The sequence below is a fragment of the Mercenaria mercenaria genome, chromosome 1, assembly GCF_021730395.1.
Source record: "Mercenaria mercenaria strain notata chromosome 1, MADL_Memer_1, whole genome shotgun sequence".
In the NCBI taxonomy this organism is placed as follows: Eukaryota; Metazoa; Mollusca; class Bivalvia; order Venerida; family Veneridae; genus Mercenaria; species Mercenaria mercenaria.
In genome coordinates this window covers 28,809,618-29,097,975 of record NC_069361.1, presented here as the reverse complement: position 1 = coordinate 29,097,975, position 288,358 = coordinate 28,809,618, and the positions used below count along the sequence as shown (strand labels likewise).

Here is a 288,358-nt window from a genome sequence, read left to right as displayed (position 1 = left end):
TTTTAGAAAAATTTCTATTCGCGAAAATGTTATGAAAGTTGCGATTTTCCCATAGACTCCCATTATGAAAAATCACGTGAGGTCCGAATTTTTCAAATCAGTCTAGCAAAAAATCAAGCACACGACCATATCTTTTTTATTTGCTGAGTTTTCTTAGTATATTCCAAAGTTCTGAGAAATCAGAGTTTAATCAAATTCTACATTGTAGAAAAAATTTCGAACCGAACGTGCAGAACTACCTTAACCCATGGCAATATCACATAAAACTCTTGCTTTGTGCGACACTGGAGGACGTAATTAATGTTAAAACCCTGGCAGATTTATTTATTTTATATCAATAGAACAATCTAGCTAAATGAGCATGTTACATGCTAACTGCAATCACATTAAATTCGCATTATACCAATAACAGTCACAAATAGTCGTGCAACTAATCTTATTTATAGATTGCAGGTTATGCTATATTTGAATACTTAATCTTAGAAGGAATCTCAAACCAGAATTATATAATTGAATCACTGCCTAGAAAAAAATTGTTTCTTATTAAAGTAACTAGATTCAACTGCACTTGGGAATGAAAGTACTAAGAAAAGGGCAATGAAATTACCTCAAGGTTTTATACATAGTGAGTGGTGTATTTTTGTCAGTTTGATTGAACTACAGCACCAGTTAATACCTTAAATGATAATCTATTTAAATCGACACTGTTAAAAAAAGGGCAACAGGAGTATGATCTGCTGTATTTATGATTAAAAATTCTGTTCTATTCAAGAAGCAAAATGAATTACATTCACACGGAACTATAACTATATACAGCATCCTCCTACATCTGTTACACGTATCAGCTACTATTGTACCTATATTAAGTAATTGATATGTAATCTATTGTATATTAATTAGATTAGACTTAGTGAAATAACAATGCATCATATAAGGAACGATCAATAAGTTTATTGGTCATTATCAATGGTCAATACATAAAAAATAAAAGTATGTCTGTTAAATATACCTTACCGTTTATAATATCTAGTATATGAAATGAGCATAGTATATCTGAACCTGATATGGTAGTTTCTCTTCATCTATGGAATTGATCATCTGAAGCAAGTGCAGAAGAATATCTTTTGAATCATTCATCTGCAGTCTATTACTTATCTCTGCTACGGAAAGCGGTAATCTGAAGTGGTGTCTTTTAATGAAAAATTCTATCTCAATATTATTTTTACAACAAATTTAATCTCACATGAAACGCATCTATTTAATTCTTATTTTTCTTTTTCTCAATCCATAAAGGCTTTAATCTCTACATTACCACCGGCAAAGAGGATATAGATGAATTAGGACAATTCAAACAGATACATCATAACCTGCTGTAAATACTTCAATAGTAAAACCAGTCACAACAAATTAATTAATGCACGAATTAATAATAACAAGGATAATGACGTAGGTCAAGGTTACTGAAAGTGATGATCTAAATCAAGAAATAGAAATATTCATCCACGAGCTATTAACGATCTATTCATTAAAAACTCTATGTCAATACTAATTAATTTTAGGTTGATTGAGAAGCAAGCTCTACAAATTATATTAACAACTCTCGACACCTCATTCCTGATTGAATCCATCGCCAGAATAGGTATGAGATAGTCTAGTTGTAGAGAGTCCACTTCGAGTGCGGGAAGGTCGTGGGTTCGGTTCCCATTCGCGTCATACCAAAGGCGTGACAAATGGCACCAGTAGCTCTTGGCGCTCTGCATTAAAAGAGAAACTGTCTTCTTTTCTTTCGAAAATAATCAAACAAGTTCCTGAAAAGTTAATGATTATGAACACTTCATGTATTCTTTTCATCAACAGTTCAAGCCCAAAGTCATGCAATTCGTATTATATCCTGTCTAGTTTTCTCATTTATGAATGTTAGATATCACGCCCCGGTATTTAACACTGTTTTCATACACTTACATTCTACTTTTCTGTTTGCTTTTTCGTCCCCATCCCATTTCACGATTCTGTCGGTGTTTCCTTTCCCAAACAGGTAGATTATTACAATAAATAAGCACTGTTTATCCGTAAATAGATTAGCACGGTTTAGCCGTAAATTTCGTAGAAACGATTCTTCACATATTGTACAAGTTTGTAGAATTCAAGCGATTATTTCCCAAAATCATACAAATGTATCCCAAATTAGTAACAAAATGTATATTTTACCTCTGAAATCAGAACAAAAAAAGTGAAGGTTTAGTTTACACAGATTTTAAACGCACATTCTATACGGCGAGAAACAAAATATAACACAATTTACAACAGAAAATAGATGAACTGAATGAAAACGAAAAGAACAGATCCGAAAACAGAATAGAATAGAATAAAACAGAATATAATTCCCTTCATACACGGCGTCATAGTAACCCGAGAACCGGATATACTTATCTACACCTACATTCAGTGAAAGAGTCTTTTTCTTGCATATCATAGTCAAGTAATAATTGTAAAAACTTTCTTTTAAGAACTATTTTCCTACAGCAGCGTATTTCATCAAAACGCGGGAAATCAAAGTCAAAATCAAAATGTACAGTGTATTTTCGCGCCGAGAATGTTTTAATAAGTGGCCGACATTTATTGGTTACCAGAAGAGCATAGTCTTTTATGGTCTTTTTAAAACTGTGAGACCATATATATGATTGGATGTACTATTGGGTGATAACATTTTAGTACCAGAAAAGTCTGGAAGTCAGCTGAATCTTGAGGATAGAGATTAAATTCAGAACAGCTTACTTTCCCATACGTGAGATCAGCGAGGATAATACATCACTTAGTCTATATGTGTAAGAACAATACCTGTTAATGCACTGCCAGATTTCAGTTCTCAAGGCCGACGAAACTGCATAAAAAACGTTGCAAACACAACCATAATGAATATTCTCATGTAAAATTCTGAGAGAATAGCGTTGGTGATCCGAAATTCAAATCATTTAAGCTGTTTTAATATTTACAGCTGAATGCGATTATATAGATAATGACTAAATTTAGTAACCCTAGTACCTGCATTTGATGTGAACACTTGCATCTATTAAAAATCAAACAGATTACATATCGTTTATTTTTTAATTGCATTTGATGCAAGTCTAGGTAGAAGTCTAATTCATGAATGAAGGTGATCTATACCCCACACGATGCTTCGATACTGAGAGGTAATTGCGGAACTGCATGAGGTCTTGACTGGGAAAACAATTGGTGCTAGTTGCTTTGATACTTGGAAGTTTATCGCTAAAACTGCATGAGGTCTTGACTTGGAAAACAACTGGTGCTTGTTTTATCAAAATCATATTGGGCTGAAACCAAAGGTAGCTATTTGACCTTTGACCTCAACGTGTATCTTTGTTTTCAACAGGGCCTCCGTGGCAGAGTGATTAAGGTCTCCGACTTCGATTTACTATCTTATCCTTATTATTAAGGCTTCGAACCTTTTCTTGGGGTGTAGAATTTTCTTATAAGAAGAAGCTATCAAGTTGGTTTACGAAAGGTATACACGTGGTTCTACCTAGATGCCTGTTCATATAAGATTTAATACTCGAGTGACACATAGAATTTTACTCCACCATCAAAAGCTGGACCATTTGCCATTTGACGTAAAATTTTGCTGTGTTGTTAAAGCGAACAAATATTGACCTTAATGTATCATATAGTAGTTATAATGGCAAATATGTATGTTTAGTTACATAACATGTATTAAACAGTTTCTTCGATAAGCTTTCGGTAAGGACTGACAAACGACACCAACGTGCCAGACTTATTCATAAACCCAATATACTTTATATCTTATATTTTATAATAGATTGTAACCATTACAGGCACAAATCCTTTATAATTCTCAAAGTGTAAAATACCATATGTTAATAATAAACAACTACGAAAGTCAAAGTATAAACATAACTAATGTATTCCAGGCGAAAAACAGTATCCTTGCAAATGTATTATATTAGAATAAGATGCTCATCTCTTTAGGAAAACATTCGCCTATCAACTGTGTGCGTTTGTATTGTCTGCACTCCTATTCAGAGTTACCTATACATGCGTGATTCTACAAAACATTAATTCTGCATCCTTTACACTACATGCCAAAGTAAGGGCTGCCTGGCAGACCTAGATCGCTTGCGTTTTGATAGACAATAAACATCATGTTGTGTCATTTTACAATTAGTTCTATGTAACTTAGTATTTAGTTCGTTGCATAATCGTTTAGGGTGTCGTTACAATGGGATTTAACTCCCCAACCTGCTTTAAAACCTTGCCCCAAAAAGACGGGTGATATTTTTTTTAATTTGTCAGAACAGGTTACTAGTAATCGTATTTCAAAATAGACAATGATTTAGATATAGCACCAGTGATCAATCAATGACAGAAATGATAAAACTACCTTGCATGTAGCTATACAACTGTATGTCATTAGTTAAAAAGAACAATGAAGTGACTGTGTAATATCAATTGTCATATTAAATACACAAGTGGCAGTAGCGTACCTAGGACACAGTATGGGTCCATGAGCCATATACACTAAGATATATTACAATAATTATGTGTTCTAAGAAAAAAATGCCAAATTTGAATTCTTTTTACCCCTGTGACAATGAGCCATTAGAAAACATTATAATTGTAGTATATTTAAGTGTATATGGATCATGTACCCATACTGTATATTAGGTACGTTACTGCCACCTGTGATTAAATACTGAAGAGTTTTTCTTGTTTTTATATATGCTCTGTGATATGGTACAAATAACATTGTATCTACATGTCACCTTAAACAGTGGTTCTGAATTTATTTTATAAGTCTATAAGACTCAAAAATATCTTCTGATGCCATACAGTATGAATGTAATTGACCACCTTTTTTGCATTGAGATAAGTTCTTCCCGTAATAATCTATTTAAATATATTTATCAATGACTTGATTGGTAGGACTATCTGCAAGAGCGGCTACACTGAAATTAGATAAGAGTTATTAAGAAATCTTATTAAACAGAATGCTTCAAAATTATCATCAAATCTAGACTTAAGTATCATACCCGGTCTGCAATGTTATATATAAGTAACAACAGTATTATATAGGTAATCAACCGTATTTGTATCATTTTTCACAATTTAAAATTTTAGGTACACGTACTACCTCTAAACAATGGTGTATACTTTGTGGCAAATGCTTGTATCTGGACAGATCGAGGGATGATATTTCTATATCTATATGCACTTATACCACTATAGCTTTGACCCCTCGAAATATGAATTACTATCAATTATTAAAGGCATATAAATTCCCTGTATTTATAACACTACATCTATTTAAACAAAAATAGGTTTCTTCCATGCGAACGTTCTCTTTCCCGACTAAGTATAAACCATTATGACAGACACACAGGACGACCATCATTAGGTGTAACAAATAACAGGGCGGCCGCAAAACTCCGAAATCGAAGTTGCTTTGCGTATGTACAAAAAAACTTCGACTTTGGATGTTCTGCGCACATTACATACGCAAAACCTTAATAGAAATCTTTGTTGGGTACACTTACTTTGACATCAGTTAAACGTATCTACATGTAAAATTCATAGAAACAGCACTATCACTTTTACAATTCCTCTTCAAAGTTTCACCTTAAAATTACTAACATACAGTAAATGAAAGTTTATGTTAACGTGATTTGCTTTACATCTTTAAGGATCATGTTTTGCATTTCATGTTTATAAGAGTACGGTAAAAGTAATTTAAAAATAAACTAGCGTTGCGCATTTTTTTTTTTTTTTTTGTATTTTCCCGGTCTCTGTGAAGACGCATTTTCGAGTCATTTCCTGGTATCCTGTTATTCTTGATATTGTATGGGCTTCGGAATGCGTTGTCTACTTTGTGATTGCTCAAGTGACAATATGATATGTTTGAATTAGATAACCAGACCAGAAAGAACGCTATACCTATTAATTGACAAAAATTTCAACAATGAAACGAATCATAATTAATTACAACACTAATAGTAGTACGTGGTACAGCATAATTACTGACACGAGTCCAAGACATTTTCAAATAAGTAGTGATTATTTAATAGTGATGATGGAGAACCGAGGCACAAGTAATTAATAAACAATTAACTGATTTACTGACCACTTCCTAGAAGAAGACAGCAATGCTGTTTTGTGCGGAAAGCCAGAAAGTTGTTGGAGATGCCAGACATGTTGTTTGCTATTGGAGAAAAAGCCAGTTATGTTGTTTGAAAGGCTAGCAATGTTGCTTTTTATCTGAGGAAATGTCAGTGACGTTGATATATGAGGGAAAATCATTACTGTTGTTATTTGACGAATAGCCAGCAATGCTGTTGTCTGAGGCTCAGGGTGCATTCTATTTCTCTGGCCATTCACAATATCATTCACTAGTGTATATGTTCATTCTTCCCATTTATGTGTTTTCAGACGGTGTGAGTTCTTGAAAAGTTTTCATTCTTAACTACATTTATAAAACAATATTCTTTATTTTCTTAACATTTTCATTCGATTGTTTCTCACTTATTGTACTTACTAGCATTGCTTTCGTTTTAATTTCTACTTATTTATTTAGCTGTGTATAATCCATGTCAATTCTGTCACAACAGATTTTTCTCTCTTTTTTTTTTCTGATTTATTTGTTTTTCTCTCTTTATGTCTAATTACAAAGTGAAACAGTCTTGATATGTTGTCATGTTTTCTTAAGTCTTTTTCTGTTATAACCTTTGTTTAATAATAACATTACTAAGTATTATTGCTTTTTAAATTTCCCTTACATTTCTTAAATAAAAGTTATTTGGAATTTCATATCTTCCACTCAACTCTCTGTGTTGCATACTTGGGATGAGTTTTTACATTTCTACTTTACAAGACCATATATTAGACTGGTTCTAAGCAAATATGTTATCCTCTTTAAATAAACTGGAGAATGTACAAAGTGGGGTTAGTGATTGACATTTTTGTCATAATAAAGGAACTAAACTTCTTTCAGACCGGCTGAATGTTTATGAGCTTATGACACATGAATGCAGCTGGCTTTTGAAATTCACATAAAAAGTGACAGTAACTGAAAAACTTGTGTTCCTTTGTTTGTTCGTTTTGTCCTCGTGTGTTGCCTATGTGTGTGTGTGTGTATATGTGTGTGTGTTTGTAGTGTGCACGTCTGCGTGCTGTAGGGTTCGTTTTGGGGAGGCTGCGATTTTGGTACGTGGCATTCCCTGTTTGATATTTGTCTTTGTTTTTTGGTTTTTTTTTAAGATCTGTAGAGAGGGAGATCTTGAGATATATTTCTTTAACAATTCAAATGTACCTTGATATTTATTTTGTATCTATAAGAATTTGTTGAAACATGCAAGACAGAACACTTTCCAGCCTTTTCCCAGTATTTATTTGCTAGCTAAAAAAAGTTTAGAACCATTTTCCTCTGTTATGTGCTGCTTTGCTTATTCTGGAATGCTTTCTTGTCAACACTGGGACCATGCGATTAATATAATAATTAAGATCTAAACAATCTGTATTATCAACACAGCACATTTTGAAAATAAGTTAGTCCATTGTATCTAACGTTTTATCTCAAAGAGATCTGTGCATGTTCCTCTATGGACATGTTGCTATGTAGTTCTCGATGGATATATATATATATATTGTAATATAAACAATACATTTTGCTGTCAGCACTTTGGAGACTTCATGGGAACAGTAAACTTCATAATGTGCCATTAAGCATCTGAAATGTTGCTAATAATCACATTTCGTGATATTTTATACTTGGAATTGTGAGATTAATGAGACAGCATTTTAGATAGTTTCTTATATCTCTTATTCTTGAAAACGCTTTTAAAGCTTACCAATACCCTTACCAATTTAAGCTTCCATTCCCTCTAAGCTGGTAAAAATTTCAAATTGCGGCCTGAACGTTAATATTAGTGCATCTTCATGCCAGTAAAAGCTTTTCACTAAATATCGTCGGTCTCAATCACCAGACTCTCTTCAACAAATTGTGTTCATGGCAGCGCATACATGCCTTGAACCCAGTACAAATATATGTCTAACTGAAAAGGTTGTTTATTTGGTTTGCCGCAAGAATTTTTTTTTTTAATCACATCTGTGTTTGTATATTTGTATTTTCTTGCTATCATACCATTGACACAAACTAGTTAAAATTTAAGGACGTGAAAATGTATAATGCAAAGACTTCAAGTCCCAGATTGAAGAGAAAAAAACTTTGATTTTACATTCTTCCAACCCTCGACTACAAATTTAACTTTGCTTAACACAATTTCCTCCAGCGTAATGTCTGACACGAGTTATAATTACATTTCTGTAAGTGCTTAAAATGTATGATAATAATTGAAATTCTATAAAATACACACCGAATAATTGTAAAAGCAGTGCATGACAAATTGCAAAATGATAAACATATTATTCAAATATTAAATTTACTTTTTATGTTTTGATCTATTATAACTACCTCATTTCATTTCATAAGCAAACAAGCATGAAAGTTGCGATGCATGGCTCTATTTGAGACATACCGCATGTTTAGTGTTCAACCCGTTTACAGTTGGACACTACGCATCCCTCTTTGATTGCGTCTGACGGAAGAGGGGGAGGACTCTATGATGAGCAGTTTTTAAATCCTACCAGGACTGAACTGTTTTGATATTTGTCTTCTGGCCTGTTTCATCGGGCCCTTAAGGGTGTTTCTCTTGTTGCTTTGTCTTCTGAAAAGGCATTGAGTACATACGTTTTTGGTTCTTAAGGTTTGCTTTTTATATATTTATACACGAGCATTTTTGTGTTTTACATGCCATGCCTTTTTGTTTCCATTACGTGTGTTAGAGATTCACCTGGAGGGGATTACTTTTATTTACACTGTCCCATGTCTTTGGAACATGGTGGGGGTAAGAGTGAGGTTGGGTGCGCACCATAAACCGGTTTAAGCTCCCCAGTGGTGGTTTTGCCACTGACCGTTCCAAGGCGGTGCCCCACTGTTCGTTTTGTCCTTGTGTGTTGACTTTGTGTGCGCGCGTGTGTGTATGCTTATTGTTCGTCTTGTCCTTACGTGTTGGCTTTGAGATTGTGTGTGTGTTGTTCGTTTTGTCCTGATGTGTAAGCTTTGAGTGTGTGTGTGGTGCACGCGTTTGCGTGCTGGGGGGTTCGTTTTGAGGAGGCTGCGCTTTTGGTGCGTGGCACTCCCTGTTTGATATTTTTCTTTGTTTCTATGCTGTGTTTGGGCTGTTCTGTTCTTCCGGGAAATGTGTACTCATTCCTTTTGTTGAGTATGTTTCGTGACAAAGTTTGGTGAATTTGTTATGCATGGCTTAACAGTTACAGACCTGGATTCCGAAAGAGTACAGTAGTTGAAGCTAGGCCTGCAAAGCTCTGTGCAGACCTATTTCAAGTGTGGTAGCCGTCTTTTCTACATTTTTAAGAAATATCCTTTTCAATATACGAGACAACATTTAACAAAACTAATTCTAGGTATTTTATCTTACGGTAAAGGCCAAATAAACTATTAGTTTTATAACCGATATATCCCAAAACTATTTACAAGTTGACAATAAGTCTTAAAATATATTTCTAGCTTGATGATTGTAAATGGGAGTAAAATCCTGCCATTCCCACAAATGCTTTGCAACTAGGACAAAACATTTTTAACCACACTGTAAGAATTATTCAACAAACTTTCAAAGACAAATCTATACATTTTGAGAACCGCTCAAAACCTTTACTCTCTTGTGTTTACAGACGGCCAGCGGCTGAAGATTTGAGAGCTGCTAGAAAATCTTGAAAGCATAAATATCATGAAAGCACATATTTTTTAAATTATCAGATACTCTGATACTTTACGTCATTGCTTACTTAGACATAAAACTAGAAGGGAAAACTAAATAGAAGATACTGGCTCATTAATCAAAACATGTCAGGTATAAATTATCATCAAATGTAATTACTGGCAACATTTCAGAGACTAAATGACACCTTTGTGAGTCTAGCAATCTCTAAAGTGATAAAAAATATTTCGACCATGTTTACTTGAAAATATACAAGTCCTTAGGGAAGTATTAGCAGGATTTTTTTTCTGATTTCAGTGGAAACATGTTTAATTCTTAGACAGCCTTGTTTTTAATGAAACACTGTTTTCGTGTAATTGTTTAGTTGTGATCAGCAACATTTTAGATGATTTTCCAGTTAAATGGCCAAGGAAGGCCCCAATCATTGATATATTGGTAGAACTAACGGCCTTCTGCAGAGCAATATAGCTTCCTCAAATAAATAAACTGTATCTCTTATATTTGTATAAGCTTTAACACAACTTTAACAAGGTTACTCACAACTGGTCTGAGTCGAACAAACTTCCTGTGTTGTGTTCTCTTCATTTTATTGTTTACTCCAAACTTGTACAACAACTGGCATAAATTAAAATAGTCCTTCAGAACTGTTTACATATACAATTAATTTCTCAGAGATGAACACTTGCAGACATCAAATACATTAGATAGTTATTACTTTTAGTAAAAGACTGTTCACATATATATCAAACTATTAACAAATATACCAGATGATGGTTTATCAAGTAACAGACTGTGAATACAATTCATGTATTGCACTTGAGTTTGTTGGCACACAACACCATTGAAAGAAGCTTATAGGAGACAGACAAAGTTTGTTGGTGCCTGCATGATAACTACATTATTTTTACACCCCGTATACCTTAAATTGTATTGTCTTCAAGATACGGCAAAATGCGTCTGCAAATAATTCAATCAGCCTGAAACAGCCTACATATTCTTGTGTGACAAACATAAAAAAACGACTTATGTAATATCAATCGACTCAACTTGGTTTCCTTTGACCTGATAATGGTAAAATATGAAGTACAAATATGCATAATGTTCAGACAAAACTGTACTATATTACAACAGAAGACATAACTGAGATGAACAGCTAATCTTTAGAAGCATGAAGCTTGTTAAGCAACCCTATCATAGTACTATATCAAAGTTGCATCATAATTCCTGAAGCAAATGCCACAAATGTGTTTAAACCCACAATTTTCTTTACATATGTTACTAACTGTCCCGAGACTGTGTCCGTATTTTCAACTTTTTGTTCATTTCGATATGCTATGTATACTATCTTGTATGTTGGTGGTATTTCTTCCCTTCACCCCCTCATGTAATATTATGATCCCCCTTCTCTCTTTTAAATAACCCTTACCCCTTTATATATTTCATATAATTAAAATGTTCTTGCTGATGGATATTTGAAAAACATGTCTACTATATTTTTCCGCTACTATTTCTATTTATGGTTGGCCTTCATTGCGGTGTAGGGCTATGTCTGTTTTTTTCTTGTCCTCAATGCTTCCATATAGTCTATTGTCACATTTTAATGTACAAAAGAGGCATTAAGTTGATTAAAACCGATAAATCAGACAAAAAATTCAAAGCAAGAATCCGCTTCTGTTCCATTTCGTTGTCCTTTTACTGATCTTGAGATGTATAAAAAAGACTTAAAGGCAAAGAAAATCTCCTATATCTCCTAAAAGCTATGTGCCTGAATGCATTTTTTTTATATTTTTGATAATAAAAAATAATGAGATGTAATTGTTAAAAAACTTACTTTATTAAAAATATGATAAAACACTGTTGTATCTTATCACTTTGTTTATTTAGCCCTAATTCAATCAAACTTATTTTATTAAAAATATGATAAAACACTGTTGTATCTTATCACTTTGTTTATTTAGCCCTAATTCAATCAAGCTTTCTAAATATCGTTATAAAGGTGAGAACTGATTTGCTATAAAGGTGAGAAATATCACCTGCAATTCATTTACAACACAGTAGCTATACAGTAGCTTATTATGATAAACAGAAGCAAGTCTACCAATGGTCCCGACTTGTGTATTGGCCCTTATAGCCAACACGCAGACCTTATCATCTCCATAGGCCACATACCAGGCATACCGGAATCAGTGTCTTTAACATAGACCTCAACAGAGGTCAGAGACTACTCTTGTTAATGGGTGTATTAAGAAAACTTTGCTGACTATCAACTTAATTATGTATGCTAGAAATACCACAAATAAAGACACTCCAAAGATCATTTCCTTAAGGGTGACAGATACCTTTGGGAAAACAAAAAAGCACATCATAGACATATTAAATTTTTGATTTGTGTTTTTGTGGCAGTCAGACACTTGGATAGATAATACAACAATAGAAATGATATTAAAAATCATAACCTATAAATGTTATTGTTGTTTAAAATACAAATTAATTACGGCCTTTTTAATTCAATGGCTACCAAGAAGCGGTAAACAGGATAGTCTGAAAGCCTTCAAAATTTTCAACGTCTGTTTTCTAAATTTACTGGTTTGCAATTTTAATGACCCTTAGTTTGATAATCTATATGGCATTTGCAAAATTATTTCTTAAAGCTCTCAGGATTATCTGGATGTTGCAATGTAAAACTAAAATACTAATCACAATAATTTTCATATATATTCAAATTTCAGTAAACGATTAAGAGGATGTTCACGAGTGGTTCCTCCGTGCACCTCGTTTACATTTTTGAGGATATTGACTGGGTTTTTTTTCAAATCTGGGCCCGAATTCATCAACGATTTTACATCTGAATCTCAGGCTTTGAATGTTAGATAAATAAGAAAGTGCTTCCCGCAGCTACAAACAACTCCATAAAATTTCGTAAGTATACATTTGTTACGAACAAAGAAGGGATAGACTGAAAATTTCCCGTTATTAATTAAGTCTACATTAGAATTTAAGCGCTAATGAATGTGGATCTTGGTCCGATATTCACAAGATATTTTTCAGTCTCAACTGAGTTTGAGAACGAACTGGTAATGGTAAAATTTACTACAACTTCAAAATTATATTCCAGCTGAGACAAACCATCCATTCTGAATAGTCACTTGAAAATAATCATTTAACATGAAATTTAGATATAAATGACAAATAAAATTTCAGTATCAAACTCAGCTGAGAATGAAATTGTTTTGTGAACATGGGACCTTGACAATAACACATAAAACTTTTGAGATCCTAACAGATTTATTTTATGTTAAATCAATTAAACTATCTAGGAAATGAGCAAACAACATGCATGCAACATACTAAAGTTGGTCTATTTCATCACATGGAATGTGCATTATAACAATAACATACACAGAAAGTATTGCAATTCATTTTACGTAATACTATATTTCAATACTAAGAAGGAGCTTACATCAGCAAAATATTGTTTCGTGTCAAAGTAATTAGATTTAGCTGTACTTGGTCATGGAAGTACCCAGGAGTTATATGTGTGAAATTTTCTCAATGTTTTAGACACATTGAGTAATGTATTTTGGTCTGTTTTGATGGACCGGCAGGAGTTTCACTAGACATGAAAACCAAAGAGTCCCAGGACCCTTGGGTCCAAATTTTGAAGGGTCCTTTTCCAAAATACAGCAGTCCTGTCCCAACATGTTGACATCATTTATTAAATTTTCTTATACTATAATACGCAGCTAAACTTCTACAAGAATGGTAGATGGGGTTTGATGCCTTGCATGTTTTATTATCAAAAATGCTTCAAAATATTAACTGCTTTTGCAACAGTTGTCATATTTTTCTTAAATGCAGCCTTTTTATTGACTAATTATTAAGATTGCACTAGAAAGTCTCGTAAGAAAAGACAGATATGTCCGAAAATCACGGTCGCGAAAACAGGTGAGAAATATGGAAAACGAAAGTTAAGACTTAAATTCCTGATAAAATACTTGTTTTTATTTATCTTCTTTCATCACAGCTATTCAAAACTTACAATGTCTGCATATTTAAAGCATTTCCCAAACTAAGAATCGGTAACAATAAAAAATGCTATGTCGTAACGGCCGACCGCCGGCTCATAAAATCGTATCAAGTACACAAAACAATGATTTAGTAGACCTAGTCAGTGTCTTAGTATGTAATTTATTTAAATCAAGATTTCAAAAAGGCAACGGAAGTATGATATGCTATATTTAAATGGTTCAACATTTTGTATTATTAAAAAAGCAAGATGTACACATTTACGGAACTATCTGCATAAATCCACAGCATCCTCGCACACCTAATCTACCTATCAGCTTGTATTTGTATTTTTACCTTTGTTAAAGTAAATGGTATGTAATCTGCTTGTATATTGATTAACTGTAGTGAAATAACAAAGCATCATATAACAACAACAAGTTTTTTTGGTCAAAACATCAAGCATTTAAGTACATAATGTATGTCTATTAAACATATCTATACCGTTTTCAATATATAGTATATCAAATGAGCATAATCTATTTTAACCTGATATTGTAGTCTATTTTCGTTTAAAGAAATGATCATCTGAAGCAAGTGCAGAAAAATATCTTTGGAATCCTTCTTACATCTGCATTCTATTACTTATCTTTGATGTGGTAAGCAATAATCTGAATTGTCTTTTAATGACAAACTTAATCAGGATATTATTTTTTCACAGCAGATTTTATCTCACATCAAACACGTCTAGTTACAGTCTGTTCCTTTACTGATCCCTAAATGCTTTTAAATTCTACAGTGTAACTTTGTCTATACCACCGGCAGAGGACTCAGATAAGTTAGGATAATTCAGTCAGATACATGTAAATACTTCAACAGTAATATCAGTAACAACAAATTAATTAATAGTTTAATTCATAATACTAATGATAATGACGCAATGTCAAATTCATTGTAACTGATGAGCTTAAGTAAGAAGTAGATATGTTTATACATAAAGGAATCACATCGTTAGTTGTGCGTCGCATTTAAATTCATGAATTCTATTAACTGTCCATGAACATGTTCATGAAAACTCTATGAACACTTCATGAATTCCTCTGATCACTTGTTCATGAACAAAGTCCTGAACAGTTAATGAATACTTATGAATTCCTTACAGCAACTGTCCATGAACAAAGTCTTGAAAAGTAAATGAACAATTCACGAATTCCTTTCATCAACTGTTCAAGAACAAAGTGCTAAGTAGTGAATGACAATTCATGATTCAATTTGGCAGATGACCCACATAAGTACCTTCCAACCCAGGGCGTAAGAACCCAGACTACGACATGTACAACAATTAATGCAGTTGAAGCCAATGACCTTTTTCTGCTGCCCATAATTCACTAACAAATATATATTTTAATTCAAGAATGTAGATTTATTTTAAGGTTTAGGAGTATATCACCAAAACACAGAAATATTTTATAAACGAACAACATCGTTACCAATATTTTACATGACCATTACATGTTCTGCCGTACTGTCCCGTACTGAAAATATTCTGAAAAAGTTGTCCCCCTTTGAAAATGAATGCCATTTGTAAAGAAATAAAAATAAACAATCGCTGAAAACTGTGTTCCGCCTAGTTATGTGAAATTTCAACACTCGCACGATATTACAAATGCATCAAAACAAACATGTGTAACAGTTCCTTGAAAATGGTGAGATTTTAAAAGCGCTTGACTGTCTGGAAGTGTGGCCTGTTTAAACAGTTCTTTTTTCGGAATTCAATGCTTATATCAGTATACTGACACTTGTTTTGTAGAGTAATATAAGTAATATACACGCTATCATTACAAAAACAACAAAACAAGTGTCAGTATACTAATATAAACATTGAATTCCGAAAAAAACACTGCCTAAATGGGACCCACTTTCGGACAGTCAAACGCCTTCAAAAAGTCACCATTTTCAAAGAACTGTTACACATGTTAGTTTTGATTCATTTGCAATCGCATGCGAGTGTTGAAATTTCACATAATTAAGTGGAACACAGTTTTCAGCAATTGTTTATTTTTATTTCTGTACAAATGACATTCATTTTCAAAGGGGGACAACTTTTTCAGAATATTTTCAGTACGGGACAGTACGGCAGAACATGTAATGGTTAAGTAAAATATTGGTAACGATGTTATTCGTTTATAAAATATTTCTGTGTTTTGGTGATATACTCCTAAACCTTAATCAAAGCATTATGCTAAAGTTATATCTGTGAAACTGTAACTGTATTTTTTAAACCCAGGGAGCATTATATTATCTCTTCAAAAAATAACATGTCATGCTTTCATTTTAACGTTGCTAGCCTAAAAGGCTATTCGCATTCTATGAAAATATATATGATTCAACAGACAGGTCAATGACTGAACCTATTGTTAGCTGCTAACAAGGTAAATATTTGGAATTTTTGCTAATTCAAGGACTGTAATTCTTGATGAACGGTTACAATGTAGACAAAATTAGTCGTCAACCTCTGACCGTAAGCCAGTTCAACACCCCATTATCACACGGTCATTATGAAACATTATGTTACATAAATATACATTATCTACCACAGCTGCGCATACATACTCTGTTTTATATTGTCTTTTTTTCTTCAGTGATTTTTTTTCTGTACGATACCTAACTAATGCCTAGCCAGTATCAATACTTCAAGCCAATGAATCTGCAGTGAAAAAGAAATGTTGCAAACCCAAACATACGAAAGACCGGTGGTGACTTCACACTTCAAACTTCACACTTCATACTTCAGACTTCAGACTTCACTTCACATTTCAAACTTCATACTTCATACTTCAAACTTCAGACTTCAAATTTCACACTTCAGACTTTCCTATTATTTGTATGTGTATTAAGCATTATATATATGAAGTGTGAGGTGTGAAGTTTGAACTGTGAAGTATGAACTGTGAAGTCACCACCGGTCTTTCGTACGAACATGATGAATATTTCTATGTAAAATTCCGAGAGGCTAGCATGGGTCATCTGACAAACAAATCCTTAAACTTTTTTTAACCTCGATCTTTTACGTACAACTGTATTGGATTATATGAAATTTGATAAAATTTAGTAGTCCTAGTACCTGCATTTGGTGTTAACACTGTTGTTTCTTGCATACCAGACGGGGATTTCCGGTATTTTTACCGGTGCTGGAAAAATCCATCTTACACCCCGGGGTGTAAGATGACTCTCGTGCTTTAAATGACGTATTTCGAACTACATATATGTAGAAGATTTATGTAGTTATTTATATTTTATTTCGAAAAACGGAATAAAAATCAGATACCTTGACAGTTCCTCTTTTTCCTGATAGTATATTTCTCGATTCAAAACACGTTAATTTATCAAAAATTCATAACGTTACGCTGCAACTGATAAAACAAAACCGGAACTAAACATTGTTATTTGTCTTTGAAACGTCATGACGTATTTCCTGTTTACGGACGTTGGTTTCCCGCGCTTTGTTTAAATACGCTGCTATAAGAAATAGTTCTAAAAAGAAAGCCGTTTGATTGACTTTATTTTTATTATTATATCTTAATATCGGTATGCAAGAAAAAGCTTCTGTCACTGGTTATAGGTGCAGATGGGAATATCCGGCTCTCGGGTAACTGTTTAGGCGGTAACTCGGTAGGAACCTCGTTACCGCCTAAACAGTTATCCTCGAGGCCGGAAATTCCCATCTGCACCTATAACCAGTGAAAGAATCTTATAATCTATGACAAAAAATAGATTTCATGCTTAGTTTTCTTACATTTTACACTGCGTTTGATTTAAGCCTAGATAATGGTCCTATTAATGGCAAACTGCAATTTTCTTGAAAGTGATCAATATCCCAAACCATGCTTTAACACCGGGCAGTCACTTGCTGAAACTGCATGATTGAGATCTTGACTGGAAAAACAATTGGTACTAGTGTTTTGAAAATCATATTAACCTAAAACCAAAGAAAGCTATTTGGCCTTTGGCTTCGAAATGTATCTTTGTCTTTAACTGGACCTCCGTGTCAGAGTGGTAAAGGTATCTCACTTCGAATTACTTGCTCTTTACAGCTTTGGTTTCGAACCATTCTTGTGGTGTAAAAATTGTTCATATGAGGAAGCGATCCAGCTTGCTTACGGCAAATCGGTACGTGGTTCTACCCAGGTGCTTGTTCATGCCAGATATAATGTCCGAAGTGACTCCATGGATTTTCCTCCACCATCAAAAGCTGGACTTTCTCTATTTGATTTATAATTGTGCGGTGTGATATTGACCTTGATGTCTTGATGTATCTTACCGTATTATAATGGTGAATAAGTATGTTTAGTAACCAGAACATGTATTAAACAGTTCCTTCGGCAAGCATCTGGCAAAGACTGACAAACGGAAAATACCGACTTGCCAACAGGCGAACGCACCTGACTTATTTATAACCCGAACATACTTCAATTTTAAAATAGTTTGTAACAGTTATGAGCACAAGCTCCGATTACAATTCTAAAAATGCAAAATAAAAATGTTATATGTCAAAAATAAACAATAACCCAAAGTTCAAGAATGGATGACGAAATGTGAATGATTAAGTATTCCGGAAGAATTGAGTCTAAGACCCTTTCCTTTTGCAAATGTACTGCATTTGATGCTCACCTTTGGAGGAATTTGTTTGCCTATATATTTATTTTGATACTGTCTGCACTCCCATCCAGTGCTCATTAACCTATACAATTATGCGTAATTCTATACATCATATTAATGCTGCATATTTTACACTACATGCCAAAATAAGGACTGTCTTGCAGACCTAGATTACTTGCCTTTTGATAGATAATAAACATCATGTTGTTAGTAGTATGATACCTAGTTTAAATCAATCATTGAAGATGTCTTCACAGTGGGATTTAACTCCCCCTCCCCTCCTTGTCCCTCATAACTTTGAAGGCGGGTAAATTTTCAATTCATTGGAACACATGGCTAGCAGTCGTTTTTCAAAATAGACAATGGTGTATACTTTGTGTTTGGTGCTTGTATCTGGACAGATCGTGGGGTGATACTTCTATATCTATATGCACTTATACCCTCGAAATAGGGAAATTACTACTGTGTAACTTCCGAAAACCGGACCTTCTGAATACCGAAAACCTTTGAAAACCGCACGAACCTCAAGGTCCCGATTTTTTTCTGTTCTTATTTCTGTATATTTTTAACTTCTGAAAACTGGAACTTCTGAATTCTGAAAACCGGACGTTTTTTGAAGGACATTTATGTATTTCAACACTAAAATTGACTTCTGAAAACCGAGCAATAAAATTTTTGCTGGTTTAAAAGTGTCACCTGTTAATCCAAAAACGCTGTCAACATGTTCTTTTGTTTACCTATCAGCGGCCGGCGTTTATTTTGACACGCTAGATAATCACAATGATCATTTGATGCAAAAGTAAGGAAGTAATCAGTGATTACTTTCATTTGTATTCAATTTATGAAAACGTGATAAATTAAATATCTTAGTGTGAAAACCTTTTTTAATGTTTGAACGAAAGTAAAGTAGGTGTTCTAGTTCATTTAGTTACATCGATTAAACTATGCAGTGTCAACATTAATGAAATGTTGACGAACTCCGAACTCAAAGATAGTAAAACGTAAGTGGAAAATATTTGCGTAAATGCTATTATATAAGATATGTTGTTTCTTTTTACATCTGTTATTTATGTATTTATTATCCTTAATGTTTGTAATTGATTAATTGATAAATTAATTAAATGACTAATTATTTACTTTTAATGAAATTGTAAAATTTGAAAAGGATAATAATCTCCAACACCCTATGTGTAAGAAAACATAACTCCTGTGCACCAAGTCTACATTGCTTACAAACTTTTAAACTTCTGAATTCCGGAAACTTCAAAAAACCGAACTTTTAGGCTGGTCCGGAGGTCGTTCGGTTTTCGGAAGTTACACTGTATAAATTATAGGACAAATAAACTGTCTGTATCTATAAAGCTACTGCTACTTAAACAGCATGCAAAATTCTTTTCCCCAACTTATGCAATATCTCAGTATGGACCATTATGACAGACACAAACGACAGCGGCAACCAATAAAATCCAATTGCCATTAATTGATATAAAATAACAGTATCATAACCATGTCAGCTTGCAATTTCATGATTATGTAGTAAACCATTGGTATCAGTTATGTACGACTGTAGTTTATACTTCTTGATTATTTATAAGAATACTGTTTAATAACAAAGGAAAAAGCGATATCTATAATATGTTTAAGAAATAAAACCTGATAAAAAGCAACGATCAAACACCATTAAGAGAAGTCAGACTTCAGCAAGTTTATGAATTAAAAGTGTAGTACTAAATACAGTGCACGAGATTCACAAGCTTGTGGGCTATACTTCGATTAATTGATGTTCCATTTCTACCTTGATGCCGCAATTTGAATGTTGATATTGTGATCTGCACAGTGCGAATCAAAATTTGAAATATGTACTCATTTAAGTGTAAGTGCTTTTATATCTGATTGTCCTCTTTCATACCGATTTCTGTGACTTCGATATTAATGGTGTTTCAGTTAATATCTGTTCCGAATTCGTAGATTTGGCGCACGGTCGCAAAAGACTTTTTTACGAAATCACTTACGTCAGATCACAAAGCCCTGAGAGAATCATGGAATGTTTTTGCGTCCTCACATATCAAGACCAATAAGCCACATATCATTTTGATTACTAATGCAGAAACAAACAGAAAGTTTCATGCATGAAAATTTCTCTTTCCTCAAAAACTACAATAATCTATGCCAAAACATAGTGTAAATCATTATCGCAGACATACACGATTGCGACGACCATTAAAAACGAATTATCATTAATTATAACAAATGACAGTAGCGTAAACCTGTCACCTTGTAATTTTTCGGTATCTATTCTGTATGACTGTAGTTTCTACCTCTTCTAATACTATGAAATAGTGTTTGATAACAAAGGAAAACAGCTATATCTACAATAAATCAAAGACAAAGTGATAAAAAGATAAATGAAAAAAGGTCAAACATCATTACGAGAAGTCAAATTTCAGCAAGTTTAGGAAAACAAAAGTGTAGTAATACATGCAATGAATGAGATCGACAAATGTTTGTTCTTTACTTTGATTAATTGCTGTTTCATTTCTGCATTCTTTCTCGCCATCTAACATGCCAGTATTCGGTTCTGTACTGTGCACTTTCTGATTAAAGTTTCAAAATTGTTTGCATACGTGCGCAGAAATTCCAAAATTTAGTTGTTGCGTACACTTTTTCTTGCCATCAGTAAAACGTATTTGAAATGTATAAAAATAATAATAGAAATTAGTTTGCAGCTATTCTCTAAAAGTCCATACAGCCTATCATCTTAACATTACATATATACAGTAAATCAATGTTTATGTTATTAGAAGGAGGATGTTTTTCATAACTTCTCTTATATAAGAGTATGGTAAATGTAACAAAAACGTTGCTCATTTTTTTATTTTTTTATCCCGACCTCCTTCAAAACATTTGTTTCGAGTCATTTCCATGTATGTTGTTATTCTTGATAGTGTTTAATTGTAACACAAGATAATACATTTGTATTCGATATTAAGACCAGACAGAACGGTGTTACTATTTAGTGACAAACTTTCAAAATGGAAGAAATCATAATTCAATGCAACCCATAGTAGCAAGCACAATGGTCCAACGGCATTACTGACATGAGTTCAAGACATTATCAAATGAATAGTGATTTTTAAGATTGATGATGGAGAACCGAGGCGCAAGTTATGAATAAAGAACTGACTGACTGAGAATAGACTGGAAAAAGGGTATTATGATTCGGATTACCGTATATTCAATGTGTTTTCTTTTATACAAAATAATATTTTCATTACAGCTGCTCTATATTTTTGTTAAGCTCAAAAATTAACCAAAAAAAGAGAAATCTCTGCAGAGTGTAAGATCTTTGGCGGACAAAACACAATGAACGTATTTCAGACCCGATCGAAAATAATGAAACTTCTATTCAATGTACTGTTATAGTAGAAGTGAACTGTAAAGCCTTTTGCTGAAGTAAAATTATTTAAATCGAAATCGGAGATATTGCCAACCTATTTGATATAAGTATTGTGGAAACATGTAAACTCTGTGGCTCTTATATTAGATTTACTTTTTATGACACATCTGGCGTTATTATTCTCTGACTGTTCTGCTTATTCCATAAACAACAATCATTGAAGTCGTTTTGCATGTGTACTCTTGCCTTTCGGTAAGTATGTTTCGTGAAAAGACTTGGTGAATATGTTATGTCTGGTTTACGATAAGTTTAACATTCAAGAAATGTTAAACTAGTAGTACATATAAAACTGAGTATAAAACGCTACAAGAAATAGGACGGCACACTCTTTACACACAAGGGTGCCGATGATAAAAACCAAAGATCACATCAGTCGTATAAAGGTCTGCTAAAACTATGCAGACCTATTTCAAGTGTGATAACCGTTTATCTTACATTTCAAACAAATAGCCTTTTCTACATACGAGACCACATTCAACAAAAAGGGTAGTTATTTTTTTCTTCTGGTATAGGCCAATTAACAAACCACTAACTGATCGTCCCTATTTACAACTTGACTCCATGTCTATGAATTTCTTTCTATTTTGATGATTGCACAAGCCGTTGGGAGGTAAAATCTTGCCAATTGCTTAACCTGGTTCCCAGCGTGTACTGCGTAGCAGTTTAGGGACAAGTAATCCAGACTAGCCAAAGGTTTTGCAACCAGGACAAATCAACTTAAGATTTTTTTAAAAAAAAAAAAACATTGTATAAGTGTATAAATTTTGAAGACCTCTCAGACAGTTTATTCTCCTGTGTTTGCAGGTGACCAGCAGCTGATGACTGCAGAGCAAAAGACTGAAAAGGTGTCTAGAAAACCACGATATGATACCTTAAACGCCTTGTAAGAGTATAAAAGACTAATAGTATCTAGAAAAGCATGATAGGATACATTAAACATCTTGTAAGCATATATTTTAATTATCAGATATTCTGCTGTTTTACCTTATTGTTAACTTAGAAATAAAACCAGAAGGGAAAACTAAATAGAAAATACTGACTCATTTATTAAAACATGTTAAGTATAAAATATCATCAAATGTAAAGATTGGCAACATTTCAGAGACTAAATGACACCTTTGTGTGTGTAGGTAGCCTCAAAAGTGCTTAGAAAATATATTGGTCATGGCTGCATGAAATATGCAACTCCCTGGGGCAGTATTAGCTATAGGAACATCGCTTTTGGTTTCAGTGGTAAAAGCCTTGGTTTTAAGTCAGCTTTGTTTAATTGGTTATTTGTGATCAGCTGTATTTTAGACGCTATGCCGAGGAAGGTCCATATCATTGATATCTTGGTAAAACTAATGCCGATCGATAGAGCAGATACAAAATCAACAAATTTAACGGTTGATCTTTACAACAGAAAGACTGGTAGTGAAAAGTCCTAACCTGACTATCCAGAAATAACCCAGATTGAATCAATCAAGTAAAGACATAAATTACTAAATATCAATTATAACAAATTTCATCATTTTCATTCACGTAATTGACTATGACTTCCGGTTCAGAACTGAGCAAATATCTAGGGACAATGCATGCATTGAAATATGATGCACGTGAATTAGTACAAGATTGTAAAATGTTTCCTATTTGTGAAATGTATCTTGCAATTTAGTTTTGAAATTAATTGGTTTACATTAAAAGAAGTGTTGAACTTATTAGATACCGTAATTTCAATACGTTTTGATTGGAAAAAAAACCCGCTAAGTTCGTTCCGCAGTTACTGATTTTAATTTGTTAAATCCACCAAAAAAAGGAAAATATAGAACATTTTACAACTTACCTCACTGTTTTATCAATGAAATTCAGCATCTGATTCGTAGGAGGGGTAGCTGGAGCATTGTAGGCGGGAGAAGAATGGTAAATGAAGATTCGAAGGATGGTGAGAGAGAAGCGCAGGCTGAAGAAATATGGAAAAAGTAATCATTTCACCAGTGACCATAACTATGCTCCATCAAAACGAAAAAGAAATGTAAACGGAGAAAGATCGCAACAACAAGAAATGTGTCGCGATTTGAAAAGGGGAAAAGTGACAATTCTCCTTTTTCGGACGATAGAAAGGATGGTTGTTACAGCAGTGGTAGTCCCAATCTGTGACCTTAGTTACCTCTATTGACGGAAAAACACGTCTGCTTTATCTGTTCACTACTATTTCCATTTGAGGTTGGCTTACATTGCGGTGTCCGACTGTGGCTGTGTACTTACAAACAGTCTACTTTTCAATCTCGTGAGCAGAGGCATTAAGTTATTATTATTTCAGATACATAGAAGCAATATATCAAACTGTATCAAATATAATTTATTCACTAAAGAAGTTTGTAATAAGTACAGTATTGTTCTCGTTAAGGTATTAGGCCCATAATAGTAATGTTAAAAAATGGCATTTGTGTGGTATATTCTTACAACTGACCGTGCTTCGCACTTTGTTGCAATTTTTTAAAAACTTTTACCGTGCCGTTTTTTATAAATTTTGTGTAATTCATGGTATTTGCTCAAGCTCAAGTAGAGACAAATTTCAAAGTGGAGGTCTTTATCCAAAACGTTTGCAGATAATTTTTTTTACCAATATTCTTTATGAAAGAAACATCAAACTATTGGTAAACAATTATAAAACTTAAAATAAAACTGCCAGAATCATATTTTCTAGGGTGCCTCAAGTAAACAGATTTAATGAGACAGAATTCTAACTCCCAACATTGAAAAATTAAGGTCGAATCCTGCGGGTCTGTTATGAATTTTGCTCACTTCAGTCAAAAATAACCTTAGGGCAGAAGTAAAACCTACCTACATTTCTTCCACAATATGTAATCTAAAAATAGATGGCAAAATAGAGAACTTTTACCGCATGTAACTCGGTATTTTTAAAGCTGTCTTACTCTAACCCTTCTGTTTCAGAGGTAAATTAACTTTAAACAGCAATAAATCACTTATCAAATGATTTTTTTCCACTTTTGCACAATAAATCAATAACAAGTCTTGAAACAAGTAAAAACTTACTAGAAAAAAAAGCAAAAATAAGGAAAAAAAAAATTGGTCCCAGTGAGGCTTGAACCTACACACCCTGAAAATTGCTGTCAAAGTAGGTTTATAGTAGGAATCGAATACTTTTCAAAAAGGAGGTACTCTATTATGGACCTAATACCTTAATGTAGGGATAACGCATGTGTTTTCGTGTTATAACATCAGCAGGATTCTGCAGATGTTATAACACGATATTATAACACAAAATGAACATGCGCTAACGCTATTCTAGCATAAAATACGTAAAAACTGAAAAATGGAATACAATGTCCCTCAACGTCATTAAATTTCCATCAAATGTGCGGAAATGTCTGAGTTGTTTTTTCACGCTGACGACATTTCCTTTTGAATTATCTGTTTTGAGACCATTATACGTTTACTCTTTGCCACGGAATGTACGTGCATATATAAAAAGGTGTTTTAACAGCACGTGAGCGCAAGAATCTCTCTGTTTTCTCTTCTGTTAAAACACCCCCAAAAAGTGACAAGGACAGCAGTTTTATGCTAGGATGATGATTCAATAAGGTTATATTTGATAAATGCTTTATGATATTCTAAACAATTCAAGACCAAGAATGTTCCATTTCATTGTCTTTCAACTGATCTTGTGGTGCATAAAAATCTTAACGTAGACAGAGAGGAGTCAGAGATTCCTGCTATTGGTGGGTTTATTGTAGAAACTTTGCTGGCTATCAACTTCAGTATGAATGCTAGAAATACCACAAATACACGCCAATGATCGTCTCCTTAAGGGTGTCAAATATTCTGGGAAAACAAAAATTAACATCATAGACACGATTCTAAACATCACTAATCAAAACTTATATGCAGGAGATAAATTTTTGTATTTTTGTGGCAATCAATTACTGTAATAGATAAAAGAACAATCAAATGATATTAAAAATTAATAATCTATAAATGTTATTGTTATTTGATATACAAATTGATAATTTATAAGAAGCAATTAACTGAATGTTTTTATAAGTCTTCAAAATCCTTAATGTCCATTTATCAAAATATACTGGAATTTGCAATTTTAATGACCCTTTGTTAGATAATTTAAGTGGCACTTCTAAAAACATTTCTTAAATTCAAAAGGATTATCAGGATGTATACAAATCACAACCATTTTATATAATAATATTCATATGTCAGTGGATGATTAAGAGGATGTTTACAAGTAGTTCCACCAAGCATTTCATTTGCCTTTTGAAGGAAACAGACTGTTTTTATTTCAAATCTGGACCCGAATTCATCAACGTTTTTACGTCTGAAACTCAGACTTTTAATGCTAGATTTTCATTTTCTCCGCCATTGTTCAATTGCACAGATTTCAATGAGACTTTACAAGAAACTGCATTCTGAATCTACAAACAGCTTTTACTAATAAATTGTATGTATTGCTAAATTTGAATATTTAATCTTAAACAAATCTTATATCAGCATTAATTAGTTTAATCATCGTCCAGAAAGGAAATATTTTTTCATATTAAAGTAATTATATTTAGCTGTATTTCGGCATGGAATTACTTAGAAAGAAAGAAATGAAGTTCTTTGTGTGAAGTTTGCTCAATGATTTGATTTATACATATTGAGCTGTGTATTTTTGTCAACTTGATCGAAATATAGACCTAGTTAATGCCTGAAAATATAATCTATTTAAATCAAGACTGCTTTGAACAAAAAAGGCAACACAGGTCTGATCTGCTGTATTTAAATGATTCAAACTTCTGTATTATTCAAGAAGCGAGATGTACACATTCACGCGGAACGATCTCTGTATATCTATAGTATCCCCCACACTTAATTGTATCTATCAGCTGGTATTTTTATCTTTGTTAAATAACTGGTCTGTAATCTGATTTTATATTGATTAGACTTAGTGACATAATAAAGTATCATGCAAGGAATGGTCAATACGTTTATTGGTCAAATCATCAAACGTTAAAGTCTGTCTATTAAATATAACTATACCGTTTTCAATATCTACAATGTAGTATATCAAATGAGCATAATCTAACTTAGCCTTATGTTGTAGTTTAGTATGTCCATCCGAAGCAAGTGCAGAAGAAAATCTTTGGATTCGTTCATACATCTGCATTCTATTTCTTATCTTTGATGTGGGAAACAGTAATCTGAATTGTCTTTAAATCACATAGACTATGAGGATATTGTTTTTACAACAGTTTTAATCTCACATCAAACGCATCTATTTTAATTGTTCTTTTTCCTAAATGTTCCCTATATGTTTTAATCTCTACAATGTAACTTTGCTATACGACTGGCAAAGAGGATATAGATAAATTATGATAATTCTGTCAGATACACAATGAAAAACTGCTGTAAATACTTCAACAGTAATACCAGTCACAACAAATTAATTAATATATTAATACTAAGGTAAATAACACAGCGTGAAGGATACTGAAACTGATTATCTTAATTAAATAGTTCAAGTATTTATCCACTAGCTATTTCAGATTCAGGCCGGTAATTGTGAATTTCATTTTGAATTCATGAAAACCTCTATGTTTATACCAGACAAAGTTTATTTTAGGTCAATTGTGAAGCAAGTTCTACAAGTTATATTAAATACTCTCGACACCTCATTTCTGACTAATGGGCATGGCCTAGTTGTTGCGCGTCCACTTTGAATGCGGGCGATCGTAGGTTCAGTCACAAAAGGCATGAAAAATGGTACCAGTAGCTCCCTTGCTTGGCGCTTAGAATTAAAAAGGAAACTGGCTTCTCTTCTCTCGCAAAAGTCTATGAGCTTTTCATGAACAGTTAATGAACACCATATGCATTCCTTTCATCAACTGTTAAAGAACAAACTGTTAATGTTAACTCATGAATTCCTTTAATCGACAATTCATGAACAAAATATTGAAAAGTTAATGAACAATTTATGATTTCCTTTCATCAACTGTTCAAGAACAAATTCATAAAATATGTTGATGAACTGTAAAAAAAAGTAGATCATTTTAGACTTCGTGAAAGTTCACGGCTGTTCAAGACTTTACACATGCACAGTTCATGATTACTTCATGAAACTTTTGATAAGATAATATAAGCTATTTAATCTAATACCTCATTATCATTATTCGTTGTATATATTTCCGAGTTTCTTCGTTTATGACTGTTAGATATCATACCCCGGTATTTGTAACACACATATTCTACTCTGGCAATTATTTCCTATTTCATCCAGAATGTTATGATTATGTTAGTGTTTCTTTTCCTCTCGGATACCAGCTATCATTAAATGATTACAAATAGCTAAGTCCCGTTTAACCGTAAATGTGTCGGCAGTTGTGTATCCGAAGTGGTAGGATCACGGACAGCAATGTTATTTGGCAGACTGTTGTTCACTTCAGTTCATTGCAAAGACCAACTCCAATGCTGTACAGGGAATACGAGGCCAACATTTTATGCTGGGGCATTTCAGACAACTAATAAGAAGAGGATTTTCCGTAACGAAGTAAGGTCGGGTTTAATCAGAGTGTTTATATCAGTGAACGTACACAGCCCTCCCTTTTTCACCTACTTTGTCTTCGTGACCGTGTTGCAGTATGTCCTGGAGGGGCAAGGAGGAGGCAGTCCCGAATTTTAGGAGTTTTACAGTTGATGCTGAGACGTAATACAGTGTAACTTCCGAAAACCGGACCTTCTGAATACCGAAAACCTTTGAAAACCGCACGAACCTCAAGGTCCCGATTTTTTCTGTTCTTATTTCTGTATATTTTTAACTTCTGAAAACTGGAACTTCTGAATTCTGAAAACCGGACGTTTTTTGAAGGACATTTATATATTTCAACACTAAAATTGACTTCTGAAAACCGAGCAATAAAATTTTTGCTGGTTTAAAAGTGTCACCTGTTAATCCAGAAACGCTGTCAACATGTTCTTTTGTTTACCTATCAGCGGCCGGCGTTTATTTTGACACGCTAGATAATCATAATGATCATTTGATGCAAAAGTAAGGAAGTAATCAGTGATTACTTTCATTTGTATTCAATTTTTGAAAACGTGATAAATTAAATATCTTAGTGTGAAAAACTGTTTTAATGTTTGAACGAAAGTAAAGTAGGTGTTTTAGTTCATTTAGTTACATCGATTAAACTATGCAGTGTCAACATTAATGAAATGTTGACGAACTCCGAACTCCAAAGATAGTAAAATGTAAGTGGAAAATATTTGCGTAAATGCTATTATATAAGATATGTTGTTTCTTTTTACATCTGTTATTTATGTATTTATTATCCTTAATGTTTGTAATTGATTAATTGATTAATTAATTAATTGACTAATTATTTACTTTTAATGAAATTGTAAAATTGAAAAGGATAATAATCTTTAATACCCTATGTGTAAGAAAACATAACTCCTGTGCACCAAGTCTACATTGCTTACAAACTTTTAAACTTCTGAAAACCGGAAACTTCCAAAAACCGAACTTTTAGTCTGGTCCGGAGGTCGTCCGGTTTTCGGAAGTTACACTGTATATGAATATCTTACTGTTCAGGTCCAGGGTTCGGATCTCCCATTCTCGAATATTTCTTTATTGTGTTATGTTTTAATTTCAGCTAGATTTATTCCTTTGTCTAGCAAATGCGTTTTATTATACGTTAATGAGATGAACGAGTGGGAACCGACAGTGAGAAAAAAATCAAAGTGAAAAAGAAATATCCACTTTCCATGCAAATATATGTCAAGGAACTTGTCTATGACCAAATCTGCTGTTGGGCGTTATTAAGATACATATTTGGAATTTTTGCTTATTCAAAGATTGTAACTCTGGCTGAACAGTTACGATGTGGACAATAAAACAAATTGACCGAAAAGAATAGTTTTTTCCTTTTTTTTTTTTTTTTTTTTGATACAATTATTATTATTTAAGTGATCCTGTAATACAAGTGCCACTTCAAATGTGTTTACAAAGACCTGGTCTTGACCTATCACACTAGTCATAAAACTCTGACCATAGGCCAAATCGACAACCCAAGCCAAATCTATCACACATCCATTATGAAACACATATTACATTATGTTACATAAATATAATTTATCCACCACAACTGTGCATACAAATGACAGTTTTATATTGTCTCCTATCTTTAGTGTTTAAGCTATGATTGTGTTAAGTAATAATGATATGTTTAATTATAATACCTACTAATGCCCTGCCAGTATCCTTACTCAAGGCCAATGAGACTGCAGTGAACACAAGCAAAATGAATATTCCCATGTAAAATTCTAAGAGTAGCGTGGGTGATCTTATATACAAATTCTTAAAATTGTTTTTTACTTAAAGTTGTATGTGATTATACAAATTATGATGAAATTTAGTAATCCTAGTACCTGCATTTTATGTGAACACTGTTGCATCTATAAAAAAAACAGATTACATTCATGCATTTCACACTGAGTTTGATTTAAGCCTAGATTATAGTCTAGTTCATCCTTTAAAGTGATCAATACCCCACACGATGTTTTTTGATGCTGGGAAGGTAATTGCTGAAACTGCATGAGGTCTTGACTTAGAAAACAACTGGTGTTAGTTTTGTAAAAATCATATTGACACCAGGAAAAGCTATTAGACATTTGGCCTTGAAGTGTATCTTTGTCTTTAACGATGCCTCCGTTACAGAGTGGTTTAGATCTCTGAATTTGAATTAAATTACTACCACTCCACAGCTGTGGTTTCAAACCTATGGTTTGGGTGTAGAATTGTTTCATATAAGGAAGCAATCTAGCTGGCTTAAAAGTCGGTACGTGGATCTACCCAGGTGTCTGTTCATGTCAGATATAATGCCAGGAGTGACATCTTGGAGTTTTATCCAAAATCAAAAGCTGATCGTTATAATTGTGCGGTGTAAGGTCTTATCGAACCAAAATATAGACCAAATTGCCTATCATCCGTGTACATATTTTGATACTGTCTGTACTCCCACCCAGTGCTCATTTACCTATAATTGTGTAATTCTATAGACCATATCAATGCTATATCTTTTACCCTACATGCCAAAATAAGGAGTGTTTTGCAGACCTAGATTACTTTCGTTTTGATATATAATAAACATCATGGTTTGTCATTATAGAATGAGTGGGATGGTAGTGTTTTGTCCGTTACACAATCGTTGAAGATGCCTTCACAATGGGATTTAACTCGTCCCTCCCTTCCTTTATCGGAACAGTTTGCTAGCAGTCGTATTTCAAAATAGACTATGGTGTATACCTTGTTGCTGGTGCTTATATCTGGATAAAAGGGCGGATGACGCTTTTGTATTTGTATGGACTTGTACGACTTACGTTTTGACCCCTTGAAATAGGGAGATTGCTCTTAATTATATTACTAATTGTTGTAGAATACAGCTACTTATACTCAGTAAGTTTCGGTCATTCAAAATTCTCTTTTCCAGCTTATGCCAAAACTCATTATGCCAGACACACACAACTTCGACGATCATTCAAATCAATTCTCATCAATTATAACAAAACAAACAGTAGCATAACCCTGTTATGACAGACACAAACGACAGCGGCAACCAATAAAATCCACTTGCCATTAATTAATATAAAATAACAGTATCACAACCATGTCAGCTTGCAATTTGACGATTATGCAGTAAATCATTGGTATCTTTTCTGTACGACTGTAGTTTATATTTCTTAAATATTTCTATGGAATGTTGTTTACTAACACTAACAAAGGAAAATACACCAAATAAATTCAAGGAAGTAATTCACTGGTATCTTTTCTGTACGACTGTAGTTTACATCTGTTAAATATTTCTATGAAATATTGTTTACTAACAAAGGAAAATACTCCAATAAATTAAGGAAAAAAGATAAATGGTAAAGGTCAGATACTATAAGGAGAAGTCAGATTTCAGCAAGTTTAGTAAAACAACAGTGTAGTAATACACGCAATGACTGAGAACACCAAATATGTGTGCTTTACTTTGATTAATTGCTGTTTCATTTCTGCACTCTTTGTCGCCATCTAACAATATTTGGTTCTGCGCAGTGCACTTCCTGAATAAACTTGGAATCAAAACTTCAAACATGTGCTTTGCTGATATCAGTCTTTTAGGACAAATTGTCCTCTTCAATAGCGATTTCTGCGACCTCAACATTCTTTTGGGGGGTTTAACGCTGCTTTTCAACAGTATTTAGTCATGTAACAGCGGTATTCCTAGATTCTGTACCAGTACAAACCTGTTCTCCGCAAGTAACTGCCAACTTCCCCACATGAATCAGAGGTGGAGGACGAACGATTTCAGACAAACCGTCACGGAGAACATACGCCCCGCCCGAGGATCGAACTCACGATCCCGCGATCCGTAGACCGACGCTCTACCTATTGAGCTAAGCGGGCGGGTTGCGTGAGCTCAATATTAGAGTATTTACATGTATGCTTTTTGCGTACGGCCGCTTAACTCCGAAACTCTATTTTTACGTTTCCAAGAAAGTATCTTGAATCACATTGAATATTTTACGTACATGTATGGACACCGATTTCGGATTTTATGTGCGCAAACCTTGATACAAACATGTTTTTTGTTTTGCATACGTGCTCAGAAATTCTAAACTTTAATCGTTGCGTACACTTATCTTGCCATAAATAAAACGTATTTAAAATGTATAAAAACAATAGAATTTACTTTTACAATATCTCTTTAAAAGTGCCGTCTCTTTAAAGGTGCATACAGTTAATTACCTTAACATTACAGATATATAGTTTAATTTATGTTATTAGAAAGAGGATGTTTTGCATAACATCTCTTATTTAAGACTATGGTAAATGTGAAAACGTTGCCTTTTTCACGACCTCCTTTAACACGGTTTTTCGTGTCATTTCTGGGTACATGTATGCTGTTATTCGTGATAGTGAATGCTATGTGATTTTGTAATCATTTACATAACACAATATAATACGTTTGAATTTGATACTAAGACCAGACAGAACGTTATGACTATTTAGTGACAAATTTTCAACAATGAAACAAATCGTACTCCAATGCAATCCATAGTAGCAAGCAAATTGCTCCAGCGTAATTACTGACATGAGTTTAAGACATTATCAAATTAATGGTGATTATTAAAGAGTGATAATGGAGAACTGAGGCGCAAGTTATGAATAAAACACTGACTGATTTAGAATACATCGGAAAAAGAGTATGATGATTGGGATAACCGTATATTTATTGTTTTCTTTAATACACAATAATCTCTTCATTGCAGCTGCTCTATATGTTTGTTAAGCTAATAAAATAACAAAAAAAAGAGATTTTTTTGCAGAGTGTACGATCGTTGGCTGACAAAACACTATGAATGTATTTCAGATCTAATAAAATATCCAGTGTACTGTAATAGTAGAAGTAGATTGTAAAGCCTTTTTCTGAACTTTGGGGTTTTTTCTTAAGCAGACAAACTGGAACGGCTTCACAGAAAATATTTGAAGTGGACATTGAATGTTAAAATGAATACAAACAGTTATGCACTATATGGCGAGACTGGTCGTTTTTTCCATTAATCTTGGATAGAAAAGTAAAAATAATAAAATCGTTCAAGTTGTTAAACTGTCATAATACAAATTGTATGATGTTTATAATGATCTATTTGAATCACACGAAGTAGTAAATAAATGTCAAATTTATGTTACAACAGGCAGGGTTCAATGATGTATGGATTTTTCGTACATCGGTTATAAATATAGGATGTTTTATCACACAGTTTAAAATGTGGCTTAAAGACATTTATATAGGACAATGGAGAGAAGCAGTAAACACTTCAACGTCATTGTTGTTGTACAAGGAAATAAAACAAACATTTCGGATGTCCGAATACCTACATACAATTGACAATAGTAAATCCAGAAATGCTTTGCCCAAACTTAGACTTTCATCCCACTGTTTGGCAATAGTGCAAGGTAGACACAAGAACCAGATAAGAAGTGAGCGAATATGTGTATTATGTGATACAAACGATATAGAGGACGAATATCATTTTGTGTGTATATGTGACTCATACAAAGAATTGCCAAAATCATACATTCCTGCCTATTACAGAAATCGACCTAATATGTTCAAGTTTATTTAGCTTTTAAAAAGTAGCAATCGTAAAATATTGTATAGGTTATCAATTTTTATTATAAAAGCACTTAAAATAAGAAATGGCCTGATAAATGTTGATGTTTAAAGTGTATGATATGTGCCTTCAATGTAAACTTAGATATTTTACCATTTTCATGTGCTGCCATTGTAATATATTTTCATGTATTGACGATAAGCTGTATATGCTTAAGTCAAAATAAATATTCTGTTCTGTTCTGTACACTTTAAATAAATAAGCCCGCCCGCTTAGCTCAGTAGGTAAGAGCGTTGGTCTACGGATCGCGAGGTCGCGAGTTCGATCCTCGGGCAGGGCTTATGTTCTCCGTGACTATTTGATAAACGACATTGTGTCTGAAATCATTAGTCCTCCACCTCTGATCATTCATGTGGGGAAGTTGGCAGTTACTTGCGGAGAACAGGTTTGTACTGGTACAGAATCCAGGAACACTGGTTAGGTTAACTGCCCGCCGTTACATGACTGAAATACTGTTGAAAAATGGCGTTAAACCCAAAACAAACAAACAAAACTTTAAATAAATAACCTTTCTACATACGATATCACATTTAACATTTAATCTTCTCTAGAACTGTTTAAAACTTGACACCAGCCATGTCTATAGAGTTCATTAAAGTAGACTTTACAAGACTTAGGAGTAAATCTTGCAAATTAGCCTGCAACACGGACAGATCAACTTTAACAACACCGTAAACATTTATCAACAAACATTCAAAGGCAAGTTGGATAAGTTTTCAAGACGTATCGCAATGTTTATTCTCCTGACTTTGCAGGTGACCAGCAGCAAATGACTGCAGAGTGAAAGACTAATAGTATCTAGAAAACCATGATATGATACCTAATACATTTTGTAAGTGTATACATTTGTAGTTTAAGTATCAGATATTCTGTTTCTTTACTTCATTTCAAACATAGAATTTAAACCAGAAGGGAAAACTAAAATAAAATACTGCCTTATTAATCAAAACATGTCAAGTATAAAATGTCATCAAATGTAATTATTCGCAATTTTTCAGAGACTGAATGTTACCTTTGTGGGTGTAGGAAGTCTCCAAAGTGCTTAGAAAATATAAATTTCATATTAATTAAATTTTACATGAAGTATACAACTCTCTTGGGCAGTATTATCCAAAGGAACATCACGTCTAGTTTCAGTGGTAAATATCTTACTCCTTAGTCAGCCTTGGTGTTTAATAAACATTCAATTTTGTAATTATTTACTTGTAATTAGCAGTATTTTAGAAAATATTATAGATATGATATAAGTGCCGAGGAAGGCCCATATCATTGATATCTTGGCAAAACTAATGCCCCTCTACAGAGCAAGATGGTTAAACACAACTGTTCGGAGGTTAACAATCTTAACACAGAAGCCAAATATCAGCAACACTCTCTTGTGTTTTGTTTTCTAATGATTTCCTATCATTGTATTGTTCACTCTAAACGTGCACAACAATTTGTATTAATTATAATAAATTTCTTATGACTTTAAACTGTTGATATACAAGTAATTTCTAACAAGTAAAGATTTGTACAAGATTGTTTGCACCAAAAGAAAACAAACATAGTGCATTTGCGACCAGCATGGATACAGACCAGCATGCGCATCCGCTGTTCGCTTACGGTTTCTCTAATTGCAATAGGTTTTGAAAGCGAGCGTCCAAACAAAGTGATAATAAAAGACTCATTTTATGCGTCCGAAGGATCCTTCACAAATGTTATGTCTAAATGTTGTGATTGTTTATTATATTCATGTCAGCAGGGATAGTAAAAATGTCTTCGGTATTGGTACTTCGCTATGAGTGCTAGAAATGCCACTAATAAAAAGACTCCAACGATCATCTCCTTAAGGAGGCAAAGACTTTTAGAAGAGGAAAAATTAACAAGATGTACATGATTCCAAGTATCATTAATTAAAAGTTAAATATAGGAGATCAAATTTACATTTGAATATTTTGGGGGCAACCGAAAACAAATGTTGATCAATAAATAGTATTTAAAATAAATGACATATACAAATTATTGTTGTTCAAAATACGAATTAATAACGGTTTTTTATTCTATAGCTGCCAAAAAGCAGTAAACTGAATGCTTTCAAGAACATTCGTTAAAACATTTCTTAAAGGTCTCATGACTCTATGGATGTTGCAATGTAAAAAGATACTCATCACATTAATTTTCGTATTTATTCCATTTTCAGTGGAGTGTTAAGTAGATTTACAAATAGTTTTGTCTATGAAGCTTATTTGCCATTTAGAGAGTGCAGATTGTGCATTTCAAATCTGCGCCCGAATGCATCTTGAAATAGCTTTAAGTCTGAAACTTAGACTCGGTCTCTATATTCTTTATCACTGTTCAATTGCTCAGATTTCAATAACACAAGAAAGTACATTCCGAAGCTACAGACAGCTCAGTAAGATATTATTATGAAAATTAGGTTAAACCGAAATTTTACAATGCCTAAGTCGCAGTTGTAGAATTTAAGTGCTGATGTCAATAAAACATAAAACTTTCACTCTTTCTGTGCTAAATTGGCAAAAGAAATTAATGTAAAGATCCTGTCAGATTTATTTGATGTTATATCAATTGAACAATCTAGCAAAATGAGCATGCAGCGCGCATGCAACATGCTAGTTCTGATCTATTCCATCACATGAAATGCGCGTTATAACACTAACATTCACAGAAAGACATGCAGCATCTTTTACATATAGATTGTATGTAATGCTTTATTAGAATACTCCTAGAACAGATGTTGCGTCAGCCTTATACAATTAAATGAATACTCAGAAAGATTTCTTTTCATATTAAATTTATTAGAATTAGATGTACAAAGGGCACAGAAATACTTAAAAACAACCAATATGAAATTAATTTGTGTGAAATATACACATTAAGTTAAGTAATGTATTTTTGTCAGTTTAATGGACCTATCAAGATGAATTATTGCAATGAAGTCTGTTAAGAAAAAAGCTTCAGGAGTATGATCAGCTGTATATTGATGATTCAACATTCTGTACTTTTCCAAATACTAGATGAACTACATTCACACACATCTACAGCATCCTCTTACTCCTAATCAACTGTCAGCTTGTATTTTTTATATTTTTAATTAATTGGTATACTAGTATATGTAATATAATTGTGTATTGAGTAGACAAGTTACAAAGTGTCATATATTGAACACGCAATAACAGTAATACCATAAAAGTATGTCCATTAAGTATACCTATACCTATTTCAGTGTTTGGTTTAACAAATGAGCATAATCTTTCTTAGCCTTCCATTGTAATTTATTTTCGCCTACAGAGATGATCATCCGAAGAAAATGCTACGGCTTTCCGATAGGGCTATCGTACTGCCGTACTGTCGTACTGTCGACTCCTGCAGATAGCATGATGTGATAGCACGGTAGCACAATGCGATAGCAGCACAGTATCATTTTGCTATCTCATATTGTTATGATATCACATCGTATTGTTGTGCTGTCGTAGCTTGTTATCGTAGTGTCGCGGCCGACAGTGCAACATTAATATCGCACAATAGCATCGTCTTGTAAGTATCCAGGCCGACAGTACGTCGATATGACATTGATATCTTATTAATTATCGCGTTCCGGTTAAACACGCGAACCAGAAATAACATAGTAGATTTAGGATACTCAGCAAAAGTCAATATTTTTGCATCTGAGAAAAGACCAAATCAAGAGAATTTTTTTAAAAGATAGCTGAAACAAGACATACAGCGCTGTACCCTGTCTTCGTATTAACCCGATAACATGCACGCCTTTAGAAATAACAATAGATCAATTAGTGAATGAATATTTATAATACCGTGAATAATAACTTAGTGTCAAGGTTACTGATTAAGAAGTGGTAATGTTTATATCTAAGTTTTTTGTTGAGAGTCGCATTTTAGATTCAATAATAACTCTATATACACTTAAGCGCACGCTATTTTAGTTTCGCTAGGGTAGAACATGAATAGCTATCCCTGGCACGTGACCGACAAATGTATACTTTCCCCTCTGGGTAGGCAACACCCACTTATTTTGTTGTTGTTATTGTTTAATGTTACACCAACACAGTTACAGATCATATGGCGATTTTCCAGATATATATGCTGGAGGAAGACCACAGGCATTATTTCATCACGGGCCGGCACCTGGATAGAACCACTGACCTTCTGGAAGCAAGCTTGATGGCTTCCTCAAACGAAGAATTCAACGACCCGAGTGAACCCACATCGGTGAGGTGTCAGTAACCTTACCCGCTTGGATGCGAAGTTCGGTATTTCACTTGCTATACGTGATAAAGCTGAACTATTGTCTTCGCGTAAAACGGCATGAAAGTTGGAGCCGCATTTTGTTCTTTGTAGACCTAGAATATTATTTTATTCAATTAACGTTACTGGGCGAAATATTTTTAAACGATATAGGCCTACTGCAAATAATGAAATTGACTTCTTCTGTGTCGTGTGTTTTTCTGACATAATTTTTTCGGTTAGGATTTATCGAAAAATGTGTATTTCAAAGAAAATAACTTAAAACATCAAATAAAAAGGAATATGTTTGTTTTCGTGAATATAGAATGTATCTCACCTTGAAGTAAGAATTTTTACGTATTCACTTGCGCTACGCGGCCTAAAACCACTGTTATTTTTACTATATGTTCTATATAGGCACTGGACACTATTGCAATTGTGCATGCATTCCAACCCGCCTAAAAATACTTGAACTCGACAGAACTATCCAAGAGAAAAAATTCCAGCAACAATAACATAGGGTTGACCGGCTCTTTCTTCCACCATTTTGAACCAAATCACATGCGTATGAAGAATACCCTCTAGATGGCCGCAAACAGGCAAAACAGGCCCTATCAAAAAGTCATGTTATGGATATTCTGACATTCTCATTCTGTCAAATTGTACATGTTCCTACTATTTCATATCTCCTCTATTAAATTATGCCATTTATTGCAGGTCTTTCGCTCAAAAATTCACCAATATTCACCATCGAACAGAGGAACTATTTTCCGCGTATCCACTTCCTTATTGCTTGTGCAACGCGCTCATGAAAATATAAAGAGGCTAGATAATTCCATATGGCTAAAGAAACAAATAAGTAAACTCTGTTATTAAATTCCAATTTACAGCCTACTTAAAATATATATGACTTGACGAAAAATCACTAAACGAGACATTATTGATAGATATTAAGGGTGGACAGCTGAATTCCCAGAAGATTCGAATATAACATTTGTAATCTGTTAGTTTATAATTATCATTGAACTGTGGAACTTTGCGGTAAGCTTATCACAGTTTTAATCCATGATAAAGTACCGACGACTAATTAACGATGCTGTTGTCTAAATAACCAATTTTGTAGAATAGATGGAAAGTAAAGAAAAACTGATGGGCGACTTTCAATTTGAAATCTGCCAGTCGTACACTACCATCAAACTGGAAACATTTATCAAAATTCTTCTCATGTCTCAGTTTGCCATGAATATGTAGAATTACCGTAGAATTTAATGACATTTAGTTATCTAGAACTAGCAGAGAGAAACAGATAGCCTTACAGTCTCCTTTTGATTATATCCCTGTGGTATTAACTTTGACTGGCACAGTACAAACAAATGCAGTTACAAGGGATAATGACAGGATTTTTTTTTCATTGTCTTTTTTTCGATAATGAATAGAGACATTTGATTAAGTTCACAATGAACCCTTTATCACCAGAATCGTAGGTCATGGACAACCAAAATTTTATCAGTAACAAAGTTTATTTTGAAAAGTAATAATTCAAATACGGTAACCTTGAATATTAACTAGCTGTAAAGTCCAATCCTAATATGCGAGAATAGTCCAAATCTTGTCCCGATCAAATTTAAATCCAATTAATAAATTTAATTCCGAATCTCACAAATAATCCAAACTGAATTTAGTATTTTCAAATCGTCTGATTACAGATTTTGTTACTAAATTCACAGTGTTAATAATCTTGAATGTCCAAGTGGTAATACGTATTTTGTTAATAAGAAATAAAGATTTTTTTATAAGATCTTGAATTTCATGGCTCTGTGTCATGCAGGATTTAGGACTTTTCTTTCATGAACTGTTTTTGGGCTGTTGTTATAAACGTGTCATGCACTATGTCGCACTTTTTCATCACAAGCTGTTTAGGACTTTTTCATCATGAATCACCTAGGAATTTTGCTGTGAACCATTTGAGATACATTTTCATTATGTATTTGAGACTGTATTGTCAATACCTATAGCCATTATGATACACAGCTAAACATGTTTGCAATACATAAACCATGCAAATGTTTTCTTGTTTCCATGAGGTTTTACAATTAATGTTTAATGCAACAGCAGGTGTGCTTAAAGGCGTATTAAATTTGAATATATAATTATCAACGCCCAATAAAACATGATTTTATTTTTCCAAATACTTTTGTCTTTCAAAACATAAGCTTTACTATATCACTGAAGTATATGTATTGATCGAAGAAAGAGAAACAATTATTTTTACCACGAAAAATCTTTGTATGAAAAAGAACTACTTAAAGTGCGCATGCTTTTCGTTTCGAACGTAAAATTAGCATACAAGTCGTATTGAATAATGAGACTGGTATACTATAGTCTGCGCGCCTAAAGGTGATAATTGGCAAAGGTCAGATACCATGAAGAGAAGTCAGACATCAGCGAGCTTATGAAAACAAAAGTGTAGTAATACACGCAATGCACGAGATTAACAATTTTTTGTGCTACGCTTTGATTAATTGCTGTTTCATTTCTGCCTTCTTTTTCGCAATCAAACATGCCGATATTCGGTTCTGCACAGTGCACTTCCGGACGCAAGCTAGAATCAATATTTCCAGTATGAATTTATGTTCTCATTATTGTTTGTAGGTATGATTTTCCTCTTTCAAAGTGATTTCTGTGAGCTCAATATTAAAGTAATTTCATGTAAGGTCTTTTCCCTTTTAGTAGCTTTATGCGTACGGTCGCAAAACTCCGAAATTGCATTTATCCCAGACATAAAAAATAACATTCAACGTTTTATGTATGAACAAAGAAACTCCGACATACGCAAAATTTTGATAGAAACATGGATTTGTTTTGCATACGTACGCAGAAATCCCAAAATTTAAATGTTATTTATTACCATCAGTAAAAAGTACTTAAAATGTATAAACAATAACAGTTTAAATTACTTTCGCAATTACTCTTCGAAGCCTATCACCTTAAAATTACAGATATAAAGTAAATTAAAGTTTATGGTATAAGAAGGAGCATGTTTCGATAACATGTCTTATATAAGAGTATGATAAATGTAAACAACACTGCAGATTTTTTTCCCGACCTCCTTAAACACGGTTATTTCGAGTCATTTCCAGGATTGCTGTTATTGTTGATAGTGTATGGGCTTTGGAATGCCCTGTGAACTCTGTAATTGTTCAAATAACACAATATAGTACGCTTGAATTTGATAATAAGATCAGACAGAACGCTATGACTATTTATTGAGAAATTTCAACAATGAAAGAAATCATCATAATTCAATGTAACACATAATGGCAAGCAAAATGCTCCAGCGTAATTACTGACATGAGTTCAAGACATTATCAAATGAATGGTGATTATTTAAAAGTGATGATGGTGAACTGATGCGCAAGTTATGAATAAAGAACTGAGTGATTGAGAATAGATTGGAAAAGGGTACTATTATTTGGATAATCGTCAATTTAATGTGTATTCTTTAATACAAAATAATCTTTTCATTAACAAAACAGAGAAAACTCTACAGAGTGTACAAAACACAACTAACGTATTTCAGACCCGATCAAAAAAAACCTCTGTTCAGTGTACAGCTACAGCTAAAGTGGATTGTAAAGCCTTTTTCTGAAGTGAAATCATTTTAACTGAATACAGAAATATTGCCAACCTATTTGATAATGAAAACTCTGGCTCTTACATTAGATTTATTTTTATGACACATGTCTGATGTCAGGGGCGTAGCGTGATCAATATCGATGTTACTCAAGGAGAGGGTGTGGGAGGAGGAATCCCCTCCTCCGGTTGGGTCCGGAGAGCCTTCCCAGAGGAAACAAATAGAAAGGGTGGCTTCTGGTGGCTTTTCTAACCAAACATAATTATGCTTCTTCAGTTTAGAACAAAATATTCACAAACGGCTCGGAATATAAAGAAAGATCTATATAAGTTGATAAACGTTACAAATCAGGGTCGGGGAAAGGGGTAGGGGCTGACATTTTGGAAGGTCTTGGACTAGGCTGTCTATTTATTCAGGACGGAATTTGTTATTCACATATTAACAACATGAGTACTTTTTCCAAACTTATTTGTTGTATACAAAATTTGCATCCACTATACATTTTATATGAAAAGACAAAAGCGTTAATTTTCGTATAAAAAACATTGGAGAAATAATATCAATGACTGCTAGTCTAGATCCATGCTGGTCGCAAATGCACTATGTTTGTTTTCTCATGGTGCGGTTCATATTTATTATGACGAAATTTAGTGAAACTAGTACCTGCATTTGTTGTGAATACTCTGGCATCTATAAAATAAAACAAATTACAGGCTTAGTTTTTTCCTGCATTTTACATTTCGTTTGAATTAAGCCTAGATAATAGTCTAATTAATGACAAACTACAATTATCCTTGAAAGTGATTAAAGGCCCCACACCATGCTTTGATACTGGGAAGGTTATTGTTAAAACTGCTGGGAAAGCAACTTTTGCTAGTTTTATGAAAACCATATTAAGCTGACACCAAATGACAGCTATTTGACCTTTGACCTCAAAGTGTATCGGTCTCCATGACAACTTTCCTTGGGGTGTAGATTTTATTCATATGAGGAAGCAATCTAGCTGGTTTACGGAAAGTCGGTACGTGGTTCTACCCAGGTGCCTTTTTATGCCTGATATAATGCCTGGAGTGACACCTGGGATTTTCCTTCACCATGAAAAGTTGGACTCTCGCCATTCGACCTACAATTGTGCGGAGAATAAAAATATTGACCTTGGTGTATCTCATCGTATTATCAAGGCGAATGTGTATGTTTAGTTACATGAAAATCTAGTAAGCAGTTTTTCGATAAGCCTCTGGAAACCACTGACAAACAGAAAGACTTACTGGCCAACCTGCGAATGCGCCTGACTTATTTCTAACCTTAATATATTACCTGTCTTATATTCTAAAACAGTTATGAGCACAAGCTGGGGTTATATTGATGTTGCAATGTAGAAGACAATAATCACAAAATATTTCGTATTTATTCAGATTTTATTGTAAGATTAAGAAGATTTTTACAAGTACTTTACCCATGCATCTTATTTGCTTTTTGAAGAACACAGACAATGCACCAACATTTTTAAGTCTAAATATTTTAAAGTGCTAGATCTTATTTTCTCTCGATCATTGTTCTATTGCACAGATTTCAATGAAACTTAACAAAAACAACTCTGCAATATTTGTGACGAATGTTTGGTTAAATTGAAATTTTGCAATCCTAATGTCGCAGTGTCAGAATTTAAGCGCTGATTAATATGTACCTTGGAACTTTAGCTCATTCTGTGCAGATTGGTGGTCGCAATTAATGTAAATATCCTGTGTGATTTATTTTATTTTATATTAATTGAACAATGTAGCAAAATGAGCATGCAACATGCATCTAACATTCTAGGTCGGGTCTTTTCTTTCACCTGAAATGTGCATTATAACAAAAACATTTACAGAAAGACATGCAATTCATTTTAAATATAGATTGTATATAATGCTCTATCTGAATGCTTAGTCGTTGAACAGATGTACATGTATGTTGACTTATTCAAGGTCTTTTAAAAAGATGAATTATTTAAATCAAGACTGTTTAAAAACTACGGCAGCATTTGGTGTATGATCTACTGTATTTATTGATTCACACGTCTACAGCTTCCTCCCTCTCCTAATCAACCTGTTAGCTTGTATATTTTATATTTGATAACTATTTGGTTTCGTCTGATTGTATACTGATTAGACTTAGTGAAGTTGCAAGCATCATATAAGAAATAGTCAATAAGTTTATTGATTAAAGCATTAAACATTGAAAGTATGCCTACTAAATATACCTATACCTCTTTCACTGTCCAGTTTATCAAATGATCATAATCTTTCTTAACCTTATATTTTAGTTTCTTTTCATCTACAGAGATGATCACCCGAAACAAATGATACGGTTCTGATAATGCCAATGTACTGTCGTACCGCCAAACACTGCATAGGTTAATGCAATACTACAATGTGAAAGCACAACAACATGATGTAACAGCATGACATTAATTCATAAAGTGAACTTTTAACATAATGATCTTAAGTATACTTTTCAGATATTTGAGATATCTCAACTCTACACGTTTTACCAATTTGATATCATAGTAAAATAACTTAAACAATATTCATACATCAATTCAACAACAAATAACAAAACGACTGGTCAAAATGGACTGTAAATAAAATAACAGCATACGGATCTGTGGGGATAAGTACAGAATGGCTTGTGTCTGTCAAGCAAAAACTGCTGCTGTTGGAAATACCAACATATTACATACAAAATATGCAGAAACACGTCGAGTAGTTTATTTGATATTATAATTTATAGTGAAACACTGCGGAACGGATGTGTAATTAGCGTAAATAATACATGTGTTTCGTTTCCCTCTTGTTTTAATGCTGTTAATTTACATTTAAAAATTGTGGAAGAAAAAAATAATTTCATATTTATAACAGAAAGATAACGTTTGCAGCTATATGGGAAAACAGCCCAATAAAGTCGCCATTTCTGCAAAGCATTATCTGTATAACCTGTACAGCGCGACTCAAAATTTTACCTTCAATTAGTTAACCGCCTGAGCACTATAAGCAAAACAATTATCAACTTTTGGCATGAAAATAGCTAACACGCTGCAACAGCATGATAATACGATATGATAGCGCGGCAATAGACTGTCTTGCTGCCGCTTCGTGTTGTCGTGCTGTCATATCGTGTTGTCATAATATTGAATCATGTTATTTTACTGTCGCATCGAGTTGACGCATCGTGTTATCGTAGGGACGCTCTCAACTTTTGGCATGAAAATAGCTAACACGCTGCAACAGCATGATAATACGATATGATAGCGCGGCAATAGACTGTCTTGCTGCCGCTTCGTGTTGTCGTGTTGTTATAATATTGAATCATGTTATTTTACTGTCGCATCGAGTTGACTCAACGTGTTATCGTAGAGACGCTCTCACCTCTGTGGGGATCGAGAGTACGATGGATCTATCAGAACACTGTAAAACGAAGAAAACATATCTTTGGAATTCTTTATACATTTGCAGCCTATTACTGCGCTTTGATGTTGAGAACAGTAATCTGAATTCTATCCGGTTATTATTGTTCACAGCAGATTTAGTCTTACATCAAACGTATACATTTTAATCCTTGTTTTTCTCGTGCTTTGATCTCTACATATACCAACGACTAAGAGGATTAAAATACTTAGAATAATTCAGTCAGAAACACAAAGAAAAATTGCTGTAAAGAAATAATAGTAATAAACTAGTGATAAGAATCACAACGAATCAATTAAGTATAAATTAATAATACCAAAGATGTCAAGGCTTCTGTAACTGATGGTCTAAAGTAAGAAGTGGAAATACTTATATATGAGCTATTATTGATCTGGGCGATTAACTAGGAGTCGCATTTTAAATTCAACAATAACTCTATATACACTTACCACTGGCACATGATTACTTTTCCCGCTACGTTGGCAACACTCACATTTTTGTGGGTGGTTAACGTCACACTGACACAGTTATAGATCATAGGGTGACTTTCAAACTTTTCATGGTGGAGGAAGACCACAGAGATTATTTCATCACGGATGGACACCTGGATAGAGTCTTTGACCTTCTGTAAGCTAGCTAGACGGATTCCTCACATAAAAAAATCCTACGCCTCAAGTGAAGACACATCAGTGAGGGGCATGTGATTTGACCAGCGACCTTACCCATTCGGCCAAGAGGTCCCGTATTTCACTTACTATACGTGATAAAGGTGAAAGTTATGTCTTCGAGTAAAATAGGTCGCGTTATTCTTTACAGATCTAGAATATTACTCCATTCAAATAACGTTACTGGACGAGAATATTCTAAACATTATAGGCCTACTGCAAATAATGAAATTGATCTCTATGTGGTGTGTTTTCTGATATCATTTTTCGTTTACGCATGTCTGATATTGAGATTGATAGCATAATGTGTATTTGAAAGGAAATAACTTTAAAGCATACAATAAAAAGGAAATATGTTTGTTTTTCGTGAATAGAATATATATCAAACTGAAGCGAGTATTTTTATATTTTCACTCGCTTTAAATGCTAATATGAAAATTAAAGAGGCGAGATAATTCCATATTAAGGAAAACAAATAAATATCCTCTATATATTTGCAATTTACTGCATACTTTAAATATAGATAAGACTTGATGAAAATTCACTAAAATTATATTCTCCAGATATCTAATGTGGACAGCTGAATTCACAGAAGTTATCAAATATAACATTATGAATATGTTAAGTTAAAATAATTGAACTGTGGAACTTTGCGATAATCGTATCACAGCCTAAATCCATGATAAACTTGTAACTGACAACAAATTAATGATGCAATTGTGTAACCTACTCGTTATGAAAAATAAATGGAACATATAATGAAAAGCTGTTGCGTTTCTTTCTATTTGAAATCTGCCAGTAATACGCTGCTGTCGAACTGGAAAGATTTGATAAAAATGCTTCTCTTTTCCCAGTTAACCATGATTGCGTAGAATACCGCAGCATTTAATGACATCTAGTTATCTAGAAGTAGTAGAGAGAAACAGATAGCCATACAGTCTCCTTTTGATTATATCCCTATGGCATTAACTTTGATTTGCACAGTACAAACAAATGCAGTTACAAGGGATTTATTTTCTCTTTTTTTTCGATAATAAATAGAAATATTTGATTAATCTAAAAAATGAGATTTTTTATCACAAGATTGAATATAGGTCATTGACATCTGTTACGTCAAAAGGTAAAAACTGCTTCTTACTTAAAATACTAAAATGTAACAGAAAAAACAAACCACCAACATTTATCAATATCAAAATGTTATTATTCAACTACCTTGAAAAATGTTAACTAGCCGTTAAGTCCAATTATAATATGCAAGAATTGTCTAAATCCGGTCCTGGTGAAATTTAAAACCAGTCAAAATTAACTCCAAATCTCATATAGAATCGAATTTGAATTTAGTATTTCCAAAGAAAATAAATCCTCTCCTTAAAGACAAACTTTTAAATTCATATTGTTAATCAATGAAATTCTAAAATCCAGACTGGCTATGTTTTGTTATAAAGAAATACAGGAAAGTTTTTAAATAAGATCTTGCTTAGGTTGTTTTTTGTACTCAGACAGCTTCCTGTTTAAAGCACTTTCATGAATTACCAAGAATAAAAAGATCCTGGAAAGCCAGAAAAACCCAGACTTTCAAATAATGTTAACACCCTGTTTATCAGCTTATGTAATGGAACCTTCTGAAAAACCATAGAATATAAATAACTTGTTCACATACAGGCTTTACAGTAAACAATGAATCGTCAATATTCAAAATAAATTTAAAAAAAAACTAAAGTAAAGCATATTAGGAAATGACAAGCATATATCACATTAAACAACTAGGAACCATTGTATCATTTTTTGGTAAGAACCATTTCAGACTTTCTGTCACAAATCATTTCATTGTTTATATGTTATGCACAATTTACCACTTTTCTTTCATGAACTGCTTTGGGTCTTTGTTATAAACGTGTCATAACCACTTTTTCATCTTAAACTTTTAGGGCTTTTTCTTCATGTAACCCGTCCGCTTAGCTCAGTAGGGAGAGTGCCGATCTACAGATCGCAGGGTCGCAAGCTCGATCCCCGGGCGGGGCGTATGTTCTCCGGCGCAATTTGATAAAAGACACTGTGCCTGAATTCATTCGTCCTCAACCTCTGTTCATTCATGTGGAGAAGTTGACTGTTGCGGAGAAAAGGTTTGTAGTGGTACAGAATCCAGGAACTCTGGTTAGGTTAACTGCCCGCCGTTAAACAAAGAAATTTTTCATCATGAACCACCTAGGACTTGTTGTTACGAACCACTGAGACATATTGATGGCTTGAGCCATTTCAGACTATAACTGTCAACATCTATCATGTCTATAGCCATTACAATACACTGCTAAACATGTTTGCAATACTTGAACCATGCTCACAAGCAATTTTGCAATTAATGTTTAATTTTCGTGTTAATTGCCAGATCCCCGCAACAATTTCCCTGTGTCAAACATCAAACACAACTAGAACCAGCTGCCACTCCTGACTTACAAGTCTGACAAAACACAAACGTATTCAACTAATCACTTCTTTTATAGAATAATAAATCAATATTGGTTAATGCATCAATGTCCCTTATAGGAAACTTGTTGATGATAAAATCTCTATGTTTTAGAAATTATGCAAAACTTCCCATATTGTAAACGTAACGGCTGTTCGTTCTGCAGGCTATATCTACCATATTTACTGGCAAGGGCTGCATATCTATATAATTGCAAAACTTTGTTCCTGGAAGGATTTACTAATGTTTATATTTATCATATATATGTAATAAATAGAAGTATGATGGTAGCAAGTTTAAGGAGTTTCGTGAAACGTAAATAATGCTTATGAGTCAGTTGTATTTGGATATGCAAATATTTGGCCACCCGTAACAATAATCAAATATCTGTAACACATGTTTTACTGTTGAGAAAAATGAATTGACCAGGATTTTCAATTATAAAAATTTAGATTTCCCATTACAAAACACTGAAGTAGGTGACACGGACATAATGGATGTTGCATTCTAATTCATGTCAGTGTAGAAGTGCGTTTTATTTTTTCACAATTTTTATCAATTGAAAAGTCTTCCCCTCCCCCATCCCTACTGACGTATGTTGCTCAGAAAATCTATCAATACTTTGCTCCAAACTATAAGACATTTTTAAATAATGTCTTAAAGGACAAAAGCATCATATAAATAAATAACTTATCTGATTTATGCAATAGAGAACAACTCCAACGTTTAAATACTATTTTTAAATTACGATCTCTTTACTTAATGTGTCACGTTCTTAAGATAAAAAAAAAATAATAACAAAGAATGATGAGATGCTATTTGATGCCAAATGACGTTATAACGTTTGGTGTACTTTCAGCTTGTCATTATAGATTCAGATTACCAACAAATTGCAAAGAAAAATATCAGGTATAAGGAATATATTAAATCTTAGATTTCTATATGAATATTTGGTGACAGTAATAGTTAATAAAATCACATATTTAAGGATTGTTTCTACAACAATTTTCGAAAACATATGAAGCTCTGGCAGGTCAGACACTTCCAGCAGAAAGCTTAAAACTCGCATACAGAATGTTAATATTTTTCAGTATCACATAAAATATAGCTTTTCGTCAAGTTGATTACACTTATTTTAAACTATGGATGCAAGGTATGGGCTTCAAAGAATCAAAGAATTTAGAAAAAGTTTTAAAGTTTTGCAAGACTTTATTAGGTGTATCATTAAAAAAACAAAATTTGATTTTATAAGGCAAGTAAGTAAACATTTAATAAACCAGATAGTTTCAAATAAAAAAAAATCATTTAAAATATCAAAGTGCTAAAAACAAAATATATTAGAAAATTTATGACATGCCGATATATGATATAGATGGTATCACACGAGTGTGTTTTCATTTTGAATTTATTGAGTTGAAAAATGAAATAATAAAATGCGAGGCTCTGGAGAGCATTTTATCAATTTTATTCAATGAGTTTAATAAATTCAGTGTGGAAAGACACAAATATAATATTCTTTTTATCATATGTAAGCTTTTCCTGAAAAGCTGAAAAAAAAGATCTACATTCTTTACTTACTATACACAAAGTTTCATACATTTAATGGCTTTCCTTCTATGTTTATAAGGCTTTTTAACAGAAATGTTCTACGTCACTTAGTGTATTACCAAAATTATGTATCTATAGGCTCTATTTCACTCCCTAGACCTAAAACATGTGATAAATGGAACTTTAGCCATTAGTTATTGGTCAGAATCGGTCTAATCATTATTACAAAAATTAGGAATTCAATATATGAGCCGTGCCATGAGAAAACCAACATAGTGGGTGTGCGACCAGCATGGATCCAGACCAGCCTGCGCATCCGCGCAGTCTGGTCAGGATCCATGCTGTTCGCTAACAGTTTCTCTAATTCCAATAGGCTTTAAAAGCGAACAGCATGGAGCCTGACCAGACTGCGCGGAACTATGTTGGTTTTCCCGTGGCACGGCTCATATCTCAAAGTGGCTAAATCTAGAAGTAGGAAATGCTCAGTTTAAATATCAAAGAATTAGAGGTAATTTCATGTAACACTGGAATAAATTTTTAGAGAATTCTTCAAGGGCTTCTTCTTACAGTTTTCAATTTTCAGTTAAAAGTTCTGTTAAAAAAGATATGAAGAAATTTAGAATAACACTAATAATGTTGAGATTGTCAGTGCATTGATTATTAATAGAGATTAGAAGATGACACAAGCCAAATAAATATCCAAGACATGATAACATATGTGTTATATTTAATATTGTAGAAGAGGAATTTCACTTTTTGTTAGGATGCAAACAATACAAAGACATTACAGTATACATAAATATTAATGGGTAAACCGTAACATACCAAAATTCACTGAAATATTATAAAGAAAAAACTCTTGGACATTGAAAAAGGTTTTCCTTCTATGTTTACAAGGCCTTTTAACTTTATAGAACACTTACTATCCATTACCCTTAACAATTTTCCTCACTCATACATACCCAGATTGTTATTAATTTAATGGCCAATCTTCTAATCTGATGTTTAAAATATGTTTAATAATTATGCTTTATGCACAACTGACATAAATGCTTCCAATCATGATAATTTTTCATATGTAAAATTTCACGCTTTAATAGAATCAAAGCGCTGACAGTACAGAAACGTTGAATCCCGCATTTGATGTGCAAAAACCTAATTAATATTTGCTATAATGATACCATTGAGAAATACAGTCACTGTATCTGTTTCATTAAAAACACAAATATTCACAAAGATAATAGAAATATTAGATATTCAAATTTAACAGTTAAAGGCAATGACCTCCAGACCTTTCGACAACAACAACAACAAAAAGAGAGAAGATTTTTAGATATCTGGAATTAAATGTTATATTTCTTAAGAATGCTTTGAATCTTAATTACTGATAGACTATGTGTTACAGAAACACGTGAGAATTAGTTGGTTTTTACTACTTTTTACATCGCAAATCGAAAAGCGTTTACTCGGAGTAAACTGTCTCGATTATAAATATCTTTATTTAACACACATCAAACACTAAAGTCTCCATAGCTCTATTGGTAACGACAGCCGGAAAACTGTATTGTCGCCGTGGTCCGGGTTCGATTCCCGACGCGGTCATCTTTTTTTTTTTTGATTTGGCATTTTCAAAATAGTTTAGAAACAAAAACTCATATTCTAATGTTCATTTTATGACAAAACTTCAATTATTTTTAGCCAAAATCTGGAGGTCAATGCTTTTAACGGTTTGAAAGATATAAACGTTACTTTAAGCTAAAATGTACAGAATTCGCTATTTTAAACTGCAAGTCTGTTACAGCTTCTCTTTCGATTTTCTCTCTTTTGGAGTTATACTCCATTTGAAATCTTGCGATCTGAGCTTTTCAAAAGATGTATAATTTGATATATTTTCTTTTATCGTGTGCATTGAAATGATTGTTAAACCTGACCAGGAACTTTTACATAGAAATCATGTAGAGAGATAAGCAGTCGGTATATTCGTAAATAATCAATAAAAGTAGTACGGAAATAGAACGTCAAATTAATCTGCTTCAGTGAAAACTGTCATTATTGAATTCTTGCAGTATCCAGAATATGGTTATAATAGGTTACAACCACTTCGCGGCTTCAACCTAAAAGTCATTTATTAAAGTTTATGTGTAAATATATGTATCACTTTTTCAAACCTATCTTGCAGGGAAAGACATGGATATAGGAGATTATCTTCCCTACGAAGAAGACAAGCTAAACCAGTGCACTGTGACATCATAATTATGATGTCATAACCTACATGCCAAATTTCACAATTTGCAACAGCGGGCAAGAAAAAAGTCTTACACGTCTGCCTATGTCAGACATTATTCTTCCAAACACTAAAGATAGCGCGGATAAAAAGCCTCGCTTTCGCTTGTTTTTCAATCCCACGTTGTCCCTCGGATTGCGATAACCCTGTTTTATACATGTAGGCACGTATGATCCTTTACTTTAACATCCAAATGTTACATGATTGGCTTCTACTAAACTCCTAAGTTTGTGTGGCAAATTTGAAATCATTTGATTTGATGGTCGATACATGCATCTTAAGCTGTTTTCTTTTAATGCTTTTCATAATTATATCTAACCTTGTCTTCTTCATCAGTGGATACAGTCATAATTCTTGAACTAATATTTTATCTATGTTTTTTTTTTCTTTTTCATTTAAGATTAGATAAAAGTTAGTATAAAGGGTGACAAGAACTTCTACAACAAATGTATATATACAACATTAATGAAACCCACGTCCTGTAGATACGTCTCCATCTCTGAATTAAACCGGACATGCTATTCAAGCGGAGTCTCACTATAATACTGAAATCACAGGTAACGTCTGTCAATGTTTTAAACAGAACACTTCCATAGAAAAGATGCATCAATTCATTTCCTATAGGAGTTAGTTTTAAAAAAGCAAATCTATTCTGGAGTCATCAAAGGATAAAATAAGATGTAGGAATTAATATTTTCATTATAAAATCATTTTATTGAATCAGCCCGAGGGATCATCTTGAATTATATTCAGAATATAAGTGAGAATCTTTACTTCATGTATGCAATTCTATTCACATATCCTTATTAAAGTGTTGTTCTTCACTTCAAATAAAATTAAATCATTCAAGAACAGATTTGATTATTTCCAACAGAAAGCTTGGTATAGCTGCATTTTTGTTGGATTTTGAGTCACACTGATACAATTTCAGTGGGGATGAAGGAAGACCCCAGGTGCCCCTCTGGACATCGTTTCTGACATGGAGAGGCATACGTGTAGAACCACCAACCTTCTTTAAGCAAGCTTGATGGCATCTTCACATGGAGAATTCTCTACTGCATGTGAGGTTTTGAATCCAGATTGGTAAGGGGCAAATAATTTGATGTTTGCGACTTGAACTTGAACAACTCAGCAATAGAGGCTCCTAGCTACTGTGTAGCAGACAATAATAAGACATACAATCAGTAGCAAATGGCCTAAACAGGATTACATGTATACTTGTACATCTAACAAAGATAATGTTTGGGAAAAGAAAAAGCCTCAATAATGTTTTTGCAATCCATTTATTATCAGGCTGAAAACATATCCAAGATTTATACAGCGATAATTTAATATTGTTGACAAAGTCCGTGGAAGAAGCCATTAATTATTAAAATTTTATATAATTTCTAGTCCAGGCAATGTGATTTGAATAATGTCAAAAGTAATCTTTCAATTAATTCGAAATGTTTCTATTTTGGTTCTCTTTTTGCCTGGAAATAATATATTATGTCAAAACAGCAAGAAATGAAGTCATTTTCATCTTAGTAAACATCTGAGAAAAGTTCAAAACAAAATACACAACGGTTTTTATCTAGTTAAAGAAACACAGGTTTCTCGTTTCTTGCTGCATATGTTTGGGATTATCAATGATTTTACAGTAATATGTTTATCTGTCGTTAAATAATCAAAATGTCAATGAGTTTACCAAAACATCTTAGTCCTACAGAATCAGCTAATTACGACAATATATTCAACTGATTTTTTTCAAAACTTATATAATGTGGAATGCAATGTAACATACAAAGACACAATCTGCCATTTATTCTCATGCCTTAACAATAATCAGCAGACATTGTTATTGCACGAAGGACCTTGTAACAGCAGATATGATATGTTCACACACAATGAAGCTGAAACATAAATTAACATGAACACAGTTGTTGTTTCTGATATGACACACGATACTGTAGCTAACACGCTGCAACAGCATGGTAATACAGTATGATAGCGCGACAATAGACTGTCTTGCTGCTGTCTCGTGTTGTCGTGCTGTCATATCGTGTTGTCAAACTATTGTAACAGAATATTTTTCTGTCGCATTGAATTGTTCAAATCGAATTATCGCAGGGACACTCTTACCTCTTTATATACTTATTCAATGTCATAAAATATTTATTGTAAAACTGAAATATTTTTTCAATGTTTTCAAATTATTTATTCAATCCTACAACATGTTTATTGCAAAATAAAAATATTTGTTCAATAAAACAAAAATATTTGTTGTATATCACAAAATATTTATTAAAAATTTAATATTTTTGTTCAATCCTACAAAATTTTGTTTGATGCAACAATAATAATTTTGAGTAAAACGTAAATATTTTTTCTATCTGCTTAAAATATTTGTCCGAAAGAATTCTGGGTAAATCGCTAGTTTGCGGCCAATTTGCGACCAACTGTGTCGCATTTTATTAATACGCCGGATTTGAAAACAAACGGACGTATTATGTGATGTTGCGTGCGTCCGTCCGACTTTTCGTCCGTCCGTCCGTCATAACTAATGTCCGGAGGATAACTTTATAAACATTAAATGTATTGACTTCAGACTTGGCTCTGTAGGTCAAACGTCAAAGTCAAAAACTGTGCTAAAAGGTCAAAACTGACCATCGTATTTCGTGTACGGAGCATAGCTAAATAACCATGCAAGATATTGACTTCAAACTTAGCATGTTCTTAGGTGGCGATGACACAATGTACAGAGCACTTAAACTTACTCTGAAAATCAAAGGTCAAGGTCACAAATTGAGCTTAAAAATGAAATATGTAAGTTTAATTTCATGTCCAGAAAAAAACTTATTAACCATTCAAGGTATCGACTTCAAACTTGGGGTGTAGGTATGTAATGAGACGATGTGCAGAAGGCTGAAACAAGGATGGACGGTCAAAAGTCAAGGTCACAGCAAGGTTAAATCTCCCCATCATATTTCATGTCCAGAACATATACATCCCCCGGCCCACAAAAACAACATCTTTATTTTCATTTACACCCCCACTCCAATCTACATGGTACCCCCGCCCCCTCCCTGCCCCACCAACCCCACGCCCCACCGATTATTTCTTCTATACCCCCCCCCCTTTTCATGCAGCTTCTTGCCCTTTAGTATTCTAGTATTTTGTCACATCCAAACCCAAAACACTCCCGCACCCTGCATTTTTTATTTAGTTTCTTGCTTTTTAGTAAACTGTCTACTGTCAGCAGCACCACACATCCTTCCCCCTCTCCCCTCCCAATCCCTCACATGCCCCACCAAAAAATCTTTAAATATGTGTCTTCTTTAAATTTTGCTTCCTCCTCTAAAAGGCCTTTCGGGCGTATATTGCCCCGCTAGGCGAAGCTCTTGTTTGGTATATTTCTGTTATCGATGACTATGACCTATACCCTCTAAATAAATGTAATTGTTTTATCATTGAGGTAATAAAATTTGGCCGCATGGCCGCAGAATAGGGATGTCCGCAAAATAGCAATTTACCCATAATTCTTTCGAACAAACATTTTAAGCATTTAAGAATGAATATTTACGTTTTACACACAATTATTATCGTTGCATCGAATTTTTTTTTTGTAGGATTGAACAAATAATTTGAAAACATTGAATACATATTTTGTCACATTGCATATTTTTTTTTAGTTTTACAACAAAATATTTTAGTTTTACAACAAAATATTTCAAAAGATAAAAAAAATACATGAAACATTTAAAAAAGTATTTCTGTTTTACAATCATAGAAGATATAATATTACAACACAATACACGCCATACTCTACTGAAAATAATGAAATTGATCTCTAAGTGGCATGCATTTTCTGACATCATATTTCGATATTAAGATTGATAGCGCATTGTGAATTTCAAAGAAAAAAATGTTTGTTTTCGTTCTCAGAATATATCTCAAATTGAAGCGAGTATTTTAATATTCCCAATCACTTTAAACTGCTTATATGAAAATATAAAGAGCGAGATAACTCCATATTAAAGAAACTCTATACATTTGCAATTTAATGCATACTTAAAATATAGATAAGATTTGATGAAAATTCACTAAAATGATATTCTCCAGATATCAAAAGTGGACAGCTGAATTCACAGAAGTCATGACCCTTGATAAATTGAATACAACATTATGAATATGTTAAGTGGAATTATTTGAATTGTGAAACTTTGTGAAAATCTTATCACGGCCTAAATCCATGATAAACTACTGAAAACAAATTAATGACGAAGTTGCCTAACCCACTAGTTATGAAGAATAAATGGAACATACAATGAAAAGCTGTTGGATGTCTTTCAATTTTAAATCTGCTAGTCATACAGTGCTATCAGACTGGAAAGAGTTGATCAAAATTCTTCTCTTTTCTCTGTAAACCATGACTGCGTAGAACTACAGAAACATTTAATGAATCTAGTTATCTAGAGGTAGAAGAGAGAAACAGATACAGTCTCATTTTCATTATATCCCTATGGCATTAACTTTGATTACTACAGTACAAACAAATGGAGTTATAAGGGGTTTATTTTCTTTTTTCGATGATAAATAGAGATACTTTTTTTATCACAAGATATAATGTAGGTCAGTCAAAAGATAAAAAAAAAATGCTTTTTACTTAAAATACTTAAAAGTAACAGAAAAACAAACCATTTGGAAAATAATTATTCAAATACCTTGAAAATGTTAACTAGCCGTAACGCCCAATAATAATATGCAAGAATTGTCTAAATCTGGTCCTGGTCAAATTCAAAATATTGATTCCAAATCCCAAATAGAATCCAAACTGAATTTAGTATTTCCAAAGAAAATACATCATCTCCTTAAAGACAAATTTTTAAATTCACATTGTTAATCTAAAGCAATGAATTTCGTAATATCCAGACTAGTTATATTTTGTTATTAAGAAATACAGTAAAGTTTTCAAATAACATCTTGCTTAGGTTCCTTTTTTGTCCTCAGACAGCTTTCTGTTTAAAGCATTTCCATGTATTACCAAGAATAAAAAGAAGATTCTGTAAAACCAGAAAAACCAAGACTTTTAAATAATGTTAACATGTGTATTAGCATTTGGAATGGAACCTTCTGAAAAAAAAATAGAATGTAAATAACTTGTTGACCTACATGATGTCTAAAACCTAGGCTGCTTTACAGTATTAATATAAAACAATGAATCATCAATAATCAAATTAAATAAAAAAGTAAAGTGAGAATAATGGGGAATGCCATGCACAAATCACATTACATAACTAGAAACCATTGAATCTTTCTTTGGTAAGAACCATTTAGGACCTTCTGTCACGAATCATTTCATGGCTTATGCGCTATCGTAGTTGACTGTTATTAAGGAACGTGGCATTCCCTTTGTATATTCGTCCTTGACCATTTCCTTCTCCTCCATCTATTTTTAGCATATATTAATATGTACTTGTTGGACGTTTGAAGCAACCGGTCTGAAATATTTTTCCATTACAGCTTCTTTTTGTTGTGGGCCTACTCACTGGCACCAGAGCAGAAAGAAAATGCCTCTGTACATGTTATACCCTACCCCTAGGTATTCTATAAGAACCATGGTCATGAACGGGAAATTGCACTAACCCATTTCAATCGTACATTTCTTACATAAAACGTGCAGTTCGGTGAATGGGTACCAAGCATATTAAACAAGCGATATTTTATCCTGCATCGTGTCCCTGTCACTTTGTTTCAATATTTCATATTGCAGAGAAAATCCACATATTTATGCTTTTACATACAATAGTTTAACAATAGTTATGCGTTACATAACTGAAATACTGTTGAAAAAACTGCGTTAAACCAAAAACAAACAAATTTTAAATCATGAACCACTTAGGGCTTGCTGTTACGAACCATAGAGACATACTGATAGACTTTAATTGCCAGTCAGGTCATTAGCCATTATAATACACTGTTAAACATATTTGCAATACTTGAACCATGCAAATGTTTTCATGCTCATACGCAATTTTGCAATTAATGTTTAATTTTCGTGTTAATTGCCAGATTTAACGTCACATCATGTGTCGGTGCGACGTTAAAGGCCTAGATTTTGGCAGTGGGCCAAGGGATTTCTGTCTTCACCAGCACAGTTGGGGGCTAATGACCATCACAGAATGGTTCCAATAAACAAGGGTCAATATTTATTGGAGAGTCAGTCTACCTTACAAGTGTATTAATTAGTGAGAAGGGGAAACAATGTAATTTATCTTAAATTGATATATAATTGATAACTTTTAAAGTTATACTAGTTTTTTTTGGCATTTCTATGTAATGAAAAATATTTGTTGGTCAAACACAATAACAAGATAATCAGAAACTTATTTTCAAAATAATGAAATAATGATAAACTTACTTAAAGAAATATGCATTTTTTTATTTTTTCAAAGTCTGTCTGGAGAATTGTGATATTTCAGAAAATTGTGACTTTCACTCATCTAAGGCTTGCAGAATACTGTAAATAACATTTGTCTAAAAATTGAAAACAGTATGTGCATTTCAAAGTTACAAAGCAAAGCATGAAAAAGTCACTTTTGGCAATATACTGAAAATGAAAATTCAGTATAGATGGAACACAATAATTTTAAGTTCAAATAATGTTGATTACATGAATACAAGAAACCCAGTTTCCAATTAGAAAAAATATTGTTTGTCAGCACAAAGAACTCCTGAAGTTTTCACTACACTTGTGTTTTATTATCATTATTATTTTCAATATCATTACTGTATCTTTAATCATCCTTTATGTAATATAATAATAATTATTATTATTATTATTATTATAACATTAAAATAATACTTATCATCTTTATAATATCAAAATAATAATTAATATTATTATCATTCCACATTCACTGAAGAAAAATTAATTTCTTTCTACTCCACTGCACACATCTTCATGGTCTAGTTGGGGTCCCTGCTGTGCTAATTGCCCTCTAATCAGTTACAGTTACATAATCGCTGATAAGCAGCAGATAAGATGGGAGTTGTATATTGGATTTGGGGGGGGGGGGGGGGGGACACTTACATTGGTATTGGACCCGTAATAGGGTACCTCCTTTTTGAAGAGTATTCAGTTCCTACCATATCCTACTTTAACTGCAATTTTCAGGGGGCGTAGGTTCAAGCCCAATTGGGACCAATATTTTTCTCTCCATATTTTCCTTTTTTCTATCAAATTTTCATTTTATAAGCGATTTCTTGTTGTTCAAAGTGAATTTACCTCTGATTCAGGAGGGGTAGAGTTGGACATCTTTAAAAATATTAAGTTACATACGGTGAAAGTTCTCTATTTTGCCTTCATTCTTTAGATTACATATTGTGGAAGAAATGCAGGTAGGTTTTACTTCTGCCACGAGGTTATTTTTGAATGAAGTGAGCAAAATTCAAAACAGACCCACAGGATTCGACCTCAATTTTTCAATTTTGGAGTTAGAATTCTGTCTCCTTGAAGCACCCTAGAAAAAAAGATATTTACAGTTTTATTTTGTGTTTTATAATTGTTTAACAATAGTTTGATGTTTCTTTTATCAAAATTAATGCGGTAAGGAATTTTATGCAAAAAGTGGCCATCACATTGAAATTTGTCTCTACATTAGCTTGAGGAAATACCATAAATTACACAAAATTTACAAAAAATTGCACGGTAAAAGTTGTTTAAAATTTGCAATACAGTGCGAAACATGGTCATTTTTAAGAATGTACCAAGCAAATGCCATTTTTTTAACATTACTGTTAAGGGTCCAATACCTTAAATCCAACAACCAAAATAAAAACAACAACAGATCCCCGCAACAATTTCCCTGTGTCAAACACAAAAAACAACTAGACCCAGCTGCCACTCCTGACTTAAAGTCTGACAACACAAACGTATTCAACTAATCACTTCTTTTATAGAATAAATTAATATCAGTTAATGCATGTAATAATTACTGCAAGATGTCCCTATAGGAAACTTGTTAATGACAAATTTGAAATTAACTACAGATATTATGAAAAACTCCCGATACAGTAAACATAACAGCTGTTCGTTCTGAAGGTTATATCTACCATATTTACTGGCAATAGATATTTGCAAAACTTTGCTCCTGGAAGGGTTTCCTGATGCTTATTTTTAAATAAATAGAAGTATCTGTAGCAACTTTTTGGTGCTTCATGAAACGTGATTAATACAAATGCAAGTAGGTTGTATTCGGATATGCAGATATTTGGCAGTCCGTAAATATCTGTAACACGTGTTTTACGGTTAAAAGATAAATAAATTGACCAGGATTTTCAATTGTAGAAAGTTGGCTTTCCCATTAAAAGACTCTAAAGTAAGTCAGATGATACTGGCTTGATGGATGTTGCATTTTCTAATTCAAGTCAGTGTAGAAGTGCGTTTTAAATTTTAACATAAATAAATGATTTATCCGATTTAATATAAAACAGTGAACAACTCCAACGTTTAAATACTATTTTACGATCTCTTTACTTAATGTGTCACGTTCTTAAGATAAAAAAATAATAACAAAGAATGACGAGATGCCATTTGATGCCAAATGACTTTATAACGTTTGGTGTACTTTCAGCTTGTCATTATAGATTCAGATTACCAACAAATTGCAAAGAAAAATATCAGGTATAAGGAATATATTAAATCTTAGATTTCTATATGAATATTTGGTGACAGTTAATAAAATCACATATTTAGGGATTGTTTCTACAACAATTTTCGAAAACATATGATGAAGCACTTCAGTAGCGCTACAGGCAATCTTTAAGCTTAAAACACATACAGAATGTTAATATTTTTCAGTATCACATATAGTATATCTTTTCTAAAGTTGATTACACTCATTTTAAACTATGGATGCACAGTATGGGGCTCAAAGAATCAAAGAAGTTAGAAAATATTCATTAAAGTTTTACCGTTTTGCAAGACTTTATTAGGTGTATCATTACAAACACAAAATTTGATTTTATGTTGTTTAATCAAAGTTTTAAAGAAACAATATATTAGAAAAGTTATAAAATGATAATATATGAAATGGACCTGGAGTCATTAATTATTTGTCAAAATCAACAATTAGGATTTCATTGCTAAATCAAGAAGTAGGAAACAAAACTTTGTTTTTGCTCAGCTTCAATATCAAAGAATTAGAGGTAATTTAATGCAACACTGGGAACGACTCTTTTACAGAATTCTTCAAGGGCTTCTTATTACTTATTACTTAATTCTTCAAAAGAAGTCATTCCCTATCAATTTCCGTTTCACAAAGAATTCACATACAACACAATTGGTTTCTACTAACTGAATAAAGCACGACATGCTTTTCAAGCGCAGTCTCACTATATACTGCTCACTGGTAATGTCTGTCATTTTTTAACAGAACACTTCCATAGAAAAGATACATCAATACATTTCCTATAGGAGTTTGTTTTAATAAAGCAAATCCATTCTGGAGTCATCAAAGGATAAAATAAGATGTAGGAATTGGATTATATTGAGAATCTACTTCATGTATAAAATTAATATCCACAGAATCCTTATTAAAGTGTTCAATGTGTTGTCTAACTTGTTAAAATTAGGGTAATTGCGTGATTGGCATGCCCTAAACGCGTTTAACCCCCCAGTTTCTTTTATACCCCAGTCACACATACGACGCGGATAGCTACGTTTAGCAACGGATAAAAACGTAGTAATCCGTATCGATCCGTACCTGAAAGAAGTAATCCGTATCAATCCGTACGACTCCGGTACGGATCGATACGGATTACTACATTTCTATCCGTAGCTATTCGCGCGGTGTGACTGGGGTATTATATAGGTTACTGACGGTTCCAAAGCGGTGCCCCTATTTTCAACTGATTTTCTGTTGCGTATGTTGTGTTGTAAGTGCTTTTCCTGCCTCTTTGCTCCCCCTGTCACCCCTCCTTTCCCTTTGCATTTGCGCTTACCCATTTTTGGCGTCCCCTTCCCATTTACTATGAGCTGGTTTCGTGCCCCCCTTTATTTTAGTTGCCGGGCTCCTGGGGTGGTGTTCGATTATTTTTTCCTGTTTGTAGGTGTGCATTTGTGTGTTTAAAGCGGTGTCTTGCAGTGTTCTTGTATCTTGTCTGTTTTTCTGTTAATTAGTTGTGTGTTTATCTTTGGTACACGAGTGTTGGCACTATTGTGGTTATTATTATTTCCAACAGAAAGCTTGCAATAGCTGCATTTGTGTTGAATTTTGAGTCACACCGATACAACTTTGGGGATGATGGAGGAAGACCCCAGGTGCACTCTTGGCATTGTTTCTGACATGGTGAGGCATCCGTGTAGAACCACAAACCTTCTTTTAGCCAGCTTGATGGCTTCCACAGATGAAGAATTCTCCACCGCATGCGAGGTTTTGAATCCACACTGGTAAAGGGCAAGTGATTTGAAGTGTGCAACTTGAACAACTCGGATATAGAGGCTTTTAGCTACTATGTAGCAGACATATAATCAGTAGCACATGGTCCAAACTGGATTACTGTATACTTGTATATCTAACAAAGATAATATATGGAAAAAGAAAAAGCTTCAATAATGTTTTTGCAATCCATTTATTATCAGGCTGAAAACATATCCAAGATTTATACAGCAATAATTTAATATTGTTGACAAAGTTCGTGGAAAAAGCCATCAATTATTGACATTTTATATAATTGGTAGTCCAGGCTATGTGATTTGAATAATGTCAGCAGTAAACTTTCAATTAATGTGTGATGTTTCTATTTTGATTTTCTTTTTGCCTGGAGATGTGTCAAAACAGCAAGTAAAGGATCACTTTCATCTTAGTAATCATCTGAGAAAAGTTTAGAACAAAAAAAAACAACATCAGTTTTTGAGTGGTTAAAGAAACCATTGGAAAACAGGTTTCTTGTTTCTTGCTATATGTTTGAGATTATCAATGATTTCACAGTAATATGTTTCTCTTTCATTACATATTTAAAAGTAGGTCAAAGTGTTTAACAATACATCCAAGTCCTACAGAATTAGCTAATTACTACAATACATTCAAGTAATAAATATATATATATAATCCCGACCTAATTTTTCCAGTCTGATCAATGAAATGGTCACACAAGTTTAGAGAGTTTCATTGTTTTCACACAAGTTTAGAGAGTTTCATTGTTTTCACACAAGTTTAGAGAGTTTCATTGTTTATGATGATGCTGTTCTGCTGACATGCTTTTATAGAATCGTGATGTGATATTTTTTCAAAATATTTATAAGTGGGAATGCAATGTAATATACACAGACATTATCTTTCATTTATTCAAATGCCTTTACAATAACCAGCAGACACTGTTATTGCGTGAAGGATCTGCCAAAACTGGTAACAGCTGATATGACTGAAGCTGAAACATAAATAAACATGAACACAGGTGTTGTTTCTGAGATGACACATGATACTGTGATGACAGATGGTATATGTAAGATGTCAGAAGATGCCGATTTAAATTCAGCTGATGTCTTTGTAGTGTCATACAATAGCGTACTGACTGTAAAGTAAGTCTCGAACTTTAAAGTAATCCTTTGAGATTGCGCCTTCTAACTGCATGCGTCCTGCCTCATTCTGAAATAGAACGGTAACAAATGACTGATATTAAATAGGCAAACACTGCAAGTTTCTAAAATTCATGTTCTGCAAAATGTTTACTTCATCCAAAAAAAACATTAGAGTTATGTCAAGATAAATCGGCAATATAGCTTGTAGAAACTAGACAATTTAATCACCACGATACAAAAAAATCTAAATTAAATGTTTTTAATCCTTCTTATAGTTATATTCTTAAACCAATAGATATATACCATATATTCCCTTATGAACAACCCAAAGGTGTTACAGTTTGCAAAAGGGAGATGCTTATTAAGGTCAAAAAATGGGGTTATTTGACTTTTTTCAGTAAATATAAACTATAAATGCAACCTATAATGAAGGAATTTTAACAAATACACAATTATAAAAGTGCCATACTGCTGGGGGGGCATTAATTAGAGAATATATGGTATAAATCAATAACTGATTTCAGCTTACCCTTCTTACAGCTATAGTATCATTACAGACAAGTGCACCTGCACTAAACTCGGCTTGAATGTTTTCTTGGAGAAGAACCATTTTGAAGTCACTCAGTTTGGGTTCATTGATGTAAACAGCCATATGTCCTGGTACCTGAAATAAACTTATTAACCAGTCAAATATTACATACTGGTTTGTGTTATAGGAAAAATCTTTTCACTTTGAGCAATCAAACATTCTCAATCATAATTTTATATTAAGACATTGTGTGCAAACCACTCTTAAGTCCCATCATGTTTGTTTTGTTTTATTGGGTTTAACATCACACTGACACAATTCTAGGACATATGCTTCCCAGCTTTGATGGTTAAGGAAGACCCCAGGTGTCCCTCTGTGTATTATTTCATCATGAGCAGGCACCTGGGTAGAAGCCAGCTGGATGGCTTCCTCACATGAAGAGTGAGGCTCAAACCCACATAGGTGAGGGGCAAGTGATTTGAAGTCAGCGACCTTAACCACTCGGCTATTGAGGCCCCTTTCAAATCATGTTCCTATGTTACAGGAAAGTGTAAACATAAAGGTAGCCTTGCCATATGTATGTAATGGTTAAAAAAGACAAGATATGTAAGCACCAGTCCTGTCATTGTATGCATGTTTTTGACTAAGTCAAGGGCCTAAGGTCTGGTCCTAATTAGAACACCAGGTTCATAACTTCATATGCTGAATAACAGTCCTGTGAGGTATGATGACTCTAGGTCAAATACTTTTTTAAATATGCAGATTCAGATGAATGGACAGATGGAAGGACAGACAGAAAGAGACAGACAGACAGACAATGGAAAATCTAAGTTCCCACCTCCTCCCAAAAGTAACATACTTTAAAATTGTGTATAACTGTAGCAGCCCTGCTGAATCATCTCCATCTAGATGAGGGAAATTTATCATACTAAAATCAAAATATTCTCTTTACCAGTTTATCAAGTATGTATTATATACATTTTGTATTATAAATGAGCAAATATATCCATATTCAATTTGCTGCTTTTATTTAATTTGATATCAACCATTTCAGCAAAAACAACCCCAATAAACAAAGAGAAAAAAACAACTTTTTATAGTAAGGAATACCATTTGGGTATTGGTATGTGATGTTAAATGTGGTGGCAAAATCTGTATGCAAATCTGAAGAAAGGCTAAACATAAAGTCTCTTTCAAAACACTACAACAACTCTACACAATTATTCCCATGGGACTACCAATTATTGTTCAGAAAACTGTATTCCAAACCCTGATGTAAATGCTGTGCAACTAGAAGGAGAGGGCTTTAATAACACTTTGTAACAAGTCCAACAGGCACAATGTATAAAAATGCTACTAGTAACTAGATGCCCACGGGCAACATGTCGAGCCCGCCAGCAGTCAAAAGGACTAGGAGTTGCACATGACACCCTGTCTCACTGAGACAAACATTTATGCCAAATAAAAAATGACTGTAAAAAGTTTCAATATAGGTCTTTTATAGTAACAACAAAGGGAAGTAAATCTTTAAAAAGATCTTAGTCTACACAAAAATCCTTACAAGCAGAGATAGGTCAAAATACACCTCAAAATTGGATGTAACATGCATATTGTACTACAGAAAAGTGGTCTTGATTTTTCCCTACGACCAGTAATAAAAAAGTTACAACAAAGGGGCGCAATTCTAGGTTCTTGCACATGACACTCCGTCTCATGATGGTGAACAATTGTGCCAAGTTACATCAAAATCCCTAAATGCATGAAAAAGAAATACTCCAGACAAAGTCATTCTTGTATCTGACCTTTGACCTCTAAGTGTGACCTTGACCTTTGACCTAGGGTCCTGGTTCTTGCGCATGACACTCCGTCACATGGTTGTGAACATTTGTGCCAAGTTACATCAAAATCCCTCCATGCATGAAGAAGAAATGCTCCGGACAAAGTCATTATTGAATATAACCTTTGACTTCCAAGTGTGACCTTGACCTTTGAGATAGGAACCTGCAGTTTGCGCAAGACACTCTGTCTCACTGAGGTTAACATTCAAGCCAAATATAAATGAGATTGCTCCATGCATGTCAAAGTTATGGTCTGGACAAACAAATTCGGACGGACGCACGCACATACACCAAACAGCCATTTGGACAACTATGTCTTCGCTTCCGCAAGCGGGCTCGACAAAAATAGCTGTATTGAAATACACAGGCACTGTGTGAGCGAGTCCATAGTACTTTTTTTCTGTATGTAAATTGGAGAGACAGAAGACCCCAACATTTTTACTTAAACCAGACAAAAATGTATTAGCACAGTGCCATAAATCAGAATATGTGTTACAGAGATAGCATTACAAAGTGATTTCATACTCAGAGCTCTTATGGCATTACAAGGCATTTTTTTTGTCTGAGACGTTATTGTTATCTCATTGTAAACTAGAGCCTGAAGCAATTGCTTTGTACATTATCTATATCACGTACCGTGAGAAAATGTCAATTCCTGAACATTTTATAATTAAGTTCGATTGTATAATACCAATAAAACTATTGGAAAAGCAGTATACTCTACTTTTCTAAGTATCTATATAAGATTTAGCAGACTAATTGGTAACAAGATTGATGTCAACATTCTATGTCACATTCCATACTATTTGTATAAGTTCTGTAAATGAAATATACTAGAATGCTGATGTTGAAAATTGTCTTTTGACACACTCATTAACTGAAACAATACAGCCAATTAAAAACTAAGTTCCATACAAGTCATTTATTGCAATGACAAAATCTACAATGACCTTTGGCCCCTTAATGTGGCCTTGACCTGTAATATTGAGGCCCTAGAGTTTGCCCGCATTACTCAATCTCATTTAAGCCAAATTAGAAATAAGATTGCTGCATGCAGGTAACCATTATGTCCTGGACAAGCTCTAAAATGACCTTTAACCTCTAAATTATGACCTTGACCTTTGAGATGGGTGCCTCGAGTTTGTCCATGACCCTCAGTCAAATTCAAGCAAACATTTCTGCCAAACAGAGCAAAGACTGCTCCGTGCATATTTAAGTTATGGCCCAGACAAGATCTGGCATGACATTTGACTCCTAATTGTGGCCTTGACCTTTGAGATAGGACCCATAGGTTTGCACAAGTTTACTCTGTCTCACTGAGATTAACAGTTATGCCAAAAATGAATTAGATTGCTCAATGCATGTCAAAGTTATTATCTGGACAAATTCAGACATACACACTAACACCATACATTAAACAGCCATTTTGATGGCACTGCAAATGGGCTTGACAATAAAATATTTTATCTACAAACCTGATTTGACTGTAATGCTTCTAAACTTGGGACATTTTCCATACCTTGCTTGGGCTTTAACACTGGAATAAAAATATGAAATGGACATTATGTAAACATGAAAATACAAAATGGACAGAAAACTGAACAAGAGCACCACCTATGCCACAAGGTTTTTCTATTTTTATACCTACTGGCCTAGTTCTTGACCGCACGTGACCCAGTTTAGAAACTGACCTAGATATCATCAAGGTGAACATTCAGACCAATTGTCATGAAGATCCATTGAAAAATATATGGCCTCTAGAGAGGTCAAAAGATTTTTCTATTTTAAAACCTACTGACCTAGTTTTTGACCGCAGTTGACCCAATTTCAAATTTGACCTAGATATCATCAAGATGAACATTCAGAACAACTTTCATACAGATCCCATGAAAAGTATGGCCTCTATAGAGGTCAAAAGGTTTTTTTATTATTTGACCTACTGACCTAGTTTTTGACGGCACGTGACCCAGTTTCAAACTTGACCTAGATATCATCAAGGTGAACATTCTGACCAATTTTCATGAAGATCCATTCAAGGGTATGGCCTCTAGAGAGGTCACAAGGTTTTTCTATTTTAAGACCTACTGACCTAGTTTTTGAATGCAGTTAACCCAGTTTCAAACTTGACTTATATATCATCAAGATAAACATTCAGACCAACTTTTATACAGATCCCATGAAAAATATGGCCTCTAGAGAGGTCACAAGGTTTTTTCATTATTTGACCTACTGGCCTACATTTTGAAGCAAGTGACTCACTTTCTAACTTGACCTAGATATCATCAAGATGAACATTCTGACAATTTTTTATGAAGATCCATTCACAAGTATGGCCTCTAGAGAGGTCACAAGGTTTTTCTATTTTTAGACCTACTGACCTAGTTTTTGACCACACATGACCCAGTTTCGAACTTGACCTAGATATCATCAAGATGAACATTCAGACCAACTTTCATACAGATCCCATGAAAAATATGGCCTTTAGAGAGGTCATAAGGTTCTTCTATTATTTGACCTACTGACCTAGTTTTTGACTGCACATAACCCAGTTTCGAACTCGACCTAGATATCATCAAGATGAACACTCTGACCAATTTTCATGAAGATCTTTGAAATATATGGCCTCTAGAGAGGTCACAAGTTTTTTCTATTTTTAGACCTACTGACCTAGTTTTTGACCGCACGTTACCCAGTTTCGAACTTGACCTAGATATCATCAAGGTGAACATTCTAACCAATTTTTATGAAGATCTTGTGAAAAAAATGGCCTCTAGAGAGGTCACAAGATTTTTCTATTTTTAGACCTACTGACCTAGTTTTTGACCGCACGTGACCCAGTTTCGAACGTGACCTAGATATCATCAAGGTGAACATTCTGACAAACTTTCATAAAGATCCCATGAAAAATGTGACCTCTAGAGTGGTCACAAGCAAAAGTTTACGCACGCACGCACGGACGACGGACGCTGCTCGATCACAAAAGCTCACCTTGTCACTTTGTGACAGGTGAGCTAAAAAGCAAAACAGAGTTATGTAACTTCTGCACTGTTTGTACTAAGATCATCAGAGTGTGAGAGCAATTGTTAAATTTTGATCCATTCCAATTAGAAGTTACTGAGATACCAGCTTACATACAGGAAAAAGACACTTGCAGACTTCATCTGTTCTTCAAAATAGTCAAGCTAAAATAACTTTCTGACCGAAATTTTTAAATCTCTGCAATGCAGATCAGATCCTATCAACGAGGCTTTAAAATATATCTTATTTGCAATACCCATCAATCAAGTCTTGCATGATCTCTAATACAAGCATATTGTAAATGATGCACGCATTCACACACAATTTCCTTTTCAAGCATTTCAAAGCTCATTTTCTATAAAAGCTGTATTTTGTCATTTTGTCCTTTAACCTTTAGCCTGCTGGCAGCATGTGATTCTGCCTTTGCTGATCATGGTCTGCACTGTTCGCTGTCCAGTCAGTAAATTTTCAGTGAACTTCCCTTCGAAAAATAAGTGGTACTGCCCAAATTAAATGATGAACCAGTCCATTTTAAAAATTTAGAAGGGTAAAGCTTAAATAACCTTTATCTGAATCTATATCATCCTCCTCATCATCCATATCAACATCAACGTCATCTTTAGAGATAGTTGTATCAACACAACCATCTATCCAGGCAAGTTCTGCATCCTTTGCCTTGGAAAATTCTAGCGCTGTGACAACATAATCTTTCAACTTGACCTACAATACATTATTAAGTTCTAAATACAGACTGGTGTCAGAAAATATCAATTAAAGTGTCTCTTAAAGTTGCCCTAAAGAAATACAAAACACTACAGTCTAAATTTTACACAGTCTAAAATGTCCAACTACACAAAGGAGTTTTTATGTTATATGTATTTGATTTCACAATACCAAAGCACTTTAATTATATTCTTGCAAACCAGAGGTCTACCAGGTTTGTTTCAGGTACCATGTCAACATCCGATGTCTGAGAATACCTGACAAGGTAGCCACGACAGCCCTAGAATTCCCTCACCTGAGTTTCACAGCACAAATGTGATTTGTTTGGGCTATGGCTTTTAACAAATACACAAGATTCAACCATCTTAGTTGATGGTTGCCCAAAGAGCAATTGTCAGACAAGACAATTTTCAAAGTGCACCCTCTATATAATTATAAGCCAAGAATATTGCTTATAAGCCCAGAAAACTGCTTATAAGCCCAACATATTGCTTATAAGTCCAGCATATTGCTTATAAGCCCAGTATATTGCAGCCATGGCTTTTAGTAATAGAACAGCCATCTTTGAAAGAAGTTCACTCAAGGAATATTTCTGCAAATTGTGCTGAAATTTGGACAGCAATTTCAAATAAGATTTTCTAACATATAGAGAGACTCAAGTGCAGTGAAGCCACTTGAAAAAAACTGATTCTATAGTGACAAGCAATCTGACTATGCTTTTTATGTATATCAGGCAGATCATCAACCAAATCTGACCAAGGGACCTAGTCTTTAATCAAAGTGACTCAGTAACAAATGTATCCTAGATTCTAAACAGAGAAATATTCTGGCCAAGTCTCATGAAGATCTGTTAGAAAATGTTGACTTTTTTGTTAACAAGGTCTTCCTATGATCTGACCTAGTGGCCTAATTGTGACCTAGTTAATTTAGTTTCAAACTTGACCTAGAGTTGATTAAGACAAACACTCTAACAAAGTTTTATTTAGTTTTTATCACATAGAAAATATAGCTCTGGAGTTAATAAAATTTCTGTATGATTTAGTGTGGCCTGTTTTTAATCTCAAATTACCAAGTTGCAAACTTGACCAAAATTACACAGAGACAAACTGAGGTAGGAAATGTGACCTGCAAAATGTTAACAGGGTATTCCTTTTGTCTGATTTAATGACCTAGCTCTTGATCCGTGATGACCTAGTAACAGAATAATCTGAGACTTTATGGAGGGTAATATTCTGATGAAGTTTCATTAAGACTGGGCCAAGACTGTGACATTTAAAGTGTAAACAGTCAAATTATTGACAACAGATGAGGGACTCTCGGTTATCACAATCATTCACCTTATGCCCTTTCTGCAGATAAGCTAAAATTTATACTTCAAAATGAATTGTTACATTCTGAAATATACATGACATTTTATGATTTTAATTTCATTATAAAATCATTATGACTTGAAAATTCACCCTGTCCCCAATTAGAATTTTGAAGAATTGGAAGTTATGAATAAGTTGTACAACATTTACCTGGAAGATATGGCTCTCAGTTGTTGCATCAACAGTTTCACCGACATTTGGTGTGAACACATTTCCTTGTATCATACCAGGGGTGTTGCGGCAATACTCGGCCAGAGACTGGGTTGCCTCCTCTGAACCATGAACTAAAATCTAGAAAAATCATCCCTGTGACTTAAGCGATATTATGCTATTCTGAATTAAACTGTTATACATCTTTGCATATTTATCAGATTTTTTCACTGGCAGTAAGGCACAAATGGATCCAGTGTTTATCTTTGAGATTCAACTCAAAATGCTATTTTAATGTATGTATTTTCCAGACAAATGTTGAAAATGTCTTCAAGATAGCAAGAATTTTGAGATTTATTAAATTTCAACTGTAGTTCCTTTTACGTCAATGACAGCAAAAGAATCAAGGGTGTTAGACGGAGTTTTCCGGCACTAGTGAAACAGCTAATTAAGACTCCTGTATTTGTATATAAGACTGATTTATCTTTTACACACCTCCAGTCCATTTCTTTAAGTTACATCAAAATGAATTTCAAACAAAAAAGAGAAGATATACATCTTCTGTAAACAGCAAAACACTTTTACTTGATCAATTGGCAAAATCTAGGAAATAGGCAAAAATATTCCTAACACTCCTTTTTAACATTAAGGATGACATATTGCCTCACATGCAGGAGACATTTCTTGCGAAATGCAAAACTTGAAATCTAAATTTGTCTCCTGTCTCTCAACTCAAGCCTGATTTTATTTCCTTGAAGAGGATAAGCTTATTTTAAACCCAGACAAAACCTACTTAAGATCCATAAAGTGCAGTAATTCACAAACATTCCCTTTGCAGTCTCTATTAAAATTTTCAATGATCCTAATTTCATCATTATTTTACCAGTTATGGTAAACTCAGTCAGAATATCTTATATACAGAACAATAATTGGTTTCCCTTTGTTAAATGGCAGACATCTTATTCTTCCAAGGACAAAAAAATGCAACACATACTTGTCTTTTACAGTAAGTTAACTGTACACAGGGACTTGTCTTTTACAGTGAGTTAATTGTACACAGGGACTTGTCTTATAAAGTGTGTTGGGTTTAACATTGCGCTGACATAATTATAGGTCATATGGCGACTTTCCAGCTTTGATGGTGGAGGAAGACCCCTGATGCCCATCTGTGCATTATTTCATCACAAGCAGGCACCTTGGTAGAACCACCGACCTTCCATAAGCCAGCTGGATGACTTCCTCACTGTCTTTTAAAGTAAGTAAGTTAACTGCACACAGGGACTTGTCTTTTACAGTAAGTTAATTGTACACAGGGACTTGTCTTTTAAAGTAAGTAAGTTATATAATTGTACACAGGGACTTGTCTTTTACAGTAAGTTAATTGTACACAGGGACTTGTCTTTTAAAGTAAGTAAGTTAATTGTAAATACTGTTGTAGAACAGACTCAAATATTAAACTGTTGAAAAATGGCATAAAATCCAAAACAAACAAACAAATTCATGTCTAAAGTACAACATGGACAGGGCTCCAACCTACAACCTCCTGCATTTAAAGCTGACCCTACCTTTGAGCTATTAAGGTGCTTATGTTGCACAGCTATATTTGTTAATGCTAATTTTGCTGCACACTGCAAATTAAATTTGAAACAGGTGAAAAAGTAAAACAGTAATTCTGAAAAAAAAAAAATGTGATTACCAGCTGCCTTGGCTTGATCTGGTTTAATATTTTCCTCATGGATTCTCCATCTGTCCGTCCTTCAAAGTCAATATACTGTATACTAGCATTGATATCTAGTGTTACTGTCACAGCGATACATTTTGTCGGCACTTCTGACACATCTAAAAATAAATAACACACATCTAAAAATAAATAACACACACATCTAAAAATAAATAATATTACACAGTAAGAAAAAAGAAACCAGTAAGCTATATCTAACGTTGCATACTCCCATAACTACGTATGTTCTAGGTTTAGTGATAAAATTCTCGTGTACTTTTTTTAAGATATTGCCAGGTCCAATATCTGTAATATTCTTTAATTGATTAAAACATATTTTATTTGTTCAAGTCATTGCATCAATAATTTACAATAACAGTGATAAGGGAATTGGACAGAAAGCTAATTAGCTTATGGTTGTCCTTTTCCCTTTATTATTTAATTATATCTGTTGCCATTGCAACTTTTTAAAATCGCAACAAAATAAAATGATGTGCATAATTATTCTTCAGACTGCCTTTTATACATTTCACCAGCTTTCATGAAAAAAGTCTAAGACTTACACTTTAAACCTTTAGCCTGCTGGTGGCAAGTGTTTCTGCCTTTGCCACCAGTGCAGACCAAGATTAGCCTGCTGGTGGCAAGTGTTTCTGCCTTTGCGACCAGTGCAGACCAAGATTAGCCTGCTGGTGGCAAGTGTTTCTGCCTCTGCGACCAGTGCAGACCAAGATTAGCCTGCCGGTGGCAAGTGTTTCTGCCTTTGCGACCAGTGCAGACCAAGATTAGCCTGCTGGTGGCAAGTGTTTCTGCCTTTGCGACCAGTGCAGACCAAGATTAGCCTGCTGGTGGCAAGTGTTTCTGCCTTTGCGACCAGTGCAGAGCAAGATTAGCCTGCTGGTGGCAAGTGTTTCTGCCTTTGCGACCAGTGCAGAGCAAGATTAGCCTGCACATCCATGCAGTCTGATTATGGTCTGCACTGTTCGATATTCAGTCAGTAAATTTTCAGTAAACACCCCTTCAAATGATAAATGGTACTGCCCATATTGCATGACAGACCAGTTTATTATAGAAATTCAGCAGCCTTAAGGTTAAAGCTACTGCAGGATCAACTTTTTGCGACTGACAGCCATGGACAGATTGATGGATGGTAAAGCAGAAGTCTTCTCTGGTAAAATACCGACGGGGGTATAATACCAGCATGAAACAAATCGATCAGTACTGCATTAATGCAGCTGCAGATAAACATACAATGTCCCTTGTGAGCTTTCAGAAAGTTTGATCAAATGGAAAATTCATTTTTTATGCACAATCAATTATTTGCTCAACTAAACAAACAAGAGCTGTCTAATGACAGCACACTCGACTATTTGTAGCCATAGAAAAGCTTAAGCAAAATTTTGTTATTTGAAAATGGGACATAATTTTTATAAAATGAAAGCAAGAGTTATGGAACTTGCCATGTGGGATACATCTTAAAGATGTATGGAGAATCTGAAAAAAAAATGGTCAAGTTATTCCTTTAGAAACATGCTTACATGCAAAACTTTCACAAAACCACTATGTTATAACGAGGCATAATTCTAATAAAATAAAACCTGGCAATATGTAAATTGCTCTGTGATTTCCGCTCATAATGTCAAAAAGACATGTGTGAAGTTTAAATACATTTGGCCAAGCAGTTTTCGAGAGACTTGCTTTAATACAAAACTTTAATCAAACTTTTTAGTTACCAAGAGGCATAAGTTTGACAAAATTAAAGCTAGAGTTGCATAACTTGTCGTGTGCGGTCACCTCATGATGCCCAAGACAAACAAGTGAAGTTTGAAAAAAATCTGGCTTAGCAGTTTTTGCGAAATATGCTTACATGCAAAACTTTTAACAGGAAATTCTAAGTTAAAAAGGGGCATCTTTTTGACAGAATAAAGCTAGACTTATTTGACTTGCCCTGTGAAGTCATGTCATGATGTCAAATAAAAGTGTAAAGTCTGAAAAGATTTGGCCAAGTAGTTTTAGAGAAACCTGCTTATATGCAGAACTTTTGAGACACGGACATGGGTGCAAACAAAAGCACAAGTTGAAATATTTCAAACAGTGGAGCTAAAATGCAATTACATGCTTCCACTGGAAATACTGCAACAGACCTTGGAGTCAATATATTTAAGTAAGATGTTGAAAACAGATAGACTATACAATATCTGCTTTCATTTCTATATGCATTAAATCAATCAGAATTACCAAAAAAAAAAAAACAACAACACACATACTGCTTGTTGTGAATTTGATATTCATTCATGGCAGAAACTTGTGTATGAATATTTCTTTAATGGTGTTTAGAGAATACATGTATAAATTTAAATTCATGATTTTTTGTTTCTGTTTCTTTTTGTTGGGTTTAACACACTTAATAGAATTCAGGTCACTTGGCAACTTTTCCAGCTTTTGAAGATCCGAGCCCCTCCCGCATTATCTCATCGCGAACTTGGGTAGAACCAACGACACTTCCATAAACCAGCTTGACGGCTTCCTCATATGAAGAATTCTACACAACAAGCGAGGTTTCAAACCCATATTGGTGGTTGGCAAATAATTCGACCTTAACCACTCGGCTAGGGAGGCTGCTTTACATTAATGACAAGAAAGCCTTCTGACTGATGAGTTTGAAAGTTTAATCCCACATGTCAGGTAAACAGTCAGTTTCTAATATAACAAGACAGTCTGAAAGACAGCTAAATCCCCCGCCACTGTTATGGATAGTGAAAGGGTAAACCTTTGACCTTGAGCTGTGACCTTGACCTGACATGGCTGACCCATGAATTCTGCACAACGTCTTGATGAGGTGATCATTTGACCCAAGTTTCATGAAAATCCTTTAAGGGGTTTAGGAGATACAGAGCTCAAACCTTTGACCTCGAGTTGTGACCTTGACCTTTAGTTGACATGGCTGATTCATGAGTTCTTGATGAGGTAATCATTTAACACATGTTTGATGAAATTCCTTCAAGGGGTTAAGGTGATAAAGAGTGGACATAAAATGGAAGGCTCAAACCTTTGACCCCAAGTTGTGACCTTGACCTTGAGCCGGCATGGCTGACTCACTAAGTTCTGCACATCATCTTGGATAGGTGATCATTTGACCAAGGTTTCATATGAATCCTTTAAGGGGATTAGGAGATATAGAGCGGACACAAAATGGAAGGCTCAAACCTTTGACCTGGAGTTGTGACCTTGACCTTGAACTGACCTTCGTCTTGATGAGGTGATCATTTGACCTAAGTTTCATGATTATCCTTCAAGGGGTTTAGGAGATACAGAGCGGACACAAAATGAACGGCTCAAACCTTTGACCTTGAGTTGTGTCCTTGACCTTGAACTGAAATGGCTGACTCATGAGTTCTGCACATCATCTTGGATAGGTGATCATTTGACCCAAGTTTCATATGAATCCTTTAAGGGGATTAGGAAATACAGAGCGGACACAAAATGGAAGGCTCAAACCTTTGACCCGGAGTTGTGACCTTGACCTTGATCCAACATGGCTGACTCATGGTTTCTGCACATCGTCTTGATGAGGTGGTCATTTGACCTAAGTTTCATGATTATCCTTCAAGGGGTTAAGGAGATACAGAGCGGACACAAAATGGAAGGCTCAACGTTTGACCTCGAGTTGTGACCTTGACCTTGAACTGAAATGGCTTACTCATGAGTTCTGAACATCGTCATGATGAGGTGATCATTTGACCAAAGTTTCATGAAAATCCTTCCAGGGGTTTAGGAGATACAGAGCGGACACAAAATGTTACGGAAGGACGGAAGACGGAAGGACGGAAGGACGGACGGAGACCATTTCTATAACCCCCCACCACTCATGGCGGGGATTAATCAGTATACCAAATTTATAGGCATGCTCATCAATCAGCCTGCCAGAAATATTGTGTTAAATCTAACAATGAACTTTCCAGACCTGTAATTTATCAAATTTTTTAAGTAATTTTTTAATCACAATATACTTGATTTCTGTTCATTTTATCATCAATCAGAACTGATAGCATTGGATATTTACCATTATCTTAACATAAGAATATAACAAATGACAGTCTACTTCATCAATAAATTAACGATATAAATGTGAAAGTCCGGCATGATGCTGATATTGTCACTTATCAGGGGAATATTCAACATTTGACAATGTATATATTTAGAAAAAATTTAATGAATACTAAAAACTGGCGAAAAAAAACAACAAGAGGGCCATGAAGGCCCTGTATCGCTCACCTGACCTATTGACCTAAAGATCAACAAGATTAACATTCTGACAATGTTTCATTAAGATATGGTCATAAATGTGGCCTCTAGAGTGTAAACTAGCTTTTCCTTTGATCTGACCTGGTGACCTAGTTTTTGACCCGACATGACCCAGATTCAAGCTGGAACTTGAGATCATCAAGATTACCATTCTGACCAAGTCTCATGAAGATACAGTCATAAATGTGGCCTCTACAGTGTTAACAAGCTTTTCCTTTGATTTGACTCGGTGACCTCTTTTTTAACCCCACCTGACCCAGATTTGAACATGACTTATAGATCATCAAGATTAACATTCTGACCAAGTTTCATTAAGGTATGGTCATAAATGTGGCCTCTATAGTGTAAACTATGTTTTCCTTTGATTTGACCTGGTGACCTAGTTTTTGATCCTACATAACCCAGATTCAAACTTGACCTTGAGATCATCAAGATTACCATTCTGACCAAGTTTCATGAAGATACAGTCATAAATGTGGCCTCCACAGTGTTAACAAGCTTTCCTTTGATTTGACCCGGTGACCTAGTTTTTGATCCGACATGACCCAGGTTCAAACTTGACCTAAAGATCATCAAGCTTAACATTCTGACTAAGTTTCATGAAGATACAGTCATAAATGTGGCCTCTAGAGTGTTAACAAGCTTTTCCTTTGATTTGACCTAGTGATCTAGTTTTTAACCTCACCTGACCCAGATTTGAACCTGACCTACAGAGCCTCAAGATTAACAATCTGACCAAGTTTCATTAAGATATGGTCATAAATGAGGCCTCTACAGTGTAAACTAGCTTTTCCTTTGATTTGACCTGGTGACCTAGTTTTTGAACCTACATGACCCAGATTCAAAATGGACCTTGAGATCATCAAGATTAACACTCTGACCAAGTTTCATGAAGATAGTCATAAATGTTGCCTCTACAGTGTTGACAAGCTTTTCCTTTAATTTGACCCGGTGACCTAGTTTTTGACCCAAGATGACCAAATATCAAAATCGTCCATGACTTTATTGAGGGTTACATTCTGACCAAGTTTCATTAAGATTGGGCTTAAATTTTGACCTCTAGAGTGTTAACAAGCTTTTACTTTCATTTGACCTGGTGACCTAGTTTTTAACCACAGATGACCCAATGTCGAATTCGTCCAAGATTTTATTGAGGGTTACATTCTGACCAAGTTTCATTAAGATTGGACCAAAAATGTGACCTCTAGTGTGTTAACAAGCTTTTCCTTTGATTTGGGCTGGTGACCTAGTTTTTGAACCCAGATGACCCAATATCGAACTCGTCCAAGATTTTATTGAGGGTAACATTCTGACCAAGTTTCATTAAGTTTGGGCCAAAATTGTGACCTCTAGAGTGTTAACAAGCCTTTCCTTTGATTTGACTTGGTGACCTAGTTTTTGAACCCAGGTGACCCAATATCGAACTCGTCCAAGATTTAATTGAGGGTAACATTCTCACCAAGTTTCATTAAGATTGGCTCAAAATTGTGACCTCTAGAGTGTTAACAGTCAAATTACTGACGATGACGACGGACGACGATGGACAACTGACGATGACGGACGACGGACACAGGGCAATCACAAAAGCTCACCTTTGAGCACTTCATGCTCACGTGAGCTAAAAATGAAAATCCGACTTAAAACAAAAAGATATGTCAATTTAAATATTATCAATTAATAAAACAGAAGACATTTTGGGCACAGTGACGTCATCATCCTTTCCTTATATGGGCATTACCAAATATTGTATTTATGGCAAAATTATGTTAAATACAATTAAACATGGAGCTTAAAGTTAAGGTATACACTTTTACACAAACTAAGGTTCATATCATATTATGGCCCACAAAAAAAAAATTCTCATGGTTGTTATTCACTGATTTTCCATATATGGCAATGCCCATCCATATATGGCAATGCCCATATAAGGAAAGAAGGATGATGTCACTGTGCTCAAAATGGCTGCCATTTAAGTACATAGATGGTATTCAAATGGCCATATCCTTTTTTTTTTTGGTCAAATTTTGGTACTTTTTTCTAGTTCGTCTACTGAACTCAGTTACCAGGAAAAATATTTCTTTCTATTTTTTCCAGTCCTTGTCTTTATCTTTAAGATTTAGAACAAAATAAAATCATACAGAAAATGTTATTTAACATTGGAAGGACCAAAATCATACATAAATAGGGTAATTTACGTCTATAGTTTGGCACGTGAATTGGTTTCGTTACCGAGGTGAACTGAATTGGGAGACTTGCTATATACGAAGAATTAACCTGGTCATCGTGATTTAGAATCCAGCTTATTTAGTATCTTTTTAAAGCTTAAAAGTTTACCTAATCATTGATAAAATGGAATCCTCAAAGGAATGAAATAAATCTTGTAGATAAAATCGATATAAAATATTTCGGGTTGGGTCATTTTTCAAGGATCGGCCGGCAAAGGCATTCAATAGTCAAAAGTATAATTTAGAATATGTGTGACAATCAATCTACATTTTGAAGGATTACAACCTTTTAAAATAATTATCGTTTAATTGACCGTTATCAGCCATTTCTTCCAATCAAGGCTACATGTAGCTTCACCGCCTACGTGCTAACAACAAAGAGATTTTCGGCTATTGTTCCTAATATTAAATTATCATAAAACTGTTATTGATTGCATAATTTTGTCAATTCATAATCAGTGTCATCAAAATAGCCCACTGTAAATTAATCTGGGTCATCAAAAGATCGCACGGTGCGTTCAATATGAGTGTTGATCGGAGCTAGCTTAAAGGCGTACGCTAGAATTCCCTGTATATGAGATGGGCGAAAATTTTCCCAATAACAGAATTTCTTTGAACTTTTTGGGAGAAATGCCGTTTTAGAGGGCAGATAACTCTTTTTCGATACCAGTGACCTATGATTTTTATTGCATTTTTTTCTTTCTTAGATGATTGTCCTTCAATATCCAAAGTTTGAAGAAATTCTGCTATTGGGAAAATTTTCGCACCAAATTCTAGCATACGTCCTTAATCAACATGTGTCCTGCTTGAGGGCATGAAACTGATTATCGGATAATTAGGAATAAACAATGTGACACCGGTGACTGTTTATTGTGTTTTATTCATGTAAAATTCAACCATTTATAGGCCAAAAAAACTAGTTTTTGGGGGGTTATTTTTGTTTTTCTGTATTTTTAATTTTCCGGGACATTTCAACACTGTCCGGGACACCGGGACGAGTATGTGATTTCCAGGACAATCCCGGACAATCCAGGACCAATGACATGTATGCCAAAATGAGTATAAAAATCTGCATTTTAAATAAAATCAGTTGCAAAATCTGCAATTAAATGATTCAAAGTATTAGGAATTTGTATTTAAAATCATACTGATGCAGTAATGATAACATTATATGATAATATTATTGTCATGTGTTTTTAGAAGTAATGATTTCTTATCACTGAAAAAATAACATAAAATGTACATTCTAAATTGTTGGTAGCAGGAACTATACTAAATTTTTTTCTATTTAAGTGACACACAGACCAAAGCAAAAGCAATGGTCATAGCTCATGGTGAAGCAAAATAGAAGCCAATATTGGAGTAAGAATAGTTCTCATTCTTCCAATATTTACATGACCATGAGAGTAAGGAAAGGGTTTCGAAAGCCAATTTCTATTATTGCCTAACGACAGTTTGCTGAACATCAATATGCAAACCATCTCTCTGCCAAAGTCCATCGCTGTAACTACAACTAATGTGAAAAAGAAATAATCATCTTATATTGAATGAAGGAATTAGATTATGGGATTCTGTACTCGTTGATTGAATGTTAGACATCTTCTCGCTGAAATCGGCTGGGAATTATCGCCAGTTTCTGCCAGTGTCTATTACCATTTAAACCCCAAAACTTCGAATGTTTCAGTCTGGGGCTTAAATATAATTATCTAGATATATTTTTATTTCTAAACTTCAGACATAGTCTTGGTACACTGATAATATACAGATGTAATGAAATACAAATATAATTCTTGCCAAAGTGTTAGTAATCCATTCATAGCCTGGCCTTTAATTGAAGGAGATCTTATTTGAAAGAAATTCTGATATGTACTTTTTTATTAGGAAACAACAGAAATAACAAAAAGAACACCCCTTTCTTTATTTGACACATTATAAAAATAACTACTTGCCTTGTAATTGGTCAGACTCAGCAACCAACTTCTCCTGAAAAATAAGAAAATGTTGTTTTTTTACATAATGTCTTTTAGTTACCATATCCCACCACAACCAATAATTAGAGGTGTAACAATATTGTTAAACCTGTATAAAGTATCCAGCCAGGGTAGTGACACAATCTGCCTGCTTAAGGAACAAAAAGTCAATCTGAACCTAACATGGCTGTGTTATACAGGTTAAATTGTATATTGAACTATCAATGGAGTGTGCATTTTATAAGATGGCCCTAGGTCGCTCACCTGAGAAACATACCATAACAGTGTAAACATGTTTGACCTAGTGATTTCATGGAAACAAATATTCTGGCCAATTTTCATTAAGATTGGACCAAAAATGTGGTCTCTTGAGTTTAAACAAGTATTTTCTTAGATATGATCTAGTGACCTAGTTTTTGACCCCAGATGACCCATATTCAAACTTGACCTAGATTTTATCAAGGCAATCATTCTGACTAAATTTCACGAAGATCAATTGAAAAATACAGTCTTTAACGCATACACAAGGTTTTTCTTTGATTTGACCTAGTGACCTACTTTATGACCCCAGATGACCCATATTCAAACTCAACCTAGATTTCATAAGGCAATCATTCTGACCAAATTTCATGAAGACCATTTGAAAAATACAGTCTCTATTGCATACACAAGGTTTTTCTTTGATTTGACCTAGTGACCTAGTTTTTGACCCTAGATGACCCATTTTCGAACCTGGCCTAGATTTCATCAAGGTAATCATTCTGACAAAATTTCATGAAGATCAGTCGAAAAATACAGCCTCTATCGCATACACAAGCTAAATGTTGACAGACAGACGACGGACGATGGACATCGAGCGATCACAAAAACTCACCTGAGCTAAAAAATTGTAACTACTATGATACAGTCGAAATGTGTTTGAAATATTGGTAGTGTGAGCCATCGAAAAACAATCATTATACAGATATTTTGCTGGGACCTGACAATAAGTTCGGGCAAAGGGTGGTGCACGAATTATCCAAGTTCAAGCGAATAAAGTTTGACTTTATTTATTGACCACTGAATATTGTTTTTAGAGAGACCTTACTGTGAAACTCAAAAACTTACACAAGGTGACATAGTAGGCCTTTCTGTTAATAGGTAACAACATGTAAAATTACCAGCTGTTTGATTTTTATCAAAATATACCCACACTTCACCACCACCAATAAGGGAATCATAATTATAATTTCTTGCTGATTGACAGAGCAAGAAAACATACACGAAATCAAAGCAGTTTCTTTGTGACACTAATAACACTATGTCATCACTAACACTCTGTGATTATTTCAGTCAAACATTTCATAATCGGTTTCATACAACTACTATGCAATCAATCTATATGGTAATACCCAGTGAACATGTAACACATAATGAAAACTGCTTAAAATACCAACAGTATCCTATTTAATGATGTAATTAATGCAGCTACTGTCACATATTGACTGGCAATGAATTTTTAGTCTCCTTAAGCATGTCATTACGGATATATAATAGGGTTATAATGTATCATATTTGAGGGGATTATGGGTAATAGAAACATCACATAACTTGCATTCCCTAGTGTCACACATTTCCATTTTAGTCTTTGGGCATTATAAAATTTCATACTTTTAAATTTTAGACATGTCCTCAAAACCATTACAGAAAACTACCACTCAAACTCAAAAAAACTAAAAATATTAGATTTTTTTGGGTGATCTGATTTTGGGAATAATAAAATTAAAGGATAATTACAAGGACCTGACAATGAGTTTGAGCTAAGGGTGATAGTTCAAACGAACAAAGTTTGACTGTATTTTTGATTTAGATGGCAGTAATTTGATTCTCAATCAAACATGTACATTTTTGCGTTTTTTAATGATTAAATTTTTTTTTTTATTTTTCACTTTTTTTCAAAATTTTTTCTTTTTCAGGGGGACAAAATCTCACATTTGTAAACTTTATCTATACTTGCATAGAACAAAAACTGATGTATTGGTTATATACAATACGTTTATTATGAAAAAAATTCCTTTTTTCAGGGTTTTTAATGTTTTAAAAAAGGGGCCGACCAAAAACTTCACTAATTTCTCGGGTTTTATCAGCTATCTGCTTGAAAAAAAAGAGTCTTCTTTTCAGTGCATACAAAGTGTCAAAAGACAGCAACCTCCGGGTTTCTGAAACCCTTACATACCTAAAATTTCCCAACTTTTTTTAATTTAAAATGACAAAATTTGTGACCTGTGTGCCAACTTATTGTGCTTCAAAATTTAGTTTAAAATTTAAATTAATCAAAAAAATTTTTTCTGCCCCTCATTTTACAGCCCACACGTAACAGAAACCTGTTTTATTGTCTGTGGTTTTGAAATTTCCCTGAAATTCTGTTTTTATCGGGGGGAGAGAAGATTGCTTTTTTAAATGAAATCAAAGTGATGAAAAAGATGCACTATAAACTATACAGAGCAACAGACTGTATTATGTAAAAGTGAATTTCATGCAGATTTTGAAATGTGGATAAGAGAGAACTCACTTTTGGAAATGTATAGTAACAAGGACCTTTATTTGGCTTTATTCCTTCACAATATTTATAGCTTAGGGAATTTTTGCAAACGGAATGTAAACCCCATGTATTACAATTTTTTCCTTGACATCTCATTTTTTTAGTTAGTTACAACAGACTAGATTTTTGCTGAAAAAAACTGTTTCCCAAAAGGTGTTTAACCCTACAGCTAAACATCTTGATTCTGCCTTTCGACCATGAATTGACAGCACTTTTTCGCATCATCTGTATTTTTTTGATAAGCACCCCTTTTTAACAGTTTTGGTTCTGTCCAAATTGAAAGATAGACGAGTTCATTACAGAAATTTAGCATTGTAAGGGTTAATAATTAGCCTGTTGTTGGCAAGTTCTTCTGCCTTTGCAGCCAGTGCAGACCAAGATCACATGCACTCCTGTACGTTCGTATTCATAGTAAATTTTCAGTAAACACCCCTTAGAATTTAAGGGGGTAGCCCAAACTGAAGAAAGCCATAATTTCAGAAAATTTGCAGGAAAAAGGTTAAATAGTTTTTTAACTTACAGTTGACATTTTTTATCAGCTGCGGGGCCTCGCAATCAATAGTCTTCAGGTCTGAAATTATATAATAAATAAACACATTTTACCGAGGACCAAGTCTTTTTACAGAATCCGTATTATAAGAAGCCCTGTTTGGGAAAAAACGTCTAAAAATCTTGCATGATTTTTCCCCTTTGTGCCCAATCAAAATGAATTTTTTTAATGTAGCAGTCAGCTGTTTTTTTTGTGAGTTTAAACTATAGGAAAAAATTTTTGGGTGAAGGGTCCCCTTTTATCTTTACTGGCTGAGGAGGCCCCAGGTACCCCACAGGCTTTTATTTTAGAACCGGGGAAAGAAGCAAAAACCCTACCCCCAAGCTGAAAATTTTCTAAAATGACAAACGGGAAAATTTGTTTTAAACTAATTTGGCTTCAGATAATCCTTTCTTGATGTTCTTTTTTCCCAAAATTTTCAAAAAATTTAAAATAGCCTTTGTTTGTCGAAGCAGCTAAAAAAGAAGGTTGGTCACGAAAGCTTCAAAAATATTTTTTATTTGTGATGCGAGTAAAACTTGTTTTCCCAATAGTCGATAGTACTGTAAAAAGACATTCTCCTGCTTGTTGAAAATCAGCAAAAAAGGAAAATCAATGGCGGGGGGGATACACCTGTTAAAATATTTTCGATCAAGAGTTTACATCAACTTTACAAGCTGATAAAAATAAACAATCTTTTAAAGATTGCAAGACGGGACGAGTTCTAACACAGAAAAAATTTTCTAACAGTTAAATGGGATTTTAGTAAAAAATTTGCGTCAGGTCTGGGGGAACAGGTTTTAAAAAAAAAAAAAGGGACCTGCTAATCAGCTACCTTACTGATCATTCCCCATTTTTTACCCTTTTCAATCTTTTTTCTGTTTTGGGAAACATTGGGTATGTTTTTTTCCCCTGCTTGAAGAAACCAATCGGGGTTTTGCCAAAATACGAGAGTCAAGATTTTAACAATGCTAATTTCTATATTTACATCAAATTACTTTTATCATTTTCAGACCTACAGGAGGTGTTTAGGATCAAAGAGTGATTGCAATTTTGGTAAAGGAGGTTTGATTTGATTGGTACTTTTTCAATTATGCTTAGCTGTTAAACTGGATGGGATATGCGACCCTGTTTGAGCAGAACAATTACATACAACAGTGCTTTGCTTATAAGTGAGGCAATTTCTGCTTGAAAAACTGACAAAATCAGAGAGACTAACTGAGTTTAGTATGAAAACTGTCTGGATTAGGTTCTACTTAAAGATGAAGAGATACCTCTTGTTAATGAGAGTCGTTTTGGTTTAGAGGTTCCAGGGTACTGGCACCACTTAAACCCTTCCCACTCTGTTTTCAATTATACTCGATCTTCTAAATTAACAATGTAAAACCTCAAAAATTCAAAGTTGTTTTTTTCCCCCCCCGCACCCCCCCCCCCCCCCCCCAACCCGGGCCCAAAGGATAACCTCATTACTGCCCCTTGAAACTATGTATAAACACTGTTATGAAAGGAGCAATTGTATTTAGTTTTAAATTTAAGAGACCAGAAAAAATTTAGAAAGTCCATCTCGGGAGTGATAAAAAATGATCGCTGTATTTGCCCAAAAGACCTCTTTTTTCATTTCAAATGAAAAAATACATGTGTTTTCATAAAAGTTAAAAGTTTTTTTAAATTTACCTTACTGTTTATATAAGTTTAAAAACCCCAGGTTTACCAGATTCAAATTTTCCCCATTTAGATATTGTAAAGAAAAACATTCAACCCAAAGTTTAATTTAAGACGGGGTAAAAAATTTTTGCCAATTTTTTTCTATTTTTCAAAAGTGACCTTTAATGAAGTAGGGGTTTCCCATTGATAAAGTTTACCGGTAAATGTCAACCATCCCATAAATGTACACGGGACGTAATGGAAGCTCTTGAGCTTTTGCTTCTATACAAGTCTGAAGAGACAGAACCCCTCAAGGAAAGCATTTAAGAAGATTAATGAAGATGACCTAGTTTTTGACCCAAAACTCAAATGGCCCAACAGCAAAATAAACTTAAATTTCATAAAAAAAGTTCTTATTAAGTTTCATGTATATTACCGGTAGGCAGAAAATGAGGCCTCTGGACCTTGTGATGAGGTTCTTGACCCAATGGGCTGAGTTTCAAACATGACCTAGATTTCATAAGAAGAATGACTTTTGCAAAGATTAAGGTTTAACTTTTTATAAATAATAAAAGAGATTGAACCCCTGTTATTTGCAGAAAACCAAAAGAATCATAAACATAACAGTTTGGCTTTTCGGGGACAGGCAAGAAAGGGGCAAAGAAAACAAACTATTGGGAATCATTAGCAAATCATGATATTTCAATTTATTGACATAATCCAAAACAAATATTATTCTTCAATCAAGGATGTGCATGTGTTATTTTCATACTTGGGTAAACTTGATCTAACTGTTTTTTTGTTGAAAATGAATTTTTTGTATTCAAGAATTTACTGAAGGTTAAGAAGGGTGGTAATGGAGAATTCAATCACAAACTTTTTTTAAAATTTTTTAATCTTTCAAAAACCAAATAAATATTTTTTTCTAATCCCAAATAAAATATTTCAATCTTATGTAAAAAAAAAACAGTTAAAAAGATCCGGGTTTAGTTTTGAACACCCCGTTTTAAAAAAAATTGCTTTTGCGTATAAACCAAAAAGTCTTTGAAATGAAACTAAAAAATGATCTGGGGGAAGAAAAAACAGCTCATCTGTAAAAGCAAAAACAGCATTGTTGATTCAAGCCAAAACGCATCATCTGTAAAGCCAAAAAGCATTGTCGTATAAATAAAACACGTCATCTGTATGAAACTAAAAAATGCACGTGTGAAGCCAAAACGTCACGATGAAGCAAAAAAACTTTGCTGATAGAACCAAAAACGCTCATCGTATGAAGCCAAAACAGCATTGTCTGTATAAAAAAAACACTGTCATCGTATAATTAAAACGAACTAGAGCTGCTTTTGAGAAGATTTTAAACCCAAAAAACAGCTATCTGTATGAACAAAAACAGCTTTGTTGTTTAAACTAAAACAACATCGATGAAGCAAAAACAGCTTGTTATTGAAGCCAAACAGCTATCTGATGAAGCAAAACACATTGTTATAAAGCCAAAAACCCCAACTCGTAAAAACCCAAAAGGGGCCCAACACAAAAAAATTAAATTTCAAAAAAAAGTCTTATTAAATTTTCATTAATTAGGCAAAAAAGGGCCTCTTCCTTGTGGTGAGGTCCTTGCCCCAAAGGGGCCGGTTTTAAAACATACCTAGTTTATAAGAAAAAAGACTTTTGCAAAAATTTACGGGTTTTATATTTTTAAAAATATAAAAAAGAATTTAAGCCCTGTTTTTGCAGTTAACCAAAAAAAATGAATCACAACAGTAACCTTGGCTTTTCATGGAAAGGGGTCAAGTTGGGGCAAAGCAAAAAACACTGGAATCATTAGAAACAGAATTTCAATTATTGAATAACCCAAAACAAATTTATTCTTCAATCAAGGACGTGCATGTTTATTTTCAACTTGGGTAAACTTGTCTCAACTGTCTGTTTTGTTAAAAATGATATTTTTTATTTCAAGAACTTATGAGGTATAAAAGGGGAAATGGAAAAATTCAATCACAAAATTTTTAACTTTGTATCTTTAATACTAAATAAAAGTAAACCCATTATGTAAAAAAAAAACATTAAAAAGATCCTGTTTAGTTTTGAACACCCCTTTTTAAAAAAAATTGCATTTGCTGTATAAAAAAAAAAGACATTGTTAAACTTAAAAATGCATTGGAAAACCCAAAACGATCATCTGTAGAAGAAAAAAACAGCTTTGTTGTTCAACCCAAAACAGATCATCGATGAACCCCAAAACCATTGTCTGTCTAATAAAAAACCGTCATCTGAAATTTAAAAAACAGAACTAAGCTGTTTTTAAAAAAGCCATGTCTCCCAAACACCTACATCTGAAAAGGGTGGGAGACATAATTATCGATATAAACCCAAATTTTTAAACACCACTCTGATAATCGAAACAGTAACCCCTGTATGAAGCCAAAACACAGCCCTTTTGCATGAACCCAAAAACCAGAACATTTAAAAAATTTTAATGAAACAGCATCAGCTGTAAATCAAAAACACAATATCAAAATGGGGCGAAACCCATCTTTATGAAGCCACAGCGAAAAATGCCCATGAAGTGGAAAAAATCATTTTAGAAACCAAAACAAAGTCATTACATGAATAAGAGCAACGTTTTATTTTGTTTTTTTAAATTTTTGTTTTTAACGTCATCTACTACTTTATTCATTCCAAATTACCACTTCTGTTTTTTGAACCCTTGATTGGATATGTATTTTTTAAAAACCCCTTTTTTTTAAAAAAAAAAAAAAAGCTTTTAATTTTAAAGACAAAATTTATTGCAAAAAAATAAAATACATTGACTGAATGTTTTGTGGCCACAAAACAGATTTTTTCTGCACATTTTTTTGATAGCCAAAAAATTCCTTTTCCAAAAAAACCATTATGCCCTTAGTGCCACAAAAACCCCATTTTTTAATTTCTGGCTTAAAAAACAAAATACTGCATTTTTCGGTGTTTTTTGCTAAAATTTTTTTCTTTTATAATTTCTAAAAGGATTTGAAATTTTTCCCAAATTTACAAACAACGTCCACTACAAGATTTTCCGGACAATACTTATATTCAAAAGTCAAACTTTTTTTAAAAAACTATATTTTTTTGAGTTTTGCTTGGCTATGATATGTCTATATATTTTTTTTGTTAAAACAAAGCACTTTTAAAATGGGCAAAAGGGGAAAAAGTGAAACAATTGCTAAATGACAAAAAAAAAAAAATTTTTTCCCAATTAACAACTTTGGGTTTTATGAATTTTAAAAAATTCCTAACCCTAGCATACTGAATAAAAATTTCTATGGGTAAAAAATCTTTTTATACCGAGAGTAAGAAGTGTGGATACCAAGATGCGCACAGTGAAAAATACCCTTTGGTATCCCAAAAAAGTTTATTGCCTTGCTGTTTTTTTTTTTCTTTTTTCTACCATTATTGAAAAAATTTTCCCGAAACCTCTATGCACACTCCTTTTTTTACACGACAATTTCACTGACATGACAAGATACTTTAACTATTCCTCTACCAACTTAAAAAGTTTTGATCTTGCCCTGCCACCCCCCCACAGGGGGGTGGGAAAACTAAGTATCCTGGGATAATGAAAACAGGGGCAGAATACCACAGTTCCCCCAAAAAGGAAGAAGCAAACAAATTGGTATTATATAAGGCAATAAACCGTTTTTAACAAGAAACTTCAGACAATGACAAAAAACAGAAGCTATTCGGAACTTTTAAACATATATTCACTAAATTTACAGTCTGAAAGAAAGGATTGCCTTTTTCACAAATTTCCCTTTTGTTTGTGTAAAAAATATTGTTTAATTTGTTCAAAGATGTTTCAAAATTGGAGACTTTGGCCTACATACTGAAAAGCACAAGGATGTTTTCAGTGGGAGAGGTCTTGTTGCTAGGGTATTTCTCCAACCTGTAAATACTGTATGAGCAGTTTTGCTCCTTTTGTTATAAATTGGCAGGAGGGGTTATCTTAAAATTAATTTATCTTTTTTTCGAAAATTTATGAAAAATATACATTTCCCCTTTTGAATAAAAACTATTTTTTTTTAACGTTAATAAAAAGCCATAAAAAGGTTTTTTCAGACATTTTGATAAAAAGCTCAAAAAAGAAATATCTCATAAAAAGGTTTATCGACTTTAAAAAAACTAAAAAAGGGTTTTTTGACATTTAGATAAAATCTCAAAAAAGAAATTGTCATAAAAAAGGGTTTTTTCAGACTTTAGATAAAAGCTAAAAAAAGGTTTTTTCAGACATTTTGATAAAAAGCTCATAAAAAGAAATATGCCATAAAAAGGTTTATTTTAAAATTTAAAATGTAAATACTCACAAACAACTTCTATTTCCCAAAAAGCTTTTTACCCTAAACAAAGACCCCCAATTTCTTTTGCTAGAATTTTCCTTTTCCTCCCAAATTTTGCACATCAAATCGTTTTTCTTTTTAAAAGCTTCAGCTAATAATCAAAACCCGAATCGGGGCACTAGAGATACATGGCCATTTCTTTCCTAAGAAATATGCTAATTTTTCACTTGTCACTTACAATAGCCCAGTTAAGTCAAACCATGACTGTATTTCAAGACAAATGTAAAAGGGGCCAAGTGGAATTTTTGGGAAAAAAAACTTTAGGGGATTTGGGGATAATCCCCGGGGGGATTTAAGGAAGATGTTTAGAGGTTTATGTACAGACTAAGTTTAGGTACAATAATTCAACCATGTTTTGAGTAAATTTAAAGAAGTTAAATTATGTCAATGGCAAGCTACAGACCATCCACCTCACTAATACGTACCTCACCCCGAAAAATGTTTAGGTGAGGGTTTTAAAAAGGTGGGCACAACAGGGAACATAACTTTTTGGGTTACCTTCAAACATTTTTTTACATTAAAACCCGTAAGGGGCAAAGGGTTTTAAATTCAAAGATAACCAAAAATTTCTTAATACAAACAAAAAATGTATAATAAAAAGATTTTGTAATGTTTTTTTGGGTTGGGCCCGAAAATTTTTTCACATAGGGAATTTTTTAAATATTTTGAGAGTTTTTAGATAAGGGTTTTTAAAGTTCCGTGTTCTAACAAATTAGACTGTTTTTCCCCCCCACATGTGCGATTATGAACCTGACCCGTATTTTTGTTTTTTTTGCTTGCACAATTAAATGATTTTGTGGGGTATTTTTTTCTTTCGAAATTCATTTTTACTGTTTAAAAACATGTTTTGATGAGGCAGCCGGGATGAAAATTAATAAACTAGAAAATGCTTTGTAAAAAAGCGCATTCTCCCCCAATACAAAATCCCATAGGGAAGAAGTCAAAAAGGGGGGCAAACGAAAGTCAAAGAACACGATTTTTGGCTGCAATAGGGACATTTACTTGGCATTCCGTAACCCCCTAAATTTTAACACTTAGCCAGTGGTTCTCAAACCTGTTTAGACTCCCGGACCTGCCTTTGTCAATGACCTCAAAATAAAAGGGGTTACTACTCTGCAGTCCATCATCCTATTAAGTTTTTAACATTGTAGTCAAGTGGGTTTTCAAGTTATTTCCAAAAAAAAATTTTAAAAACAAGCCACTGTGACCTTTAAATTTAATAGCGACCCCAAATCAATAGGGGGATCACTCTGCATGTTTTAAACTCCTATAAGTTTTAACAGTCTGGGGCAAGTGGTTCCCCAAGTTATTTATCGAACTGGTTATCAATGGTCGACCCCCTGTACCTTGACCTTTAACGGAGTGACCCCAAAAACCAAAAAGGGGATTTTTCCGCAGAACAAACATCCTATGAATTTCACATTCGGGTCGAGAGGTTCTCAAGTTATTATTGGAAATGTTTTTTCCCGTTTGGCCCCTTTGGCCTGACTTTTAACAGAGTGACCCCAAAACGTTAGGGGTTTATTACTCTGCATACCAATCACCATGAAAATTTCATCATTCTGGGTCAAATGGTTTTCAAATACTGACCGGAAAAGGTTTTCAAAGTTCGGGCCCTTTTGACCTTTTTCCAAGAATGACCCAAAATCGTTTTGGGTATTACTTTTAGACCCAAACATCCTAAATTTCAACATTATGGGGCCCAAATGTTTTTAAGTTATGCCGGGAAAAGGGGTTTTAATGTTTGGCCCCCGTGACCTTGACCTTAATGGAGGACCCCAAAATAGATGGGGGTCATCACTTTGCATGTACAATCACCTAGAATTTTTAACATCGGGGCAAGTGTTCTCAGTTTTTGATCGAAAAGGTTTTTTAATTTAGGCCCCCGTGACCCTTCCCTTTGACGGAGTGACCCAAATCAAAAAGGGGCATTACCCTTTTTGACCAATCATCCCTTTAAGTTTAAAATTCTGGGTCAGGGTTTTTTCCCGTTTTTGATTGGAAAAGGTTTTTTAATTTCAGGGGCCCCGTGCCGACCTTTACGGGGTGACCCCAAAATCAATAGGGGTAAACTACTTTGCATGTAAAATCACCTATGAAGTTTCAACATTTTGGGGGCAAGTGGTTCTCTATTTTGATCAAAATGGTTTTTATGTCAGGGCCCCGTACCTTGACCTTTTACGGAGGATCCAAACAAAAAAGGTCATCTACGATTAAAACCAAACACCCAAAGTTTCAACATTCTGGGTAGGGGTTTTCATTTTTGATTGGGAAAAGGTTTTCAAGTTCAGGCCCCCGGACCTGACCTTTTTACGGGTGACCCCAAAACAAAGGGTCATTTACTCTTCATGACCAAACTTCCATGAAGTTTCAAAAATTTTGGGTAATGGGTTTTCTAGTTATTGTCGGAAATGGTTTTTTAATGTTTAGGCCCCCTGTGACCTTGACCTTTGACGGGGTGACCCCAAAATCAAAGGGGTCATTACCTTTATGCCCAAACATCCTAGAAGTTTTCAATTTCTGGTCAAGGGTTTTTTCCCATTATTATTGGAAAAGGTTTCAAAGTTAGGCCCCCTTTTCCTTGACCTTTTACGGAGGACCCCCCAAAAAAAATAGGGGTCGTCATCCAGCAGCCCCAAACTTTTAAGTTTTAAGTTCTATCAAAGGCCCCAGTTTTTGCCGGAATAAGTGTGACGGGCGGAGGACGGACGGACGGACGGAAAGGACGGACGGACGGGCAGGGAAAAACAAAAAGTCTCCTTGGGGGACAAAAAAATGTCAAATTTTTTCTTGAAATTTTTGTTATAAGATAACCTGTATAAGGACCACCAAGAGGAGTCTGAAAGTCACTGCTTTTTATTGCTGCTAAATAAAAACATTTTCTTCAAAATGAAAGTAAGTATGAAAAGATGTCTGAACCTTTTTTCCACAAATTTTTTAAAAAAGGACTTTCCATCATTCAATTTGTGCGTTACCTTTATTATTGAAGGGGTTTCATGAAAAAAGAACTAAATACGCTGAATACACCAGAGCAACCATATCACCTCACGGTCTGCAGGGCACAAAGGCGAAACACTTTCCGCGCAGGGGTAAAGGGGAATTAAGCATGCTTAAAAACAAAAAGAGGGCCCTGAAAATTTATATCGCTCACCTGAGTACCATTGCTCTTAATAAAATCAAGTTTTTTCATAGCACTGGGCTTTTACATTAAATATCATCAGGATAAATATTTTCTTGTAATGCCTTTGACCTATGGATCACAACTATGGGCCAAATTTCCCTAATATCAAGTTTGGGGTTCCAACTCAAATGCTGATTTTTTATAATGACTATTTTTACCTGAAGACTTAAATAACATTTAAAACCCAAACTCATTAGACGGGTGAGGTATATTTTTTACTTAAAAAAAAGGGAGTAATTTGCAAAATTTAGTCCAAAAGTTTTTTTATGATTGACCGATCCCCCTGAGGCAAAAAAAAATTTCAAAACATAAATTTCTTTGGGTTTCTGAGAAAACCCCCTTTTAAATTTTAAATATTATCGCCTTTATTGTCTAAGCCAAAAAAAGACAATAATGAAATTTCAAAAAGACCATAAATACTTACGAGATAAAACCTTTTTATTAAAAGGGGGAGGGAATCATGCATTGGATATGGGTAGAAATTCAATACAAACTTTTTCAACAAAAAAACAGAAATATTCAAATTGATAAACGTTTTAACAAGGTTTCAACATATATTTTTACCGGAAACTAAAAACGTTTCAAACCAAACTCAAATAATTTAGAAACTGCTAGGGATATCTTTAAATAAAAAAAAAAGGGGTAATTTGTCATAAATTTATCCCCCAGTATTTCAAAGATTACCCCAAACAATTGATGGCAAAAAAAGAAATTTCAGATAATATCTCATTTGTTTTAAAAGATATCCCATTTAATTTTAAAAAAGGAGGTAATTTGACAAAAATCCCCTAGTTATCACCCTGATTGTCTCATCCAACAAAGACAATTTGAAATTTAAATGAGTCCTATAAGTACTTCTGATAAAATCCATTTTTATTAAAATAGGGGAGGTAATCAGATAAGAAACTCCACCCATGATTGGTTCTGACAGATTCATGGGAATCCAAGATTTTTAAAGTGTTAAGATATTTGCAATTTTTAAACAAAAACAAAAAACCCTAAATGAAGTCTCATATCTGCAAAAGCCAAAATAGCAAATTTTGGACCTTTAAGGGGCCATAACTCTGGAACCCATGATGGGATCTGGCTAGTTTTCGAAAGGAACCGAGATTTTATGCCTATATAAGTTGTTTGCAAGTTTGATTAAAGCTGATTGCAAAATGTTGTCTCTATCGTCTTCACAAGCCAAAAATAGCAAATTTTGGCCCTTTAAGGGGCCATAACTCTGGAACCCATGATGGGATCTGGCCAGTTTTCAAAAGGAACCAATTATTATGCCAATACATGCTGTGTGCAGGTTTGATTAAAGTTGTTTGCAAAATGTTTTCTCTATCATGTTTACAAGCCAAAAATGGCAAATTTTGGCCCTTTAAGGGGCCATATCTCTGGAACACGATGGGATCTGGCCAGTTTTCGAAAGGAACCGAGATATTATGCCCATACTTGTTGTGTGCAAGTTTGATTAAAATCAAATACAAAATGTGGTCTCTATGCTGGACTACAGACGAAGGGCGATCACAAAAGCTCACTCTGTCACTACGTGACAGGTGAGCTAAAAATCAGTCTTATTTTCACAACTTTATATACATACTATGTAATTACTATTATGCAATAACTAAATGTAAGGGAAACAGAATGTTCCTTTGTGTAGTACAAGAGTGGTAAGTCTGATTCTGTCATTATTTGAGCCGTGCCATGAGAAAACCAACATAGTGGCTTTGCGACCAGCATGGATCCAGACCAGCCTGCGCATCCGCGCAGTCTGGTCAGGATCCATGCTGTTCGCTAACAGTTTCTCCAATTCCAATAGGCTTTAAAAGCGAACAGCATGGAGCCTGACCAGACTGCGCAGATGCGCAGGCTGGTCTGGATCCATGCTGGTCGCAAACCCACTATGTTGGTTTTCTCATGGCACGGCTCATTTCAATAGATAATTCAACATGTAACCTTCAGCTATTTATTAGGAAAGGCTCATGGAATACTGAGCCTGTTTAGAAAAATATATCAAGTTGAAACAGGAGATAAGTAAATTCTGATAAAGTTTTCGGCAACATCTATGCATTACCTTTTTAAATATTGAACATATTAAACTGTGACTGTCAATGGCAATAGTTGTTTAAAGAAATTAACAATACACACAACTTAAATTTCAAAGCTTAGCTTGTTTAGGCTGAACATTAGCAGTTTCAAGTCACTTTATACAAAAGTTCCTTAAAATAAATACAGAACTAATATATTCATTGGAAAATGAAAGACCTTCACTTCATGATTCATGCTATTCTAAGATTTTTAAACTGGTACAAACAAAACAATCGCTTCTATGAAAGACATTTATCCCTTTGTCTAAACAAATGTCAATTTGGTTTGCACAAAACAGATTTGTTTGAGGGAGTGACAAATTACTTTGTAAGAATGTTTTTCTTAGTGTGTAAGATAATTGGCTGACATATTTCTGGATTTTTCTGTGGTTTATTGAAGAGTTATTTCATTATCAAAAGTGTTTACAATATTTGTCTATTGTAGGTGACAGGTTAATTTGTGTGGGAAGAGATATAGCAGATGTTTACAGAAAGACAATCAGATTGTTGAGTGCTACTTACTAAAGTATTTCTTTAATACATTTTTATTTTTCGTAGCTGTACCCTTCGGCCAAACAATCTAATTGCTGTTAGAACTTACAATAGATATGTGGGGGAAAAAGAAAACAAGTGACAGCTACTCAATGGCACAATTATTCAAAACAGGAGAAACCATGAGCAACTGTACATTTATGAAGAGTGACGCACAAGACCCGCATGTATGAATGGTTTCCCTGACTTAAACCATTTATGTAATTTTGTTTGGTTTCATCCAAAAAAAAAAAAAAACTTCAATTAAAAAATAAAACAAGAGGGCCAAGATGGCCCTAGGTCACTCACCTGAGAAACATACCATAATAGTGTAAACATGTTTGACCTAGTGATTTCATTGAAACAAATATTCTGACCAATTTTCATTAAGATCGGACCAAAAATGTGGTCTCCTAAGTGTAAACAAGTATTTTCTTCAATTTGACATAGTGACCTAGTTTTCGGGCCAAGATGACCTATATTCAAAGTTGACCTAGATTTGATCAAGGCTATCATTCTGACCAAATTTCATGAACCTCAATTAAACAAGAGCTGTCACTAATGGTGACAAATGCCCCCGCAGCGCCTTGACCTTTGACCTGGTGACAATAGGGGTCATGTACTCAATAAGTACTATCAGCATGTGAAGTTTGAAGGTCCTGGGTGCAGTGGTTCGCGAGTAAAGAGCCTTCATGCAAAAAGTTAACATTGGCCCCTGTCACCTTGACCTTTGACCTGGTGACCCCAAAGTCAGTAGGGGCCGTGTACTCAACAAGTACTACCAGCATGTGAAGTTTAAAGGTCCTGGGAGCAGTGGTTCGCGAGTAAAGTGCCTTCATGCAAAAAGTTAACATTGGCCCCTGTGACCTTGACCTTTGACCTGGTGACCTCAAAGTCAGTAGGGGTTGTGACTCAATAAGTACTACCAGCATGTGAAGTTTGAAGGTCCTGGGTGCAGTGGTTTGCGAGTAAAGAGCCTTCATGCAAAAGGTTAACATTGGCCCCTGTGACCTTGACCTTTGACCTGGTGACCCCAAAGTCAGTAGGGGTCGTGTACTCAATAAGTACTACCAGCATGTGAAGTTTGAAGGTCCTGGGTGCAGTGGTTCATGAGTAAAGTGCCTTCATGCAAAAAGTTAACATTGGCCCCTGTGACCTTAACCTTTGACCTGGTGACCCCAAAGTCAGTAGGGGTTGTGTACTCAATAAGTACTATCAGCATGTGAAGTTTGAAGGTCCTGGGTGCATTGGTTCGCAAGTAAAGTGCCTTCGTGCAAAAAGTTAACATTGGTGGGACGATTTAACAGACATTGGTGTGACGAACGGACGAACAGTTGAAAACTAATATGCCTCCCTTCGGGCGCATAAAAATACAGCCTCTGTCGCATATAAAAATGTTTTTCTTTGATTTGTCTTAGCGACCTAGTTTTTGACCCTAGATGACCCATATTCAAACTTGGTCTAGATTTCATCAAGGCTATCATTCTTACTAAATTATATGAATATCCAGTGTAAAATGCAGCCCCTATTGCACACACAAGGTTTTTCTTTAATTTGACCTAGTGACCTAGTTTTTGACCCATTTTTGAAATTGGCCTAGATTTCATCAAGGTAATCATTCTGACAAAATTTCATAAACATAATCTATCTAATTCAACCAATGGAAAAAACACTCAATAACATACAGCTGGGTCACAAAACAATCTGTTTGTCAATGTGACAAATGCCATCCCCGCACCCCCCAAAGCTTTCCCAAGAATGCTACAGCTGTCTATGCAAAATATGCCAGAATAGTTTAGGTATGAATCATTTTCATTGCCCCTTGCCTCTAGTGGTAAGAGCTTAGTGTGAAGAAGCCATCCAGCTGGTTTGGTAATTATTGGAATTGCTAGTGAAGTGCTAATCTGTGCCTGAAATAATGCTCTTAGGGCAACTTGTATATAAAAACTGGAAAGACATTTGACCGGGATAGTGCTATTGTGACTAATAACGAAACAAATCAAGAATCATGGTTGTCTATTTGTGAAACTTTGGAAAACAACTACAAACAGCCAGCTACACAACCTGGCAAAACACTTGACAAAAATGGCCAGGAGGTACATAAATGGCAAGATTACGGCAAATACATTTTTTTCAATCTTTACCTATCGACAGCCTTCTTGTTTTTCTCTTGTTGGTCTTTTTCCTGTTTCTTCTTTAGATACTCCTCTAACTCCACTCCCTCTAGACGTATCCTCCGACGTACCTGTAAAATAATACAGCATTTCAAGTTTTTATGAACATAGGAAGTTATTCTGGCTTTTCTGATGTGTCCAGTGTGGTACCTGGATCAACAATACAGCCATACTGTTTGGATACTAGTGCAATTCTTTAAAATTTGGACAATACAAATCATAGAGAGCAATGCAGACAAGATTCATGTAAGAAATACTGCTGTTATTCACAGGTCTGTATTCCATATATCCTTAGGACACCGGGCACATTTTCATGCAATCTCGCCAAGCATAGGTATGTTTTTGACAATAAAGAAAATGACGTCACTCGACCTTGAGCTATACCCAAAAGTTAAGAAAATGAAAGTAGACAGGCTAAACTCGAAAACGAGTCGCATTTGCATTGGTCGATAGTCATGGTTCACGCGCAGGGGTCACCCGTCTGAATGTTGTGTGTGGACTTTTTTTTGATTGAACAATCTAGCACCTTGAGCATGCAACATGTCAGGGATATATATGTCTTTGTACTAGCTATAACAACCACAGAATTCTATTTATAAATATGTAAGTTATATCTATATACCTGGGCCATCAGGCACTAATACATTTTATTACATTAAAATGTACCCTTGAGTGCTGTGCTTTGTGATTTAATTGCACAACAAGCTACAGAATGTGAGATAAAAACATGTTGCCATTGTTTGTAAATATTCATTCTGGCTACAGATTGAATAGAAAAACTGTTTAAAAGAGAAACTGAACATTTTATGACTGTGAAAAAGACAGATGGTGTGAAGTGCATTTATTAGTTTTTAGTATAAAATTAGACATCTAAAATAGAAGTTTTGAAACAAGAGCTGTCACATGAGACAGTGCGCTCGACTATTTCAATGCTGAATACAGTAACTGGGCACATCTGAGGAAGCTGGAGCTGTCACTAGAGTGTTTATTGACTCCAATAAGAATGAAGATATTGGACAATAGCTTGAGTCTGTGTCAAAAGTATTAAGTTTTTGTTTTGTTCTGGGTTTAACGCCGTTTTTCAACCCTATTTCAGTCATGTAATGGAGGACAGTTAACCTAACCAGTGTTCCTGGATTCTGTACCAGTACAAACCTGTTCTCCGCAAGTAACTGCTAACTTCCCCACATGAATGATCAGAGGTGGAGGACGAATGATTTCAGACATAATGTCTTTTATCAAATCGTCACGGAGAACATACGCCCTGCTCGGGGATCGAACTCGCGACCCCGCGATTCGTAGACCAATGCTCTCCCTACTGAGCTAAGTGGGCGGGCTAAAAAAAGTATTAAGTAATAAGAGAGACAAAGAACATTAAATAAGTATAACTCTTAGCAAAAAGTGGGATAATTCATAAACTATTGGTGCAAGAGTGATTTCTGCACCTTGTGTCATATGATGTGGGTGACGATGTGGTATAACAACTTCAAGTTCCGATCAAATCCATTTAGTAATAACTGAAATATAGTGAATCAAAATTAACCTGAAAGTCTAAGTAAAAGGGGGGGCATAATTCATGAAATATTGGTACCAGAGTTATGGACCTTGTGTCATATGATGTGGGTGATAAAGTGGAACAAATATTTTAAGTTTGAATCAAATCCATTTAGTAATAACTGAGATAGAGTGAAAGTGCATCAAAACTTAAACCTGAAATTCTAAGTAAAAAGGGAGATAATTCATGAAATATTGGTGCAAGAGTTATGGTCCTTGTGTCATATGATGTGAGTGATGATGCTGAATAACTATTTTAAATTTGAATCAAATTCATTTAGTAATAACTGAGATAGAGTGGAAGTGCATCAAAACTTAAACCTGAAATTCTAAGAAAAAAGGGGGATAATTCATGAAATATTGGTGCAAGAGTTATGGTCCTTGTGTCATATGATGTGAGTAATGATGCTAAATAACTATTTTAAATTTGAATCAAATCCATTTAGTAATAACTGAGATAGAGTGGAAGTTTTAACCTGAAATTCTAAGTAAAAAGGGGGGATAATTCATGAAATATTGGTGCAAGAGTTATGGCCCTTGTGACATATGATGTTGAAAGTTTGAATCAAATGAGATAAGAGTGAAAGTGCATGAAAACTTTAACCTGAAAGTCTAAGTAAATGGGGGACTTAATTCATGAAATATTGGTACCAGAGTTATGGACCTTGTGTCATATGATGTGGATGGTAAGGTGGAACAACTATTTTAAGTTTTAATCAAATCCATTCAGTAATAACTGAGATAGAATGAAAGTGCATCAAAACTTTAACTGGAAATTCTAAGTAAAAAGGGGGATAATTCATGAAATATTGGTGTGAGAGTTATGGCCCTTGTGCCATGATGTGAGTGATGATGAGGAATAACTATTTTAAGTTTGAAACAAATCCATCAGGTAATTACAGAGATAAAGTGAAAGTGCATCAAAACTTTAACCCAAGTGCGGACGCAGAAGGATGCCGACGCCACCACCGATGCCGGGTCGAGTAGGACAGCTCTCCATATTTCGTATAGTCGAGCTAAAAAGTATAAGTTTTGATGACACTACCAGTCCTCAAAAATAAGCTGAAAACTAACCTCCATGGTAACTGTCTCCTTGTCTGTGTTGTCTATGAGCCATCGTGCCAGTGTCTTGGGTGATGTTCTATTTGTTAGGATGATACTGTTTTTCGGGTTGCCACACCACGCCACAAACAAATCTCTAGAGAAACCACTCTGCAAGTCTGGCTCACTGCATAACACAACCTGTAATACAAAAAGTTTAAAAGTAATTAAAGTGACCTCAAGCTGTGTCTTCAAGAATTCAAACAAAATCTGAAAAAATACCCATGTAAACATTATACCTGCCGTGCCATGCTGCATCATATTCAGTATTATTTACTCGATTGTCCCACATACAATCAAGGCTAGACAATGGTGTCAAACAGTGTGATCATGGTCACACTTAAGTGCGGTTTTGAGGTCAGCAATGTTTTTGTACTTTAATAGGTGATGAAAATCCCCGAGACGGTAACGTCCATATATAGTTATTCGTCTTTGTTGTCTGCATATACTGAGGCAATTTTTTCGATGTTTTCTGGTTCCGGTTTATATACACGCCGCAGACTGGTTGTCTACATGAACATCCGAGCACCCTGAATCAGTCAGAGAAATTCGTAAACATGATTCTTTACCTCTTTTTTTGTAATACAAAATAGTACATGCAAATGAAAAACACTTTTAAAACAGTAAGGATGTGTAAAGGCCTTCAAGTTTCTGCGTGGAGTGCAAACAAACAAAAAAATCCTGAAGCCAGTGCGAGAACGCGGTGAATGACGTCACCGTCACGGCTTCCCGTAAATTTTGCAAAGTATGATATTTGCTGTAAGAGGTATGATGACACTAAATGTAAACTTTCTGTTTAGAGCAAAGTTTCACTTTTTTTTGAGTGTTGAATATTTCCTTGTAAGTGGATATATAAAAGATAAATCCCTATGCTAGGCGGTGCCTTAATTCATATTAATGGAACGGTCCGTTATTCAGGTAATGTCATTTAGTATGATAGTCAGGTTCTTACCTACATAAAGCAAAGTAAATTTGATTTCCTTAATCGGCAGACACGTCTATAAACTGAACTCTCAAATGTAAAAAAAAAGCAACAATAGTTGTAGTAGAGTCAATAATGAATTAGTGTGTGAAAATAATATCTTTGAAGATCATATTTAAACATAGTCACTAAATAATGTAAGATTTCATGGAGGAGTCTGTAAAGGATCAAACAGTACATTTCTTAGATCTATATATAAATTTATTCATCTTGGTTGAAAATTTACTGCAAAAAAAACATCACAAGACATTAAGGAAGTGGCAAAGACTTATGCAAACAAGAGGGCCATGAAGGCCCTGTATCGCTCACCTGACCTACAGACCTAAAGATCATTAAGATTAACATTCTGACCAAGTTTCATTAAGATATGGTCATAAATGTGGCCTCTAAAGTGTTAACTAGCTATTCCTTTGATTTGACCCCGTGACCTAGTTTTTGACCCGACATGACCCAGATTCGAACTTGACCTAAAGATCATCAAGTTTAACATTCTGACTAAGTTTCATGAATATACAGTCATAAATGTGACCTCTAGAGTGTTAACAAGGTTTTCCTTTGATATGACCTAGTGACCTAGTTTTTGACCCCAACTGACCCAGATTTAAACTTGACCTAAAGATCATCAAGATTAACATTCTGACAAAGTTTCATTCAGATATGGTCATAAATGTGGCCTCTAAAGTGTTAACTAGCTTTTCCTTTGATTTGACCTGATGACCTAGTTTTTGACCCGACATGAGTCAGATTCAAACTTGCCCTAAAGATCATCAAGTTTAACATTCTAAGTTTCATGAAGATACAGTCATAAATATGGCCTCTACAGTGATAACAAGCTTTTCCTTTGATCTGACCTAGTGACCTAGTTTTTAACCCCACCTGACCCAGATTTGAACTTGACCTTAAGATCATCAAGATTAACATTCTGATTAAGTTTCATTATGATATGGTCATAAATGTGGCCTCTACAGTGTAAACTAGCTTTTCCTTTGATTTGACCTGGGGACCTAGTTTTTGATCCTACATGACCCAGATAAAAACTGGACCTTAAGATCATCAAGATTAACACTTTGGTCAAGTTTCATTAAGATAGGGCCAAAATTGTGACCTCTAAAGTGTTAACATGCTTTTCCTTTCATTTGACCTGGTGACCTAGCTTTTGACCCCAGATGACCCAATATCGAACTCGTCCAAGATTTTATTGAGGGTAACATTCTGACCAAGTTTCATTAAGATTGGGCCAAAAATGTGACCTCTAGAGTGTTAACAAGCTTTTCCTTTGATTTGACCTGATGACCTAGTTTTTGACCCCAGATGACCCAATATCGAACTCGTCCAAGATTTTATTGAGGGTAACATTCTGACCAAGTTTCATTAAGATTGGGCCAAAAATGTGACCTCTAGAGTGTAAACAAGCTTTTCCTTTGATTTGACCTGATGACCTAGTTTTTGATCCCAGATGACCTAATATCGAACTCGTCCAAGATTTTATTGAGGGTAATATTCTGACCAAGTTTCATTAAGATTGGGCCAAAAATGTGACCTCTAGAGTGTTAACAAGCTTTTCCTTTGATTTGACCTGATGACCTAGTTTTTGACCCCAGATAACCTACTATCGAACTCGTCCAAGATTTTATTGAGGGTAACATTCTGACCAAGTTTCATTAAGATTGGGCCAAAAATGTGACCTCTAGAGTGTTAACAAGCTTTTCCTTTGATTTGACCTGATGACCTAGTTTTTGATCCCAGATGACCCAATATCGAACTCGTCCAAGATTTTATTGAGGGTTACATTCTGACCAAGTTTCATTAAGATTGGGCTAAAAATGTGACCTCTAGAGTGTTAACAAGCTTTTCCTTTGATTTGACCTGATGACCTAGTTTTTGATCCCAGATGACCCAATATCGAACTCGTCCAAGATTTTATTGAGGGTAACATTCTGACCAAGTTTCATTAACATTGGGCCAAAAATGTGACCTCTAGAGTGTTAACAGTCAAATTGTTGACGACGGATGGACGGACGGACGACGACGGACGACGGACACAGGGCGTATACTAAAGCTCACCTTTGAGCACTTCGTGCTCAGGTGAGCTAAAAACACATTAATATGATTTAATCAGGTAGGAAGAGAAAGATATATAAACAGAAAATACAGTATGTATGCTCTTATATTCTCAACTGAAAATAACTGATAAGACTTCTCCAAAAGGTTTAGGTAATTCTTAATTTCTGGACTGTTTATTTTGAAGGAGAATAAATTTAATAGAACCTCTAGTTTATAAAGAAACTGAAGAGCAAAAAATGAGTCTGTTCTGACAGGTTTTGCATGTAACAGTCCTATGTTGTTGCCAGTTACAGATTTATTGTGAATTCAAGCAATTCATACCTTAGTCATTACCATTGTTTTATGAGAGGTTTCTGGGAGTTGAGTTAATTAATAACACATACAGAAAATCTTCAGCTACATAAATACAGTATAAACTCACTAGGTTGTTATAATAAACAATTACAGCCAGGTAATGATATCTATAGATTTTACACATTCAGAAATATCCTAATAATTGAGTACAATATCATGTTTGTACTTTCTATCAACCTTATTTTGTCTACCAGGATCCTGTCAATAGGCATCAAACCAGAGTTATCACTTCATGCAGTCAGCTTTTAATGGTGAATACCTGCTTTAAGTTTTAAAGCAATAGCTTTTACCGTTTAAAAGAAAACTTGACATAAAAGCAAAACTTAACCAAGAAATCTGATATTTTCTAAGTCCAAATGGGACCATAATTCTTGCAAAAAGCAGGATGGAGTTATGTTTCTTGCTGTACAGAGTCAAGTTTTGATGGTAAACAATTGGTGCAAGTTATAAAGCAATAGCTTTCACAGTTTTGTAGAAAAGCTGACCTAAACACAAAACTTAACCAGACAACGCTGACGCCGACCCCAGTCAAGTGATGACAATACCTCATCTTTATTTTTTTTCAAAATATCAGTGCTAAAAATCTATCACACTGCCATGTAAAAATTCCACTGAATATTTCAGACATATGCAAACCATTAGAAAAACTGTTTTCTAATTTGGCTATCTTCAAGATTGCAAACCAAAAATAATACCACATTTCCATAATTTTCATTAATTATCTATTATAATTACAATTTATATTGATCTGTTATTGATCCCCAGTTCTCTTATACAAACCTAATGAGTTCTACAACAAGTTACAGTTAGCTATCCATCACACATCAAACCAGGATTGTAAACATAATAAATATGTTATGTACAATGAACAAGATACATAATAATTACCACCTGCATTTACAATACCTGTAATTGAAGGTAGCTGATATACACTGACGAGATAAAGAAATGCCTCATTCAAACTCGGTATACAATTTTTCGTTAACCGTGATTCAAAATTAGAAAAGAACAATTCCATTCGCAAATTAGATGCTTTACAAGAATTTATGGTCAATAAGAAATCATTTCATTGTCGCATTATGCTTAAATCTTGAATTTTAATAGCCCGGTCGGAGAAATTGCATTAGAAAAATCAGTAGCGCGTGTGGCAACCTCTGCTAGCAACCACAGCAGCAAGGCGACGCCTCATAGAGCCGCACCAGTTGCGTAACAGATACCGTGGGATTCTGGCCCACTCCTGGTGCAGCGCTGCTACCAGTTCCCGGACGTTTGCTGGCTGGGGTTGACGTTGGCGTAACCGCCGTCCGAGATAATCCCACGCGTGTTCAATCGGATTGCAGTCCGGTGAACACGCCGGCCAAGGTAAAACATTAATGTTTCTAGCCTGTAGAAAGTCCCTGGTGACGACGCGTGCAACGTAAGGTCGCGCGTTGTCGTGCTGATAGACTAAACATTGACGTTGACGGAAGAAAGGGACAACTACATGACGTAATATCTGGTCGATGTAACGCCTGGCTGTGAGATTACCTTGGCAAACGACGAGTTGGGACTTAAACCTATGGTTGATTGCTGCCCACACCATTACTCCACCTCAACCGTAACGATTGTGCTCCAAAACGCAATTGTTTGCGTAGCGTTCATGGCGTCGTCTATAGACACGGATACGTCCGTCGGCGTTCCACAAGTTGAAACGCGACTCGTCACTGAACACTACGTTCTGCCAACGCTGGCCGCGATGGTTGCGGGCCCAAATAAGACGTTGTTGACGGTGGCGTAACGTTAGAATTAGACCGCGGTAGGGCCTACGACAGGTAATTCCGCGTTCTCTGAGTCGATTTCTCACTGTATGTCGACTAATTGGACGTCCACGGTTACCTACAACTATACGTGACGTAGATTGCGCCGTCACAAATCTGTCACGTAAATGACGTTGACGTATATAATTGTCCTGTCGTATTGACGTTACACGCGGTCTACTTGAACGTGGTCTACCGATAGACGTTCCCGTGTCTCTAACACGTCGAATAAGACGCATAATTGTCGAACGAGAGACGTTAAAACGTCTAGCAACTTGTTCCTGCGTTCGCCCACATTCAAGCATAGCCAAAACCTGAGCCCTCTCTTCAGAATTCAGCCTCGGCATTACGAAAACTAATGTTTTTTTCAGAGAATAGCTGAAAATATGGTTGTGTGTCGTATAACACATGCACATGTGCAAAAATCGTTCAATCAAACCACATGGTTTACATGCACGGACTGCACGAGGAAATCATGACCAGGTACATGAAGTGAACAAATGGCTGAATGAAATCGCGCGAGTTTTTGTTCACTGTGTTTGTCGGTCAGAGTACATGTAGATTTACTACATTTCACAACAATTAAAAGCGTTAGGAAAAAAATAACGCCAAATTTCAATGAGGCGTTTCTTTATCTCGTCAGTATATATGAACATAACATAATTATGATAAATACTTGTAACATTTCTCCTTGTCACAGTTAAACTAACCCAAGTCAACTTTAGCTGATGTATACAAGTAAACAAGACATAATTAAGTCAATTGCAGTGTTATCCCTATTACTACTCACAGTAGCTTTTTGGTCTTTCCTTGTATCCAGATCTATAATGTTATTAATCTAGCAATTTCATATTGGCCTTGTTATTTGTCCAAGGGTTGTCATATTGGCCAGAGGCCATAGGCCTCGGGCCAATACGACTGCCCGAGGACAAATAACTAGGCCAATATGAAATCTCTTGATTAATGATAATATTATTATTCATCTTTCGACTGTTGGCGGTAACACTGTAAGAACTCTGTGAGTTACCTTATGGCACCTCACATAACAGGGTGTACATTTATATATTTTGTAACATGTCTTTATATTTGACATTATGAAATGTTTGCATAAGTCTTTGCCACTCTCCAACGAGCTTAATATAATTATGCTGTATCTGGGAAGTTTCTACTGAGAGCTTTTGTCAACGGCTCAATAAGTAACTTGCAATACTGATATAAGGATCAAAATGTTTGGAAATTTAATTATATTTTCAGAGTTTTCATATCAAAAAAGATACCTATCACTTTTGTCATTCTTTTTTTATTCTGTTAAATTCATGTTTTATTAAATTTTGATAAATGCTCATGGTTCTCTATAAGTTCTGAGACCATGCATAGATTATTAACTTGAATATGAATTCATAGTGACTACTTTCCTCTCTGATTACACACTCCAATACGATTGCTGCAAAAACATTTTAACATCTCTTTCACGAGTTGGCAAATACTTTTGCAAGAGAAACAGTGCAACACGCAAAGTACACTTGCAAACATTGCATTAGGAGACTACTAAGACTACCTTATGGAAGGATAAAACACACATGATCTCTTAATAAAACAAAACTTTTCTTAAACAACACAAAAAGGAACTGAATAAAGTGGTCTCTCCATGAAAGTGGTCTCAAATAGATGTGGACTCTCAAGCAAGTTTGACTGTACTCTCATAAAATTCAAATAATTATAGAAAAAGAAAAGAACAATTATAATGCAATTAGGATTTAAAGCCTATAAAAGTAATAGTTTAAAATAAACTCACTTATAGTCTTGTTCATGCTTGCCAAGAATCAGTAAATTGAATGATTTAGAAAACTTTCAAAATCCTGAACTTCCATTATTCTAAATCAATGAAATTTGCAATTTTCATATCCGTCTTTTTAATGTAATTGGTACTTGTAATCCAATATCTTGAAGTCTTCAAGATTGTCAAGATATTATAGAATATTTGTTGCAATGATTCCTTAATGAGACAAAAATCTCAATAATTTTCAAATTTCTGAAAGTTTAAGAGAGGATGTTTGCCGCCACTTAAATTCAGACACTGATCACATTTGAGCCACACCATGAGAAAACCAACATAGTGCATTTGCGACCAGCATCCACGCAGTCTGGTCAGGATCCATGCTGTTCGTTAACGGTTTCCTTAATTGCAAATTTGCAGTCACCTATCACAAGGAGTCCCCTATCACAAGTAGTCACCTATCACAAGCAGTTACCTATTAAAAGCAGTTACCTATTACAAGCAGTCACCTATCACAAGTAGTCACCTATCAGAAGCAGTCACCTATTAAAAGCAGTTACCTATTACAAGTAGTCACCTATCACAAGCAGTTACCTATTAAAAGCAGTCACCTATTACAAGCAGTCACCTATCACAAGCAGTTACCTATCACAAGCAGTCACCTATCACAAGTAGTCACCTATCAGAAGCAGTCACCTATTAAAAGCAGTTACCTATTACAAGTAGTCACCTAAAAGCATCACCTATTACAAGCAGTCACCTATCACAAGTAGTCACCCATCAGAAGCAGTCACCTATTAAAAGCAGTTACCTATTACAAGTAGTCACCTATCACAAGCAGTTACCTATTAAAAGCAGTCACCTATTACAAGTAGTCACCTATCACAAGCAGTTAACTATTAAAAGCATCACCTATTACAAGCAGTCACCTATCACAAGTAGTCACCTATCAGAAGCAGTCACCTATTAAAAGCAGTTACCTATTACAAGTAGTCACCTATCACAAGCAGTTACCTATTAAAAGCAGTCACCTATTACAAGCAGTCACCTATCACAAGCAGTTACCTATCACAAGCAGTTACCTATTACAAGTAGTCACCTATCACAAGCAGTTACCTATTAAAAGCAGTCACCTATTACAAGCAGTCACCTATCACAAGCAGTTACCTATCACAAGCAGTTACCTATTACAAGTAGTCACCTATCACAAGCAGTTACCTATCAGAAGCAGTTACATATTACAAGTAGTCACCTATCACAAGCAGTTACCTATCACAAGCAGTTACCTATTACAAGTAGTCACCTATCACAAGTAGTCTTCTATCACAATCAGTCACCTGTCACAAGCAGTCAACCGACACAAGTAGTCACCTATTACAAGCAGTCACCAATCAAAAGTAGTCATCTATCACAAGTAGTCACCTATCACAAGCAGTCACCTGTCAAAACAGCCACCTATCACAAACAGTCACCTATCACAAGCAGTCACCTGTTACAAGCAACCACCTGTCACAAGCAGCTATCTGTCACAAGTAGTCACCTATCACAAGCAGTCATCTATCACAAGCAGCCACCTGTCACAAGCAGCCACCTGTAATATGAAGGTGCCAGTATTCCTGATAAAATATCCACCTATCACAAGCATCCACAGGCCTCAAGCAGCTGTGTTATGTCACTCCCTTAGCCAGCTACAGGTTGGACAGTATATAAATTGCTATATCTTTGTATGGAAAATTCTTAGGTATTTGATGAAGATGTTTCATTTCAATCAAGAAAGGAAAAATATGCCCTTGATCTGCTGCATTTTTTCCAGATTTCCAGATTATTCATCAGTTCTATTTTGAATGTTGCACTGCAGCATCCACAATGAAATGTAATTTAAATATCTACAGCATCCTCCCACACTTAATTAACCTGCCAGCATTTCTTTATCATATATTGTTATATAATCTGATGGAGTGAGTGGAAAGTACAAAACATCATAAAAAACTGTCAACATTACATCAAATCAACATTGTTCCATTTACTTATCAGTTTTCCCTCCTCCAATGAAAACATTTACAACCTCTGCAGCACAAGTATATAAATATTTTCAGAGAAATCAGCCAAAGTTCTACTGTTCAAACTTGTGTATTTCATTAAAAGCATGTTGTATTCTTTTCAGGACAAGTCAAACAAATAGTTTAGAAAATCTGATTTTAAATGTCCATAATGCCATTGTTTAAAATGTGAAGACAATATTCATTATTTTCTTGTTAATCCCCACTTTCAATAATTGTTTTTCTACAACATTTGTAATAAATTTGAATATTGGACAACATATAAGAAGGTATTATGGAATCAATTGATTTGATTACCTCCCTTTATGGCTCAAACTGTGTAAGTTCGTTTGTCATAATTAAAATATTGAGTGTTTTTCTAACCATTTCATTATGTATATATATTCTCTATTTGGACAACTGCTTTTTTATCATCTAATTTTAACCTTTAGCCTGCTGGCGGCAACTGACTCTGCCTTTGCGACCAGTGTAGACCAAGATCAGCCTGCACATCCGTGCAGGCTGATCATGGTCTGCACTGTTCGCTATTCAGCCAGTAAATTTTCAGTGAAGACCCCTTGGAATAATAAATGGTATTGCCCAAATTGAATGATGGACCTGTCCACTTTAGAAATTTAGCAGGCTAAGGGTTAACATAAAATTAAAAGCCTTATGGAACTTTCAACTTTGATACATTGATGTTACAGAAACCTGTCTAGCAGCCATCAAAGATATTTCTATTTCCAGCTCTAGTGTCCCTTTAAAGGAGCCAAGTGTCCCCATTTGATAAGAATTTTTCAAAAGGACTTTCATAAGAATGCTAAAGATCAAGTTTGATAAAGATTCATCAAGCAGTTGTTCCACTTTTTACACCAATGGCTGTTCAGGAGAGCTAATCAAATACATATCACAAAAGAGAAAGTCATAATCAAAGGCCTGAAGGGCCTGAGTCGGCTAATGATTGATGTACTGACAGTATAGTCTACCAGTTTCAGTTTGTTTTCAGTTTTTTTCCCCAACTAAAGAGAGATTTTGTTACAATAAATAAAATGAACATTCGGTCGATGCCTAGTAAAACTTTGCTTGACATTATACAAGTATTTAAACCCAATATATTTCTCTAAAATTGAAGTGGCTCGCAGAAATAAAAATGTTGAAAGTACAAACTACAATTTGACAGCTGACACTAAGATACTGCCCATGACTTTATATATTTTTCCAGTAAACATTTGCCTCCGGCATTGCCAGAAGAGGCAATTATCGGCAGGTATATATTCGCACATGATAAAATTTGAATATGACAATTTATAATATTAAAATTTTACAGCGCAGATTGCCACATACAATTTGTAACGGATGGACGAAAGAACTGATATTTTACAGATATTATAATGGGCCTGGCGATAGCCTTGTCATATGTTAGGTATTGTTAAATCATATTATAAGTGATGTCAATTTAAAGTATACTTACTTTTGCGTTTAGAGATACATGTCTTTAAATGTTGCTGAGTATCAATATATAGTGTAACCGATATTAATAAATGCAGTTCTTTTTTAGTTAAAACTATCATTTATTCTATTTCAGACTTGTTAACCCCTTAAAAATCATGTCTGTTATCCCGAAGTCCATCCACTTTCAATTATCCATTTTGATTCATGTAGACAGACAGGCACAGACTGGGCAGAAAAATGTTTGAGCCATTTTTACGTGGTCGGTAGCAGGGTGGGTGTGGGGAGGGGTGTTTCTTTCCGCTTTAAATTGCAGTCAGATTTTGAAACGGGCATTGCGGCAGGTGGTAAAAGGGCAAATGTATCAAACTGTAAAGTGGCAATATGGGGGAAGGGTCTGGGAGGATACCCCCTCCTGCAAGTAGGGTTTGGGGTATTACCACAAGAAATTTTTGAATATGCAAACCCTTGATACAGCCTTTGGTGCGATTTTAACTGAAAATCTTTTGTTTCAATTTCTAAATATTACCTAGATTCTTTCTAGTATTACAATATCCAAAGTATGACTGTCACTTCATCTTTTTACTTTCAGATCATGCCTCAGGACTAAAATACGAGTCTGACATAGATTATATGTAGGTGTAATAAAAATAAATTCTAGAATCATTTCTGTTACAATAATATCTATCATGTATGTTACTTGAATGTTAAAATTTCATAACACAGCTCGATATTTACCCAAAATATTATATCCGGATACGATTACACTTTTCTCCAGTTTCAACAATATATTTTATAAATTGTGATGACATTTAGCAGCAATTGGCAGTATCTGACATTGAAGTTTACGGTTAAATTACCTCTTATTTAAACCTTTTCATAAAAAAGTTGTTTCGTTTCGTCAAAGCAGCCAAACATAGACGATCTACTTTCGATTTCAAAAACTACAAGAAAATACAATTTAATGTTTCGCCGATTTGTTTATTTCTCGAAAAATAAGAATTAATATCATTTTTAATATCAGTAGTAACTAAACAAACCAGTAAGAGCTTCTTCTTCCGATAATTTGTCCGTTTACTGACTGCAAAATTCAACCCACGCAAAGTCGTAGAAGCGTTGTTATAAACAGGTCACGCATGTTCGCCGAGAAGTGTCCAGAATGTAGTTAGGATTCATCCGCGAAGTCTCGCGGAAGAATTAACGTACTGCACATATCTTATTCGGGTCATTTAAAATGAAGCTGTCATAATTTAATTTCATCGATGTGGTAAACTCTTTGATAAGAGACATTCCAATGCTTTCAGAGGTACCCACTCAATAAAATACTAGCAGCGTGTTCTGGAACTATATTTTGTCTTTCGCTGGATGTTACGCAAGCTTTGTAAGCCTGCGCAATTCATAAAATGCACAGCACAATAAATTTGTTATTTGCGCAATGATTTTAAAGATTATTTTTTGAAACGGACAGGGTAACAAATGGATAATTTGGCTAATAAGTTAATATGCAGTTTTTATTTGAATTTGTGAACATCATATTTGCTATTTTGTGACAAAAGGGCATAAAATTCGTCACCATAATCATATGCGCAAATGTATTACCAAATCCCGCAGAATCGTTATGCGTGTTTATGCTTAATGAGTTACCGCGGAAGAAAAAACGTGGCTTTATTCGAGTATTGCACAATTACAAGTCATAAATATGACAGATTACATCGTATATTGGTCATAGCAAGTAGGATTGACATAAATGAACTTCATTCGATCAATGAACTCTTTGAAATTAGAGACAATCCAATGGAACTACATCACTTCGCTGTGTTGTGAGGCCATTTAAGAATGAGAAATCGTGCGATAGCAAGGACTCGTCAAACGCTTGACAGCGTTTAGCCGACTCAAAAATCATCAGAAATAGACTTACAAAGTCTGTTGAGATCCAGTTATCTGTAATAAAGTTTATTTTTTCTTCATACTGATGCTAATATTTTCAAGAAAACCATTCTCTCTCTAGGCTCATCTCAACAGAGGTTTAGAGATATTGTAAATTTTTTCAGAAAGTGCCATCAAAGAGGATTGATTTTATGGCCAAGAGCTTTACTTTTAATGACTCTAACGACTGATGCCAGTCTACATCAGAAGTATTAACAGGAAGAGGAAATTCTGCTACAAAAGACCTCCATACACCTGCAGTTAAATTATTACTGGGCTTTAATGTGGGAAATAATAATCTAAACAGTCTTTTCAGAAATAATAATATAGTTTCACTGTGGTTTTAATCATTCGGTATGCTTTTACTTTTGGCTGAAAAGATAATAGGTAATACAGCAGAGTCTGACTTTCAAAGAAAACTTTTCAAAATTACTTCCTTATTAAGTCCAATTGATAAATACATTGTGTCAAGACTCTGAAAGCTTGTTACTGGTGGGCTTACAAGGAAATAGTTTTGGGAATAAAACTGATCTGGTAAATAATGGATATAATAAATGAAATAATCCAGTCTATCTATTTTTCCTGCAGCAGGCTGGTGTTGATTTTACCTTTACTTCCTGTAAATATCTGGGGTGAAGGTCATTTAACAGCTGATTAAAACTGTATATTTTGAATGGTGGATGAAACATTCCACAGGTTTTTGAATGGAATTATGATAACACTGTGTTTACAGACATTTCACAAGGTCAGTCTCAGGTAGTGACAATTTCTTTGACTTGTACTCAGCTTTGAGGTGCTCTGAGCTGTATTGTAATACGGTATAATCCATTGCAAGACTCCTGTGGTAACAGCTTATATATGTCATAAACCTGAATCCCCTCAGTTACATGAAACTGTGGCAGAGTCCGACTACAAACCATTTTCAGCCAACTCGTCCCCCAGTCAACCATCTTGCAGAGGCCTGACTATGAATATTATGAAATTATTATTTGAGCCGCGCCATGAGAAAACCAACATAGTGGCTTTGTGACCAGCATGGATCCAGACCAGCCTGTGCATCCGCGCAGTCTGGTCAGGATCCATGCTGTTCACTAACAGTTTCTCTAATTGTAATATGCTTTGAAAGCGAACAGCATGGATCCTGACCAGACTGCGCGGATGCGCAGGCTGGTCTGGATCCATGCTGGTCGCAAAGCCACTATGCTGGTTTTCTCATGGCGCGGCTCAAATTATTATTTTCATTTAAACGGTTTAGTTTATACTAATTCACTTTAGCTCAACCAGTAAAAGCTTGAAGCTTATTTAGACCACACTCAAGTCCACTTCCTAGAAAAATCAGGTTCAGCATGATAAAATAATATATAATTCTTGGTAAACATCATAGTATGTACCATGTGACATCACTATCAAGTTGCCGGAAAAACGCAGTACAATTGCATAGTTACAATAAATACTTAAAATAGGTTCAATCATCGTCATTCAAGACCATGCTTTATTATTATTGTACAAAAATGCTTATTATCTTACAGACTTGTAATGATAAGGCAATTACTGGCTCTTCTTATACTGACTGCTACTATAATCACAACGTTTAATTTTACGTCACCACTTCGTCAGTAAGAAGCAACCGAAATGCTGTTTTTTTCCGAAAGCAAGTTAGATTATTGTTTTTTTTAAAAATGCATTTGATTCTTTTAAGTGACTATAAAATCAGATTTTCAATGTTAATATTTGTTACAATTCAGTTGCCTGGTAACAGTCTTGATCACTGCTTAAGTTCTCCAACTCGAACCAACCTGAAATACTTGAGATCAATATATTTTTGAACCATTTCAAAATACTTTTTTTTTATCCCTTTTTTACATCAATTTGCTGCACATACGGAAAGAAAAAATTCTATGTTTTCTAATCATTTTTATGTTTTATGTTTTTCGTGACTAACCATCATTCCAGTTGATTAAGTACAATATGTTAAAGTAATAACTACTGATGCACTGCCAGCATCAGTGCTCCCTATCTTGAAATGTTACAAACACAAAAATGATAAAAATTCCCTTGCAGTAAACATATCTAATGAAGCTGGGACTCCTTACTATATATAACTCTGTGGATGTTGTAGTACCTGTATTTGATATTAACACTGCTGCATCTGTGAAACAAATCAAATTGCATGCTTCTCTTCTTTTTGTATTACTAAATTGTGTCTGATATACTGTAGATAATTGTTTCACTGCTCTGCCACACAAAAAAACAGAGCTATTACTATAGGCGATTAATAGCTACTAATACTGCTTTGATAGTATAGTCCATGGATTTTCAAATTATCAATCAAGACACATACAAATGCTATCAGCACAAATATTAATTTCCTATAATATGAACTTGCTTGATTTTGTAATTATATACAAAATAATGTCGTTATTTATTATAATATATATACAAAATTGACTAGATCTATGACTACCCCCAGATGCCACTTTGAAAAGTAAAATGTTGTGATCATTGCCTTTGACCTTTCATATTGACCTTGACCTTAACCCTAATGCCCTGGATTGTGCATTATGCATGTTGTCTTGATAAAGTTAACAAATGATGCTAGTTTCACAAAAATCTTTTCAGTGGTTAAAAAAGATACAGCGTCAGAGTGGACACAAATTTGAGCTATTTGATCTTTGGCGTCCAAGTGTGATGATCATGAACCTAGTGACCTGGCTTGTGCTCTCTAACCGTTGTCTTCATGAGGTTAAAAACCAATGCTAGTTTTATGAAAACCCTTCCAGTGGTTATGAAGCCCACACATACTATCTTATATTTGACCTCCAAATGTGACCTTGACAGACCTATTGACTTGGATTGTAGGCTCCACACATCATGATGGTTAAATATTTAATGCTAGTTTTATGAAAATAAGAAGATATTGAGCAGACATAAGTTATTACCTATTTGACCTTAGACCTCCAAGGATGCTCTCAGACCTTGGACAAAGTGATCTTGGTTGTGCACTCTGCACATATGACACAAATATAGCCATATACTTTGCATCTGTGGGTATAACAAGTATTATGGCAGTTTCTTGGCAGGTAAGACAAAATCAGGGTTATGACTGAAGCTAAATGAAAATGTGAGTGACATGTTATGGACTGACTTGAGATCTGTTTATAGGGTATTTACTTCAAATTCTGCATGTTTGCAATTTCATGCATACTTGAAATATAGGGTATATGTCTTCACATAAAAAAAACAGTTGACAGATTCTCCAATTATCTAGGGTGGATAGATGTATGTCTGTATTTCAGTAGTTATGACCCCGTAAAATAAATCTGTTAAGATGTTTTAATTCACTCTGTAACTTCACGATAATTTTATCACAGCTTAAAATTCATGATTATCTACTGATAAACAAATTAAAGATGCGGTTGTCTAACCTACCAGTTATGTAATATGAATGAAACATGTAACGAAAAGCTGTTGGGTGTCTTTCATTTTGAAATCTGCAAGTCACACACTGCCATCAAACTATAAAGATTTTATCAAAATTCTTCTCATTTCTCACAACAACTCGTATTCAATCATGATAAGTCATAAACTAAATAAAAATAACCTAGTATCTAAGGGATGAGCAATTATCTAAAAGTTGCAAGAGTGAACAATGGACAGCCACACAGTCACCTTTTGATTAAGAGCCTTGGAAAGAATTTGCTTGATTGATATATAAGCCTACACATTCAGCCAATAATTATATATTTCTTATTTTTCCAAGAACTCTCTAGCACTTTTTTTTATCACTTTGTTGTTGTTTTTCTTGGGTTTTACGTCACACTGAAACAATTTTAGATTATATAGTGATGTTCCAGCAGTGATGGCTAAGGAAGACCCCAGGTGCGTTTCCTGGCATTATTTCATCATGGGAGGGCACCTGGGTAGAACCAATGATCTTCAGTTAGCTAAATGGATGGGTTCCCCTGCTGAAAGAGTTCTAAACCCAAAACAATGTTTTGAACAAATAGCAGTGAGGAGAAAGTGCACTCAGCCATTGTGGTCCCCACCCCCCACCCCACTCTAACACACCGACCCTACCCAGTGTTCATTAGAAAACATAATCTAATTTGCATTACTTAATTACTTTCTGTATAATGAACTGTTCTGGATTTTTATGTCATTAACTGTTAATTAAGGAACTACTTGTAACAAACTAGAACTTTTTCAGTTTTTAGCCATGGTCTAATTTCTTGTATTGAATTTAGCGACTTGTCAACATTTGTATTTATATTGCCAAACACATAATGTAATATACAAATAATGAACCATGCAAATATTTTTTTTGTTTCCATGAGGTTTTGAACTTAATGTTTTTCATGTTAATTACCAGATCCCTGCAGCAATTTCTCCATGTCAAACATCAAACACAAATGGAACCAGCTGCCACTCCTGACTGACTAGTGTTTTCAGCAAATAGTTTATATTTATGAATAATAAATTATTTTGATAACATACAATGTAAACAGCTACCACTGTCTTATGTTCCTTTTCTGGGAGATTGTTTATGATGATAAACTGCATGACAAATCTAAAAGTTTTTATTTTTGAATCACACTCATTTCAACCACACTGAATAAATCATAAGGTATATTGTTTGGAGCATGACTATATAATACCGAAATCTTGGGTAAAACGAGTAACATGACTTTCCCCCGAGGATATAAACAATGATTTCCAGTAGGATTTTTGAAATAAATCAATTCTAGAGTTAAAATAAAATCAATATGAACTTAAATTAAAAATGAATTTTCATCATTTCAGCCCACCTTGGAGAGCACCATACATCATGTAATTATGGACTACCAGTCTAAGTTGTTTCCTGACATTAGTATCATATATAAATTTCTAATCTGACATGTTAAAACTGACGGAATGAGCTCAGATTAAAAAAAAATCATTTTTTTGGATAATTATAAGATTTTTTATTTCTTTTTTGAATGGGATGTTAAATTACCTTTCGTATTGTGAAAATATCTCCCAAGGAATGGTGTCAACATCTGAGTGTTGTTGCTTATAAGAGAGAGAGAGAGAGAGGGCGATCCATTATTGGAAGTTCTAGCGCTATAACACTAATATACAGAAGCCCCTTTCTACAAATTTTCAATATCTGGCAGACATCTGTTAGCTACTGTTAGTTACACACATTAACGAATAGGACAGACTTTCTCTTATTGTTTAAACAATAGATGGATTAATTTACCATTTCCAGAGATAAAATGGTATTGCAACTGGAATTTATATAACAAATTTTAAGTAAAAGCATTGGATTTCATTTTCACAAATATGGTGGGTATATTTTTCTATACTCCAAAATTTCCAAATACCATCTTAAATGGATTCTCTAAAGAAATAAAAAACATTTTGATTCCTACATGTTCTTTAAGCAATAGTGAATACTGGTACAAAAATAATTTTAATACCTGTCAAACATTAATAAAACTAATAATAATAATAATTTTTTGACAATAATTATTTAAATAAAATGTTCATCAACAAATTATAACTTTTTTAAAGAAGAAATGAGTGATTGAAAAAAATAAACATAACTAAAATCTAACTCAGTAGGGATTGATACAGGAAGGGGCCAAAAATCTCTCTCTCTCTCTCTCTCTCTATATATATATATATATATATATCTATAACTGAATCATTTTAAAAGAAAAAAAAATCAAGAGATTTTTTGAAAAAGGCAACTTAATTTATAATTCCTTTCCAAAAACAGTCTGGTCATGAACTAGCAATATAAATATTTCATAAGGAAATTATTTGTTGCACAACTTAAATTAATACAAAGATGGCTACCACTGAAAATCCTGTCCTGAATGAAGCAGCAAGCAAAGCAGCTTGTATCCTGGCAAAATGTGGGCAACAGCCTGAACATGGGTAAGCCATGCAATTAAAAATGACAATAAAAATAAAGCATTTTCACTGGCATAAGTACGTTTTTGGAGTACACAGGATTTAGGTGCCACCTGCAAAAGCCTTGAGACCTTCTGTAAAAATAAAATTGCATGCAAAACAAAAACATGCATAAAAGAACATTAAACCAGCAAAACTGCCACGGTACACCCTTGACCAATACCCATATGATTTGAAAATTGACAACACTTAAAAAAAAAAAAAAAAAAAAAAAATGAGCAAGACTGAAAGTGTCACTGCTTTTTAAGTGTATAAACTGTCCAAAGTTCTCCAACTCAATGATGCCAGGTTTCTGACAGGATAATAGAACATTATAAAGCTGAAGAAGCCATTCTGATAGTCCACGCATAAAAGTGTCATTTTTCTACTGAAAATAAGTAATTTGATAAATAAAGTAAGAATTCTTTAGAAGGAATAATTTAAAATTTTCCCATGAAAAGTCAGCACATCAATTCTTGAATATACAGGTACTTAGTAACTCTACTTAAAGTTTCATTGGACATTAAAAATTAGTCTTAATTAAAGCAACATCTTGCTTTTTTTTTACAAAAATAAAATGAAGTCAAATAAGATATTAAAAAATCATATCATTGTATACAAAACCTTTGTTGAAAATTTACTGACTATAATAAAAATAATAATAATAATAATCAATGTATAACATTATACAAACAATGTTTAAACTGAACTAAGATGTACAAACATTCTGTGTTTAGCTTTTACTAGTCATTTCAATCTATTTGTTGTTTCTATAAATATTACATACATCATAATATATTGAATTTAAATATTTCTTGAATATTTCATCCTAACTGTTAACATGTAGATTTTCACATTTAAAATTTCTATGCACTGAACAAGAAAATATGGACTTCAGTAAAAGTTGTTTTTTTTTTTTTCAGTGAACTTAATTTTGTAGAATGATGAGGAGACCTGTCAGCTAAAGTCCTGTTCTGTTCTGTTCTGTCCTCTTTTAATTGCAGACATAGTAAGATGGATTCAGTAGATTTCATAAATTAGCTAAAAAATACCTAGTATGTGAAATTAAATAGCAAGTATATAACCAGGAGACCTGTAGGAAAGTTGTCATGAATTTCATAGAATACTTCCATTTGGGCTGAAGACTTTCTGCCCAATCCTGTTTGCAATAATACAATTATACTGACTTTGTGACAGAAAATAAATATTGTTTAAACTTAGAACTTATCTCAAAATAATGGTGCTTCTTGACATTGGCAATAATCATAGTTATATCTGGATTTGCCTGTGATTCTGGATAAAGAATATAAATGGCAGTAAAATTGTACCTGGATTTGGCTGTGATTATAGACACAATGTTACCGACAATAAAACAATGTCTAGGTATTACCCAACAGTCTGCATTAAAATATGTCAAAATGTATAAACAGAAATTATTAAATTTTGTGTCTGGGCTTGCTTGTGCGCCTAAGAATTATATCTGTGTTTGTCTGAGAATGTCCAGGTAAAAATGTAAATGGCAACAAAAATTAAACCCTTGAGAGTTATACTGTATATATGGCTTTGTATTTGCTGGTTCCGTTTTTTCGCTATTTTTCCAAAATGGACTGGTTCAGGGTTTTTTAAGTTTGTGCATTTTCATAAAACGCGAAATGATATCTTATTTTCGCAGAAGTATTTTTTTTCTATAGAGTATACCTGACTGCATACCTGATTGTCCGCTTCTTTGCACATGTTTTGAAAATTGTGCCACTATAATTGGGTATAGATAAGGAAATCATAAATAATTTGATTTGCTCACAACACAGGGGATTACTGTTATATATATCATTATTATAACAAGTCAATATTGCACACTATTATCGCCTTGCACAATGGATGACAAACTCTTTCAAAAAACTGTCACAACAAATGGAGCTCCTGAAAAGATCTTTTGTATTGGTAGGTTTAATCACATCCGACTAAAACTGTTAGTGTAAGCGCTTTTGCTTGGGAAGACGGATATTGCGTGTATCAATAACAGCAATTACCAAACATTTAGAGTAAATGTGGACGAACAAATAATATAGACTTTATATATTTATGTATAAATTATGTTTATTTACATGCATGCAACTTAAAAAAAATATTAAAAGTTGAAATTATGATTTGACACAATTATTCGATAAAATTAGAATAAATTTATATAGTGAATTTGTCGGTTTATCTGTCGGTTTACCTGACTGCCTTGATAAAATCATGTGAATGGCTTCAAAACTGAATATGTGATATTGTAAAAGTCTATCAACTACTGAAACAAACATAAACAAAATCGTAACATCAGATCTGAGGTACTTCCAACAGAAAAAAATATATATAAAAAATAAATAGAAAATAACTATATTACTGGTTATAGCCATTTGTTTTTTTTTACATTGTGAAGGTAAAATAATTTGCTGTTTGGGATATATTTTCACAGACGATGCAACCATCAAAATTAATACAAACGATTATGTATGCAATGAAAAATTAATGACAAGGCAATTTTATCATGATTACAACCATAAAAAGTAGCAACTGTGGCAACAACCACTTTTTTTAATAATTTGATTTATCTAATGTATATATAATTGATCATAAAACAAACACACCTTCTTAAGAATGTCATGAAGACAATTTTCTTATGATAAATGAGCAATTTCACTGCATGAAATTAATCCAGTCGTCAGCTATAATGGCAGTCAGAAATAATTACAATCCTAAAATGCAGTGCATTATCTCTTGTGGGTATTTATGGAATTACATTATTTACTGCAGCATAAATTTTGTCTAACAATTATTATTACGAATAATTGTCTTCATAAATATCTTAAATAATGTAGCAGTTGCTATCAATTATATCTGTATTTCTTGTGACTACACCCCAATGTAAGGGAGGTAATACAGTAAATATACAAAACAGGCACATTACAAGTAGCTCCCCTTGATAACACTTGTATCACAATACAGGAAAACTTTTTACAATTATGTTGTTTTTTTGTTGTTGTTGTTTTTTTTTTTTATATAAATAAAACTATATTGCTCTTAGACTTCTAAGTGTACTGTCTATATATCAAATAAAATACATGGAGGTATATAAAAACACACAAGATTTAAAGCCATCACATAAAATTTTTGCTATTAAAGTAAGATGTTATAAACTTGCTTAATTAAACAAATTTATAGAAATATACAGAAAGCAAGCCATGATTTTAATACATGACCTGGCTTTTTCCATTCCCGAAAAAACAACAACAATAAAACTGGAAGAGGCGTTTGAAATTTTTTTAATCCGAGGTAAAATAAAAATCTGTATCATTCTGTTACTACTTACAGTTCCACATAAAATGTATATTATTAAAAAAACAAAACAAAAAAACCAGCAAATTCTGTGAAAATTATTGATATTTGTATTATAGGAAGCACATTATGATGTTCATTTTCTTGATAATATAAAGGTGCTGAATTAATTAACCTTTGCACTATAGAGACATTTTGTACAAATCTGTCATTTTGAAGATAAAACGAAAAACTTCTCAATAAATTATACGCTCAAAAGCCTTTATATCGCTATTCGATATACCGCTTTTTCGGTATAACGCGGTACGCTCTTGGCTTCCAAATTTAAAAAAAAAAAAAATGTGTCCGCAGATGTTATTTTGTTATTTAATTTGATCACATTTATTTATTTATTTAAGTCTCATTCACATGCATACAAACACATATAAAACATTAAACAACTTTAAAAATTGCATATGACCATTCTTGTTTTAGAATTATATGAGACTATCTAATCAAACTTTAAATGACAAACATAACATTTCTAGTTAATAACTAAAACAAGATTTACCCTGTGATGACACAACACCCTTGTACTTTATGTAAACCAGAGAACATGTATGCAATTTACATAAATACACATGCGCTGATACAAACAAATACTTGCATCAGCATCCATACATAATAAACATACATATATATTTCACACATAAACATAGCACATACGTATGTATATATATATATATATATACATATATACCCACATATATACATACACACATATATATGCATACATATATATATACATCATAACCAATTATAAAACTACCTGTGTATCTTAACACCTTTTCCATGACAATTGTGACAAAAATAAATAATCGTCTGCTAGCTTACTTGTTTGCGTAACGCCTTTGTTAAATTTTGAATACATGTATTGTGCTATTTTTTTATCCTGTCAAATATGCATACATTACACGCTCTATGCATCTGATATTTTAATATTCGGCCCATCTTCAGTGCTATCCGTATGTTTTACGGAAAGAAATTTTGCTAAAGTGTCTAAATATCATTATTAGTATTGAAAGTGAAACACACTCTCATCGATTGTATCTGTGGCTCAGTGGTTGTATACAGTATTTGCCTCGAATGCGGGAAATCGCTGGTTCGAGCCCATTAGCGAGCACATTTTTTATTTTTCATTTTCAATTATTTAAATGATTTATATGACTTCGCTGACAGCAGTACCGACACCGTGAATGAAACTGAATGAAGAATTTAGCTAGTTGTAATTTATATTTATGAAATTTGTATAGTCGTGAAATGAACTGTGAAAAAAATACATAAAAGATATATATATATAAATGAGAAATTAATAAAAGAGTTAAAAATGAAGAAAAAAATACTTGTGAAAATAAAATGAAGGAAATACTGGATAAAATGTACATGTACAGAGTGTTTGTTGAAATTTGTGGGAAAAGAAACTCAGATACTGAACGGTATCGATCTTACGAAATCCAGGTTTCAGGCTATTGACGATGACCACTGAGCTATTGTGTCTTGCGTATATACACGCTTTAAAAATAAACTATTTTAATTGCTGGTTACTTTCCGTATACAAAACAGAATGTACCGAAAATCAACCGAAGATTAAAATATTCTATGCACCACCCATTTAATCAATATGCATTTGACAGTTCAATAAAATAGGACAATAGACATGTGACAACTAGTTAATCAGTTTATTTTATAATTTTCTATTTTATTTTATCCATTTTGTAAAACTGTTCGCGTTTTTTCTCTTTCGTATAATTTTATTTATTTTTCACGTGTTTAAAACCCCGCGCTATTATAATTTTCATGACCACGCGCTTCTCACACAGTTTACATGTTTACTTCCGGGATTCAGAATTTCAACTTTCTTTTAAAATTTCGACGAAATGGGAAGATGACACAGCATTATAATTTTTTTAATGGATTTTCCAGTAGCATATAAGGTAAATAAATGTCCCGCTTATACGCTTAGAATTTCATATATAACATGAAGCAGCGTTCAAAATACGTCTAATGCATTACGGGTTGGTGGGGTATTGCATACACGGCATATATGGCCAACCCGCTTTATAAATTTAACCCCGCTAGACCCGCAGGTCTCGAACCTTGGACCCCAACAACAGTGTTATAAAGGGGTCCCAGTGTAATACAGTTTGAATTTATGCAAAATTCTTCAAAACACATAGCTGTAAACAATAAATAAACTAGATCTATTTCAAGTCTATAATGTAAAATATACATTGCACATAATAATTACAAAGAATTACACATGTGTAAAGAAAATATTACATAAGAAAATAAAAAAAAACAACATTATAGTATACAGTTAGCACGGACAGCAAAACAGACTATTAATAATGTTCACTATTCTCATTTCAAGTCATAAAATTTACTTAAATAATTTGTTCTATGTATGTTAGATTAAATAGTAAAACATTCATTCTCTTGTTGTACAGTTTCATTTTTATAATGTAATGATTTCAAAGATTCTTTTCATGTTTGTCAACCCTCTGGCAGAAACATCTGACATAAAACTTGAAACAATTTTAATTTTTTTTAAAATTCTTAGTTACGGTAATTGGCCGATCCTTCTTTTAAAAAAGAGATAATTTTGTAAGAAGCTTTTAGGTACTTAGTAACAACTCAGTTTAAAATGTCACTGCTATTATAAATAATTATTGTTTTAACTTAAAAAGACTTTTAAAACTCTTTTTATGAAGACGTCATTATGCCATAATAAAATGCTTTTAAACTATTTCCTTCAATTAAGATTTCCCATTAAACCTGTTTTTTTTTATAAATGAAAGACAGTTTTTATCAAAGCCTTCCATTTGATCCAAGTTTTTTTTTAATGAATTTTGATTTTATTTTGCAAGGTTCAGGTATAAGTTACACATCATTTTAAAAATTATAGTAGGAAAGTTTTATATTAATTAAAACAAAAATTTAATGTAAATTCCCTTTAAATTTTTAGCAAATCCCAGATATGATGAAGTTCATTAGTTCATGAACTATTCATGAACAGTGCATGATCATGATGATCTGTTCATGAATGAACTATTATTCATGAAAAGAACATGAACAAATTTGAGGCAGTTCATGAACAATCCATCTCTTTCAACCTTAATTCATGAGCTTTCAGAAACATTCATGGACTTTCATGACATTAATTTTGATTATTTCAGAAACATTCATGGACTTTCATGACATTAATTTAGTTTGTGAAACAAGTTCATGAAACATGCATGAACTTTCATGAACAGTCACATGATCAGTTTCCACCATTTGCACTCGGGAAGGCACAATCGTATAATTCAGCAATTTTTGACAGCAAATTAGAAGGAAACATTTTAAAACTGAACATAGTTAAAAGTGTACATGATCACTTTGCAGTATAAATTATGATGTTGTCAATATCATGGGTTTAAAAAATACAGAATCTTCTTATTAGTTAAGTCACAAGTTTCGACAACCCTGAAGAAACTTTAATAACTGATTTTAAATTTTGTGATTAAAATAAATTAAGTATAAACTGAAGTTTTATCATTTTTATGCAGCAATTATTTACTTCTTATCAATATATCACGGACAGGATATAGTTCCATTTTCAGTTTATGAACTTATTCATGAAGAAATTCATAAAAACTTCGTAAAAAAATGACTATTTGATCATTTATACATTGAAATGTTTAAGTTACATATTCTGACATTTTTATGATAATCAATTAACAAATAGACATGAAATTGAAACAAAATGGCCAAAACTTAAAACAGACTGGAAATACCTTGTCAGTATTTTTTTATGATTAATTAAAACAGGACTTCTTAGAATATTTCTTTTATGAATGACAATGCTGTCTTTGATACTTCAAGAAAGATAAAGAAAATAACTTGTTATGGAAATAATGGACTCCCTGGTCATTGATAAAGGAATATGCAGAAGCTGGTTCAAATTACTGTTTAATAAAACCCAACAAAACAAAAGTAACTTTTAACAATACCTCAGAAAATAACATCATCCCATTGGTCAGCTTATATCTACGTGTAATTTAGGTCTTATTCTAAAACCCAGCTTGATCTAAAATCTGTCAGGTTCAGAAGCACAACAAAAACTAATCAAGATTTTCTGATATATTGTAAATCACATTTTCTGGAAAAACTCATTACCTAGTTTCAAGACAAAGTAATATGGGAGGGTTGAACAAAAGTCTGTCATAACTCATACTGATTAAAGGAGTTACATAAATATTCCATTCAGTCCAAAGATCAAAGTTTGGCCATTAATCTATTTTCATTGAACATGGCAATTATGGATTTTACAATGTAAAGTCCCTATTACATCCCTGATAAAATTGCTTAATTACGTCAACTGGATCAGAACTGAAAAACAGATCTGGTAACTACTGTTTGATAGATTAAATAGGTACATAGTTTATTACATACTCGTTTATAAGTCTGTTAAGTTTCAATGGAACCTGAAACGTCAACATTTTTCCATACTGACACTTAAATTTCATATCAGCGTCCGTGACGTCATATGTGACGTCAGTTTCATGCATTCCGTCGCTTTTAAAAAGTTCTTTAACAACAATATTTACAATTTCACCCAGGCTAAAGAACAAATTATATCATTTATATAATAATAATTAGTGTAGTATATGTATGTAATAAAAAGATTATTAGATTTGTATCAAGCAGTATGCAATCGTTCTTTTGCGGAATGATATTGCTCTCCTAAAGTTGCACAATATTTCTGCTGCAGAACTCGACGTGCATATTTCTCATTACAAATCTAATAACCTTTAATTAACAAGTTTATGCAAATAATAAATCTAAATAATAATTATATAAGTTTTAATATAATTTTTTGTTGTTTTTTCTTTTTTTTTTCTTTCAGTTTTTATCTTTCGTAACACAAGAATCAGTCAAAATGTTCTAGTTCATAATAAATAATAAAATGTATGCAAAAAATGCATTATTTCTTATTTTCTGGTTAAGTTCGATGTTTGATAATTGTTTTCTCATGTATTTGTCATAAGTCTGACTAAAATATCCTGTTTTGATTATGTCCCTTTATGACCTTGACTTCATAATTTCATGTAATATTGAAAGTAGCATTTTGCTAACAATTTAATTACGTGTAGTCTCTATTTGGACAGCAGCATTATCTGCTTTTAACATAAAATTAAGAGCCTTCAAGTTTAACAAGGCTGATTTCAATTTCAAACTTGTTTTTCACATAGATCCAAGTAAACCAAGCCAACACATTCACTACTAGTTTTGATATTTATGTCTTTATCAGAAAATATTTTAACAATGTACAATATAAATTATATCATGCCAATGTCAATGTGACAAAAATAATATTACTACAATGAATTCTTTATATTAATTTAGAGACTATCTCAAAGAATTTCTATCATGAAATGAGGAAATAGCAGACGTATGATTTCTAAATACCAAATCTTACATGTACTGGCCTGACAGCTGGCATTCTCATTAGGTTTATCTAACATATTCCTTAGAAATTATCTGCAAAAAAAGGATCATAAACTGCATTAATACAACATATAAATCTGAATTATTTGCAAGCTGTGCAAGAAACTCGAACAATGGAACAAATCAGCTGGTTAATACTGTCTTAGATTAGTCATTAATATTTGTGTTTAGCAATCACATGACAGGACTGCAGTCTGTAAAGCAACTATATCCCGTCATGAAAGGGGAGATAAATCAATAATTACTAAAGCTGAAGTTATGGTTCTCACTATCTCATTAAACCATCTGTTTCAGTTGTTGTAAAGTTTTTGTACAGACAAAAATGTAAGAATTAAGTGCCAAAATAGGACAAGTCCTGCACTTCGCACTACTTCTCATACTTAAAATTTTATATCAACTCAAATCAGATTTTACAAATGCTGTTAATTACTGAAGAGAGAGAAACATGCAAAAGAGAATTACAAAAAGGGAGATAATTTTATCAAAACATATGGGACAGAGATTTTTGTACTTTCTTCATCTTCCAGCATTGTATCAGGCTTCATAAAATTTCCTTCAGTAGCGTCAACATAAAACTGTAATTGTCTTAAAATTAAATTTGAAAAATTAAATACAGAAAGGTAGAAAATTTTATTGCTATCATAAACTGTGCACCCTTCACACTGTAACCATTATTAACTAGTATTGTTCAGCTAAAAATGTCAAGTTTTGACAGCAGTTTTGAAAACTTAGAATTTGATTCAGTTGCTAAGCATCCTTGCAACAAGCTATTTAATGTATATTCACATTATACCTTTTGGGTGAATTCGATTTTTCATTATAAAGAAATTTTTTTTTTAAATCTCAAGAATGAAAATTTGAAAAAAAATCTACATTAATTCTGTGTGATACTGAAACATGCAATATTAACCCTCAAACTGAAATTCAGACAAAAAAAATCATTTTCTTATATTTTCAGCATGTTGTAAGAGATGTTTTCTTCTATTTCAGATACTTGCAACAAGTTGGAACGCAAAATTACTCTCGCTGAATTAAGGTTCAAGCCTTGACAATACTAAGAAAGTGCTAATTGTGTGAACAAGGTGTCTTATAAATGGTCCAGAATGTGACCTCACCTTACAGTATATAAAGTTAAATACAGCAGGATTTTGCCAGATGCATCTTGAACGCCGTTCAGCTACAAACATGGAGAAAACCAGCGATCCTATAAGCAGTGATAGCGGAGTTACGAAACTGAGTATGGATATAAGTAACATGACACTTGAGGAATTCCAAAAGCAGCTTGAACTTTTCGACAATTTTACAGCGCATCAAAGACCAGAAGATTTGGACATTTTAAAAGACAAACACTGGCGTATCGCAGTCATTGTTATTTACAGCATCGTTATTCTGTTTGGATTTCTGGAAAATGTTGTCATTGTATGCGTTCTCATCAAAAACAAACACCTTCGTGTGCCAACAAACATATTCATTCTTGGTTTGGCGACGTCTGATATTCTACTCTGTTCATTCAATCTGCCATTTCAGCTTCACTACCAGCTAACAGATCAGTGGGCATTTGGTGATACACTGTGTAAAGTCATCATGCCCACGTTCGGAGTTCCAGTTTTTGTGTCTTCAATGTCGATTCTTATGATTGCTATAGACAGGTACGTGCTCATCGTTCATCCATTTCGTGAACGAATGTCTTCAGAAAAAGCTATATGTCTGGTTATTGGTATCACAATTTTCACAACGCTTTTAGCCATTCCAATCATCATGCAGATGGAGTATAGAGTACTTGACTTTCCTGCACTTAGATTCTACCGGACGTATTGCATCGAACGTTGGACAAGTGCAGAATTAAGACATATTTATACCGTTTCCACAATCGTTATTCAATTTTTTGTGCCTCTTTTTACAACAAGCTTTTTATATATTAGAATCAGCCAGGTGTTAAGTCGACGGCCAATCAAGAAAAATGAAAAACGTAAAAAGCACAAAACAAACAATATTCTGATAGCAATAGTGCTTGCATTTTCAATCTGTTGGCTGCCTTGGAACATTTTTGCACTCACACTGGAGTTCAATTTCACGCTCATCCCCAGCAGGTATATCAAACTAATAGACTGTCTCTTGAAAATATTTGCTATGGGTTCAGCTTGCATCAATCCTTTCTTATACGGATGGCTCAATGACAATTTTAGAAAGGAACTTAATGTGATGGTAAATCGCCAAGGTAGAAATAGGGTGCGACAAAATGGACATGCGTACACACAGGCTGATCCCTCACGCACAGAACCTATGTTAGACAAGGTCGACAAATTTGCTACTGCTATACTATAGACTTATATCATGCACAGTTACAATGTTGTTCAATTTGTTATTTATGTGGGGTAAATGTATTATCAAAAAGACGTATTTGTAAAATATCATGAATAAATAAGATAAACTTGCAATGCTTTTTTCTTTTATTTTCTTGATTCTGTATGTCAGAAGCTACTAACTCACTGACTGATCACTCTTCAGCTGACCTACTGATGTATTATGAATGGTTGCGTTTCCTCTATCCTACGATGTGACAGCAACACAACTGTTACCAGTCTGCAAAAATGACCTACTCCCCTGTTATCGAAATCTGTGTCTTTTCCTCAAACTCTTCAATACAGTCCCACAAGGGAAGGAGAACTTTCTTAGTTTCCGAGAATATCACAGTTTATACAGTGTTTATCAGGATCAAGAAATTGTTGAAACATTTTCTATTCAAAAAGTAACTTCTATTAAGACAAAGCATGCCTATTTTCATAGAATTATTTAGGTTTGTTTTTCAAATATCATAGCCATGATTATTTCCAAGAAACAGAATTTTTGTATTATTTTGTCAATGTTTCAAACTTATTTCTCAGCCTAAATGATCTACCTGAAAGATGATGGCATGGGACATCATAAAATACTGCATGGCCTTGTAAAAAAGCCTTTCTTCAATTAATATAATTATAGTAAATGCATGCTGGATTTTTTACCCTTGGTGGCTTTTTATCATACATAGCAAATTTTTGACAAAATAAACAAGGCCAAATGCTTGTGTATCACACATCCTACTCATCATTATATCTCCCCCTCCCCACTGGGGGAGACATATTGCCTTTGCCCTGTCTGTCCCATCTGTCCTTCACAATTCATTTCCAATCAATAACTGCAGAACCATTTGACCTAGAACCTCAAACTTCATAGGGTGGCAGGGCTTATGGAGGAGATGATCCCTATGATTTTGGGGTCACTCTGTTAAAGGTCAAGGTCACAGGGGCCTGAACATGGAAAATCATTTCAGATAAATAACTTGAGAACCACTTGACCCGGAATGATGAAACTTCATAGGATAATTGGACATGCAGAGTAGATGACCCCTATTGATTCTGGTGTCACTCTGTTACAGGTCAAGGTCACATGGACCAGAACACTGAAATCCATTTCCGATCAGTAACTTGAGAACCATTTGACCTAGACCTTCAAACTTCATAGGGTGATATGACATACAGAGTAGATGACCCCTACTGTTTTTGGGGTCATTCCATCAAAGGTCAAGGTCACAGAGGCCATCCGTCTGTCACACTTCATTTTCAATAATTAATTGGAGAACCATTTGACCTAGACGCTTCAAACTTCATTGGGTGACAGGGCTTACAGAGTAAATGACCCCTATCATTTTTGGGGTAATTAATCAAAAGTCACAGGGACCTGAACATGAAACACTTTCCTGATCAATAACTTGGGAACCGTTTGACCCAGAATTTTGAAACTTCATAGGATGATTGGACATGTAGAGTGTATGACCCGTATTAATTTTTGGGTCAATTGATCTAAGGTCAAGGTCACAGGGACCAGAACATGGAAAATGGCTTCTGATCAATAACTTGAGAAACATTTAACCCAGACCCTTCAATTTATTTATTTATTTATTTTGTTGGGTTTAATGTCGCACCAACATAACTATAGGTCATATGGCGACTTCAAGCTTTGATGGTGAAGGAAGACCCCAGACCTGGGTAGAACTACTGACCTTCCGTAAGTCAGCTGGACTAGGCTTCCTCACATGAAAAATTCAACACCCCGAATATTAGGCTCGAACCCACATCGATGAGGGGCAAGTGATTTGAAGTCAGTGACCGTAACCACACCCTTCAAACTTTATAGGATGAAAGGACTTACAGAGTAGATGAATCTTATTGTTTTTTGGGTCACTTGGTCAAAGGTCAAGGTCACAGGGGCCTGAACAAGGAAAACTCTTTCCCATGAATCACTTGCGAACCACTTGACCCAGAATGTTGAAACTTCATAGGATAATTGGACATGCAGTGTAGAAAACCCCTACTGATTTAGGGGTCACGTGATCAAAGGTCACGGTCACAGGGGCCAGAACATGGAAATCCGTTTCCAATCCATAACTTGAGAACCACTAGGCCAGGAATGTTGAAACTTCGTGGTATGATTGGACATGCTGAGTACCCTATTGCAGGCAACCATCAGTGTCTCTTTGACTTTCGCTCCTGTCCCTTATTGACTTCTTGCCTGTTACTACTTATGATGCACTGGGGGAGACATGCACTTTTCTACAAAAGCATCTTTGAGTTGAAGCAAATGTGAATAAAAATTACCATGACATATGGAGTGAATTTGTTTTATCACTAGGAGGGTTATAGTGGCAACATTTAGGTGAATAACAAGGCCAAACACATGTCTTCAGTACACAAGATATCACCAAGTACATATTATCACTGTCATCAAATGGATAAGTTGTCAGTTACTTGCAGACAACAAGTAAATGCTGGTATAGAATCCAAGAAAACAATAACAGGAAGGTTAACCAAGTGCTATCACTGTTAAAATATTGGCCAGACTACCATACTGCACTCAGACTATGGTCAGTTTCTTTTACTTGAACAACTTGTGGTTGAAATTCAGTGAGATTATTGAGTAATTCAGCTGGATTAGCTACTCATCCTGCATAGTAGGGTCAGCTGGTCACTTAAATATAAACTAATTGCATTTGCATATACAGATCAAAATTGTCTGGTTACTTAGTGCAGAAGATGTCTGTAAAAAAATGACATCTACCAAGTGCAAAAGCCATGTATCTTACTGCGTTTTTCAAGCCTGATTTAAGATGTATGTCCACGAGAGATGAATCAAGCCTCTTATGAACATTATTGACACTCTATATACATGTACAGAGTAAGTGAGTTGGGTTTTACAGCGAACCGACACAAAATGGTCATATATCGCCGAGAAGAAGTTATATTGAATGTAAAGCATATCTAAAATCATTTATGTAAAGCACATTATGGAAAAAATGTAAAGCATATCTACAATCATTTATTTAAAAATGTAAAGCATATCTAAAATCATTTATGTAAAAATGTATATATGTATGTGTTAAAATATCAGCTGCAAACATAATAATATTGCAAAAGATGTGAATAAAAATATGAAAGTTCAGATTTTTTGATAAATTCCTATCTGCTTTAAAAACGATAAAATATTTCCGACTGAAACTTTTTCAAATAACTCTTTCAAAGATTGAACATCATAGTATGTACTGTGTTGTGGAGCAAAGTCCACGCAGTCGATTAAAACATGTTTAATAGTTAGCGGTGTTTGACAAGGTATACATTCGGGTTGATCTTCTTTATTCAAAAGATAAGAATGAGTCAAACGGGTATGACCTATTCGACAACGAGAAAGAACAACTTCCTTCCTGCGAACAGATCTGTTCCCTTGGTGCCATTCCCCTAGAGTAGGTTTGATATCATGAATTTTATTGAATGAAGTATTGTTCCATGACGACTGCCATTTAGATGAAATGTATTTGTTTATATTGGGCCTAAAATCGGTATGTGGTAATTTCAAATTAGATTGAGATAATGAAAGGGATTTCTTTGCTGCAGTATCAGCATCCTCGTTTCCATGAATACCAACATGACTGGGAATTCAACAAAATATGATAGACTTTTTTAAAGATAGTTCATGAACCCTGAGAAGAATATTTTGGATGAAAGGATTTTCCATATTTCGGTTATGAATTGACTGTAAAACAGAAAGCGAGTCGGATAGGATAATAAATTTTTCTTCACTATATTTTGATATAAAATTTAGGGCTAAATCAATAGCTTTTGCTTCGGCTGAAAATATTGTTGCATTATTTGGCAAACTTAATTTTGATTGATGAAGGAGGCTGACAGCAGCACACCCAACCTTTTGATTCATCTTTTGAACGGTCTGTGTAAATTGCAAAATTGTCCTTGTAAGTTGACTTGATTTCATGATATCTGGACTTGAATATTTCAGGGTTTGTTTCAGACTATCTAAAGGCAGTTTTCATATCAAAAAGAACTGTAAGGGAATTAAGGGTCCATGGTGGTATATCTGGAATTCAATTTTCTTTAATACCATCAAATTCAAAGTCAGTTTCATTCATAGAAGATTTTATGCGAAATCCGAACAGTCTGATTTGTTTCTGTTTTTTCTCATATGAATTGAAGTACTTGGGTTTAAAATGATTTTATGAGCAGGATTAGATTTGTTTGCAGCCATTCTCAAAGCATACTGCAATGAAAGTTTTTCTCAGCATGTGTAAAGAGAGGGTTTGTTTGCTTCAGCATATAAGCTTAGCTTTCAACTGGCGATGTTCGGAATGCACCGAAAGCAATACGAAGACCTTGATTATGGATGGTATCTAACATTTGTAAATAAGATTTTCTTGCTGAACCATAAACAACACAACTGTAATCTAGCTTAGATCTAATTAAAACTCAATAAAGTCTTAATAAAACCTTGCGATCGGCTCCCCAATCAGTAGATTCTATTTGAAATTATCTTTAAAATATTCATTGACTTCAGACATTTGGCTTTTAAGTATTTTATATGTGGTATAAAAGAAAGCTTTTTATCAAAGATAACACCAAGAAATTTTGCTTCGTCAACAACGGGTATTTTTGTACCATTTAGAAAAAGCTCAGGGTCACAGTGCTGTTCCTGTAACTGACAAAAGTGGACACACTGAGTTTTCGATTTGGAAAATTTAAAACCATTTTTCATGGCCCAAGTTTGAACTTTATTCAAACACTGCTGTAATTGGCGTTCAATTGTATGGATATTTTTCGAACGATAACGTATCAAAAAAACATCGACTTATAGTGAACAATCTGTACCTGGTAACAAGCATTTTACAATATCATTAATTATGATGCTAAAAAGATAAAATAGAACCTTGCGAAATGTCCTGTTCTTGCTCAAAAGAGTCAGAAAGGGTTGAACCAACAAGTACTTTAAAATTATGATCAGATAAAAATTGTGATATAAATGTTGGAACCTGTCATCAAGGTCATTCATGTACGGAATACCCTATATGAGCTCTGGAAGCATAATACATGATACCCCTTGCAGCTAAGGTGAGAAGAATTGATTCTCACCCAAGAAATAAACAGCAGGGTATAGTTTCCTTTAATATATTAGTTTTAGAGAATCATAACAATTATGGCCAAAACTTGATAATTTGGTTTGCACGACAAACAATATCCGCCAATCTCATAGTAAACAGGGGTTCTTGACAGGACAGCGTGCTTGTTGATTTGAAAATGTTTACCAAGATATTGTAATCATTATATGGGGGGGGAAGGGGGGGGGGGGGGTTGAGAAGAAAAAAAAATATACAATTTTCTAAGTTGAAACAGGGGGATAATTTTGTTTAAATGTAAACCAGAGTTATGAACATTGCCCTGTGAGGTCATCCCATGATGCCAACAACGTAAAGAATCTGAACACATTTGGTTGAGTAATTCCTGTGAAACAAAATAAAAAAAAAAACATGCAAATCTTTAGCAAAATTTCTATGTTAAAAAGGGGGCATAATTTTCACATAATACATCAGTAAGAAGTATGTGCACGGCACTCCTAAATGTCCCTACATATTTACATTCCAAGTTAGAGTATAGCTTTTAAGTTTTGCTATGGATAAGCAAACATACAGGGGAATAATTTAAAACTTAAAGATGTCAGAGTTGTGGTTCTTGTGCACGCAGCACTCCAACACATTGCCTGGTGACCTACCCATACTTTAAGTCTTGCTGAGTTTCTATGTTATTCTCTGGACAAGATTGGGACAGACTGATCTACAGAGGGACAATTTCATTAATTCCTATAATTATGTCAGAGCAAAAAAATTAATGAGAATTAATTTGGAAAGGCCTTAGAGCCAATTTGACATCTTTGACAAATTTGTTACAAACAATTTGATAATAGAATGTCAATTTTCCCTTCTGTAACATATAATTCCACTTAAATGAGGACTTTCACAAGACACACATCAATTAAGCTCAGAGGTGGTGTTAACATAAGAACACTGAAGTCTAGCATGACGCTAATTTTGCCAAGTGGGAAAAAAAGTCACGACCAATAATCTGACAAAAAAAACTCATGTCTCCGGTGGGAACAGTGTATTATAAGATATATAGGAAGCAGTTGCTAATTTCATGACACATTTACAGCCACCCTGACGAAACATTATTTAATGGGCTCAAACTCCCACCCATTTAAGTACATTTTTCTTAGGTTTGTCTCTAATTTCTAGGGAACACCAGCGAAGGGATTACTGTATAAGAATGAAATTCCGCTAGTCTGATACTAAATTTGAAAGTCTGTTTAAACAGCTGCCTTATTTTCATATACAAAAATGTATATTATTACATTCGTAATTTCCTTAAAAAGAAGTTACACCACAGTACTGGACTTACTATGTTTTGACCAATCAAAGCATATCAGGTCTCAGTGTTTCTACTTTACTGCAAATGGTTAAAAAAATAACAGACAATTTTAATGACTTCTTCTCATAACTACTTAAAAAATAAAGAATTTGATATAAACAAGTCTCTCACATAACCATGACTTTTTGACCTAGAATAAATCACATATGAAAGGTTACGATTAGAAGCATTTAGTCTTTTCTACTTTTAGCCAAGGCTGAAAATTTGGGTCAAGAAAAACAATGTAAACAAACTTGACCTACTTTCTTGATACTTACTTCAGGATACTTAATGCCTAAGTTTGGGAAAATTACGGTAGATGCAGAGGTCACTTAAATGAGGTCCATTCATGGATGCTACTGAACAAGTATGGTGAAAATCTATCAAGTGGTTCAAGAGGCGAATTTCTATTGTTTTAGCTCTGGTGGACCCTGATAAATCTTGCATGCTGCTGCACACCAAATATGGATGCAAACACGAGGGCAAGTAGTACGGGCCTCCATTCATTTGGTATAGCAGAGCTAAAAGTCTTCAGATGTGGGAGAAATGTCAGTGGAGGTGTAACTAACTCATCAATACTTAATTGCTCTTATCATGATACCTAGTAATCAGATCACCTGGGCATTGTTACAACTTAATTAACAGGCCTTTTTGAATTTACTGTGGTGAGTGCTCTACAGAATTTCCTGTAATCTGCTTATGGAAATAACTAGGTGGGAGAATACTTAAGCTCTTGGGTAATTAATGTAGAAAGTTAGGTCACTGACTTCTTTGTGTATTTAATGTAATTTAGGGAAGACAAAGCTAATTAAGTTAACAAAGACCTTTTACTATATTATCTTGATGACATATGTATTTTGTATCAATTCTTCATTGCAATGAAAACATTTTCTGTATTTTCACTGAAGTAAGACATGTTTTCTATATTTTCGCTGGAGTAATATCCCCGGATATTAAAGGTTATTTTGTTCTAATCTGAAGAGAAAAAATGCTGAACAGCAAAGGAATCTGTATGACTTCCAAAAGATAAAACGCAAAATTCACAATGACTGCATAAACTGCATATGATACACTTTATCCATTATATTAGTACCCAGCATTTAACCTATGAAAACAGACACAAATTGAGAATTACTTTTGATTTGAGGTACCAGAAATAAAACAGCAAAATATGTCAAAACTATTGGGAATCATGATTTGTAGGCAGCTGCTGCAGCTAGAAATTCTGACATATATCTGTTAATGCAATAATGTTTTAAATCATTTTGAAAAATAAGATCGAGTTTCATCAAAACTTGAAATTAGAATCATTGTTGTACTGCATTGCTTAAGGCTGAATACCCCCCCCACCCCACACACACACCCAACACACACACCAACCCTGAACCAGCTCTACCACATTATCCTGTATAAGCATTCCATCACTCCATAATAATCATAAAACATAACTTTATACATATATTAAAAATTGTGATGTCATAAGTACATTTTAGCATTATGTTGGTAACAAGTGTTAAAAATTCATTCAAAATTCCTTTGATTTATATTTTTTTTCACTAACAAAATTTTTGTTAAAAGTACATAAAACAACTCTGAAAGTTTGGACCCTTCATAAATATTGCCCTTCCCGAATCCCCCTTTCGCAAAATGCTACACTATCTATCTGGGGGTGAAGGGTGGGAAATTGGGAATAGAGTAAAACTGCAGATATAACATGCCCTTAATGGTATATTAAGGAGATGAAAATTTGCAAACATTGTTTAGAATGAGAGTGAAAACTGCCTGAACTACATTATTTTGTCATGTTTGGTAAGTATGGTTGATAATTCTGAAATAAATCATTCCGTGACAAGGTAAAACATAGTCTTGTTCCCTGAGCCAAAACCACCATTGAGCTGACAGACAGCTAAATGTGATTTGGCACCAAAACTTCCAATTTAATGTTTTTGCACTTTTGCTTATAAAAGATTATTGAAGGTTCTCAGAATGCTTTACCCTGGTTCTAAACCATTCTTATGTTTGGACAAACATCAAATTAAAAAAAAAAAATACAATTTGCAGATTAAATAAATTTAATTTCAAATGCTTTTGATCACAGCAAAATGCAAGAGCAAGAGAAAGTCTGTGAGGGTATTCAGAATTGCCATCATTCCTTAAAAAGATTTAACCAAGTGAGGAATTTTCCTAGAAGTGATCTAAAACAATGTTTTTATTGGCAGTCTAGCCGTTACATTCAGAATTAATCTATCCAACAATACCAAGTGTTCAGAACCTGTTAGTTGTCCTTTACTATCTTGCATGGGTACGACAGTGTTTTAATTCTTTTTATATGCAATTTGTCCCAGAAGGGCATGGGACTGTGGTTCAATGACCAGCAGACCATCCAATAATTTTTTTTAATATGCCATAATTATGATAACATAAATTACTGCATATAAATATACAAAAAGATCTAATGGTGTATTATAGGAGTAACAGTGCTGCACTAGTGTTACCTTAGGCTCAGGAATCTTGCCCAGTTCGGAGAGGTTATGGCACAGTTTCATGTGTTTGAAGTGGTAGGGGTTACTTCTGTGGTCCTCAAACGCTCGCATTATCTTGTCACTCATCCATTCAACCTGAAACAATTTAATATAACATTTATCAATTAAAAGCAATTAACAATAGTCATTATTGCTTGAGGGTTCTCTCAAAATCATCTAAGTTAAGAAACAATGTATTATGGATGTGATGATTAATCATGGTGTAATGATCTCGTCATGAACTAATTTTTGGTGATGTGATAGCTGACAAAAAATCTTCAAAGAACTCTGCCAAAAATAAATTTAAAACATAATTACTATTCTAGTTTTTGTAATATGCATGTAAAATTAATTTTAGTTATACTGAACTATGAAACCAAGATGTTTATGTAAAAGATTAAAAATTCAGAAGTAGCTGTTTAAACCACTTTTGAACAAAGCAACATTATGTGGTTAACTAGATGATGCTTTTGTAGAAAAGCGCATGTCTCCCTCAATGAATAGCCGTATAGGCAAGAAGTCAATAGGGGACAAGAGCGAAAGTCAAAGAGACACTGTTGGCTGCAATAGGGATCATCTACTTGGCATGTCCAATCATCCCATTCTGGGACTAGTGGTTTTCAAGTTATGGATTGTAAACTGATTTCCATGTTTAGGTCACTGAAACCTTGACCTTTGATCGAGTGACCCCAAAATCAATAGGGGTCATCTACTCTGCATGTCCAATCATCCTATTAAGTTTCAACATTCTTGGTCAAGCGGTTCTCAAGTTATTGATCTGAAAGAGTTTTCTATGTTCAGGCTCCTGTGACCTTGATCTTAGCTCAAGTGACCCCAAAAATGATAAGGGTCATCTACTCTTTAAGTCCTATCATCCTATGAAATTTGAAGGTTCTGGGTCAAATGGTTTGCAAGTTATTGATCGGAAACCGTTTTCCATGTTCTGGTCCCTGTGACCTTGACTTTTGATCAAGTGACCCAAAAAGCAATAGGGGTCATCTACTCTATAAATTTAATCATACAATGAAGTTTCAACATTCTGGGTCAAGTGGTTCTCAAGTTATTGATCAGAAACTGTTTTCCATGTTCAGGCCCCTGTAACCTTGATCTTTGATCTAGTAACCACAAAAATAATAGGGGTCATCTTCTACGTAAGCCCTATCGCCCATGAAGTTTGAAGGCTGTAGGTGAAATGGTTCTCCTGGTTATTGATAGAAAATGAAGTGTGACAGACAGATGGCCTCTGTGGCCTTGACCTTTGATGGAGTCACCCCAAAAACAATAGGGGTCATCTACCCTGTAAGTCCTATCACCCTGTGAAGTTTGAAGGTTCTATGTCAGATGATTCTAAAGTTATTGACCAGAAATGGATTTCCATGTTCTGTCCGCTGTGACCCTGACCTGTAATAGAGTGACCCCAAAATCAATAGGGGTCATCTACTCTGCATGTCCAATCATCCTATGAAGTTTCAACATTCTGGGTCAACATGGTTCTCAAGTTCTTGATCAGAAATGGTTTTCCATGTTCAGGCCCCTGTGACCTTGACCTTTAACAGACTGACCCTAAAATCAATAGGGGTCATCTACTCTGCATGTCCAATCATCCTATGAAGTTTCAACAATCTGGGTCAAGTGGTTCTCAAGTTACTCATCGGAAATGGTTTTCCGTATTCAGGCCACTGTGACCTTGGCCTTTGATGGAGTGACCCCAAAAACCACAGGGGCCATCTACTTCATAAGCCCTGCCAATCTATGAAGTTTGAAGGTTCTAAGTCAAATGGTTCTCCAGTTCTTGATCGGAAATGAAGTGTGACGTACGGACGGACGGACAGACAGAGCAAAAACAGTACTGTAAAATCATTTAATTTTGTGGGCATGAGATTTCGTAGTTTTGGTCAAAACGGCAATTTTGTGGGGATATGAATCGAGGATTTCAACTTTTGAACATAAAATGAATGGGAATTTTACTTGTTCATTGGGATTATTCGTGAACTGACTCAACCACAAAATCCACAGAAATCAGTCCCCTACGAATATTAATGATTTCACAGTATGTCTACCCCAGTGGTAAGGGAGACATAATTATGCTCAGGCTGATTAACTGACAGAAATTTTGACTGATACCCTGAACACTACTACATATAAATTGCTTGCACTCCTTCAGATATAAGAATGGCACTACAGTCAGTCACACAGAAGCACTTACATGACATTAAGATCGCAGGTTCCTAAAATAAATTGAGTTTCTTATTACAAAGAATTATTAACACTGCCCACAAGTTCTCAGGAACAATCCTTAAACATATTCCATATTTTGTGTTGTGTTCTACGATACATTGTGAGAGCAACTGTACAATATAATTAAAGGAGACAGTCACTGCAAACATCCCTTTTCCTATTACAAGAGATATTATTAAATCATGCTTCATATAACGGAAGAGGGCTTCATGTTACTGAAACTTCTCCCTGTTACTGGAGAGACTTTTAACCAGAGACATTGCCAACATCTGTTCCATACCACAATAGTGATACACTAGATTAAATTATGCTCTTTATCACAAGACAGAAATTGCTTAGTCATATCATAAAAGAGACATTATACAAAGCCATTTTCTTATTTAGGAAATAAGTTATTGTATCAGGTTCCATATTCAAGCTGAGAAATTGCAAACATATATTCCATGTTGCAAGGGAGCCATGTCATGTTTCATGTTACGGCCATTAATAATAGGTCCATTTTATATAGAATAAAGAACAACAACTATTTAGTGTGTTATAACCTTTTACTGGAAAAATATTGCAGAAAAGACATTCGCATTAATTTTACAGGCCCATGCTTCAAGTTACTGATGGGACATAGCTTAATCCTGTTACATACAAAAAGATGGAAGTTTCATATTACTGGGCAGAGTAGGATATCAGTATTTCAGGAGATGTTAGTGTTACTGAATCATGTTTCAGTCTACAGGACAGGAGTGGCACAATGTATAATAGTGAAATTTTACACTCTAGATGTTTCATGTTACTGAAGGGACACTGCATAATTCTGTTCCATACTACAGAAATGCTCAATCATAATCCATACTCCATATTACAGAATCATGTTACTTGTTACTTACAGGACATCACTTAATCCAGTTGCATTACTTCTTGTGTGCAGTTACAGTGATGACATGCTTCATACAGATTACAGTCATTACACTCAATATTACAAAAGACTTCTTGTCATTGAGGAGACATTGCTTATATCTTTTTCTATACCAAAAAGACTGGAGTTACACAATCATGTTTCTTTTTGCAGGAGATACTTTAACAATAGTGTGGAACACGATTTAGTGAGGTCTCCCCTGACCTATATTTTGGAACTTGATTTAGTGATGTCTCACCTGATCTATATTTTGGAACTTGATTTAGTGATGTCTCACCTGATCTATATTTTGGAACTTGATTTAGTGATGTCTCACCTGACCTATATTTTGGAACTTGATTTAGTGATGTCTCACCTGATCTATATTTTGGAACATGATTTAGTGATGTCTCACCTGATCTATATTTTGGAACTTTATTTAGTGATGTCTCACCTGACACATGATTTAGTGATGTCTCACCTGATCTATATTTTGGAACATGATTTAGTGATGTCTCACCTGATCTATATTTTGGAACTTAATTGATTTAGTGATGTCTCACCTGATCTATATTTTGGAACTTGATTTAGTGATGTCTCACCTGATCTATATTTTGGAACTTGATTTAGTGATGTCTCACCTGATCTATATTTTGGAACTTTATTTAGTGATGTCTCACCTGACCTATAGTTGGGAACATGATTTAGTGATGTCTCACCTGATCTATATTTTGGAACTTTATTTAGTGATGTCTCACCTGACCTATAGTTGGGAACATGATTTAGTGATGTCTCACCTGATCTATATTTTGGAACATGATTTAGTGATGTCTCACCTGATCTATATTTTGGAACATGATTTAGTGATGTCTCACCTGATCTATATTTTGGAACTTTATTTAGTGATGTCTCACCTGACCTATAGTTGGGAACATGATTTAGTGATGTCTCACCAATTCAATTCAATACAACAGCTTATTAGGCATAAACATATATACATGTTCATCGCCATTACATATAATACATTGTGTATGGTGGTATAGTTAAACAAATAGTATGAGAAAAAATGAGAAGGTATGAGTTAGCAATTATACAAGCAACTATATACATTTATTTATCTTGTTGGGTTTAACGTCGCACTGACACAATCATAGGTCATATGGCAACTTTCCAGCTTTGATGGTGGAGGAAGACCCCAGGTGCCCCTCCGTGCATTATTTCATCACAAACGGGCACCTGGGTAGAACCACTGGCCTTCCGTAAGCAAGCTGGATGACTTCCTCACATGAAGAATTCAACGTCCCGAGTGAGGCTCGAACCCACATCAATGAGGGGCAGGTGATTTGAAGTCAGCAACCTTAACCACTTGGCCACGTAGCCTATAGTGTGGAACATGATTTATTGATGTCTCACCTTTCCTTTAGTTTGAAACATGATTTTGTGATGTCTTACCTCTCCTATAGTGTTGAGCTTGGTTTAGTAATGTCTCTAGTGATTTCTCACCTGTCCTGATTTTGTGATGTATCACAAGTCCAGAAGTGCCTTAAATTTTCTAGTTAATTTACTACAGTTTCTTCTGCTCTAGGCTGGTTGCTAAGAAACTACTGCTAGAACAATATTCATCTATGAACAGACCAGATAAAATACTTCTGTTTGAAATTAAATTTAGCAACAATGAAAGAATAAACTGACTCATGGGAAACAGCTTTTCAAAATATAAATAATATCATTACAAACAGCTGTTACCAAAATGACACAGAATTTGCATATAAATTAGAAAATTTGTCCCAGCATCACAAGTGGTAGAGAAACAAAAATTACAATAGCTGGATTTAGCTTCGGTCACGGAAAGTGTAGCTGCCAACACAAGATTAGAAGTACAATTCTGTGACAAAGAAAGAAAACATTGCCTCTCCAGACTGGTAAAATTATCATTGTTGCACATATTTGTTCACCTTCAAGAAGAAAATATTTCACTCTTTGTATATTCTGTTTTATTTTATGCTAACTAATGAAATACTGTATTCTATAAGTTAAATATTTTTATATCTCATCACTCACACTGTGAAAATATGAAATCTATATTTTCACACTGTGAGAGAAATAGCTCCACCCCCTTATACATTGTGTATGAATTTTAAATTATTTGCTTAAAACAGGATGAAAATTGTAGTCGCACTTTGTTCTTTATAGTATATTTCCCGATTCAACTTATTTTACTTAATGAGAATTTCATAACGTTATGCAGCAAAAAATAAAATAAAATGGAACTTTATGTTGTGTGCGTCTTTCTAACGTCACAACACATCTGACGTCATGTCTGTTTACGCGCACCTGTTTCCTGCACTGAGATAAAAATTGTTGCAAAATGCACATCTCAACGTAATTGAGCATAAAATAAAAAGAAAGTTTGTTTGTTTTTCATGAATATTGACTATATCTCACCTCGAAGTGAGAAAATGTTCACATTTTCGACACTCGCGCTACGCGCTTGTGAAAATATTTGAAATTATCTCACTTCTCAGTGAGATGTATTCCATATTCACTCAAAACAAACAAATATCCTCTATATATTTATTTAAGGTACAAGGTAAAAAAAGACACATTTCTAAGTGTTAGATCATTATGTAACAAATGACTTTGTATGTTTTATTGATATTTCATAAAATTTTGTAATTACACCCCCACCCCATTCCTTAATATGAAATTATTCAAAACGCTGAGAATTTCATTTTATTTCAATAATATATGACAAACTCAACTTTTCTCTTCACCCCAAATCTCAATATTGGCAGTAAGTACTTGTAGGAGGCCCAGCACACCAATCCTTTATTCCATAATATTTTTCTAGCAAATGTACTGGTTTTACTTATTCTAGACATTTATGAAGAAAAATATTGGAACACTTATAAAATAACAGCTGATAATGACAGTGATGTTAATGACGATGAAAATGTATCTCATACCTTAATTAAAATTTCAATGATTATATTTTAATGCCCCCGCACCGCTTTTGAAGAAGTGGGGCATATTGCTTTGCAACTGTTGGTCACGTCAGTTTGACAGCCAGTCTGTCTGTCTGTTGGTAGAGCGAATGTTTTCAACCCAGTAACTTTAGAACCACTTTACCCAGAACCTTCACACTATATAGGCTTATAAAGTAAAAGATGCCTAGAGTTTTCAGGTTCAGTAGGTCAAAAGTCAAGGTAGCAGGGGCCAAACTTGAAAGCATGATTGGACTTATCAAGCAGATGACCCCTACAACTTTGGGGGCCAATAAGTCAAAGGTCAAGGCCACAGGTGTCTGAACCTTGATAACAGTTGAGAACCATCTGACCCAGTATCTTCTTGATTAAACTTGATAGCATGTTAACTGGGCTTATGAAGATGATGACCCCTATTGTTTTGGGGTTTAGTAGGTCAAAGGTTAAGGTCACAGCGATCACGGGGCTGAAAATGGCAGAAGCTGTTGGGGAAGGGGTGCACTAAGTGTTTTTCAAACTGCTCTTGTGTAAGCGTATATTAAAAAATTTGTGTTACTTTATGTCAGATGTCAAAACCTTTCTGATATCTATAGAATATTAAGACATGGCTGAATATATATTTGTAACATTTTTACTGCCAATATATGAAGTCTAAATATTCCTTTACATATAGCGATTTATTGTTTGCTGAATTTGTCATGTGAGAACAGAAAATAACTGATTTACTCTCCACTTTACTAAAGACAGTAAATGAAACTACTTTAATATGCCAATTCTTTTCTTTAAAATTTTTTTTTGCAGCATAGCAGCTGAACTGTTTCATATTGTTCTATTACATGATACTGTTTTGTATGGTAACTGTGAAGGGCAGCAGGATGTTTCACATTTTTAGAAGCCTATTTGTAAGGAAATTATTTTAGATAAACAGTTTTTATTTCAGACTTACAACACACAAGCTATGACCTCTCTGGCTGCAAATAAGAGACTTTCAATATCTGCCAAAAGCATGATTGTATCTCGTTTCTTTAATCCTATCTTAAACACCATCAACTACAGTTACAGAGTTTCATGTATCAACATCTTTTTCACATCACTACTAGTATAAGCCAGCTTCTGGTCGTGAGCAAAACTCCTAGAATATCATGCTCAATATAACAATTTTCTTTTGTTACCAGATTTTAAGAATTAATTTCAGCGTTTTTGATGACGTGGACAGTAGCCTATCATCTGCACACCAGGATAACTAGACAATATTTGCACATTCTTTTATTTATTGATAAAGTGTCAAAATTTTAATAATGAAAAACAGCAAGCAGCCTTGAAAGTTGTCAACAACAAAACTCATCTATCTAGCTATACACAACTAAAAATTTATTAAACCTATCAAACATTTATGAAAACCGAGAACAAAATTGAGAAACTGACGCCAAATCAATTAATTTATATAAGATGCATTAAATTTTCATTTACAAAATATTTAAGTAACATCAATAATTTAGAGAAATTTTATGAGAAGGAAGTTCAATTTAGGGAAATCCACTGCTGCAATATCATACAGACCCCCCAAAAAAGATACTGACATTTTGACGCTAACATCAGTGTTGGAGATTTCATTAACAAACAATCTGATGTCGAAAAGTCCATTCAGGATATCAATTTAATTTAAATAATGAAAGTGAGCATCTGTACGAAAAGCCAAGAAATTGCCATCTTATTCTGGAGTTTTTCAAGGTGATTAACCCTAAAGAGTGTGCCCTGACAATTACTGTGTGGGAAGGGGGATGTCCGATAGTGTTGGTGGGGATGGTTCCTATGGTCACACATGAAACAAGAGGTCAAATGGGCCTAAGTGGCTCACCTGAAGAGGACCTTGACCATCTGATCTTATTTCTGACCAAGTTTGGCGAACATCCTTTAAGAAGTTCATTCAAATATAAGTTATTCAAAGTTTTTTTTCTCTATTTTGCTGTGATAGCCTAAAAAATGCCTTACCAGTAGAACAGCCTTAAAATTAATGACCTTACAAGGATGCTATAAACCAAATTTGGTAATGATCCATCAAGCTGTTCATGAGAAGTTGTATAAAGATGTTTCTACTTTAAGCCTTGGTGGCCCTTAAATTAAACAAACCATAGAGAGGACCTTACATGGATCCTATAGACCAACTTTGCTAGTGATCCATCCAGCAGGTCACGAAAAGATGTTGTTTATAGGTGAAAAGCTAACACCAGATGACAGTCACAGGCCCATCATAACTGCTCACCCTGACACAGACTCTGATAAAAAATATTTTCATTAACAGATTTGGATGTTTGCAGGAAATTTTGATCTGGCAATGCATAGCCTTGGCATTTAAAAATCACATTCCTGCATGAATTTTCCTGGAAATTTTTGTCTTGGAAATGTTGTGTACTTTTAGGAGAATCTAACTACAGAACCCTAACAAATAATGTCTGATTGAATTGACAGATCATGAGAAAAAAAATAAATGTAGACCTTGATACACAGTCCCTGCAATAAAACAAGAACTGACAGATAACAGCAGGATGACAAATGACTTTCTTGTAATCTGACAGAAAGATCTGTACAACTGCATGCAATTATGCAGGAAGATAAATATACACACATATACCATAATACACTTTAATAAACACTCATCCTCCTTCACCCAATAAATGCACTATTCACCTCCCAACCCCACTGAAACCCACCAAAAGCTTTTTTGGAGGGCTTTTAGTTCCAGCATGTTCGAATCAGTTACTTTTCTACAAAGTAGAATTTGCGGCAATGAAACGTAATTTTTCAAAACTTCACTACGGACGTGCAGGCTGATCTTGGTCTGCACTAGTCGCAAAGGCAGAATCACTTGCTGCCAGCAGGCTAAATGTTAAGAGAAAGGGAGGTAATTTTACATAAATCAATCCAGAGTTATCTACTCTGATCATATGAGACCACCTGAAAGACATAATAAATTTAATCCCATAAATAATAGTATGAGGACTGGTGAAGAAATGAAGATGCCAGAGTGTAAACAATTTAAAATAAAGCAATATTTGTAGGGCTGTCATTGATTGGGTCTTAGGCGTATCGACGATACCAATATATCAGAAGACAAATATCGACGATACATCGATATATTGATTATTAAGTTAGATTAACGACCTATTTGTTCATATGCATACTATATACCTTATTGTAAAGGCCATTTTAAGTTTTATTGCCTACTTTCCATATTTCTGTTTGATTTTGTTGTATTTGTATTTATGAAATAAAAGAAATACATGAAAATTAATAACATCTTTCATTTTTATTTTGCCTTCACTCCTTTTTTTGCATTTATCCAAATTTACAACTTTGAGAGCTTTAGTTGTTTTATAGGGTCTGAGTGTTTATTTGGATAGTTTTTTGTCTCTGTAAAATATCGATTTTTGAAAATGGGAATCGATAATCGATCGACAAAAAAATATCGTTGATACATCGATATCATTTCTATCGATGACAGCCCTAAATATTTGACATGGTGATACTTGACAATCCAGCCCATAATCAAACTTGACCAAGATCTTAGAGTTATACACATTCTATACAAATATTAGTAGAATTGATGAAACAATGAAGATGATAAGAGGGTGGATAATGTGAAATAGAGCAAGTTTTGTAAATCAAGGGCATATAACTCTGGTCCTACTAGTCTGATTCATTTTTATAACCAAACTCATCCAAGATCTTATAGTTATAGACATTGTGTGTAAATATGATCTGAACTGGAGAAGAAATGAAAGGGCTAGAGTGTAAAGAAGTCAAAATACAGCAACTTCTGTAAAATCAAGGGCACTGAACTCCTACTGGTCCTGCTGTTCCCATTTTGCTCAAAATCAAACTCATCCAACATATTAAAGTCATAAACATTCTGTATAAATATGATTAGGACTGGTGAAACAAGAGCTGTCCATAAGACAGCCAAGCTCGACTATTCGAAATATTGTCCCAAAAGCAGGAAAATATTACCCAAAATGTTAAAATATCAAAAGAGTTTTAAGTTCAAAAGGGGACATAATTTGACCAAAATGGATATCAGAGTTATGGGACTTGATGCTATCAACTAGTTTTATAACCCCGAAGGCACATGACATTGTGAAGTTTCAATTCAATATCTGCATTAGTTTTGGAGATAGTAACTTGCATGTAAAACTTTAACCAGAATTTTCTAAGTCCAAGAAGGGTCATAATTTCCCCAAAATACATGTCAGAGTTATCGGACTTGACCCAGTGACGTTGGTAATTTATCTAGAAAAAGAAAGAAAAAGTTTCAAATCTATATCCCTTTTAGTAATAGCTGTATGTACTTGCACGCAAAACATTAACCAGGATTTTCTAAGTCCAAAAGGGGGTATAATTTGGCTAAAATGCAGGTCAGAGTTATGGGACTTGATGCTATCAACTAGTTTTATAACCCCAAAGACACATGTGAAGTTTCAATTCAATATCTGCATTAGTTTTGGAGATAGTAACTTGCATGTAAAACTTTAACCAGGATTTTCTAAGTCCAAAAGGGGGCATAATTTGCTCAAAATACATGTCAGAGTTATGGAACTTGACCCAGTGAGGTTGGTAATTGACCTAGAAAAAGAAAAAATAAGTTTCAAAGCTATATGCCTTTGAATGATAGCTGTATGTACTTGCATGCAAAACTTTAACCAAGGTGTGATGCCAACGCCGACGCCAGGGCGGGTAGAATAGCTAGACTATTCTTTGAATAGTCAAGCTAAAAATCTGCATTAGTTTTGGAGATAGTAACTTGCATGTAAAACTTTAACCAGGATTTTCTAAGTCCAAAAGGGGGCATAATTTGCTCAAAATACATGTCAGAGTTATGGAACTTGACCCAGTGAGGTTGGTAATTGACCTAGAAAAAGAAAAAATAAGTTTCAAAGCTATATGCCTTTAAATGATAGCTGTATGTACTTGCATGCAAAACTTTAACCAAGGTGTGACGCCAACGCGGATGCCAGGGCGAGTAGAATAGCTAGACTATTCTTTAAATAGTCAAGCTAAAAATGAAGGTGCTTGAGTGTAAACAAAGAGCAATATAGCAATTTTTCTAATTCAAGAGCCCATAACTCTAAACATGCTGGTTCAATCAAGCCATAATCGAACTCATCCGAGATCTTGTGGTCACATACATTGTGACAAAGTTTGATTAAGACTGCTTTGGATTTATGGATGCTAGAATGTAAACAAACTAAATGTGGGCATAGGACAGATGACAGACATCCATCGATCTTAATAGCTCACCATGACCACTTTGTGGTCAGGTGAGCTAAAAACTGCCATTAAAAGCAGTTAACCACTTTTTATTACTTCCTTTATTCTAGTTTTGTTCTGTAATGTTAACTGTAGACAAGCTAGGGGCTTGCACTGTATTACATTTCTTGATACTAAAACTACGTAATTCATGTTTTTTGCTGCCTATAAATTATATTTTAGAATAATCAAAATCTGAAGTTCTAAAAAGTACCAATAATCTGACACTGGAACAAGAGCACCGCCTTGCGGGTGCTGACGCTCATCTGATTTTTTTTGTGTAATAGAAATATTGTCCTACCCATGATTTTCTAAGTCTAAAAAGGGCCATCATTCTTGCAAAAAGCAGGATAGAGTTATGTTTCTTGATGTACAGTGTCCACTTATGATGGTGAAAAGCTGTTGCAAGTTTTAAAGCAATAGCTTTGATAGTTTATGAGAAAAGTTGACTTAAACATAATATTCAACCAAGAAAATGATTTTCTAAGTCCAAAAGGGGCAATAATTATTGCAAAAAGCAGGATGGAGTTATGTTGCTTGCTGTACAGGGTCAGCTTATGATGGTGAACAAGTGTTGCAAGTTTCAAAGCAATAGCTTTGATAGTTTAAGAGAAAAAGTTGACCTAAACATAAAACTTAACCAAGAAATCTGATATTTTCTAAGTCCAAAAGGGGCCATAAATCTTGCAAAAAGCAGGACGGAGTTATGTTTCTTGCTATACAGGGTCAACTTATGATGGTGAACAAGTGTTGCAAGTTTTAAAGCAATAGCTTTGATAGTTTAGGATAAAAGCTGACCTAAACATAAAACTTAACCAAGAAAACTGATTTTCTAAGTCCAAAAGGGGCAATAAATCTTGCAAAAAGCAAGATGGAGTTATGTTTCTTGATGTACAAGGTCTGCTTATGATGGTGAACAAGTATTCCAAGTTTCAAAGCAATAGCTTTGATAGTTTAGGAGAAAAGTTGACCTAAACATAAAACTTAACCAAGAAATCTGATATTTCCTAAGTACAAAAGGGGCCATAAATCTTGCAAAAAGCAAGATGGAGTTATGTTTCTTGCTATACAGGGTCAGCTTATGATGGTGAACAAGTATTCCAAGTTTCAAAGCAATAGCTTTGATAGTTTAGGAGAAAAGCTGACCTAAACATAAAACTTAACCAGGCAACGCCGACGCCGACGCCGACAACCGCTCAAGTGATGACAATAACTCATCATTTTTTTTCAAAAAATCAGATGAGCTAAAAACGTATATGAAGTAATCCTGTGTTTGTTCATGACTGATACATGTAATTTCCTTTCTAATACTGGAACTAGATTGTGATAAGAATTTAATTATCACTACCTGGGTAATTTTTCATCATGAAATTGTTCTTATTTTTATTCATGAAGAAAAATAAACCCATTGTTGATTTTATAACTTTGTTTTGTTTTTTTTTGTTAATAAAGCTGTTAAGGCAATATTAAGACTGTGGTCTGACAAGGTCTTTCTATTTACAGGAATTGGTAAAGACTGATCTAAGGACACAGTGTGGGCTGCAAAACATCACAGTTGCAAATATGACCTCTGCTGACCTCTACAGTTTTTCTCAAATTAAGGCAGTACTTTGTTGATACAAACTTAAATTCCACAGACACAGAAAACCCTTGCATATTACCATTGTTACAGTAGAAACTGGAATGAATTTCATGAAAATTCATAGAGAAATTAGACATCAATAAATATTAACATTTTCAAGACTACAGAACTACCAACAGCTTCACATGTTTCATTATTAATTTTGGTTCATTGTGAAATAAAAACTAGAGCTGCTTTTGAGAAAAGCGAATGTCTCCCATAACTGCCTTATCATCTAAATAGCAAGTCAGTCTTTATATACTGTTTACTCACTATGATTCAAGGGCCAGAACTCCAAAGTGCCTGGGCCGATTTGGCTCATTATCGAATTTGTCTGAGGGCTTATGGTCCAACACATTTTGTTCAAGTTTGGTGAAGATCAGATGAGAAATGTTCGACTTAGAGTGCTGACAAGAGTAAAAAGGCTGATTTTTCGGTAATTCAAGGGCCGTAATTCCAAAATGCCTGGACCTATTTGGCTAGTTATCGAACTTGGCTGAGGTCTCATGGTCAAACACATTTTGTTCAAGTTTGGTGAAGATCGGATGAGAAATCTTTGATTTAGAGTGCGGACAAGAGTAAAAAGCCCGATTTTTGGTAATTCAAGGGCCATAACTCCAAGATGCCTGGACCGATTTGACTAGTTATCGAACTTGGCCGAGGTCTTATGGTCAAACACATTTTGCTTAAGTTTGGTGAAAATCGGATGAGAAATGTTAGACTTAGAGTGCGGACAAGCTTTGTGACTGACAGACAGACACACAGACTGGAGTAAATCAATATGTCTCCCACACCACTGTGTGGTGGGAGACATAATTAATAATTCTTGTCCAACTTATTTGTTGCAATTATTATCCATATTCTATATTTCTATCTAACTATAATATCTGCGGAAACTGTATAAATTTTTAATTATGTTACCAGATCTGTGCTCTGTAGACCCAAGCTGCCTGTAAAATACTTTGACAAAACTCTCATCTATGTGAAGGAGACAGATATCAATTATTACTGCACTGGGCAACTTTCACTCAAAGAACACATAACAGTAACCCATCTATTACAATTATATACTTCTATTTAATGTCTGCAGAAAACCGGAAAGTTTTACAAACAGAATAATTATTCAAATTACAGGAAAAGAGAGGAGGTGGGGAAAGCTAGATTAACATGTCACAAGCAAGGATAAAACTTCAGCATATTTGCATGTTTTTAATGGAACTTGATACATCATTACTGGCATATTAGGAATGCTTGCTAGGAATGAGTGGCAGTTCAAAATCTTCAACTTTCAAATCACTAAAACTTTAAAAGGTTTACTTATCTTCTAAATCTTTGAGCATTTTTTAAAATAAATACAATATATAGCATGTAAATCATCAGGATTGGCAACCATTTTTCCAAAATGAAAACTGCAGAGATCAAATCTTATATTACTTTCCAATGATTGACAGGATACCAAAAGAAAATATCAAGAAGAAGCCAGACAGATGTGGTCAGCATTAAATCTCCTGCATTGAGCTTACCCACCCACTGAAGGAGCATTGAACGTACACTATTAAACCTACCTTAAACACACTATGTACCCGGATAATCCTAACTCTGTTCAGCGACCCTAACTCAGTGCCAACATGGCTGACAGCAAGACTATGTATGTAGTTAATTTCCCTGTCTTGTTTTTATGTTAGTATGCAATGTTAGCGTAAAACTTTTGACAGCCATAATATCCTGTATTGATAACATGTTTTGTGTACTAAATATTTCAATCGACAAGTCGATTATGTGGCTGGAATTCATTAAAATGTACTTAAAGAAGTCTTCAAAATGAACATGTTTTATGTTTTAAAGTACCAGAAATTGCAATAAGACCTTACTTATCAACTGTATTAGTTCAATAAACATCTTTTAGACAATGTTTAACAGTATCAAAGTTTGAAATTCATTTTTATAGCTTAAAAACTGTATTGATTATGAGGTGGGTTTAGTTTTGCGGATAATTCCTGACAAGTATGGGAAACATTACTGGATAAATACGAACTTTGAATGGATAAACACCTAACCAAATGAAAACGTAGCTGTTCGTCTGTGCTTTATGTATGAACTATTCATGCTCGAAGTTCTTTGACCCACCCTGCCCTGCAGGGATGTGGAATTCCTATATCCAACTTGTCCAACTTGTGATTTTTTGCCAGCAGACAAGTGCATTTTTCATTCTGTGTGTCCGCGGACAAGCAGAATTGTAATCGTACGAAATGAGAAAACAAAAAAATATCATTTAGATTGTGTGTTGCTTCAAGTGTATGGAGGTGATAAAGATAATTTAATGTATGAAACCCGGGATGTACTTGCTGAGAGTCTCTCGATTGCTGCAGTTTTAGAGAAAAAAAACATGCATCTGTGTCTTTAAGCGTCACTTTCCATGATCTGACTGGTTCTTTGGCTAGGTCTTGCGCACACTGTAACTTGGTGACTATGATAAAAAATTGGAGACGTAAACAACTTAAAAAAGTATTTCGACAAGTTTGTTATTAGAATTCCAACTGCTGAGACAATAAGTCACTGTCAAAGGAATTATGGGAGCCAGCAGTCAGCATATGAAAAGCAAAAGCACACAGAGATCGCAAGTATGACTAAAAACAAGTCGGAACGTTTTAAGAGTTTTTCTATGAATTCATCTGGCTTTGTACCATTGCATGGACAGTGTTTTGGGCATGGCATCAAAAGATCACGAACCCTGCTTGTGCGATTTCAGACTTTTATAAACTTTAAAAGGCGAATATCTTAACAGCTTATTTTTAACCACAGTTACTGTGATATGCTTTTCTTTTCATTGTCCTAAATAAAGAACTCTCCAGACTATTTGCAGTTTCATGAAGGTTTAAGATGACAAATCCGAGCCAGTGAAATTTGACTATGGACAAGTGGATTTTAAGTGTCCACACCCACCCCTGCCCTGTATGTCCATGATCACCTACACCCCCCCCCCCCCACCCCCAAACTCCTCACACACACACACACTTTCCTTCCCTACTTACCGTCTGAAAAATATCATTTTTAATAATTAATCATAAATCTAACCCCATTTAAACAATATCAAAATATTTCATTAGCACCTCTTTAAAATCTCTTACACTATAAGATATACAAGATTTGAAACAAACGCAATTCTGCTGAAACAGTGTGTGAGATGGAGGGAGAAACGGTTGGGGGTTACAGAACTTCGAACATCGGTGGTATTAAATAATTTCTTACATAATTATATAATAATTTTGACTTTTATATTGATTTATTTTCGAGGGTTTATCCAGATTTTTGCAAACACTGCTATTTGCATATTAAAATTATGAAAAAAAATTTGACTGAAGTGGGCATACATATAACATCTTGTAAAATTAATGACAAAGTTTGAAAACAATACTGCTTATAACGTAAAGTAATGTTTACAATAATCAGACCATGTACATGTCAACTCATTCATTTCTATAGAACACTAGTTAGTTAGGTGTTTATCCTTCCCGTGATTTCGTGTAAGTTAGGTTTTTATCCATTCCTCATGTAAAACTTCGGTTTTTATCAACTCGAAGTTAGGTTTTTATCCCCTTTCTCACTGTCAGTACATTTGAACTTGTATTGTGTCAACATGTAGTGGGTTAACAACATAGTGTAAATGGGCCTTATAAGCAGTATATTTTTGCTTTCAAACAATAAAATAGTAGAGGCATCAAAAGCATACAAGTATTTTTTAAGATTTTTTGTAAAATTTTTCAGTGAAGTTTGCCTTGTTCGTCGGTATTTCACCTGAAAACACAAGGGTTGATATATCTAACATGATACATTTTGAAATAAATATACACTTGATCAACGGAGACATATAACAACCGAAACAATCCTTTATACATCAAAATTACACAGAAAACAAAGCTGTATCGGCTTTACATCCGCCATGTTGGCACTGAGTTAGGGTCGCTGAACAGAGTTAAGATTATCCGGGTACATAGTGTGTTAAACCTAACACTAATCATTATTCAGTATATATATATATTGTACACACAATAATTTGTGCGTACATCCAATAGGGGCGATTTAATGTTGGCGGACAGATGAATAGACACAATGGTATAAGAACAGCATTTCATGCCAACATATTCATGTTTACAGGTTAAATGTGACTGCTGCCTGGTCACACAACAAAAACATTTATTTTGTGAATTCATACCTGAGACTTTGCAAACTCCACAACATTAAAGCTAACATTGTTCAACAACGCCAGAGAATAGGTTGTCAAGCCAGACTCCGTACTTCGCCACATCTGATCCTGAAATAGAAATCATCATCCGTAAATACAAAGGGCATTGTGTGCTTGGCATAGTTGATAAGGTTTTGACCACTGGTCTCAATTGGCATTGTAGATAATCTGGTATTGACCAATGGTCTCAAAGATTAGGTGTGTTTGGCATAGTTGATAAGATATTGACCACTGGTCTCAAAGATCAGGTGTGCTTGGCATAGTTGATAAGGTATTGACCAATGGTCTCAAAGTCACAGGTGTCTAGCATAGTTGATAAAGTATTGACCACTGGTATTGTTCCAGCCATTAAAAAGCAAAGTACATTATACAGGGATATTACTAAGACATGACAACGAGTTCAAGTGAAGGGTGGTGTACGAATTATCCAAGTCTGAGTGAAAGAAGTTTGACTGAATGAACTAAAGTTATGAACTGCTAAACAAACTTTATAAACCATTCATGTACACAGCTGCCATTTGTCATTCACAGTTTTTGACTGCCTCATCACACTTAAGAGGTGTTTTTCCTTTAAGCAAACAGAATCAAAAGAAACTATATGTTCTAACTCTTTTCTAAACAATGCTTTGAACATAAAGTAAATATCAGCTTTTTAAAAAACTAAAGACAATAAAATGTTTATGATAGCTTTATTAGTACAGTAAAAACACTTCTGACATTGCATCTTCATTTCTGGCATTGTGCCAATATAGTTCTAAATTTAGTAATTGCGTTACTATCTATAGTAACAATTCTTTAAAATGTCCGCAACTTTTTTTATACTTTAGACATATGTCTTAGCAATTGTTATAAACCTGAAGTAGGTCTTTTTAAGACTGAAACCGTTAGTTTAATTAAATAAATTGTTTAAATTACCCAGTGAGTTACCTGTTGTCACCTGGTCTTCTATTGGTTCTGTTGTAAATATCAACTTGTATAACTTAACTAGGTTACTGTTCTTTCTACAGAATGATCTAAGTGCAATTAGTTGATTTATACTTTGAAGGCAGTAACTGATAACAGCTAGCTATGCAAACATTGCAACACAGCATCAGCCTTAAGGGAAATCAGCTAGAGACTTTTCAGATTAATCTCAGGATTTAAAGGGAACTTGATTGAAGGTTTTGATGTTCTGTCAGATTCAATTATTTTAATTGTCTTGATGGTGAAGATAATCTGGGATTGTTAAATTTAATATCTTTTGAAGTAAGCAATCAATACCAAACACTGACAAAGCAATAGAAAGTAGGAAATACTACCCCGCCCATTCACATAACTTTAAGGTCAAGGACCCATAATGACAATTTGCAATATCCTTTCCTTTACGTATTCTCCGTATGCAATTTTAGCATTCTCCGCTTATTATGAAAATGATTTTTTGTTATGGCCAAACAATGCTAAATTGCATACCGAAGATACATAATCACAAGAAAGATCTGAATGTCATTACAGGTCCACTATCTTAACATCAATGGGCAGTGCATGCTCCCATACAGAACCACATAGCACCAGAAAATTTGCACACAAAAATGTTTTGTCCATTTTAACTTATTGTTGCACTATCTTTTAATATTTAAGTTGTCTACAAAAAACAAAAAACAATACTGAGTTTAATATTTAAGTGAATCTACAACCAATTATGCAAGTTTCAGATTAAAGAGCTGACATACAATGGGCCTGAGTTATGGCTCTCAGGTCCGGAAAGAAGGATGCTTCTAATGAAGTAGTTCTTGCAAGATATTGGTTTAGTATATTATATAAAACTGCAATTACAAAACATTTTTAAGGTTAATGATTTTCTGGCAATGAAAAACACAATTAGACCCAAGAACAAAATTTAATATTTTAAAATTGTACAAAAAAAGCAGGCGTACAACCCTCCCTTTTTATTGGCTGAATTTCCTTCAGAAGCAATGATGTTCTGGTAAAATATGGTTGAATAAAATTCTACACTGTAGAACAATATTAATGATTCAAACATGCCAGCTACCTTCAGACAGGTAATAACTTCTGAGTCCCTCACGTTTATGCCTTATCATGTTCTTTTAATAAATTCTTAAGTGCATTTAATATTTCTCAAATTCCAAAGAACCAACACGTTTTGATGCAATAAAATGTAGTTAGACATCGGACATCGGCTCAAAATCAAAGACTTTGTAAGCTGGTTGTCACCCCATTATACTGATTCTAATTAATTTCCAGAACTGATATATGGAAAAGTGCTTGTAACAAATAATTGAGTGAAAGGTAAAAGAAGATTAGCACATTTTAAATATGAACCACATACATTCTTGCAAAAGGCAAGTAAAATATCAAAATGCATTAGAAAACAAGAGAGACATGTTAGCCTTAAGTAGCTCACCTAACCTTGTTTCTAAACAAGTTTGGTGAAAATCCATCAAGCTATTATAAGGAGTAGTCTTTTAAAGTTCTTTTTTGTATTTTGAGCTTTTAATTTAGTGAAGGGAGATTAAGATAGTCCATCTAAGAATGGTTAAACCAAGTTTGCTGCAATTCGCACTAGATGACGTTAAAGTAATTATGTTGACACAAGACGATGGATGTGGAACAACAGGCATCAGACTATCCACCTATATTTACAGCTCACCTGGAACCCAGGTGCTTTAAATGAGCTGAAAATCTGGAAAGTCCCATGCATACAACACAAACTGTGTGGGTGTGCATTAAAATTAAACAAAACAGGTCCTTTTACTGCAATTATTGCAATACTTTGAAAAGAATTTCATATCATCAATAGTTATTGAGATCTGCTATTAAGGTAGTTCAGCTTGCTTAGATCAATTTTTTCTGTAAAGTTAAATCTTTCATTGAATCTAGATTTTTCATAACATCAAGATAAACAAAGAAAGTTAAGCCAATAAAGCCAGGAACTTGATTTTTTGCAAGACAGATTAAAACAAGAGGGTCATGATAACCCTGAATCACTCACCTGAGTAATATGAGCTACATGTTTCAAATGTCAAACTGATGGTAAAATATTAAGAAAGTCAGTAGGTCACATTCATGGTCAATGAAATTCAGTTTTACGATTTGTGTGCAAAACTGTGTATGTCATCAAAATTTCAAGGCTGTATCTTAAAAAACAAGACAGTAGGTCAGTAGGTCAAGGTCACAGTCAAGTGACATTATATTACTTGGGGTCATCAGGTAATTATAATTAAACAGTCTTGGAAATAGGAGCAGATGATTTTTTAAGTATTTTTCCTACATAACTCACATAATAACTAAGTGACCCCAGGGCGGGGCCTCTTTTAAACCCAGGGGCATAATTTGAACAATTTCGGTAGAGGACTACTAGACAATGCATCATACCAAATATCAAAAGCCTAGGTCGTATGGTTTCAGACAAGAAGATTTTTAAAGTTTTTTCCTATATAGGTCTATATAAAACTTGGAACCCCCAGGGCAGGGCCTCTTTTCACCCCAGGGATACAATTTGAACAATTTTGGTTGAGGACCATAAGACAATGCTACAAACCAAATATCAAAGGTCTATAAGTGTTGTGGTTTAAGACAAGAAGATTTTAAAACTTTTTTTCCTATATATAAGTCCATGTAAAACTTGGGACCCCCAGGGCGAGGCCATATTTGACCCTAGGGGGATAATTTGAACAATCTTGGTAGAGGACCACTAGATAATGCTACATACCAAATATCAAAGCCCTAGGCCATGTGGTTTTGTACAAGAAGATTTTCAAAGTTTTCCCTATATAAGTCTATATAAATCATGTGTCCCCCGGGGTGGGGCCATATTTGACCCTAGGGGATAATTTGAACAATCTTGGTAGAGGACCACTAGATGATGCTACATACCAAATATCAAAGCCCTAGGCCATGTGGTTTTGTACAAGAAGATTTTCAAAGTTTTCCCTATATAAGTCTATATAAACCATGTGACCCCCAGAGTGGGGCCATATTTGACCCTAGGGGGATAATTTGAACAATCTTGGTAGATGACAACTAGATGATGCTACACACCAGATATCAAAGCCCTAGGCCCTGTGGTTTTGGACAAGAAGATTTTTAAAGTTTTTCCTTTCGGTTGCCATGGCAACCAGAGTTCTGCATGGAATTCAATTCTTTGAACAATTTTGAAAGGGGGCCATCCAAGGATCATTCCTGCGAAGTTTGGTGTCATTCTGCCTAGTGGTTTTCAAGAAGAAGATTTTTTTAGAAATTGTTGACGGACGACGGACGACACACGACGGACGACGACGCACAAAGCAAGATGGACATCAAGCGGTCACAATAGCTCACCTTGTCACCTCGTGACAGGTGAGCTAAAAAAAGTTGACAGAAAAAAAAATTATAAGTCCACAAAAAAAATCCTTACTAGGTACAGATATGTCAAAATACACCTAAAAATTGGAGGTACCATCCATGTTGTACAACAGAAAAGTGGTCTCGGTTTTTCCCTATGACCAATAATAAAAAAGTTACAAAATAAGCTATTTATAGTAACATAAAAGGGAAGTAATTCTGTAAAAAAATTATTTAAGTGAACAAAAAAGGGATCTGCCAAATAAAAACAAGAGCACCACAATGCAGTACAATTATGATGATACACACGTAAAAAAGCCCTAAGTTTGACCTTGACCTTGAAGCAAGCCTTCCGAAATATGCGCGTTGCACATTGTCTCAATGTGGTGAACATTTGTGCCAAGTTTCTTTAAAATCCTTCAAGCGGTTCAAGAGTTACACAGCAGACATGAAACAAAGTCATATGACATTTGACCCCTAAGTGTGACCTTGACCTTGAAGCAAGCCATCCGAAACATGCGCTTTGCACATCATCTCGATGTGGTAAACATTTAAGCCAAGTGTCTTTGAAATCCTTCAAGGGGTTCAAGAGTTATAGAGTGGACACGAAATTGCTAACGGACAGATGGATGGACGGACACCAGCGTCATAACATAATACATCCCTTCGGGCATATAAAAATGATTTACTGGTCACAGCGAATTACGACACAATGAAAACTGTTATTCAGTGTTATATGTTATCGTTACTTTGTTAAAATTGCAGAGGCATTGTTTTCTGAGCACTGTGTACCTTAGAATCCAATCTAAAAGCCAACACACGTGACTTCGGTATCGTATACAAGGCAAATACTTTGTGATGTTTCTTTATTATTTGACGGAATTTTTTAAAATGCTTCAAAATGATCTACTCGACACATAGTCTGTGCCAAACATCCTCAGTATTTTAAGAATACTTTGCCGTGGACCTAATGTGTACATTATGTGAATGCTGAGATCGAATTTCCCATGTATAGTGTACCAAAAGATCACATGGGTTGGCTGCGGATATTTCATTTCACTGGCTAAACAACTACCTTTTTTATATAAAGTTATATGTTCTCTTCTGATGTAAACAAAATTTCATTTAAAAACATTTTTTTAAAGACCGATTTGAGGCCCGTCCGCCACTCCGGTTTTCTTTATCATTCGGGTTTGCCAGTCCATTTTTTTACAGTCGGGTTGCAAAAACAATTTTCTGTACTTGTTTCAAATGATTCATGTACTTTTTACAAATCAAGTAATTATAAAAATTATTTATATCGGTTTCCTGTGTGATGTCTCATTAACTCATTCTGCCCTAAAGCGTTATCGTCACTTCTACTCTGCTGATATTTATCTTTCAGCCACCTAGGAGGCTGATAAGCCAATCTACCCTGAATACCGAGAGATGTTTTGAGAGATAACATAGATTTCGTAGTTTTTTGCTTCGGATATTGTTGTTAATTAGTGACATATGACATCAAATATGTGCTAATAGGTATGGAATCTGCACTCTTTGTAAGTAAATTGAAGTAGCTACGCAACAAAGTTAATTTCATGCAGCTTTGTAGTACAGTCATTTCAACAGACTGTTGAATTAAAGACACAAAACAAATGACCGTATTCTCTCATCAGAATGATATTGTTTTGGCTAAACAACATTTATATAATGCTAAATTTTATCATGCACATATTTAAACAACAAATATGAACAATTCTTAAAAATAATTTTATAAATACATATTATTGTCATTTTCTAACACTGGTTTTACTCATTTATACGCATCCAGGCAATCAAAACGCATCAAAATAAAATTATTTCTCATAAAAAATAGCGTATGTGTTTAGTATGAAGATGTAATAAAATGAATATTTTAGCTATTTTAGACAGAAACTATTGTGCTGAAAATGAGATTATTTTGGGCTAATTTTCAGAAAACATGTACATGCACTTTATGAAAATTTGGATTTTGAAACAATTTTGTGGACTTTCAAAAGTATCACAAACTAGCTGTCGAAATAATTGAGTTATTATTAACACTTTATTGTATAGATCAAGAGACAGTCTCGAAGTTTAACACCAAAATAAATAGATGAATAAATAAATAAATCAATCAATAGATACCAACGAAAATGTTTTTACTTTTTTATACACACATGAGCATTGTTATATCGCATAAGTAAGAATCAAAGATCTGGTGTGCATGAGTTGAAGATAGTTTAATAATCTTACATGTAAAAGAAAATATTTTAGTTCTTTTCTTTTCAATGATATAATCCACAATTCTACCAGTTTTGTTCAGGCAGTGTTGTGTGCGTTCACGGTCACGACGCAAAGATGTGACAATGTTCACGCGGTATGAAAGTGTAAAATAATTCTATGAAATTTTTGTTTTGCATTTCGGTATGATACTTACACGTTATTTTTGTGCGGTAATTATGTACGTCTGACTTTACTAAAGTGTATTTTTATAACAGTACCCGATCATTTATAACTCATTTTTTTTCCGCACTCAAATGTTTAGAACCGTACTTATAAAGAATTATACTCAACGCCCTTTATAGCTCCATAGCTATGTTTTTATATTTATCTCAGTTAAATTTTGACAGATTTAAATGAAATTCTGGCACAATGTTTAATGATAATTTTATTGTAATGAAACATAAGAATGATGATAATGAGAATAAACTCATTTAGCCGTAAAATTGTTTGATCCCGCAGATGGCATTATTTGCTGCATAGCGACGAGCGAAAAAGTATATTCTTTTGGGTTGCATTATTTCAATTGTCATTTCTCAATGAATATTTATTGGTATCTATTTATTTATTCATTTTTTTTATGTTTCGATCATATAAAGAATCATCCGTAATTTTCAAGCTTCGAGAAATCACAAATTATAACTCGAACGACGCTCGCTTTTACAGCTTTTTTCAACGAAAGCATTTATTTTTTCACAACATCCGGTTTTATTTATGTTTTATAAATGTTACGCAACTAAAAACTTGATTGGTCCAACTTGTTAGAAAGAACTAAAAGATTTTATTTAAGACCAATGAAATGTGACGACTGAATGCGTCATGCGGAATTCAGAGCTATTACTGTAAAGACGCATATACGCGGCGTGCGGTTTCCAGATGTAGATAACAACACCGCCTATAAGCGGCACGCGGTATTCAGATAACAATTGTTCGACGCATTAATGCGTCACGCGGGCAGAATGAGTTAAATGCAATGACCATTTGTTTCTTTTTACTTTCTTCAAACATAGCCTTTTGAAATAAAACAATCCGTCCGCTAATGATCTTAATAAAAGAAGTGGGTCCCCATCAAAAGCATTTTGATCCAGCCAGAAGCAGTTGGAAACCAGTCAAAAAAAAAATATATTGCAGTCAGCTGCCTGCAAACATTAAAGGATGTGCCGCGCGAGCTGTGTTGTGTCACATGTTTATTACGGACTGATTTCCAAGGTGACATTTAGACCGTTTGACACGTTTATTGATCATCTGAGGGTGCGACCAACAATTTCCTGCTTGGCAGGTGATCGTGTATTGAGATTTCAGACTGAAATTTATACTTTTCTGCATTTTTTACAGGACCGATTTTTTTCGTTTTTCCATTTCATGAATCGGTCTGAAAAGTCAAAAATAGGTCCAAAACCGACAAACCGGCTAATTTCTGGAACCCTGTTGTGCAGTACTGTCCCATAGTACTGGATACTAAAAATATTCTCCAAACGTTGTCACCCTTCATTAAAGAATTCCATTATATTTTGTAAAGAAATAAAAATAAACTAGAGATGCTTTTGAGAAAAGCGCATGTCTCCCACAACTGCCTAATCATCTAAATAGTAAGTCAGTCTTTTTATACTGATTACTTAATCCACATGTGCATGCGCTTTCTTGACACCAAAAAGACCCCTATACAACTAGTAGTATAGATGCCGGTTTAGGGGTAAAACTGCGCAAGAAATCTGAGTGTTTCTGGTAAATCAAGGGCCATAATTCCGAAGTGCCTATGCCGATTTGGCTAGTTATCGAACCTGGCCGCGCACTTATTGGCAGACACATTTTGTTGAAGTTTGGTGAAGATTGGATGAGAAATGTTCGATTTAGAGTGCGGACAAGCTTTGTGACAGACACACAGACAGACACACAGACTGGAGTAAATCAATATGTCTCCCACACCACTGTGTGGTGGGAGACATAACAACTGATAAACTACATTAAACCTAGTAATGTGAAACAAGGCAGTCTGAAAGACAGCTAAATCCCCCGCCACTGCTATGGATAGTGAAAGGGTAAACCTTTGATTTTAGCTGTGACCTTGACCTTGAACTGACATGGCTGACTCATGAATTCTGCACAACGTCTTGATGAGGTGATCATTTGACCAAAGTTTCATGAAAATCCTTTAAGGGGTTTAGGAGATACAGAGCTGAAACCTTTGACCTTCAGTTGTGACCTTGACCTTGAGTTGACATGGCTGACTCATGAGTTCTTGATGAGGTGAGCATTTGACCAAAGTTTGATGAAAATCCTTCGAGGGGTTAAGGAGATACAGTGTGGACACCAAATGGAAGGCTCAAACCTTCGACCCTTAATTGTGGCCTTGACCTTGAGCTGGCATGGTTGACTCATAATTTCTGCACATCGTTCTGATGAGGTAATCATTTGACCCAAGTTTTATAAAATTCCTTCAAGGGGTTTAGGAGATATAGAGCGGACACGAAATGGAAGGCTCAAACCTTTGACCTTCAGTTGTGACCTTGACCTTGAGCCAACATGGCTGACTCATAAGTTCTGCACATCGCCTTGATGAGGTGATCGTTTGACCCAAGTTTGATGAAAATCCTTCAAGGGGTTTAGGAGATATAGAGCGGACACAAAATGGAAGGCTCAAACCTTTGACCCTAAGTTGTGACCTTGACCTTGAGCCAGCATGACTGACTCATGGGTTCTGCACATCATCTTGATGAGGTGATCATTTGACTCAAGTTTTATAAAATTCCTTCAAGGGGTTTAGGAGATATAGAGCGGACACAAAATGGAAGGCTCAAACCTTTGACCTTGAGTTGTGACCTTGACCTTGAGCCGGCATGGCTGACTCATGGGTTCTGCACATCGTCTTGATGAGGTGATCATTTGACCCAAGTTTTATAAAATTCCTTCCAGGGGTTTAGGAGATACAGAGCGGACACAAAATGGCAGGTTCAAACCTTTGACCTTGAGTTGTGACCTTGACCTTGAACTGACAAGACTGACTCATGGGTTCTGCACATCGTCTTGATGAGGTGATCATTTGACCCAAGTTTCATGAAAATCCTTCAAGGGGTTTAGGAGATATGGACCGGACACGATTTTGTTACGGACGGAAGGATGGACAGACGGATGGAAGGACAGACGGAAGCAGACCATTCCTATAATCCCTCCGCCACGGCGGGGGATTAATAACGTACAGCACTGAGACATTATTGCAAATGTATCAAAACGGCGATAAGCAACAGTTTTTTTGAAAATGGTGAGTTTTTAAAGGCACTGAACTGTCTAAAAATGTGACCACTTTATGCTGTCCTTTTCCGGAATTCAGTGCATATAGCAGTAAATTTACAATCCTTTTATAGAGTAATAAATGAGCCACAGTTATTTTATATGCTATTTAATTTTCATGTTATAAAACAACACTTTCTTTTTAAGATTTGGTGTTGCTGGAAACCTTTTTTCCAAAATGTGGACCTTATTTATAAAGCAAGAATTCTTCGGAAAGAAAATACGAGTAACAATAGGTTATGGATTGTTAAACAGACTTCAAATATTTACTGCATTTTTGTATGTTTTGAAGAAATAAAATTATTCTGTTTCCATATTTATGTACAAGAAAACATATTTATGTGTCTGGCATACACGCATGAGAAAGACTTCATGCATAAATTCATATAAAGTCTTCAAAATAAGGTGATATAAAGTGATCATTGTAGACTTTATTCCTAACTAATTTTGAAGATAAACTGAATAAAAGCATCGAATCAGCAGACTTGCAAGTTTGATGTCCCTCTTTTTCTGGTTTCTGGCTTTATTTAATGTTTTTGTAAACTAAAAAGTTTGCTATCAGACAATTATAGTGTGCAACCTACTTTTTTGACCAATCAGAGCGAGTTATTATTCAAAAAAGGTGGCTTCTTATTCCTTAAGACCAATGTGACTGTAGCAATAATTTTCGAAGAACAGCTCCACATGTTTTAAAGTGTCGACTGAATGCGCATGCGTACCAATTACCGCCCCTTCATCGTATTTCAAAGGCAGCCGACACATTATTGTTAGTCAAAGGTAAGCGGAGAATTCGACACAACTGACTCTGCAATTCTGATTGGTCAAATGTAGATTTCACACTACGTCAGATAGAGTCCATAAAGAGAATTCTTCGAGAAAAAGAAACCTCGGTCAGTCACTTCAATACGCACCGTTTTCCTCCCTATTGGTTTCTTTTTCATGCAGAATTCACTTCATAAACTCTATCTGTAATGTAACGTTCTGTTTTAAAGTGGACAAAATGTACGAAGATAATCATGTTACAGTACTTGCATTATAAACTTTTCTTCACTGCCAAATATTATAAAATGTGAGAAATTCAATGTAAAAGAGGATATACAATGTTAACCTGGCCTATATTTCAAAGAGAAAAACATTCTGTCAAAGATTTTTGAAGATCAAATTAAAAATGCAGCCTCTGGAGTGTTAATAAGGTCTTTCTATAATTTGACCTAATGACCTTATATCTGACCTCATATTATAACTCAATTCAGAACTTAACTTAGATTTCAAAGAGGCAAAGTTTCATAAATATAAGGTAGAAAATGTAGCCTCCAGAGTGTTACCAATGGTTTCCAATTTACTGGCTTAGTGACCTAGTTTTTGATAACAGAGGACCCAGTAATGACTGAAGATTGGACAAAAATTGTGACCTGAGAGTAGAGTATTAGCTATTCTAACACGACCAGAAAATAACCTACGTACATGTAGAGCAAAATCTATCTCAGGTTATTCTGCAATAAACCACCCTTGTGCTGTGTGAACATCGTGTTTTGGCTATTCCATTTATACACTGCGTGTAAAGTTTTATGAATAATCTGCAACTATTACAGTTTTGTGAGAGAAAATTTCAACAGCCAAATCCAGGTGTGTAGCATCAAGTGTAGTTAAGAGTGTTACGAGAGTTTGTAAAACACGAAATGCCCCCCTTGATGCATTCAGTTATTGCACAGGAACAGAAATTATTTGGTCATTGTATACAGAAGTTCTACTGTTCTGGGTAAATGTAACCTTGACCTTTGACCTATTGACCTTAAAATAAATAGAGGCCATCTGCTGGTCATGATCAACCTCCCTATTAAGTTTCATGTTCATAGGCCCAAGCGTTCTTGTGTGTGTGTGTTCGGGTTTAACGTTTTTTCCAACAATTTTTCAGTCATATAAACGATGGTGTCTACTTGTAGCAGTGAGCACAATGCCCAACTTTATAGTGCTGCCTCACTGGAATATCATGCCGTAGACACATGACATGATATCCCACCCAGTCACATTATACTGACACCGGGCTGACCAGTCCTTGAGTTACAGGGTTCATACAGAATTCTGTTACTCAATTTCCATGATATTTCCATGATCTTCAGTGATTTTCCATGATACGGTAATGTATCGCTTTTACATGACATTAAGACAAATTATTGCGTCTAATCTTCTTGAACGAGTGTCAGATTCAAGGGGAGGGGGTATTGTTAGTTCACCAAAAGCCGGGGGTAGTGTAGTCAGCAATTCATTAGATTCACCACTAGTACTGGTCTCAATTTTGATAACAGGCTTAAAAAATAAGCTCAAATTGGCCGTCTTTCTATGTTCGTTAAAGTTTTTTTAATGGGTCGTGCCTTTCATGTGTGAATTTATTGCTGGCTCGTCCATATTTGATAAATTGATGATAGAGTCACAAACAGTGCACGATGCTTTGTTGAGATCGGACTTGAATGGTTTCAACGACGCTTTATAGTGTTCCTTCCGACACCATTTGTAATTAAATTTGCAGTTTCCTTTAGATTTACTCATATTTCACGCCGGTTGTGGGAGCTGCCATTTACCGGAAATGTTGTCGTAGCAACAGCCGGTGTCAAGGTAAAATACGCTGCTCAAAACTATTCGTACTTAGCGAAAATGCAAGTTCAGACATCTGTAATCAACAAACGACCTTCTATACTCAATTTTTAAAAAACTTTCTGGTGAAATACACTGCTTGAGAGAATTTTTCAAGGCAATTTCTAGATTTTCCATGATCTGTTTGGGATTTCCATATTTCCATGATAAAATCTGTCTTTTCAAAATTCAATATTTCCATGATAGAGTGATTTTCCATGAAATTTCAATCTCTGTGTGAGCCCTGAGTTATCATCCAGAAACTGTTTAACTGTTCCGGGTTACTGTGACCTTGACCTTTGACCAATTGACCTCAACATCAATCATGATCAACCTCCCTATCAAGTTTCGTTCTCCAAGGCCCAAGCGTTCTCAAGTTATCGTCCGGAAACCATTTAACTGTTCCGGGTCAATGTGGCCTTGACCTTTGATCTATTGACCTTAAAAAATCAATACAGATCATCTGCTGGTCATGAGCAACCTCCCTATCAATTTTCATGATCCTAGGCCCAAGTGTTCTTGAGTTACTATTCAGAAACCGTTTAACTGTTCAGGGTCACTGAGACCTTGACCTTTAACCTACTGACCTCAAAATCAATACGGGTTATTTGCTGGTCATGACCAACCTTCCTGTCAACTTTCATGATCCTAGGTCAAAGCATTCTTGAGTTATCATCCAAAAACTGTTTAACTGTTCTGTGTCACTGTGACCTTTGCTTTTGACCTATTGACCTCAAAATCAATAGGAGTCATTTATTGGCCATGACCAACCTTTCTGTCAATTTTCATGATCCTAAGCTTAAGCGTTCTTAAGTCATCCTCCGGAAACTGTTTAACTGTTCTGGGTCACTGTGACCTTGACCTTTGACCTACTGATCTCAAAATCGATAGGGGTCATCTGCTGGTTATGAGGAATCTCTCTATCAACTTTCATGATCCTAAGACCAAGCGTTTTTGAGTTATCGTCCGGAAATGGATTGGTCTACATACTGACCGACAGACATCTGCAAAACAATATACCCCTCCTTCTTGGAAGGGGGGAGTGGGGGGCATAAGAAGTAGTTACCATTTATCCTAACACTGTTGTTTCAAGTATGTCGTGTTAGAATCGAAATAACAAGTTCAAAAGTGTGATTTATCATAGAATAACCTACGGCTTTCGTGATATATTCTTAGGCATTGGAACTCAAAACAGTACAGGTTATTCTACGATAAACCACACTTGGGAACTTATTATTTCTTAATTAACATTCATTATGCACAACAGATAACAGATGACTACGGATGACGGACACAGGCAGTGCCCTTGGGCACTTCGTTCTTCTGTGTCCGACCCCAGATAGAATCGCCCTAAGGACATGTACAAGGCCCAAGAACATTTTTCTCGGGTCAAAATGAAGGACTGCGAACAATGTGACAAAAATATGGCAGAATGAGAAGGTGAGGACGATTTGTGCATGATTTGCAGGGCAAATAAACATATGATAAATTTAAGACCAAATAACATATTATTTGAATGAAGAAATTACACTACTTTTGTAGAAATATCGGTGTACCCCCACCGATAACACAAACAAGCACCGTAAACAAGGCTGTAAAACTCCACTTCCCATTCCTGGTGTTAGAACGTTTTATTCGTAAAGTTTTCAGCAAAGGTTAAGCTTTATTTTGATACCGACCGTTGATTACAATTTGCAGAAATAAAACAGTTACAGGTAAAAAAACCTCATTTTCTGTTCGGGTTTATCATCAGTACCAGTAATGGAATTTATCAAAATATAAACACTTATATATAATTTCCTTCCAACAAATTAAGCCATTTGAGAAAATGTGCATTTGAAATATGAGCCGTGCCATGAGAAGATCAACATAGTGGGTTTGCGACCAGCATGGAACCAGACCAGCCTGCGCATCCGCGCAGTCTGGTCAGGCTCCATGCTGTTCGCTTTTAAAGCCTATTGGAATTGAAGAAACTGTTAGCGAACAGCATGGATCCTGACCAGACTGCGCAGATGCGCAGGCTGGTCTGGATCCATGCTGGTCGCACACCCACTATGTTGGTTTTCTCATGGCACGGCTCAATGACACTCAGGGATTTCAAATCTTCATACAGAAATCTACATCAAAAAGTGGGTCTCCAAAACCATCCAATTATGGAAATATAAATTCCATATTTATAGACAAAAGTGCTGCAATTTCAGTATTGTGACAGTATGTTATTTTGATGATGAATGATAAGTCAGTATATCAAATAATAAAGTATGTATCTATTGTGGAGGAAATTATATCTATATTGTATATTCCAATGAATAAACACAGACTATGCTAAAAAGGAAAGGAAGTCTGTGAGAAAAAAACAACAACACAATATCACAAGAAAAATTTCTTCCCATATAATTATGTTTGATATAGTTTTTTCCTACTTGTTTTCTAGGAAATAATCAATTTATTAATACTGATTTATTTATTGACTGTTAAATGAAAAAAAAATCTAAAAAAAATCATTTGAATTGCTTGAGAGGAAATCTTTCCAGGGAAAATTAGATGCCACTTTTGAGTAGTAGACAGTAAATGAAAGTTTTCTTAGTAGATTTTAATTAAGTATTAAGTTCATTGTAACTGCTACGTTACATGATGACGTGTTTAGAACAAAAAATAAATGACTTAGTATCAGATAACAACAATATTTTACTTCCAAAATGGATTGTTAATTTTCACTTCAACACTACTGTATAATGAACATAACTTTTTTCCTTGCCTTCAAGAATTTTCTAAATCAGTAATTAATATTTTCAGTGAGTACCTAACTGTTACCGTTTTCTGGTCGCAGCCAGTTGATCATAAAGTGAGAAACTGTATCTGTAAATCTAAATAAAGCACTTATATATCAGTCATGAAGAATCTATAATTAAAATATCTCTTTCCATCCTTTTTTTGATGAAATTACATACCACACACTTATATTCCAACACATCATGACGTCAGTGTTGCATATCTTCATGAAAAAGTAACATTTACAAAATGATAATCTGATAATTTTTTTTTTTTTTTTTTAAATAACTGTTTGATGGAGTTCTTCTAACTCAGTAAAATGAATTATGATTTTGCTAGGGGGCGTGACTGTTGAACTTTCCATTACCTCTCATGAACAGACTCAATCAAACCAAGTCTGCTTTTGACAATATACCGTAACCATCTGAATATATTACGCACTTTTTTGCGATCTATTTCATTTTCACATAGGGCTGAGTAATATACACCAAAGCAGAGCTTCATACATTTTTTCATTAATTGCTTATTTTCTTTTTAAATTTTCAAAATTTAATTAATCATTTAAGCCACTAGGTGTTCATTTCCATCAATAATTGTTGTACATAACCGAGAGTGATGGCCAGTAGAATTATTAAAACCATGTGAAATGCAAAATTTTGTGGCTTACGTCAGTAAAAACATTTTCTTTCAGGGACTGGTGAAATATTAAACTGCAATTAAAACTGTTTGTATGTGTTTCTTTATTTCAAGCCAATTACTATACTGATCAATACAGTCCGCCATACATTGTTAATCAAATACGAAAATTAACTTCTCCTTTCATGTGCCCGTTATTATGAAATGTTTGTTCGCATATATAAAGCTTGCTGATAATAATTAAGGTGTTGACAGTTTGAGCAAGTGTCATGTTCTCAGAGTATCTTTAAATATTGATGACATTTTTGAGAAGTCCCATATCCGGTTAAGCAGCGAGTGCGATTTTCATGCCAAGTCATTGTTACGCGAGCCATAAATGGCCAATTGTAAGAAAATTCTAAGACTGATTTTCGATGCGTTTTATATTTCAATGTTTGTGTTTTTCCAAGATTCTGAAATATGATCTAGCATGCGTAATATACAAGCTTGCATAATATTCGAGTGTTTACAGTACTTAATATTCTTATTACATCCAACAAGAGCTCGTAGAACACGAAATGCCCCCTTGATGCATTCAGTAATTGCACCAGGAACAGAAATTATTTGGTCACTGTACACAAAAGTTCTATTGTTCTGGGTCAATGTGACCTTGACCTTTGACCTACTGACCTCAAAAATCAACAGGGGTCATCTGCTGGTCATGATTAACCTCCCTATCAAATGTCACGATCCTAGCCCAAGCATTCTCGTTATCTTCCGGAAACGGTTTAACTGTTCTGGGTCACTGTGACCTTGACCTCAGGTCTCAAAATCAATAGGGGTCATCTACTGGTCATGAACAACCTCCCTATCAATTTTTATGATCCTAGGTCCAAGCATTCTTGAGTTATCCTCTGAAAACTGTTTAACTGTTCCAGGTCACTGTGACCTTGACCTTTGACCTACTAACCTCAAAATCAATAGGGGTCATCTGCTGATCATGATCAATGTCCCTATCAACATTCACGATCCTAGGCCAAAGCATTCTTATGTTATCGTCAAGAGATGGTTTAACTGTTCCGTGTCATTTGCTGCTCAGGACTAGTCTCCCTATCAACTTTCATGATCCTAGGCCCAACTGTTCTTCTGTTATCATCCGGAAACCGTTTAACTGTTCTGGGTCACTGTGACCTTTACCTATTGACCTCAAAATCAATAGGGGTCATCTGTTGGTCATGACTAACCTCCCTATCAACTTTCATGATCCTAGGCCCAATTGTTCTCGAGTTATCATCCGGAAACCATTTATCTGTTCCGGGTCACTGCGAGCTTGACCTTTGACCTACTGATCTCAAAATCAATAGGGGTCATCTGCTGGTTATGATCAACCTCCCTATCAACTTTCATGATCCTAGGCCCAAGCGTTCTTGTGTTATTATCTGGAAATGGATTTGTCTACATACCGACCGACCAACCTACCGACAGACATCTGCAAAACAATATGTACCCCTCCTTCTTTGAAGATGGGCATAATAAATATGTTTGTGAAATAAATCAGGATTTTAATAAGCAAACTGCAACCTCAATAAATTTAGTTCTTATATTGACAGGCAAATAAAATTATAAATATTAAATGTGACATCCATGCCCATTTCAGTAGTTATGAAACTCTGTTTTGTTCTTGAAGTTTGCTGTCAGGAGACTCCTGGTTACAAAATGTTATTATATCTACCAACTATCACATTATTAATGTATGATGTGCCAAACATAAAGCTAGACCAATTTGTAATATTCTATATTTCTATGTCAAAACCTATATGTATTGTTTTAACATTTATTGGAATCAATATCTGTCAAAACACAAGTAAGTCTGCAACTTTTTCTCTTTTTTTTTTTTTGTCTGTACAGAAAAATCCCCTAAAAATACAACTTCCACAATTATATAGTGATAACCTAATTTAGCTCCCTTTAGTGACAACTTCCCCACAGTAACAACCTCTCCTGGTGGCAATTTTTCCACAATGGCTACCTCCCTACAATGACAATGGCCCCTAGCGACAACCTTCCCAAAGCTTGGCAACCTCCCTTAGTGACAACTTCCCCTACTGACAACTTCTCCACAGTGACCACTTCCCCTAGTGACAACCTCTGCATAGCAACAACTTCCCTATCATGATAACCTCTACTAATGGTGCATCAATCACTACCATCATATTTAATATGATACATAATATAATATGATGCTGAAAATCACTTTTCTGTTGCAAAATATACTATCATATTATCACCTACACACTACCAACATTTCTCTGGAAAACACTCAAAACAATTTCAATCAATTTCATAAAAATCAAACAATTAAAAAACAATTCATCAAAATTCTACTTAACTTCTGTGGTGGCAGAGGCAGAAAATACATATATTCAATTCAAGTGTACATGAGCATAGTTCTATATCAGTTTTTCATTTTTCTTTAAACAAAGAAAAAGCATTATGTGAAATTCTTTAACATTGTGTTATCCTTGCTATAGGCACCTCTCCAGCTATAATGGTATGACATGACCAAGAAGCAAGCCAAAAACCTCCAGCACTCAAAGCACTGGCACTCTGCCACTCAGCTAACATGGCGGTAAAACCATTGTTCATGTTCATAAGAATATACTTCATTAGACAAGAGAACAATTCAAAAACATGTAAGAGACGTGCTAATACACAGGATACTTAAAAAGATAATAAATATGAGCCATGCCATGAGAAAACCAACATAGTGGCTTTGCGACCAGCATGGATCCAGACCAGCCTGCGCATCCGCGCAGTCTGGTCAGGATCCATGCTGTTCACTTTCAAAGTCTATAACAATTAGAGAAACAGTTAGCGAACAGCATGGATCCTGACCAGACTGCGCCGATGCGCAGGCTGGTCTGGATCCCAATCTGACTAAAGTACATCTCCTATTACGCTACGCATAGGATCTGACAACGAGCTATTGATGGCCTCGTTCTGACAACCCTTCCGCTAGCCAATCAAAAGCTACCTTACAGCTTTCTGTAAGCTTTATAAAGACTTGGGTTTTGATATCAACAATTTTTATGTCGAAAGATTTCAGATAGCCGGTTAGCTCAGTCGGTAGAGCACTTGCTCTATAAACGAGAGGTCCCAGGTTCGAGCCCTGGATTAACCACACATTTTTCTTACACTTTGACATTCGAACAAGTTGTCCGATTGGTTCAAACAAAAATATATTTGCGAAAATAAAAATAGCAATATTGGAAATCCAAAATATACAGAAGACGAATGTGAATGGGTCGTTCTCAGATCTTCGTTTAGAAGATCAAGTACTTTAGTCAGATTGGTCTGGATCCATGCTGGTCGCAAAGCCACTATGTTGGTTTTCCCATGACATGGCTCATTATGTTTACTTTCTATTGAGTATATAGATATTCATATAATTCAGAAGTAGAAAAAATTGTTTAGGAAAACAAAACACTTAGTTAGCAGTATAGTCAGTTTTGATGAGAATTCCTTCAGGGGCTTCATTAAAATAAGGCCACATCAAAGGAGATCCATGTTTAGCATTCCCATTAAGTTTCAAATTAACAAGAGCTGTCCGTAAGACAGCATGTGCATGCTCGACTTTTCTCAGTGCTTGACTCTGAATTAGAGCTTTGCCAGTCAAAACTTTATAAATCTTTAACCAAAAAATTCTAAGTTAAAATGGGGCGTAACTCTGTCAAAATTCAAACCAGAGTGATGGGGATTGTTTCTCCTGGTGTAGACTTTGATAGTAAATAACTATTTTAAGTTTCAAGTCAATAACTTTGATAGTAACAGAGAAATTGGACTTTATCAAAAACTTAAACCAATGGCGACAGCGACACCGGCACTAGTGCAATAGCTTTACTTTTTCTTCGAAAAGTCAACCTAAAAATGGCCATTGTGATTATATTGAGGATATCTCTTTGTTTCAGTGTAAGATTGAAATATATTTCACAGAGTGAACACCATAATTTATTTATGCAATAGTTTCACAAGTGGCGCAGCCAAAATTAGTGAATTATGATATTCGCGAGTAAAATAATATATTTCAACCTTACAATGTAAAACAAACAGATTTTCTTTTTATTTCATTATTTTCAGTAGTTTTCATCAGATTATGCCAAATATCACCCGCGCAATATCACATGCATTGCAACGCTACGTTACAATGTCATGACATCACACTACATCTCTGTCGAAAAATTGTCAAATTATCAGTTCTATGAAACTTCCAGATTTCTTTCACATTTTATTACAGAGGAGTGTATATCTTTATGTTCGCAGAGGTATTTCTACACATCTTTATCTGACTTAAATACATTATGAAGTATGTTCAATGAATTTCTGATTGTTTATAATTCATGTTTTTTTTTTCAAATTCAAGAGTACCAGCAGTTGGATAACAGCAAAAATAACAATTTTCAGTGCTTTGAAACAGTGAAAATATCAGTTTTATTTCACTGATAAATTCCAGTATTTTGCCTAAAAGTATAAAATAAATTTATTTGTCATCACTGCAATTTCACCCTTTTAAATTTATCAGAAAGCTAAAAAAAACTTAACAGCTCCAGGCTGAGGATGCTACACATAGATCCAATTTGATATGGCCTACAGTTTTCCTTTCAATTTTATTGAATAAACATGTTGCGGAAATAAAATAAAGTGGTTGTCTCTTAATAAGTCATAAAACACGTTTATTTAAACATGTGTGTAGTTTTTGCAAGCTGTCATCAGTTTTATGTGAAAGAAAGGCTGTTGTGGTTTATTTTGGAATTTTAAAGTCTTATTTCTGAGAAAACTTGATTAGACATAAACATATGGTAATCTATAGCAAATTAATAAATTACCAATTTTCATTACATAATTTTCAGATAATTACTGAAATGTAACAGTGAAATATATCTGACATTTTCACAATCAAAAATATCAAATTTATTTTCACTGGAAGGGAAATAAAAAAAAATAAATAAAAAAAATAGTCGAAACCATTGAAAAGACAACAAATAATGGGAAAATATGTTTGTTTAACACGAAAGATAAAACATTTTAAATTCATGACCACAGATCTTCAAGAAAATATTATATCTGGTGTTCAGTATTAATTATCACCTGTTTGCCAAGTGGTTAACTACTTTGTAATGCCAATCCAGTTAAAGTTTGTTTGATCCAATGTGATAAGACTTCGATCTTACACAAAAACTAGAAGTGTGTCCATAGGACATGGATGCCCCCCGCATACTTTGCCATCCTCTATATAGCAAACACTAACGAAGGGCCATAACTGCAGTAAAAATATTCACAGAAAAAGTTCCTTCCTTTATGGTCATCAGCACATCAAGCTTGTTCATCTGTGAAAGTTTGAAGCAAATCAGGCTAATAGTGTGGGAGGAGTATGACACACACAAGTCACTTTTCTCTATATTCCATGAAGCATGCAAAAACTATCAAAGGGCCATACTGGTCCAGTGCCTAAATCCGGACACTTTTGGTGGGATTTTGACAGTAACTTTGCATTATGAAACCACACGTGCATAAAATTTTAACTGTATAATTTTAGGTTCTTTATAAATCTCTTTGCAAAACAACAAAATCGTATATTGCTGATTTCATCATAAAAATGTCATCCGAATTGGGCCAGTAAAAGCTGTCAAAATTTACCTTCAGAGTGCTTAAATATTCGTACACTATTTGGGTATAAAATGCAACGAATATGTGCACCCAAAAATAACAATAAACACGACTTCATTTAAAATAAAGCAATCAAATACAGTCCTGTAAATATATACAAACATCTCAGTCCGAATAAAATTTTATTACCTGTTCGTCTCATGATAATATGGACTAGTTTCTAACTTTATATAATTGCCAAATATAACAATAATATAATATAATTTATCTGAGCAAAAATTAATGTTTAAAATTATTCTTTCTTACATGCAGATTCTGTCGCTGTCGTTATACATTTTGACACAACATGAAACTGCGCCGATTTTATCTAATGAATTGCTTCCATTGTCTGCAAAATGCTTGCATTTTTTTTAAATTAATTGATATATAGATCTAATAGAAATTGGTTAAATCTTTTAAATAAATACTGAGGGTAGTACAGAATTCTAAAACATGTTTTTACATCAGTTGCGATCAGCAAACAAAAAGAGTCGTCTGCAATAGGCAGAATATTTTTCTTATTTAATCAGTACCTCGTCGCACCTCAAATAACTGGCGCGTGCTGTATGACGTCATCCCCCAACACACACAATGTTTACTTTATGCGGTGCGGATATTTGAAGGTAGTTTTCTCTGGAAAAGTTTACATTTGTACACTGTTGTTGACAGCTGGTCATCAAAGCTTTTGTTTGCGTGGATCCTGTTCATTTCAGTAAAAAATCATGATCGTACAGCAATTTTAAACGGTGTCCGAATTATTAAGCACTGTACGGATTTAGGCACTGAACCAGTATAACTGCAGTAAAAAAAAAGTCACAGAAAGAATTCCATCCTATATGTCTTCTGCACATTCATCAAGCTTGTTCATCTGTGCAAGTTTGAAGCAAATCAGGCTAACAGTGTGGGAGGAGTTGGACACAAGATTTTTCTCTATATTCTATAGAGCAAAACTATCAAAGGGCCATAACTGGGGTAAAAATAGTCACAGAAAAACATTCCTTCCTTTCTGGTCATCTGCACATTTAGCTTGTTCATCTGTGAAAGTTTGAGGCAAATCAGGCTAATAGGTTGGAGGAGTTGGACATACAAGATTTCGGGATATACGTATGTACAGACAGCAGCAACACTATATGCACCCCTCCACCCCACTCTAATAAATGTGTGGGTGCAAATCAAACAAAATTTTACATCTTGTATATTTTGGACATTAAGATACTGTCTCTGCCTGCTTTATATTACTTATCATGTGACTTAGGCTAGACATACTGCAGAAAACTAATTACCTGACTGTTCATGCTCCAAAATCAATTTTGTTTGAAGTTATTTTTCAAGTTGGTAATAGAAAGTTATGACACGCATATAAATGGAACTATTTCTAAACAGTAGTCTTTTCTTCAAAATTGATGCTTTGTAATAAAGGTATGCAAACTGACAAATACATCATCTCTGGAAGTATATTTTGTATGCCAGAATTTCTTACAAACCCTATTATATATATTTTGGCACAGTTTTCATCACACAAATAGCTTCATTTCTTTAACAAGCACTCCTGAAAATTTCAATGTGACTGCTCCTCTGTTATTTCTGTTGAAATAACCAAGTATCCAGCTGTGACTGATGTGGTGTTCACAATTTGCAAGAAAAACAATTTCTTATAGGCTAGGACAATTTGTTTAAAAATATCTATACCTGTCTTTAAAATTGAAATTTATTATACTTATTTTCTATCATGTGTACTTTGTAATTTTCCATAACAGACAGATAAATAAAGTTTTAGAACTCTGTTGTTTGTACTTCTATATATGAGCCGTGCCATGAGAAAAACAACATAGTGGCTTTGCGACCAGCATGGATCCAGACCAGCCTGCGCATCTGCGCAGTCTGGTCAGGATCCATGCTGTTCGCTTTCAAAGCCTATTGCAATTAGAGAAACCATTAGCAAACAGCATGGATCCTGACCGGACTGCGCAGGCTGGTCTGGATCCATGCTGGTAGCAAACCCACAATGTTGATTTTCTCATGGCATGGCTCAATTATAAAGCACATGTCTCATAGCTAGTCATTAAATTCTTCTTAAGATTCTTGTAAGACAGAATGAATTACAAAGTTTCTAAGGTGAAGTACAGGAATAAACTACAGTGTATGAAGAAAGCGTAATACTGAAATAGAATCTAAACCTTACCCTGCTAAATTTCTATAATGAACTTCTCCATCTTTCAATTTGGACAGTACCATTAGCTGTTAAAAGGGGTGCTTACCAAAAAGATACTGAATGAATGGGGAACAGTGCAGATCATGATCAGACTGCATGAATGTGCAGGCAAATCATGATCTACACTGGTCGCAAAGGCAGAATTAAATGTGTCCAGCATGCTAAGGATTAAACTGGGTATAAAGGTATCAAACATTTTTGCTACACATATAAAAGACAACTTAATAAATATTACACAGTCTAAGCAGGCAAAAATTTAAAGCTTTACGGCAGTAGGTCAAGTTACATGACCTTAGAGTATCTGTCATGCCACCCATTCTTACTGCATATTGTTTAAAATTTTATAATGATCATTTTTTTCATATCTACTGAATAATTTTGGCACTCTTCATGTGAATTTTATGTCCCATATTTTACTTGGTCAGGGCCCCAAGATTACAGGTGAACCTTTCTAAGAAGCCAGCTGTTTTCATTTTGCCTTTAACAGTCTGTCAGGTAATTTCCGAAATGGACTATTTGTCTTTAACCCTAACCATGCTTGACACAGTTGGTTCTGCCTTTGCGACCAGTGTAGATTATGATCAGCCTGCACATCTGTGCAGTCTGATCATGATCTGCACTGTTCGCTATTCTGCCAGTACCTTTTTAAAAAGCACCCATTTTAACAGTTAATGTTACCGTCCAAAATGGAAGATGGGCAAGTTCATTATAGAAATTTAGCGGGGTAAGGGTTAAGCAGCCAGATTGTGTTGCTGTCTACGCTGGCTGCTTTATACTGGTATGACTGTATATAACTGAGTTTGTAGGCCAGTCTCAAACATTAGCACGTATATTTGAGCCTTGTACAACTAATGTATAAAAGCCTACCAGAAGTTGAGCCAGTTCCAACATTCTGCCTGCTGTATCCACTGCAATCATCACATTACCATCGCGTCTCATTGTCAGCAATATTGTGGCTGAAAATAAACATCATCAATTCAGCATATGAGCCGTGCCATGAGAAAACCAACAGTGGGTTTGCGACCAGCATGGACCCAGACCAGCCTGCGCATCCGCGCAGTCTGGTCAGGATCCATGCTGTTCGCTAACAGTTTCTCCAATTCCAATAGGCTTTAAAAGCGAACAGCATGGATCCTGACCAGACTGCGCGGATGCGCAGGCTGGTCTGGATCCATGTTGGTCGCAAGCCCACTATGTTGGTTTTCTCATGGCACGGCTCATATAATAACTTTAAATGAGTGCCCAAGGGGTGCATGTGAGTGGCATTTGTCATGGTAATCCTACAGCAATTTCAAATGTGAATTACAAGGCCTTGATATTTAATTGGTACTACACTGCCTGTTACACAGCAATAACAAAGCTCACTAATAGAATAAAAAACAGTTTTGTATGCACAATTTCATGTAATATCTTTAATTTCCAACATTTCTTGATTAAAATTTTGAACATCGTAGCTGTGCACTGCAAAATTAGCCTGCAGCAGTGTACTTATTAAGTTTGAGGATCAAAGGTCAAAATATTCTAAGTTATTGAGCAGAGACTTAACTGCAATAATATGAATAGAGGGCCAACACTATAATATAATACATCCACTTCAACACACAGCACAACAGTGATCATGACCTTGGGCTAAGAAACCTAACAAGAGCTATCACAGGAGACAGCGTGCTCGACTATTTCGATACTGGATAGTGAAATTGGGCACATCTGTGGAAGATGGAGCTGTCACTGGAGTATGTAACAAGTCCATGTAGATGAAGATATTGGTTCTAATATTGTTGATATTAGCTTAAGTCTCTGTCAGCAGTATTAGGTAATAACAGAGATAAATATAAAATGTTTCAAGCCCTATAAATAAGTATAAAAGGGACATAACTCATGGAAACTTTCTGCAAGAAGACATCATGTGACTAATAATATGGAATAATTATTTTAAGCTTGAATCAAATCTATTTAGTTACAAGAGCTCATAGAACACGAAATGCTCCCCGCCCCCCTTGATGCATTCAGTAATTGCACAAGGAACAGAAATTATTTGCTCACTGTAAACAAAAGTTCTACTGTTCTGGTTCAATGTGACATTGACCTTTGACCTATTGACCTCAATATCAACAGAGGTCATCTGCTGGTCATGATCAACCTCCCTATTAAGTTTAGTGATCCTAGGCTCAAGCGTTCTCAAGGTATCGTCCGGAAAGGGTTTAACTGTTCCGGGTCAATGTGACCTTGACCTTTAGCCTACAGACCTCAAAATCTATAGGGGTCATCTACAGGTCAAGACCAACCTCCCTATCAAGTTTCATGATCCTAGGCCCAAGCGTTCTCAAGTTATTGTCTGGAAACGGTTTAAATGTTCCAGGTCACTGTAATCTTGACCTTTGACCTACTGACCTTAAAGTCAATAGGGGTCATCTGCTGGTCATGATGAACCTCTCTATCATTTTTCATGATCCTTGGCCCAAGCGTTCTCAAGTTATTGTCCAGAAACCGTTGAACTGTTCCTGGCCAATCTGACCTTGAACTTTGACCAAATGACCTCAAAATCAATAGGGGTCATCTGCTGGTCATGATCAATCTCCCTATCAATTTTCCTGATCCTAGGCCCAAGCGTTCTTGAGTTATCGCCCGGAAACCGTTTTACTGTTCCTGGTCACTGTGACCTTGACCTTTGACCTACTGACCTCAAAATCAATAGGGGTCATCTGCTGGTCATGACCAACCTCCCTATCAACTTTCACTATCCTAGGCCCAAGCAATCTTGAGTTATCATCCGGAAACCATTTAACTGTTCCAGGTCACTGTGACCTTGAACTTTGACATACTGACCTCAAAATCAATAGGGATCATCTGCTGGTCATGACCAACCTCCCTATCAACTTTCATGATCCTAGGCCCAAGCATTCTTGAGTTATCATCCGGAAACCGTTTAACTGTTCAGGGTCAAATGGTGTAGGCAGAAATGTGGAATAACTATCTTAAGGTTTAAACCATATCCATTTAGTAACAACAAAGATATGATGAAAATGCATCAAAATTAAACTGAAATTCTAACCAAAAAGAGGGCATAATACATGAAATATTGGTGCAAGAGTTATGGCCCTTGTTTCATATGATGCAAGTGATGATGTGGAACAATTGTTTTAAGTCTGAATGAAATCCATTTAGAAATGATAGAGTTAGAGTGCATTAAAACTCTAACTTGAAATTTTAAGTAAAAAGGGGGATAATTCATAGAATACTAGTGTCAGAGTTAAAGCCCTTGTGTCAAATGATATGGGTGATGATGCGAAACAACTATTCTAAGTTTGAATATAATTCATTTAGTAATAACTGAGATAGAGTGAAAGTGCACCAAAACTGTAACCTCAAACTCTAAGTAAAAAGGGGAATAATTCATAAAATATTGGTGCCAGAATTATGGCCCTTCAGTCATAAGATGTAAGTGATGATGAAGAACAACTAATTTAAGTTTGAATCAAATCATTTCTGTAGTAACAGAGATACAGTGAAAATCAAGGTGTGTTTCCTGCAGAGATTGCAACCTGAAATTTTAAAGTGACCAGGGCATGCGCAACCGAATCTCGGGTAAGCCTGAACAAAATTCTTAGACAAAAAAGAATTAACCTTAAATTTTAAGTAAAAAGGGGGGATAATTCATGAAAAATTGGTGCCAGAGTTATGAACCAGGTGTCATATGATGTGGGTGATGATGTGGAACAACTATTTTAACTGAGATAGAGTGAAAGTGCATCGAAACTTTAACCTGAAATTCTATGTAAAAAGGAGGATAATTCATAAAATATTTGTGTGAGCTTGTGCCAAATGATTTGGGTGATGATGAGGAATAACTATTTAAAGTCTGAAACAAATCCATCAAGTAATTTCAGAGATAAAGAGAAAGTACATCAGACACATGGTCGAGTAGGACAGCTCTCCATGCTTCGTACAGTTGAGCTAAACATCAGGAGGAGTTATGGTAAATGTTGTACTAACAGTCACTGCAACCTCAACCACCAACCTCAAAATCATTAGGGGTCATTCAATGCCTGCAGCCAGTGTCCCTGCCAAGTTTCAGGGTCGTCAGTCATGTCATTCTCAAAATTTACAGAGAAAACAGATTTTGTGACTGATATTTACCTTTGATCCTATGACCTCATTTCAGTCCACTGTGTATGAGCAATGTGTCAGCCAAATTTGAGATCCATATGTCAAGGCCTTCTCCAGATACTCAGAGAAATGGTTTAAAGGCTAACAATTACTGAGTTTTGACCTAAAAAGCAATGGCTGTCATTCTCTAGCTACGGGCAATGTAACTAATTAGTGAGAGGATCAACGGTCAAAGGGCATGCAAGTTATTCAGCAGAAATAGTATTTGTACAAACTGTGACCATGACCTATGACCTTATAATCAACAGCAGTCATTTACTGCCCATGGGCAATATGCCTGTGTAGGTTCAGATTTGAAGGTTTTGTTTTGTTTTTGTTGGATTTAACGTCGCACCGACACATGATAGGTCATATGGCAACTTTCCAGCTTTAATGGTGGAGGAAGACCCCAGGTGCCCCTCTGTGCATTATTTCATCACAAGCGGGCACCTGGGTAGAACCACCAGCCTTCCGTAAGTCAGCTGGATGGCTTCCTCACATGAAGAATTCAACGCCCCGAGTGAGGCTCGAACCCACATCGATGAGGGGCAAGTGATTTGAAGGCAGCGACCTTAACCACTCGGCCACAGAGGCCCCACCAGATTTGAAAGTAAAGGCATTCTCAAGATACTGAGTGGAAACAGTTTCTGTTTTTAAGAGTCACTGTGACCTTGACCTTTGACTCACTGACTTAAATAGCAACAGGGGTCATACACTGTCCACATGCAATGTGCTTGCCAAGCTGAGGACCTTAGGGCTTGGTGCTCTCAAGATACTGAGCGGAAATGATTTTTGTACTGCAAATCACTGTGACCTTGACCTATCTCACTGACTTAAAAAACAAGGACCATGTACTGTCCATAGGCATTAAATGTGCCTGTCAAGCTGAGGACCTTAGGACTTGGTGCTCTCAAGATATTGAGTGGAAATGGTTTTTTGTACTGCAAGTAAATGTGACCTTGACCTTTGACTCACTGACTTAAAACTGAAACGGGTCATGCACTGTACACATGCAAATATGGCTGCCAAGCTGAAGACCATAGGACTTGGTGCTCCCAAGATATTGAGTAAAAATGGTTTCTGCACTGCAAATCACTGTGACCTTGACCTTTGACCCATTAATTTTAATTTCAAAATATGTAGGAATCATCCACTACTCATGAGCAATGTGCCAACCAAGTTTGAGGACTGTAGCTCAAGGCATTCTCAAGATATTGAGTGGACATCAGAAAGTGTCATCCACTGCCCCTGAGCAATCTGACTTCAAGTCTGAGGATGAACGTAAGTTATTAAGCAGAAACAAAACTACTACAAGATGGACAAACAACAGCACCATTTCTCAGTGTGTATAAAAAGCAATTCTAAACAATGCTGGAAACTGGGCAGTATGTCTGATGCATATCTTGCTGACAGTTAACAATATACAAAGGGGCATGATACCCTAAGTTGCTCAGCTGACCTTGATATTTTGATCTTGCTACTGACCAAGTTTGGTGAAATCAATTAAGTGGTTTTTGAAAATTTTCTACTTTTCCTTTTAGCAATTCCTAATAATTTGACCATACATTACAGAGGATAATATGGACATATCTCTTAATAATTTTGATGAGCATTTATCAAGTATTTCATGAAAAGAAGTCATATTTAATAAGGTGTTTTTCCTATTTCTAACAGTAACAGTGTCATTCTCCACAATAGTATCAGAGAAAAATATTCCTGAATAAAAATCATGGACTCATCATCAACTATGCTTAAAGCCAACAGTGTTGGTGAAATTGAACAGCATGTTTTTCGATATTCTAAATGAGAAAATTTTCCACAGTAAAATATTACAAACAGCTGAGCTCTTGTATAACTTATTTACATGAAGCATTTGTTTTCTCTAAAAATTGTTTCTAAATTACCATAAAAATCTCTGCCTGATCATATTTCAAATGTCGCCACATTTCAATTGACTGAACATCTTGTGATACCTACACTCCTGTTTCATTAAAAATAGTTACATCTGGCTTTTAATTTAATGTAAGATTACATCTAACAAAACAAGAAAGCCAGTCATGATGGCCCTGAGTCACTAAAATACTCAGTTTCACAGCTAAAGCATGTATAATGGGAGTAGTGGTCTTGTGGTTAAGGTGTTGGCCACTAAGAGGTTATGGGTTGCAGCTCCACTAAGGTGACAATAGCACCTTCTCATAAATTTATAATATTATGATACCTGTAAAGGGTTTTCCCTGAACAGACCTGAGTGTGATTCAAAGGAGTTTAAAACACTTTCATGACAACTGAACTAAAGTAGGTAAGGGGTCACCAAATAAACATTTTTCTATGAAATACTTTCAAACTGGGGTCAGCACTTTAGGAAGAAAATTGTTTTTGAACAGATTTCTATTCTAAGCTAAGTCAGCCCCTATCTGCAGAACAGCAGAAGACCACAAAGGAAGCAACAATGCCAAATTTCATCAACTTCCATGTAATAATCTTACAGATGCCATTTGAAGAAAAATTTGACAAAGAGACAGCGAATGCATGATGGAAGAACCACAGAAGGATAGTGATAAGAGCTCATGGTTCAGATGAGCAAAAACGTGCTTCAAACTTCTGCATATTTAATTTTGATTCAATTTCAATCCTTTTCCATGCCACACACAGGAAAGCTGTCACCAATATCTCATTTTAGTCACAGCTTGCTCAATTTCAATTTTATGCTTTTATATTTCTCAGGAACCAGTATTTCTTTATTGATTTAATACAAGCAAGTTAAGTTAAATGATCAGAAAAGATAAATGAGACCTGGCTCTCCTTGTCAGAGTGTCCTAACATATAATAAAAATGTTAAAAGAAAGTTGTTGGAAGGACAGTGCCCTAAACTATTTGAAAATGTTTATCAAGATGTTGTTATTATATGATCTAAATAAGTGTGAGAAATGTATGTTTTAGGACAGGGGAGATAAATGAGGGAGGCAGCAAGTGTATATGTAAATCAAAGAGACAATATGTTTCCGAGATAAAAGTTAATGTGAGGAATGTAATATAACAAGAGGGTCATGATGATCCTGAATCGCTCACCTGAGTAATATGAGCCACATGTTTCAAATGGCAAACTGACGCTAAAATATTAGAAAGTAGGCCACTAGGTCACATTCATGGTCACTGAAAGTCAGTTTTAAGGTTGGTGTGCAAAACTGTACATGTCATCCAAATTTCAAGGCTGTATCTTAAAAAACATGAAAGTAGGTCAAGGTCACAGTCAACTGACTCCTAATCGCTTGGGGTCATGAGATAATTATAATTAAACAGTATAGGAAATATGATCTGATAATTTTTTAAGTATTTATTCCTTTATAACTCATATAACAAGTGACCCCCAGGGTGGGGCCTCTTTTCACCCCAGGGGCATAATTTGAACAATCTTGTTAGAGATCCACTAGGCAATGCTACATACCAAATATCAAAAGCCTAGGCCTTGAACTTTCAGAAAAGAAGATTTTTATTTTTTTCCCTATATAAGTCTATGTTAAATTTGGGACCCCCAGGGCAGGGCCTCTTTTCATCCCAGGGGCATAATTTGAACAATTTTGGTAGAGGACCACAAGGCAATGAAGCATACCAAATATCAAAAGCCTAGGCCTTGAAGTTTCAGGCAAGATGATTTTTAAAGTGTTTTTCTATATAAGTCTATATTTACATATAAACTTGAGACTCCCTGGGGCAGGGCCTCTTTTCACCCCAGGGGCACAATTTGAAAAATCTTGGTAGAGGACCACAAGGCAACGCTTCATACCAAATATCAAAGGCCTAGGTCTTGCGGTTTCAGACAAGAAGATTTTCAAAGTTTTTTCCTATACAAGTCTATGTAAAACTTGGGACCCCTGGGGTTGGTTTTCACCCCAGGGGCACAATTTGAACAATCTTCATAGAGGACCGTTAGATAATGTCACACGCCAAATATCAAGGCTCTACGCCTTGCAGTTTTGGAAAAGAAGATTTTTAAAGTTTTTCCTTTTGGTTGAGTTCTGCATAGTATTCAATTCTTCGAATAATTTTGAAAGAGGGTTACCCAAGGATCATTCCTGTGAAGTTTGGTGTAATTCTGCCCAATGGTTTTCAAGAAGAATCTTTTTTTAGAAAATGTTGAATGACACACGACGGACGACTGACAAGACACGACGGACATTGAGCGGTCACAAAAGCTCACCATGAGCCTCTGGCTCAGGTGAGCTAAAAATGGTACGTGTGGTATGACTGAACTTTTGTGAATCAGTCACCAATACTGATGAAAGGGTGATTACAAAAGCTCTACTGTATGAAAAATTACAAATACCGTAGATACCCATGTATAATGCGCACCCGTGTATAATGCGCACCCCCGATCTCAGTCCAAAATCCTGGGAAAAAAAAAAAAAAAAAAAAAAAAAAAAAAAAAAAAAAAAAAAAATTTTGGTCAATTTTGAGGTGGATGGAAAACGAAAGTAGAGTTTACATCGACACCGGTAATAAATTTTATCTCCGCGGCGGAGAGCAGCATCGGTCTCACGGTACTATCGATTTTTGTTTTCTCGAAAATAAAACCAGTAAATTATTGTTATATTTGTTGTTTTACCTTTTTTAATTCACTATTTTGAATAAATAAATAGCAGCTGATTCAATATTTCGGAATGGTATCTTTCAAAATGACATGAGCTTCTCAATTTAAACTGATAACAAAAGGTGTGATAGTCTTTTTGTCACGATCATAAAGCCAGTAATTACCGGCAATTAACGTGTCACCTCGTGTCAATTATGTTGTTCACAGTTTGATCTCGGTTAAAGATAATTCTCGATCTTTAATAAGTAACATAATTTTTGTGATTTATAAACATTTCTTTCGTCAAAATACTTTTAAATTTATATGAAATTAATTTTTTTGAAAGAAAAATAAACAATTCGATCTTTTACGGAACGTAACGGCAATCTTAGATTTTAGCGGAGACAGTAAGCGCGGGGAGTAGTTTCCCTTTACCAAAATGGCGAACATCGGTAACAAACTTGTTTTGAAGTTGGAAAATTGTCTATACCTGTGTATTATGCGCACCCACGATTCGGGGGTGGTCCCGGGAGTCAAAAAACTGCGCATTATACATGGGTCTCTACGGTAGTTGAGATAAAAATATATTTTCTTCTTTATATTATTATATTTGGGGTGTGTGTGGAGTGGGATGTGATGGAGGAACCTCAAAATGGGTGTGTGGACAAAGTGGGTGTATGAGGTAATGGAAGAAACAATACGAGATATAAGCTAGTGCGAGGACTGTGACAAAACATTTTTTATTGTATGAAGAGGGTGGGATAGTAGGGTAGTAATGAGTGGGAAGGTGGGAATGGAAGAGGGGGTAAAGGTGGTAAGAGGGATACCAGAACTAAGAAATATTATGAGATGTAAGTGAAATTGAGAAGCTTTCCATAAAACTTTAACACTATTACAAAATCTGACCCCAGTGACCTTGGCCTTTGAGGTACCTGGTCTTAATCCAAAAGATGTCTGTCTGTTATTAACTGGCAGATATAGTTGAAATCGAATTCCTCGGGAGGAAAGATATTGTTTATGCTGCAACAATTTAGACATTGAAGACGAATACCATTCTGTTTGTATATGTAAATGTTACGCTGATATTAGAAAGAAATACTTAAAAGTAGAATATTTTTGACGTCCATCGGTGTATAAGTTCATACTGCTCCTTTTTTCAAATAACAAAACCGAACTTATTCAATTATCTGGATATGTAAAAGAAGCTCCAACAATCAGAAATGCAATTCTAACTGTCGAACGTTGATATCTTATGTTCATTCTCCACATATTTTCTACTGTATATGTAATTATATTCAAGTATAAAATACTAAATATAAAAGATTCATTATGTCATGTTTATTGTCATGCTGATATTATATATGTAAAGAATATATATTATAAATGATGTACTATGTACAAGTCTTAATAAAGTATCTGTTCCGTTCTGTTCTATTAAAATCAACCTTTCTGTGAGGTTTGATATACTGGAACAGTAGTTAGTTATGGATTAAAACATGGGACAGTGGTGCTTTTGACTGATAATGGCCCTGGCAAGCAATTTATCATCTTGCCAGGGTCATTATCACTTAAAAGCACAGCTCTCCCAAGTATTTCCTTGTTTAGTACATGTTTACCTATAACAAAGAAAGAAGAGGGTCATGATGACCCTGGATCGCTCACCTGAGTAATAGGAGCTACATGTTTCAAATGTCAAACTGATGATTTTTAGAAATTTTTTGAAAGATTTTCCGATGTACAATCAAGTAACCCCTGGGGCGGGGCCAATTTTACCCCGGGGGTCATGATTTGAACAAATTTTGTAGAAGTCTACCAGGCAATGTAACATATCAAATATCTAAGGTCTAGGCCTTCTGGTTTATTTTTAGCAAATTTATGAAGATTTCCCTATGTACAATCAAGTAACCCCTGGGGCTGGGTCAATTTGACCCTGGGGGATCAAGATTTGAATAAATTTTGTAGAGGTCCACTAGGCAATGCTACATGTCAAATATCTAAGCTCTAGGCCTTCAGGTTTATTCTTTTTTTAAATTTGAAGATTTTCCTAAAGAAATCTATGTAAAATCAAGTGACCACTGGGGCAGGGTCAATTTTGACACCAGGGTCATGATTTGAACAACTTTAGTAGAGGTCCACTAGATAATGCTACATGTCAAATATCTATAAGCTCTAGGGCTTCTGGTTTTTGAGAAGAAGATTTTTTAAGATTTTCCTATGTAAAATGAAGTGACCCCTTGGGCGGGGTCAATTTTGTCCTCGGGGTCACGATTTGAACAAACTTGGTAGAGGTCCACTAGGCAATGCTTCACACTAAACATCTAAGCTCTAGGGCTTCTGGTTTTTGAGAAGGAGATTTTTAAAGTTTTTCCTTTCGGTTACCATGGCAACCAGAGTTCTGCATGGAATCCAATTCTTTGAATAATTTTTGTAGAGCTTCACCCAAGGAACATTCCTGTGAAGTTTGGATTAAATTGGCCTAGCGGTTTATGAGGAGATGTCGTTTAAAGTAAAAGTTTACGGACGACTGAAGAGGGACAACGGACGGCGGTCGGGAACAGCTCAACCTGAGCCTTTGGCTCTGGTGAGCTAAAAACTTCAGTGCATCATTTTTATGGGTACTAGAATCTACTAGTCTAAGAATGTACTGACATAATAATTTTCAGCCTTTATCTGTTAGTAAAATTTGCATACTTAAGTTTTTATTTTATTCTTTTTACATGCAACTGCATCAAATGCCTTTACAATTGTATTTTGTTTCTTACAGTATAGTCCTGGATAGAAAATAACTTATTTCACAACAAATACATGACACCACGTTTCAGATAAGAAGAGCACTGCCTTTGGGTGCCATTGCTTGTCTACAAGTGCTGGACAATATGTAAGAAAAGAGTTATAGTTCTTGGCCTTCTTACTCAAAGCTATAGTAAGTATTCAAGAAAAGTGAACTTAAACAAAAAACAACAAAGAAATATGATTTTCTAAGTATAAAAAGGGCCATAATTCTGACAAAACGCATATCAGTTATGGTTCTTGGCCTACACAGTCATCTAATGATGATAAACAAGTGTGCAAAGCTCCAAACCTGTAGCTCTTATAGTTTTTGAGGGAAGGCAGACCTAAACAAAAATTTTAACCAAGAAAATCAAATTTTCTAAGTACAAAAAGGGCCACAATTCTAACAAAATGTATATCCGAGTTATGGTTATTGGCCTACACAGTCATCTAATGATGATAAACAAGTGACTGTGATAAAGTTTCAAAGCTGTAGCTCTTATTGTTTTTGAGGAAAGGACCTAAACAAAATATTTAATCAACACCGACACCGACGATCCAGTGACAACAATTCCTGTAGATTTTTTTCAAAAATCAGAGGAGCTAATAAAACTAAAGCTTAAACGTCATGATGTCATTTCTGTTCATGGACATAAATTTCCCGTGCCAACTTAAGGACCATTATTGATATAGGTGCTGGGGCCAATGATTAAAGACACAATTATAGGTCATATGGCGACTTTCCTGCTTTGATGGCGGAGTAAGACCCCCACGTGCCCCTCTGTGCATTATTTCATCATGGGCAGCCACCTGGGTAGATCTAAGACCTGGATGGCTTCCTCATATGCAGAATTTAAAGCCCAACGTGAGGCTCAAACCCACATCAATTAAGAGCTAATGATTCAAAGTCAGGGACCTTAAAGAGGTCCAAAGAAATATATTGGCTGACAGTTTAAGCCTCAACATAACAAACTCTTTTCACAATCATATTCTCAATTCTTCAACTCAATGTAACATCCAGCATAAACACTGAAGGAGGCAAAACACCACTTGTAAAACATCTTGTGTTAAAGTCTTTCATAGAAGATGGTAATCATTAAATTTTCTTCATGTAATTCTGTGGACAACACTGGTCCCTGTGGTGGTCAGATATCTTGTCAATGATCACTACCTAATGCTGTGGGAAAATACTTTGCAGTCTTAAGCCCTTAAACATTTGGAGAAGGAAAGTTCTTAATTGACAAGTACACTTTGTACTTCATCTGAACAAAAGAAATGGCCTTTTAAGTCATAAAGTCATATTATAAAGAAAAGACAAATAACATGTAACAACTTTTTACAATAAAATTGGATACATTGCATTCAGCAGTTTCAAAGAGATTAAACTATTTGAATCTAAAAGTTAATGACAGAAAATGGAAACAGCCAAATCACAATAATTAGATTGTTTATGAACCAGATTCCACTGGTCATTTAAAACAAGACATATTACAAATTCATAATGTATACATACTCATAAGCTGCTCATCTCTGACTCGCCGCCTAGACTGGTTGTAGTTTGCATTAAATGCATCTGTTATCATCAGATGGGGTCGGGAAAAGTACTTTCCTTCCAAAATACACCCATTCAAATGTCTGCAAGAACAATAAATATGATATTTTGTGCATGTGTGGGAGGGGGGGACTCAAAAATAAAATAAAATATCATTACAATCATTGTGAGTTTTGGGGAATATTGTATATAATCACTTTTTAAGGTACAGTCTAACTTGCCTTAACAGTCACCTTGATTCGGCCGTCACCTGACATTAACGGTCAGTTTGAGATGCCCCCGACCAAATTCCCTCTATTTTATACTTTGATTCGGTGGTCATCTGCGGTCCGTGGCCAGCGGCCACTCAAATTGCCTCTCAAAGCCTAAAAACTGCCTGCATTAGATGGTCTGCGGTCAGTCCCACGGCCATGTTTAAAATTGGATTTAACAGGTTGCTAAATTGCAAGCAGTGTCCATAGCAAAAAGACAAGAAATCAACCACCCATGACAGACACGTGATACCAAAGCTAATCGAGTGGCTGGTAGACAATAGATCGAAGCTGTACATTTGATGCGCAATGATGACATCTGATTAAATGATGTGGGTGTGTTTATTCAAATTATTTTGAGATGTTGTAATGTTTGATCATAATATCTAATCGCCAATTAAACACAATAGAAAATAAAAGCAATTTACCCTTGTTTTTTGCAGAAATCGGTAGTTATTCTTCGGAAATTTATTGATAATTGTTGATATTTGAAAACGACAAAATGACGTGAGCTTCTCAATTTAAACTGATAACCAAAAGCATTGTAACGATCAAATGACCAGACTGTAATTATCGGCAATCAGTGGGTCACCTTGTGTCAATTTTGTTGTTCACAGTTTGATCTCAGTTAAAGATAATACACTCAATCTTTAATTAGAATCATAATATTTGTGATTTTATTATATTTCTTTCATCAAAATACTATTATATTTATACAAAACTAATTTTGTTTGAAAGAAATATAAACCACTTGATCTTTTATGGAATGTAACGGCAATCTTAGATTTTAGCATGGACAACAAGCGCAGAGAGTAGTTTCCCTTTACAAAAATAGCGAAATCCTAAACAAACTTGTTTTGAAGTTGGAAAATCATTTTTTGTTGTAAAACACACACCGTAGTTGTTGATTACTAAGAACACCATTCATATTGCAAAGGCAAGTCAATGTATCCTGGTAAAATGATAAGAGTAAAACGAAAAAGAAGTCATGATCGAACACTGGTCAGAAGTCTGAAATATATACATATACTGGCTGCCCCTCCGATCAGCGGCCACCTGGCTTAAGCAGCCAGTTTGGCTGCATCCCTTGGCTGGCTACCTAATGCAGGTTAGACTGTATATAAATAGAAATTAAAAAATCCTGTTCCAAACATCAACTCTTTGATGGTCCTTCATCAGCTGTTATTTGGTTGCCAAGCAACAGACAACTGTTTTCATTTCATAAATTTATGCAGAAAACATCAGGAAAACGTGATCAATTATTTAACCTTATCATGACAATACTTAGTTCCATTTCCTTCTCTGATAATTATTAAAGTGTATCACAGGATGTAAACCAGGGAAAAATGATATCCTCATTCTTGTAAACTAGAGCTATTACTAAAACCATTGTTTGAAAAGTTTATAAGACAATGAATAAAACACCTTGTATCATGTTGATTTTAACTCACAGCACCTTTTATTTTCAATATTTGAGACTATATTGTTACTATTCAAGAAAGAGATAATGGTTCTTAAAATTCTGAGATTATTTCATTTTTATCTGCATCAAGTTTGATTTGGATATGAAAATACAATCTAACAAGAGCTGTCACAGGAGACAGCGTGCTTGACTATTTCGATGCTGGATAGTGAAACTGAGCACATCTGAGAAAACTGGAGCTGTCACTGGAGTGTTTATTAACTCCAATGGTGGGTGAAGATATTGCACAATAGCCTGAGTCCGTGTCAAAAATATTAAATAATAAGAGAAGTACAGATAAAGTGTATCAAAACACTATACAAGTATAGCCTAAGCAAAAAGGGGGCATAATTAATTAAATATTGGTGCAAGAGTTATGCATCTTGTATCATATGATGTGGGTGATGATGTGGAACAACTACTTTAAGTTTGAATCAAATGCATTTCATAATAACTGAGATATAGTGAAAATGCATCAAAATTAACTTTTAATTCTAAGTAAAAGGGGGCATAATTCATGAAAAATTGGTGCCTTGTGTTAAATGGTGTGGGTGATGATGTTGAACAACTATTTTAAGTTTGAATCAAATCCATTCAGTAATAACAGAGATAAGGTGAAAGTGCATCAAAACTTTAACCTGAAATTCTTAGTAAAAAGGGGGAATAATTCAAGAAAAATTGGCGCCAGAGTTATGCACCTTATGCCAAATGGTGTGGGTGATGATGTTGAACAACTATTTTAAGTTTGAATCAAATCCATTCAGTAATAACAGTGATAGAGTGAAAGTGCATCAAAACTTTAACCTGAAATTCTAAGTAAAAAGGTGGAATAATTCATGAAAAATTGGTGCCAGAGTTATGCACCTTGTGTCATATGGCGTGGGTGATGATGCTGAACAACGATTTGAAGTTTGAATCAAATCCATTCAGTAATAACTGAGATAGAGCGAATGTGCATCAAAACTTTAACCTGAAATTCTATGTAAAAAGGGGGAATAATTCATAAAAAATTTGTGCCAGAGTTATGCATCTTGTGTCATATGATTTGGGTGATGATGTTAAACAAGCATTTTAAGTTTGAATCAAATCCATTCAGTAATAACAGAGATAGAGTGAAAGTGCATCAAAACTTTAACCTTAAAAACTAAGTGAAAAGGGGAGATAAATCCTGAAATATTGGTGCCAGAGCTATGGCCCTTATGTCAGATGATGTGGGTGATGATGAGGAATAACTGTTTCAAGTTTGAATCAAATCCATCAAGTAATTACAGATATAAGTTGAAAAAAGAGAAAGTGTAAAAAAACTTTAACCAAGGTGGGGACGCGGAAAGACGCCGACGCCAGGTCCAGTAGGACAGCTCTCCTTATACTTCGTATAGTCGAGCTAAAAATGAAACAAGAGGGTCGTGATGACCCTGAATCGCTCACCTGAGTAATATGAGCCACGTGTTTCAAATGGCAAACTGACGCTAAAATATTAGAAAGTAGGTCACTTGGTCACATTCATGGTCACTGAAAGACAGTTTTAAGATTGATGTGCAAAACTGTACATGTCATCCAAATTTCAAGGCTGTATCTTAAAAAACAAGAAAGTAGGTCAGTAGGTCAAGGTCACAATCAAGTGATCCCTAAACGCTTGGGTCATCAGGTAATTATAATCAAACAGTCTAGGAAATATGACCTGATAATTTTTTGAAGTATTTTTTCCTATGTAACTCATAATTATAACAAGTGACCCCCACCCCACCCTGGGGCATAATTTGAACAAACTTGTTAGAGATCCACCAGGCAATGTTACACACCAAATATCAAATGCTTAGGCCTTGAACTTTCAGACAAGAAGATCTTTAATTTTTTTCCTATATAAGTCTACGTTAAACTTGGAACCCCCAGGGCAGGGCCTCTTTACACCCTTGGGACATAATTTGAACAATTTTGGTAAAGAAACACTAGGAAAGGCAACATACTTAAAGGTCCAATACTAAGGAAAGTGAACATTTTAATTTCTTTTAAAAAGCACATAAACTATTTTATTTTATTGGAAAATGAAAGTTGGTATGTAGAAATTCGAAATAAATCGCAGTATATGTACAATTATTTTTCTATGAAGTATGAAGAAAGTTAAAAAGACCTGGGGGGTCATTCTGTCCATTCATTGAAATTTCAACATAATACACATACATTTCTTTGAGTTCCAAAGACCTTCTGTAAATTTTGACCTGCCAATCTTCATTATTTAGTGTCTTGCAGAAGTCTATGCACTGGCTATGAAAAAAATTGCCAACTCACTTTCCCTTAGTAATGGACCTTTAATATCAAAAAAGAAGATTTTTAAAGTTTTTTTTCCTATATAAGTCTATGTAAAACATGAGACCCCCCCAGAGCAGGGCCTCTTTTCACCCCAGAGGCATAACTTGAACAATTTTGGTATAGGACCACAAGGCAATGCTAAATATAAAATATCAAAGACCTAGGTCATGTGGTTTTAGACAAGAAGATTTTTAAAGCTTTTTACTATATAAGTCAATGAAAAACTTGTGACCCCCGGGGCAGGGCCTCTTTTCAACCCAGGGACACAATTTGAACAATCTTGATAGAGGATCATTAGATGATGTCACATGCCAAGTATGAAGGCTCTACACCTTGCGGTTTTGGATAAGAAGATTTTTAAAGTTTTTCCTTTCGGTTGCCATGGCAACCAGAGTTCTGCATGGAATTAAATTCTTTGAACAATTTTGAAAGGGGACCACCCAAGGATCATTCCTGTGAATTTTGATGTAATTCTGCCCAGTGGTTTTCAAGAAAAATATTTTTTTTTAGAAAATGTTGAAAGATGGACGATGGATGACTGACAACGGACGACGGACATTGAGCTGTCACAAAAGCTCATCATGAGCCTTTGGCTCAGGTGAGCTAAAAAATGTGAAACATAAAATACAAAAACAGATATTCATTAGTTGTGGTTCTTCTGCTTTTCATTTTCAATCATTATAATCATCTTTAACTGTAAAGTTAAATTCTGTCCACTGCAGTCAAAGTTATTGCCTTAAAAGTTAAAAACTGTCAAAACAGCCAGCAAAAAGGGAGACATTTTTATCTATATTTAGGACAAATTCATGATTATTGGCCCTGGTGGGCAATTGTCTTTATGATCTTTAACAAAACATGTTTTGAAATTCCAAAGCAGTGTATGACACTGAAAATGATCAAGTTGGTGAAAATACAAATTAGATATTGGTAAAAATGCAAGAAGAATGCAAATTTTCTGTATTATTTCAGAAGCGTTGTAACAGTTTACTACCTTCTGAATAATATTTTTGGTTATTTTTAAGAACATCTTGCAAAACACTAAGTCAATAAGTATGTACCACTAGTCACTTTCAGAGTACTCATGGATTTCTGAGAGAATTTTTTTTCCGCCTAGTATGTGTGTCCCTTTAAATACAATTTTTATTAAGAATTCTGTTTTTAAGTTGAAATCAGGCAACTGAAAATAACTAAATGAAATGCACATTATGTCCTAGCACCTTTCTTTTTTATGGTTATAATCAACTGCATATACAATCTCCTCCTCTCCTTCTTTCAGAATTTTCCAGATAGTTCCACCAATCATATGTCCTGCTGGTAATGGAGTAATCTGTAATCCATGACCTTTACCTGAAAAACAAAACAACAAAGTAATATTAATGCATGACCTTTACCTGAAAATACTAATCCATGACCTTACCTGAAAATACTAATCCATGGCATTTACCATAAAATACTAACCCATGGCCTTTATCTGAAAAAAAAAGCAATATAGTAACACTTATCCATGACCTTTACCTGAAAAATAAAAATCCTTTAACTTCACCTAAAATATACTGATCCATAAGCTTTACCTGAAATATATAAATCCATGACATCAACCTGAAAAAGTCTAGAAATATTAACCCATGACCTTCAACTGAAAAATATTTATCCAAAACCTTTACCTGAAAAAGTAATGGGAGTGAGATCTATCTGTTATCTTTTTAAAATATACCAATTTTTAAGCCTTACAAAAATGTAAGATTCTACAGCAGACTCTGCACTCCTTGACCAAACAATGGAGCAATTAGTAATCCTTTGTCCGAGGTCTGAAAAAACTACATCAATAATACCAAATTACATTTACATATTGATAACAATCTCTATCTCGTGTGTACTTTTTTAGACAGATTAATCTATTATTTACACTTGTGAATCAGGGCAAATAGGCACAAGTGTATGTTTGTTTGACAAAATAATGTATTATTTATACTTTAATTATGCTTCAATTAATTCAGTATGACGTCATGTATACTATTTGTTTGTTACAACTAAATGGAACTTGTATTCAGGTTCACAAACAACCTAACTTCAGTAAGATCTTGCGTAAAAAGCACAAATTGAATGCAAACAAACAATTAAAGCAGTGTTGTTCTTGGTACCATGAATAAGCATATTACCCAGGATACCATTTACAGCTAAATGTTTCCATGAAACACGAGTACTGTTCAGTCAAAATCCTGATATCTTACACTGTACACTGTGCAACCTTTTCCCACAATACAGACTGGTATCAGAGTTTCTTTTCACTAAAATGGGAAGGGGCCAGTGAGTGTGCCTGTCATCTGGGGGAAAATAGCTTCATACTTAGGCATAGTGGAACAAAATCCTGGGATAAAAGTAAATTTAAGGGAAAAGCTATATGACTTAAACAAAATTTTCCAATGGGAATACCCTGTTATAATATGTTGCCTTGGGTATCATCCAAAGAGAAACTCTGACATAGTCAAAATCAACTGTAAGACTGCAATATATTTGATTATTTTACTTAAAAGTTTTTGAGTTCTTATAATTACAGTATGTTCACATTTTCAGGGTGATATATTAATGGCATAGAATTGTACAATTTACTATAGTAAAAAATGTGAAGTTATATTTAAACAAGAGCACTGCCTTGCGGGTGCAGCACTCATCTGATTTTTTTGTCTCTGTATAATAGAAATATTGTCCTATCCATGACTTTCTAAGTCCAAAAAGGGCAATAATTCTCGCAAAAAGCAGGATGGAGTTATGTTTCTTGCTGTACAGAGTCAGCTTATGATGGTAAACAACTGTTGCAAGTTGATAGTTTAGGATAAAAAGTTGACCTAAACATAAAACTTAACCAATAAATCTGATATTTTCTAAGTTCAAAACAGGCCATAATTCTTGCAAAAAGCAGGACAGAGTTATATTTCTTGTTGTACAGGGTCAGCTTATGATGGTGAACAAGTGTTGCAAGTTTTAAAGCAATAGCTTTGATAGTTTAGGAGAAAAGCTGACCTAAACACAAAAGTTAACCAAGAAATCTGATTTTCTAAGTCCAAAAGGGGCCATAATTCTTGCAAAAAGCTGGATGGAGTTATGTTTCTTGCTGTACATGGTCAGCTTATGATGATGAACAAGTGCTACAAGTTTCAAAGCAACAGCTTTGATAGTTTAGGAGAAAAGCTGACCTAAACATAAAACTTAACTGCAAGAAATCTGATATTTTCTAAGTCCAAAAGGGGCCATAATTCTTGCAAAAAGCATGATGGAGTTATGTTTCTTGATGTACAGGGTGAACTATTGATGGTGAACAAGTGTTGCAAGTTCCTAAGCAATACCTTTGATAGTTTAGGAAAAAAGCTGACCTAAACATAAAACTTAACCAGGCAACACCAACACCAACCAAAAAATCAGATAAGCTAATAAAAATAACTTTGTTGGGGTGTTACATCTTCCTTTCCTATGACATTTACAACAGTCTCCTACTTTGAATTATATTCTGGCAGCAGAATAATAGCAATAAATTTTGACACACTTTGAGGCAAATATATATCACATATTTAAATGAATAACAATAACACTGAATTAAGAACAATATCACATATTTGTGTGTCTTACTTTATAGATTTTTAGCCTCTGTCATTCCAATTAAAGTATGATCTTTTCTTGAAAGTTACTGTTTAATCGTACAATATGATCAGTGGTTTTACAGACTGGCATCTGTCATTACAATCAGGACTGTAAAAAAGCATCTTGTAACTACAACAAAAGGCAAGGTGTGAATATCATAAAACAGTTTTCATTAGATTAGTATCTGTCATAAGAGTCCTCACAGTATACTGAAAAGTACACAGGGCCTGTTAGCCTGTGCACAAATCAATATCTGAATGTGGGTTCTTCTCAAACGCACATGGAGGAAAATAGGGAGTCAACTAGAAAATGCGTCTGTAAAAAAGCGCATGTCTCCCCCAATGCAAAGGCAAGAAGTCAATAGGGGTCAGGAGCAAAAGTCAAAGAGACACTGATGGTTGGCTGCAATAGGGATCATCTACTTGGCATGTCCAGTCATCCCGCTAAATTTCAACACTCTTGGCCTAGTGGTTCTCAAGTCACTGTTCAGGCTCCTGTGACCTTGACCTTTGATCAAGTGACCTCAAAATAAATAGGGGTCATCTACTCTGCATGTGCATCTTATCAAGTTTCAACATTGTAGGTCAAGTGGTTCTCAAGTTATTTCCAAAAAATGATTTTACATGAACAGGCCACTGTGACCTTGACCTTTAATAGACTGACCCCAAAATCAATAGGGGTCATCTACTCTGCATGTTCAATCATCCTATGAAGTTTCAACATTCTGGGTCAAGTGGTTCTCAAGTTACTGATCGGAACTGGTTATCAATGTTCAGGCCCCTGTGACCTTGACCTTTAACAGAGTGACCCCAAAACAATAGGGGTCATTTACTCTGCATGAACAATCATCCTATGAAGTTTCAACATTCTGGGTCGAGAGGTTCTCAAGTTATTGATTGGAAATGATTTTCCATGTTCAGGCCCCTGTGGCCTTGACCTTTAACAGAGTGACCCTAAAATCGTAAGGGGTCATCTACTCTGCATGACCAATCATCCTATGAAGTTTCATCATTCTGGGTCAAGTGGTTCTCAAGTTACTGACCGGAAATGGTTTTCAATGTTCGGGCCCCTGTGACCTTGACCTTTCAAAGAGTCCCCAAAATCATTAGGGGTCATCTACTCTGCATGACCAATCATCCTATTAAGTTTCAACATTCTGGGTCAAGTGGTTCTCAAGTTACTGACCGGAAATCGTTTTTAATGTTCAGGCCCCTGTGACCTTGACCTTTGACGGCGTGACCCCAAAATCAATAGGGGTCATCTACTCTTCATGACCAATCATCCTATGAAGTTTCAACATTCTGGGTCAAGTGGTTCTCTAGTTACTGATCGGAAATGGTTTTCAATGTTCAGGCCCCTGTGACCTTGACCTTTGACGGAGTGACCCCAAAAACAACAGGGGTCATCTACTCTTCATGACCAATCATCCTATGAAGTTTCAACATTCTGGGTCAAGTGGTTCTCTAGTTATTGATCGGAAATGGTTTTCAATGTTCAGGCCCCTGTGACCTTGACCTTTGACGGAGTGACCCCAAAAACAATAGGGGTCGTCTACTCCAGCAGCCCTACAACCCTATGAAGTTTGAAGGTTCTAGGTCATATGGTTCTCCACTTATTGCTCGGAAATGAAGTGTGACGTACGGACGTACGGACGGACAGGGCAAAAACAATATGTCTCCTGGGGGAGACATAATTAAACGGACATCTGAAATAAAGTTAAAACATAATAATTGATTTATATTCATTTCACAAACAGTATAATCGGATATTGTTTATCTGTATTACGGTTATGACTCCTTGTCTACCTCTGGTCAGGAATACTCGTCTATGCCCTTCAAAAGTTCCTCATCTAGATGTAGTTCAGGAAATTCTAAAGAGTAAAGAAAGGCTTGACAAAAATGGTGTCACATCTTGCCTTGGTAATAATGGAGACTTGACAAAAACAATGTCATGTTTTGTCTATACGTCTTGTCAGGAAATCTGGTAGATGGTTCTGGATGAACAAAATAAAGCTATATAGTTGAAAGGGATCTGTGTTTAGTCTAAATAATGGTAGTCTTGTAATGGTAGTGTAGTGAACAGTAATCAGTGAGCTCTAACCAGGTACTGACAAAACTGCCAAGGTCTGCCAAGTATTTATAGTCTCAGATTGGCTCATAGTGCCTGGTTTGGCAGGGCTGTCATGGAGTCATTCTGGTAGATGACATCATCATCAAGTTGGCTCTATTGGCATACGGTGCCTAGCTTGGCAGGGTCGTCATGAAGTCACCATCCAATATATGACATCATTGCCAAGTACCGTATAGCGGGTTATTTCTGCGGGGGGGGGGAATATTTCTGGGTTTCTGCGGTCTCTCGATTATAATCGCAAAAATATTTCCAGCAGAATACTCATCCAGCAAAAATTTAAAACGCAATAAAAAATCTGCATTTTTTCATCAACGTTGTTTCACGCTATGTTACCCGAGGTAATCCAAAGTTCATAATGGGCTGGTCTAATTATTGAAAATTACCATCGCCATCTAATAATTACCGATAATGGTATAATCATGATAATTAAGTGTGATGGTCAATCAAAGTCCTAACTGTTAATCCCTCAGAAAACATTCTTTTGTGAATGAAATAAACTGAGTGAATTTCACTTGTGTTGTTCTGATTAATCTCTTGTGGCGATCTTCCAAACTAGGTATACTTTAGTAACCTTTATATAAGTTTACCCATTATATATATACCGTAGTTTGCAGTTGTTGTTTGTGCAATAATTTATTGTTATTGGTCTTATAATTTTTCATTTCACAAGTTATTATATCCTACAATGTATTCATTAAATGCAAATTACTTTACAGCAGTTACCAGTAATTTAGTTTATTGTTTTCATACGCTATCATTCTCGCAACGTCCGATCATCGAGGAATTATCTCCCCCTTGGCATCGAAAACGCAAAAATTTCTCTTCCTTTTAAGTGAAAACGCAGAAATTAAACACGCAGAAATTTGTTTCACATTATTTGGGGCCAAAACACAGAATATTTTGACCGCAGAAATAACCCGCTATACGGTATGTATATATTGGCATATGGTGCCTAGCTCGGCAGGGTTGTCATGGCAGAATTGCCATCTAGTAAATGAAATCATTGCCAAAGCTTGGGTGGTAGAAAGTTATTGCCCCGCTGAAATGGCACTGATGGTAGGCAACAGATAACAGAAGTATTTCAATTACTCTAACAGGGAATATGTATAATAGATGTTATAAGCATGTAAATATGCTAAGGAAAGGCTAACGTTCCATGAACACCAGTAACAGCCTTAATGCGTGAAAATTTATAAATTACTCCTAACATTTTAGATACATTTTATATCTTGAGTTAAAATGATAATGGCAAGGGTGTTACAATATAATCTTTCTGCCATAAAAACTGAATCCTCTTACAGTATCGTAAATATATTACCTCTTATTTCAAAATTTGAAATTTTTCTAGAGAGAAAAGGGTTTTTCAGTGAAAATTTTAATGTCAGTATGAAACAAGAGGCCCAAATGAGCCAAAGTTGCTCACATGAAGAGGACCTTTACCATCTGACCCTTTAAGGGGCCAAAAACCCAAAACTGAACAATTTTATAAGAGGACCTTATATTAATGTTACAGACCAGGTTTGATGAAGATCCACTGAGTAATTCATGGTAAGTAGTACCTTTAGCTGTAATAACCCCTAGAAGGGGCCAACTGCCCCCATTTAAACAAATCTGAGAGAGGATCTTATAATGATCCTACATACGAAATCTGATGAAAATCCATCTAGCTATTCATTAGAAGAAGTTGTTTAAAGGTATTTCAAGTTTTAGCTCTAGCAGCTGCTAAAAGGGGCCAAATGTCCCCAATTGAAAAATTTTGATAAAGGGCCTTATCATAATGCTACAATTCAAGTTTGGTGAAGATCCATGAAGCAGTTCATCAGAAGAAGTCTTATGAAGGCATTTCTAAAATTAGTTCTAGTGGCCCCTAAAAAGGACTGACTGCCCACATATGTATAAATTTGGGAGAGGACCTAATAACGATGCTACTGACCAAGTTTGATGAAGATCCATCTAGTGGTTCAAGAGCAAAAGTCATTTAAAGGCATTTCTATTTTTAGTTATAGTGGCCCCATTTAAACAAAATTGGGAGATGATCTTATAATAATGCCACAAACCAGAAGATCCTTCTACCGGTTCATGAGAAGAATTCGTTAAAATGTATTTCTAATTTTGGCTCAAGTGGCCCCTTAAAGGGGCCAACAGCCCCCATTTGAACAAACTTGGGACAGGACCTTATAATGATAGTACAGACCAATTTGGTGAAGATCCATCAAGCAGTTCATGAAAAGGAGTTGTTTAAATGTTTTTTCTATTCTCAGCTCTAGCTGCCCCTAAAATAGGCCAAGTGCCCCATTTGAACAAACTTGATAGAGGACCTCGCCAGGATGCTACAGACCAATCTTGGTGTTATTCTGATCAGTAGTTTCAGAGAAGAAGATGTTTAAGGGAAAATGTGGCAACTGGACGACGGACCATCCACCTATACCAATAGCTAACCCTGAAACTTTGGTTCAGGAGAGCTAAAAAGGAATGAACATTGTTAAATTTCTCCAGAAGTTTATATATTAACCTTATATTTTCCTAAGTGTTCATGATATATCTGCAATATATAAGCAAACAAATGGACCAGGTTTTTCATCCTGAAACTGCTAAATAGTCAAGTTTATTAAGGTGCATAATTTTACATTGTCATTAAGATATCATGACAATAATGTTCCAGAAAACGTGACTCCACTTCCTTTCTTTTCACTTAATTTTGAAATAAAACTGTCAATATGGAAATTGGTTTTCACGTATTCTCACATGTTTAATGCTCTAAGGTGCTGCCGTGAGCATTTTTTTACTGGAAAATGCCATTTCTAATTTATCCCATCCCTTTTCCTTATTCAATAAAGCCAGAATTTTTCAGTATTAGAATTTGTTATTAACCTAATAACTAATATTAAATGAAATTAAATCCCCAGAACTAGAAAACGGAATGGGCAAAAACACTCTTGTTAAATGTTAAAGAACATGCATGACATTCACTTTGTATTAATTGGAAAGAACAAATTGCATGAGAATTTCACACATCTTGTAAAACTGTATCAATTCTTTTCTCTGATGGTGATTTAGCATCATCACCTTCAAGAGGAAAAAAGGCCGTTATAACAGTAAACTAGAGCTATCACAGAAGGTGATTTAAGGTGGCTACCAGGACTCTGATTAAGGTAAGGTAATGGATTAGTTTGCATCTTTGCACTCATTTATATTCACCAACTAAAAACACTGGCTTAAAATTCAAATAGCTGAAAAAAATAAGACTAAAGACAGAAAACATTTCAAAATATTGAAAACAGAGTTATGGCTCTTGTGCTTTGCACTTCCTCTCATTATGATCTCATATTGCATCTCAAGGGCGTAGGAGCTGGGGTGGCAAGGGCGGCACCCGCCGCCCCAATATTTCGAGGAGCGGCGAAATGCCGAACTTGTAATTTTTTGAAAAGGCTAGAAAATATAATTGAGAATAAATACGGCGGTCTTCCCTTGCCAATTGTCAATTTATCATGAAGTGCATCGGCGACTGATATGTTATATCGCTTACACCTTGCTAGATCACCTTGGTGACAAGGTATTGTACAAAATCCAAGTTTGCTGTATTTTCACGCCCCGCAGAGTCGGATTATAGGCGACATACCAATTAAAGAAAGTTAATCGTGTTTAACTGCTTACTGCTTAACAGATTATAGACACTCGAATTTATGTTGTGTCTCAGATTCTGCCAACAAAGGTAAGTATCTTCAGTAAAACAGAAAAGCAAATCGACATCTTTAGATGTCTTTTCACAAAATATATATAAAATGAAATATTATTGACACTTAAAAATCTTGTTTGAAATATCAAAGAAAATATAGTAACATATGAATAAATAATTAGTGCTTCTTTCAGAAAGAAAACAGTGAATTGCGTTTTACCTTTATAAATGCCACAGGCGCGGATCCATACTTATCAAAGGTACACCCAACTATTTCGGCAAAGGAATAATATTCTCTCAAAATTTAGACCCAGAAACGCACCAGAGGCCACCATTTCATACCTTTATTTTAAAATTTTCCAGGGGGGTGGGGGGAAGAGAGAGAGAGCCCCCTGACCCCCCTCCCATCAAGCGGGAAGTAACTCCTTCATTGCATACAAATTTAGGCTTAAAAATGCACCAGAGGTCACCATTTCATACCTGAAATTAAAAAATTTCCAGGGGGAGAGTCCCCTGACTCCCCTAAAATGAGGGGATTACCCAGTAAATGCCCCTGAAGCCACCATTTCATCCTTGTATTTCAAAACTTTCCAGGGCAAGACCTCCCTGATCCCCTTACATGGGCAGAAATCCTCCCCCCACTACTGTACCTACCTGCTCTCGGCGCTATGCACCTCGGCAGTCACGTCTTGGTTCTAGACTGGTGCCCCCCCCCCCCCCCCCCACACTTCCCCAGTCAAATATTTCTGGAACCGGACCTGTGCCATGTAATGACTAAAATGCCATATTAAAGGACTGGATTAAGCCTGTAAGTCAGGCTCTTGTGCTCGATCCCTACTTAGACATTATTGGTTCTACCCTGGCAAGACATTGTCCGTATCAAATATTGTACTGCCATTACAGTGTTTAAACACAGTAAACTGTAAATTTTATAGGGATGAAAACTCGAGAGAAAAAAAAAAAAGAGTATGTTCAACAGCTACTGATCAGTCCAAGAAGTCACCAGATTTCACCATTTACTCTAGCTAATAGTATATGCAAAATATCTTCACCGGGACCCCGTTGAAGGGATGGTGCTACCACCTCCGAAACCTTCAAATCGTCCCTACGCCCCTGCTTCTCATACTGTTAAACTGGGTATCTAGAATTTCATGGGATAGAGCAAATTAACTTAAGAGATTACTGAAATCAACTTAAAATAAAATGATATTTTTGTGCAAGTGTTTTCAGGACAGGACTTGAAAATGTCTTTTAGGTAGCCCCAATATAAGTGAGTCTATGATACTGAATTTCAACTGTATGCTAAAATGCAGTCGAATTTATCGACTTATTTGTGACAGACTGGACAAAGTAATTCTAATACAGCCTGCTGACTCAATTCCTTCTGTTTGTTCAAATGCAGTCTGCAATGATTGAGAAACAAAAGCAGTTAGATGTACAAGGAACATAAATGTATGATGTACCATTTGTGTCAAAAGTCTGCTTTGCATATGCGCACATTTTAAAATACACCTGCACGTCCATGCAGGCTGATCATGGTCTTCACTGGTCACAAAGGCAGAAACACATGCTGCCAGCAGAATAAATATTAAAACTTTCAAGATTAAATAAAGCAACACTATATGTATATTCAAAACTGAAGAGGGACAACACAAACACACCAGAAAAAAAAAAAATAATTTTTAATCAATCAAAAATTAAAATCATTAATATTTTAATAGTGTCTTTGATGTGTTGTCCCTCTTACTGGTTTTTATTATTGTTTAATCAAGGATTAAATAAAATTAAACACATCCCTGCATAATTTAAGATATGTAATGCTTTTTATTCACTTGATGAAGATAGAATAAAGTTGAAATGCATAGTATACAGTCAAGATGTTGCGACTTTTTAATGATATTTTAGTATAACTTAATATAAATACACACATTCACTTAATTGCCCATATTTTGATTTATTTAATCTTGGTGAATTTTTCTTTGCAACATAAAACAAGTGAATGCAATACAAAGTCCCCTAATGGAAGGCACCTAATTTTCTCTACTGCAGTATAACATAATGAACTAATATATGTAAATGATATATAAACAACATTGTACTATACAGTATGTTACAACAAAACACTTGGATTAAAATTTGTATATATAAAAACCTACAGTTGTTTTCATATGGCATTTTCTGGCCAATTATCACAAACTGTATCATAAGTTATTTATAGTAACAACAAAGGGAAATTAATCATAAAAAAATCTATATAATATAAGTCCACAAGAAACTCTTTACCAGGTAGAGACAGGTCAAAATACACCTAAAAATTGGATGTAACATGCATGTTGTACCACAGAAAACTGGTCTGGATATTTCCCTACGGCCAGTAATAAATAAGTTACAATATAATCTATTTATAGTAATAACAAAGGGACATAATTCTAACAACAAGGGTGCCTCATGGTGGTGAACATTTGTGCCAAGTTACATCAAAATCCCTCTATGCATGAAGAAGAAATGCTCCAGACAAAGTCATTCTTGAGTTTGACCTTTGACCGCTAAGTGTGACCTGGACCTTTGACCTAGGGACCTGGTTCTTGCGCATAATAATCTGTCTCATGGTAGGGAACATTTATGCCAAGTTACATCAAAATCCCTCCATGCATGAAGAAGAAATATTCCGTGCAAAGTCACTCTTGTATCTGACCTTTGGCCTCTATGTGTGACCTTGACCTTTACCTAGGGACAAGGTTCTTGCGCATGACAATCTGTCTCATGGTGGTGAACATTTATGCCAAGTAATATTAAAATCCCTTGAAGGATTGTAGAGTTACAGACTGGACAGGAAAAAAGTCCTTTTGGCCTTTGACGTCCAAGTGTGACCTTGACCTTGCAGCTAAGGGTCAGGGTTTTGCGCATTGTCTCATCCAGGGGAATATTTGTGCCAAGTAATACTAAAATCCTGTTTTGCATGAAAAAGTTATAGATCGGACAGGAAAAATGTCCCACTGACCTTTAATCTCCAAGTGTGTCCTTGACCTTTAAGCTAGGGTTCTGGGTGTTGCACATTACACACAGTCTCATCATGGGGAACATTTATGCCAAGAAATATAAAAATCCCTTGATGATGACAGAGTTCTGGGCGGGACCGGGAAAAAAACCATTTTGACCTTTGACCTCCAATAGTGTCCTTGACCTTTGAGCTAGGGGTCCTGGTTTTGCGCCAGACACATTGTCTTATCATGGGGAACATTTGTGCGAAGTAATATTAAAATCACTTCATGGATGGCAGAGTTATGGACTGGACAGGAAAAAAGCCCTGTTGACCTTTGACCTCCAATTATGACCTTGAACTTTGGGCCAGGGGTCCGGGATTTGTGTATGACACATCGTCTTATCATGGGGAACATTTGTGCCAAGTGATATTAAAATCCTTTAATGAATGACAGAGTTATGGACCGGACTAGAAATTGCGGATGGACGGATGGAAAGACAGATGGATGGAAAGACAGATGGACGGAATGACAGACGGATTGAAAAGCGCATTCCTCTAGTCCCCAAAACTGGTTTTCAAACAGAAGGGGACTAATCACAAAAATTTAACTGAGAGTTACCTTGCTACAAGCAAAATATGGAAGTTGTGAGAAATAATTTTCTTAACATACAACTTTCCAAAGGATTGACCTGAAGCAATGCTCAACTGTAAAGAAACTTGTTCCCATTCTTGTGGTGACTTAATTTTTCCTTTTTTGGTTACCACTGCAACCAGAATTCTACATGGATGAACTAGATTTGGAGGAATCTGGAAGGGGACCACCCAACATTCCTGTGCAGTTTGGTAGCAATTGACTTGGTGGTTATAGAAGAGATGTTCTTTAATAAGTAATTGTGGATGGCGGATGGAAGGACCGTCTTACGTTTATTGAGTATTTCAATGCTCCAAAAATCTCACCATGAGCGCTTCCTGTTCAGTGGAGCTAAAAAGGCTGTCAATCCAAAACAACACAATTCAAAAAAATTCTTAGCATTTCAAATTAAATGTCATGCAAAAAATCACTCTTTAAAAGCTTTCTTTCTCCTGGTTTTAGATATCGTGATTCTGTTTCTCCATTAAGGAAATAAGTTTTGTTTTTATGGCAAAAAACAACATGTCACCAACTCTTTTCTTGGAAATACAGCGTAGATTTTGTGACACTAAAACAAAGGTTTTATCTTATTCAACTGAATATAAACCTAATGCCATGTCTAGACCCTGTTTAATCACACTATAATAGTGTTCTAGACACAAGGATTGTCCTTAATTACCATCCAATGTTATTATATAACACAGCTCCATGTAAGGGAGTGCTTTGAAGGCATAAGTGTTGCTGCACATTACATAACCTATCATTTAACACAGTGCTCTGGCGCATAAATGGAGCTGCATATTTCTTTACCTGTCAATTAAGACAGTGCTTCGATAAAGGGTGCTGCACATCACATTACCTCTCATGAACAGCCACAATCAAACTAAGTCTTAAATTTCATTGTCCTCAATTTTACCCCTCACTTGTTGAAATGCATCAGAAAAAGTTGGCATGTACAAACTGAGGCATTCTGATCAAATTGCATTAAGTCTAGGTGAAAATTGTGAGCTCTAGTGTGGTAACGGTACAAGTGCTATGATGGACAATGACACACAATGATGTTTGAAGACACATGATGGACAAAGGGTAATCACAATAGTTAACCTTGAGCAATTTTCATTCAGTTAAGCTTAAACTAATGACAAATGACTTATTTAGCAAAAACAAATCATGCAATGAAGGCTGACTGGCCAAAGCATTTTCCAGTCTTGCAGTCACTGTGACTGAGCACTTACCTACTGACCCTAAAACATAAATGACCATCTCTACTGACCACAGCCAGTCAGCCTATGAACCTGACAGCCATCTTTCTCCAGTTATTAATTAGAACAAAATGGTAAGCCTAGAGACTGACCAACATACATGAAAAAATGATATAATCCCTTTATGCTCTTCATTGAAGGAGGGCATATTATATCTGTTTATTACTAACTTAAGCAGAGAGGGAAGCAGTGGTCTTGTATTAAGGTGCAGACCACTCAATCCTGAAGTCATAAGGAAGAAGATTCTGAGAGTAAAAAGCTCCGAGCTTTCGCCACAATCAAGCTAAAATTAATCTGTATCAACTAATAACTTAAGCAGCTATTTTAAGCTAAATCACAACACTATTCCTACTAGACTATATCAAAAGGTTGCTTCAGAAATGCTTGTGCTGTTAGACCTTTAACGTTAACAGAAGACCAATAGGTTTAATTAAATGAGAATCTTATCGATGGAACTGTAAACTGGTTACTTCCCACATCTTGCCTACACACTAGCAAAGAACCTAATCTAGCAACTAAAAATATCATTGAAAAAGATTTATAGTTTACATCAATGATTCACCATTTTAGAAGTCTGTCTTGATTGCAAAGAAATTTCTCAAAGTTTGATGTAGTATACACTCTGGGCAAACTATAGCAGGAACCGACAACACTTATAGTCTGTGAGCATACTGGATGGATAAGTCAGAAGTGACAGACAAATTAATTTACCTGTAAGACTAATTGTCTGGGAGTACTTGAGCTGTATAATCTTGTCAAATGCCACATCAACGTCGTCCAAAGTGAATAATTCAAAATCCTCGCTGTTGTTTCGAGACTTGAAAAATAAAACAATCGTGCATATCATTTCATTACTCTCTTGAAGACAAAAAGCAAGGCTGACACTGCTCTCCAAACTAACATGACAAAATGTGTTCAGAAAAGTTTTATCTTAAAGCAACAAAAATGTGTCAATCTTTTTATGTACATGTTTGTTTTGGGTTTAGCGACATTTTCCAACAGTATTTCAGTTATGTAACAGCAGGCATTTTAACCTAACAAGTGGTCCCGGCTTCTATACCTGTACAAACCTGTTCTCCTCAAGTATCTGCCAACTTCTCGTCATCAATCAGAGGTGGAGGACTAACAATCTAAGACATACTCTCTTCTATGGAGAACATGCCTCCCCTGCGGGGACTCAACTTACGATCCCATAATCTATACTCTCCCTACTGAGCTTAAAACCTGTGGGTCTTGTCATGTATGATGCCTCCAATAACTAAAAGCTTAGAACCATCCCTGTCAAATTAACAATGACAACTGGACAGCATTGAGGCAGATTACTACAGATACTTCATTTATTTGGTAGGCAACAGGGTTTATTTAATTTAAAATTAAATATTCATAGTCCATATGCATTTTTATTAGCATTTATACTTTTAACACAACAGAGGAGCCTTTCAAGGCTTGACTCTTGAATGACAGCTCTGCATTTGGCAATATGAGATAAGTGTGTTTCACTATACAGTTTTTGAAATAGATCAAAACTAAACTAGCTGATCATTTACACCTATTTAAGTTCACCGAGTTCTTAATACGCATCAGATGTTCACTGGAAGTATTTTTAAAATTTGATTCTTGTATCCTGGTTGCCCAACCAAGATAGCATTATTTTAGCACAGGTATTCATAGATTAAATAATTTGCCTAAGGAATAATATGAAAATCAGCAATACTGTATTAAAGTCGTCAAAGATTTGCATTGACAAGTACATATTCTGCCAAAATTGATTAGAAATGAAAGTTAAAAACTTTATTAAATTATTACTACCTCCCTTTGTCTACCTTGGTTGCACAACCAAGACAGATTGAAAATACATGAATTCCCAAGCTACACGATATATTTTAAAACATGCCTTCAGTTTAAAGTTGTTAGCTTAATCCCAATATTTATCAAATGTAATTATAAAACTAGAAAATATATTGAAATGAAAGAAATAATCCACTTTCTAAAAGTTTTTAAATTAAAGGGACGTAATTAGAAGATTTATTAAAAGTAATGAAATACACATTTCTAATAGGAATCTAACTCTATGTAATGGGTCTTTTTGTTCCTTAAAAAATCTCTAACAGAATATATGAGAACTGAAAAATGTCATAAAATGTTGCTGGAATGTGATTGACGACCTTTAACAGTACATTTGTATACACATGTATACTGCTTTTAATTATTGTTCAGATGCTTGCAATGGAATCACTCTGACACCCTCATATTTTAATTACTAATTATCTGAACTCCAAAATAACATGTAAATTTGAAAATTAAACAATTAAATCCTGTAATGCACTATTTCTTAATTCAGCTCAAAAACTGAAAATTTCATTTGATGAATTTGAAGTGAACTTCAGAAAATTTAGCTAATTTCCACGATTTCCTGTTATTCATTATCATATACAAACTGTGTGCTACTGGTTGTTTTGTTTTCAAAGATCAACTATTTTTATGAACTATCACTGAACAAAACTGCTATTAAGATTAAAGTGCTAAGCACACACAATATCAAATTTTTGTACCAAAAAACCCCAAAAAAACTGAGATCCATAGACTGAAACAAGAATGCCAAACTGTCACAAAATACGCCCGTTTAAATATTCAGTTACATATCATAAAAAGATTTAGAGTAATTCATGGGACATAATCCAAGAGTGCCTGGGGCGATTTGGCTGGTAATCGAACTTGGCCAAGATATTATGCCCACAAACATTGCCACCAAGTCTGGTGATGATCGAATGAAAACTATTCGACTTTGAGGGCGGACAAGGCTAAATTCGAAGATTTCAAGTAATTCAAGGGTATAATCCAAGAGTGCCTAGGGCGATTTGGCTAGTTATCAAACCTGGCTGAGATATTATGCCCACAAACATTGTCAGCAAGTTTGGTGAAGATCGGATAAAAACTGTTCGACTCAGAGAGCGGACAAGGCTAAATTTGCAGAATTTGAGTAATTCAAGGGCCATAATCCAAGAGTGCCTGGGGTGATTTGGCTGGTTATCGAACTTGGCCGAGATATTATGCCCACAAACATTGTCAGCAAGTTTGGTGAAGATCGGATGAAAACTGGGCGTATAAAAAAGGACTGTATTGTAAAGAAAAGAGAAGAGGTGTGAAAACAATATAGAAGAAAATAACATGCATCTAAATTTGGAAAAAAAATCTGCTTATGGACACTTCTAGAAGATACATGTTTCTCAGATGGAAAAAAAAACAACTTACTTTTTTGTTAACTTCATATAGTTAACATCTATATAGCACTACTGACAGAAATCACAACATTAAATGAGCCGCGCCATGAGAAAACCAACACAGTGGGTTTGCGACCAGCATGGATCCAGACCAGCCTGCGCATCCGCGCAGTCTGGTCAGGATCCATGCTGTTCGCTAACATTTTCTATAACTGCAATAGACTTTGAAAGCGAACAGCATGGATCCTGGCCAGACTGCGCGGATGCGCAGGCTGGTCTGGATCCATGCTGGTCGCAAACCCACTATGTTGGTTTTCTCATGGCGCGGCTCAAATATAGTTTAGTTATTTCAGTTAATATCTAAGAATTTAGAAAACTTGAGTGTTTGACTAAAGTACTGTGACAAGTACAAATGTATATAGCATCTTCTACGAGACGAAAATGTCAAAATTTCAAAAGTTATATTCCAAAAGCTATTTACTAGAAGATGCAAGATTATCAGCACTGAATAATTAAGTTCAGAAATAAAAACTTAGCTATTAATGTGCCATTAAGATACAGAAAATATTTGTTTGTTTCAATGTAAGATCAAAATATCTTCCTCTAGTCAACACTAGATGCAATACTTTCACAAGTGGCAAAGCTAAAAATGAAAATGCAAAATATGGTATCCAGGAATGAATCTGATCTTGCATGTAAAACAATCAAATTTGTTTCCTTTTATGTTTTTCAATGGTTGTATAATTGGTAATTTTCACAGTGAAATTAACTCTATGTTTTGTTCTTATGTTTCAATAATTCACTACAAGTGTGGAAATTTCTGGAAATACTTATTACATGCATAGATAGCATAACCTCTCTATTGCCAATACTGTGAAATCAATCAATTTTCTTGGCAAAAAATAACCGAACATGCTTTTGACCAGAGTAACTGTTTCATGATGAAATAAAAAAACAAGAGCACCGCAGTGCGGAGCAATATGCGCCCGAAGGTATGACCTTTGACCCCTAAGTGTGACCTTGACCTTGAAGTCAGTCATCCAGAACATGCGCACTGCACATCGTATCGCTGTGGTGAACATTTGTACCAAGTTTTTTTTTTTAAATTCTTCAAGCAGTTCAAGAGTTACAGAGCAGACATGAAACATAGTAATATGATCTTTGACCCCTAAGTGTGACCTTGACCTTGGAGCAAACCATCCAGAACATGCTCTCTGCACATTATCTTGATGTGGTGAACATTTGTGACTCCTTCAAGGGTTCCGGTATGACCTTTGACCCTTAAGTGTGACCTTGACCTTGAAGTGAGCCATCTAAAACATGTGCTCTGCAAGTCATCTTGATGTGGTGAAAATTTTTGTCACGTTTCTTTAAAATCCTTCAAGCATTTCAAGAGTTACAGAGCTGACACGAAACAAAGTCATATGACCTTTGACCCCTAAGTGTGACCTTGACCCTGAAGTGAGCCATCCGAAACATGCACTCTGCAAGTCGTCTTAATGTGGTGAACATTTATGCCAAGTTTCTTTAAAATCCTTCAAGCAGTTCAAGAGTTACAGAGCAGACACAAAACAAAGTCATATGACCTTGACCCCTAAGTGTGACCTTGACCTTGAAGCGAGCCATCCAGAACATGCGCTATGCACATCATCTCATTGTGATGAACATAAGTGTCACATTTCTTCGAAAATCCTTCAGGGGTTCAAGAGTTACAGAGCGGACACGAAATTGCTAACTGACGGACGAACAGACAGACAGACACCGGGGTATAAAATAATACGTCCGTTTGGGCATATAAAAACTTTGAATGTACAGTGAATTGGAATTTCGCTTGTTTCTAGCAACTGAATTTTACTGACTGTCTCAATTTTGGAATCCACAAATATTAGCCTATCAAGTATACAAATGATTTCAAAGTAAAAGCTTACCTGATATAAATCATACATGAACATCTGTCCCATCTTGTATACAGGGACAGTGGCGTAAACAGGACAGCTCAAGCCACATTTTCCCACCAGATATGGCAACGCTCCAAGATGTAACTGATCTGGGTATGTCAATAACACCGCATCTACTTTATGGAGGTTCCTGAAATAATATTACCAGTCAATTGACAATAAAGGCAAAACCTGAAAAGAACTTTATTTTTAAACTGATACTGATGGCAGAATATTTTTTGTATAAGCTTACACACTTGCTGCAAATTGAGTAGAGAGAAACAAATATAAGGCAGAAACATTTGAAACATGTGACGGCAGCATTGCCAGCTGGCAATACAAAGTCCCTAACACAATAATGAACAATTTTTTAACAATCTATTTAAAAGGCAGTTTCTATTACACAAAGGTTGTTTCAGAAGTAATGTTAATTATGGCCAATAAGCATTTATCCAGACAAGAAAAATTCTCTAGGGTTCTAGGCCATGCCCCTGGGAAACACATATGCCTTGTAAATTTTAAATCCCTTGATGGAAAGTGGAGTTGCTGAACAAACAAAACAGACAGTTGAATTCTTGGATAAAGTCCAGAGAAGAAAAATGACATAAAACATTAATTTTGATCACGAAGTGTGAGCTTGATGTTTTAATTACGAGACAGGCTGTAGTGCATGACATATAACCTTGTTATTGGGAACATCTGTACAAAATACATTTGTAATATCAAAATCCCTTGATGGATAGCAAAGTTATATGAACAGACAGGAATGGGATGGTAAGTCAATAACACCGCATCTACTTTATGGAGGTTCCTGAAATATTATTACCAGTCAATTGAAAAAAAAAACAAAAACATAGAAACTAAAAAGAAATCTATGAAATGACTGTATATGACAGCAGAATATTTCTTTTACAATGGAACACACTTCTGTTGCAGAACAAATCGAGAGAAATAAAGAGTGAGAAGAAATATTTGAAGCAAGTCAAGGAAGTATTTCCACTTCCCCTGCTGGTCAGGAGAATGCAGCTATAAACAACTGTCTTACGATCAAATGGCAATTTTTGATATAACAGGGCAGATCCAAAGGTAATGTCATTGTGTCAATCAAGCATTTATTCATCTGGACAAGAAAAATGTCTTAGGGTCCTAGGTGTTGCCCCCAGTAAACACATGCCAAGTAAATCAAAATCCCTTGATTGATGGCAGTGCTGTTGACTAATCTGAAATGTGCCCCGAGATCCTTGGATAAAGTCGGACTGTCAAGAGAAGAAAAACAACCTGAAACATTTGACCTCAAAGTGTGAGCTTGATCTCACTGGGAACATTTGTGCAAAGCTATATCAAATTCCTGAAAATGATTCTAAGTTAAAAAGGGGCATAACTCTGTCAAAAATCAAATCAGAGATATGGGGACTGTTTCTCCTGATAAAGACTTTTATAGTAAATAACTATTTTAAGTTTCAAGTCAATATCTTTGATAGTAACAGAGATATTTGTCTTTATCAAAAACTTTAACCAAAGGTGACGGCGATGGCAACGTGAGTACAATAGCTCTACTTTTTCTTCCAAAAGTTGAACTAACAAGAGCTGTCACAGGAGACAGCGCACTCGACTATTTCGATGCTGGATAGTGAAACTGGACACATCTGAGGAAACTGGAGCTGTCACTGGAGAGTTTAATGATTCCAATGTGGATGAAAATATTGCACAATAGCTTGAGTCTGGGTCAAAAATATCATTTAATAAGAGAGGTAAATATAAAATGTATCAAAACACTACGTAACTATAATTCTAAGCAAAAAGGGGGCATAATTTATAAAATATTGGTGCAGGAGTTATGCACCTTGAGTCATATGATGAGGGTGATGACGTGGAACAACTTTTTCAAGTTTGAATCAAATGCATTTCGTAATAACTTAGATATAGTGAAAATGCATCAAAATTAACCTTAAATTCTAAGTAAAAGGGGGCATAATTCATGAAACATTGGTGCCAGAGTTATGCACCTTGTGTCTTATGATGTGGGTGATGATGTTGAATAACTACTTCAAGTACGAATTAAATCCATTCAGTAATAACAGAGATAGAGTGAGAGTGCATCAAAGCTTTAACCTGAAATTCTAAGTAAAAAGGGGGAATAATTCATGAAAAATTTATGCCAGATTTATTAACCTTGTGTCATATGATGTGGGTGATGATGTTGAACAATTATTTTAAGTTTGAATCAAATTCATTCAGTAATAACAGAGATACAGTGAAAGTGCATCAAAACTTTAACCTGAAATTCTAAGTGAAAAGGGGGAATAATTCATGAAAAATCTGTGCCATAGTTATGTACCTTTTGTCATATGATGTGGGTGATGATGCTAAACACTTATTTTAAGTTTTGAATCAAATCCATTCAGTAATAACAGAGAGAGTTGAAGTGCATCAAAACTTTAACCTGAAATTCTAAGTAAAAAGGGGGGGGGGATAAATCATAAAAAATTTGTGCCAGAGTTATGCATCTTGTGTCATATGATGTTGGTGATGATGTTGAACAACTGTTTTAAGTTTGAATCAAATCCATTCAGTAATAACAGAGATAGAGTGAAAGTGCATCAAAACTTTAACCTGAAAATCTAAGTGAAAAGGTGGGATAAATCATGAAATATTGGTGCAAGAGTTATGGCCCTTATGTCAGATGATGTGGGTGATGATGAGGAATAACTATTTTAAGTTTGAATGAAATCCATCAAGTAATTACAGAGATATGATGAATAAAGAGAACGTGTAAAAAAACTTTAACCAAGGTGGGGAGGAGGAAAGACGCCGACGCCGGGTCAGGTAGGATAGCTCTCCTTATACTTCATATAGTCCAGCTAAAAATGATAAAATGCTCTGCACAGCTGCGCTTTTGATTATTTCATTCAACTTGTTTCATAAATTCAATAAGCAAAGACACTCGTGTAACATCTCCTATATAGACTATTCTATAGTACTTATCTTTCAAGGTTTTCCCAGAGCCTCCGCTTGGAAACAGGAAAAGATACAGAAGTAAGTTACATTCCCTCTATATTCATAATATATTACCTTTTAATTTCTTTGATAACTGGTAGACTGAAATCTTCATCCCACCCACAGTCAAGTAGAAATCTAAACTCATCGACCTGTAGTAGATAGCATGGTGGTCCTTCATCCTGGGCACCAGACAACGGTTGTAATTTGATGATAGATGTCATATTGAGAGGAATTTACAATCTGGAAAAAAATCAGTCGAAATAGTTTAATGATTCTAAAAAAGTTCAAGTTATATTAAATTTTGCCGAATGGTTTGTGTTAAGTTTGTTTTATTTTGTTTATTAAAATGCAGTTTTTCTGCTGTATTTCATTGATACCAGTGGGAAGGACATACAATAGTATGCTGTAAACATTAAAATGTTTTACAAAAATCAATATAGCAGAATCTTATAACAAGGAGAAAACCTTGCTGTAGGTGTTTAATTTGTAATATTGTGCAGCATAATAAACTATTTTGCCTTTATAGTTCACAGTCTATAAAGGGAATGTTTTAAAGTACTGATAATGGCTTTACTCCATAGCTACGACACAAGTATTTTGATTGTAAAATGACCATGACATAATCGGCATTTAAACATATATCATGTAAAATGTTGGCAGTGATAAAAATTTCATTGGAAATTTTACTCCACTATTTTGGTCTTTCGAGTGTTTAACACAAGTGGAGATATTGCCCAGAAGAAAAAAAACTCAATATTTCCTAGGATTGCATCAAATTTGTTGGACTAAGATGTTTCTTTACCTGTACACCGTATAATGATTTACCGCAGTAATAAACTACAGCTGCTTTTGAGAAAACACATTTTGTTCAGTTTGGTGAAGATCGGATGAGAAATGTTCGAGAGTGCGGACAAGTGTGTACAGAGCGATTTTCGGTAATTCAAGGGCCATAATTCTGAAGTGCCTGGGCCAATTTTAGTTATCCATCTTGGTTGAGGACTTACTGGCAAACACATTTTGTTCAGATCGGATGCAGACAAGTGTGTACAGAGCGATTTTCGGCAATTCAATGGCCATAATTCTGAAGTGCCTAGGGCTATTTGGCTCATTATCGAACTTGGCCGAGGACTTATTGGTAAACACATTTTGTTAAAATTTGGTGAAGATCGGATGAGAACTGTTCAACTTAAGAACGTGGACAAGAGTAAAAAAAGGCCAATTTTTGGTAATTCACGGACCATAATTCTGAAGTGCCTGGGGCAATTTGGCTCGTAAACACATTTTGTTAAAGTTTGGTGAAGATCGGATGAGAACTGTTCAACTTAGAGCGCGGACAAGATTTGTGACAGACACACACACACACACACACACACACACCGATACACAGACGGCAGTAAATCAATATTTCTCCCTCACCACTATGTGGTGGGAGACATAATTAGAGCTGCAAAGATCAGTTAGAACTGACACCGAGAACCAATCAAAAGCAACATTATAAAATTAGAATCTACTATCCTAAGCGAGGGTAAAAAAGTCTGCAGCAATATGCTGATCGAGAAAACAAACATTATCAGACTTTTTTTGCTATAAATTTACAACAAAACTCAGACCCGAGGTCATAATAAAAAGTTGATTAAACCCAGGTGTCTGAAGACATCTCGTTAAAGACCATTCTGTGTTCGAACAATCCATAAGTGGAACAATCTGCCAGATAATATCATCAATACTACAATTACAATTCAAAACTTGTTGGATAGACATCATGGTGATACTAGATTTGATATCAGTACCATTTATTAATCAACCATCATTACTGACTCTATTGTTTTAAAACTGTGGTGATAGTAGGTCTATTCATAACTTTATCATGACATCAGGGGTTCTAACTGACCAATCAGAGAGCTGCATTTAAGTACCTGCCAGTTTCCACTTGGGTAAAATGACGTATTTTTACAATGAACATATAGTGAATTAAGAAATAAATATCACACTATTTCAGAAATCAAATTAGATTTTTGACTGCACATGTCCAAGATGATGCTACAAACAACAATATTTCGAAGTAATATTGAAATATTGTATTTAATACTTTGATTTTAGTTTAAAGTTAGAGATTTTACACAGGGAGTCTATGATAAAGTCAGAGTAAAATGTAATCATTACCCAAGGGAAATTAGTATCATTCCACAATGTTTCGGACATGTTAAAGTTATGAACAGGCCACTTCCAACAGCCTTGCTGTTGGGTTAACCCTTTAGCGACATGGTTAGTGTCTGCCTACGGATCATGAGGTCCGGGTTCGAGCCCCGGTGGGGACTCTGGTATTTTCTCTCCCAGGGTTTACTTTAAGGCAGTGGCTATGATTACGGTATCGTAATCCTAGCCTTCGATTCTAGGATTACGGAAGTTCCGTATTCATAGACAACCCTATAAGGATAGGCTAGGATTACAGAAGTATTTAAGAGGCATCAAATATATGTTAGGACATGTATAAATGATGTTGTAAACTTACTGATTTCACTAAATATATCGATTTCTCATGCCTGTCATAATATTTGTGTTATCGGTCCGCCATTTCGGGTTAGTATAATCTTAAACAATATATTAATGGCAGACATTCGTCACACATCATCTTGACATGTTTGCATCAATTCTGGCCTGACATTTTATTTGTAACATGATAACCAAATATTAAATAAATGTGATTATTTCTTACGGTTATGAAATTAAAAAAAAAACAAGAGGGCCATGATGGCCCTATATCGCTCACCTGTTATCATTGCACTTGAGGACAAGAAGGTCCTCAGAAAAAATATCTAAGTCCAAAGGACAGGAACAACAAAGGGAAGAAATTAAACCAAAAAGAAAAAAAAAATTCTTACAAGGTACAAGATATGTCAAAATACACCTAAAAATTGGAGGTACCATCCACGTTGTACCACAGAAAAGTGGTCTCGTTTTTTCCCTACAGCCAATAATAAAAAGGTTATTAAAAACAATGCAAGTAATTAAAAAAAAATGATTGTAAGTTAACAAAAGAAGGATCTGCCAAATAAATCTGTTGACATAAATGAAATTTCAGATCAGTATCTTCATTAGTTACGGAGATATACCCATTTTAATTTGAAATAAAGGGAGGTAATTTGACATAAAATCAGTCCATAGTTATCTACCCTCATTGGCTCAGTCCAACTAATGACAATAATGAAATTTCAAGTAAGTCCTATATGTACTTACTGATATAAATCCATTTTGATTACGATCAGGGGAGGTAATCAGATATAAAATAACTCTGGAACCTACGAATGGATCTGACTTGTCATGGAATCCAAGATTTATTGTTGTTGAAGATAATTTTGAAGTTTGTATCAAATAAAACCATAAATGAAGTCTCTATATGGCTGCAAAAGCCAAAATAGCCAATTTTGGACCTTTAAGGGGCCATAACTCTGGAACCCATGAAGGAATCTGGCCAGTTCAAGAAAGGAACCAAGATCTTGTGGCGATACAAGTTTTGTGCAAGTTTGGTTAAAATCAAATCATAAATGAAGCTGCTATTGTGCAGACAAGGTCAAATAGCTAATTTTGGCCCTTTCAGGGGCCATAACTCTAGAATCCATTAAGGGATCTGGCCGGTTCAAAAAAGGAACCGAGATCTTATGGTGACACAAGTTTTGTGCCAGTTTGATTAAATTCAAATCATAAATGAAGCTGCTATTGTGCAAACAAGGTCAAAATAGCTTATTCTGGCCCTTTCAGGGGCCATCACTCTGGAACCCATAATGGAATCTGGCCAGTTCAAGTAAGGAACCAAGATCATATGGTGATACAAGTCGTGTGCAAGTTTGTTTAAAATAAAATCAAAAATGAAGCTGCTATTGTGCAGACAAGGTCAAAATAGCTAATTCTGGCCCTTTCAGGGGCCATAAATCTGGAACCCATAATGGAATCTGGCCAGTTCAAGAAAGGAACCAAGATCTTATGGTGATACAAATTGTGTGCCAGTTTGGTAAAAATCAAATTATAAATAAAGCTGCTATTGTGCAGACAAGGTCAAAATAGCTAATTTTGGCCCTTTCAGGGGCCATAACTCTGGAACCTGTAATGGGATCTGGCCAGTTCAAGAAAGGAACTGAGCTCTTATGGTGATACAAGTTGTGTGCCAGTTTGGTTAAAATAAAATCATAAATGAAACCACTATCGTGCAGACAAGAAATTGTTGACGCACGGACGGACGACGGGTGATCACAAAAGCTCACCTTGTCACTATGTGACAGATAGTGACAGGTGAGCTAAAAAACATATAGGGGCCTACAGGTGTTGATTTCGCTATATGCGCGGAGATCTAATTGACAAGCAAAATCAAATCATATAATTTAAAGTATAGAATATTTTTAAAAATCCTTTTTAGCTATTATTAAGAATATAATTCTATGTTTGTCTGCTAGTATGGTTTTGGAAAGAAAAAGTATGTATACCAGTGTTGATTTTGTTGAAACTGGAGTGGCGGATCGATAACATGAAATAATACAGCAGGCATGAAAAATTGCTACTTCAAGTGAATAAGTAAGTTTACAACATCATTTATGCATGTCCTAATATTAGGGCTGTAACGAGTATCCAAGTACTCGGATATCCACGACAGCCCTTTTTTTATGATTTTGGGGAAGGGTGGTGGGGCCTTTTGACAGGGGAATTTCACATCGTAAATGGGCCTTTTGGGGAAAATGTACACATTTTCATGTAACATCGATCATTATGTGAGATGATGCTGCTTTTTCGCCAAGGTATTTTTTTTTTCAGTACGTTAACGTAGAAACGTTGAGTGCCCGGATGAGCGATTAGGCGCTTGATTCTCCAATGTAGTGTTCCTGCAGACTCTAAAAGGGGCACGGTGTTTCTCCAGTAAGAGGGCACTTTCAGCACGCTTTTGCTTCAAAGGGGCATTTTTCCAAGTGAACTTGCCAGTGCATTTTCTTCATACTACTGCAGTATTCTCATATTTGATCTGAGAATTTTCATATCTCATGGAAGATATTTAGTATAATTCTTGAAATAAAGCCTACTACATTGTGAATGATATCTTCCATAAAGACTCTATGTAAGTGTGACCTTGACCTTTAACAAAGCTGGTTGAAACCTTCACTCTGCATATGATCTTGACATATAAATAATCGTTATATTAGTTCAAAAACATGTATAAACTAAAGTAGTTAGAGGTAAGAGAAAGACGTGGATGAACAATCAAGTTATTCTTATTATCTGGTTTGATGATCATGTTGAGACTTTAATCATGTACTGTCACTTTTATTAAAAAAATTATACATGTAAATTCTTAAATGTTAATTTTGTTGATGTCCGAAAATGTGTATCCGAAAATTGGTACAGTTTCGCCGTAGAAGACGAGTTCCGTATTTTATTAGTTTAAACAATAATACAGAAAAAAATTCTTATTTTGGTTATTTTCAAATCTAACTCTTTCTGAATGAGTTTTCTGATAAATATTCTTCAATAATACTATCAGTTTTATTGTGATACTTTTCACTTTCATACGGTTATCGAATATAATTTATTTATCTTATTCTAACAGTAAGATCATTTTAAAAATTAACATTGAATCGGGATAGTTATAAGATTTTTTATACTGGTCGGGGGTATGCACACAAAAGTTTTATTCATATAATTTCTTCAAAAATCTACAACATTTTTTTATTTTTAAAAAAATTATGTTTTATTAGATTGGCGATCACGAGGGCCGTTTTGCTCGTGAGTATTGTTTGAAGAGCGTTGTCAGGAAAAATTGGTACGGATATTTAACATATATAATTCAAAAATGAAAAACATCGCACTGAGAACGAAAAACAACGTAATATTCTTATTTGTTTTTTGAACTTTATTATTTTCCTTTATTATTTTACTACCCAAAATCCTATACAAATGACACAATATTCTCAGTTCAATACACGTTTATTTGAACATTTCAAGTGTGATAAGACATGATAGCAATCACATATATTGATAACAGATGTGTATGAAACTTCATACAAGTTCTACATGTAATTCTCATTTATATATAAAAGCTATTATTATTAATAGTTTTGGCCACTCCAATGTCTGAGGTAACTCGACGGTTAGCTGTCGAAGAAACCTATGAAATGAAAAACTCAGTCAACCAGGAGGAAACCAGACGTGCCCACAACATCATTACTCTACGGTTGCAGTAGAAGCAACGAATAATCTCACACAAACGCAAGGGATACTACAGTACACCACAGTAAATTAAACATTCCCCATAACTCAACGGTTAGCTGTCAAAGTAATAAGGAATATTTAGCGGACCGATGGAGCAAGGCGAGGTACTGTCATTCTAAGCAAGGCAAATACTATAATGAGCGAGGCTACAGTACACCACAGTAAATTAAACATTCCCCATAACTCGGCGGTTACCTGCCAAAGTAATGAGGAATATTTAGCGGACAGATGGAGCAAGGCAAAGTACTGTAATTCTAAGCAAGGCAAACACTATGATGAGCGAGGCTATGACGTAAGCAAGGCTATGACACATTTAAGCGAGGCTAGTCAGATATTGCCAAAGCACTAGAGCAATACCTTATACACAATAACAGCCAGACTATAGCAACGTCGAAAAGCACGTCCGATCGTCCTCGGTCGACAGAATTTTTCTTGGCCACAATAAATTTTCCAAAATTTATCCCCTAAAAAATTCTGAGCAAAAAATTTCTTAAGTTCTTAAAGAAGATATATATCACCTTTTAACACTAATATAGTTGCTGTTTCAACAAAACTTGGTTCAACCTTGACAGAACAGACTTATAGATTGAGTAAAATTTATTTCTTAAAAACACACGTTTTATGTTTAAGAATTATGTCCTTAATATAATCCAAATAGAATTGGATCCCAACCATGTTGAGATGTACTCCATCAGGGAGATAAAAAGCTGTTTTTGCATCAATATCTGGAGAGACCACATCCCCGTTCCCAGAAGACAATATGATTTTACGGCTTATTTGGTTAATGCATTTCCGTTTCTTTTCAATTACTTTACCCGGCCCCTGGGCACCTTACCACCTTTGTCTCTGTAAAATATCAATCCATACAAAGAGTATTTCTGGAAAAGCTTCCCTAAGGTAGGTTATTTCGTTTTCTATAATTTTCCAAAGTATCGGCGTTTGAATATTGACTAAATCATTCCCACCTAAATGAATGAGTATAATCGACGGTGGTGTCGCCAGTAATACTTGACACTGTATGTGATGTCGGAGACTGTTCCAACCAAAACCTCGCTTCCCCCACCATGCGATAGTCAAGTCATCTATTTTAAGATTTGGTCTGCCAGATGTTGTAGCGTGAACCCCAGCCCAGTACGGGATTGAGTCGCCGATTATCCAAACATCTAAATGTAAAGAATGATATTTAATTGAAAAATCGGATGCTTGGTCAGACTACCAATACATCTACAGCTCTCTTCTTAGAACCATATTTCAAGAATACCTTTATGAGATATTACATTATCGTGCATTATAGCTATAACTCTGCTACTACCTGTGCTTTATATATAAATACGTTTGACATTTACAGATTTCCAAATAGTGAATCACGTACGAATATAAAGTTTATAGGCATTTGATGACCATCTGCCTAACTTTTTAAATGTCTCTGACGGATGACCTTGTGTTGCTAAGTCAGTCGCCCTACCAATTCTGAAACTGTGTGATCGAAAATGACCAGAGTTGTATCGTGTAAGACTTATTGCCTTTGATAGTACATGTGTGAATTGTGACCTTGTGACGACTAAGCCATTGTTGTGACAAAAAAGGCTTGTTCTCAACTTAGGTCACCATTCTAAATACTCAAGAAGTTTACTAACTGGGCATATATTGTCATTCTGTTTAGGCAACTTAATGAACACTGGTTTGCCTTTCTGGTGCGTCTTATAATGCCGAAGACGAATAGTGACATACTGATTACGGTATTCTGACAGAAATTTATGTCGTTAATATGTATTACATGATCTATTCGAAGGGGATGTGGCGCTGTCAATTCATTTACTCGGAACAGACCAAAATAAGCCAAAGAAAACATGGCTGCAAAAAGTTTTGCTTCATAGATATCATAACAGACAACTGGTAATCTGTTACAGATTTCAACCAAAATGTTCACAGTAATTGGTGCCCGTTTGTCTTGTGTTACCCTGCTCCTGCGACAACCCTCGAAAATTTTGCTCACTACGAATACATTGCTCAAATAATAAAATCCTTCAAGTTTATGAAAGTAATTTACCCCAGCCAAGTAAGTTGTAATAGACTTTGCTGATAGCCCTTTTTCAAAACAAAATGCTAAAAACCATATGATATGTGATACGGGAATCGGCCAACGACTTGCTAGTTTATAATTGTTCCTAAATTTTTTAAACGCATTTAGGGCGGTATTGTAAGTAAATAGTGTATTTGGTGCTATTGCTGTAGCAATAAGCTGTCTTGCTCTGTACTGAAGACGCTCCATAGGAAGGGAGGAATTAGGCTGGGTTCCCGATCTGCTTCCGGTGCGAGCTCTCTGAATCTCGTCATCTGTGAACGAGATAAACAATTGCAAATAGCATTCTGGCGGCCTGAAACATGGGATGCTTTAACCCAAATATTCAGTTGTAGAGAACGTAGCGTTATCAGTCTAACCAAACACATGACTCTCTCTGATTTAGATGAAAGTTTATTTAATATATGTACAACTGCAATGTTATCACAATTAAACCTAATCTTTTTATTAAATAGCTGTGAACCCCAAACAAACAGTGACACCATAATGGGGAACAACTCCAAGACAGTTATATCTGCAGTTATCCCCCTTGAATGCCATTCGACAAGCCAAGTAGCCAGACACCAATGCCCTTGAAAATAGATACTGAAACCTAAATTTTTGCAACCGGCGCTGTCTGTAAACAGCTGTACGTCAGAGTTTGACAGCCAAAATTTATCATGAAATAGTGACAAACCATTAAAATTTTGTAGGAAAGCTAGCCACATGTTCAAATCTAATCTGATTTCCTTTTTAAATCTAAGGCGATGGAAAGATTGTTTGAGACCGCAGATTGAGTTTATTAAACGGCGAGAAAAAGGTTTGCCCACTGGTATGGCCCGACAACAGAAATTCAAGGAGCCGATCAGAGACTGGATTTTTTTAAAAGTGGTTTTCTTGTGAGACAATATTTCAGTGATTTTTTGGATCACTTCTTTTATTTTTGACTCTGGTATTCTCGTAGTCATTTGGATAGAATCCAATTCTAAACCCAAAAACACTTAAATTTCGGTCGGGCCCTCCGTTCTTTCGTCTGCTAAAGGAACACCCAATTCTGACATTGTTTCTCTGAAAATTTTTAAGGCACGGGTGCACGATTCTGTGTCTTTGTCTGCCCCCCAAAAATCATCCAAAAAATGTATCAGACCACCTGAGAGTAATTTACTTTTAACTGTATGTTCCAAAAAACACGAAAATCTTTCAAATGTGATACAACTTATGGATGCACCGAAAGGTAAAGCTTTATCAAAATAAAATTTTCCTTCAAAACAAAAACCCAATAATTCAAAATCTTCTGGTTTAACTGGTATCAATCTATATGCGCTACGGATATCGGTTTTAAACATCTTACAATTGTGTCCTAATTCTTGAACTAATCTAACGGCTTCATCAAAACTTGTGTATTGTACTGAACACAAAGCCGTGTCGATATAATCGTTCACGGATTCGCCCGGAGGGTAAGATAAGTGATGAATCATCCTGTATTTGCCAGGTGTTTTCTTGGGGACTAGACCGATAGGTGACACAATTAAATTTGGTAAAGGTCGTTCGGTAAACGGACCAGCAACCCTACCAGCTTCAACTTCTTTATCTATTTTGGATTTTATCAAATCTGGATTTAACACAGTGGATCTTAAATTTTTTGAGTCTCGTGGTGCACGTGGACCTGTGTATTGTATTGGAAAACCATAAATGAAACCGTTCAGGAGAAAAGTGGCCTCACGTTGATCGTAAGTTTGTAAATATTTTTCTAGAGCTGAAATTTTAACGGGTGAACTTGCTAACTTCATATCAACAGAACTATTTTGCCTAGCTTGGTCAGACTTTTGAGTGCTAATGTTTTCTTGGGGCTCTATATGACCCACGCCTAAAAAATTGTCTGCCACAAAAAGTACCTCTTTGTACAGGCGCCTGTGTTTGCGTGCCGGCGGATTCTCCCGGTCTTGTGCATCTTACCGCAGGGTGAGGGCCGTGACAATTAGTGCATGTATGAGAAAACCTGCAACTCGGCCACGTGCAAGCACCCGAATTAAAGTCATTGCACGTATATCTGTACGGGTTAGAAGGGTTTCTCAGTACAGGCCTCACCTGCATACATCGCCACCACAGGTCATTATTGATTTTTGACCATGGTGCCGGTGTGATAGCCTGACACAAACGGAATTTAGTACACTTTATCAGTATGGTTTGATAAATACACAGATGCATAAATGAGAAAAGCATTTGTCCACTTTTCAATGTCGCTAATTTTTTCTTTACATTCTTTGTGGCCAGTTTCAATAAACCCTTCTGAACTTAACTTGAATACCGTGCCGTTGCAATATTCGGATAACTCAATGGCTCCTTTTAGCATCAAGGCAAGGTTAACATAAGACCCTCTGCAAATTTGCTGCTTAAGTGCAGGAGGTAAATGAGCAGCGATGTCACCATCAGCTACTCGAACAACAGGCAAGGTGACGTCACAAAAATTACTACTAGCATTTGCATTGCGAGGATCTTGGAAACAATCAAGCGGAATTGCAGTTTGCGAATATCGTGCATTGGAAGTGCTGCTATTGCATACCGGAGTCGGAATACTATTTTGAGTATTATTTGAGCTAACAACACTAGTGCTTGGATTCATTTCTGCAAAACTATTAGAATTAGGGTCGCCACACCCCGTATTTAAATTTTCAACTAAGGTACTGTTATTGTCAGTCTGCGGAATTATCTGTGACTCTCTTAAAAGTTGTTCAAAAACAATAACAGACCTACCAGCATTTGTTTGATGCATTGGGTCTTCAGGCAAATCTGCTGCTTCGTCCGCCGTTCTTTTCTTCCCCCTAGTCATCCTCTCAGGCTGACATGCCTCTACACTCTGGCGGGTTGATGGGGTCGCGCTCTGCCTCGGCCACGCGGCATGACTGTGTAACTTTAAGGAATACTTAAACTGCTATGTAGCAATACTGTGGTTGAACTGAGAATACTGCACGTGATCTCGAGTTTATATAACGCTCGAGTGGTTCCCTGACGCTTCCGCGTTCATCATTTATTTATAATGTTTAAACCGAGGATTAGAAAAACAGGATTACTTGACAACAACGATATTATTTACACACCTAACGACGAGATAGCCACTGATTTTGTTAGAAAATAAATGTAATTATTTTTATGCAAAATAATCTTAATTATTTGAGATATCCTTTCGGCTACCATAGCAGACTAATACGTACCATAAAAACGGGGGTCGCTATTACCGCTATCATACACCGACTGACTACCGTAGACGCCTAAAACGTACCATAAAAACGAGGGTCCAGATTACCGACATCGTACAGCGTAGGACTACCGGAATTTTTTAATTTTTCTTTGAATCTGTGGGAAATTTGAATGTTTTTTATTTATTGCAGAATTTGATCTGAAGTGTAAACTTTCATTTATATTATTAACAAACGGTATAGAATCAGTTAAACTATAAGTTAAATCTTTCATATGACATACTAAATAATATTACGCAACAAATTACAGGTCTCCATAAAATTTAAAAACAAAACCAAACGTCTCTTGCGCATAATGTTCTAAAATCATTGTTATCGCATTTGTTGATAAGAAAATCCTTTTCAGACAATTAAGGGATCATTACTCTCCAAAATACCCATTAGTTTTGATGGTTGCACGCCGTGGTAATTACCGAACTCAGTTTTTAAAACTTAATTAATTACTCATTTCTATGCTACGGTATTTAAAGCTATTTTACTACGTCTGCATTATGCGGTCCGGCATTCTAGAAGTCTGAAAAACCACGGGTCTGCCACTGATGCGTTTGTAGACTTTTCACCAGTTACTTTCACTGTGGCACTACGGTAGTCTGAACTATTTTCCTGATATACAAAATTTCACTGTGGTAATCAGAAATAGTGTACATTTACACACTACGGCAGTAATATTTTAAATTGGTATTGCACATGGAACATACATATATACACTGTGGTAATTCTCTACAGAACGTTTCATTGTTTTTACGCCGCAACGGTAATACCTTTGCACACATCGCTTCTTCCAATTGCATACAAGACGTGTGTACATTTATCCACTATGGAAGTATTGTATTTTTCAAATTTAAAACTCGAACTTTATTTAAGAATGCATTTAATTTATCCCAAAGTACACAATGGTAATTTTGACTTGATCTCCATGCATTATGCATTATAATGCATGGATACTCTGGAATGTTTTATAAATGGTACAGTATTCAGTATTTCACATGTGCCTTTAATTTATAGTCCGGGTCCGTAATGTAGAAGATACATTCGTGCAATTGTAATCTCTGAATCCTCGCACTGACAGAGGGTCGCAGGTTCGAGCTGTGCTACCGGCTAGGATTTTTATGTCGGAAAGTAGGCAGCTGCTTACGGAATTTGGCGTCTAGTACTGGTCCTTCCTAGGAACGATGGTTAGTTGAACTGGCTGCCTGATATAACTCGAAAAATGTTGAAAATGGCCATAAATTCAAAAAAAAAAAAAAAAAAAGACTCTAAATGATTTGTTTTCAAAACCGTAATTGATACCTTAATTGGGACTTTAAAGAAAAGTATCAACGGAATACAGCTCGCAACTGGGTACGCTCTAGTTAGATATAATGCTATTATAAATTCAGTTATTTTAAAATCTGTTTTAAAGTCAGTAAGGCATAACAAACTAAGAAAAAGACACTTTTAACCTATACTATTATAGTTTTACCACGGAGTGTCTTCGATATTTTTGAGTTTTGTTTTGGCATTTGTATCTGTTAAATGAACCTTAATAACATATAGTTGACGCGTTTACATAGTCCGATCCGCTGACATAACTGGTAGGTGATTAAAAGTAAAATGCAACAAAACATTTTTATAACAAAAATTATAAGATAAATGATAAATTAACAACTGAATGAAAACACTACAGTACAGGCAATTTCCTATGAACGGGTATGAGTAAGAAGAATCATATCAATGCTACACAACCTGAACAACGTATTTTGGACTAAATTCATGATAGACGGTCTACTATAGTCCGATCCGAGGAAACGGGTAGGAGATAAAAAGTAAAACATTAAAAGCAAACAAAAACATTTGACGAAATTGAAAAAAAAATTATTTGAACGAAAGCAAGTTGTAAAAGCTATAACAGATGAGGATCATTCATTAATACAAATCATCGCAAAGGTAACATAGAGCATATGTAATGTTACACAAAAAGTTCACTGAAAGTCATGAAATAATTCCTGTTTTTGTTGAATTTGTACTGTAGTCCGTTTAAACTGAGTAAGAATGAAATAATTTTGTCAACAACTTACGACATAATCGTTAATCAATACAGATAAACATGTATTTTTTGAATAGCCGTCTAAAGGCAAGGGGGTCGGGGATAGGGTAATTAGCATTGTTAATGACGCATAGAAAGATAAAATGTCCGAAATTCACAGTGATAAACATGTCATCGGTAGAACTTTTTAATCAGATATATGTAGTTATGTGTCTAAATTTAATATGCCCGGTTGTATGATTATTATTTCTATACCGATGTATCAAAATTCACAAGAAGCCAAACTTTATGAAACATGTTTTTCTTGAATTTCAAAACTTTAACTCTAAACACCTTTTCCCCTGAGACAGCTCATATTAGAAAAGTATATTGCATGTGAAAATAAATTATCAAAAGATGAATCAATCAAACTTTTTCATTCGTACTAAAAACATAACGTACATATGCACACGACACATAGTAAAAATGTGTACACCATGTAATTTCTATTTTGATATGTATGATTTTTTGCAACCGTTATGTAGCTAAATTGAAGGAAGGGATTTCTTATTAAAATGTAGTAATAATGAGCAATAATAAAACGTATCAGATTATAACATTTAGTGATTTGCAATGGTTATATATACTAAAATCGATTTTCTGGAGTTTCCAAATTTGCTTTTGTTGCCATAAGTTTTACGGACGTTTTCAGATTGGATGTCTGTATGGACTTGTCCTTTAGTTAGCCAATCCCAGTTCTGGACGCATGATACGAAAGAAAGCATCCTCTGAAAGTATTATTTAAAAGATCACGGGGATTAACCCTGAAAAAAGATGACAAATATTTTTATGTAAGCAATACATTTTGATTTTCAACTACAATATTGCACAACTTCTCTGGAACTGGCTTTGTACTTAACGGCTAGGTTTCTCGAAACATTTTATCCTGTACTAAGAAGATTAACCTGTTAAGAGCAGTCGAATATATAATGCAATAACAGACCTTTCCTCTTCTGACATGCTTAAATATTCAAGAAATTTGACCCAGAGCGGTAATTCGAGTACATTTTGGATTTGAGCGACTGTTGATTCAGACCCAATTTATATACCTGAGTAAAAAAAGTACGTTCACGTAACATAGCAATGACTCAATAATACCATGAATCTTTAAAACTATTCATTATCAATATAACTGTCTTTACACTGCTTACAACCAAATGATGACGTTGGTGTTTTGAGACCCCGGCGGTCTTTAGTTTCTTCTTACTGAAAACTGACAAGCATTTGTTCGCCTGACAATTGAGATAATTTCATGTGAGTCTGCAAGCTCTCGGTCAATGGTATCAACTACCTGCGTTTGTTTGGGTTTCTAATTCCTGAACGTACCTTCCATACTCTAGCTACCATGTTTCCATCTTTGATTTGAGTGTCATATGCTGTCCTTTGTTCATTGTACTAACCGAACCAGGAATTATAATGTATTACATGTATTACCATATTCCTGCCGAAAACATCCTTCTGTCGACTAATTTCTGTGGTTACAAATCATAGGTCAAGATTTTCGCCCTATATTAAAAGACCTACAAAGATGGGTTGAGTTGGCAAGGAACGCCTTTGCCATAGGGATGTGTCTAGAAGCACTTTACGGTTCAACCAGATGTTCAACAACCTTCCTCGTTAGTTCTACTTCTTTTTTTTCTTCTAATATAAACTTTAAACTTCCAAAGATATGCAGAAACTGCATCTGCTAAAACGAATATTTTAAAGTCTCTTTTTAATGCATACTATTAACTAAATATTTATTTATTTATCTTTTTATACTGCATCACTCCTCTTCACGCTGTACAAGAATTTTAGAAGTAGAATTGACAGGAGAATAAAAGTAATACATGATGTGTATTGCAAGCATGAATATAGTTGATAGTTTACAAGAAGGATTTACAGACCAAAGCAGTTTAAAGAAAGAGGTCCATCATGTTAAGCAATGTGTGCAAGTTTGGTTACACCCTGTCTAAACTGGTTCAGGGTTGGGGCTTGCACAAGTTGTTCTGGAAGGGAATTCCAAAGCACTATGGTGAATGGAAAAAAGAGCACTTATGTTAATTACAGGGAGTGAGGATCTAGGTATAGGAGTAAGGGATGCATATGTCTTGTTAGACGGGACTGGGGAGGGGTAGGGGCTGACATAGGGAGGAAGTGGTACAGCAACCAAACCACTCTGCAAATAATAACCGCAATAGACGTTTGTAGGAAGAACAAAATTCAATGTAGTACCGCAGTGTAGCTTTACTCGTCCTGTTACTAAGAACTATAGTAGACTTTTGTGAGAAACTTGAATTTTAAGGCAGTGCCATAGTGTAGTTATACATATTAAATGAATTAAGTGCACTTCCACAGTGCTGAGAAAGTTACCCTGCGAAAGGATTATACTAGTAATCAAAACGTTATCCTGTAGGCATATTTTATTTCCCCGATTACCACGTAGTTTAAATTTGCAGGGCATGCGAAACCAAAGAGAGTGCCGCAGCGTATTAATACATATTCACACAAAATAGCATGTACTGCCACAGTGGTGCAGTGGCCGTTTAAATATGTGACTTATAATAAATGCATTAACTGTTTGTTTTATCTGCATATAAATACATAGTAGACTATTGCAGGAAAAAAGAAACTATAGTGTGCCACAGTGTAGTTTTAACCAAATAACCACACAATGTACTTAATACCATAGTGTAGCAACCGTTTTACATAAAAATTACCCGCAGCATAAAATGTAGTATATTTTTGTTATTCCTTTATTTTCAATTGCGGGAAAAATATACAATTTTTACCCAAATACTGCATTATACGCTTATGGAAATGAGCACCCCCATTTTTCGGGTTACGTATTAGTCGTCTGCGGTAAGCCCGCTTGCAAACACAGTAGCGGTAATGGAGAACCCCAAAAATATAGTCTGCATTTGGCGTCTCAGGTAGTGCGTCGGTGTACGATAGCGGTAGTCGAAAGGATATCCGGCGTATAGCGGAAAGCATGCTTACAGAACTTTTAACAGAACCAGAGACATAAATAACATCTATGTCTCTGACAGAACGTATAGAACGCAAATGATTCAAATGAACGTTTTAGAAGACAATAATGAATGAAAAAACTATTAACGACAATTATCTGCTTCAATTCTTTATTAAGCATTATCGTTATGGAATTATTAAATCGACAATTATGACAATTAGCATAATTATAGCACACTCTGCAAACTCACCTTTCAATGTATTCTTCAATTTTTCACACATTTGCTGGTCAAAAGATACTTTAACAAACAAATAAAAGTACAAGTCAATTTTTAAATGATATCAATAAAATTTTATATCACACTCTGCAAACTCACCTTTCAATGTATTCTTCAATTTTCCACACATTTGCTGGTCAAAAGATACTTTAACAAACAAATAAAAGTACAAGTCAATTTTTAAATGATATCAATAAAAAAGCAAACACATGCGCGGCTCCCACACACTAGTGTTTATTAGAGGCGGTACCTTTCAATGATACGTCGACTGACAGCTTCTAATAGGTAATCGTCACCAATTAGATTGACATGCGCTGATCGAATATACTCGGGAGGCAGAGCATTGAATGCAAACTCAATAAGTGCCTAGCAGTAATGAAGCCAGTGCGCCTTTAGAAATCGGATTTCGACCAGTAGAAAACATAGATCTCAAAAACGGTTTAAGGTGGGGAATTTCCACCAAATTTTGGGGAAAAAAGTATACTTTTTGCTTGGGGAATGGGGCCAAATATCGGCCCCAAAAATGGAGTAAAAAAAGGTCTGCATGAGTTTGACCAAAAGTTCGGGTACGGATATTCGTCATTGTCAAGATGGTTGGATCGCGATCTTTTTCATTAATACATGCAATTTGTAAAATTCTATCAATAAAACTAAATTAAAGCCACATTAAACGTCTTCAATGAATTTTCTTGCACATCTAAGATGATTACGCGTTTTTAGATTCTAAACTGGATGTAAACAAATGTCTTAGGTAGAGTTAGCATCGGTCCTATTTTCGAACTAAAATTAATATGGAATCTGTCAAAATAGTGAATAAACATTTATCATTTAAGTAATTAAATTCAATAAAAAGTTAGATACAAAATTTCTGTCCAACAAATAAAATTTTCTTATCAAAAAAAGCGGAACTGTTACTAAATATTGTGATATTAGCTATATAATAACCGACCTCTTATCATTCATCTGCAAGAATGGGGATCACCTAAAACCCTTGACAATCTTGAATTCCGTGATGTCCGTGACGACATAAATACGTGACATACACCTAATATCCATGACACATTGAATTTTCCGTGATGGACTACTTAAAGTACTAAACACCGTGACGCTATCTATTTTTAGAAATACGATCGTATTCGGCAAACTATGGAATGCTCCGTACAACAATGGATGGACAGGACTCGGTGATTTATGGAACGTTTCGTAGGCTTCCGATGATTGGATTCTTTTTATCTGGTTAAACATTGACCACAAAATCCTGATTATTGACATTTTTATTAACAATAACAAATCTTAAAATATACAATCATTTTCTTTTCGTGCGTTTTCTATTTTGCTTTTTGGGGTGTGTGCACGGCCGTTTCGGGTTTTAGTAGATCTGGCAAGAATGGCCAAACATTACAGAAGTCCCCCCGCGAAACCTGACTTTAATCAATGAGCAAAACATTAAACATACGTCAAAACTATTATACTGAGCAGTATGAGAACTGCAAAGCTTAGATTCCATAAAGAAAACAGTACAAAAATGACAGGCTTGCATTTTTGTATCATTATAAGTTGTTGCTGGTGTTCTGTGGTTCGATCTGTGAATCGTCAGCCCTGACTCGCAGATCGGATTGGATCGCCACTTGTCTGACGATCCACAGCCCTGCCGAACATATATTTAATGCCTCTTAAATACTTCCGTAATCCTAGCCTATCCTCATAGGGTTGTCTAGGAATACGGAACTTCCGTAATCCTAGACCCTGCGGCTAGGAGCCACTGCCTTACTTTAATGGCAACAAGGATGTTTGACGGACTCATGTGGTGAGCATGGAAGGTTATTCTTGAGAGCTGGTGAGCTCTGAAAAGTAAAGGGGTAGAAGTATAGTGATAGCAGAAGACGGGTATCAGAACTCAAGAAGATTCTACAGACTACAAGACCAATACAGGTTCCAATACAATACAAAAGGGGCATTTTATTTTGTTCTACCACCAGGGCCAGGGTACATAAATTTGAGAATTTTCATACTACTGTTTCATCGGCAGTAAAACAAAAATTTACATCAGTGACACAAACGTGAATCTGTAAATTTTAATTCTTTTAAATTTTAACTGCATGTAAAGTATGTGCACTGCATTTATTACAGAGAAACTCTCGCCATGGGGGCAGCCATGATTTCAAACGTCTACTATCTCTAGATTAAATTGTGTCTCTCACTGATGAGCGTTTCGGGCAAATGATCAAATTAGTCACATGACTTAAAAATGGCGGACGAACGTCATTTCTGGAAAAATAAAATAAAAATTTTCTTTTTATGATATATCAACGCTCTTTTTATCTTGTGAGATGAAATAATAAAAAAAGATGTATAACCTAATTATTTCGGTTGTAGCAGTTTTGCTATGTGTGGCTGTCTTAAACTTTTTGAAGTATTTTTTCATCAGCAAGATGAGAATTGATGATAGAGATCAAAAGGTAAAACTATGCAAGGGTGTGCCCTTTTTTATATTCACATCTTCAGACTATACTGTTTCCTGACTGATCTAAAAGTTGGTCATGTAGGTTTTACAGTACAGTATGTAATTTGGCACTGCTTACTGAATATGAAAACCTGATTCAGCCCTGATTGATGTGAGAATTTAAAAATTAATTATTACATTTAACTAGGTCCTTTTCATAGAATAAATGAGACATACTGTGTTTCAAGTGTCTATCAATCCGTTGGTCTACCATATTTTCTTGTGTACTTTAACTCCTACAGTTTCTGCCCACAAGCACTGATACAGTGTATTTTTGTTTTCAAAATTAATATCACTTTTTACTGTGACCAGATTTCAATGTACATGATACTATTACCAGATTTTTGGTCATCCTTTTTGTTTCATTTGACTAACATATAAAAGTAACAGGCTACAAGATATATTTCCAACCAACGGTGGGGTATATGCTTCCACTGTGTGGTCCCCCGATGCTTACAGTCTTATCTCCAGTTCAAGATGATTCATCAAAGAGCTGCAGCGTTCATCAAAAACGACTACCACCCAAAAGTGTCAGGAACTCCATTGGGACACACCTGGTACTGAATAATCATGATAATCATACTGTACAAAATTGGGCACAATCTTGTTGATATTATTCCAGATTCTCCTCTATGGCAGTCATGATCTGCCAGCATCCATGACCAGCAACACAACCAAATCTTCTGCAGCAAATCTGCCTATTGACACATCTGCCTATCAACACGTCTTCTTTCCTGCCACTGTTGTCCGTTGGAAAATTTATGTTGATAATTTTGTTATTTCAGAGTTTTAAGGATAAAAAGTGGGGTGGGAGGCTTTGCCTCAGGGTTGGCATAAAAGCGGGAAATACTAGTTTTTACCTGGACAGCGGGAAATACAGGAAAATAGTGGGAAATACAGGTATTTCCCAGGGAAAAAGTGGGAAATAGTGCTGCTGATTTCTAATCATGGTCACTAATCGTGGTCTAACGGTATCTCACTCATATCACATAAACAGTTAGATATTGTAAGTGAAAGGGTAAACATGAAGAGGTTCAAGCCAAAGGATCCAGTTTGGGATTTTTACGATGTTTTTGAAGATGGTTCTAAAAAGACTGTGACTTGTAAAGACTGTAAGACAGTTGTTAGTGGCAAGAGTGACTGTTTAAGAGCACATACAGCAAAATCAAATGGACCAACTGAGTGTTCCACTCCTAGCCAGTCAGACCATGCATATATTGAACTAGCATACATTTGTTTACTTCTAATTTATCGATGTGACTAAAATTTATTGAATGAATTTATATTAAAAAGTAAATTTTCATGCCAAAAATTTTCAAATATTGAGTATTTCCCACTATTTCCCACTTTTGTGAAATTTGGATCATTTCCCGGGACGGGAATTACCGGGAAATACCTGTGGTAATTCCCGCCCCCGGGAAATACTTGCCAACCCTGCTTTGCCTGTCTTGGACAGTTTGATCAGAATAGAATGTGGGGGGAGTTTTGTCTTAGGAAATTCATACTGGTAATTCTGTCCTGTATTGTGTGAAATTTGCAGAAGTGACAGATATGACTGTATAAAATGATTTATGTTGGTAATATTCACATTGTGAATGGAAAGCTGTTATACCACTGCAACAGACTTTGAGTTTTCTGTAAAAGTGATGCTCACACCTGCATTACCTATATATCCATGAAAACTTCATCATTTCCTTGAATTACAGACCTTTTGAAGGCTTTGCATCAGTTTTGAATGTCTGAGCAGGATTGATGCTGCCAGTCTTATTAAAAAATGGAAAACCTGATAATGTGCAGCTTCTTTTTTTATTCCACACAAAGAATCAGAAGATTTGCCTGCTGTTAAGTCTGTAGCATTCTTGACATGATTTTTTATGTCTTTTTGTTTTGTAAATTTTTATATTTTCCTCTTTTTATTTCTTCCCTTCTGGTTAGAAATCGTTGTTAAAACTATAGCTTTGACCTGTGGCCATTAGTCCATCCAAGTTTCATTTAGTCAATACATTTGCATGGATGGGTTTTCGGATAACTAAGTACAAACTATTACAAGCTCTTTGTTGTGGGCAAGAATTTGAAGTAGGAAGATCAAAGACTGTAGGTAATTTTTCATGTCTTGTCTAACTTTTTGATGAATGGCTTCATGATTTGCACAAACACTTCTCCTATCCAGATGAAAGGTTGCACACAAAATTCAAACTCTTAGCTCAAAGGTTAATGTCACAGTTATAGGTCAAAGAATTTAAGCAATTCTTGCATCCAGTCTCTATTTTATACACAGCCATTTGAAGACAAATGTGCCTATTATGATATGGCAATGTAAGTCCATCTGATGTAATGTTCATGCTAAGAAATGGCTAAATAAATAGCTTGGAAGACAATATGTATTAACAGAGTATCAATTAGTTTTACTTTGGTTCAGTTAGTGGAGTTACATGTCTATACTAGATATTGATTTTTTGGTGACGAGGTGCATAATGAGGTTCTTCAGATTAAATTTTCTTTAATTCCAGTCAAATGATTTTTAGCAAAGTAATGGCCCATGCAGTAGGAAGCTTTTCACTTGTTTTATATTTACTGCTATCTGTTCTATAATACTGTAGAGAAACTAATTGTCATGTAAATCTGTAACGATTTGCCAACAGTCTGCTAGCTCCTCTTGGTGATCCAGATTTCTGCCATAGACTGGAAGCGGAAAAGTTTTAAAGGTTAAGAGATATAGCAAGTTAAATGTTGACATGCATACACACATTAACTGTACTCAGGAATGGTATTACCAGTGGGCTGAAGGGTTTTTGTTTGAATGTATATCCAAGACATATCACTTGTAAATGGCTTTGAGGCTTAGGAAAAGATTGATCAAACTAATAATGTATGTTAACTGACACTGCTGGCGCATTCTGTGTAAATGACAAATAGCACTTACTTCATTTTACTGAAAGTAACAGAGAAAGAGCTTTAGGGAACAGACAGAGAAATTCTTCTTTTGATTTTAGCATTTAAGTCAGGTTAGTTAGATACCTACATGTACATACCTAAAATGAAACTTTATTGAGCTGTTTCCCCTTTCGTCTTCTGTTAAATTATTTTCTTTCCAAAATTTCATCTTCTATTAAATTATTTTCTTTCCAAAATTTAATCAGTAGTAAGTAGTTATTGGAAGTCAGGCCTGAGAGAGAGAGAGTAATAATTTAACAATAATTTTACAGCTTGCTAACATGTCTGATACACAGAGTTTGGACAGAACATATTTATTAGTTTAAAATGCTTAAAACTGTTAAATATATGTGAAATTCAAATAAAATATACCTTTGAAAAACACATTGCAATGAAAACTAATGCTTGCATTTTTATTTCAGAAGAAACCCAAACTCTCTACATATGAAGTTCTCACACTGCTCAGAGATTTAAAGGTAACATGATTAATAGCTGATTTTTTTGAAAGAATAGATACCAGTTTGTAATAATTCATTTACATTTGTCTGACACATTGTTGGAGAGCTATCATTATTTGTGTGTTGAAAGCATGGTGTATTAGATATAGGGTATTGTAACTATGTATATATGTTCCTCCAGTCCATCTAAGTTTGTGCTATGTATGTCTGTATAGAACTCGTGTGGACTTAGCTACATGTAATAAGCAAAAAAAACTTTGAAAATAAAAATTGAATTTCAAATGTATTGTTACAGTAATAAAACACTACTGTCTTGTATTGACTGAGGGCCAATAGTTCTGACTATTGGCCGGCAAGCCATTCAATATTTAGTATACTATAAACAGACCTTTTACACAATCAGGTGATATCAGATCACAATTTCAGCAATAATTATGTTCTGTGATTCTTTTATAAGTAACTGTTATTTTCATAACATGTTATGAGTGCATGAATTTTTATCTAGATAATTATTTATTTGAAGCCTTTCCCTATAAGTGTTCACAAGGGTTGGAAGTTACATTCATTTCGTCACAACAGTAGAGTATGGTGCCAAGAGATATCCGTAAACAGCAAAAGCTCAAGTGTTGATGTTTACGCTGCCTACACAAAAACCAAGATACCAGCCCAGGTTAGTTCACTAGTATTGTAGTAAAAAAACTTTATCATTTATCAACAAAAGATATTTTATTTTGATAATTAGCAGTGCTGATATTTCTTATAAGTATGTAAATAATAATGGAAATCACACCCTATTACCTGATGTCCTCCACGCCGAGGGATGCAGCTACCACAGAGGTCAGAAATCAACAATGGTGAGTAGTGGTGTTAGTTTTTTTAGCTGTATTTTTTCTTTTTGACTTTCCATCAAGATATTCTGGTGCAGGCATACGTGTAAATGCCTAATTATTAAACACAATGCATACTGCAAAATATTCCCTGACCTCCCAGGTCTAGAAAGCAAAACAAACAACCAGAACACACGTTTTAACAGCAAATTTCCCTCTGCCGTAAACGGTATCCTATATTTTGACTCCTCGGCAAAATGCCCACTGCGGTAAAGTTTATCATACGTGACCATACCCGGGTCCCTTTAAAAGGCCAGAATGTCAGTGTAGACGTATGGACAGATTTGAAACTTGCCAGGATTATCCCCAGATGATTGATCGTTTGACGTGTGAGATAAACCTGATCAAATTATTTTGTAAACACTTTGAATTCAGCCGTTGAATATGATTTTAGCATCAGTTCTAATAAACGTCATATTTAAACAGTTGAATACTTCTTTATTTCACAAAGTTGGCGGCCAGGATTAATTATGTAATATGCTAAGGCATTTACACGTATGCCTGGACCAGAATATCTTCTTGGAAAGTCGAAATGAAGAAGTATAGCTAAAAAAACTAACACCACTACTCACCGTTATTGATATCTGACCTCTGTGGTAGCCACATCCCTCGGCGTGGAAGACATCAGGTAATAGGGTGTGGAAATAGGTAGTTTGTGTTTTAAAGTATTAACCAGATATATCAATTGCAGTTCAAAATAGACTTTATTTTCTGTTTGAATAATTAATGACTCATGACACGTATACATGTATCTAGATAATATTTCTTTCTTGTCCATCTTTTTAGAAGCAAATATATTACTAGACATGATTTAGATAATTTTGATGTTGTCTGTATACATAACTGTCTGACTTTTATATTTAACAGTTAGTTCTACAAATTCTGAAAGATATTTCTAAAACATCAAGCTGGAAACCAGGTTGCCTAGCAACCAGCATCACATCAAGACCAATGGAGAGTGAAGCAGGAATTAGAACTAAGAGCACTATGGGTAATTTACCGGTGCAACATGACATAGTGATAGAAGAAACCAGTCCAGATACTACACATAGCTATGGCATATGGTCACTGATCTCACATGAAAATAGATCTCTTCAGACAGTACAAAAGGAACACAGAAGGTACACTATGGACGGAGCTTTTAGTAAATTACAGACTAATTTTTTTTGAGTAAAACAGATAATATAAAATGTCTTTTAAACAGAGGATTTTAGTAAACATGTCTGTCTTTTCATTGAATCAATGAAACAAGCATTTTATCATCTTTAGTCTTTGCCCTCTAAACATGTTACAAACCCAACAAAGGATAGTCTTTGCCCTCTAAACATGTCACAAACCCAACAAAGGATAGTCTTTGCCCTCTAAACATGTCACAAACCCAACAAAGGATAGTGTTTGTCATCTAAATATGTCAGAAACCCCTCAAAGGATAGTTTTTGACCTCTAAATATGTCCCCCTTTTTTTCCGTCCAAATATGTCACGAATCCAACTAAGGATGATCTTTTTCCTTTAAATATGCTACAAACCATACCATGGATAGTGTTTGTCCTCTATGTATGTCACATACCTGACAAAGGATAGTCTATATCCTTTAAATATGTCACAAATCTGACAATGAATAGTCTTTGTCCTCTAAACATGTCACAAACCCCACAAAGGATAGTTCTTGTCCTCTAAGTATGTAGCAAACCGTCCTCTCAGAATGCATTAAAACTGCATCATTTACAGTTCTTAGCTTGATCACTGCAAAATCCACTTAGGTTCCTCCTTTGTCAAGTTAAAATAGAAGTTATCTTTGGTCTTTATTGTTATGAATTCCAGATTAGTAAATTTTCACAAGTTTTATGTCTCTGTGTATAACTGTGAAAGCATTTTATTTCCTTGGCACTTAATTTTATGGTTTTTGCCAAAACATCTTTTTCTTGGAGATATAAACTTGAGGTTTTAAGTTTTTTAAAGTACAAAGTTAATGGGAATTTTATCTTGTCAGTTTCACTTTAGTTATGTGGATTGATGCAAACAGGAAGTCAAGAGAAATCAGTCACCTACAAATGTACAGTTAAATCTGTTTGTTAAGATAAGCCTTGGAAAATAAAAAAACTTGTATCTGTTGATATGTGTTTTCTGAAGTGGAGTAAATTTACACTATGGTTCAACAGGAAACAAGAATATTGGCCTTTATAAGCAGTTTTTATGGTAGTGGCCTTTATTCTGAGGTAGTCTTTAGCACAGGTTTGATACACCCAGTATATGATTTCACAGAATGTATTTTCTTTTTTCCTCATTTAAAGGTTTTTTTTAGCTCACCTGTCACATGGTGAGCTTTTGTGATCACCCTTCGTCCGTCGTCAGTTCGTGCGTCCGTCCCTGCGTCCGTCCGTCTGTGCGTGGGTCAACAATTTCGTGTCTGCACGATAGTGGTTTCATTTATGATTTTATTTTAACCAAACTTGCACACAACTTGTATCACCATGAGATCTCGGTCCCTTTCTTGAACTGGCCAGATCCCATTATGGGTTCCAGAGTTATGGCCCCTGAAAGGGTCAAAATAAGCTATTTTTACCTTGTCTGCACAATAGCAACTTCATTTATGATTTGATTTTTACCAAACTGACACACAACTTGTATCATCATAAGATCTTGGTTCCTTTCTTGAACTGGCCAGATTCCATTATGCGTTCCAGAGTTATGGCCCCTGAAAGGGTCAAAATTAGCTATTTTGACCTTGTCTGCACAATAGCAGCTTCATTTATGATTTGAATTGAATCAAACTTGCACAAAACTTGTGTCACCATAAGATCTCGGTTCCTTTCTTGAACTTGCCAGATCCTATAATGGGTTCCAGAGTTATGGCCCCTGAAAGGGCCAAAATTAGCTATTTTGACCTTGTTTGCACAATAGCAGCTTCATTTATAATTTGATCTTAACCAAACTTGCACACAACTTGTATCACCACAAGATCTTGGTTCCTTTCTTGAACTGGCCAGATTCCATCATGGGTTCCAGAGTTATGGCCCATTAAAGGTCCAAAATTGGCTGTTTTGGCTTTTGCAGCCATATAGAGACTTCATTTATGGTTTTATTTGATACAAACTTCCAAAATATCTTCAGCAACAATAAATCTTGGATTCCATGATAAATCAGATCCAATCGTAGGTTCCAGAGTTATTTTATATCTGATTACCTCCCCTGATTGTAATCAAAATGGATTTATATCAGTAAGTACTTATAGGACTTATTTGAAATTCCATTATTGTCATTAGTTGGACTGAGCCAATCAGGGTAGATAACTATGGACTGATTTTATGTCAAATTACCTCCCTTTATTTCAAATTAAAATGGGTATATCTCCGTAACTAATGAAGATACTGATCTGAAATTTCATTTATGTCAACAGATTTATTTGGCAGATCCTTCTTTTGTTCACTTACAATATTTTTTTTTTTTAATTACTTCCCTTTTACGTTACTATGAATAGCTTATTTTCAGTAACTTTTTTATTATTGGCCGTAGGGAAAATCCGAGACCACTTTTCTGTGGCACAACATGGATGGTACCTCCAATTTTTTAGGTGTATTTTGACATATCTGTACCTTGTAAGAATTTTTTTCTTTTTGGTTAAATTTCTTCCCTTTGTTGTTCCTGTCCTTTGGACTTAGATATTTTTTCTGAGGACCTTCTTGTCCTCAAGTGCAATGATAACAGGTGAGCGATATAGGGCCATCATGGCCCTCTTGTTAACCTTTACCCTGCTATATTTCTAAAATGGACTAGTCTATCATTCAGTTTGGGCAGTACCATTTATTATTCAATGGGATGTCCACTGAAAATTAACTGACTGAATAGCGAACAGTGCAGACCATGATCAGCCTGCACAGATGTGCATGGATATGCATGCTGATCTTGGTCTACACTGGTCGCAGAGGCAAATTCACTTGCCACCAGCAGGCTAAAGGTAAACTGAAAAAAGTAAGATGTAGTAATGACTATAAGAATAATTATGCATGATATTTACAGATACTGGCATAGGGAAGACAATGGTGTATGCTGGCATCTTCAGATGTGTGAGTCTCACCAGGAGTGGCTCTTCTTCCTTGCACAACCTGTGGAAGGTATAAACCTCAAAATTGTTACCAATCTTTTCTAAGATTCTTTTAACTGGTTGTAAGTGCAGATGGGATCATCTGGCTCGAGGGTAACTGTTTTGGTGGTAAGAGGCACTGCCAAGTTACCACGTAAACAGTTACCTCGAGAGCCGGATATATCCATCTGCACCTACCACCAGTGATTGAATCTTTTTCTTGCCTGCCATTTTCCTTAATATGTCATTTACAGAATGAGACTCATCTTACACCTCATAAGATGGAGTTTTCTAGCACCGATGAAATCACCAGAAATCCCAGTCTGGAATGCAAGAATACTTGTTTATTTCATGACAGAAAATTGTTAGTTTTGAATTTTTTATACACAAAAGCTTGGAAAATTTTGAAAACTACCTTTAATTGCAGGAAGGAATTTAGTGGAATGTGATAATTATCTTGTTTTCATTTTGAAGAAATTTGATGGAGAAGATATTTTGATTTTTTTTTTTGTAACATCAATTTTATGAAGTTCAGTTTGGACGAATATCAATATAGAATAACCTACCAAGGGCTAGTGATGTTAATATTTTTTTCTCTTTGTAACTAGTTGATACTTGACCTTCCTCAGGAGTATATTATTTGTAGGAACAGCATTTTTTTCTCCTTCATTTTCATATTTTCCATCGCATTTCATCTTACAGTATGTTTTATTTATCAAAATATGTACATGTAGTGCACAAAACTAAGTTCAGCTTGGAATAAACAGGTTTTCCAATTTGTTAAATATTTTCAGCAGTTGTTTGCCATAAGTCCTTTATTTATGTGAGAAAGTTATTAAGTTCTGTTGAGGAACGATCGATATTGATAAGAAATCCAGGACTATCCTGTTCAGGTTAACTAACTTTAGTATATAACTGAACTACTATTAACAATGACATCAAGGCAAACAAAGTAATCAAAGAGCTTTTCAAAAGCAACATAATCTCAGTTGATAAGTTTTTTCAGCTAACTGAAACCTTTTTCAGTAGTATAGTAAATTTAGTTTATAATTTAGTAATATGATGGCAAAACAGTGGAAGAATATCATACCTGTCCAATTACCAGCTCCATTAATAAAAAAAGTCATATAATTCTGTTTAATACCAATCTGTCTGCAGTTCAACACTGTTAAAAGTTAATTTTCTTCTGTTTTGCCACACACAATATGACATTTCATGTCTTACTTTAAAGTAAATTTTTCATCATATTTCAGATGTAGAGGAGTGTTTATTGACGGTGCTAGGTTATCAAGACAGAGAGAACCGTATAACTACTGCCAGTTATGTCTCGGAGGCACTCAGTTCATTCACGGAATATATCCAGTACCGAAAACTAGCTGCCACCCCACTAGTCGAAATAAAACTCCCTTCACCTCGGTCAGAAAAGGTGTTAAGGTCATACAGTTCATCTGAAGATGTAACAAGTCCGGGAAGAAAGATGTTTTTACGATTTCGATCTCTAGTTGAAAAACCTTCATTTGGTGCTGATAAATTATATTCTCCAAAGCAGCAGATTATTCGTTCTGCTTCCATTTTGAAACATAACAGTCCAACGTTTTCAAATGGGCTAGACATTAACAAGTCTGTATCTGATACATTGAAAACTAGTTCTCTTGATAGAAGGAAGGATATGCCAAAACTTGCTACAATAAAAGATGCTAATGTAAATAACAATGAAGATGATGACATAAGTGGGAATTCAGCAAGCAATAAAACGGTCATTGATGCACGCCATGCAGACATGGAAGAAAGAAAAAATGAAATAAACAGCAGTTCTAGTGGATCTGCAGTGTTTCAAGAAGCTCAGAGTGTCAGCGACTCCAGTGCCTCAGAGACTGGAGGTGGTAGGGTAGATGTAGAGAAAGAAAGGAAGGAAGATATAGACAGGATTCTTGATGCAGATATAAATGCTGAAGAAGAATTTGAAAAATCCACAGAAAATCTGCTCAAATCTACAGATTCTAAAGGTACATTGTATGTGTTGTTGTGTGTATACTTAATCTGTATATAAATGTAACTGGTACCATATTTTAGATACAAGGCAAATTTATCGCCCGATGTGTGTAACAACAGAATTCATTTTAAACATAGAAAAAATCTTGAATGCTGTAAATAGACAAGTAGCAGTATAGAAATAATTCAAATTATTGACAAGAAAGTTGTTAATTTTTATGACGTTTTATTTAAAAGTTGTTAATTTTTATGACGTTTTATTTATTTTGTTCCACGTATATTTTACAGAGGACATTTATCACATAGTCCAAGCCAATCAGACAGCGGCAGAACTTCTTGCAGTTGTAAGTTTGTGTTATTGATAGTTTAGTTTGTGTATTACAAAGTCCTAGCTAAGTCTATGAAGATTTGTCAAACATGTAGTACGGAAATAGCCTTATGAACTGTCAGGGATGAATGTATGTCAGATATTGTGTAAAGGCAGTTAATAATAATGGTTGAAGCCAGGAAAACATACAGATTATCAGACCTAACAGGTATTCAAAAACAATGAAAAGTCCTACACAATATCCTAGTGTAGTTAAAATGTTGTTACTTGAAAAAGAAAAATGAAGAGATTGAATGGGGAAATTACCTTCAAATATAATCTGATTTCGAGTGATCAGTGTACTTATGACGGTTACTATAGAGATATAATAGAAGGATTTGAAGAAGTGCCATCTTTCTAAATGCTTTCTTTAAAGCTCTTTGTAGATTGTTCACTTTGTTGGTACACTTTTCTGTAATTGTATTTTTCTTAGATTATATATTTTAAAGAATATTTACAAAGTTATTATATTTGTTCAGGCACTTCAAGCTTCCAACATAGATCTGAGCAAGTCAGTACATGATCAAGTCGTCAACTCAGGAGGATGGATGTAAGTGCACATGTACTTATCAAAGTGATTAGTTTAGTGCCGTGGATTGTTTGAGTTTTCTGTAAATAGTCCTGAATTACTTAGATATTACATTATCAAAATTCACACGCCAGTTAATAATGACATTAAAATAGCTAGACAAAATACGATAGTGAGTCATAATAAAAAATACTAAAAGTTTAGTATTATTGAATGATTCTTTATTATATGCAAGCTAAAATTTGTTTGAGTTTAAATACATGGTATATTTTACTTAAATAGGAATGAGTATTATTTCTGTTTTTTTTTTTTTTATCATTTTATGGTTATAAAAACAATGGAGGACATTTCCTTTGTAATTTCTAATATGTAAGCTTATGTCAATGCCACTAAAAAAGAAAAGGATGTTGAAAATTTGCTCAGCAGAAACTGACATGATATAACTTTACATTTTAACAATGTAGCCTTTTTATAATAGTTCTTCTCAATTGCAGTTTTTTACATGTATTTGATGTAGTACATGTATTGCAACAACTGTTTCTGATTTTATGCCATGGCTCACCAATAATCTTAAGGTACTTTTATAGGTTTTTATTTTGAAATAGTCAAACATGTCATTTTTAACCAGGACAGCTGTTGTCTTGTGTTATAGCAATGTATCTGGAACAGATCTGTTTGTAAATTAAAAGTCAGTATGTTGTACTTAATGTACAATATATGAATTATTCTGCAGGTTTTGTGGCCTTGAAAATGATGTTGTTGTTTTGAAGAAAGTTTCAATTAAAGAAAACCTTCACTGGTAAGATATCATCTCACTTGATCATATACCATAATACTGTCACATTAGAAATATTTGCAACAGATTTATTTTCGCGATAATTTTTAGCTGTGCATCTTCTCCCAAGTTGTCTATTAACATATTTAGTCACACGAACATTCCAAGTTCAAATATAGCGAGTTTACTGGTTTCAGGATGTCTGTCTGTCCGTCAGTCCATAGACACAATCTTGTGCGCACCATCTCTCCTCATCCCCTTGACACAATTTAATGAAACTTCACACAAGTGATCTGTAACAACAGTAGTTGTGCATGGGGCATGTTAGGTTCTTTCAGAAAAAAATAATGCAGAGTTACAGGACTTTGTTTTTTGTTACTATACTATATACATAGACATAATCTTGTGCGCACCATCTCTTCTCATCCCCTTGACGCAATTTAATGAAACTTCACACAAGTGGTCAATACCAACCCTAGTTGTGCATGGTGCATGTTAGGTTCTTTCAACAACAAAAATTGCAGAGTTATGGGACTTTGTTTCTTGTTAACAGACTATGTACATACAGTCTGCATATGCAATCTTGTGCGCGCCTAATCTTCTGAACCCTTGCACACAATTTAATGAAACTTCACACAAGTGATCAGTACCAACCCTAGTTGTGCATGGTGCTTGTTACGTTCTTTTAGATAAATATTCTGCATAGTTATGGGACTTTGTTTTTGTTAGGTTATCTGTTATAGTTATCTTTTACCTCCAGAAAACTGGTTTTATTCTGGTTAGATTTAATTTAATGAACAGCTATATTCAACTGAAGTACTGTTGAAAAATAGTGTTTAACTGAACAAAACAAAAAGTTTACATGTGTAAGATTTGAATTTCTTTACGTACACTTTGGATCAGTCAGATTTTCAAATATACAGCATTGTTATTTTGTACCAGCAGACCACAGCTGTGAGTTTCAGATACAAGTTCAGTATTGAAGTACATGTGAGATGAATGTCCTCTGTGACGATCTGACAAATGTTATTGTCTTTAGAGTCATTTCCTCTTGCAAAGTTAATTAATTTGATACAGTTGTCTTGTATATGTGACAACTAGTCAATATCAGCATGAAAGGGATACTGGAATATAAACTGATTTCTTTTTGCATAATAGGTGTCCTTATCCAAAGATAATTACTTTCACTCTTTATTTTGTATAGGAAGAAAAAAGTGTTGTTGTTGTTTTTTTTGTTTTGTTTTTTTCAATATAAACAACATTGGTTCAGTAAGATACATGTATCAATAGAGAACATCCAAAAAGACCCATATTTGCCATCTGAAAAAAATACAGTTCCTGACTTTAATTAAAATATTCTAAATTCCAAGAAAAATCAAACTGTCATGACATCTAACATGCAATCTGACAACAAAAGAAACATAAATTAAATGGCATTATTGAAAAAATAAACTTAAAATCTGTAAACAAAATTTCAAAAAAAGAACATTCAGTGATAGCTATAACTCCTTTTTCTGAGGGTAAAGATCAAAATAGAATCGACATGGCAGTGTGATTTTTCTTGGAATTTACAATTAAACATGGTGGGTCTTTTTGGATGTTCTCTTTTTATTGTAAAGATCAACAGTTAAAGATTTATTATATATTTTCTTATATTTATTGAAAGAAGTCTCATTATTTTGTTGTAAGCTAGTGTAGAAATATAGGTATAAGGACTGAATATTATTTCTTTAAAGGTCCAATACTAAGGAAAGTGAACATTTTAATTTCTTTTAAAAAGCACAGAAACTATTTCATTTTATTGGAAAAAGAAAGTTGGTATGTAGAAATTCGAAATAAATCGCAGTATATGTACAATTATTTTTCTATGAAGTATGAAGAAAGTTAAAAAGACCTGGGGGGTCATTCTGTCGATTCATTGAAATTTCAACATAATACACATACATTTCTTTGAGTTCCAAAGACCTTCTGTAAATTTTGACCTGCCAATCTTCATTATTTAGTGTCTTGCAGAAGTCTATGCACTGGCTATGAAAAAAATTGCCAACTCACTTTCCCTTAGTAATGGACCTTTAACATTTATATGGGTAAAAACCACATTGGGACTTATGGCAAATCATCCAAGAATCGCTAGTATGACTCATAGATCTGCCAGAAGTCCCAGCGTGGTTTATAGCAATATAAATGTACAAGAAGTAACATATTTAATCTTACGTACATTTATAGGTAGTTGGTATTCTATGAGTATGATATAAAGTATAAGTTAATACCTTCAGTTCTGATTAATTTGTTACTGACTTACACAGCAGATTATTGTACAGAATTCAGGAATACAAACAGGTTGATTAACAGCTGTTACATCACAAAGCACAACAAACAGCAAATCTTAATCAGTATTAAAGTTTTCAGATTTTTATTAACACGTCGAAACATTTCATTATACTGTTATTGTGTTTATTGATATCTTGACTTGTTTCATCAGTTACCTTGGAAAAGGAATCATTCAAGCGGATCCTCGAGCTGTTTGGAACGCAATAAAGAATCCCCGTACAAAGTTCACATATGATGACAGCCTTAAGGTAAATGCTTTTACATCAGTTTTGAATGGTAACATCAGTGGTAACACCTCTGCAAATTATGCAACATCAGTGGTAATGCCTCTGCAAATTATGCAACATCAGTGGTAATGCCTCTGCAAATTATGCAACATCAGTGGTAACGCCTCTGCAAATTATGCAACATCAGTGGTAACGCCTCTGCAAATTATGCAACATCAGTGGTAACGCCTCTGCAAATTATGCAACATCAGTGGTAACGCCTCTGCAAGTTATGCAACATCAGTGGTAACGCCTCTGCAAGTTATGCAACATCAGTGGTAACGCCTCTGCAAATTATGCAACATCAGTGGTAACGCCTCTGCAAATTATGCAACATCAGTGGTAACGCCTCTGCAAATTATGCAACATCAGTGGTAACGCCTCTGCAAATTATGCAACATCAGTGGTAACGCCTCTGCAAATTATGCAACATCAGTGGTAACGCCTCTGCAATTATGCAACATCAGTGGTAACGCCTCTGCAAATTATGCAACATCAGTGGTGACGCCTCTGCAAATTATGCAACATCAGTGGTAATGCCTCTGCAAATTATGCAACATCAGTGGTAACACCTCTGCAAATTATGCAACATCAGTGGTAATGCCTCTGCAAACTATGTAACAATAAATGAAATCATATACCTTTGTATCTAGTACAAAGGGAAGGTTTTAGAAACCCTCAGGTATTGCTGCCTTCTTGATATCATTATTGTGAAATCTTTATTATTTGTTAGGAATTATTGTTTGTTTTTAGCTCACCTGTCACATAGTGACAAGGTGAGCTTTTGTGATCACCCTTCGTTCGTCGTCCGTCGTGTGTCCGTGCGTCCGTGCATGCGTCCGTCCATCAACAATTTCTTGTCTGCACGATAGTGATTTCATTTATGATTTTATTTTAACCAAACTTGCACAGAACTTTTATCACCATAAGATCACGGTTCCTTTCTTGAACTGGCCAGATCCCATTATGGGTTCCAGAGTTATGGCCCCTTAAAGGTCCAAAATTGGCTGTTTTGGTTTTTGCAGCCATGTAGAGACTTCATTTATGGTTTTATTTGATACAAACTTCCAAAATATCTTCAACAACAATAAATCTTGGATTCCATGACAAATCAGATCCAATCGTAGGTTCCAGAGTTATTTTATATCTGATTACCTCCCCTGATTGTTATCAGTTAGTACTTATAGGACTTATTTGAAATTTCATCATTGTCATTAGTTGGACTGAGCCAATTAGGGTAGATAACTGTGGACTGATTTTATGTCAAATTACCTCCCTTTATTTCAAATTAAAATGGGTATATCCGTAACTAATGAAGATACTGATCTGAAATTTCATTTATGTCAACAGATTTATTTGGCAGATGCTTCTTTTGTTCACTTACAATAATTTTTTTTTTTAATTACTTCCCTTTTATGTTACTATAAATAGCTTATTTTTAGTAACTTTTTTATTATTGGCCGTAGGGAAAAACCGAGACCACTTTTTTGTGGTACAATATGAATGGTACCTCCAATTTTTAGGTGTATTTTGACATATCTGTACCTTGTAAGAATTTTTTTTTTCTTTTCGGTTAAATTTCTTCCCTTTGTTGTTCTTGTCCTTTGGACTTAGATATTTTTTCTGAGGACCTTCTTGTCCTCAAGTGCAATGATAACAGGTGAGCGATATAGGGCCATCATGGCCCTCTTGTTTTAAGATTCCAATATATAAACATGGATCCTATTCATTTCATGTTCAGTTTTAAATCCACTAAATTCACATTCTTGTTAATTATATTTACACACATTTTTGCTAAAATTGTAAGATTTTGCATGCCTTCTTGCTGAGTAGGGAGAGTGCAGATGTATGGGTTTCAGGGTTGTGTGGTCAAGCACAGTTGAGGTGTTTGTTCTTCTTGAAGATTTGTTAAAGACATTTTGTCTACAGTCATTTCATTCTTCACTTCTTATTGAAATGGAGTAGTTGGTATTTACTTGAGGAGGATAGATTAGTATTGGTACAGAATCCAGGAATACTGGTTAAGTTAACTGCCTGCCATTACATTATTGAAAAATGGTGCAAACTAAACAAAATCACAAGGTTTTATGTTACTATAAATGATTTCACAGTGTATGTTAGTTTAATAAAACTTTTAGAGGTTTTTTTTCTTAGCTGGATTAGAATTTTATAATGAATCCATTAGATCTCGTTCTACTATTTAGACATGTTTAAGACAGAATCAGTCAGTACTCCATTACCCATATTCAACTTGAGGATTATAATTGTATTTTGATTTTATATTACAGAAAGTGGATGTTTTGGAAAAAGTATCTGACTCTATCAAAATTGGTAAGATATATTTATACTGTTTAGCAAAGATCCCATTTTACTTATTATTATGATAGTAAATATATTGTCTTAACATTTTCTAGAAAAGGTCAGCATTTTGAAATGTCAGAACTTTTGGATTAACAGCTAAATTTATAGTTTCCAAAAGCATAGTAGGAAAGGAACTTTTAAATTGATCCAAAAAATGTTTTTTAATGGAAAAAAATCAAGTCACCACTTGTACTGTCAGTAACCCTGTGCTGTCCTTTACCTGACTTGTCAAGTCATCAGTGTCTGTCAGTAGTAAGCATATAGTCTAGTAGTGCAATTAAAATTTAAATAGTAATATATACAGTCATACGGCTGCTCATCTTTTCTGGTAAATTATTATCATGAGGTGTTACAGTTGTTCAGTACCCAATGCTAGGACATGATAGTGACATGATAGATTTGTTTTTCTCTGTATTCAGTATATTATTACCACGAGGTGCTTCAGCTGTTCAAGACAGAGTGCTGTGACATGATAGTTATGCAGAGTGAGAGAGTGGACAGTGGAGAAAAATATATCCTGGCATTTCAGTCAACAGAAAGATCAGGAGTTACCCTGCCTGAAAATACTACCAGAGTTAAGGTATGAATTTATGAAATTTCGATCTGTATCTTGTAACACAAAAAAGGGAAAAAATTTACTCTGAGATGTAAAACAACAAAAGGCATACTGACAAAATGACAAAAAGTATAACAAGCATATTTCTTTATTTTGTTTATTTACTAGCATGCATGCAGTAATTCTCACTCTTAGTCCTGTTTGTGGATATTAGTTATGTACTTACAATTAAACTTGGTTTTGAAGAAAGAATTTATAAACTCATGAGGCTGAAATTAGATGATCTTACAATTTAGCACAAGACAGTTGACACAGATTACTCCTTATCAGAAACCCATGTGTCAGCCATGTCGGGTCAAGGTCACAACTCAAGGTCAAAGGTTTGAGCCTTTCATTTGGTGTCTGCTCTATATCTCCTAAACCCTTGAAGGATAATCCTGAAACTTGGGTCAAAGGATCACCTCATCAAGACAATGTTCAGAACCCATGAGTCAGCCATGTCAGCTCAAAGTCAAGGTCACAACTCAAGGTCAAAGATTTGAGCCTTCCATTTTGTGTCCGCTCTGTATCTCCTAAACCCCTTTAAGGATAATCATGAAACTTACAACTTGGGTCAAATGATCACTTCATCAAGACAATGTGCAGAACTCATGAGTCAGCCATTTGGCTCAAGTTCAAGGTCACCACTCTAGGTCTTCAATTTTGTGTCCGCTCTGTATCTCCTAAACCCCTTGAAGGATTTTCATGAAACTTGGGTCAAATGATCACCTCATCAAGAAAATGTGCAGAACTTATGAGTCAGTCATGTCGGCTTAAGGTCAATGTCTGAAGTCAAGGTCAAATGTTTTAGCCTTCCATTTTGTGTCCCCTCTCTTTCTCCTAAACTCCTTGAAGGAATTTCAGGAAACTTGGGTCAAATGATCACCTCATCAAGACGATGTGCAGAACTCATGAGTCAGCCATGTCAGCTTAAGGCCAAGGTCAAATGTTTCAGCCTTCCATTTTGTGTCTGCTCTGTATCTCCTTAACCCCTTGAATGATTTTTATGAAACTTAGGTCAGTTGATCACCTCATCAAGACGATGTGCAGAACTCATGAGTCAGCCATGTTGGCTCAAGGTAAAGGTCACAACCCAAGGTCAAAGGATTGAGCCTTCCATTTTATGTCTGCTCTGTATCTCCTAAACCCCTTGAAGGAGTTTAATATGACTTGGATGTAATATTCCCCTTATCAAGACAATGTGCAGAATTCAGAATTCATCCCTGCCAGCTTAAGGTCAAGGTCACAACTCGAATGTTTAATGGTTCCACCCAATACCATCAACCTTTTCACTATCCATAACAGTGGCGGGCGATAGACTGCCTTGTTAGAAGGGAAACAGTAAATGAAGGAGGTTGGGTACATAAAGTATTTTAAACAAGATTTATAACACATTATACACATTGCCTGAAAATTTCTACAGACATAAAGTTTTTAGCTCAAAATATTGGATGTCATTTCATCTGTTTTGGATTGCAATTTTTTATGTTCATTTCACAAAGAAATCAAATCAAAAACACAAAATAAAATTTAACTGTTATAAGGACTGTTGCACTTCAGAAGAGTGCTATTTAAAGTTTGCACCAGAAAAAATAGTTCATTTCTTAATTAACGGTGACGGCATGTCTTTTACCACAGAAGATGGTTTCATATATTTCAAACAATCCGTGTGCCAAAGACTGGGGATTTAGCACAACTGTTTTCTGACCTTCCAATGTTTTACTTATGCTTACTGAAGGACAGACAGTATATAATATATTGTCTGATATTTCAGGTGCTTCCTAGTGGTTGGATTCTAGAACCAGTTAGCAAGGAGAAGAAAATATTCACCATGGTTACCTACATAATGCAGGTATGTTAAGACTGAAGGTCAAATATGGTATAAACTTTATTTATATATCAGAAAGTCATAAATAAACTATTGAAGTAAATTTGCATTTGATATGTATATATGACATAATTCCTTGAATGGCACAATGTGTACAGACATAAAGACATCATTATGTACTACAGGATGTCAGTTTACAGAAGGCTTATACTAGGTAAAAAAAACACTCCTCTGATGATCGCTGAAATTGATAGATTAATTATTGAAGTGGGTATATGTAAACTTTTTAAAAATTCTTTCAGTACAGAAAATATCTAGGAATTGTACTTAAAAACACACTTACTGAACTGTTGTTTTGTTGACAGACTTTCCAATAAACAATTACCCCTGTTTATTAGCACCATACTGTGAAAGTCATTAGCCACTGCTCCCCAAAATGTGCTAATGAAGACAGCATTCCCTTGGCCCTCTACTAAGATCTTCTAAATTCTTTGCTTTGAGTCACATGCTTCGGACATCTGTTGGTTCAGCATCCTTGCAAGGAATGTAGTTGTTTTTAGCTCACCAGTCACAAAGTGACAAGGTGAGCTTTTGTGATCGCGTGGCATCCGTCGTCCGTCCGTGCGTAAACTTTTGCTTGTGACCACTCTAGAGGTCACTTTTTTCATGGGATCTTTATGAAAGTTGGTCAGAATGTTCATCTTGATAATATCTAGGTCAAGTTCGAAACTGGGTCACGTGCTGTCCAAAACTAGGTCAGTAGGTCTAAAAATAGAAAAACCTTGTGACCTCTCTAGAGGCCATATTTTTCAATGGATCGTCATGAAAATTGGTCAGAATGTTCATCTTGATGATATCTAGGTCAAGATCGAAACTGGGTCATGTGCGGTCCAAAACTAGGTCATTAGGTCTAAAAATAGAAAAACCTTTTGACCTCCCTAGAGGCCATTTTTAGCTCGACTATTCATAGAATAGTAGAGCTATTGGACTCGCCCATGCGTCGGCGTCCGCGTCCGCGTCCCGATTTGGTTAAGTTTTTGTATAGAAGCTGGTATCTCAGCAACCACTTGTGGGAATGTATTGAAACTTCACACACTTATTCACTGTGATAAACTGACTTACATTGCACAGGTTCCATAACTCTGTTTTGCTTTTTTACAAAATTATGCCCCTTTTTTGACTTTAAAATTTTTGGTTAAGGTTTTGTATGTAAGCTGGTATCTAAGTAACCACTTGTGGGAATGGATTGAAACTTCACACACTTATTTACTGTGATAAACTGACTTACATTGCACAGGTTCCATAACTCTATTTTGCTTTTTTACAAAATTATGCCCCTTTTTCGACTTAGAATTTTTTGGTTAAGGTTTTGTATGTAAGCTGGTATCTCAGTACTCACTAATGGGAATGGATTGAAACTTCACACACTTGTTCACTGTCATGATCTGACATGCACAAAGCAGGTCCCATAACTTTATTTTGCTTTTTTACAAAATTATGCCCCTTTTTCAGCATAGAAATTTTTGGTTAAGTTTTTGTATGTAAGCTGGTATCTCAGTATCCACTAATGGGAAAGGATTGAAACTTCACACACTAGTTCACTGTCATGATATGACATGCAGTGCAAAGGGTCAATAACTCAACTTTGCATTTTACAAAATTATGCCCCTTTTTGAACTTAGGAGTTTTTGGGTTAAATTCTTATATGTAAGCTGGTATCTCAGTACCCACTAATGGGAATGGATTGAAACTTCATACACTTGTCCACTGTCATGAGCTGATAAGCACTATGCAGGTTCCATAACCCTATTTTACTTTTTTACTAAATTATGCCCCTTTTTCGACTTTCTTATTCATTCAAGCGACAAGGCTGTTAAATAGTCGAGCGTTGTTGTCCTCCAGCAGCTCTTGTTTTCATGGATCTTCATGAAAATTGGTCAGAATGTTTACCTTGATGATATCTAGGTCAAGTTCGAAAGTGGGTCACGTGCGGTCAAAAACTAGGTCAGTAGATCTAAATATAGAAAAACCTTGTGACCTCCCTAGAGGCCATATTTTTAAATGGATCTTCATGAAAATTAGTCAGAGTGTTCATTTTGGTGATATCTAGGTCAAGTTCGAAACTGGGTCACGTGCTATCCAAAACTAGGTCAGTAGGTCTAAAAATTGAAAAACCTTGTGACCTCTCTAGAGGCCATATTTTTCAATGGATCGTCATGAAAATTGGTCAGAATGTTAGCCTTGATAATATCTTAGTCAGGTTCGAAAGTGGATGACGTGTGATCAAAAACTAGGTCAGTAGGTCTAAAAATAGAAAAACTTGTGACCTCTCTAGAGGCCATACATTACATGAGATCTTCATGAAAATTGGTCAGAATGTTCATCTTGATGATATCTAGGTCAAGTTTGAAACTGGGTCATGTGCCTTCAAAAACTAGGTCATTAGGTCAATTAATAGAAAAACCTTGTGACCTCTCTAGAGGCCATAATTTTCATGAGATCTTCATGAACATTGGTGAGAATTTTCACCTTGATGGTATCTAGGTCAAGTTCGAAACTGGGTCAAGTGCCTTCAAAAACTAGGTCATTAGGTCAAATAATAGAAAAACCTTGTGACCTGTCTAGAGGCCATATTTTTCAATGGAACTTCATGAAACTTTGTCAGAATTTTTATCTCGATGATATCTAGGTCAAGTTCAAAACTGGGTCACATGAGCTCAAATACTATGTCACTATGTCAAATAATAGAAAAAAAGACGTCATACTCGGTTCAAAACTGGGTCATTTGGGGACAGGTGAGCGATTCAGGACCATCGTGGTCCTTTTGTTTTCATGTATATATCTACCTTGGGGAAAGGGGATACAGACAGAAGCTCCCCCTCTCCTGCACAATTTGATCAAGGCAAACAGAATCCCCACTTCCATTTTTGTCAAATTTTATCAAAATTTTCATTTCATTCTGCTTAGAATTGATAATTTTCTCCTTATAAATTGTAATTTTTTGTTTCTGTTCATCTTCGTTTAATTTTTATTGAGCCCGTTTGCGGAAGCAAAGACATAGTCGTCCAAATGGCTGTTCGGTGTATGTGCATGAGTCCGCCCATCTGGATTTGTTTGTCCGGACCATAACTTTGACCTGCATGGAGCAATCTTGTTTATATTTGGCATGAATGTTAACCTCAGTGAGACGGAGTGTCCCGCGCAAACCTCAGGTTCCTATCTCAAAGGTCAAGGTCACAGTTGGAGGTCAAAGGTCTTGTCAGATCTTGACAGCTGGCGGGCTCGACATGTTGCCCGTAGGCATCTAGTTATGTTTTTATTCAACAAAATCAATTTGGGGATTTGTTTGTCTTGGTCAAATTGAGCAGGAGGGATTTTGTCCTGAATTCTAGGGAATAGACTGAGTTTTGCATTGTAAACTCAGTTTATGCTCTCATTCACCGACTTGTTTATTTGAGTTTATATGTGACATAAAAGTAATTTCAGTGAGTTATTCTGCTATACATGTAGTACAATTTTTGTATTACAGATTGATTTTGGAGATATGCCCCTCAGAGCTGACAAGTCCCCATTTGAAGATCTCATATCCAAACAACCAATGAGCATCGCTTATCTTCGCCAGTATCTTCGCGGATGTGTTTACCACAAATAAACATTCAGCATCGCCTATCTTTGCGGATGTGTTTACCACAAATAAACATTCAGCATCACCTTTCTTTGCCAGTATCTTTGCAAATGTGTTTACCACAAGTAAACATTCAGCATCACCTGTCTTCGCAGATGTGCTTAACACAAGTAAACATTCAGCATCGCCTATCTTTGCCAGTATCTTCGCAGATGTGTTTACCACAACATTGCCTGTCTTTGCCACAATCTTAATGGATGTATTTACAGAATATATCAGAATAGATGCTGATGTGTAAACTGTTAAGTTTTATTAAGTAGACTTTCAGCACTGCCAAAATTGAACATCTGTGAGTATTTATTTTCTACAATAGATCATGAAACACCTGGTCATCTCTGAAGTTATTAACATTCAAAATCTTGATGGGTTACTTTACAGCTTGTGAACATTAAACTTTTGGTGTCTTCAGGTATATCTACTTCACAAGTAAACATTGTGCCTTTTGACTGTCATTGTTATAAATTGGAGTTTTGGTCACTGGATATGCTTACCACAAAAAAAGTGTTGATCGCCTTTTTCTGCCAGTGTCAGTGTGGAGAAGGTATAATACTCCTGATGGACTATAAACTTTGCTGTTTTGTAGATAAACTGTGGCTAGTTACCACAGGGTCATTGACTATAGTTATCGATACCGCCATACATAAATGTTAAAAGTAAATTCAGAAACACCCAGCCATGTATACATTATCATTTGACTGCTCTATCGAAGTCAGCAAATTTTAGACCTCTCTCAACAACTGTAGGAAAGTTGTATTTTGTATTAATTTAGTTGTTACTTTTTCAGTGTTATTTGTTGGGTATGGACAATTTGACAAAAGAGATGGAAAAATCTTAAGTAGTATCATTAACCCTTTGCCTGCTGGCGGCAGTAATTCTGCCTTTGCGACCAGTGCAGACCAAGATCAGCCTGCACATCCATGCAGTCTGATCATGGTCTGCACTGTTTGCTATTCAGTCAGTAAATTTTCAGTAAACACCCCTTCGAATAATAAATGGTATTGCCCAAATTGAATGATGGACCAGTCCATTATAGAAATTTAGCAGGCTAAGGGTTAAGGGAGGGAATACTGTACTGTGTTAATACTGTTACATGAAACAGTTCAGAACCAATGCAGGTGATAGTTCTGTGAATGTGACATGAATCAGAAACAAGGTTGTCAAAAAATTAGCATATAACTACATGTATTAAGGAGAAAATGAGAAATAAATCTTTGCATTCTTCACATTTATGATGCATCTCTTTTGTACCTTGCTGTGGCATTATTAATTTTGACATTTAACTTACTGATAATCCAAAAAAAAACACATTGCGAGGGTTGAACACAGAACTGTCGTAACTCATGTTAAGTAAGGAAGGAGTTACAACAGTTTACGTTCAGCTCTCGATTTTTAAAGACAACGTTATTTACCATTGCTTGTTGAAGCTTTGTGTATAGGCCAATATTTCATGGCATTCTTGCCTTGATTTCATTATTGTAGGAATATTGTTCAATGTTATATATAGAGATTATTTACCTACCCTGTGATCATGTATATTTTTGTTGATGAAGTATGGACAGGTGTCGGAACACTTGCAGACAGTCTTGATACCTTGACACTACAGTAATTTGACATCCCTGAAGTGAAAATATCTTCAATGAATAAAAAACGGCATGTTTTAGAAAACTTAAAAAAATACCTTTGTATCCTGTTTTACTGATTTGTCACCAAAATTTTCCCAGTTCATACAGAAGCCTCATAGCTAAAGATTTTATATTCTGACAATACTAATTGTCATATATTTATAGAACTGAAAGTTATTTTATGAAATATATATGTGCCTTTTTACATTGTCAGTAATGAAAGGTTGTATTTGCTATTATGGCTTATTTTCTATAAAGTTATTGTATCCAAGATCACATAATATGCAGTAAAAATGGGAATGAGGCAAATAGATGAAATATTTCTAAAACTGACCAGGAGATGGACTGTTTGTAACAGATACGACCTTATATTATTCACAAAATGCTATTTTTGGTTCAGTAAAAAGGGTTATATGTTTCAGGTCATTTCCCTTTCATTGTAGTTTTAAAAGAATGTGTAGGTCCTGAAACATTGTAAGTAACCACTTAGCACCTCATATTTTAGGGGTGTCAATTTATACTGCATCATATCGAAATGTTTGTGATATGTATTTTTTTAAATTATCAGGTTTTCATAAAATGAATTACTGAATCCATAGTCACAGTTCAGTGGTAATCAAGACCCATAGTCTTTATCAAAGCCAAAATTAATACAAATGAGCTGCACCATGAGAAAACCAACATAGTGGTTTTGCAACCAGCATGGATCCAGACCAGCCTGCACATCCACGCAGTCTGGTCAGGATCTGTGCTGTTGGCTAAAGGTTTCTCTAATTGCAATAGGGTTTGAAAGCGAACAGCATGGATCCTGATCAGACTGCGCCGATGCGCAGGCTGGTCTGGATCCATGCTGGTCACAAACGCACTATGTTGGTTTTCTCATGGCGCGGCTCAATTATAGACTAAGTTCATTATTCCTTGGAGAGTACATGCCGTCAGTTTGAAACATAATGCATTCTTTTCTGTATTTCATGTAGTGGTACACAACTGTAAGTCTATAGTTTTTTTGTGTGTGTTTTTTTTTCTGTCATCATTTTTCTATGAGTTAGTTTAGCTATGTTGTGGTTCAAATGATAGGAAGGAGAGTAGAGGTCTTAAAATGTAATATGGTCAGTGTGTTTTACAAAGAGAAGAAAAATTAACTTTGTATAACAGGTATATTTTATTTAATATGGTTTTTAATTTAGTTTTTAAGGTGAAATGATCTGATTAGAACTATGTATTTTACTTTTAGTTGAAATATGTTAATGTTAATATACCATTTAATCATGAAATGGGTTAATTATGGTTCAGTGGTTTAAGTTTTGCTGCCTTCATGTCACCATCTTGTAACTTGCAGACACTCAGAAACTTGTTATAATGAAATTGAAAATTGGCTATTGTATCAACAGATTTTATAGAATACAGCTTTTTTTTTAAAAAAAAGCAACAAAAAAAAATCAAAAATCACCCTTTTATACTTTCAAACTGTGAAATTATACATTTTAAAAGAAAATTTGGCATGAAAAAAGATTACTTTTCTCTATGGTGAATTTATCTGATAAAGATTTAATTTCAGTTGTATGATAATGTATTGAAAGTGATTTTTTTTTTGCCCTGTGTCAAAATGCATGGGATAGTTTGTTTTTTTATATTCCTTACAAGCCATAACAAATTGTGTTGCTTACTGTCTTCCATACATTTTATATGCATGTATTTTGTGTTTTTGTTTCCGAAAATATTGAAAAATATTCAGGGTATGAAGATATTATTAGTATATAAATTTTTGAAAGGGTCATATCTGAATGAAATATTATGTTGTTTCTATGTGTTGAACAAATTTTGCAAATGTACATCAAAATAATTGTATATCTATGTTTTATTGTTGCCTGAATACTGGATCCATAGACATCAGTATCATACTTGTGTAGTGATTATGATGCTTTTTGCCCAGTTTTTAGAACTTTTGACATTTGTAATAATAAATGGTAAAATATGTTTGTAAAATATTCAGCAGTCTACCCTGAAATGTAGGTTAACTTCAGTTTGCATTTCATGTGATCATTTTATTTTGCTCAGTGTTCAGTTTTAACTCTTACACCTGTATGAGTGTAATAGACTTATCTGTTCAGTGTTTGTATGACCCATGCATCAGACTATTCCATTGATACAGGGTGGAAGGGTTTGAATGTTGTTTTATATATACCCGGTATGATTTTGCTAAAATTTTAAACAATTCCAATAGGAATACACATGCCATAAATCATACAGTATACAGGCTGCCACCAAAAGAGCTCTCCACTTGGTTTTATTTATATTTCTTTAATTCAGATTCATTCCCTTTCAGTTTAGGACAGAGACAGTGTGATATTTGGTACTTTTATCGAATGGCTTGCCAGTAAATGTTTTGACTATTGAATGACAGGTCATTCAGTAAGTGTTTTATTACATGACGGAAATAAATTGTGGTTTGTATTTTCTTCAAGTTTTGACTTTAGCCACAAAAAAATTGGTGTTGAACCATAGACCAGACAATAGCACAAACTATGGACTGGTGATTTTAGTCATATAATAATATGTATCATGCAAAACACAAAATATATAACATGAAGCATTTTCAGTTTTAGAAATTCGTGAAGGTTATGGAAAGTTTCATGAAAACAGAAAAATTATGTGAAAATTACAGTTTGTACATAGAGAATCATTGAAGGAAGTGAACTTCTACTGTCACAGTAATTTTTGACATTATGGTTTCTATTGCTGGACTAAAATTCTTCCATTTTCATTGAAAAATTTCAAATTCAATACAGGCACACCTGTAAGACAAGTCACTTATAAGCCATGTATTCACAAAATCTCCTTGTTCCTTAGGCAAACCATAAATACTTAATAACAATTTAGGAGTATTAACAAATTCAGGTGGTTATTTTCTTTTTGGGACAGCCTGCATGTATGTCAGTTGAAGGTGCTAAACTTTAATACGTTTGAGATTTTTTGTCAATGTTAAGTCAAAGTTTAGGTGCCTTATGTATAATCTGCTTTAGATTGTGTTCAAGATTAATTTTAAAATGTATCATGACACAAGTTATCGTATTTATTGAAAAAGTCATTTACTGTGTATATATGTCATATGTATGTATTCATGTGTATTCAAAGAACTTATGAGTCATCTTCTTAAAAAGGTTTACATTAATACTTTGTAAAATACTTGTAAACTTTTTCTGACTTATAATTTGATGTATATTCACACTTTTTGTGAAGGAAGTATCAGAAAATGATTTTATTGTAATAATTCACATATTTGACTGTAGAATTCATTACACAACAAAACGATTTTTTAGGATGGGGGTTTTCTTGTGATGACTCTAGTTGATTGAACTCTAGTTGATTGAATTGCTTTAATTTAATGAATTTTATATATCTTGTAGGATGCCTTTACTTAGATCAGTAATTGCCCATTTCAATATTACAAGAAAATGATGCATTAGTAAGCATGAAAACTGCATCATTGTTAAAATTTGGCATATTTTGATTTACTTAATAGCAAGAACACATCTTGACTTGCGACAAATTTGTTTATTTAGACAGATTCAACACTGCCCATTTTGTTTTCAAAGGAAATATGAATTTCTGTTTCAGGTCCAAGGAAAATAAAATTAATGTTTAATTTCTCAAAATTCATGCAATACAGGTTTATAGGGTATATATGGGGTCATCTTTCAGTTGATCATGTGTTTAGTTGATTGCAAAATGTTTGTGGAGTCAACTACTTCGGAATCCACAGTTTTTAAGGGATCTCAATGTAACCTCACACATTTTTGTCTTACGTGGACTGATGTGGGGGCACCCATAAACCTTTTTAGGTTTTAGTGCTAACTGCTTCAAAATTTTAAGGGATTTCAATGGTACTTTACACAGGTGATCACCATGAAGAGTAGTTTTGTGTTACATTTTTTCTTGTATGGACTGCGGTACCCATACCCCTTAAGGTTTTGAGGCAAATTGACTCCAGAGTTCTAAGCATATCCCAATGTGGAATGTAACACAGGTGATCACCATGAAGAAAAGTTGTGTGACATTTTTTCTTGTGTGTACTAAGGTACCAGTACCCCATAAGGTTTTGAGGCAAACTGACTCCAAAGTTCTAAGAGGTTAACAGAGGTATCACTGAGAAGAGTAGTTGTATGTAACTTATTTTTCTTAAACAGACCAGGATTTGGTATTGGAGCACCAATACCCCCACAAGTTTGAAAAAATAGTTTGTGGAGTAAACTTTCACAGTTTTACGGGGATTCCACTGAAACTCCATACAGTTGGTTAGATTGATGTGTGGCTGAATGTGACATTGGATTGGGACACTAGGGCACATCAGATACTTATTTATTGTTAGTTTTTAAAAACATTTTTGTCTGTATATTGTCAACTGGTAACATATTGTTGGCATGCAATATCTGTTGCTTTTATTTGTATTCTTAGTTATATTTTAGGTGTGCACCCTTGAACTTTCCTTTCCATTGTCAAAGCTGTAATCGGGGGTATTTGTCACATTTTAGCTGCTTTTATAGCTGTGATGATGTATATAGTTTTGATATGCTAGAAAGAGTGAATTCACCCATATTGTTCCTGTTGATACACCCACCTATATATATTAGTCCATTCCTTTGCTTGTTTTAATGTCAAAATGAATATAATTTAAAACTACCCATTCATGGAAAGGTTTTTAATCTAAGTGTCTTATTTTACACAAAATATTTACAAAAAGTGAAAATTTTTACTTTTTCATTTGTCCAAAAATCGTTTGGATATATTTTTTTTTTCAAAACATTGTTTGATATTTTACGTGGATACTGAACTTTGATATACAATTTTATTCCAAAGACCACTTTTCCAAAACACAATTTACAGGGAATTTCATTTTACCTGAATTGTGAATTAATTCTAAGCAGCTTCAGGTCTTACCCAGTGTTTGTTTTTTTCCAAGACTGTGTCACAGTAAAGTGGACTAACTTAAGGTTCAGGAGTCATTTTGAACAGTATGATGGAATAAAACTAATATTGAATTCTTATAGAAATATGATAGTTTTCAGCAAGATAATTTTACAGATTCATATTAACTTGGCCCCTCTATACAAGGTATATAATACCGGATGAAAACTAATCTGAAACTGCCTAATAAAATGTTCTAAATTTGATTAATTGAAGGTGAAATTTTAGAATTTAAATTTTACCTATCAATATTAAGATTCAATTTTGATTCCAAGTTGGGTAAAAGCTGACAGTGCATTAATAAGGAGTTCTGATGGGTATATATGCAGTATTCAGTAAATGAACACAAACACTCATTATATTGATAAATATTTTATATTAAAGTCATACCTTTTACTGTGTAACCAGATAAACTATCATTCTGTTTAGCAGTCAGAGTTACCAGTACATAAAAAATGGAATGTTAGCTACCCAACAGGCATTCTTCATGTAAAAAAATTGTAAATATGGTTTGTTGTAAAAATGTATCTATAATGTAGATTTTAATGTATTTGCTGCTATATCAATATAACGGTATGTTGTCACCATGTTTCCATCATCTGAGCCCTAGTATCAACAACTAACTGTATTCTCCCCCCCTCCCCCACCCCGCCCAACTCATCATGTTCCTGTACATTCAAGCCTCCGTATCAACAAATAGCTGTAATTTTCCCCTGTTCCCCAACATTCAAATCTCAGTATCAACAAATAGCTGTAATTTTTCCCTGTTCCCCAACATATAAATCTCAGTATCAACAAATAGCTGTTATTTTCCCCTGTTCCCCAACATTCAAATCTCAGTATCAACAAATAGCTGTACTTTTTCCCTGTTCCCTACATTCAAACCCCAATATCAACAAATGGCTGTACTTTGCCCCTTGTTCCCCAACATTCAAGCCTCAGTACCAACAAATAGCTGTACTATGTTCCCTGTTCCCAAACCTTTCATTGTAGATGTACTTCTCCCCTGCCCTGAACCTTCCTGCCCTTTTAACATACATAGCTGTACTTTATACCTGTCCCCCAACATTCCAGTCCCTTTATTTTTCATTCCCCTGTATCATTATTTAACAGTACTTTACCATTTTTTTTCAGAACTACCAGCCCCCGTATCAATGCACTGTACTGAGAACAATGCAAATAATCAATGCAAATTATTGAAGTCTATAACATATATGTATTTTAAATACCACATTATATAAAGGGATCTTATTGTGCTGGCATAAGAATATATCATTTTGAGCGATCAGTAACTGGTCATATTAAGTTAGTAGGCAAGTGTTTGAACTATTTGACAGGTAAGCTTTAGTGAGCTTACTGTATTTTTACCGCACAAGCCTATTTACCATAACACTACCAGATACTGATCTAATAATTCTTTTATTATCATGTTGTTAAGTCATTGTTGAAAAGTCTTCCAGGGTTTTAAACTCATTCGAGCAGAAGTCCCCGGATAAGCTATTACATGTTACATGTAGTTTGTTTGGGTATTTTGTTTGCTTTCCATTTGTCACCAGACTGATACTAGAAAAAAACAAAACTTCTTCTCATTTAAGAAATGGTGTATCTCCATTGCACTTTTTCTGTTGCATTCTCTCTTAGATCCTTATTATTACATATTTTCTTGAACTATTATCACCTTTGTTCAAAATACTAGGCTGCAGTGCATTAAGTGTATGTCAGAGTTATAATTGAGTTTGTTATGGACATCTGTAGGCATGCCCCTTTAAAGTAAATTGATGTAAATGAGATGTGAAACCAAAATTTGTAGTCCTGTTTGGCGCCATATAACCTATACTGTGTTGGTGCGCCATAAAACCCAAATAAATAAATTTAAAGTAAATTGTTATGTTATATGCCCCTTTAAAGTCAATTTTGATGTGATATCCCGTTTAAACCAATTTTGATGTGATTTCCATCAGGAGGTATGCCTCTCTAAAGTCAGTTTTAACGTTGAGGAAATCTACACCTAAAATAATTTATAAACAGGATATAAGACATTACTTTGTCTAGTTGTTACTTTTTTATTTATGGCTCATTCTTACCACTGTATCTGTGTACAAAAATGTCAATACCATTGTTTTGTAACTTTTATTTATGTTACAAGATTGAATTAATGAATTTTTTTTTTAACATTTATTTTATTGCCAGTGAAATGTGATAAGATACGAGACACAAAGTTTTTTATATCAGTTTCAAAATTTTCATTTCCTTGTATATACATATATATAGTACAAAAACATATGAATAGAACCATTTATTAATTAGGGTTTTGGGCTTCCATAGATATGTAACAAACATAGTTTATATTTAAGTTAGTGCTGTAGTTTAAGTTTTGTGATGTTAATTAACCATTAGCCGGCTAAATTTCTAAAATGGACTAGTCCATCTTGGGCAGTACCATTTATTATTTGAATGGGTACTCATTGAAAATGTACTGACTGAATAGCAAACAGTGCAGAGACCTTGGCCTGCACTTGTTGCAAAGGCAGAATCACTTGACACCAGCAGGCTGAAGGTTGAGAAAACTTAAAAGTATTTGCTCATTTAAGGAAAGGCTGATCTTCAAGTTGTACTTAATTGTAAAACATTAAATTGTCTTTGTTCCATCATTTTTTTTTTTTTAGATGAAATAAATTTTAAGGCAAGTCAAGAAGTGAATACAATATTTATGTCCATTTGAAATATGAAGTACACAATCATGGTAATTTAATGTAAAGATTACATTTTCAGATTAGAGAATCATTTCTTATTGAATGTAAAACATTTAGAGTACACAGGGTTTTTTTATGCCCCCGAAGGGAGGCATATTAGTTTTCAACTGTCCGTCCGTTAGTTTGTCACACCAATGTTAACTTTTTGCATGAAGGCACTTTACTCGCAAACCACTGCACCCAGGACCTTCAAACTTCACATGCTGATAGTACTTATTGAGTACACGACCCCTACAGACTTTGAGGTCACCAGGTCAAAGGTCAAGGTCACAGGGGCCAATGTTAACTTTTTGCATGAAGGCACTTTACTCACGAACCACTGCACCCAGGACCTTCAAACTTCACATCCTGATACTACATATTGAGTACACGACCCCTACTGACTTTTGGGTCACCAGGTCAAAGGTCAAGGTCACAGGGGCCAATGTTAACTTTTTGCATGAAGGTTCTTTACTCGCGAACCACTGCACCCAGGACCTTCAAACTTGACGTGCTGATAGTACTTATTGAGTACACGACCCCTACTGACTTTGGGGTCACCAGGTCAAAGGTCAAGGTCACAGGGGCCAGTGTTAACTTTTTGCATGAAGGCTCTTTACTAGCGAACCACTGCACCCAGGACCTTCGAACTTCACCTGCTGATAGTACTTATTGAGTACACGACCCCTACTGACTTTGGGGTCACCAGGTCAAAGGTCAAGGTCACAGGGACCAATGTTAACTTTTTGCATGAAGCCACTTTATTCGCGAACCACTGCACCCAGGACCTTAAAACTTCACATGTTGATAGTACTTATCGAGTACACAACCCCTATTGACTTCGGGGACACCATGTCAAAGGTCAAGGTGACCAGGTCAGAGGTCAAGGCGCTGCGGGGGCATTTGTCACCATTAGTGACAGCTCTTGTTTTTATATTGATCATACATTCTGGCCGAATTAGTCTTAAATGTTACTCTATAATTTTATCTTTTACTGTTTTTGTAATTTTTCATTTCCTCACACTTACTTTTCACCTTAGAAGTTTCCTTATGTCCCTCTTGTTTGACCACGGTGAAAAAAATTCTACAAGGGTATTGTTCAATATAAACATTTCCTTTTTCATGCATGCATGGATAAAAGCAACATTGCATAAACATTAAACATAACATGCATGGATATTAAAAAAACATTGCATAAATGTTCAACATAACAAGCTGATATATTATATGGACTCATTTTATTTGAATTGCTTCCCTTTTATATGATGAAGTATTTCATTGCATTTTTTTCTTTACATTCCCTTCTATTTAAAAAATGAAATATTATTAGACACGTTTTCTTCTATACGAATAGATTTTAAAAAAAAAGAACAGTAGATATTCAAAACCCAAACATTTTGCATTGTAAAACTGTATAATTACTGGTATATAACAATATTGTGTGGACTGGTATATCATTGACGTTGGTTGGCCGCCCTGAATATGGAACCCCTACAAGCAGACTTATTATCTCAGCTGCAGATCTGATATCTGTCAATGATATACCAGTTTGTTTTTTGTTTGTTTTTTTTTTAATTAAACTTAAAAAAAAAACCTGGTATATCATTGACAGATATCAGATCTGCAGCTGAGATAATAAGTCTGCTTGTAGGGGTTCCATATTCAGGGCGGCCAACCAACGTGACTTTTGGATACTGTACACAAGGAGAAAATATCACTTTTCACATGGCATTTTGCCTATATTTTCCCTATTACTTGACAGATTTTCATATGATAATTAAAGAGCATCGAAGACAGCAAAATGAGTTTTCGACACAGTTAGTCCACGAAAAGCAGTTGGGCTAAGTGTTTGAGAAAAGTACTTAGACCTCATGGCAGAGGCTTTGTGTAAAGGAAAGCACATATTTTTTTCTGTCATCGACACACTTTGTTTTATGAAAATCTGTCAAGTAACTAGGGAAAATATTGGCAAAATGTTACCTTCTCCGTGAGTACGGTATCCAAAAGGCCACCCTGATATTGCATGGTAATACTTAGTCATGTTTTTACTTCAGTGCAATATGTAAAATATGGGCAATCTCACCTTGACAATTTATGACATGTCTTTCCTATGAGGAAACTATCATGTGATTTTCAGGTGCAAAAAATAATGTTTATATCAGACAAGTAAACTTTGAAATAGGAAACTTAATCACAATTTTTTACATTACCTTTGATCCCCTTTATAGCTTATTTATATCATATGTTTCTTTTATTTCTATACATGTATTTCAAAACATTCATGCACTCTTTATTTATAGACCATAATATTGAAAATAAAAATAGATATACTTTAATTTCCTGTCGATAAACTAAATGTCATTTTACCTGATTTGCCGTAAAAGATGGTGTTTTTTTTTCAAAATAAAAACAGATTTGTTGTATAGGTTATACAAACAAATACCCCCGTGGATGGTTATGTAAGAAGAACTTTTTATCTTATCTTCTTGCTAATGTTCATTAATATGTGTACAGATAGATAGGTGAACCATATGACATATGGTAATACTAGATTATCCCATGGAAACGTTTTAATTTTTCAGCGTCACACCAATGATAATCTTATGAACTGCTGCCTTACCTACTGCCTTAAACATAATTTTGAAAACATTAAGAGCAAAATCCGCACATTTGGATAATCCACATATGAAATTATTTGAGAATTTTTTTTAAAGTTTTCGGGTATTTTCAAGATATTATTTTGGTGTGAAAACAGCTCTTTTTTAATATACATGTTTTAATAGCCACATTCAACACATAAAGCTGGTATTTTATTGTAACAACAGATATTTTCTTAATTATGACATTTTACGGGTGACATACCTATCCGATGATTTTATCGAACATTTTACCTCCACTTTGAAATGATATATACCTTCATCTCATGTATATGTATTTTGTTTGACTGTTCAGCTTATTGCATTATGTATAATTATGATAATAAATTGCTTAATAAGATGTTATTGTTTCAAATTTATTTGTCACCTAAGAAGTAGTATTTGTATATACTTGATCACAGTGTATACGTATATGTATTTTCATTTGTGTAAGCATACTGTACAGTTTGCTACACAGATAACTTAAAGGTCCAATACTAAGGAAAGTGAACATTTTAATTTCTTTTAAAAAGCACAGAAACTATTTCATTTTATTGGAAAATGAAAGTTGGTATGTAGAAATTCGAAATAAATCGCAGTATATGTACAATTATTTTTCTATGAAGTATGAAGAAAGTTAAAAAGACCTGGGGGGTCATTCTGTCAATTCATTGGAATTTCAACATAATACACATACATTTCTTTGAGTTCCAAAGACCTTCTGTAAATTTTGACCTGCCAATCTTCATTATTTAGTGTCTTGCAGAAGTCTATGCACTGGCTATGAAAAAAAATGCCAACTCACTTTCCCTTAGTAATGGACCTTTAAGCCAACGAAAAACTCAGTCTGTCTACAAGTAGCACCTTAATCCTTACACTGCTAAATTTCTATAATGAACTCGTCTGTCTTTCAATTTGGACAGTATCATTAACTGCTAAAAGGGGTGCTTACTAAAAAGATACTGACTGAATGGTGAACAGTGCAGATCTTGATCAGACTGCACATGTACAGGCTGACCATGATCTACGCTGGTTGCCAAGGCAGAATCAATCGTGTCCAGCATTTTGTAAAAGTCCAAAGTTATTTCTTTATCGAATTTTAATTTGGAGTGTTTTGATATGTTTTTAGCTTGACTAATCATAGAATAGTAGAGCTATTAGACTCGCCCATGCGTCGGCATCCGCGTCTGCCTCTGCGTCAGGGTTCGTGTCCCGATTTGGTTAAGTTTTTGTATGTAAGCTGGTATCTCAGCAACCACTTGTGGGAATGGATTGAAACTTCACACACTTATTTACTGTGATAAACTGACTTACATTGCACAGGTTCCATAACTCTATTTTGCTTTTTTACAAAAATTCTGTCCCTTTTTCTACTTAGAATGTTTTGGTTAAGGTTTTGTATGTAAGCTGGTATCTCAGTACTCACTAATTGGAATAGATTGAAACTTCACACACTTGTTCACTGTCATGATCTGACATGCACAAAGCAGGTCCCATAACTTTATTTTGCTTTTTTACAAAATTATGCCCCTTTTTCAACATAGAAATTTTTGGTTAAGTTTTTGTATGTAAGCTGGTATCTCAGTATCCACTAATGGGAAAGGATTGAAACTTCACACACTTGTTCACTGTCATGAGCTGATAAGCACTATGCAGGTTCCATAACTCTATTTTGCTTTTTTTAAATTATGCCCCTTTTTCGACCTTCGTATTCATTCAATCGACAAGGCTGTTGAATAGTCAAGCGTTGCTGTCCTCCGACAGCTCTTGTTATAAGATGTGGTCTGTACTTGATTAAATAACTGCATTCTGGCCAACCCTATCATTCATTGAGTAAGTCTCTTATGAACGATATTTGAGCCGTGCCATGGGAAAACCAACATAGTGGGTTTGCGACCAGCATGGATCCAGACCAGCCTGCGCATCTGCGCATCTGCGCAGTCTGGTCAGGATCCATGCTGTTCGCTAACGGTTTCTCTTATTGCAGTAGGCTTTAAAAGCGAACAGCATGGAGCCTGACCAGACTGCGCGGATGCGCAGGCTGGTCTGGATCCATGCTGGTCGCAAACCCACTATGTTGGTTTTCTCATTTTCTCATTTCATGCTTAGTTTGTTCACTGAGACCAAGTTTGACATTATTTAAGTTTTTAATGAAGCCTGGAGGTATCTTGATGGAAAGCAAATATTTTTCAGAAATGGCGAAACACATTTATCCAAAAGATTTAGAAGCGGCATTTTTGGATAGTAAATAGTAATTTGAAAGCAAAACTTTCTGATAAAGAAATGACTTCAGTTTAGAAATAGCTGAACAGAGATGTCCCAATTGCAACATCATACCGTGTCTGTAAAGATAAACTTCGTTCTGCAAGAGAATGCTCAAATAGGATTTTATTCATAGAAATAAAAGTTATTACATCAAGGTTACTGATAGCATACACTACGAAAGTCTTTTACTAAATTTTACCACAAACCATTTGAACTTTAAAAAAAATATTACCACTTTTAAAACTCTTCTTATTCTTGTTCTTCTCTAAAAAGGAAGTATTTTACAAACTGCGGAAAATAAAGAAAGGTTATTTTTATGAAAATTAATGCGAAAATATGTTAGAAAAATTTAAAGATGATAGAATGCACAGTGAGTGTTTGATAATTGTACAGTTAGTCGCTACGCTTTCCTATTTTATGTTACAATGACTTGTCAAGTTTGAGAGTTTGCAATGCAGTTGTCCTTGTAAATCCTACAAATAACGGACAGAGGGGTGAAATTGAGAGCATTAAGTTGGCTGTCAGTTGACGGTTGACGGCTGAACATTCAACTGGTCATCAGTTGGTGATTCAGGTTTCTACTGAAAGTTTCATACATGACTACATATAGTAGTCCCGATTCTCTGCCCCTTCCAAAATTACATTAGATTAAGGGCCATTTTCTTTGCGAATATATATAAGTTATGAATGGCCAAAAGGGTGCGTAAAAGCAAATTACTGCCAAGCCTCGATTAAGCGGTTACTGGCATTCTTAAGCATTTATTAGCACATGGGCAACATCCGCATGCTAATGTTATTATGCTTGGTCATGTCAATAGCAACCAAGGCATGCCCTCCAAATTAATAAATATTATAATATTAATCTAAAGGTTACTAACGTATTTTCTCAATCTGATATTTCATGGCAGTAACTCAGTAATGCTGATATCAACACTTCTATGATCTAAAACGTTTATAAATGTATGAGAGTACCATAAAGTACAATGAGCCATGTATTCTGACTGTTTAGAATTAGTCATATATTAAGTACACTTAAAGAAAGTTGTACATACTTGAAATGTGTTGTAAATGAAACGTCAGACAGATTTGCGTCTACCTTAAACTTTTGTATGGCCAGAGACTAATGCCTAATTCACATTTGACCCGGGCGCCGTGCGATGAATTAGTATACTATTTTCCTTGTGGTTTTGGGGGCATCGTAGGTGGCTACCGGCTACGGCGTATGTGTTCACATTATATACGAGCATCGTGCCATTTTTTGTAAAGGCTCTCGGGGTAAGGACGGGAGAAATCCGTACAGACGATGCACAGAGATTATACGGAAATCGTGCAATTTCATTGAAGTTGCCATGCAGTCTCCGCAAACTTCTCACTGAAATCGAACGACGCCAGTACGGTTTCCGTGCAGAGACTGTGCAGAGAATGCACGGTACCGTCAAAGCTTGCAATCATCATCTCCTGACCTGGCTCAACTGCAACCACAGGTATGGCGCCCTGAGGAGACGAATACTGAAAACATGCTGGAGATGGCCAACTTGGTATAGTATATATAACGATCTGAAGAATGTTTTGCCCATATCAAGGCCGCTTCACGGCAATGGTGGGGCCGCTGTGGGGTTTAATGTCTATAGTATTTTCAGTAAAACTCACTGAAAAGAGGACTCTTGAATTTAATTTAGATCTGAATATAACGCTACATATAGATCTACGAGGTTTTAATTATTTTCCCTTTTAGCAAAAATACCTAGCATGCAGCAAAGAACACATGAATTGCTGACTTTAACAGTAAATATGAACTAGAGAATATTTGTTTGTTTCAGTGTAAGATTAAAATATCTTTCACGAGATGCAGTATTTTTATGGGTGGCACACGAGTTAAAAATATAAAATATGGTGTTCATGAGTGAAAGAAATTTTGATCTTACATGTAAAGCAAACAGCTTTTCTTTTATATTTCATATTTTGACAAAATTTAGCCTTATCATATAGTTTCTTACCTGTGAATATTTTTTTTTAAATTCAATGTGAAAATACCAGTTATATTTCACTCTAATATTTTGATAATTCACTGAAAAACATGCAATAAATAGATTTTCAAACTAAAGGGGACCATATTGACCGCTCTCCTAGTTGTGAATTATTCCATGAAATTACAACAAACGTGACTGTGGGAGAACTATTAAGTAAAAATTGCATTTATTATTTATAGCCGAAAGCAAAGTACACTTGATATAATGACAATTAAAAATTTGGCTGTCAATGTATCAGGTGAGTAATTCACCAAGGTGGAAAAAAATCAAGTTACGGTTGCAGAAATGTCACCCTAAAACCGAGATCGAGCGTATCGAGTTGATGAAACTCAAATTATTATGAATGTTAAGTAGTTTTAACATTAACGTGCAATTTTCATATCAGGTGTCTGGCCTCATTTGAGTAAATCTAAAGTCACGCAATATCTCCCCTTCATAACTCGTGCAATTTCAGTCTGATAATCGTGCAGAATAGTAAGTGTCCGAAGTCCGGATAGTGCGGATCATTGACTAGCGCCGCAAAAAAAAAAAGTCTAGCAAATGGTACTACTTGCCACATAGTGGCCAGCACTAAGTTGCACTGTTTTTATTACTTTTTATCCTAGGATAATACCTTATACTGATGGCAGTCATTCGTTGTTACGTATTATTTAACGTAACTGATCAATAAATAGTATGTCCAGTTTCATTGAAAATTGTCAATATTTGGACGACAGAATAGCAAGAAAATGTGGTTAGAGATGTTTTATAAATAAAAAAAGTCAGACCATATTACATTCATGAACATAAGTAAGACTGAGTTACATATTAAATCTCTTGAAATTACCGGCTGATTATTTTTAATGTCAAGTAATCAACTCCAATGCTTTCTGTCCTTTTTTTGTTTGGGGAGGATCCTACTTGTGTTGACCCGGCAATGATTTGTAGGGTACTCTACATCTTCTAAACTAGTATCACTTTACATTACAATTACATACATTATACAGCATGTGAATAAAAGTAAACGAGATATAAAATAAACGGGTTTAACGAAAAGTAATGCGGACTTATGCGCAAGGTTTTAAAAAAACATTTTGCGTTCAATGAGTTAGTTTGTCGAGTGTTATGTATTTGATATTTTCTCAAGGTATTTCTTTTTCTTTATGTCTTTCAAACAGACTTTTATATTTGACAAATGTTGAATGTGTCAGATTTGTACCTGAATTTTTTGAATTTATTAAATATATCTTACATGAAGCAAATTAACAGCTAAAGAGTTCAACGATAGTGTTTTTTTCTAACATAAATTGAGCCGCGCTATGAGAAAACCAACATAGTGGCTTTGCGACCAGCATGGATCCAGACCAGCCTGCGCATCCGCGCAGTCTGGTCAGGATCCATGCTGTTCGCTAATGGTTTCTCTAATTGCAATAGACTTTGAAAGCGAACAGCATGGATCCTGACCAGACTGCGTGGATGCGCAGGCTGGTCTGTCCATGCTAGTCGCAAACGCACTACAATGTATATTGGTTTTCTCATGGCGCAGCTCAATTATAGACTAAGTCTGGTCAGGATCCATGCTGTTCGCTAACGGTTTCTCTAATTGCAATAGACTTTGAAAGCGAACAGCATGGATCCTGACCAGGCTGCGCGGATGCGCAAGCTGGTCTGGATCCATGCTGGTCGCAAAGCCACTATGTAGGTTTTTTATGGCGCGGCTCCATTTCCTACTCCATGTACAATATAGAAAGGTTTTTTCTTAAACGGCTGCTTAAAAAATAACTTTTTATATTATGGATTTATTTAATGATGTCAATTATTCAGTCTGTCTGATCAATTTTAGCACGACAAAATTTGAAAACAGTTGGATTAAAGTACGTGCTCTATTCAGTAAGTTTCTTCTCGTTCTGTTTTACAAAAAAAATAAACAATTCAGTTTTTTAAATTACTGATCAAATTTAAAAGATATATACTCTTGAAATTTGTACAAGTTAACATTTTAGTTAACGCGGCACAAAATTTTGCTAGTCAGATATACACATGTATTTTAATTAAACAAAAAGTAATATTTATATCTGACTACCACATGTATTCTTAAGGTGTCGTATAGCCCTTTATGAAATCTCATTCATTGAAATGTTCAAAACTTTGTAACTTTTCTGTTATTACACTCAGTAAGTATTTAAACCTATCATGAATGTCTAGAAAGGTTCTTAAGGAGGTAGTATACCGTAACATTTGTGCACAGCCCAACCGGAAGCTAACGTAAGGATTTACGACAACTTTAACGACAAACTATCTGTGTTCGTATATTCTCCAAACAGATAAATCGAAAATGATTTTATAACTTATGATTTCAAAAAGATACAGATCACTAAAGGGCGAAAATGTCTCACCCAGCAAAAACTTCCCATAACCACAAGTTAAATGACTCAGTTAGGTTGACCATGCAGTCACTAGGATGATAATGAAGAATATCACCAAAGAGAGGACTGACAAGAAGTATCTTTAAAAAAGATTCACGGCCGTATTAGTCAATGCACAATTTAAGCTACTAAACGTAAAAGTTTCATTTCTTATGTAGAACATATTTTGCAGAACACATATTTTACGTAAAAGTTTCATTTCTTATGTAGAACATATTTTGCAGAACACATATTTTACAATCTAGGAAAGTTTGACTAAAAAAAAAAGCAAAAAAAAAAAAAGACTAAAAAGGAAGGGGTCGAAAAATGTTTGTGTGTGGGGGTTGTTTACGGGAGATCACTCCGTATCAGAGTGACAGAGCTCTGCCGCAGGGGCGTTTTACGAGCTATTTCCACAGGAGCCTTGCAACGGATTATACTGTCCAACAATACAGCTCAGAGCACCTGCATACCCCTTAACATATTATCTATTCAGTTAGGAAATATGTGGAATTTTTTTCATCCACCAATCAAAATGTACAGTTCAATCAGTTGTTAAATGGCTTTCACCACAGATATAAACAGGAAGTACAGATGAAATCAAAACCGGCCTGCGGCCGGAAAAAGCAAACCTCTTATAGAAATGGTTGTACGATGTTTGACATGCGATATATGACTCCATTCAGTGCAATTGAAATCTAAGAATATAACCAAAATATATCATAATTAAGGAGCAAGTCTTACCGGTATATAGGTCTTAAAATAACTCTATTCTTGTCATAAAATACTTTTTGATAACGCCATCAGAAAGCTTAATTCGACTAATTACTTTGAGAAAGAGGTTTTAGACATCCTTTGCCATAATCATAATAGTAATATGAGCCGTGCCATGAGAAAACCAACATAGTGGGTTTGCGACCAGCATGGATCCAGACCAGCCTGCGCATCCGCGCAGTCTGGTCAGGCTTCATGCTGTTCGCTTTTAAAGCCTATTGGAATTGGAGAAACTATTAGCGAACAGCATGGATCCTGACCAGACTGCGCGGATGCGCAGGCTGGTCTGGATCCATGCTGGTCGCATACCCACTATGTTGGTTTTCCCATGGCACGGCTCTATTATCATTCGCATACTAAATGATAGTTCTGGTGTAATTTATTACATGGCAATTTCTTATATGACCGTGGCGATTGTATGACATCAATAGCACTTTCGTATTGCCCAAACACTGTATTTTCTACATGATCAAAGCAACAAGAAGAATTCATTGAACTGTCTCCATGGTTAAACAATCATACGTGTGTGAGTTATATAATAATACTGTTGAATGATAACAGTTTTGATGGATTGTCGTTGATATACAATGTATATTGTTTGGATAAAACGGACATGTGTACAATTGCGTAAATACGTTATTTGCATACTGAATAATATTTACAAATGTACACGTAGATGACGAACAGTCAATGTTTTCATCAATTTTAGATCAGTTAAAAAGCAATTAACTTGTTAATTTAAAGGTGCAGCGGTGTCACTACTTTCTAAATTACGGACAATGTTTCTAACATAGGGAAAAGGATATTTGCAACATCAGGCAGCTAAAAACGGGGTGGTCTGATTGGATGAAACTTACTTGAAGATACAGAAGGACTGGTGAACGAGAGTTAAACATTTGAAATGGCGACGAAGAAAACATTGAATATTAATCCAGTATTCAACCACAAGAAATCAATAGCGTTGGTAGACACGGCCGAGGACCTAGTGGACAGTTTAGATAATTTGTCTGTCTGTCTTAAACATATAGAAGAAAGACACGTCCAGGTAAGTTTAACTTTATTTTTTGAAATGTGTATGTTCGTTTTTGTGTATTTTTAAAGTTTCTGAGACACACCAACTTTCCATTTTTGAAAGTGAAAGGATACTTTTTTATACCAAAGTGTTACAACAATCAAATATTTGCACAACCACTTTTTCTGACAGAATAAAACTGAACCTTCGAAAGGGGAAACAAGTTTATACGAAAAACTGAAAGAAAATCTCAACATTGCTCGAGATCTAACAGACACATTGAAGCGGGAAAAGTGGCGACTCAGCAGACGAAAGATAAGTGTAGAACTACGAATGGGAGAGCTGGAAGAATATAAATCACATATGAAACAAGATATGGTAGGTCAACCAGTATATTACGTCTATATCACCAGTATAAAAGTTCTTTCCTACATTATTAATACTTAATAGTGGCTCTGTTTTACAGTTCCGCCTCTGTACTTATTTATCGTACCAAATTTACAGCTTTTTCATGCAAATATACACATCCACAAACGATATAAGGTAACGCAACGGAATACAACTCTAAATTCTGCTGTGAGAGTGTACTAATTATGAATACAAAAATAAATATCAAACGCAACAAAACGAATGGATTTAAGTGTAAGAACGTTTACATTAAAAGACGATATATTAGAAAGAGGTGGATTTTTAAGCTTGCAAATAGTCGGTGTATCGCCATTTATCATCTCGATCCGGAGATAGTTCCAGTCTAAAAGGAGTGTACTCCTCATTTAACAAAAGTTGCATGCCAACGTGTAACACCATACTTCTTTTGAATATGCATATATCACTCGCAATTACTATACGTGTATATATCATACCGCATTTGCATCGCAAATCTGTCTCTGACTCTTTTTTAGTGAATTAATATTAAAAAACTTCATAGCTATGATTTACTCTGATATCATGGTGATAAATCAAGCTTAACGAAACTTCTATCAACCCCTCAATATCTTTGTCAATATATTCCATCTCACTGAGAGTATATTTACTAAAATTTCCCCCATATTTAGAAAACTATGTTGAAAAAAAATACAAAATTTCAAAAAAAAATATAAAAATCGTGATGATATGTTCTTTGGCTTCAAACCAGTATTAAATAGTCACAAAATACAAACAAATGCCTACAATTTATGAGCGAATTTTCTTAATAAGGAAATAAAATTCTGACAGAAGTTAGAAAGAAAAAATATTTCTTTATTTTGTCATACCTAGGGAATAAATTATAATGTGGGTTGATATTTGACCATGTATCAGTGAAAAGTGAATATCTTCACTTCTCTATCCTTATGAATGATATGCTAGTTTTGTCAAGACTCTATTTTTGTATGTATTTTTGACACTTTTTAAACATGGCTAGAGGTAGTGAAACGAATGGAATTATGTATATGAAACTTTGACTATGTTGTAATCGTAACATGTACATTTTGTAATATTATGTCTAATTGTGATACTGACAATTTTGTATATGTGTAATTTATGTCTCTTCATTATCTATGCATATACATTTCACTATTAATGTTTTATGTATGTATGTAATTGAAAATAAAATAACAGTATATATGTTATTAAAACATATCTGTGTAAGAAATTTGATAAACGTACTTATACAATTATGAAAAGTATCGCCAAAATATCGAGGAGACTTAGAAGTTTCGATTTACTTATATTTCTATCAATTACAATTACCTTCAATTGAGAAATGCGTCATTTCTAACTACATTACAGACACATATGAACCAGACTGTGGAGTCACTGAGCATGCGCATCATTCAGCTGGAAGACGCTCTTGTAGAAGCTCAAGAATTACAGGAACACACCGAAGCTGAAAGGGCAGTCACACAAAAGCGTCTAGATGGATCGGAGAAAACAATAAAAGGTATCAACAAGGTTATAAGTCTAACGAAGACGTATTTTTATTTCAAAATAAGATGAATATTTGATCGAACGGACTATCTGAAACTAACACAAATTCAAAATTATAGATTAAATTCGATATCATTAAAAATATTTATGAATAGAGATCGACTGGTTCTGAAGATCACAAGTTTTATTTCCAATACAAGGTTCTGTAATGTAATTAACCCATGAATAAATATCTTCTATAATGACCAACTTTTAGCTTCTCCGAGCATGGTCTATATATACATGTTTGACTTGATATATAGTATTTTGTGTGCCTTTTATAATAGGTAATTCATCTATGATAAATAACATGCCGATATTGTCGTTTTTATGTCCTTTTATTTAAATTGATCACTCTGATGATAACATAAACAACATTTTTTTTTTGCTATTCTTGTAACACAATTTCAGAGTTAGAGGACAAACAAGCGAGCATGGAAGAAGAAATTCGTCTGCTTAAACAGGAAAGGAAAGACACTGTGTTGAAGAGACAACATAGTGAACTGGCTGATAGTGTTGAAATCTTCATGCTTGAAAATAAGAGCCTTAAAGACCTTATACGTGAAAAAGAAGAAACTGAAAATCAGAAAGAGACAAATGTCGACAACGTAACTAATACATTTGAATCAAATGGACACAAAAATATGGTAAATATAGTGACAGAAAGCCACAGCAAATTTAATGAAAATATGGTGGACCAGAGTGAGCAGAAATCCCCACGGTCACCAATATTTACACAAACAACAGAGATAACGTATGTCTGAATAGGCGAAAGACAGTCAATAACTGTTAAAAAGTGAAGTCTTCCATTCGTTGCCAAATTCAGTTCCAGTGAGGTTTTTTTATGTGTTTACCTATATGATTTAACCTTGTGTTCTAAAATGTCATGTTATACTGCCACATTATAACAGAAACGGACTTCATATATTTTAGTTTTGTCGTATTTATTTCAAATCAAGTGTGTTAGTTCCTATATCTGGCACTCACACTTTAAAGTAAGGTACCGTGGGAAAGAATTTCCCGCCGACGGGACAGACGCTATACACCATACTTTCTCCACAAACATGTATGACGTTAATGGCTGAATTTGATAACTGACTTCTATTTCCCTGATTTTATCTTGATTCTACAGCCTACGTCTCATCTTAATACCATCTAGTACCACGTACCACATCTTCTGGGCTTTATGGATTTGCCAGAGCCTGTACACGTGATTGATTTAACCTTCGTAATATATTATTACCCCCCAAAAAAACTTCTTCGGCGTACTACCGTTATCATAAACTCCGCAAATAATCACCGTAATTCGGAACAAGGTATTAAATTCAAATTTAATGCAAAGACGCTTCTTCTTCGGCAAGGTATTCCTCAACCTGTGTTTTTAAGAATGTGTGGTTTACAAAATTCTCGGGAATAACCGTTCCCGACAATAACGGCATTATTTATTAAAATTATCAAGAGTGTTGCAAGATGCATTGACCCTATTTGCTTGCTTAGTTGTCTTTAGTCCTTTTACAGCTGGTCACTAAACTTCCCTTTTTGATTGAGTGATGACGAGATAGGTGGTGGACTAAACGGCAGGTAGTTCTTAAATATTCCTCTAGGGTCTGACTTGTTTGATAACTGTTCCCTGTACTGCTCCGTCGTACCCTTAATGGTGTTTCCTTTGGTGTTCTGTTTAATGCAAAGTCATCGAGTACATACATTTACGGATCCGTGGGTTTTGATTTATAAGATGCATATTTGTGTTTTGCAATGTGTGCCTGTGGTTCCTCTTACACGTGTAGGTGATTCACCTAGCTGGTAGTCATTCTATATCTATTCTATCCGAAAACATTGTAGGGGTTAAGGTATAGGTCCATGTTTCGGAGAAAAAAGTTCGAACGTCATCAAATCGTTGAAAGAAAGCATTGTTTTACATGAAAATTTAACAGCATAAGAAGCATTTATATTATTCCACAAAACCATTGTCAATTTACTCATATATGTATTGAATTCCGGAAAGGGACTGCATGAAGGGGCCACACTTCTGGACAGTTCAGCGCCTTTAAAAACTCACCTTTTTTTTAAAAGCTGTTACATGTCTTCGTTTTGATGCATTTGCAACATCGTGCGAGTGTTTAAACTTTACATAACTAGGTAAAACATCGTTTTTGACATTTGTTTACATTTATTTCTTTACAAATGGCATTCTTATTTAAAGGGGGGCAACTCATTTAGAATATTTTAAGTATCCAACTCTGTGGGACAGAACAGTAAAACATGTATTGGACAGATCAGTTGTGTGTCAAGATGCTGTTCATTTTCTAAAAAAATCTGTTGTTTTGTGATATACTGCTAAACCTTAAAGAGTGAGGTTTTCGTGCCAGTAAACTGTTATAAAATTCCCCAGTGGTAGTTGTGCCACTGACCGTCCCAAGGCGGTGCCCTGCCGTGTTCCTTCTTTATGTATCTGTTTGTTACTTCTTTCTTATTATTACTGCATTCGTTTGTGTTAATGTGTGCATATGCTCAGTCGCTGTGTATGTAAACATTTACGCATGTGGAGTACTGTACTGTCCTTGTGTAAGTCCTTTTTTACTAGACGTACACAGTAGTTATTTGATCTGCCTTTAAAATGATCTTACCTGTGTGCAGTATCTATTTCAGTTGAATTTACAGACGTAAAAAGCGAAGCATTTTGTATTACCAAAATTGTACTCAGTTTGCAACTAATTAAGTGTAATGTTACAAGTTTCCTCCTGTAGGAACGTAAATATCGCTTGCTTAATGCAATACTTGCCAAGTATCAAATTTGTTTTGTTTTCGTTGGGTTTTACGTCACACCGACA

The 288,358-nt window shown here is 34.8% G+C and overlaps 4 protein-coding genes and 1 non-coding gene across 6 annotated transcripts; 4 read left to right on the top strand and 1 right to left on the bottom strand.

Annotated features, from left to right (window-relative positions):
* Positions 1-63,042: 63,042 nt before the first annotated feature.
* On the bottom strand, positions 63,043-239,737 carry LOC123542642 (cleavage and polyadenylation specificity factor subunit 2-like). The gene is made up of 19 exons (XM_053538095.1): positions 239,580-239,737; positions 220,777-220,944; positions 217,696-217,855; positions 213,258-213,363; positions 199,446-199,575; positions 194,167-194,288; positions 182,036-182,124; positions 157,318-157,416; positions 140,042-140,164; positions 101,572-101,739; positions 98,914-99,014; positions 82,943-82,985; positions 81,835-81,868; positions 73,335-73,477; positions 71,639-71,779; positions 69,959-70,115; positions 67,853-67,914; positions 64,540-64,674; positions 63,043-64,077 (listed from the first exon to the last, which is right to left on the bottom strand). Exons 2-19 carry the CDS (start codon positions 220,923-220,925, stop codon positions 63,985-63,987), a joined length of 2,055 nt encoding a protein of 684 aa, XP_053394070.1. The 5' UTR covers positions 220,926-220,944; positions 239,580-239,737; the 3' UTR covers positions 63,043-63,984.
* Positions 118,841-131,207, top strand: LOC123542703 (neuropeptide Y receptor type 6-like). Its single transcript, XM_045328670.2, has 2 exons — positions 118,841-119,310; positions 129,760-131,207. The coding sequence occupies exon 2, from the start codon at positions 129,925-129,927 to the stop codon at positions 131,092-131,094; it is 1,170 nt and encodes a 389-aa protein (XP_045184605.1). The 5' UTR covers positions 118,841-119,310; positions 129,760-129,924; the 3' UTR covers positions 131,095-131,207.
* Positions 176,366-176,434, top strand: Trnai-uau (transfer RNA isoleucine (anticodon UAU)). The gene has a single exon. It is a non-coding gene; the product is annotated as a tRNA-Ile (tRNA).
* Positions 239,738-239,822: 85 nt separating the features above from the next.
* Positions 239,823-275,476, top strand: LOC123542672 (uncharacterized). Of its 2 annotated transcripts, XM_045328625.2 has the most exons (14): positions 239,823-240,026; positions 243,427-243,480; positions 243,986-244,132; positions 245,217-245,470; positions 248,368-248,462; positions 249,685-250,437; positions 250,712-250,767; positions 251,270-251,340; positions 252,053-252,118; positions 254,577-254,673; positions 256,980-257,022; positions 257,472-257,632; positions 259,422-259,499; positions 263,005-275,476. In XM_045328625.2, the coding sequence occupies exons 1-14, from the start codon at positions 239,916-239,918 to the stop codon at positions 263,125-263,127; spliced, it is 2,109 nt and encodes a 702-aa protein (XP_045184560.2). In that variant the 5' UTR covers positions 239,823-239,915; the 3' UTR covers positions 263,128-275,476. The 2 variants fall into 2 exon arrangements, with proteins under 2 accessions (XP_045184560.2, XP_045184569.2); XM_045328634.2 differs by lacking the exon at positions 252,053-252,118.
* Positions 275,477-283,115: 7,639 nt separating this feature from the next.
* On the top strand, positions 283,116-286,419 carry LOC123545692 (hyaluronan mediated motility receptor-like). Its single transcript, XM_045332006.2, has 4 exons — positions 283,116-283,613; positions 283,773-283,958; positions 285,351-285,501; positions 285,939-286,419. The coding sequence occupies exons 1-4, from the start codon at positions 283,470-283,472 to the stop codon at positions 286,289-286,291; spliced, it is 834 nt and encodes a 277-aa protein (XP_045187941.2). The 5' UTR covers positions 283,116-283,469; the 3' UTR covers positions 286,292-286,419.
* Positions 286,420-288,358: the final 1,939 nt, after the last annotated feature.

Coding starts and splice junctions, on each gene's coding strand:
- LOC123542703 (XM_045328670.2), top strand. CDS start 129,925: ATGCATCTTGAACGCCGTTCAGCTACAAACATGGAGAAAACCAGCGAT.
- LOC123542642 (XM_053538095.1), bottom strand. CDS start 220,925: ATGACATCTATCATCAAATTACAACCGTTGTCTGGTGCCCAGGATGAA. Junction 82,986..98,913: donor AACAAGAAGGCTGTCGATAG/GTAAAGATTGAA, acceptor ACCTATTAACAG/AAAGGCCTACTATGTCACCT. Junction 64,078..64,539: donor ATACTATAGCTGTAAGAAGG/GTAAGCTGAAAT, acceptor GTTCTATTTCAG/AATGAGGCAGGACGCATGCA.
- LOC123542672 (XM_045328625.2), top strand. CDS start 239,916: ATGTATAACCTAATTATTTCGGTTGTAGCAGTTTTGCTATGTGTGGCT. Junction 240,027..243,426: donor TTGATGATAGAGATCAAAAG/GTAAAACTATGC, acceptor TTTTTATTTCAG/AAGAAACCCAAACTCTCTAC. Junction 244,133..245,216: donor AAACCAAGATACCAGCCCAG/GTTAGTTCACTA, acceptor TATATTTAACAG/TTAGTTCTACAAATTCTGAA.
- LOC123545692 (XM_045332006.2), top strand. CDS start 283,470: ATGGCGACGAAGAAAACATTGAATATTAATCCAGTATTCAACCACAAG. Junction 283,614..283,772: donor TAGAAGAAAGACACGTCCAG/GTAAGTTTAACT, acceptor TTTTTCTGACAG/AATAAAACTGAACCTTCGAA. Junction 283,959..285,350: donor CACATATGAAACAAGATATG/GTAGGTCAACCA, acceptor ACTACATTACAG/ACACATATGAACCAGACTGT.